Here is a 271,277-nt window from a genome sequence, read left to right as displayed (position 1 = left end):
GAAAAGCATCATGTTCTGGTCAGGAGTCAGACGCAGGAGAGACGGGAAAGCCTAGCCAGAGCCCTTATTATGGTTTTGTGGGGGAAAGGGACAGCAGGACATGTGGTAGAGCTCAGTACTGGCTACTTTGCCCTGGGGCATAGGGGCTGTCCCTAATTATCTGGTACTTGGTGGCGGACCGATTTAGGGCTGTGGAAATTCCAGGTTTGGTGCGCTAGAGCTTGTTAACAAGACCGTTGGGGAAGTGGACTCTCTACTGGTTAGTTTACATGAAAAGATGGGCCATGTAAAGCCCTTCTCTATTTTCATGAATTGGTTACTCATGGAAAAGGCACTCTTTCCCTCCTCAAGAAGGTCACGAATGTCAGAGCCCGAAGAATATAGTAAATACAGTAAATACAATAGGCCCTGTTATGAACAGAGTTCAAATGCAGACCTACAGAGTCTAATCAAAACACAATCAAATCGAGAATTTCCAAGAAAAGCAAGCAAGTACTGTGGGACCTTCTTTCTTTCTCAGAACAACTTCATTTCTTCCTGTCTTTCCTGCATCTCTATTTCCAGACTGGATGTGCAATTCTAGGTCCCCAGTGAAGCCCTGGGTTGACAGACACAGACAGAGATCCTAGAGAGAGGGGAAATTTCTGGGGAGTCTTTTTAGATGCTGGATTAGCACTCATCACTGTCCCTTCCTTGAGGTAAGAAGGAGGCTTCTGCTCACTAACGAGTTGGTCCATGGTCTCTCCCTTGTCCTGAAGCCACTGCTGAGCTGACTTCCTCCGATGTCTCCAGGTCACCTGTGTGCTCATTCCTTCCCTAGGACTGTGCCAAGGACTGTCTGGATCTCCTGAGTTTCTGTGTCTCTACTGTTCACCAAGAAAGATCTAGCTTTAAGTGGATCTGGACTTTGTTAAGAGGCTGACTCTGCTTTTTGGAAAGGAAATTCCAGTTATTGCTTTCTCGGGGGTGAAGTCACTGATATATATGCCTGGCCCTTCCTTTTTAACATTTTTTTTCAATGTTTATTTGAGAGAGAGAGAGAGAGAAAGAGAGAGAGAGAGAGTGTGTGTGTGTATGAGCAGTGGAGGGGCAGAGAGAGAGGGAGACACAGAACCTGAAGCAGGCTCCTGGGTCTGAGCTGTCAGCACGGAGCCTGATGTGGGGCTCGAACCCATGAACCTCGAGATCACGACCTGAACCAAATTCATATGGTTAACCAACTGAGCCATTTAGGCGCCCCTGTCTGACACTTTCTTAAGGTTTAAATCCTAAACGAGCTTGCCATTTCCATGGCACCAATGCATTATTTTGTGTTCTGTTTTGCCTTTTTGTTGAATGAAGCAGCTGAACTCTTCCCTCTGGAATGGGAGCTCCTAGTTCTACATCTGTCCTCAATTATCCTGATTTTCCAAATCCTAGAATCATCTCTCCCTTCAGGTGGTGCTGAATTCTTATCCTATGCACTTGATTAAATTTATAAATGCGTAATGATTCCAGCAGAGGAAAATGGAGAAGCCAACATATTTTGGGGCTTTGACTTTAAGATCCTTCCAATAGGAGTTCATCGGGCTGATCGTGATGGTCTGGAAGACACTCAAGAGGCAGATGCTGCTAATGGACAACCCCCTGCCCACTCTCTGAACGTACAAAAAAAGTTTGCATGCAAATGTAGTGAAAAAAGATTTCAATCCCAAAGCTGCCAATGTCTGGGGGACTCCTTCAGCGAGAATGACCAAGGAGCTTGCTACAGTCAAGTGCATGAGAATCAAACGGGTGAACCTCAGCCTGCGTTCAGTGTGGTAAACGGACACGTAATGGTAAAGAAGAACGAAATTGGCCACAATTCCAACTGTCGTCTGGGACAAGATTATTCCTACTGTCAAATGCCCTGAAGCTAATCTGTCATACAACATGTTTTCCCTTATATTATGACAACAATCATTTCTCTGGGCAAAGGCTCACTGAAGACTTTTCACATGATGAATAACACACTACTTGGCAATGAGAAAGAATGAAATCTGGCCATATGCAGCAATGTGGATGGAACTGGAGAGTGTTATGCTAAGTGAAATAAGTCAGGCAGAGAAAGACAGGTACCATATGTTTTCACTCATATGTGGATCCTGAGAAACTTAACAGAAGACCAGCAGGGAGGGGAAGGGGGAGGGGAAGTTACAGAGAGGGAAGGAGGCAAACCATAAAGGACTCTTAAATACTGAGAACAAACTGAGGGTTGATGAAGGGGTGGGGGAGGGGGGAAAGTGGGTGATGGGCATTGAGGAGGGTACCTGTTGGGATGAGCACTGGCTGTTGTACGGAAACCAATTTGACAATAAATTACATTTAAAAAAAAAAAAACATGTTTTCCTTTCTATCATGACAACAATCATTTCTCTGGGCAAAGGCTCCCCGAAGCCTTTTCCCATGATGAATAACATGAATTGAGTGCTCCTGTTTGACTGCCATGACTTCCTGTGATGGGAAGAGATGGAGAGATTTGCAGTCTATTTAACTGAAAAGTCAAGCAGTAAGGATGAAGTGCTGTTATCCTGGAGAAGCAAGGGCAGGTGAGAGCAAAGGGAAAGAGAGCACAAGGCAACACTGTCAGAAGAACCTGAAATGTGCCAGCCATACTGGGGAAAGGAAAGCTTAATCACTACCACTTCCTAAAATGAATTAACTTTGACTAGTTTGCTGATCTGAATTTCAAAGATATAATGTATTCTTCCAGCAAAAAAAAAAAAAAAAACAATTTCCAATACCTTATAATAAGAAAATATTACTTTTTAAAAAAAGTTTTTAATGTTTATTTGAGAGAGAGAGCAGGGGAGGAGCAGAAAGAGAGGGAGACACAGAATCCGAAGCAGGCTCCAGGCTGTGAGCTGTCAGCACAGAGCCTGATGCGGGGCTCAAACTCACGGACTGTGAGATCATGACCTGAGCTGAAATCGGACACTTAACCGACTGAGCCACATGGGCACCCCATAAGAAAATACTTCTTAAACAGCAATGAACATACTAATCATATTGTAAAATGATTTTATATTAAGAGGTGGTTCTCATCAAAATGCCCCACACACTCCATTTGTAACCAGCACAAAGAATTCCTGAAGACTACACAACAAACAGTGGACAAACCTTTCCAACTGAAACTTCAAAAAGGGGTTTACTCAATAGACAATACGTGTGTAAAAATGTTCAATGCGGTAGTCAGAAAAATTTCAAATATGACACTACTAACTGGTGCCATCAAACACTACCCAGAAATCTAAACTGAGGATAACAAGTCTTGGCAGAGATGTGGGTCACCGACAATCTCAAACTCTGCTGGCAGGAGGTGAAACTGGTACTAACATCTGGAAATGTGTGGTAGTGTGTATTTTAGCGGTGTGGATATACTACTATGCTCCAACATATATACTCCCACGAATATGCTCAACACAAATCTGTCAGGCATCCCCAAGACTGGTTACAAAGTGTATAAGCAAGCATTACTCATTACTCATAACAGCCCAAACTCAGGAATACCCACTTCCCATTAACAGCACCAGCAATCAATGAATCTTTTCATATTCACACGATGGAGTCTGATCTGGCAAAGCCAAAATGCCAACAGTGATATGAAACAACACGGATGAATTTTCAAACGTCATATGGAGTGAGAAAGAAGTCATCATTACCCATTTCAGGCAGGATGACTCCATTTATATCAAGTACAAAACGGGCAGAAGTGGTCTTATCTTTCAAATGCTGGAGAGTTATGAACCTATTCCCAAACATCACAATCCTACAAATACAGCTAAGAAAACTATACCCATGGGGACAGTGACTGAGAGAGAGAGCACAAGAGGATACCCGGGGATCTAGAAACATTCTGTTTCTTCATCTTGGAACGGCATACACCAATGTGGTCATTTGTGAAATCCCAGTGATTTATTGTTTACTTTTTTATTGATTCATTTTTTAAATATTAAAAAAATAAATGAAATGACACAGGGCTCGATCCCAGGAACCGTGAGATCATGACCTGAGCCAAAATCAAGAGTGAAACGCTCAACTAACTGAGCCACCCAGGTGCCCCCATGTCTTTTAGCTTTTTAAACACAAATCATCCAAGAAAAAAAAATGGCAGGGAGCTGAGAAGGCTCATCCTGTGAATGTGGTTCACCTGCTGGTTGAATCTGTACAAAAGAGACTCATGGACCGAAAGGCCTACATTTGAGCCCAACAACGAAATATCACAGAATAAGAACACTGCTGCTTATAGTGAGTCTGAGATTGTGCCAAAAACTCAGCACAGCAGTATCCTAAATGTGTTCTATCTGATGGTTTCCTGCTCTGTTTGTCAGAGGAGAAGGGATATTTACCAGCTCAAACAGGGTCCAGCAGAGGAAAATGGAAATTGCAATACCCCAGGGAGGCTTTGGCCAATTTCCAGCCACCTGGAGGTCCTGGGGCTGCTCGTGATGGCCGGAGACACCGGAGAGGCAGCTGGTGCCAGTGGACACACCCTGCCAGCTCTGTGAGGGCAGAAAACAGATGTGCACTCAAAAAGCACTGAAGAATGTTTCAACTAACAGCTACCATTGCCTTGGGGACACCGGTAAAAGGAAATGACCAAGAAACAAGGGTAATCAGGTGCCTAAAGGATCACATCTTCGGACCTCAAGCTGGAATCCCTGTAGAAGAAGAACAGTGGTAAAGAAATGAGCAAATGCCCAGGACTCCAACCGTCATCTCTGATGAGGGAACCATTTCCACTGGCAATTCCTGGAGTCCATTCTGACAGATCCCAGTGACTGATACTGGTTTTCAGGATCTAACATGTATCATATCAACTGAACCCTGTTGTCTCTCGGAAACCTATTTACTTCATTTTGACTTTGTCAAGGTGCTTCCCACAGAGGGGAAAAATAGCCTTCAAATACCACTTAAAATGCACGAATCACTGCTATCATGCCATAAATGTAAAATATTTTTTTATTTTCCTACCTGCATGAATGAGGCACTGACATTAGTTCCATTGTAGAGATAAAGACAACTAGGCACAAAGGGCTAAGCAACCTAAGTTCACACGCTGGCTGCTTAGGGCCCATGTGGTGATTGTAACCTGGCAGGCTGGAGCCATGACACTTTGCGAACCTTGGGCTTCACTAACAGACCAAGTAAGCTGTGCCTTCCGATAATCCAGACATAGATTTAGTTTTGCTTTCATACTCTTCCATTTTATTTCATACCATTTTTATTTTATAATTTTGGTTGTACAATGTTCTCCTGTTCTTAAGGATATTATCTCCAGGTCAATTGATATCTAGGAATAAAGCGTTAGAATCCTAATGAAGTGTAGATGTACTAATTAGAAGCTAATCCTACAGCAAAGTTTCCATGTCCACATTAGATTTAATAAACACAGATTTGCTGGGGTGCCTAGGTGGCTCAGTCGGTTAAGCGTCCGACTTTGGCTCAGGTGATGATCTCATGGTCTGTGTGTTCAAGCCCTGCATTGGGCTCTGTGCTGACAGCTCAGAGCCTGGAGCCTGCTTTGGATTCTGTCTCCCTCTCTCTCTGCCCCTCCCCCGCTTGCACTCTGTCTCTCTCTCTCTCAAAAATAAATAGACATTTTTAAAAAAAACCTCACAGATTTGCTAAATGATACTTTGGCAGTATGAGGAATCACTTCCTGTAATTCCAGGAACAAAAACACATGGCATCTATCACATAAATTACTGCACAATATTACCTAATTCCCTCAACTATGATTTATGATATACCAATATGTGAAAAATTCTTCAAGATGGAGTCAGAGTTATTAATAATTTTGGTTTAAATGTTGACATATTTACCAAACCATTCACCATATGGTGAGAATTGTAAAAGATACGAAAATACATGATACATGTAAAATAGAATCTGGAAAATATGGACTCCTGTGTAATGTATATCTTGAAACCACAGGGAAATGAATTGTGACCTTGAGATTGATGCTAAAATGTTACTGAACAAGAGAGAATAAGACATGATACATTTGCCTTACGGGTGTTTTCTGAAACCATAAATATACTGTTAACCTTTTCATCAAATGCTGCTTAGAGAATGTATAACTTCAACATAGAAAGGAATTTTGCCATAGTCAAGAGACCTCAAATGGTTTCAGTGGAGACACAATTAATACCTTTAGTGAGTGTTAGGTACAAAGAAGCTTCAACAAAATTCTAGAACCAAATTCATATACATGATCCCTGTGGAGGATTAGAAACTATGAGAGCTCTACCCTTCTCTGTATCATAAGCACAAGGCATTGTGAGCACACCTCCACTAACACTGAAAACTCAATCTATCTATGGTTCCTGCAAAGTACTGTGAACAGCAGTTTGATTTAATAACTATGGTCCTTACACACCTTCAAAATGACTCTTCCTTGTCACTGGGATTTTCATTGGTAATTGTCCTCAGGGAGGACTTCATTAAATTGCATCAGGAACCATCAGGTGTGGGTGCAGGGTCCAGAGAGGTGAGGATCCTGTACAGCTCAGCTCATACCCAAGGAATTATTTCACCTCCCTCTTTAGCTTTGCCCCCAATCTGTACTCACCCACAGAATCCCTTCCAGATATGAACATTTACTTACATGTCCTTCCTTACAGGCTCTGCCTCTCAGACTGAAACAGAGAATGCTCACTGGACTCGTCACGTTGAAGGATGGGGGCGCAGTGTGAAGGTCACAGCAGCCAGTACGTGTGAGGGACAGAGGCAGCCAGACCACAGATAAGGGTTTGTGATCTGTGACCTCCTGTCCCCTCAGAACTGCAATTATCATTTCACATGTGATGGCAAAGACAGAACAGGCTTCAATGGTGACAACATTTCTGAAATTTTCTCCCAGTACTAATTACCAAAACCAATTAAAAGTTTGTGAGTATCTCCAAAATGACTGCTGTGTGCTTTAGGAGAGAGAGGCTCTTACTTTTTCATGATTCCTGATGGCAGACAGGGTCTCACAGGGAAGAGGCAGTAAATACTGATGTCAGACACTTAAGGGACTGGCAGTGAGGCTGTGTGTCTCACAGCATCCCTGGTTTCCTGAGATGTTCTTCCATTAAAAACCAAGTTCATTCCTTAGAAGTGACAAAGAGTTTCCCAAACAAATGCCAGGTGGCCCAGCCACTGTGGAAAAGAGGATGGAGTTTCCTCAAACAGTTAAAAACAGAATATATGATCCAGTAATCATACCACTGGGTATTTACTGCCAAAATACAAAAGTAATCATTCAAGGGATGGGATACGTGCACCCCTATGTTTAGCAACAGCATTACCTGCACTATCCAAATAACTGAAGAAGCCCAAGTGTGCATGGATAGATGAAAGGATAAAGATGTGGTGTATGTGTGTGTATGTGTGTGTTTATACACATATAATGGAATACTATGCAGCCATAAAAAGAATCAAATCTTGCCATTAGCAAAGATAAAAATGGAGCTACAGAGTATAGTACTCACTAAAGTAAGTCATCCAGAGAAAGACAAATACCACAGGATCTCACTCATATGTGGAATTTAAAAAACAAAACGAATGAGTCAATGAGGAAAAAAAAGAGAGAGAGAGATGGACCACAAAAGAGACTCTTAACTACACAGAACTGATAGTTACAAGAGAGGGGATGGGGGATGGGTGAAATAGGTGATGGGGATTAAAGAGTGCACTCATGAAAAGCCCTGGATGATGTATGAAATTGTTGAATCACCTGAAACTAATGTAACACTGTATGTTAACTATACTGCAATTAAGATAAAATAAAAATAAATTTAGAAGTACTTTCTCACACAAGCAAAAGATAAGAGTAACTGACCTCTAAACCAATGTTGCAGGAAAGGACTCTTTGAGTGGAAAGGAAAGACCATAAGTAAGAGTAAGAAAAGTAGCAAGCACAAAAGCACTAATTGGAAGTATGTCTGTAAAAATCAGTCAAGGCACTCACAGAAAAAAAAAAAAAAGGATGTAAGTAGGACACCATATACCTAAATCGAGGTGGGGAGAACAGATGTAGAGAATGAGTCAAACATAAGTGACCATCACCCTAATATAGACTGCTATATGCAGATGTCACAACAAACTTAATGAAAACTACAAATCAAAAATCGGTAATAGATACACAAATAACAAAGAGGAAAGAATCCAACTGGATCATTAAAGAAAGCCAGAAAACCATTAAGAGAACACAGCAAGAGAAGAAAGGATCAGAGAAGAACTACAAAAAGAACAACAAAATAAGTAACAAAATGACAATAAATACGTATCTATCAGTCATGACTTAGAATGTGAGTGGACTAAATGCTCCAAACAAAAGACAAAGCGGTATGCAATGGATAAAAAAAACAGGACTCATCTGTATGCTGCCCACAAGAGACTCATTTCAGACCTAAGGACACCTGCATATTGAAAGTGAGGGGATGGAGAAACATTTACAATGCACATGGATGTCAAAAGAAAGCCTGGGTAGCAATACTTCTTTGGACAAAATAGACTTTAAAACAAAGACTATGACAAAAAAACAAAGAAGGACACCATATAATTATAAAGGGGACAACCCAAGAAGATATACCAATTGTAAATATATATGCACCCAACAAGAAAGCACCCAAATATATTAAACACTTAATAGCAAACATAAAAGATCTAATTCATAGTGATAGAGCAATACTATGACACTTAACACTCCATTTAAATCAATGGAAAGATCATCCAAAAAAATCAACAACGTAAGGGTAGCTTTGAAGGACACACTGCACCAGAGAGATTTAACAGATGTATTCAGAAAATTCCATCCTAAAATAGCAGAACACTCATGCTGTTCAAATGCACATGGAACATTATCTAGAATTGATCACATATTAGGCTACAAAAGAAATATCAAGAACAAATTCAAACAGATCAAAGTCATACCATGCATCTTTCTGACTACAATGGTATCAAACTACAAATCAACCACAAGGAACAATCTGGAAAGACCACAAATACATGGAAGTTAAATCACATGCTCACAAACAACGAATGGGTCAACCAAGAAATCAAAGAGGAAATAGAAAATCACATGGAAACAAATTAAAATGAAATACACAATGGCCCCAAACCTTTGGGATGCAGCAACAGAGGTTCTCAGAGGGAAATTTACAGCAATACAAGCCTACCTCATGAAGCAAGAAAAATCTCAAGTAAACTACCTAACCTTAACACCTGAAGGACCTAGAGAAAGAACAACAAGCAAAACCTAAAACCAGCAGGAGCACAGAAATCATAAAGACTAGAGCAGAAATAAACAAAATGGAAACTAAAAAAATAAAAACATAAAAGAGAGCTAGGAAACCGGGAGCTGATTTTTTGGAAAGATCATTAAATTCATAAACCTCTAACAAGATGCATGAAAATAGAGAGAAAGGGGGAAAAAAAAGAGAAAGAGAGAGAGAACAAATCACAGATGAAAGGAAGAAATAACAACGACACAACAGATATATAGACGACCATAAGAAATTATAAAAAATTATAGGACAACAAACTGCACAACCTAGAAAGAATGGATAAATTCTGAGAAATCTGTAACCTACCAAAACTGGAACAGAAATAGAAAATTTGAACAGACCGATGACCAGCAAAGAAACGGAATCATTCATCAAAAAACTCCGAACCAACAAAAGGCTAAAACCAGATGGTTTCAGGGGTGAATTCCAATAACCACTGAAAAAAGAGTTAATATGTATTCCTCTCAAACATTTCTAAACTAGAAGAGGAAGGAAAACTTCCCCATTCATTCTATGATGCCAGCATAACCCTGATGCAAGAGCCAGATAAAGACACCACAGTAAAAGAGAACCTGCAGGACAATATCTGATGAACATAGATGCAGAAATCCCCAACAACGTATTAGCGAACTGAATCCAACAATACATTAAGAAAATAAAATCAGGGCGCACGGGTGGCTCAGTCAGTTAAGCATCTGACTCTTCATTTCGGGTCAGGTCAGGATCTCATGGTCTATGGGCTCCAGCCCACATCTGGCTCTGTGCTCACAGAACGGAGCCTTGTTAGGATTCTCTCTCTCCCTCTTTCTCTGCCCCTCCCTATGTCTCTCTTTCTCAAAATAAATAAATAAACATTAAAAAAAAATAAAATCAAATCATTCACCAGGATCAAGTGGTATTTATTCCTGGGATGTAGGGTTGGTTGAACATGTGCATATCAATCAGTGTGATACATCACATCATTAAGAGAAAGGATAAAATCACAGGATCATTTCAATAGATGCCGATAAAGCACTCGACAAAGTATAATATCCATCCATGAGAAAAACCCTCAACAAAGTAAAGTTAGAGGGAACACACATCAATGTATTAGAGGACTGGCACTGAGGCATGTATCACAGGTGTCCTCGATTCCCTGAGAAGTTCTTCCACGAAAAATCAAGTTCATTCAATGTCTTCTATGTCCCAAACTGCATCATTATTTAGGAATTCAGAAGATACAGGCATTCCAACAGAGTTCAACAAGAATTTCTAAAGAGATAAAAGGGAGAATATGCCTATAATTTACATTAGAAATCATGGAACTCATTTTTATAACTAAATACAAATTAAACTGGAAATTAGGATATGCAAATTTTCAAAGAAAATAATGAACAATTATTTAACCCAAACAGCAATATGAATTGCAAACAGAAATATCCACAGAAGACTGCTGTATATAAAACGATCCCTCACAAATACATGCACCAGCAGGAGAAAGTTTAACAGACAAAATTTACCAATCGTTGAACTAACACATAAGCCAATGCTACTTTCTCAATTCAACAGCACTGGAAGATTACCTGTGGTCTTTAAAGACACTTTCGTGGAATTTTCAGTAGGAGCACTCATTGGTTATGAAATTAAAGAAAAATATTTAACGGCCAAAAGTCACTGCTTTGGATTTTCCAACACAAATCCACCATTGAAAGAAGGTCCACCATACATTCCCCTTGTGAGAGTATTTAGTACACCTGGGAAGTTAGAGGAACCACAGTCCACCTAAGACCACACCCACTTCTCACACCAACTGCAAGCTTTTTGGTTCTCAAAACCTCACCGAGTTCTGACAGTTCTCTACTAGGATTCGCAGAACTCACTGAGAGCCGTTGGACTCACTGCTTGGATTTTACAGCAGTGGATACAGATGGACATCACACAGGAGAGCGATGCGTTGGGCAGAATCCAGAAAAAGTGCCAAAAGCAGAGCGCTGATATCCGCAACCCACGAAGTGACAGATGCGCTAATTTCCTAGCACTGACATTTAACCAATGCTCATGCAGTAATGCCAACCAAGCCTTCCTGCCAGGATGTTTTACTAAGGCTCGATCGCATACCATCTTACTGGCTGACCTTCAGTCCCCAGTTCCTGTGAGGGTCTACCTCTGGTGTCCAGCTCCTTCCAAGGCCAACCTGACACTGCATGGCACAAAGCCCCACCATGAGTCACACTGTGGGACTGTCTGGTGGCCATGCCCCCAGGCAAACAAAGACATTACTCTAAGCATGACATTCCAAAGGTCAGGAGAGCACCTTCTGGTAGGCGACAGCAAAGGCCGCACATTACTCTGGGTGACGTTAATTCTGGTCTATACAGGACACCCTTGGTCTCTGGCCAAAGCTCTCTTACAATCAAATGGACATAGTTTATTGGGTGTCTACATTTAGCATAGCACAATAAGACAGACAGAAGAGTACCAGTGTGAGGCAGGAATAGATTTAATGAAACAGTGACTCCATCCTATGAAGCCACTACATATGTTTTCATATTTTTCTACTAACATAATTACTTCTTTTCCTTTTGCTCCACTGACTGCACTTTGAGGGAGGTGAGTTCTTCACTCTAGATGTCTTCTATTTCCAAGAGACAGAATGGATACATATGGTTGACAATGCATACTCTAAACACACATACACAACACAAATGTGACACACTCAGACATACACACAAGCACACAGTACACACACGCTCAAACACACTCTGACACAGGCGCTCCTACACTCATACTCATGCACACACTCATGATGTATGGACCCGCACTCACAATGTCACATGCTCACAGGGCTCACATCCACACAAATGACACGGCCCAATCATATCCAGTAATCATCCACATGGTCACCAGGTGGGTCCAATTCAATCATATGGTTTTATCTGGAAAACCGCATCCTCTCCTGCCCATTAATACCAGAAAGGGGCAGAAACATCTGCCCTTTATACCCCTTTCACAGCCCACAGGAACAGTATGTTAGATATGCAGTGTTCAAAGCACTATGAGCTTTGCCATGAGGTCGTGGGGGGGGGGGGGCACTGACCTAGAGAGCACATAGGGGAAGTGACCAGGGTGAGGCAGTGCAGAGAGAATGAGGGTTCAGGGGTTACAGAATGTAGGAGGAGAAGGTGCGAAAGGCAAATGCACACATGGGTTAAAAGGTGCCATGTCTTTAAATTACACTGCAGGTTCTGAGGGCACAGGGTGGCTACGAGTACAAAGTCGCTAAGGGGTGAATGCACACTGGGCCCTGTGTGATAAGAGCTACGCCAGTCAAGGGAATGATGGGGATAATGCAGAGGGCACAGAGGGCACAAGTGATGAAGGGCAGGGTGGGTAAAAGCACAGGCAAGTTCATGTCCACAAGGAGTAAGGAACACAGGTGAAGAGAGACCTACGTTTTACAAGGTTTAAAGATACCATTGATGGCACAACACAACACTCACACTTGGATGTTAAGAAAAAACTCCCTTTGATTCACGACTCCAAAGGAGAGAAGGATACCAGGCAGGCCTCCATGGGAGGTGGGGCTGCACCCGGGGACAAGGTAAACAAACTGGGGCTGCATGGGACAGCTTCTGTATGGCTAGCAGGGTGGAGCTGGCTTCAAATCTCAGGCACCTCATGCATAATTTGAATAATTTCGTGGGCTCAGGGGCTGAGAGGTGGCCTCCAGTTTCTGGAACCTGATTTGAGGCAACGTGGGTGGGAGCCAACAGCCCAGAGAGGAAGGACCAAACAGAAGAGTGCTTTGGCTGTGGACTCAATCAGCTTCTCAGGAAGGAATATTGATCAACCTCTAGTCATGGCTTCAACACTGGACTGAGAGAACACTTAACCAAAAAGAGCACATTTATTGCAATTTATTGCTGGTTCATCAACGTCATATGGTCTGTGTTCCAAGAAAGAAATATAGGCGGGAAGGGGAGCTGAAGCCTTGCAGGGGAGTGATGGGCTCAGCAGGGGAAAGTGTTGTAGAAAATGAGGTCAGCTGGGGCACACGGGTGGCTTGAGGAGCCCCCAGAAGAAAAGGGCAAACTTAAGAGCTGGTGGCATCTGATGTTTGAGGGAGAAGATGCTGAGGACAGGAGACCTGGCCTGAGTTCACTGGAACAGAGGCAAATGTAGTTCAAGAGGGAAGGAGGATATGGAGGTGACGGGAGGGAAGGGGTGTTGGGATGAGCTCCCGGACATTTGAAGGGGACACAGTGGACAAAGGAATGGAATGCAAAGCGAATGCAGGATGGAGGTGGACGATGAAGGTCTTGAGTCAGCTGCAGGTGGGAGGAGCTTGGAAAAGGCCCAGTGGTGGAGGGTGACCGTGCTGGACCAAGGGATGGTTAGGGACCTAAAAGAGGAGGTGAAAAAGAGCTCACAGGTGCCACAGAGGCAGTAGGGAGATGAAAGGGGTGGAGGCAGCAGGGAAGATGGGAGGTCACCAATTCATTCCTCTATTCAGCATGCCCTCATTTACATGGACCAGGCTCTCACCTTGCAGGCCAACTCCTCGTACATTCAGCCTGCATGTGAAAATAGCCTTGGAACATTTGTAAATCTACAGGTAGAATTCTGAGCAAACACTCCGCCACGTTCTCTCTTTGATGGGAATTCCAGGTAGATGGTGTGACCACAGTGGGTCAGGCAGCAGGGCCTGTTTACTGGCACTGGGCAGTCAGCATCACCAAAATGTATGATCCTCCCCAACTACTTATGGGAAGAGAACTCTTATGACCCAAACGGACTTGCTCACAGTCTCTCATTTGTTGTAGTATTTCTAAAATGGCGTATGTGCTTTATGCAAAAAACAAAAACATAACAAAATGGAACTGGAATAGTTTAAGTCATGTGTCTCCTTTGTATTAAATGATCCTAAGAGGCCACCTTTTGTAATAGTTTGTAGAGATGATAACTAGTAAAAAAAAAAAAAAAAATCATTACAAAATATCCTGAGGTCTTATAGTGAAGTAGGCAGATTTCATTGTCTCTGGTTACTCCCCCTTGGTTATATTATATCACATAGCAAAAGGGCCTTTGAATGCAATTAAGGTTATTAATTAATTAATGGAGTTTAAGATCAGGGGATGTTTGGGGCTGGACTCTTGTGTGTCCCCACACCCCCATTCATACATTCAACATCAACTGCTAATGTGATGGTATTACGATGGGGCCACTGGAGATAGTTACATCACGTGGTGGAGCCCTCATGAAGGGGAACAGTCGTCTCAGAAGAACTTTCTCTCTGCAGCACATGTGATGGCCAGCCACAAACCAGGAAGAGTACCCTCACTAGACACCAATTCTACCACAACCTTGACCCTGGACTTCCCAGCCTCTACAATAGTGGGAGATAAATGTTTGTAGCATAAGCCCCTCAGGCTGTGGTATTCTTGTTACAGCAGTCCTAACTGATGAGGAGACAGAAATATCTTGGTTTATGGAGGTGGATCCAAGGAAACAATGAGTGTTCAAGAAGAGAAGAAGTCAATGAGATGCAGTCACAGGGAAAGAGGCTGAAAACAAGAGGAGGATTTGATTTGCTCGTGCTGGCTTTTTTTTTTTTTTTTAAGCTGCCAAAATATTTTTTTTTTTAATATATGAAATTTATTGTCAAATTGGTTTCCATACAACACCCAGTGCTCATCCCAAAAGGTGCCCTCCTCAATACCCATCACCCACCCTCCCCTCCCTCCCATCCCCCATCAACCCTCAGTTTGTTCTCAGTTTTTAACAGTCTCTTATGCTTTGGCTCTCTCCCACTCTAACCTTTTTTTCTTTTTCCTTCCCCTCCCCCATGGGTTCCTGTTAAGTTTCTCAGGATCCACATAAGAGTGAAACCATATGGTATCTGTCTTTCTCTGTATGGCTTATTTCACTTAGCATCACACTCTCCAGTTCCATCCACGTTGCTACAAAAGGCCATATTTCATTTTTTCTCATTGCCACGTAGTACTCCATTGTGTATATAAACCACTATTTCTTTATCCATTCATCAGTTGATGGACATTTAGGCTCTTTCCATAATTTGGCTATTGTTGAGAGTGCTGCTATAAACATTGGGGTACAAGTGCCCCTATGCATCCGTACTCCTGTATCCCTTGGATAAATTCCTAGCAGTGCTATTGCTGGGTCATAGGGTAGGTCTATTTTTAATTTTCTGAGGAACCTCCACACTGCTTTCCAGAGCGGCTGCACCAATTTGCATTCCCACCAACAGTGCAAGAGGGTTCCCGTTTCTCCACATCCTCTCCAGCATCTATAGTCTCCTGTTTTGTTCATTTTGGCCACTCTGACTGGCGTGAGGTGATATCTGAGTGTGGTTTTGATTTGTATTTCTCTGATGAGGAGCGACGTTGAACATCTTTTCATGTGCCTGTTGGCCATCCAGATGTCTTCTTTAGAGAAGTGTCTATTCATGTTTTCTGCCCATTTCTTCACTGGGTTATTTGTTTTCCGGGTGTGGAGTTTGGTGAGCTCTTTATAGATTTTGGATACTAGCCCTTTGTCCGATATGTCATTTGCAAATATCTTTTCCCATTCCGTTGGTTGCCTTTTAGTTTTGTTGGTTGTTTCCTTTGCTGTGCAGAAGCTTTTTATCTTCATCAGGTCCCAGTAATTCACTTTTGCTTTTAATTCCCTTGCCTTTGGGGATGTGTCGAGGAAGAGATTGCTACGGCTGAGGTCAGAGAGGTCTTTTCCTGCTTTCTCCTCTAAGGTTTTGATGGTTTCCTGTCTCACATTCAGGTCCTTTATCCATTTTGAGTTTATTTTTGTGAATGGTGTGAGAAAGTGGTCTAGTTTCAACCTTCTGCATGTTGCTGTCCAGTTCTCCCAGCGCCATTTGTTAAAGAGACTGTCTTTTTTCCATTGGATGTTCTTTCCTGCTTTGTCAAAGATTAGTTGGCCATACGTTTGTGGGTCTAGTTCTGGGGTTTCTATTCTATTCCATTGGTCTATGTGTCTGTTTTTGTGCCAATACCATGCTGTCTTGATGATGACAGCTTTGGAGTAGAGGCTAAAGTCTGGGATTGTGATGCCTCCTGCTTTGGTCTTCTTCTTCAAAATTACTTTGGCTATTCAGGGCCTTTTGTGGTTCCATATGAATTTTAGGATTGCTTGTTCTAGTTTCGAGAAGAATGCTGGTGCAATTTTGGTGTAGTATGGACATTTTGACAATATTTATTCTTCCAATCCATGAGCAGTAAATGTCTTTCCATTTCTTCAAATCTTCTTCAATTACCTTCATAAGTTTTCTATAGTTTTCAGCATACAGATCTTTTACATCTTTGATTAGATTTATTCCTAGGTATTTTATGCTTCTTGGTGAAATTGTGAATGATTCAGTTTCTTTATTTGTCTTTCTGTTGCTTCATTGTTAGTGTATAAGTATGCAACTGGGGGCGCCTGGGTGGCGCAGTCGGTTAAGCGTCCGACTTCAGCCAGGTCACGATCTCGCGGTCCATGAGTTCGAGCCCCGCGTCGGGCTCTGGGCTGATGGCTCAGAGCCTGGAGCCTGTTTCCGATTCTGTGTCTCCCTCTCTCTCTGCCCCTCCCCCGTTCATGCTCTGTCTCTCTCTGTCCCAAAAATAAACGTTGAAAAAAAATTAAAAAAAAAAAAGAATGCAACTGATTTCTGTACATTGATTTTGTATCCTGCAACTTTGCTGAATTCATGTATCAGTTCTAGCAGACTTTTGGTGGAGTCTATCGGATTTTCCATGTATAATATCATGTCATCTGCAAAAAGCGAAAGCTTGACTTCATCTTTGCCAATTTTGATGCCTTTGATTTCCTTTTGTTGTCTGATTGCTGATGCTAGAACTTCCAGCACTATGTTAAACAACAGTGGTGAGAGTAGGCATCCCTGTCGTGTTCCTGATCTCAGGGAAAAAGCTCTCAGTTTTTCCCCGTTGAGGATGATGCTAGCTGTGGGCTTTTCATAAATGGCTTTTATGATCTTTAAGTATGTTCCTTCTATCCCGACTTTCTCAAGGGTTTTTATTAAGAAAGGGTGCTGGATTTTGTCAAAGGCCTTTTCTGCATCGATTGACAGGATCGTATGGTTCTTCTCTTTTTTTTTGTTAATGTGATGTATCACGTTGATTGATTCGTGAATGTTGAACCAGCCCTGCATCCCAGGAATGAATCCCACTTGGTCATGGTGAATAATTCTTTTTATATGCCGTTGAATTCGATTTGCTAGTATCTTATTGAGAATTTTTGCATCCATATTCATCAGGGATATTGGTCTGTAGTTCTCTTTTTTTACTGGGTCTCTGTCTGGTTTAGGAATCAAAGTAATACTGGCTTCATAGAATGAGTCTGGAAGTTTTCCTTCCCCTTCTATTTCTTGGAATAGCTTGAGAAGGATAGGTATTATCTCTGCTTTAAACGTCTGGTAGAACTCCCCTGGGAAGCCATCTGGTCCTGGACTCTGACTTGTTGGGAGATTTTTGATAACTGATTCAATTCCTTCGCTGGTTATGGGTCTGTTCAAGCTTTCTATTTCCTCCTGATTGAGTTTTGGAAGCGTGTGGGTGTTTAGGAATTGGTCCATTTCTTCCAGGTTGTCCAGTTTGTTGGCATATAATTTTTCATAGTATTCCCTGATAATTGCTTGTATCTCTGAGGGATTGGTTGTAATAATTCCATTTTCATTCATGATTTTAACAATTTGGGTCATCTCCCTTTTCTTTTTGAGAAGTCTGGCTAGAGGTTTATCAATTTTGTTTGTTTTTTCAAAAAACCAACTCTTGGTTTCATTGATCTGCTCTACAGTTTTTTTAGATTCTATATTGTTTATTTCTGCTCTGATCTTTATTATTTCTCTTCTTCTGCTGGGTTCAGGCTGTCTTTGCTGTTCTCCTTCTAGTTCCTTTAGGTGTGCTGTTAGATTTTGTATTTGGGATTTTTCTTGTTGCTTGAGATAGGCCTGGATTGCAATGTATTTTCCTCTCAGGACTGCCTTCGCTGCATCCCAAAGCATTTGGATTGTTGTATTTTCATTTTTGTTTGTTTCCATATATTTTTTTGATTTCTTCTCTAATTGCCTGGTTGACCCATTCATTCTTTAGTAGGGTGTTCTTTAACCTCCATGCTTTTGGAGGTTTTCCAGACTTTTTCCTGTGGTTGATTTCAAGCTTCATAGCATTGGGGTCTGAAAGTATGCATGGTATGATCTCAATTCTTGTATACTTCTGAAGGGCTGTTTTGTGACCCAGTATGTGATCTATCTTAGAGAATGTTCCATGTGCACTCGAGAAGAAAGTATATTCTGTTGCTTTGGGATGCAGAGTTCTAAATATGTCTGTCAAGTCCATCTGAACCAATGTCTCATTCAGGGCCCTCATTTCTTTATTGACCGTGTGTCTAGATGATCCATTTCTGTAAGTGGAGTGTTAAAGTCCACTGCAATTACCACATTCTTATCAATAAGGTTGCTTATGTTTGCGAGTAATTGTTTTATATATTTGGGGGCTCCCCTATTCACTGCATAGACATTTATAGTTGTTAGCTCTTCCGGATGGATAGACCCTGTAATTATTATATAATGCCCTTCTTCAACTCCTGTTACAGCCTTTAATTTAAAGTCTAGTTTGTCTGATATAAGTATGGCTACTCCAACTTTCTTTTGACTTCCAGTAGCATGATAGATAGTTCTCCATCCCCTCACTTTCAATCTGAAGGTGTCCTCAAGTCTAAAATGAGTCTCTTGTACACAGCACATAGATAGGTCTTGTTTTTTTATCCATTCTGATACCCTATGTCTTCTGGTTGGAGCATTTAGTCCATTTATGTTCAGTGTTATTATAGAAAGACATGGGTTTAGAGTCACTGTGATGTCTATAGGTTTCATGCTTGTAGCAATGTCTCTGGTACTTTGTCTCACAGGATCCCCCTTAGGATCTCTTGTAGGACTGCTTTAGTTGTGACGAATTCCTTCCGTTTTTGTTTGGGAAGACCTTTATCTCTCCTTCTATTCTAAATGACAAACTTGCTAGATAAAGGATTCTCGGCTGCATATTTTTTCTGTTCATCACATTGAAGATTTCTTGCCATTCCTTTCTGGCCTGCCAAGTTTCAGTAGAGAGATCCATCACGAGTCTTACAGGTCTCCCTTAATGTGTTAGAGCACGTTTATCCCTAGCTGCTTTCAGAATTTTCTCTTTATCCTTGTATTTTGCCAGTTTCACTACGATATGTCGTGCAGAAGATCGATTCAAGTTACGTCTGAAGGGAGTTCTCTGTGCCTCTTGGATTTCAATGCCTTTTTCCTTCCCCAGATCTGGGCAGTTCTCAGCTATTATTTCTTCAAGTACACCTTCAGCACCTTTCCCTCTCTCTTCCTCCTCTGGAATACCAATTATGCATAGATTATTTCTCTTTAGTGCATCACTTAGTTCTCTAATTTTCCACTCATACTCCTGGAATTTTTTCATCTTTTTCTCAGCTTCCTCTTTTTCCATAATTTTATCTTCTAGTTCACCTATTCTCTCCTCTGACTCTTCAATCCGAACCGTGGTCGTCTCCATTTTATTTTGCAGTTCATTTATAGCATTTTTTAGCTCCTCCTGACTGTTCCTTAGTCCCTTGATCTCTGTAGCAATAGATTCTCTGCTGTCCTCTATACTGTTTTCAAGCCCAGCGATTAATTTCATGACTATTATTCTAAATTCACTTTCTGTTATATTGTTCAAATCCTTTTTGATCAGTTTGTTAGCTATTGTTATTTCCTGGAGATTCTTTTGAGGGGAATTCTTCCATTTCCTCAGTTTGAATAGTCCCTGGAGTGGTGCGGAATTGCGGGGTACTTCCCCTGTGCTGTCTTGAATAACTTGTGTTGGTGGGCGGGGCCACAGTCAGACCTGATGTCTGCCCCCAGCCCACCGCTGGGGCCACAGACAGACTGGTGTGTACCTTCTCTTCCCCTCTCCTAAGAGTGGGATTCACTGTGGGGTGGGGTGGCGTGGCCCGTCTGGGCTACTTGCACACTGCCAGGCTTGTGGTGCTGGGGATCTGGAGTATTAGCTGGGGTGGATCGGCAAGGTGCACGGGGGCGGGAGGGGCAGGCTCAGCTCGCTTTTCCTTTGGTGATTCGCTTCGGCAGGGGCCCTGCAGCACCGGGAGGGAGTCACAGACACCACCGGAGGGATGGATCCGTAGAAGCACAGCGTTGGGTATTTGCGTGGTCCAAGCAAGTTCCCTGGCAGGAACCGGTTCCCTTTGGGATTTTGGCTGGGGGATGGCCGGGGGAGATGGCGCTGGTGAGCTCCTTTGTTCCCGGCCAAGCTGCACTGTGTCGTCTGGGGCTCAACAACTCTCCCTCCCGTTGTCCTCCAGCCCTCCCACTCTCCGTGCAGAGCTGTTACCTTATAACCCTCCAGATGTTAAGTCCCGTTCGCTGTTGGAACACACTCTGTCCGGTCCCTCCACTTTTGCCAGCCAAACTCGGGGGCTCTGCTTTGCCGGTGGGCCGCCCCTTCGCCCCGGCTCCCTCCCGCCAGTCCGTGTAGCACGCACCGCCTCTCCGCCCTTCCTGCCCTCTTCCGTGGACCTCTCATCTGTGCTTGGCTCCGGAGACTCCATTATGCTAGTCTTCTGGAGGTTTTCTGGGTTATTGAAGCAGGTGTAAGTGGAATCTAAGTGATCAGCAGGACGTGGTGAGCCCAGCGTCCTCCTACGCCGCCATCTTCCCGACCAATCTCTCTCTTTAGCAATTTTAAATCTAGTCAGATTGAAAGCCAATTCCAGAAACCAAAGAACCAATTCAGAAAACTCTTCCTCAAATCTTGTTTCTCTAGACTCACTAACAGCAGAATGAGTAACTGCTTGATACTCTCACATGGAATCCTACACAGCAATGCCAGGGGATGACCCACAGCAATATGCAACCATAAAATCCCAAACAACGTAAGAAATGTCAAAAGTCAAACACAACACACTTAATGCTCTATGAATCCTCTTTACATAAAATACAAAACAGGCCAAGACAACCTATGCAGTTAGAGGTCCAGCAGTGCTTCCCTTATGAGTGGTGACAGGGAGGGACAGCGAACGAGGGCTTCTGGGGGTTGATGATATCTGTGCATTGATGTCTGTGCTGCATACAGAAATGTGATCAGTGTGCGTCGTGTTGTTGATCTGTGTACTGTATTAGTGTATCTGTGTTTGTAAAATTTTAAAATACGTATCACCAATAAAATCATGAGCTATTGTGAGACTTATGCATAATGTCCTTACATTATCAAGAGGGAGTTTAAACATAGACTAAAAAGACTGTGATTAGTTTTTCAAATCATACTGAACTTTCGAGACTGAGACCTAACAAATACTAAGTGTACACTTCCAAAGAAAAGGGGTCAAATGTATACTTGCTTTTAAAAGCTTTTTCAAAACCTACAGGAATTGAAGTAGGAAGTAAGAATAAAGCCAAAAATAAGAATAAAGTCAAAATAAGAATTGGAGAACTGAAAAGTGTATTTTATGAAATGTTGAACAAACAGCACAGTATATTCATATCAGGTAACATACACTTCACGGTTTGTCTTTATTAGGACTCTCAAAAATGAGTAAAATCTGATAAATGGTCACAGCAAAGAGGAGCTGGAGGAGACATGACCACCAAATGCAAAGTTTCATCACATACACGATGTGTTCTCTGTTGGCAAGTTAGAGGCCTCAGTCTCAATCGCACTGTCTCATGCGCTATCACCTCTGTGCCAGTAGGGGTGGCTGACATAACCCACCAAATTCAGAGCCTGGTCTCCCAGTGAAGTTCACTGGAACTCTGGGCACATCCCCAGTGCTCAGTCCCTCCAGGAGTGAAGGAAAGATCCTTGTTTCCTTGGTTTCCCATCACATATAAGGAAGCCCAGCCCTTCCTGGACTCCTGGTGTATGAGAGACAGCACACATCACTGTGAGTCGTTGGAGCCTCTGACAAAGGGAGGCAATCTCCATGGGAAGCCCCACGGGTGTATGAACTTGGGCACTCTGCAATAGAACTATATGGTGTACTTTTTAGAATTAGTGATTATCTTGTTAGTGAGCTCTCGTCACGTAACCCTTAAAAACCTTGGGGTATCTTGGCGTGGTATTCCAATTTTGGGAAGTATCAACATGGACTCTCCTTCTGACAAGGTTAGAAGGGCACCAAAATTCCATGTCCCATGGAAAGTGCATATTCACAAATGAAGACATATGGGTCCTAGCAACATGTCAGCTTGAGAAGAATCAGTGGTACCTACCCTTTTAGAGGACATTTTCAATTCCACACTATAGCCAAAGTCAATGGCACTAGGAAGCCACAATCATCAGAAAGTGTCCTCAAAGCACGTCCCTGTTCACTGATGGTTTAGGTAGGCTGCACCCTAATGGTGTCCAGTGGGCCACTGGGTCTGGTTAGTGTCAGTGCTGGCTCTGCAGATCTGAAACCAGAGGCAGTTCCTTCCTCCATTGGTCACATCTCAGATTCCTCAGCTGCTGCCAGGGGTCTAGCTGTTAAGTGTACCTCTTGGAAATCTATGGCAGATTACGGACCATCTTGCCTTTCTTGAGGTGTGACCCGTGGAAACCAACTGCAGTGCTGAAATACTTGTCTGGGTTATTCATTCAGATGCCCATGGTGAGGCCTGTTCTTTACAAAGTTTGCCCAGAATCAAGCTGCTGACTGAGACTGAGGTATCTGTGCATGGCACACTTGTGACTCCTGGTAAAAGTTGACCCTTCTCTTTTTATGACTCATGAGGCCCGGACCTGTGTGTGGGACCACTGACACCCCCAGCCCCAGGATAAACACTGGTGCCTCATCGCAGCTGACACTTTCAATCCACCTGTCAGCTGCCACCAGCTACACCACCTGTGCTCTTGAAAATAACGTGTGTCATATCCTAAACTTTCGGGAGCATTTGCATTCTGAGCACAGTAAGTCTTACAGAAAAAACTAGCTCCAAAAAATGAACCAGCAGTCCAACACCACCTCCCTAACCTCTGTAATCTTGATCAGAAATCCCAGCGATAGAATGTCTTGCCCAGAAATGCACACCTCATCTCAGCTTATCCAAGATAATGAATAATGGAGGAACCAGGAGGTTGCATGAAAACATGTTCAAACTCCAAGGGCTACTCTGACCCTTTCTTGGGATGATGTGTCTTTCTTTCCCTTTAAGAGCAGCCACAGAACATCCTGGATGGTCATGTTCTCCAGGGCATCACAGAACAAGGAAGCCTAAGAGATCACTCAATTAGGTATTGAGAACTGTGGTGGTGTTTCAGTGTTGTCGTTGTTTTAATAAACTATTTTAGAACAGCTTTAGATGCAAAAATACAAAGATGATACAGATTTCCTACAGATACTCAGTTTCATTGAAGACTAGTATCTTACATCAGTATCTACACTCGTGATAACTAATGAACCAATAGCAATGCATTTTTCTTAACTAAAGTAAAAACTTTATGAGCATTTGCTGAATCTTTACCTAATGTTCTTTTTCTGTTCCAAGAAACCATCCAGACACTAAATCTTGTTTAGTTCTCATTTCTCCTGAGTTTCCACTTTGCCGTGTCAATTTATCAGATTTTTTTCATTTTTGATCATCCTGACAGACTTGAGGAGTACTAGTTGGGAATCCCGAAGGGCCCTCAGTTGCGACGAATGTGATAAATTTCTCATGATTATCGTGGGGTTCTGTTTTAGGGAAGAGGACCGAGGGTATGATGTGCCATTTCCAGTACAGTATATCAAGGGTACATTCCACCAACGTGACTTATCACTGTTGACATCAACCTACATTCCCTGGATGAGGTCATGTGTATGAGGACTCCTCGGTGAGACCTATGCGACCCCTTTTCATACTGTACTATTTGCAGAGAAGTCACTGTGTGTGGCTGACATTTAGGATAGGAATGTTATGTTCTGCCTTCTTAAGGATAAAGTTTGTACATAAATTATGTGAAATTCTTCTAAAAAGGAGATCTCATTTCTCTGTTATTTATCGTGTGATTTTTTCATATCAGTTTAGACTCATACACATTTGTTTTATACTCCGAGTTATAATCCAATACTGCTGCTTCTACTCTTTTTTAAAATCAAAGTGTTAGGGGCACCTGGGTGGCTCAGTCAGTTAAGCAACTGACTCCTGATGTTGGCTCAGGTCATGATCTCACTGTTCATGAGATTGAGCACTTCATGGATCTCTACAGTGAAAGGACAGAGCCTGCGTGGGATTGTGTCTTTCTCCCTCTTTCTCTGCCCCTCCCCCGCTCCCATGTGTTCTCTCTCTCAAAATAAATAAACATTTTAAAATATAATAATAAAATGAAGTGAAAGTGTTCCAGTTTGACCATGAGGAGCTCTTTCGGGTGACTCCCGTGTCCCTCTGACATAGCCCATTTTTAGAAACCGAGTTGTTTAGCATGTCCTGACTTACGGCACCGCAGCTCTGCAGGCTGATTTCATACACGTCCTGTCCTAGTCCAGGCTGCACCGTCTCTCCAGGCAGCCCCTGGCTGCTGCTGCGGGAGAACCGTGTCATGGACCAAGGCATGGACACTAGGTATGCTCACTGCTCCTGGGTGTCACTGTGTTCACACCCTCTCAGCTCAAACACCAAGAAAACGTACGTGTGTGTGCTGAACCGCTCGTGTGCACATAGGTAGAAACGTGTGTGGGGGGCGATTGGTGTCCATACAGAGTCAACATGACTTCATGCTGATGTCTCCAACTCCAACCCATTCCTCATGGATCATTCTAACTTCCTGCCCTTGCTCATCTGTCACCTGTCTCTCCAACGGTGACAAACGTGGATCTCACCATCTGCACTTGTGAGTCAAATGCATTTCTGGTCCAATTTGTATAGGATACCGGCCCTCTTGTGCCTGGTTCTTCCAGGCAAAACATCTGAGTAAACTATGGGATGGCCGCAAGAAAGTGGAAGTACAGGTAATGACATGGAACATTCCGAGGTAGAGGAGGAGGGACACCTGGACGCCTGGGAAGGGAACACCTTACACAGCAGGAGATACGGGGGGAGGGGAGGGGCAGAGTATTAAGGATCATTCATCTTACAGGACTCCCCCTGGACAATGGCATTCTAGGGGGGCTGCATGGCAGGGACACCATCCCGCTAGGCCTGGAGGACAATGCTTCCAGACAAAGAACATCACCCTTGGGCTTTGAAATCTAAGGGAATTTTCCCTCCTAGATTTTTTACTTACTGGGGACAGGTGACATTTCTTCTTTCCAGTTTCTCTATGCTTGTCTATATTCTCCCATCCCACCACTGTATTCAGGAAGCAGGGAATGTGTCTGCATTCATAGGTTGATAGGTGAAGACAGGTTTTTCACTGGATGAATCCTATCTCAAGTCTTAATCACACTACTTAGGTGATATTTAGATGAGATTTGGGACTTAGAGTTGCTTCCAAAATAAGTTTACACTTTGGAGCTACTGGAACGGGGAGGAGGGGTGAATGTATTTTGTCAGTGAGGATATGCATTTGGGGGTCTTGAGGGCTGAATATTATGAACCAACCTATTTCCCCCTGAATTGATAGGCTGAAGTCCTAAATCCCAGGATCCCATTACTCGATTGTACTCACTCCGACTGATATGCCCGTGCGTACACTCCTGGGTAACCACTCCATCTCACTCCGGAGTCAAGACCAAATCTGCTTTTTCCATTAAGCAGCACTGATTAAACTGCCATCTTCAGGATACCAGGCACCACAATGAAACAAAACTGCTTCATTCATCGCCACTTTGTCCACATATGTCCCATACTCAACCATTTGATGAAAGGTCGGCGTGCATCAGTGTCCACCTCTGGTTCCTTCTTAGAATTTCTATGGACTTTGGGGCACCTGGGGGCTCAGTGGGTAAAGCGTCCAACTTCAGCTCAGGTCATGATCTCGTGGTTCATGAGTTTGAGCCCACATAGGGCTCTGTGCTGACAGCTCAGAGCCTGGAGCCTGCTTTGGATTCTGTCTCTCTCTCTCTGCCCCTTCCCCACTCACATGCTCTTTCTCTCTCAAAAATAAATGAAACATTAAAAAAAAATTTTTTTAAGTATTCTATGGAGTTTTTCAGCAAACGCAGTGAATATAAAACGACATTGTGCACAAACATACTTTATATATCCCCAGTAACACTACAGGATTTTGTGTTTTGTATCCAGGAAAAGCAGCGTCTGGGGAGAGTATAGTCTCGGCTCATAATGAAAAAGGGGCAGACAGTTGGAAAACACACAGAGATCACCACAGTGGTGTTCACCAGCCACAAACTGGGATTATCAGTATAAGCAACACTAACATGAAAGATGGAGGAGAGGGAGTGGAAAGACACAAAGGTGCTCACCAGGACAAGGATGCTCTGAGTGGCTCTGGACTCAGCAGAGGATCTGGGGGAGACATTAGTGCTGTGAATGTGCTGGACCCGCTGCTTGTGCCTGTGCAGGAGGAAGACCATGGAGCCACTGGCCCAGATCATGAGAACAGAAAATAAAACCTCAGGGACTACTATCAACACTGCATAGAGTAGGATTGTCACTGCCTCCTGATGGATAGTAAAACAGTACCCCAAATCTCCTTCCTGTGTGATGTTTTTGGTGCTCCATTGGCTAGGCATATACAACACATACAGAGGAAACACTAAATTTATAAATGTGTAATGATTCCAGCAGAGGAAAATGGAGAAGCCAACATATTTTGGGGCTTTGACTTTAAGATCCTTCCAACAGGAGTTCATCGGGCTGATTGTGATGGTCTGGAAGACACTCAAGAGGCAGGTGCTGCTAATGGACAACCCCCTGCCCACTCTCTGAATGTACAAAAAAAGTTTGCATGCAAATGTAGTGAAAAAAGATTTCAATCCCAAAGCTGCCAAGGTCTGGGGGACTCCTTCAGAGAGAATGACCAAGGAGTTGGCTATAGTCAAGTGCATGAGAATCAAACGGGTGAACCTCAGCCTGCGTTCAGTGTGGTAAAGGGACATGTAATGATAAAGAAGAACGAAATTGCCCACAATTCCAACTGTCGTCTGTGACAAGAAGATTATTCCTACTGTCAAATGCCCTGAAGCTAATCTGTCATACATGTTTTCCTTTATATTATGAACAACAATCATTTCTCTGGGCAAAGCCTCACTGAAGGTTTTTTACACCACAAATAACATGAATTGAGTGCTCCCATTTGATTGCCATGACTTCCTGTGATTGGAAGAGATGGAGAGATTTGCAGTATATTTAACTGAAAAGTCCGCAGTAAGGATGAAGTGCGGTTATCCTGGAGAAGCAATGACAGGTGAGAGCAAATGGAAAGAAAGCACAAGGCAACATTTTCAGAACAACCTGAAATGTGCAAGTTATATTGGAAAAAGGAAAACTTGATCACTATCACTTCCTGAAACGAATTAAGTCTGACTGGATTGCTTACATAAATCTTAAAGGTACAATGGATTCATCCTGAAAAAGAAAAAAAAAATGTCTATACCTTAGAACACGAAAATATTTCTTGAACAGCACAGAGCACATTAACCATGCCAGTAAAATGACTTTGTATTACATGAATGGGTGGTTCTCATCCAAACATCCCCACCACACACACACAATTTGTAACCAGCAGAAAGAATTCCTGAAGACCACACAATAAACAATGGACAAACCGTTCCAACAGAAACTTCAAATAAGAGGTTACGCAATAGATAATACAGGTGTAAAAATGTTCTATGTCTATAGTAGTCACATAATTTCAAATATGACACTACCGCCTGGTGCCATCAAACACGACATAAAAATCTAAAACAAGGAGGACAGGGGTGCCTTGTTGGCTCAGGTGGAAGACCATGAGACTCTTGATCTCAGGGTTGTGAGTTCAGACACAACATTGGGTACAGAGATAACTAAAATAAACAAACGTTAAAAAAAAGAATAAAAGGAGAATGAGAGAAACAAGTCTTTGCAAACTTGTGGATCAACCAAGAATCTTGAAACTACTGGCAAACATGAAAATTTGGAAACTGTGTGGTAGTATAAACTTTAGCTGTCTTGGATATACTATGTCCCAACAAATATACAGCTATGAATATACTCAACAAAGTTTGTCTGGTATCCCTAAAAGACTGGTTACAGAATTATATACCAGCACTACTCGTTACTCATAGTAGTCCAAACTCAGGAATACCTACTTCCCATTAACAGGACCAGCCATCGGTGAATGTTTTCATAGTCACACCATGGAGTCTTCTACAGCAGATCTAAAATGCTAACAAGACTACGCAAGAATACAAATCAATTTTCAAAAGTCATATGGCATGAGAAATAAGTCATCATTACACATTCAGGCAGTATGACTCCATGTATATCAAGTACAAAATGGGAAAAGTGATCTAATCTTTCAAATCTTGGAGAGTTATGAACCTATTCCCAAACATCACAATCCTACAAACATAGCCAAGAAAACTATACCTGTGGGGACAGTGACTTAGAGAGAACACAAGAAGATACCCGGAATTCTGACAACCACCTGTTTCTTCATCTTGGAATTGCATACACCGGTGTGGTCACTTGTGAAATACCAGTGAGTTGCATCATTAAAACGTGTAGATCTTCTAGTTTTTTAAATACAAACCATCAAAATAAAATTTCAGGGAGCTGAGAAGATTCTGTGCATGTGTTTGGCTTGCTCAATGAGTCTGTACAGAAAGAAAACTTATGGACCAAAAGGTCCAGATTGGAGGTCAACGATGAAACATCACAGAATAATAATGGTGCTTATAATGAGTCTGAGATTTGGTTTAAAAATATTCAGGAGAGCAGCATCCTAAATATTTGTTCCTTCTTGCTATATTTGCCATAGGAGTAACGATATTTACCAGCACATACAGGGTCCGCAAAGGACAATGGAAATCCCAATATCCTGGGGAGGTTTTAGCTAATCTCCACCCACCTGGAGGTCTCGGGGCAAAGAGGCAGCTGGTGCCAATGAACACACTCTGCCAGCGTTGTCAGGACAGAAAACAGATGTGCACTCAGAAATGCATCGAAGAATGTTTCAACTAATGGCTGCCAATGTCTTGGGGACACCTGTAAAAGGAAATGACCAAGAAGCAAGTATAATCAGGTGCCTAAGAATCACATCTCAGGCTCTCAACCTGGATTCCCTGTAGAAGAGGAAGAGACGATGGTAAAGAAGTGAGAAAATGCCAAGGATTCCAACCATCATCAATGAAGAGGAAACTTTTCTCATTGCCAAATCCTGGAGTCCATTCTGACAGATCCCAGTGAGTAATACTGGTCTTCATAATCCGAGTATCCTGCACTGGAACATGTCTTTTCGACTGCATGTATCATATCAGTTGAGACACATTATCTCTGGGACACATATTTACTTCAGTTTGACTGTGTCAAGGTGCCTCCCACAGTGGAAAAAATAACCTTTATTTTTTTTTAACGTTTTATTATTTTTGAGACAGGGAGAGACAGAGCATGAGCAGGGGAGGGTCAGAGAGAGGGAGACACAGAATCTGAAACAGGCTCCCGGCTGAGCTGTCAGCACAGAGCCCGACACGGGGCTCCAACTCACGGACTGCGAGATCATGACCTGAGCCGAAGTCGGCCGCTTAACCGACTGAGCCACCCAGGCGCCCCCAAAAAATAACCTTTAAATACCACTTAAAATGCATGAATCACTGCCTACTACCATACGTATGGAATCGTTTTTCTTTTCCTAAAGGCATGATGGAGGCACGAACATTATTTCCATGGCAGAGATAAAGACAAGCTAGGCACACAGGGTAAGCAATCTAAGTTCACACATTGGTTAGGGGCCGAGTGGAGACTGGAACCTGGCACGTTGGAGCGAAGACAGTGTCTGAACCTCTGTACTCCACTAACAATGCACGTCAGCCGTGCCTTCAAATAATCCAGACGCATATTTAATTTTGCGTTTATACTTTTCCATCTTATTTCATACTATATTTTATTTTATATGTTTGGTGTAAAAAGCATACATTTTTCATTAAGGATATTTTATTTAGGTGAATAACATATGTAAATAAAGTTTTAATATCATAATAAATTCAGAGGCATGAATTACAGGCTAATCCTGCAGGAGACATCCCTGTGTCCACATTAGATTTAATAAATGCAGTATTTGCTAACAATACTTTGGCAGTAGAAACCGTCATTTCCTGTCACAGTAAGAACAAAAGTCATGGCTTCCACACACAATATTACATCATAGTACCTTGTTCTCTAATCAACGGTTTATAAAATCCTACTATAAGATGAAACAGTTATTGATGATTATGTTTTAAATGCTGAGGTATTTAACAAAATGTGCATTGAGTGAAACTATTAGCACTAAGGCAAGATTGTAAAAGACAGTAAAATACAAGACACACGAAAAAGGGTTCTAACAATATGGAATTGTGTGTGTCACGTAAGTTAAAAATCATTAGAATATTAGTTCTGAGAGTGGGATTCATATTAGAATATTATTAAACCAGAGAGAATGAGCCAAGATTCACATGCCCTAGGGACCTCTTGTCTGGTCCCATAATTACAGTGAACTTTGCCCCAACTGACTCTTGGTTCCTGCTCTGGTATGATGTCATGGTTTTGTGAGTTTGAGCCCCATGTTGGGATCCCCACGGACAGTGCAGAGCCTGATAAGGATTCTCTCTCCCTCTCTCTCTGCCCCTACCCCACTCTGCTATCTCTGTCTCTCTCAAAATAAAGAAATAAATGTATTTTTTAAAAATTCTAAAAACAGATTCATCTACATGATCTCTGTAAGAGATTAGAAAACTGTTTCTGCTCTACCCTTCTCTGTATTATAAGCATAAGGCATTGTAAGCACACCTCTACTGACACTGAAAACTCTCAGCTCACAACCAAGGAACTACTCCACCTCCCTCTTTAGCTCTTCCCCTGGTCTGTCCCGACCCTCAGGATCCCTTTCCAGACACGAACACTTACTCACACGTCCTTCCTTACAGGCGCTGCCTCTCAGTCTGACATAGGAAGAACTCACAGGACTCGTCACGTTGAAGGATGGGGGCGCAGCGTGAAGGTCACAGCAGCCAGTCCGTGTGAGGGAGGGAGGCAGCCAGACCAGAGATAAGGCTTTGTGATCTGTGACCTCCCCTCCCGTCAGAACTGCAATTATCATTTCACACGTGGTGGCAATGACAGCACAGCCTTCGGTAGCTGACAATACTTCTGAAAAACTTTCTCCCAGGACTCATTACCAAATCCAATTACAAGTTTGTGAGTATCTCCGAAGAGACTGTTGTCTGCTTTAGGAGGGGCTCTTACTTTTCACGATCCCTGATGGCAGAGAGGGGCTCACAGGGAAGGAGCAGGAAATACTGATGTCAGACAACTAAGGGACTGGCAGTGAGTGTGTGTGTCTCACAGGCGTCCCCAATTCCTGGCGTCCCCGATACCTGGTGGTGCTCTGGTGGGAAGGGCAAATCCCCAGGGGCAGAGTGGGGCCCGGGAGGTTCTTGGGCCACACAGGGAGAAGCGGTTCCACTGCTGTTAGGACACTTGGTAGAGGCTGTGAGGCCACCTGGGCCCAGCAGACCCCAGACAATGGTCGCATTTGCTGGTGCTGAACAAGGTCATTAAGGGTGAAGCCTGGTGTCAGATGTGTGCTGTGATTTTCCATAATCCCTGAAATGCTGCTGCTACACTATCTCGTGAACTTTTTCTGGGGCGGGCTGGCAATCGGCCATTGCTCGGTGAGACCCTCCAATGAGTCAAAGCCGCAGTACCTCAGAAGTGGGGGGCCGGGGAAGGAAGTCGCATCTGAGACCAAACTCAGGAGAGAGGTACTACCTGGGGCTTGGTCAGGGACAGCATAAAAGTGGGGAATGAATGAAAGCTGAAGACAAAGGACAGGTGAGCAATTGCTGATCAGGGAGAAGAGAGTTCCAATACTAGAGACTGGGTAGCTGGGTGACGCCATTTTCACCGCTCCTGCACATGCGCATACCCACCTACAAGCGCCACAACAATCCACCCCAATAGGCTGGTGGCGCCAACTAGGGAACAATGGAGCCATTACACTAAGCCCCGCCCAACTGGGCCAACCTCACTCTTCAAGAACAGAAGTCTCAACACCTGCTTAGTTTATGGACTATAAAGCACTTCATAGTCTGACTTCTAGGGGAAAAACGAAGTAATTTCAATCGTATTTCAGTCTGTTAGGAGGCCAATCTATTCAATTTTCTTTTTTTTCCCCTTTTCTTTTCTCTTTTTTCTCTTTTTCATTTCCTTTTTCTTGATTACAGTAGGAGAAAAAATTCATTTTTATTTTTAATTTTTATTAAAAATATTTTTATTTTTTTACTATATTTTTTACTTTTGTGTAAATTTTTCAAATTCTATTTGATTCCATCATTTTATTTTACTCTACTTCACTATATTCATTTCTTCAAATTATCAAACGATTTCCTTTTTTATCTTCTCTTTTTTGTTTCTTTTTTCTTGAATACAGAAAGAGAAAGAAATCATTTTTAATTTTTATTAAAAATATTTTTAATTTTTTTCTACTATATTTTTCACTTTTGTGTAAATTGTTTCAAATTCTAGTTTACTTACATCATTTCATTTTAGTCCACTTCAGTGTAATCATTTTTTCAAATTTTCAAACAATTTCTTTTTTCTTCTTTCCCCTTTTTTCTCTAATCCATCAAGCAACTTAAACACCCAGACCAAAACACACCTAGGATCTAGCATCATTCATTCCATTTGTGTGTGTGTGTGTTTTTTTAATTTCTTAATCATAATATTTTTTTAATTTTAATTTTTTTAATTTTAATTTTTTAACCTCATTAATTCCTCTTCTCCCTTCAAAATGATGAAACAAAGGAATTCACCACAAAATAAAGAGCAGGAAGAAACGGCAGCCAGAGACTTAACCAACACAGATACGAGGAAGATGTCTGAACCAGAATTTAGAATCATGACAATAAGAATACTAGCTGCGGTCGAAAATAGATTAGAATCCCTTTCTGTGGAGATTAAAAAAAAAAAGTAAAAACTAGTCAGGATGAAATAAAAAATGCTATAACTGAGCTGCAATCACGAATGGATGCTGTGGTGGCAAGGATGGATGAGGCAGAACAGAGAATCAGTGATACAGAGGACAAACTTCTGGAGAATAACGAAGCAGAGAAAAAGAGGGAGATTAAGGCAAAAGAGCACAATTTAAGATTAGAGAAATCAGTGTCTCATTAAAAAGGAACAACATCAGAATCACAGGGGTCCCAGAAGAAGAAGAGAGAGAAATACGGGTAGAAGGGTTATGTGAGCAAACCACAGCTGCAAACTTTCCTAACCTGGGGAAAGACACAGACATCAAAATCCAGGAAGCACAGAGGACTCCCATTAGATTCCACAAAAACCGACCATCAACAAGGCATATCATAGTCAAATTCACAAAATACTTAGGCAAGGAGAGAATCATGAAAGCAGCAAGGGAAAAAAAGTCCTTAACCTGCAAGGGAAGACAGATCAGGTTTGCAGCACACCTATCCACAGAAACATGGCAGGCCAGAAAGGAGTGGCAGGATATATTCAGTGTGCTGAATCAGAAAAATATGCAGCCAAGAATTCTCTACCCAGCAAGGTTGTCATTCCAAATAGAAGGAGAGAGAAAAAGTTTCCGAGACAAACAAAAGTGAAAGGAGTTTCTGACCACTAAACCAGCCCTGCAAGAAATTTTAAGGGGGACTCTGTGATGGGGAAAAAAGATGAAATTAATTAATTTAATTAAATACCAAAAGCAACAAAGACTAGAAAGGACCAGAGAACACCACCAGAAACTCCAACTCTACAAGCAACGTAATGGCAATAAATTCATATCTTTCAGTACTCACTCTAACATCAATGGCCTCAATGCTCCAATCAAAAGATACAGGGTAACAGAATGCATAAGAAAACAAGATCCATCTGTATGCTGTTTACAAGGGACCCACTTTAGACCTAAGTCATTTTGTGTCTTTAGACCTAAAGACACCTTCAGATTGAAAGTAAGGAGATGGAGAACCATCTATCATGCTAATGGTCAACAAAAGAAAGTAGGCGTACTTATATCAGACAATCTAGACTTTAAAATAGAAACTGTATCAAGAGATGAAGAAGGGCATTATATCATAATTAAGGGGTCTATCCACCAAGAAGATTTAACAATTGTAAACATTTATGCACCAAACGTGAAAGAACCGAAATATATAAATCAATTAATCACAAACATAAAGAAACTCATTGATAGTAATACCGTAACAGTAGGAGACTTCAACACCCCACTCACAGCAATGGACAGATCATCTAATTGCAAAATCAACAAGGAAACAATGGCTATGAATGACACACTGGACCTGATGGACTTAACAGTTACATTCAGAACATTTCATCCTAAAGCAGCAGAATATACATTCTTCTCCAGTGCACATGGAACGTTCTCCAGAATAGACCACATACTGGGACACAAATCAGCCCTCAGCAAGTACAAAAAGATCGAGATCATACCGTGCATATTTTCAGACCACAATACTATGAGACTTGAAATCAACCACAAGAAAAAATTTGGAAAGGTAACAAATACTTGGAGACTAAAGAACATCCTACTAAAGAATGAGTGGGCTACGGAAGCAGTTAAAGAGGAAATTAAAAAGAATATAGAAGTCAATGAAAATGATAACACCACAACCCAAAACTTCTGGGATGCAGCAAAGGAGGTCATAAGAGGAAAGTATACAGCAACCCAGGCCTTCCTAAAGAAGGAATAGAGATCTCAGATACACAACCCAACCTTACACCTTAAAGAGCTGGAAAAAGAACAGCAAATAAAACCAAAAACCAGCAGAAGTCAGGAAACAATGAAGATCAGAGCAGTAATTAATGCGATCGAAACGAAAAAAGAAATAAAAAAACAGAATAGATCAATGAAACCAGAAGCTGGTTCTTTGAAAGAATTAACAAAACTGATAAACCACTAGCCAGTTTGATCAAAAAGAAAAAGGAAAGGACCCAAATAAATAAAATCAAGAATGAAAGAGGAGAGATCACAACCAACACAACAGAAATAAAAACAATAGGAGAATATTATGAGCAATTATATGCCAATAAAATAGGTAATCTGGAAAAAATGGACAAATTCCTAGAAACATATACACTACCAAAATTGAAACAGGAATAGAAAATCTGAACCCATAACCAGTAAGGAAATCAAACTAGTAATCAAAAACCTTCCCCAAGGGGTGCCTGGGTGGCTCAGTCAGTTGAGCATCTGACTTCAGCTCAGGTCATGATCTCACAGTCCGTGAGTTCTAGCCCTGCGTTGGGCTCCATGCTGTCAGTTCAGAGCCTGGAGCCTGCTTCAGATTCTGAGTCTTCCTCTCTCTCCCTGCCCCTCCCCTGCTCACGCTCTGTCTCTCTATATCAAAAAAATGAATAAACGTTAAAAAAATTTTTTTAATTAAAAAAAAAAAAAAACCTTCCCCAAAACAAGAGTCCAGGGCCAGATGGCTTTCCAGGGGAATTCTACCAAACATTTAAGAAGAGTTAACACCTATTCTCTTGAAACTGTTCCAAAAGAATAGAAACGAAAGGAAAACTTTCAAACTCATTCTATGAAGCCAGCATCACCTTGATTCCAAAACCAGACAGCAACCCCACTAAAAAGAGGAATGACAGACCAATTTCCCTGATGAACAAGGATGCAAAAATCCTCAACAAGATATTAGCCAACTGGCTCCAACAATACATTAAAAAAATTATTCACCATGACCAAGTGGGATTTATACCTGGGAGGAAGGGCTGGTTCAATTTCTGCAAAACAATTAACGTGATGCATCACATCAATAAAAGAAAGGACAAGAACCATATGATCCTCTCAATAGATGCAGAGAAAGCATTTGACAAAATACAGCACCCTTTCTTGATAAAAACCCTCAAGAAAGCAGGGATGGAAGGATCATACCCGGAGATCATAAAAGCCATGTATGAACGAGCCAATGCTAATATCATCCTCAATGGGGAAAAACTGAGAGCTTTCTCCCTAAGGTCAGGAACAAGAAAGGGATGTCCACTCTCACCACTGTTATTCAACATAGTATTGGAAGTCTTAGCCTCTACAATCAGACAACACAAAGAAATACAAGGCATCCAAATAGGCCAGGAGGAGGTCAAACTTTCCCTCTTCGCAGATGACATGATACTCTATATGGAAAACCCTAAAGATTCCACAAAAAAACTGCTAGAACTGATTCATGAACTCAGCGAAGTGGCAGGATATAAAATCAATGCACAGAAACTGGGTGCATTCCTCTACGCCAACAATGAAGCAACAGCAAGAGAAATCAAGGAATCGACCCCATTTACGGTTGCACCAAAAACAACAAAATACCTAGGAATAAATCTAACCAAAGAGGTGAAAAATATATACACTGAAAACTATAGAAAGCTTATGAAAGAAACTGAAGACACAAAAACATGGAAGAAGATTCCATGCTCCTGGAGAGGAAGAACAAATATTGTTAAAATGTCAATACTACCCAAAGCAATCTATATATTCAATGCAATTCCTATCAAAATAACACCAGCATTCTTCACAGAGCTAGAACAAATAATCCTAAAATTTGTATGGAACCAGAAAAGACCCCGAATAGCCAAAGCAATCTTCAAAAAGAAAACTAAAGCAGGAGGCATCACAATCCCAGACTTTAAGCTACACTACAAAGCTATAATCATCAAGACAGTATGGTACCGGCACAAGAACAGACACTCAGATCAATGGAACAGAATCGAGAACCCAGAAATGGACCCACAAACGTATGGCCAACTAATCTTTGACAACGCAGGAAAGAATATCCAGTGGAATAAAGACAGTCTCTTCAGCAAGTGGTGCTGGGAACACTGGACAGCGACATGCAGAAGAATGAACCTGGACCACTTTCTTACACCATACACAAAAAGAAACTCAAAATGGAGGAAAGACCTCAATGTAACACAGGAAGCCATCAAAATCCTCGAGCAGAAAGCAGGCAAAAACCTCTTTGATCTTGGCCGCAGCAACTTCTTACACAACACGTCTCCAGAGGCAAGGGAAGCAAAAGCAAAAATGAACTACTGGGACCTCATCAAAATAAAAACCTTCTGCACAGCAAAGGAAACAATCAGCAAAACGAAAAGGCAACTGACAGAATGGGAGAAGATATTTGCAAACGACATATCAGATAAAGGGTTAGTATCCAAAATCTAAAAAGAACTTATCAAACTCAACACCCAAAAAACAAATAATCCAGTGAAGAAATGGGCAAAAGACATGAATAGACACTTCTCCAAGGAAGACATCCAGATGGCCAACCGACACATGAAAAAATGCTCAACATCACTCATCATCAGGGAAATACAGGTCCAAACCACAATGAGATGCCACCTTACACCTGTCAGAATGGCTAACATTAACAACTCAGGCAACCACAGATGTTGGCAAGGATGCGGAGAAAGAGGATCTCTTTTGCACTGCTGGTGGAAATGCAAACTGGTGCAGCCACTCTGGAAAACAGTATGGAGGTTCCTCAAAAAATCAAAAACAGAACTACCCTATGACCGTGCAATTGCACTACTAGGAATATATCCAAGGGATACAGGTATGCTGTTTCAAAGGGGCACATGCACCCCTATTTTTATAGCAGTGCTATCGACAAGAGCCAAAGTACGGGAAGAGTCCAAATGTCCATTGACAGATGAATGGACAAAGAAGATGTGGTGTTTATGTATACAATGGAGTATTACTCGGCAATCAAAAATAATGAAATCTTGGGGCGCCTGGGTGGCGCAGTCGGTTAAGCGTCCGACTTCAGCCAGGTCACCATCTCGCGGTCCGTGAGACGAGCCCCGCGTCAGGCTCTGGGCTGATGGCTCGGAGCCTGGAGCCTGTTTCCGATTCTGTGTCTCCCTCTCTCTCTGCCCCTCCCCCGTTCATGCTCTGTCTCTCTCTGTCCCCCCCCCCAAAAAAATAATAACGTTGAAAAAAAAAATGAAATCTTGCCTTTTGCAACTACATGGATGGAACTAGAGGGTATTATGTTAAATGAAATTAGTCAGTGAGAGAAAGACAAAGTTCATATGGCTTCACTCATATGAGGAACTTAAGATACAAAACAGATGAACATAAGGGAAGGAAAGCAAAAATAATATAAAAACAGGGAGGGCGACAAAACATAAGAGACTCTTAAATATAGAGAACAAACAGAGGGTTGTTGGAGGGGTTGTGGGAGGGGGGATGGGCTAAGTGGGTAAGGTGCAATAAGAAATCTACTGCTGAAATCACTGTTGCACTCTATGCTAACTTGGATGTAAATTAAAACTTAATTAATTAAAAAAATAAAAACTGAATCTCCTATTGGAATTTCCAACTGCAATTCAACCTCACAGGTTACATCCCTTCTTCCAACACTTCCACACGTCTGTCTTCCTCCCCCAAAGATAGAACTCTTTGCAATTTCTGAAAAAGGAAATGCATGTACTTCCGTGCAAAATCCACCAATATACAAACGAATGAGAATTTTATACAAAAAAAATCATCAGACCCTTTGGATCAGTGTTCCCAACCTTGGCACTACTGACCTGTGACCTAGATACCTCTCCGTGGTGGGATTTGTCCTGTACATAGCAGGATATGTGTCTATATCTCCCACTCCACTATGTGCCAGAAGCAACCCGCACCTCACTCCTCCCCAAATGTAAAGGTCACTAAACACTGCCACATGATCTTGGGCGGGGCAGGGGATGGGGGGGAAACCACAGGAAAATTACCCTAGTTAGGGATCAGTGTTATAGAGGTGTTAAGCAATTCTAACAAAAAATCACTTAATGAAAACTTTTGGTACAGAGGCATTAAATTATGTTAATCTTATAACCTAAATATTCAACTTGCCTTATTTTTCTAGATATGATTTGATTCTAATGCTTTGTAGACAATGAAACACATTACTACATGTAACATTGTGAACAGATTAAATGTTCTTAAAAAATATGGGAGAAAAATAGGGCTCCTGGCTGGCTCAGCCTATAGATCATGCGATTCTTGATCTCTGGGTTGGGAGTTGGAGCTCCACATTCGGTGTGGAGATTCCTTAAATAAACAAACTTTAAAAAGTAAACAAATCTTTAAAAAACTACATGGGAAAACTGAAATGATGATTTTTCAATTTTATCTTAACCAATACACTTTATTAACACGAGAAACTATCACTAAATTAAAAAAAAAAAAAAAAGCCTGTGGTCCTATAACAGAGTGAAATGCACGCTCAAACTTGTGATGTGAATATACGATAACCTTCACACGTTATTTTCCATACCTGACACCCCTAGGATACATATATTGCACTCAAAAGGTGACAATAAGCTGACACTCTCTAAAGGCTGTGTTATAACCGCTTTTATTTATATGGGTTAAAGATATCTTTGTATGTCATCGAATATACATTTCAGGTAACAGTTCCAAAGGCTTCAGTCCCTTACACACATAATTCAAACATCTATCGTTGCCCGTTTAAAATACTTCCACTTGTTCGTGTTCAAACAAATCTGGGATGAAACTACCTTCACGTGTGCGCTGCGAGAATCTCTGAGACAAATCCGACCGGGAGAAGAATCGGCGGGCAACGTGGAGTGCAATTCTCAAGACTTATGCCGGGACATCGCGCCACTCCTCCAGAAGCACGCGGGTCCAGGTGAAGACACGAGTCAAGCGAGGTGGCCGCGTGGAGGCCCTGGAGGTCCGGCCTCTGCACATGGCTGGCAGCTCGGCTCTCCTCCGGCGGCGTCTGGGCCCGAGCGCTTGCACTTGCCACGTGGATCACGAGTGCTAGAAGCGGCGTGCTCGGTGCTCGGCCCACACTTGCGCCGGCGCCTGGACACCGGGCTGGCTCAGCCCGGCACACAACCAGACCGCAGCTGAGGAGGCCTCCCAACAGTGCTGGTCCTGCTACACGCGCCCCCTCACCCACCTCGCATTATGCCCAAGTCTCCGGCCCATCCTGCCCCCGTCACGCTCAGGACCTCCAGTCCACACCTGATCCCCCAACATCTGGACCCCTCGACCACCCCCACAAGATCATTCCAACCCAAGCTCACTGACCAGGGCTCATATTCCGCTCTACCTGCAGCCACAAATGGAAGCACAAAACCCATCTTGGCACTAACACGCGCTCTCTCCTCTCCAGGTGGGTCCTGCAACTCGCTCATTCCACTCCCTTGCAGCCCAGGACCTCGTGCGTGCGCACCAAAGGGCGAACATCGCAACTCCCCTCAACCCCACCCCCACCCGGGAACCCAAATCCTTCCTCCATTCCAACCTAGACGCCCTCGAGGGCAGCACCGGGTACTGGGACCCGTCACCGAAGACACACGGTTAAAAGCGCCACCAGACTCTAGTGCGAATCTGTCCCTCTCACGCGACCCTGACACACGCCTGTCGCGGGCAGGCTCCGGGCAGCCGTGAGCCCAGAGCCGAGCTGCCCTCAGCACGCGGTCCCGTCCCTCCCTGGGGCCCGCAAGCACCCCCAGGCCACCGCCAGCCCACACTCCCCGAGAACTAACCTTCCAGGAGGGGAAGCCGCAGCTCTGAGCCAGGTCCTCACCTGGAAGGGCCAAGGGCGTCTGCTGGAGCTCAACGGTCACCTGACCCTGCCGGACATGCGCGCAGGTGCAACGAGGCCGTAGCCACGCCCACACGCCCATCCCAGAGCTCGCGCCTGCGCAGAGGCCGCCCAAGAAGGCCAACCCCCTCCTGGGACCTGCCACGTGCAACTGCGCGCTCAGGCTTCCCTGGAGGGTCCTCAGACTTTCCCTCTAGCAGCCCCTCCGTCCCCACGGGAATCACCTGTGCTGGTTCCGTTCCTTCCTCTTCATTTGCTACATGTGAGGAACCCACAGCATCTGTGTTGAGATGGGACGTTAGCGAGTAAGAGGGTCAGGTGTGCTCTGCTTGCTCTCTCTAGTGCTACCGAAAGGGGGATTGGGTGGGGGATGCTGTGGAAACAGAGTTCTGGGGAGAGAAGCAGCAGCACCACCAGAGACTCTGTTGAAAATGCTAATTCATCGGCCGGACCGCAGCTGTATCTCAATCTCTTAGAGTAGGGTTCTTCTGTAGACTCTGTTTCAACAGAAATGCAGATTCACATACACATAACACTTTGAGAGGCAGCGTTTGGTTAACTGGTCCTCGACGCTAGCTTCTGTTACCGTCACCTGAGAGATTTTAAGAACTACCATTTCCCGTGCCCACCCACTTCTGGCTCATAGATGGCCATCCTATAGCTGTGTACTCTCCTGGTGGAAGGGGCTAGTGAACTCTGTGGAGTCATTTTTACAAGGTCAATGTTCTTATTCAGGAGAGCTCATCCTCATGATTTATGCATCTCCCAAAGCCCCATATCCAAACGCCATCACACTGGGGATTAGATTTCACCACGTGATTGGATGGGCACTTTGTACCGAAGTTCTTAGTGGTCTGCAGTTGGTGGAATTCGCATGGGACAATGTCTCGAAGGGGTTAAAATCATGGTGGGAGAGGAGCAAGGAGGTTATTTATATGTGGGGCAGTTGGGCCTTGGAGGAAGACAGTGCGATACAAGCTAGATACAGAATGTTAGGAGAGGAAACCTGGAGGAGACTGTGAAAGAGGTGAAAGAGGCACAGGCAGTCGGGGCCAGCGAGGGTAGTGGGAGTGAGGTAGTGGGTAAAGCACATTTTCCTACATAATTTTCATATGAATTGGCACTGAATTATTCAAACAAGTCCAAATTCACTAACTTCGATTGTGAAGTGATTTCAATAATAATTTATTTACATCATGGACTTCCTTTTACTTGTATCCCTGCATGTTGTTCCCAGGTATTTTTGTGTCATTTTGTTTCTGTACAAATAACGTTAATTGATGGTTCAGTTCAGTGGTCTGAAGATTAGGAAAGTACTAGTTTCTGGGTAGAGGAACTTCCCTGGGAAGTGAAGAACCCAGGGAGATACACATCCTTCCCCACTAATCCCTCACATGTCAGCACTCAGTATTTCCTGATGTCCTTCATAGGAGATGCTGTCTACCTACAGGGATCAAGTGGGAAAAAGTCTTCTCACAAATACTCAGTCTCCTTACACAGTTCTAACTAGAAACTCATAACCATTTTTTGGTAATTAACAACTGGGGAAATTTTTGAGAAACATCTTCAGCTCCCAAGACTGTATTCCCAGTGTGGCTACAAATGAAATAATTGCAGTTGTGAGGGAGGTGACCTCACAGGATCACAAAGCTATATCACAGTGTCTGGCTGCCCCCCTCCCACACATGGACTGTCTTCCATGCCCTTCACACTGAGCCCCTCCTGGAAGCAGGAAGGAGCCGGTGAGGATTTCTCTTTCAGTCTGAGAGGCAGTGTTTGCATCAAGAGTCTGGGTGAGTGATCATATCAGAAATCTTCTTTATATTAGCTGGTTCATTGTGAAAGCCATGCAGGAAGGTGGAATAATTCTGAGGCTTGAGCTGAGCTAGTTAAGAGGAGATGGGGTCCTAGCCCTTCACCAATCGCTGATGGCTCCTGATGCAATAAATGCCATCTCTGTTCATAGTGATTTCTTGGCATTTAATGCAAGTAATAACACACAGAGATTTTTAAGTCCTTACAGACTGAGTTGTAAAATCAATTTGTTGTGCAGTCTACATTATAGGATTCATAGACTAAAATTTCAGGGTTACTAGAGGTGCATCTGTAACACCTCCATGCTTGCAGTAAAGAGTATGATGACTTTACAGGAATCATATGATCCTGTGCAGAAAGTGTATCCAAATGATAATGGCTTGAACTGAAAGGTTTCCTCTACCTTTGGATGTACCATGCAATTACTGGGGACAGTAACTGAGTCTCCACTGAAAACATCCATAAGCTGTTGATTATAGTGTAACTACATTCATTCTGAAAGTTAGGAAGTGAACAGGTAAGGAACAGTTGGCATAATTTTAAGTTCCGGGTGGCAGTTCTCAGGTTCCTATCATCTTCTTTCCACCCATTTAAAAATTATTCTGCTATCAACACACAAACCTAGTACTTTGATTTATAAACTACATAACAATACACACCTTGCAAATGCCATTTTGCGCTAATATCTTTTATGCTAGTATCATTCACAAATCTTAGTTGTTAGTAGTCTTAACTCAGGTATTAATAATTGTATCATCTGAAATTAATAATTTAGCTTCTGCCTTACACTATTTTATCAGGCATTAGTGTTTTATGTTCCAAAGTTTATGGCATCACATGTGATCATTCAACAATTCCTGTGATTGCTGCCATTACACTTGGGTTCTTGACATAAAATCAAATTAGTCTTTCTTCTGCCTTCCTAGTACCAACCTCCTCTTACATCCACTACATGTAACTAGTTACAGGACAGGTTCCTGCAGTAAACTACTGCCTGCAGTGCATGACATTCACTAAGATATTTAAGGCTTGACCCAGAATTGATAGTGTTCCATCAAATAAATCTTTACAAGTATATGGGAACTTGTAATGAAAATTATATAATACCACCACTCGAAAATCAACTACAAGGGGTCAAGTCAAAAGTAACTATAGACCTGGATTGTTAGATGGACACAGCTAACTAGCTGTCTAGCAGACCAATATGACAGCCTGAAGGAGCAGATTTGGACAGATCCTTAACCTCTCTGTGTGTCTGTTCTGTTCATCTAACTACAGCCACAGTAGTGCTGACCTCATAGATGTGTGGAGCATGAAGAAGTTCTCACGTGAGTGCCTTCACAGGAGTGATTTTACATTATAAGGGCTCTGGAAAAGTTCTACATTCAGCCCTCAGAAGCTACTGTGAAAAGAAGACCTCAAGTAGGCATATCCAAGGGGCAAGGAATGGAAAGCAGAACATAGTGGATTTCAGCTGACCTGATACATGTTGCCTATGTCTCATACTTCCATGCAGGAAGTTCTAGCCCAGGAGGCAATGGTCAGTGACTGGGACCAGAGAGAATGGTCAAAAGGGATCTGGCCATCGGTCTGATCTTCTTAACACAGACTACCATTGGAATCCTGGGCAATTTCTCACTTCTTTGTCATTATATCATCCTTTCCTTCACTGAGTACAGGTGGAGGTCCACAGATTTCATTCATAAGCACCTGATTGTAGCCAACTTCTTAGCCCTACTCTGCAAAGGAGTCCCCCAGACCATGGCAGCATTTGGGCGGAAACATTTCCTCAGTGACATTGGATGCAAACTTCTTGCCTTTCTTCACAGAGTGGGGAGGGGAGTGTCCATTGGTAGCATCTGCATCTTGAGCGTCTACCAGGCCATCACCATCAGCCCTGGGAACTCCAGGTGGGCAGCGCTTAAAGTTAAAGCGCCCAAATACATTTTCCCCTCTATTTTCCTGTGTTGGGTCCTGCAAATGCTGGTGAATATCATTTTCCCTATGTACTTAACGAGCACATTGAGTGATAAGAACATCACAAACAAAAAGGATTTTGGATACTGTTCTTCGGTTCGTCATGACAAAATTAGAGACTCATTGAATGCAGTGTTGTTATCATTCCCCGATGTGTTATGTCTGGGGCTCATGCTCTGGGCCAGCAGCTCCATGGTTTTCCTTCTGTACAGGCACAAGCAGCAGGTCCAACATATTCGAAGAACCAATGCTTCTTCTGTATCCTCCCCGGAGTCCAGAGCCACCAAAACCATCCTTCTCCTGGTGAGCAGCTTTGTCTGTTTTTACACCCTCTCCTCCATCTTTCAAGTTGTTGTGGCTTTTTTTGAAAATCCCAGCTGGATCATCATGAATGTCACTGCAATTGTGCCTGTATGTTTCCCAACTGTCAGCCCCTTTCTGCTTATGAGCCATGACTCCAGGGTACCCAGGCTGTGCTTTGCATGGACAAGGAATATAAAATCCCCTCATCCAGGGCGCCTGGGTGGTTCAGTCCACTGAGCATCTCACTCTTGATTTTAGCTCAGGTCATGACACCAGGGTCGTGGAATCAGCATGGAGCCTGCTTAAGACTCTCTCTCTTTCAAATAAAAATTCTCTCTCAAATAAACTTAAACTTTTTTTAAATAATAAAATCCCCTCATTTTAGGAGAAATATGTAAACTGTGTGTATTTGTATAATGTAGTTGCCAATTAATTCAACCCCTTCAGTGTTCTAAATAACACTATGAGTCAAAAGGGAATGATAAATAGGACATGCTGAGCAGTTTCTTCAAAATAAACAATAAATCATAATAACATTGTAATGAAATATAATTATCTTGTAAATACTTATATAATCGAAGTTTTCCTAATACTTTCAGTAGAGGAGTTCAGAATTTATATGCAGTAATAAATGCCTGGTCTGGAAACAATCTGTATATTCCAGAGAAGTCTTCCAGTGTGTGGCTTTCAATCTAATGCAATAAATTTCCAAGAAATGCACCTGGCATGAAATTTGGGGAAAAGTTATACGAATATGGCTTAGCATGTGGCCTTGTCATGCCTTCAACTGAAGAATATAATGTCCCCGCTAAATAATGAATAGCCTGGGTGGGGCTGGAGGAAAAATCCATTCTTGGGCAGTAGTGTCTCTGGGAGCCAGTTAGGAGTTTGGTAGGTAAGTCACACCCTTACAGAGAGGGCGCTGATTCATTTGAAACATGATGTTATGAAGGCAGATCACCATGTTTACCATATTTTCATGAGGAAATGGCCAGGATAAAGAGCATCGGGGCAAAGGAAAGTACAAAAACGAAAAACTGTTTCCACTGATATTTGAAGACCGTCAAGTGAGTGTTAACAATGTAAACAGACACGTGTTGTGATCAGGAAAAAGTGGATTTTTCTCTATTATGTTAAGATGACCTGGGCACGTTGGCAAGATGGGGTCTGGAAGGAAACGCTTGGGTCTCCTTCAGGGCACATACAGGCCTTGGGGTCATTTATTTACACGGAGCTTCAGCTGGAACCTCAAATTCCCAAGTTCAGCCTTTTCTTTAACCTCTTTGTCCAGCAACATTAAGAGCAACCAGCCAATGTTATCATGTTTATTAGTTTTCCAAAATTCTTTGCAAGTATCAAACACATGTTCACCCAGATACTTTTTTTTCTTTTTTTAAGTAGCTGATTAGGAGTGTTGAGGGAAGATATTCTGTGATAGGTTATCAGTGCTCTCTTTTGCATTTTTAAATCTAAAGGGGGGGCGCCTGGGTGGCTTGATCGGTTAAGCGTCCGACTTCGGCTCAGGTCATGATCTTGCGGTCCGTGAATTCGAGCCCCACATCAGGCTCTGTGCTGACAGCTCAGAGCCTGGAGCCTGTTTCAGATTCTGTGTCTCCCTGTCTCTCTGCCCCTCCCCTGTTCATGCTCTGTCTCTCTCTGTCTCAAAAATAAATAAACGTTAAAAACATTTTTTAAATAAATAAATAAATAAATCTAAAGGGATTTGAAATCTAATTCTTTGGTTTCTACTCAAGAACCCATTCAGAAATCTCTTTCTTAAATCTTGTTTCTCTAGATTCACTCCTGGTAACAGTGGAATGATTAGTTGTTTGATATTCCTAAAATGGAATCCTATACAGCAATGCCAGGGGATGAATAATATGGAAGGATAAATTCCCAAACAACATAAGAAATGAAAAAAGTCAAATACAAAAGAGTTCATGCTCTATTATTCTACTATATGAAATACCAAACAGGCAAAAATAACCTATGCTGGTAGGGGTCCCAGCAGTGTTTACCCTATGAGTGGTGACTGAGAGGGATAGCAGATGGGGGCTCTGGGGGGTCTGATGATATTCTGTGCATTGATGTCTGCGCTGCATGCAGAAATGTGATCAGTGGGCATAGTGTTGTTGATCTATGTACTGTATTAAAGGGCTGTAGGTATTTAAAAACATATATCACCAATAAAATCATGGGCTCTTGTGAGATTTATGCATAATGTCCTTACATTGTCAAGAAAGAGTTTAATGTACTAGCCAAAAAGACTGATTAGTTTTTCAAATCATGCTGAAATTTCTAGGTTGAAAAACCAACAAATACTAATGGTACAACTTCCAAAGGAAAGGGGTCAAATGTATGCTTGTTTGTAAGAGGTTTTTCAAGACCTACAGGAATTGAAATAGAAAATAAGAATAGTCAAAAATAAGAATAACATTGAAAATAAAATTGAAGTAGAAAAGTGAAAAATATTGTATGGAATTTAAAACACTTTAACAGGGGTGCCTGGGTGGCGCAGTCAGTTAAGCGTCCGACTTCAGCCAGGTCACGATCTCGCGGTCCGTGAGTTCGAGCCCCGCGTCGGGCTCTGGGCTGATGGCTCAGAGCCTGGAGCCTGCTTCCGATTCTGTGTCTCCCTCTCTCTCTGCCCCTCCCCCGTTCATGCTCTGTCTCTCTCTGTCCCAAAAATAAATAAACGTTGAAAAAAAATTAAAAAAATAATAATAAATAAAACACTTTAACAATGTAGCACAGCAATTACATATCAGGTAACATATACTTCAAGGTTTGTCTTTATTATGATCGTCAAAAATGAGGAAAATCCGATAAACTGTCACAGCAAAGAGGAGTCAGAGGAGACATGATCACCAAATAAAGTTTTATTACATACATGATGTGCTCTCCGTTGGCAAGTTAGAGGCTTCAGTCTTAATCACCTTGTCTTATGCCAATATGTGTGGCTGTTATAACCCCACCAAATTGAGAGTCCTATTTTCCAGTGAAAATTAAAGTGAAAATCTATGGACAGGTTCACAGTGCTTAATCTGTCCAGGAGTAAAGGGAAAAAATCCTTGTGTCTCTGGCTTCCCATCACATAAAAGGGGGTCTAGCCCCTCCTGGACTCCTGGAGTTTGGGAGATGGCACAAGTCTCTGAGAGTAATGAGTCTGTCATTTGGAACCTCTGGCAAAGGGAGGCAGACCCCACCTAGAAGCCCCACTGGTATATGAGTTTGGTGCCTCCACAACACAACTACACCATGTACTTTTTTTTTTTTAGGTAGTGATTAGCTTTTTAGTGAGCTCTCCTCAAAACTCACTCTTAAAAACCAGTTTTGGAAAGTGTCAACATGGACTCCATTTCTGACAAGGAAAGAAGGGCACCAAAATTCCATCTCCCCTGGAAAGTGAATATTCACAAATGAAGACAGATGGGTCCCAGCGACATGTCAGCTTGAGAAGAATCAGTGGGACCTATCCCTTTAGAGGAAAGTTTAAACTTTCCATGGTGTAGCCAAAGTCACTGGCACTAGGAAGTTTCAATTCTAAGACTGCCCTAAATGTATATCCTTGTTCACTGATGGTTTAGGTAGGCTGCACCCTAACAGTGTCCCCTGGGCCACTGGGTCTGGTTAGTGTCAATGCCAGCTCTGCAGATCCGAAATCAGAGGCAGTTGTTTCCTTCATCGGTCACATGTCAGATTCCTGGGCTGCTGCCAGGGGTCTAGCTGTTAAGTGTACTTCTTGGAAAACTGTGGCAGACAGATTAAGGACCGCCCTGCCTTTCTTGGGCTGCGATCTGTGGATGAGGTCATGTGCATGAGGACCCGTCATCGAAACTTAGGTGTCCCCTTTTCATACTGTACTCATTGCAAAGAAGTCACTGTGTGCAGCCCACCTTTACAATAGGAATTATATGTTCTACTTTCTTAAGGATAAAATTTCTACATTATGTGGACTCTTCAGAAAAGGAGATATTTTTTTCTCTATTATTTTATTCAGTGATTTCCTCTTATCAGTTTAGACTCCACATCTGTTTGATACTGAGTTACAACCAATACTGCCTCTTCTGCTCTTGTTTAAATTCAAGGTGTTCCAGGGCGCCTGGGTGGCTCAGTCGGTTAAGTGTCCGACTTCGGCTCAGGTCATGATCTCACGGTTTGTGGGTTCAAGCCCCGCATCAGGCTCTGTGCTGACAACTCAGAGCTGGAGCCTGCTTCAGATTCTGTGTCTGCCTCTCTCTCTGCCCCTCCCCTGCTTGCACTCTGTCTCTCTCTGTCTCCCTCTCAAAAATAAATAAATATAGGGGCACCTGGGTAGCTCAGTCGGTTAAACATCCAACTTCATGGGGCACCTGGGTGGCTCAGTCGGTTGAGCGGCCAACTTCTGATCAGGTCATGATCTCACGGTTCGTGAGTTCGAGCCCCAGGTCAGGCTCTGTGCTGATGCCTCGGAGCCTGGAACCTGCTTTGGATTCTGTGTCTCCCACTCTCTCTGCCCCTCCCCTGCTCATGCTCTGTCTCTCGGTCTCTACAAAATAAATAAATGTTAAAAAAATTTTTTTAAATAAAATAAAATCAAGGTGTTCCGACTTGACCATGAGGAGCTCTTTTGGGTGACTCCCGTGTCCCTCTGACATAGCCCATTTTTAGAAACCGAGTTGTTTAGCATGTCCTGACTTACAGCACCGCAGCTCTGCAGGCTGATTTCATACACGTCCTGTCCTAGTCCAGGCTGCACCGTCTCTCCAGGCAGCCCCTGGCTGCTGCTGTGGGGGAACCGTGTCATGGACCAAGGCATGGACACTAGGTATGCTCACTGCTCCTGGGTGTCACTGTGTTCACGCCCTCTCAGGTCAAACACCAAGAAAACATACATGTGTGTGCTGAACCGCTCATGTGCACATAGGTAGAAACGTGTGTGGGGGGCGATTTGTGTCCATACAGAGCCAACATGACTTCAGGCCGATGTCTCCAACTCCAACCCATTCCTCATGGATCATTCTAACTTCCTGCCCTTGCTCATCTGTCACCTGTCTCTCCAACGGTGACAAACGTGGATCTCATCATCTGCACTTGTGAGTCAAATGCATTTCTGGTCCAATTTGTATAGGATACCGGCCCTCTTGTGCCTGGTTCTTCCAGGCAAAACATCTGAGTAAACTATGGGGATGGCCGCAAGAAAGCGGAAGTACAGGTAATGACATGGAACATTCCGAGGTAGAGGAGGAGGGACACCTGGATGCCTGGGAAGGGAACACCTTACACAGCAGGAGATACTGAGGGGGGGGGGAGGAGGGGAGGGAGGGGCATACTATTAAGGATATTAAGGATTATCTGTACTACAGGATTCCCACCTGACAATGGCATTCCAGGGGAAGCTGCATGGCAGGGACACCACCCCGCTAGGCCCAGAAGACAATACATCCGGTCAAAGAGCATAACCCTCAAGCCTTTGAAATCTGAGGGAATTTTCCCTCCTAGATTTTTTACTTCTTGGGGACAGGTGACCCATTTCCTTTTTTCAATTCCTTCTTTTGGAATGGGAATATCTAAACTCTCCCCATGCCATTGTATTCTGGAAGCAGGCAATGTGTCTGCATTCACAGGTTTATAGCTGGAAGAAAACAGGTTTTCCTCAAGATGAATCATGTCTCAAATCTCAATTACTCTTGACTTAGATGATAGTAGGTGAGTTTGGGACTTGGAGTGGATTATACAGTGGTTTAGACCTTGAGGCTGTTGGTATGGGGAGGGAAGTGGATTTTCCTGGAGGACATGAGTTTGAAGGGTCCAGCAGGCTGAGTGCTAATGACCAAACTGGATCTTTTCAAATTGATAGGCTGAAGTCCTAAATCCCAGTATCAGAAGGTGACTCTATGGAGTTAGAACCTTGAAGGCTCTCGGAGTTACAATGAGTACATTAGGGTGAGCCCTGATCCACTCTCAGTGGTGTCATTATAAGAGGCAATCTGGGACACAGAGAGGCTCCAGACCTCTGCATGCACAGAAGACACACTAAGGGAGGACACAATGAAAGGGTGGCCATTTGTAAGCCAAGGAGATGTCACAAGAAAATACACCTTCTGATGTATCTTGGACCTCCAGCTTCCTGAACTGTGGAAGAAAATACCTGGCTTTTTTTTTTTTTAAGCCACGCTGAACATTGCATTTTGTTATGGCAGCCCAGGAAAACTGACACAAAGTTAAGGGTCTGCCTGATCCATCCTGGGACCTCCAAGGAGCACCCCTAATCTCTTTCAATGGGATCCCAGGTCCCCAGTCTCTGAGATGTCAGCTGCTGTGGCCTGACTCTTTCCGGGAGCAGAGCCCTTACAGGGAGGCCACAGCAGGGAAACAGAGCCTGGGACATGTCTCCCGTACTATGCCTGCCCATCCACGGGAATCAGGAGAAGGGAGTCAGCACAGGCTATTTTCCACTGGGGGAGGATGAGGTTCAGTGGAGGGTGGGGGGACTGCTGGTTGGGTTTGGAAGCGGAGCTTTCAGTCCCGACTTTGGACAAATGTTAACTTCCCTGCTTGTCAGATTCCTCCTGGGAGATGGCATGTTGCCTGCATTCTTCACAGGGATCCTGTGAGTCCCACAGGGGATTCTCCCTGTGAAAGCACCTGTGTGAGCCTTCATGTTATGCTCATAGAACTTCTGTCCTTGCACCCCAGTTCCTGATGCTGTCAGATCCTAAAGGTACTGGACTCCACCCAAAAGGGCATTCTTTTCACCTTCGTATAAAATCTCTTTACCCTTGGGGCACCTGGGTGGCTCAGTTGGTTAGATGACCGACTTTGGCTCAGGTCATGATCTCACAGTTCGTGAGTTGGAGCCCCGTGTCGGGCTCTGTGCTGACAGCTCAGAGCCTGTAGCCTGCTTCAGATTCTGTGTCTCCCTCTCTCTCTACCCCTCCCCTGCTCACGCTCTGTGTCTCTCTGTCTCTCAATAATAGACGTTAACAAAAAATCTCTTTACCCTTTATTTTACCACCTCTAGACAAGGCTCCTAGTTTCCAGCTTGGAGAATTAGATGAAGGTACCACTGGAGCTTCCTATTTTTTTTTGAAAAGTAGTTCACCCTTCTTTCTTTCCTGCATCTGTACTGCAATTCCAGGCTTGTGCAATCACACATCCCCAGTGAAGTTCTGGGCTGATATGAGAGACAGAGAGAGAGAGAGAGAGAGAGAGAGAGGGAGAACGAACCTGTAAAGAGGAGAGATCTCCGGCTCCCAGAGGTGGGTTTTTGGACGTTGAATGTAACACTCATCACTGTCCTATGTTCAAGTTAGGAAGAATCCCTGCAGTCACTCATGTGTCCATCCATGGGCACTGTCTGGACAGGAATCACTCCTTGAACTGACTCTCCTCCCAGATTTGCGGTCCATATGAAAAGCACAGCTTCTCCCCTGGGATTGGGCCAATGACTGTCTCACTTTCCCGAATTTCAGAGTCTCTACTGTTCACAAAGAAGATCTGATTTCAAGTGGATTTCACCTTTGTCAGAAGCTGACTTTGACTTGGCTTTATGCCAAAAAAAAAAAAAAAAAAGTCAAATTATTTGTTTTCTGGGGTGCAGTAACTGATACATATGTTTCATCTTCTTTTTGACTTCAAGTTCTGGGAGAGTGTGCCCTTTCTGTGGCAGGAATGGATTGTCTCGCCCACAAGGTTTTGAACCACACTTTTGTCTGGGGCAGGAGGATTTCCCTCTTGAATGGGACATATCATTTCACATTCTCTCCTTAATGCCCCACTGATTTCAGTCTCCTAGAATCACCATTCATCCTAGGATTCTTCTAGGATCATCATCATTCAATTGGGGCTAAATTCTCATCCTTGGGAACCTGCAGCTTTGGGGCACAGGATTCCAAATAAACCTGCATCCTCTGTCCTCCACACAGACATATAGCACCTGACAGGCTATCACCTTTTTTCTGAGCACAGTCTGAGAATGAAGCCATGCGACATTAAAAGCTGATACGTATCTCAGGCAAGGTTATTATAGTGGGACATATTTGAAGCTGGCTCTGGGCATCTACTTCCAGTTTTAGCTTAAACTCACCAGTAAGATGTTTTCAAGGAATGACTTTCCTAGAATGGTGGCAACCAGCACTTATTGTGGAGGGGAGATGGTGTGGTTCCTGAAGCTCTTAAATGAGGACTCAGATATCCTTTCAACTTCTGAGGATTTTCTAACTCACTATGTCTCAGGACTCCACTGGATGTTCAAACAGACTTCTCAGGCTTAACTTTCTCCTCAGATCTCCAAAATTCTTGTCACCTTTGTCATTGCCATTTCTCGGCTAAAGTTTCTTATTTTCCTGTACAACAAATTAATCTGTCCACTGCTCCAAAGGATGACACTAATCTATTATCTTCAAAGGTACTTCTTTATACAAACATCTATGAAAAACAGTCCAGAACAAAAGTTCCCCATGCCTCTGCCCACAAGACATGCACATACATGAGAAACCCATGGAGAATTGCCTTCCAACAATATTGATAACCCATTTTTTCACAGTTTAAACTCTGGCAGATTTTTCTATGAGTACATCCCTGAGTGAAGCACTCCAATCAACAGATAAGAAGCTAGAATCAAATCCACTCAATTTCCCTCAATAGCATTTCATTAAGACAGCTATATTCAGAATACTAGGCATCAGAATGAGGCCAAACAACTTTGTCCACTTCCAGTCTGCCAGTATATGGCCCATTTCAACCAGGTGATGCAACCACCAATGCCCATTAGTGTCCACGCTGGAGAGTCATGTGGTTACTTCCTAGGTTCTGTATTGACTTTTCCAGCAGGAGGAGTAAATAAACAACTGGGCATTGCTCAGACACATACAATTCACATTTTTTCTGGTAAGATTAGGGGATTTTGTGTTCCTTATCCAGGAAAAGCAGAGCCTACATACTGTGGAGTCTTGTCTCATGAGCAGAAATGGGCTGATGGCTGGAAAGCACACGGAAATTACTGCAGCGGTGTTCACCAGCCACCAGCTGGGATTATAAATAAGAGCAATACAAGCATGAAAGACGGAGGAGAGGAAGTGGAAAGACACAAAGGTGCTCACGAGGACGAGGATGCTCTGGGTGGCTCTAGACTCGGCAGAGGATCTGGGGGAGACATTAGTGCTGTGAATGTGCTGGACCCGCTGCTTGTGTCTGTGCAGGAGGAAGACCATGGAGCCGCTGGTCCAGATCATGAGCCCAGAAAGTGAAACTTCAGGAAATACTATCAATGCTGCATATACAGAAACTGTGATTGTCTCAGTATCTACAGAAAGACAATACCCCAAATCTCGTTTCTTTGTGATGTTTTTCATGTGCCAGTTGTTAGATGCATATAACACATACATAGGAAAAATTAAATTTACAAACATGAACTGGATCCAACAGAGGGAAATGGAGAAGCCAATGTACTTTGGGGCTTTGGTTTTAAGATCCTTCCAATAGGAGTTCATGGGGCTGATCATGATGGTCTGGAAGACACTCAAGAGGCAGGTGCTGCCAATGGACATACCCCTGCCCACCCTCTGAACATACAAAAGAAGTTTGCATCCAAACTCATTGAGGAAATATTGCAGCCCAAAAGCTGCCAATGTCTGGGGGACACCTTTTGAGAGCATCGTCAAGGAGTTGGCTATAATCAGGTGCCTGATGATCAACTCTGTGGGTCTCAAACTCCCTTCGGTGTGGTAATGGAAGACATAATGGTGAAGAATAGAGAAATTGCCCAGGATTCCAACTATCGTCTGTGATAAGAAGATGACTGCTATTGCCAAATCCCTGGGGGCCATTTTGTCATTTAGCACATTTTCCTCTAAATAGTAGTAACAATCATTCTTCTGAGCAAAGAGACTCATTGAAGAATCTGACACCAAGAGTAACTTCTGTGGTCCTGTGAGATTGCCAAAGACTCCAAGAGACAGGAGTAAATGGAGAAACTTTCCAGTATACTCCATGGAAAAGTCAGCACTAAGAACGAGGTGATAACTGGGTGAAGCTACGATAAGCAAAAGCATATAGAGAGAGTGTAATACAACATTTTCATAATAAACTGAAATTTGCTAGCCATATTAGGTAAAAGAAAACCGCAGTAACTACCCATATCATACAACAAATCAATTCTGAATGGATTGCTCATCTAAATTTTAGAGATAATGACATTTATAGAAAAACAAGAAGAGAATATTCTGTGGCCTTGAGATAAAAACATATTTCTTGGGGCGCCTGGGTGGCGCAGTCGGTTGAGCGTCCGACTTCAGCCAGGTCACGATCTCGCGGTCCGTGAGTTCGAGCCCCGCGTCGGGCTCTGGGCTGATGGCTCAGAGCCTGGAGCCTGTTTCCAATTCTGTGTCTCCCTCTCTCTCTGCCCCTCTCCCGTTCATGCTCTGTCTCTCTCTGTCCCAAAAATAAATAAACGTTGAAAAAAAAATTAAAAAAAAAAAACAAAACATATTTTTTTTTTCAACGTTTTTATTTATTTATGGGACAGACAGAGACAGAGCATGAACGGGGGAGGGGCAGAGAGAGGGAGACACAGAATCGGAAACAGGTTCCAGGCTCTGAGCCATCAGCCCAGAGCCCGACGCGGGGCTCGAACTCACGGACCGCGAGATCGTGACCTGGCTGAAGTCGGACGCTCAACCGACTGCGCCACCCAGGCGCCCCCAAAACATATTTCTTAAACAGCACAAAGCATATTAACTGTATATGTGACATGACAAAGTAAATTATAAAAATTAAGAGCCGGTTCTCCTCAAAAGACACACACACACACACACACACACACACACACACACACACACACACGGGAGAGAGAGAGAGAGAGGGAGAGAGAGAGGGAGGGAGGGAGGGAGGGAGGGAGAGAGAGAGAGAGAGAGAGAGAGAAGAGATTGAGATTGTGTATAGTACAAAGAACCCTTACAGGCTCACAATAGAAAAAAGTGGACAAAACTTCCCAACAGAAACTTCAAAAGAGGTTACTCAATGGGTAATACATGTCCAAAACATGTTCAGTGTCCTTAGTAATTGGGAAAATTAAAATTAAACCACTACTTGGTACCACCATACACTGACCAGAAAGCTAAAGTGAAGTGAGTTAATACCACGTTTTGGCAAGGTTGTGGGTCAACCAAGATTTTCATACACTGCTGGTGGGTGTTAAAATTGCTACAAACATTTTAGAAAACTGTGTGGTAGTATCTACTTTAGCTGACCAGATGTAATCCTATGTCTCAACAATTCCACCTTTACAAATTTACTGAACAGAAATTTGTACAGGTATTACCAAAAGACTTATTAGAGTTTATATGCCAGCACTACTCCATTACTCATAGTAGCTCCCATCTCAAAACTACCCACCTGCCCATTAATAGTAGAATGAGTCAACCAAGTGATATTCACATAATGGAGTCCTATACAGCAATGCTAATGACTGCTAGTAACCGGTTGTATGCAACTATATGGATAAATTCACAAAATCAGATAGACTGAGGAAAAAAAGGCCAATATGAGAGAGTTCATTCTATATGATTCCATTTATAGAAAGTGCAATACAGGCAACAGTGATCTAATCTCTTAAATGTTAGAATGGCTGTAAACTTATTCCCAAGAACTCCAAATCTATGAATATATGCAGCAGAAGTATATCCTTGGGGACAGTACTTTAATTTTTTTTTTAATGTTTTATTTATTTTTGAGACAGAGAGAAACAGAGCACGAGCAGAGGAGAGGCAGAGAGAGAGGGAGACACAGAATCCGAAGCAGGCTCCAGGCTCTGAGCTATCAGCACAGAGCCTGATGCAGGGGTCAAACTCATAAACCGTGAGATCATGACCTGAGCCGAAGTTGAACGCTTAACCGACTGAGCCACCCAGGTGCCCCTTGGGGACAGTACTTTAAAGGGGGCACAAGAGTTTCTGAGGGAATGACAGAATTCTGTTTCTTGATGTTGGCATTGTGTACAGGGTCACATTCTGTTTGTGAAATTCCACTGAGCTGTGCACTTATATCCTGTGTGTGTGTGTTTAATTTTTTTATTAAAAAAAATTTTTTTTTAATGTTTTTATTTATTTTTGAGACAGGGAGAGACAGAGCATGAGCAGGGGAGGGGTAGAGAGGGAGACACAGAATCTGAAGCAGGCTCCAGGCTCTGAGCTGTCAGCACAGAGCCTGACATGGGTCTTGAACTCATGGACTGTGAGATCATGACCTGAGCCGAAGTCGGACGCTTAACCGACTGAGCCACCCAGGCGCCCCAATTTTTTAAAAAATCTACAACACCAAACCCCCCCCCCCCAAAAAAAAACTGGAAGTAGCTGGGGAAAGGTTGTTCTTGTGAATATGTGTGACCTGCTGATTGTGCCTGTGCAGGATGAAACTTAGAGCCACAGGCCTAGATCACGAGCCCAAACAAGAAACATAAAGGACTACTAACAATGCTGCATAGGGATTACCTGTGATTTTGTCACGAAATTCAGCAGAACGGTATCTGAAATCTTTGGAGTTTTGTTATGTCTTTGCTGCTGTGTTTGACCTTATATAAGTAAGAAGAATTTTATACAGCATATACAGGATCCAGCAGAGGAAAACAGAAACCTCAATATATTTGGGAGCTTTTTTTATTCTGCCCACCTGGAGTTGATGCTGATCGTGATGGTGGAGACATGCAGGAAGGTGATGATGTCAGTGGCCTACTGTGCCACCTCTGTGGGGGAATAAAACAAATTTGCATCCAAAGTCATTGTGGAAATGCTTCAACCTAAAAGCTGCCATAAATCTAGGAGCCACCTTTGCACAGAATGCCTGAGGAGGGGTTATAAGCAGATGTATGAAAATCAAACTGTGGATTTCAGTTTGCCTTCAGTGAAGGAAAGGAAGGTCCAATGATAAAGAGGCAGGAAATGCCCGTGATTACAACTTAGTCTGTTATAAGAAGTCCATTTCCATTGCCAAATCTCTGGAGACCATTCTGCCAGTTACCACTAACTGGTATTTGTCTTCAGAGCCAGGAGAACCTGCATGAGAATATGAAATGTGGGCTACATTTATTATATATTAACAGACATTCATTACTCTCACTATAGGATCTACTACAGGTTTTGTTTGGTTAAAGGTCTTCCTAGAGTTAAACATACAACCTTTAAATAGCACTTACAATGTATAACATATGGCTGCTATAATGCCATATATATGATATCTTCTTTGTGTTTTTCATGGAGACACTGCCATTATTTTCACCATAAGGAGGACTTTCATACAGAGAGTTTGAATAATCTAAATCCACATGCTAGGTAGGGGCCCAAAAGGGACTTGAACCTGGCTAGACCGGATGAAAGACAGAGCCTTAACCACTATGTGCACTAACAAATCATGTCAGCTGTGTTTTCAAGTAATCCTGACCTAGATTTAGTTTTGTTTTACTGCTCTGCCATTTTATTTTACAATACTGGTATTTTATTTTACAATTTTGGTTGGAACAATTTTTTATGTCTCCTGATTTAGTCTAAAAGTCAATATCAAATATGAATAAAGGTTCAGAGATTCTAATAAAATGCAGATTCACTAATTACAGTCTATCACACGGGAACCTGCCCCAAGTACAAGTCAGATGAATGAATGTAGGGTTTGTTCAATGTTAGCTTGACATTAGAAAGACTCATTTGTTGTCATACTGGTATAGGAAGAAAAATACTATGTCATTTGTCAAAGAAGCTATTGGAAAACAATTATTTGTTCTCTAAACTGTGATGCACAAAACATTAATATATGATAAAAACAGTGTAGGATAGAAACTAAATCATTAATAATTTTGATTCAAGTGCTTATCTGTTTATTAATACCTATGTTAAATGAAGATACTGGCAACAAGGTGAGACTGTGTGCCGTGTAAGTTGAAAGAGGTATGTGCGTTATGTAAGTTGAAATGTAAGGGAAATGGGTAGTGAACTTTGGGGTTGATGTTAGAATATTATTAAACCAGAGAAAAGAACACAAAATGCATTTGGAACACACTTCTCTAAAGAAGACATACCAATGGCAAACAGGTTTATGAAAAGACACTCAATGTCTGCAAATCAAAACTACATTGAGATATTGCCTCATGCCTGTGGGGATGGCTATTATCAAAAAAATCAAAGGCAATAACTATTGGTGAAGATATGGAGAAACTGGGACCTATGTACACCGTTGGTGGGAATGCAAAATGGTACAACCACTATGGAAAACAGTGTGGAGTTTCTTCAAACACACACACACACACACACACACACACACACACACACACACACCACCACCAACAAAAAACCTGAACTACCATGTGTTCAAGAAATCCCACTTTAGGGTATTTATCCAAAAGAACTAAGAATAGAATCAAAGAGATATTAGCACCCCACTGTTTGCCCTAGCTCTATTCTCGGTAGCAAGACATGGAAACCACCTAAATGCCCATCGATGGATGAGTGAAAAACAAAGTGTGGTGCAGGGGCGCCTGGGTGGCTCAGTCGGTTGAGGGTCCGACTTCGACTCAGGTCATGATCTCACGTTTCATGGGTTCGAGCCCCGCATCAGGCTCTGTGCTGACAGCATAGAGTCTGGAACCTGCTTTGAATTCTGTGTCTTCCTCTCTCTCTGCTCCTCCCCTGCTCATGCTCTGTCTCTCTCTCTCCTTCAAAAATAAATTTAAAAAAAATTAAAAAAACAACAACAAAGTGTGGTGCATAGATATACAATGGGATATTATTCAGCCTTAAAAAAGAAGGAAATAATGCAATACAGGGCAGCACGGATGAATGTTAAAGACATTAGGCTAAGTAGAATAAGCTAGTCATTAGACACATACTGCGTGATTCCACTTAAGTGAGGAATCCAAAAGAGTCAAACTCATAGAATCAATGAGTACAATGGTGGTTACCAGGGACTGGAGAGAAGGCACAAATGGGGAGCTGCTGATCAACAGGCATGAAGTTTCAATTATGCAAAATGAGTAAGTTCTGAAGACCCGCTGTATAACATTGTGCCCACCGTTAACAATACTGGGTTGTACACTTACAAAATTGTTAAGAAGGTAAATCTCATGTGTTCTTACCATGATAAAACAAATAAATAAAATAAAGTAAAATAAAACAAAAATAAAATCATGTGGTCCTGACACCTCTTGTCTGAAACCCATAATTTAAAGTTACCTTTTCCTTAAATGCTTCTTCTCTAACTTCAACACAGAAATCAGTCTGGCCATAATCAACTCACAGGTGTTTTAGAGACACGAGTACTGTTTTCATGAAGTGCCTCCTAGCCCCAGACTTAGATCAAAAACATTTGTATTCCAGAAACAAATGCAGATAGGTGGTTCCTGCACAGGCTGAAATAATTCTTATCATTTCATCGTACTCTTTATTATAAGTATGGTGGTATTACAAGCTTACCTCTAACAACATTGAAATGTAATCTATGATTCCCGTGAGGAAATGTGAATAGTGTATTCATTTCATAACTACAACATTTAAGCACTTAAAGGCTGGATTTCATTATCACTGGGATTATTCACGAATAACTGTCCTCAGTGACGATCACACTAAATTAAATTACATCAGGAGCCATCAGGGATTGGGCACAGGATTTAGGACCCTCATCTCTCTTTACCAGCTCAGCTCTTAGCTAAGGAATTATTCCACCTCTATGTCTGGCTTTGCCACTAGATCTATTTCTCCTCCAGACCTGAGCGCTTACTCAGACTTCCTTTCCTTGCAGACCCTGCTTCTCAGACTGGAATTAAAAATACTCACTGGAATCCTTCCCATTGTCAGGATGGTTGGCTCAGTGTGCGGATCAGGCAGGACAGCCAGTACAGGTGGGAGGGAGGCAGCTAGACTCAGAGGTTTGTCAATATGTGATCTCATCTCCTCTCAGAACTGCAATTATTATTTCTCCCGTAGTGGTAATGACAGTGCAGGCTTGGGGACCTGGGAACATTTCTGAAAACCTTTTTCCCAGTTGCTAATTACTAAAAACAATTACAAGTTTCTTGTGAGTATCTCCAAAGAGACCACTGTAGTGTTTGGGAGAGGCTCTTATTTTTTCATGATCTCTAAAGGCAGAAAGGGTCACATACAGGAAAAAAAAAAAAAAAAAAAAAGGAAGGACCAAGTCCAAGTCCACAGACAAAAGAGTCAAGTTGAACCCTTACCTAACACCATAAACAAAAATTAACTCAAAATGGATCAAAGGCCTAAATGTAAGACCTAAAACAATAAAACTCCTTATAGAAAACACAGGTCAAAATCTTCATGACAGTATATTTGACAATGATTTCTTGAGTATGATACCAAAGGCACAGGTGACGAGAGAAAATATAGAAAAACTGGAGTATATGAAAATTTAAAACTTTTGTGCATCAAAAGTCACTATAAACAGGGTGAAAAGGCCACCAACAAAGTGGGAGACAATATTTGCAATTCATGTATCTGTTAAGGGATTATATACAGAATACATAGGGAACTCTTAAAACTCAACAGTAAAAAAAAAAAAACACACACACACACAAAAACACAAAAACACACAAAAACAAAAACCAATTCAGTAACTGGCAAAGGACCCGAACAGACATTTTTCCAAAGAAGATATACAGATGGCAAAAAAGCAAATGGAACATCATAATTGGTTAGGGAAATGTAAATCAAAATGACTATGTGGTAGCACTTCACATCCACTAGGAAGCTACTATAAAACAAACAAACAAACAAACAAACAAACAAACAAACAATGGGAAATAGCAAGTAAGGGCAAGGATGTGGAGAAATTGGGACCCCTGTGCTCTGAGAGTGGGGAATAAAAATAGCAGGCACTGTAGAGAACAGCTTGGCAATTCCTTAAAAAATTAAAAGCAGAATTACCACAGGATCCAGCACCCCCACTTCCAGGTATATATTGAAAAGCAGCATCGGAAGCAGGGTCTTGAAGAAATAGTCGTGAACTCGTGTTCACAGCAGCATTATTCACCATAGCTAAAACGTGCAAGCAATCCGGTGTCTAACAACCGATGAATGGATAAGCAAACCGTGATATTTACCTACAGTGGAATGTTATTCAGCTTTAAAAAGGAAGGAAAAGTTGACACCTGCTACAACGTGGATGAACCTTGAGCACATTGTGCTAAGTGAAACGAGCCAGTCACAGAAAGACAAATTCTGTATGATCCCACTTATATGAGGGGCTTATAACGGTCAAGATCATAGAGACAGAGAGTAGGATGGTGGGGGCCGGGGTGTTGGGGGAAGAGAGATGAGGAGTTGGGTGTTAATGGGTACGGTGTTCCAGAATTGAAAGATGAAGGGTTCTGGGGAAGGACAAGTGGTGATAAGGTTGCATAAAAATATGAAAACACTTGACCACTGAAGTGTACACTTAAAAACAGTTAAGACGGGGGGCGCCTGGGTGGCGCAGTCGGTTAAGCGTCCGACTTCAGCCAGGTCACGATCTCGCGGTCTGTGAGTTCGAGCCCCGCGTCAGGCTCTGGGCTGATGGCTCAGAGCCTGGAGCCTGTTTCGATTCTGTGTCTCCCTCTCTCTCTGCCCCTCCCCCGTTCATGCTCTGTCTCTCTCTGTCCCAAAAATAAATAAACGTTGAAAAAAAAATTAAAAAAAAAAACAAAACAGTTAAGACGGTAAAATGTATGTTACATTTAAGATTTATCACAATCTTCAAAATTAGGGAAAAAAAGTTCCATGAGCTCTGCCACATGAGGTGAAGGTGGGGAGTGTGGGTGTGACTGAGAACAGGGCTGACAGAGAAGGCACAGGAAAGGGGGCATAAGGGTAAGAGGGAGGTGGTTCACGAGCATGGGGTTTGGGGGACACAGAGCGCAGAGGAAGAGGGTGCAGAAGGTAAGTGCACACAGAAGTTCAAAGGTGTTGTGTGTGTAAAGGGCACTCAGGCATCTGAGGGCACACAGAGGGTAAGTGTGCAAAGCAGTGGAGGGTGCAACACATACTGGGTGCTGTGTGATAAGGGCTATAGCAGTCCTGGGAACCAAGGGGATATTTGGCAGGGGACAGTGGGCAGAAGTGACGAAGGGCAGGGCTGGGTAAAAGGAACAGGTGAGTTGGTTCATGTCCACAAGGAATAAAGAACACAGGGGAGGAGGAGTCTATGTTTTGGAAGATTTAAGGACTCTCTCGATGGTGGGATATAACAGAATGACACTACAATAGATGGAAGGCAGACCTGGTCTCCTGTGAATTCCAACCACAGGCCACTAGTATCTTCCCTACTTGGTGCTCATCCTCCTTAACCACTTCCTTCCCATGAAATTCTGCACCTCTTTCCCCAGAACCCAATATGCCTCATACCCTTCACTCCCCTGTACACTTTGTCTCCCTGTACCCGCAAACATGGCAATGCCCCTGTGATATTCAGCACACAGTCTTTATCCCTCTGCCTTCTTTCTTCTCCTGCCCTCTCTTCTCCCCTCACTCGCAAGACCTCGGCACCACCATCCAGTCCCTAAGTCCTTCTTTCCCTGTGTCCTCTCTCTCACCTGCTCTGTCACTCACCCATGCACTGCCACTCTCCTACACACCCCAATGTTCCTACCACATGTCCTGACCTAAGCTGGTATTGTTTATAGCATTTTTAAAAGGCTGCATATTATAAATACTGCCTTTGTAGGCTATTGCAGGATTAGGACTATAAAGGGTGGAAAGAGAACGCCCCATTTTTGGCATCCAGAGGTATGGAGGTGTAACTATTCTTCTGGGGGGCGCCTAGGTGGCTAAGTCGGCTAGATGTCTGGCTGGATTTCAGCTCACGTCATGATCTCACGGTTTGGGAGATCAAGCCTCATGTCTGACTCCATGATGAGTGTGGAGCCTGCTTGGCATTCTCTCTCTCTGTCCCTCCACCACTCACGCATGTGCACTTATGCGCTCTCTCTCTCAAAATGAATAAACATTTACAAAAATTGAAAAAAAATAAATCTTCCGTATGAGAACATGCTATTGAGATGTACACATGCTGGGTGACTCTGTGTGGTTTTATGAAAAGGAGTAACTGTCAAGGCTGTGTTTGCAAGTTTGTGTGTGGTGTGTTCCAGAATGTTTGAATGTATAGCTAAGGTGATGCCACAGTAAGTGTTCGTGTGTGTGTGTGAATGCATATGAGTGTGTATTTCACTGCGTGAGTGTGCATGCAATTGTGTCTTTGTGGAAGTGTATAAATGAATATGTGTGTGTGTGTGTGTGTGTGTGTGTGTGTGGTCTGGACTGCCCACCATTGTAGCTCCAAACCCTGACTTGAAAACTGGGGGTGATTGGACGGTGAATCCAGATCAAATTGTGGATTTGTGTGTAAGAAAAATCAAAGAGCCAACCTGAACTCCAAATTTATGTTTCTTAATTATCAAAGCATCAAGTGCTCACGCTGCAAATTTAGCCAAAGTGTGGAGAACTGGTAACCTTTTGCTGCTCTGGAATTAGGTAAGTAACACTGGCTAATATGATAGTTTTAGGAATGGTAGAATCTCCCTGTTAAGCCATCTGATCCCACTGCTTTTACTTGTGAGGGGCCCTTTTAGAACCTTTTCTCTTCCTTCTGTGGGTATTGTTCTGTGACCACTTCCTATCATTAGAGGGAGGTAGACAATGGTAAAGGTTATTTTCCTTCAAAATTTCCATTAATAATTGGCAATTAATTGTGCAAATGAGTCCAAATTTGGACTCTGATGTTTGAGTTCAATGGTTTCAGTTTGTAAATTGCTGGCATCATGTTCTTTGTCTATTTGCATCTCTTTGAAAGCCCTTCCTAAGTATTTGGTCTCATTCCATTTCTCTGCGAATGACTTAAAACGCTCAGTGGAATGAAGCCTGGGAAAGAACTAGACTTTGGGGAAAGTGCTTGGGGAAGCAAAGATCCCAGTGAGACACATGTAATGGCTGCCAGTTCCTCACACAGCAGACCCTGGCATTTCCTGCTGTCCCTCCTATGAGACCCCGTCTGCCTCCAGGGATAATGGAAAAGAAAGAGCCTCTCAAAATTACTCCAATACTCTTAGGAGACGCTAACTAGAAACTTGTAATTGTTTTTGGTAATTAGCAACAGGAACAAAAGGTTTCAGAAAAGTCTTCTCAACTCCCAAGCCTATGCTCCCACTGCGGCCACAGAGGAAATGGTAATTGCAGTTCTGATGGAGATGATCTGACAGAATTGCAAACTCACGTCAGGGTCTGGCTGCCTGTAGTGACCATCACACTGAGCCCACTCTCCTGGCAGCAGGAAAGAGTCGGGTATCTTCTGTTTCAGTTTGAGAGGCAGAATCTGTACGGGAAGGAGGCATATCAGGATTCTGCATAGGTGACTATGTCAGAAAAAGGCATTCTCTGGTTTTAAACCTGGTCCAGGGCCAAAGCACACAGGAAGGAGAATTCCTGAGATATTGGATGAGCTAGTAAAGAGAGATGGGAGTTCTACATCCTACCTGATGGCTCCAAATGCAATGTAGTAAAATCCTCTCTGGCAGAGTTTGGTGGTATTTAATGTAATAATAAAAATTGAGTTTTAAGGTGCTTCAGGATGTAGTTGTGAAACCAATCTGCCATTCCGGCCTACTTTACAGGAATCACAGACCAAAATTTCAGGATTACCAGAGGTGCATCTATAAAACCTCCATGCTTGGAATAAAGAGTACGATGAATTTGTAGGAATTATCTGATCCCACACAGAAGGTGTATCCAAATGGTAATGGCTTGAATGGAAAGATTACCTCTAACTCTGGAGACAATTAATGGAGACCATAATGGGTCTCTTGAAAACTCTGCAGTCTGTTGATTATGGTGAAGCTATTTTCCCTCTTAAATTTAGGGGAGGAACATTAAAGGAAAGGTTGACATAATAATTATGTGTTTCGGGGGCGCCTGGGTGGCGCAGTCGGTTAAGCGTCCGACTTCAGCCAGGTCACGATCTCGCGGTCCGTGAGTGAGTTCGAGCCCTGCGTCAGGCCCTGGGCTGATGGCTCAGAGCCTGGAGCCTGTTTCCGATTCTGTGTCTCCCTCTCTCTCTGCCCCTCCCCCGTTCATGCTCTGTCTCTCTCTGTCCCAAAAATAAATAAAAACGTTGAAAAAAAAATTAAAAAAAAAAATAATTATGTGTTTCACGTAGCAACTGCCTGGCTCCTACCATCTTGTTACAAAGGTACCATGCTAATGTGGGATTCTGATAGGGAGTATATGGGAAGTCTCTGTACCTTCCGCTCAATTTTGCTGTAAGCCTAAACTGATGTAAAAAATGAAGTCTGGGGGCACCTGGGTGGCGCAGTCGGTTAAGCGTCCGACTTCAGCCAGGTCACGATCTCACGGTCTGTGAGTTCGAGCCCCGCGTCAGGCTCTGGGCTGATGGCTCGGAGCCTGGAGCCTGTTTCCGATTCTGTGTCTCCCTCTCTCTCTGCCCCTCCCCTGTTCATGCTCTGTCTCTCTCTGTCCCAAAAATAAATAAACGTTGAAAAAAAAAATTTAAAAAAAAAAAAAAAATGAAGTCTGTTAAAGTATTTATATTCTCATTATAATCCAAAAATCTACTATATCAATTTATAAAATACACAAGATTTCATGCTTTACGCCTGCCATCTTGTACATGTATCGTTTATGAATATGGCATCGGTGCAAATAATTTTAGTTAACTCTGATATTAATAGTAAATATGGGATCTAAAAATAATAATTCAGTTTCTGGCCTACAGTATTTTGTTATATATGGGTGTTTTATGTCCCCAAATGTAAGGAATGCTGTTGATTATTCCACAATTTCTGTGATAGGTGCCGTTATACTTGTGTTCTTGATATAAAAGCAAATGAGCCTTTTCGTTGCCATTCTATTATCAGGCCGGTCTTGCATCCATCATACATAACTTGTCACGGAGCAGGTTCCTGTAGTATTCTGTTGCCAGCAATGCATCTACATTTCCTAAGCTTTCTAAAGCTTTATTCATAATTGATACTGGCCTATAAAGCTTTACAAATAAATGGAAACTTGTTATATCTGACACTGCAATAACAAACATCTAAAGTCAGCTGACAAGGTATAAAATGAAAACTAACAGAAATTTGGATGATTTGATGAACTAGCTTTTAGTAGAGTAGTAGTTTAATGCACTGTGTTTGTTACCAGCCATTAAATTACATACAAAATGGATACGGGACTTGAAAATTCCCTGGGCAGACAAAACCATTGAAGCCACATAAGAAAAACTAAAATCTAGCTTATTTCATGAACATAAGCAAAATATAGGTTATTTCTTGTGAATGCCTCTGATAACCATAAAAATTTATCTTCCTAAAAATGGCATTAGACAATCACCTTTAACCATCCCCTTGTCATCTGGAAACCCCATTGTAATAACCAACCACTGTAATCCCTTTACAAGCCATCCTGTAACATTACGCCCCTGACCTTCTTATCAGTTTTAATTTTGAAAACTCCCTGTTCATGAACATTTCTCACATGCACAATAAACTCTTACTAAATACTATGTGTTGATTTGGGTGTTTTAATTCTATTTCTGGATTTTTGACACAGCCCACCCATTTCAAGTCCCCACTCTGCCCTAAGGAGCAAATTTTGACAAATGCTTAACCTTTCTGTGTGTATGTTCTCTTCATCTGCTAATTACAGCCACGGCAGTGCCAGCCCCACAGATTTGTGAAGCATGAAGGCTTCACTCACATGAGTGCCTTCACAGGACTGGTTTTACATTATGAGGGCTCTTTAAAAGTTATATGTTCAACCTCTGGAAAACTCTTAGTAAAAGAAAAACATTAAGCCAACATTTCTTAGAACTAATGGTAAGTGGAGAATATTGGATTGCAATTGACGTGATACATCTAACCTGTTCTCATTCAGGGTCCTTTAGCTTAGAAGACAAATTCAGTCACTGGGAACTGACAAGATAGCTGCCAGGGATTCGGCAGTGGGAATGATATCATCATAGACCACAGCTGGAATCCTGGGCAATTTCTCTCTTCTTCACCATCATATCATCCTTTACTTTGCAAGTCAAGGTCCATAGATTTGATACTTAAGCACCTCACTATAGCCAACTCATTGGGCATTCTGCCTAAAGGAGTCCCCACACAATGACACCTTTTGGGTTGAGACATTTCCTCAATGATTTTGGATGCAAACATTTTTTGTATGTCCAGGGAGTGGGCATGGCATGTCTATGGGTAACACCTGCCTCTTGAGTGTCTTCCAGGCCATTATGATCAGTCTCAGGAACTCCAGGTGGACAATAAAGTGAAAGCTCCCAAGTACATAAGCACCTCCATATTCCTGTGCTGAATCCTACACATGCTGGTAAACACAATTTTTCTTATGTATATCACCAGTAAACAGAGCAACAAAAACAAAAAACAAATGATTTTGGATACTGTTCTTGGACAGTACCAGAGACTTACTGTATGCAGCGTCATCATTCCATGATGTGTTATGTTTGGAGCCCATGATCTGGGCCATGATGGTTTTCATTCTGCACAGACACAAGCAGTGGTTCATCACATTAATAGGACCAATGTTTCCTCCAGATCATCCCAAGTCCAGAGCTACCAAAACCATCCTTCTCCTGGTGTGCACCTGTGTCTACTGTAACATCCTTTCCTCCACCTTTCAAGTCATTTTGTCTCTTTTTGATTAACACCAACTGCATGCTCTTGAGTACCACTTCAGTCATTACTGTTTCCCAACCATCAGCCCTTCTGCTCATGAGTCAAGACCCCAGTTTGTCCATGCTCTGCTTTGCCTAAACAATATGAAGTCCCTCATCTAGGAGGAACATGTAAACTAGGTGTTTTCGCACAATGTTCAGTCATTTACTCACTCCTCCCCCTTGGGATTGTACAAAATAGTGACATTACAAGAGAGTGTTGGTAAACACACACACACGTACACATATTTGTATATTATAAATGTATGCTGTGTGTTTGCACGTGCGTATGTGCATACCAATCTGATTATGATTACCCATCAGGCAACAGTATTGGAAAATTGCATATAACAATGTAAAACTGAGAACTTAAAATACTGATCTTCATCTTGCCCTTCTAGTTGATTATCCTGTCAAAATACATGGAATGTATTTTTCGTTTATCTACTTTAGTTCTTATGTCCTAGCTATGTCTCTTGATAAACATATCCAAATGAAGTCAAATAATATTTGACTTTAACAGGATTAATTAGTCTCTTTCTTGAGAAGCGAGTGTGTGCATGTTCACATGTGCATGCAAGCAGAGGAGGAGCAGAGGGAAGGGGGAGAGTGAATCCCAAGAGGTTCCAGGCCCAGCAGAGCCCAACATGGGGTTCGATCTCACAAATATAAGATCATGACCTGAGCTGAAATCAGGAGTCAGACGCTTAAGTGACTGAGCCACCCAGGCACCCCAATTGTCTTTCAAGCTTAATAATGGGCAAATCTGGAAAGCATTTGCCAAGTTATTATGTATGCTTCATGATACCTGTTCTATTTTCTTATTCTTCCAATGTTGACTTCTTCTGTGTTTATTTTAATAATTCTACATTTTACCCCTTTTTATTGGTGCTATAAACTTAACATCTCATAGATTCCAACCCAGAATTGACTTGTAAAAACTATTCTGCAAAGTACTTGTAAAAACTAATCATTATGTAAAGTTATTTAATATAGTTAATACAGATGACAATATAGGGTCATTACATATTAACCTATTTACCTTCTTACAACTAATTTGTTTAGTTGCCGATACGTATTATAAAAATATTTATGCACAGCTCATAAGTGCACTAAAATACCAAACTGAACACACCTGTGTATAGATCCTAGATTAAAACAATTTCACCTCTTTGCAATTCGTATGAATGGAATCCTACAGCAGGAACTCTTTTGTATTTGGCTTTTAAAATTCCACATGTTTGTCAGGACGCCTGGGTGGCTTAGTCAGTTGAGTGTCTGACTTCGGCTCAGGTCATGATCTCGTGGTTTGTGAGTTCGAGTCCCGCATTGGGCTCTGTGCTGACAGTTCAGAGCCTGGAGCCTGCTTCGGATTGTGTCTCCTCTCTTTGCCCATGCCCCCCTTGTGCTCTGTCTCCCAAATATAAATAAATGTAAAAAAAATTTTTTTTTAAATACAATTCCACGTTTGTTAATTTATCTGTATTTTCTCATGCTGTTGGTGTTAGAATTCCCTTGTCTGAATATCAATCAGTCAAGTTAACCCTTCTGTCCATGCACACAAAAGTGGGTTTCAGTTTGAGGCTATCATGAATAGCACTGGCATGTAAACGCTACAATGTGGTTTGGTGATACACGTATGCATTTCTGTTGGGTACATATGTGATAGAAGAACTTTTGGGCCACAGGTCTGTCTCTACTCAGCTTTTGGAGATAACTGCCAATTTTCCCAAAACGTTTGTGTGAATTTCATACCCACCAACAGTGTACAACATGCCTAGTTTATACACGTCTTTATTCATGCTTAGTATTTTCTGTCATTTTCACTTTAGTCTTGTGGTTGGTGTGTGATATTAAACCAGGTAGTGACTTTATATGCAGTTCCTTTATTACTTAGGAAGTTGATCATGTTTTTCATTGCTGTTGTTGTTTATTAGATAGTGGGTACTTTTTTCTTGAAGTGTCTGCTTTTATTTTGTTCATTTTTTCCTGTTTTATTTTCTATCATTTTCTTACTGAATTTTATAAAGTTCTTTAGTATACTGGATGGAAATCCTTTCTTGGCTCTATCTCTAATCTTAGTGTCTTTTGATGAGTAGCAGCTCTCAATTTGTCCTCCTTTATAGTTAATGTCGTTATAAAATCTCATAGGTGTTGTTTCCTTTTCAAAACACCATTTATGCCTTTAAAATTTCCATCAGCATCCATTTGGAAACTATTTGTTTTATGTATAGGTAGTGACTTAAGTCTTTTTTTTTCCCCCTTCAAGATAAAATGTGATATTTGGTTTTCCTTTTTGGTTACTGATCATTGCCTCACCTGGTTTAACATCACCTTGCCTTGGCAGCTTTCTGTCCAGCCTCCTGGTAATTCTCTCTCTGGGTCTCTTTCAATACTTACGACCCCAGTGTACCACACTATCAAGGTTAGTCTTGGTGTCAGAAATCTTCAGTGGAACTTTCTGTTCAGAGGATTATTTCCCCTGCTTTACAGGGAAAGCTGCACCAAGATGAGAGACAGTTCTCCATTGGTTTAAGTGTTTTCACTGCTTGTATCAGCTTCTGAATTATCATTTCAAGGATTTTTGTTGGCCTCAGGCAATGCCTACAATATCCCTCTTCAGGGAAAAGGGCAAATTACTTGACCACCATAAAAATAATGCTTCCCCCTGAGGCAAAAAATTGGGCAGTTTTGCTTGTAACAACTTTAAAAGGTTGAGATTCTTAAGTCCTAAGCACTGACATTACTGTGGTAATGCAAACCTACTAAGTGCACAGCGTCCACCTGGGTCTCTTTGCATCACCACCATAGGACTTGAGGAGTACCAGCGGAACAAATGCAAACATGAAGCTCTTGCTGTTTACTGTGTCATTATAAATAAATAATAAATAAAATAAATGATAAAATCTTATCTTAGACCCAGGAGTCTCATGCCTTCCATCAGCATTCATGAAATAGACAGGATTTATCTTGCACATGGGGTAAAATCTAAGACAATTCTTCACATTTCTTGACAGTCTTAGTGAGAATGAGATACTGAGAGAGATGAACCTTTGTCCTCAAAGAGGCAATTACAAAGACCTTTCAGAATCCTCAGAATCCTCTTCAACTTCCTAAGTAATAAAGGAACTGCAAATAAAGTCACTCCCTGGTTTAACATCACACACCAACCACAAGACTAAAGTGAAAATGACAGAAAATACTAAATGACAGGGGATATGAAAAGGCTTCCTGGGACAAATTTACCCAAGAGCTGGGCCAGGTGGCATTAGGGGCCTGTACTGTCAGAGGCTGATGGGTAAGAGGCAGGCCCAAAACAAGACGCTTGACTGTAGTTTATTATTTATTTTTGAGGAGTTAATCAAGACTGACACAGAAATGCATGAATAAAAAGCATTATACTTTCATATCACTGACCTGTAAACAGCCAAAGACTACTGAAAACAAAAAGGAAATGTGCCTATGAGGGTCATGTCAGCAGAATGGCAGAACAGGATGCCCAGAAAGCTCCTTTCCCCAATAGACTCAGTGACTCAACAACCATAAACAGATGAATTCCTTTTGTAAGAAATCCATAAGCTAGTTGAGAGGTTCCTGCATCCTGGGTGAATGTCAAACCAGTCAGACTGAGACCAGTAGGAAAATTTGAGTCTCCTTGCCATAATACCTACCCCTGGCATAGCTCTTAGCTTTCCCCTTAGGGAAGAAAGAGCTGGATCAAACGTCAAAAGTTCCAGCTTTTCCAAAGGCTGCCCAAGGGACTGGCTTGTTTTGTGTCTCAGACAGCTGATGGGACCTGGCATATTCTAGACGCCTGGAGACCAGTGAGAATAAACACAGGTTTAAACCAACATACAAGCAGGCGCCATAACCCCTCTTTCAGCTCAACACAGTACGGGCAGAAGAAAAATTTCAGATACTATATTCTCCCTGGGCAGAGAAAGAATGGACCACATGTCCAAAGTCCCAACTTCTCTGTGGGATGCCTGAAGGACTGGCTTCTGTCTCACCTGTCTCAGACTGACAGGACCCGGCATATTTTAGATGCCTGGGGCCACTACAACAAAGATGGTATTTCGGACTAGTGTGAAGATTTGAGAGACTCCCAGAATCTACAAGACCAGTCCATGGAGACTGGTAGAGGTGGCTGGGTTTTTCTTAATGCACAGATACCAACACAGAGTCAAGGAAAATGATGAAACAGGGAAATATATCTCAAACAAAGGAATGAGATAAATCTCAAGAAACCAACTCTAATGAAATGGAAATAATATGATTTACCTGACAAAGAATTCAAAATAACCATCATAAGGTTACTGAATGAGGTCAGGAGAACGATGCATGAACAAAGTGAGAATTTCAACAAAGACAGAAGAAATATTAAAAAAAAGAGAAAAAGGTATCCAGGGCACCTGGTAGCTCAGTCAGTTAAGTGTCCGACTTCGGCTCAGGTCATGATCTCACGGTTCATGGGTTCGAGCCCAGCATCGGGCTCTGTGCTGACAGCTCAGAGTCTGGAATCTGCTTCAGATTCTGTGTCTCCCTCTCTCTCTACCCCTCCCCCTCCCCTGCTCATGCTCTGTCTCTATGTCTCACTCAAAAATAAACATTTAAAAAATTAAAAAAAAAAAAAAAAGAAAGAAAAAAGTATCAAACAAATCCTGGAGCCAAAGGATAAAACAACTGAACTGAAAGATTTACTTCAGGGTTGAACAACAGTGTAGAGCAGAAGAAAGGATAAACATAGGCTGAAAGTGAAGGGTTGGAAAAAGATATTCCATGCAAATAGAAACCAAAGAGAGCAAGAGTGGCTACACTTCTATTGGATAAGATAGACTTTCAGGCAGCATCAGTCACAAGAGACAAACAAGGTCACTATATAGTGATAAAGGGGTCAATCCATCAGGAGGATGCAACAAATGTAAATATATATAAGCCAGTCCTCGAGTACCTAAATATTTAAAGCAAATGTTGACAGAGATGAAGGGGAAAATACAATAATATGATAGTGTAAAAGGACTTCAATACCCCACTTTCGACATTGATGGATCATCCAGACAAAAAATCAGCAAGGAAATAGCAGACTTAAAGAACAGTATAGCCCAATGGACCTAACAGACATACATGGAACATTCTATCCAACAGCACCAGAAAACAATCTTTTCGAGTGTACCTGGAGCATTTTATAAGGCAGATCATACGTTGGGCTACAAAGCAAGTCTTAACAAATTTAAGAAGACTAAAATCCTATCAAATATTTTTTCCAACACATAATGGCATGAAACTAGAAATCAATAAAAAGAAGAAAACTGGAAAATTCACAAAAATGTGAAAACTAACACTCCTGAACCAACAAATAAAAAAAATCAAAAGGGAAATCAGAAAGTATACTGAGACAAATGAAAATGGAAACAACATACCGAAAGTTATAAGATGCAGCAAAACACTTTTAAGGCGGAAGTTTATGTAATGCACAGACACCAACATTAAGAAAATGCCTACATTAAGAAAAAAAGATCTCATATAAGCAATGTAACATCATATCTCAAGAAACTAAAAGACAACTAGCAGAAGGGAGAAAATAATAAAGATCAGAGCAGAAAAAAGTGTAATAGACAAGATGGACAAAAGAAAATCAGTGAAACTAAGGATTGGCTCCTTTAAAAAAGAAAATTGACAAATTGTTAACTAGACAAATCAAGAAAGAGACTCAGAAAAATTGTAAATGAAAGAGGAAACATTATAACTGATTCCACAAATACAAAGGATCGTAAGAAACTACTATGCAAAATAATATGCTAATAAACTGGATAATCTAGAAGACAGATAAATTCCTAGATAAATACAACCTACCATTCCTGGATACTGAAGAAACAGAAATCTGAACAGACCAATAATAAGGAGACTGAATAAGGAATCAAAAACCCAACAAAGAAAAGCTCAGGTCCAGTTCATTTCACAGGTCAATTCTACCAAACATTTAAAGAAGAATTAACAACAGTCCTTCTAAAACTCTTCCAAAAAGTTGAAGAGGAGGGAATACTCCTAAACTCATTTTACAAGGTCCGCAAGACCCTGATACCAAAGTCAGAGAAGGACACTACAAGGAAACAAAACTACAGGTCAATATACCTGATGAATATTGATGCAAAAATCCTCAACAACCAACTAGCAAACCAATTTCAATAGCATATTAAAAGTTCCATACATCACAATCAAATAAGATTTATCCTTGGGATGTAAGGATGGTCCAACATATGCAAATCAATAAATGTGACAGACCACATTAACAGAATGAAGAATAAAAATTATAGAATCATCTCAATAGTTGCAGAAAGCACCTAAAACTCAGTATCTTTTCATAATGAAAACTCTCAACAAATTGAGTATAGAAGGAATGTACCTCAACAAAATAAAGGTCATATATAATATGCCCACAACCATATATACTTCTTCATATATAATATGCCCACAACTGTAAAACTCATACTTAAGAGTTACAGCTGAAGCTTTTCCTGAGATTAACAATGGTGCCCACTCTCAACACTTCTATTCAATATATAATGATAGGGGCGCCTGGGTGGCGCAGTCGGTTGAGCGTCCGACTTCAGCCAGGTCACGATCTTGCGGTCCGTGAGTTCGAGCCCGCGTCAGGCTCTGGGCTGATGGCTCAGAGCCTGGAGCCTGTTTCCGATTCTGTGTCTCCCTCTCTCTCTGCCCCTCCCCCGTTCATGCTCTGTCTCTCTCTGTCCCAAAAATAAATAAAAACGTTGAAAAAAAATTTAAAAAAATATATATAATGATAAATATAGTAACCAGAATAAATCTGCAAGAAAAAAAAAGGCATCCAAATTGGAAAGGACAAAGTGAAGTTATCTGTTTGCAGATGATATGATCTTCTATGTAGAAAAGCCTAAAAATTCCAGAATAAAACTGTTAGAATAAATGAATTCAGCAAAGTAGCAAAATAAAAGGTCAACAGAAAAATCAGTTGCATTTCTATATACTAGCAATGAACAATCTGAAAAGATTACAAAAACAATTTCATTTATAAGAGCATAAAAAAATAAAATAAGGAATTAACCTTATTTAGTTAAGATGAAAGATTTCTACAATGAAAACTACTAAACATTTCTGAAAGAAATTAAAGACCTAAATAAATGAAATGTATTCCCTGTTCATGGAAGACTTACTATTGCTAAAATGTCACTATGACCCAAAGCCATCTACAGATTCAATGCAATCCCTATCAAAACCTCAATGATGTTTTTTGCAGAAAAAGAAAAACCCATCCCAAACTTCATATGGAATCTCAAGGGCCCCTAAAAACCAAAACAAAGAACAAAGCTGGACTCACTTTCCTGATTTGAAAACAAGGCTACTGTAATCAAAATATCATGGTACTGGCATTTATGGTCAAATGATTTTTGAGTGCCAAGACCATTCAACAAATGGTACTAGGAAAACTGAATACCCACAGGCAAAAAAAAAAAAAAAAAAAGTTGGATCCCTACTTAACGCCATATACAAAAATTAACTCAACATGAAACAAAGACCTAAATGTAAGAGCTAAAACTGTAAAACTCTTAGGAGAGAACATAGGTCAAAACCTTCATGACATTAGATTTGGCAATGATTTCTTAGAAATGACACCAAAGGTACAAGTAAAACAATCCTACAATATTCAGCCTCTTATGTCTGGCTGCTTTCACCTGACAGGTTTCCAAAATTCACCCATGTTGTAGCATGCATCAATACTTCATTCATTCTATGGCTGACTCATATCCATTATATGGACACACTACATTTCATTTGTCCATTCATCAGTTGATGGACATTTGGGTGGTTTCCACATTCGGGCTATTGTCAAGAATGTTGTTACCAAAAATTGCGTATAAGTTCTTGTAAGGACGTACGTTTTCAATTCTCTTGGGTATATACCTAGGAGTGGAATGAGTGGGCAAAATGGTAACTCTGTGGGACCAACACATTGTTTTCCAAAGTGACTATACCATTTACATTCCCATCAGCAGTATATGAGGAGTCCAGTATCTCATCCTTACCAACATTTATCTGCCAATGTACAGACATACAAATTATTCTTGTGTATCTATCTTGCATACTGCAATCTTACTGAACTTGTTTATTAGACTCTTTTTTTTTTTAGTGGATTTCTTAGGATTTCCTATAGAAGGTCATATCATCTGCAAATACAGTTCTACTTCTTCTTTTCCAATCTGCATGCCTTTTCATTTTTCTTGCCTAATTACTCTGAGCTGTTATCACAAGGTTGAAAAGAAGTGGCAAGAGTGGATATTTTTGTCTTGTTCATGATCTTATGTGGTAAGCATCCAGTCTTTCATCATTACATTAGTTGCGGGTTTTTGTAGATACCTTTTATCAGGTTAAGGAAGTTCCCTTCTATTTCATTTGTTGAGTGTTTTTATTATGACAGCATGTTGGATTTTGCCAAATGTTTTTTCAGCATCAATGATCACATGGTTTTTATCTTTTATTGATTTTTCTGATGTTAAATTAACATTGTATGACTGGGATAAATTTCATTTGATCATGGTGCCTAATCCTGTGTACTGATGGATTTGGGTTGCTAGTATTTAGTAGAGGTTTTTCGTATCTATGTTCATGAAGGATATTGGTCTGTAGTTTTCTTCTGGTGTTGTTGTCTGGTTTTAGCATCAAGGTAACGTTGGCTTCAAAATGAGTTGGGAAGTACTATTACTTTTGCGAAGAGTTTGTGAAAAATTGATATTAATGCTTTAAATGTTTTGGTAGAATTTACTCAAGCCATCTGGGCCTGGACTTTTGTGGATACTCTTGATTACCCATCAAATGCATTCCATATATTCCTGATATAGAGATTTCTGCTGTGATGTATATTCTACGTAAGAGGAATAAAAGCTCTGAAGTTAGGCTTTGTTTAGACTATAGTAGTTCAGGAGAGATCAGGTTTTGCCCCCAATAACTCATTAAAAATCTTACCGTGGATTTCTAGATTTTGCATTATGGTTAAGAGACCAGGACCCTATTTCCTATGGTGCCAGCCATGCTCTGCTTCTTCTCGCCTAGCTTATAGGGCCAGCTTTCCTCCTTGGTTAGGACCTAAAAGGATCTTGGGCTACTAGAAGAAATTAAGGCACTTTTTCTTCTGGGAGAGATTTGTGGAGTTCTGATCTGGTATGTCCATAAGAGCCCACATCAGACACCCAAAACACTCTGGGTCTGTTTCGTCATCATCTGAAAAACACAGCTGCACAGAGAAGGACTAAAGGGAGTGGTTGGAGCAGGGATTTCCTTAGACAGGAGGGCCGATGACAAGGCACATGCTGAGGCTTTAAATTTTGATTAGATCTGAGAACAGGATGGGGACAGGGCCTTCCTTCCAGCTTCATCTTGTGTAACTTCCCTGTGCGTTTGAAAAGCAGAAGTGGCCTCAAGTCTACCTCCTCAATCTGCTCTCCTCAGCCACAGCCCCCGCTGAGGCCCTGCCCTTGCCCCCTAGGACCATCATCCCAGCCTCCTCTCTGGCCCCCTGGCCTCATTTGACCCCAGAAGGATCTCCCCTAAATCTTGCTGGATCTTGTCCCTCAGGGTCACAATCAATCCCTTCACTGTATTTGAGGGCTCTTCAAAATCTGCCCCCCCATACTTCTCCCCAGTGCCACTCCCCACTTGTTTTCCCACTCTCCACACTGAATTACTTCTGTTTCCTGAGGAGTGAGGAGGGAAAGCTTTCCAGGTAGAGATTCGTGTTACGCGCAAAGGGTTGGCGATGTTGAAGCGCGTGTAGCTTTGCAGGAACCGGGACGGTTTCTCAGAGAAGAGCAGGTGGTCTCAGAAGGCTTGAACCCTGGTTGCCAAGATGACTGCATCCTTCCCTTTACTCCCAGATCCAAGTGTTACCCAGTCTCCATCTGTCCCCTTGAGAAGCTTTGCTTCCCTTTTATCCACAACCTCCCCAACTGCACAGTACCTGCTCCAGCTCAAAACTCCTCTCTTGCTTAGACCATATCCTCCAGGTCCTCCCACCCCCTTTAATTCTGATGCTGTCACTCCTTTACCAAAATCCCTGTGGCTGCTTTCAGCTTCCAGGATAAAGTATACATCTTCGGCTTTCTCCAAATGCTCTATACTCTCTGCCATCAGCCTCACCTTATGCTGTTGATGCCTCCACCCGCCTCTAACAGAGCTAAGATGGAACTCGAAGTTTCTCTCTGGACCATGTGTCGGAGACTATTACTGGCAGCCCCCAGTGAACCATACCCTCCAGGTTTTCACATCTTGCGAGGTCCCTCCCCACACAGACTCTGAGCTTCACCATGTGACTTGTTTTGGTCTGTGATGCGAGCAGAGGTTTGAAAGCGAGTAAACTGGGACTCGTTCTCTTGGAAGCTGCTTTGGAACCATAAGCCATCAGATAAAGAGGTCCAGCCACCCTGGAGAGGTCACGGTGCTGTAACAGGTCTCGGATGAGGTGGTACTCCCAGACACGGGAGTGACAAACTCATCCTGAACATTCCAACTCCAGCAGATACCATATGGAGGAAGCTTCCAACTGACCTGAGCCCAGACTGCAGAATGATGAGGAATACATTTTCATTGTTTTCAATCACCAAGTTTTGCAGGTGTGTTGTTACACAGTAAAATACAGATGAAACACCACGCAGCATCCATCTGAATGTTCTTTCAACAATTAGTGGTAGACTGCCTACTGAACTTGAACGTTCATCATGCTGAAAGTGACCACACTGCCCCACCCCCAACTTCGATTCTTCACTCAGTCAGTCCTTCAAATATTTATACCCCAGGAAAGGTACATTTGTGTTGGGTGCAGGGTGAGGCCTGAATGTAAGCCACAGACCCTTCCCTTATGAAACCAACGTAAGTCAAAAACGGGAGGAACGGTTTCCTTCACCCTCATCCCCCAGGGCGCAGTTGGGCCTAACAGTAGGGACTCAGTAACACGAGGGCTGAGCTGGTGAAATTACTTTGCCACCCAGTGCCAATTTCCCGTCCACCTGGCTGAGCAAAATTTCACTCAGTATCGCGTCCTCTGTGAAACCTTACACGTACCACCATCCACTAAGTCTCCTGTTCCTCTCTCCGGGGCTCTTTGGCCCCTGCATCAGTTAGAATTTGGTGACCTGCAAGTGACGAAACCCCAAATGAACAGTGAGTCAAACAGTTTAACTCCCCCAAGTAACCCACACTGGTGTGGGCTGTCACAGCATCAGGGACCCAGGCTCCTCTTATCTTGTTCTGCTACCTTGCTGGGCTTACTGGCCCGAGATGGCTGCTCCCACTCCAGTCATCTGATCTATAGTCTAAAATGCAGGAAGGAGGAAAAGCAGTGGGTGCATAGCTCCTCCCGGGGAACACTTCCTAGAAGCTGCACACACCGCTTCTGTTCACATGTTATTGGGCAGAATTTAGTCACAATGCCACTTCGAATGTCAAGAGACCTGGAAAATGCCTTGAATCCAGGCAGACGTGCCCAGCTACAAAGCAGAGTGTCTCTATTAGTGAAGAAATGGGAAGAACTGGTATTGAGGGACAACGGGCTCCATCCTGCCGGTACCCTTCCCATTCATTCCCTGTGACGGCCCTGGGGCTTCCTCAGCAGCAGGGCCTGACCCACAGGGGGCTCTCCAGCAAGGCACAGCTTCTCACGTGCTACGCACGGTTACCCACTTGACATATATGAACTTATTTAGTCTTCACACTGCAATCTCGACTCTACCGTTTTCCCCATTTTACAAAGTACAAAACTGAGCTTGGGGAAACTGGGTAACCTACTCAATCAAGGTCACACAGCCATTTCTAAAAGAACTGGGATCTGGACCCAGGCAGTCTGGCTCCAAGGCACCTGCTATGAACCACCACATACTTGGCTGATGTCTGTGAGACTAAGCTGCAGCCAGGCCTCTGCTGGCCAGAGACACCTCATGGACCCTCACTACCCTGCAGGCCAGCTACACTCCTGGTGGTTCCCCAGAGAAATCCCAAGCCCAATAATTAGGTCTTCCCCAAAGAGAGTGGGAGAAAGCATGGCCTTGGTGTGGCACCCCTCCTCCATGCTAGTGACTAAAACCAGAGGACCAGCTATTTCTAGACCTTTATTTCTCTGTGAAAAGGGAAAAAAGGAACAAAATAAAAACGGCACAGTCGACACACAAAAAAACCACTGAGGGGGGTGGGGAAAGGAAGGGAGGAAGGGAGGAAGGGAGGAAGGGAGAAAGGAGGTGGAGAAGATGGGGTAGGGGGTCCCCATTACAGCAGCTGGAGCCAGTGACCCTGGACACTCACATCTCTGCGGATGGAAGTGGCCCCTTCCTCCCAGGGTCACTGCCCTGTCCCACCTTGTGCTCCCCAAGCCCCTCGGGAGGTGGACAGCAAGAAGTCGGATTCCCAGGCTGGGGAGAGGAAGAACCGTGCTGAGGGAAGGGGCCTGGGGTCAGACCATGCACAGGGAGTGACAGCCAAAGGCCCCCCACCGTCTCCCTGAGGGAGGGACCTGGGGGGGGAGGGTGAACACCAGAGGCCGGCGTCGGCTCCTCTTCCAGCATCAGGCGAGAGACAGAACTGGGGGAACAGGAACAGGAGGGAGTCAGAACCACAGCTAGCCCTCTGCCCCCAACTGCTCTGCATCTCTCCCTCCCAGGAGCTGCTGTTCTCAGGCCTAGGCTCGTCCTTGTACACCACCCTCCCGCCGGGGTGTCTGAGTTCACGCCTTACCAGTTAGAGCCTCCTGGGCGAAGTACTTGACATCCACATCCTGGTCCTGGGTCAGCTTCTCTAGGATGGGCTTGACTTCACTCTGCAGTGTGCTGGAAGGAGAAAGGAAAGGCGAGGGAAAGGGTGAGGCAACCCAGGCTGGGGGCGTGAGGGAGGCAGAGGGTTTCTGGGCAAGGAGGGGTTCAGATACAGACACACACGTGTGCCCAGAGATGAAATGACTTCGCAGGTTGGAAGTCTAACAAACTAGGACAGAGGTCTTGGGGGTCCAGAACAGACAAAGGGAGGTCAGTCAGTCTGGGAAAGTGGGGCAGAGAATCACAGGACCCACAAATCTCAGAGGCTCAGCAAATGGATGTCTTTATTTAACATATTTACTGAGGCCTACTATGCATTAGGTGTGAGCAGAGTGGTAAATCCAACACCTGAGCCTTGCAAGGCCGTGGCAAGGGCTTGGGCGAGGAGGAAGACACAGACCAAACTGACGATAATTAACAGAGACATATCAAGTGCTGAAGGAGAAGTACCTGGCCCCACAGGAGCCAAGGGGGAGGGATCTACTCTCCAGTAAGGGCCCGTGGGAAATGCACCCACACGGCAAGTCAAGTGTTTGGGGAAATGAAGGCATGTCCCCTTCCAGTTAACAGAACCGTTCCTTTGCCCCACACAACTACCATTCTCTCTTCTATCATCTAGATCTGTTTTGCCTATTTTGGAACTTGACAGAAGTGGAATCACACAGGCTGTTTCCCTGGGTCCGTCCGGCTTCTCACTCAACATGACGCTGGTGAGAATCACCTGTGTTAAGTAGAGCAGACGTCTTCATTGCTCAATACAGTCTTGCACAGTATGAACAAACCACGATTTTATCCACTGCACTGCCGGTGGGCACTTGAGAGTGTTTCCATTCCGTGGCTAATATGAATAAAGCTACCACGAACGTCCTTTTGCTACAAATAAGCACTCGTTTCTCCAGGAATGGACGTGCTGTGCTGGCTTACAGTGTACTTACACTTAGCTCCACTAGATTCTACCAGTTTTCAGAGTGACTGCACCTATATGCCACTCACGGCCTCACCTGCTATGTATGAGTTCCAGCCGATCTACAAACGCCAAATGACCCTGAATTTTTTTCAGGTTAAGCCATTCTGGGGTGTATTTTCATTTGCAGTTTCCTGATGGCTGATGATGTTGAGCACCCTGTCACATATTAATGGCTACAAGGAGATCTTCTTTCAGAAGTGCATCTTCAAGTCGGTTTTGCCCATATCTTTCTTGGGGGTTTGTCTTCTTGATTAGTAGGAAAGTAGTCTGGATGAGTCCATGCTTAGTCAGAAGTAGGTATTACCCCCAATCCTCCCAATCAGTGGCTTGCCATTTTACTCTCATAATGTGTTTCTTTTTTTTCTTTTTTTTGAGAGAGAGGGGGCATGGGCAGTGGGGGAGGGGGAGGGGGAGAGGGAGAAGGAGAGACTCTTAGGCAGGTTCCACACCCAGCGCGGAGCCCGACATGGAACTGGATCTCACGACCCTGAGATCATGACCTGAGCCAAAGTCAACAGTTGGACGCTTAACCAACTGAGCCACCCAGGGGCCCCTCATAATGTTCTCTTTCAGTGAAGTTCTTTTCAATCAAGGAGAACTCACCAACCTTTTCCCCTGGTGAGCTATTTAACAAATCTGAGCAATTTAATAAATCTGTTAAGTCTTAAAGATCTTGTCCCAAATTTTCTTCTAAAATCTTTTTTATTTTTCTGATTATGGTCGATTATCTCTAATTCGCTTATACACTGAAGTGGGAACCCGCCCCCCGCCCCCCCATGCATATCCAACTGACTGGGCTGTCTATGAAAATACCTACATTTCACTCCTCAACTGCAGTAGCACCTACTGTTATATACACACAGGTCTGTTTCTGTGCCCTTGATTCTGGCTCACTGGACTACATTATTGTGCCAACACCTCACTTTTTAATTACCATGGTATCATAAGTCTTGGTATCTGGTATTAGAAGTCTTTCAACTTTTTTCTTTTTTGGGACCACTTTTGCTACTCCAGATCTTTTCGTTTCTGTTAATTCCAGAATCAACTTGTCAATTTTTCAATAAAGAACCTGCTAAGATTGATTGAGATTATACTGAATCTATACATAAATTTGGGGAACAATTCCATCCGAGACTATTAAGTGAATCTTTAATTTCTCAAAGCAATGTTCTATAGTTTTCACTAAAAATGTTCTACATCTTTTATTAAATTTATTCCTTGGTATCTGATGGGTTTGATGCAATAATAATACACATACACACACATTCATAAATAATTAAAACTTGCTAGTTTCATTTTCTTCCCTGTTGCTACCAGTATATACACAACTGCCATCCTACTGCCTCCCTCCCACTATGAGGTGGGCCATGGGAATTCTCATTCCGCATCTGAGGAAACTAAGACCTTGGGAAGATGAAGAGACCGGCCAGGCTTACACAGCAAGAGCCATGCTGGGTCTCCAACCCTAGGCTCCAACTTCAAAGGTCAAAGATTAAGATGCCTAGAATCAGCCCCGCCGGTGTGTGAAGGAGGGTCCGGACCTCACCTGTTGTCCAGGATAGGCCCTATCTTCTGTAGGGACTTGGCCACATTGAAGCGGACATTGGCGACAGGATCCCCAGCCATACGCAGAACTGTAGGCAGCATGTGCTTGGTGGTAATGTCCTGCCCACAGACCTCAGACAGCACCTGGGGGTGGTGAGTGACAGAGAGGTGACTATACAAAGCTCATGGCTAACTCCCATTTCCTCCTTCCTCTGACCAGGCCACCTCAGTGATCATCACGCCTGAGGGTGTCGCTGAGCAACATGGGGGCCTCTGAGCCCAGGTTCACTCACTCTGGAACAGTTTACTCTCCTGAGGCTGCCATCTCTACTAACGCCCTCCTAACACCTTAATACCACTGTCTCCCTATCCTGGAAACCCTCAGCTCAGACTGTCCTGGTCCCATCTCCCCATCCTCAGACTTCCCTTTATCTTCTGGGGATGGGCCTGGATTCCTAACCCCAGGATGCTTTCCTTAGCGTGATGGTTTCCAAAGTGAGATGTGGGAAGAAATCATCAGAACACTCAGTTATATTTATATGTTGTTAAATTCTATCTTTTAATTTCTAGCTATGTGGATGGTTTATTTAAGTGACTAGAAAGGAGCCCTTGCTCCACATAACACAACTGTTCTAAGTCCCGTGCATGTATGGCCAGATTAATCTTTACAACCTCCTGAGTAATGTATTGTGATTAACAGGATGAGTGCTTTATTGGTAAGAAAACTGAAACACTGAGCAGTTGGGAAATGTCCCAAGGCCTATGACTAATCTATGGCAGAACGAGAATGAATGAGTAGGTCTGACTCTAGAGCTTGCACACATAAACAATGTTATCATATGTAAATATACACATATACTTTATAGACAACAAGAGGGATGCTCCGAAAGGTTTGGCAGTCACTGCTCAGCAGGCCAAACCTCCCCAGTCCCGGGTTTCACCCATGCAGGTCCCTACCCCTGGCCTGTAGTTCCCCAGGGACCCATCCCTGCCCTCCTCCCCGCCCCCAACTCTACCACGTCCCCACTCCCGAGCCAGATGTCTTCCTAAGGACCCCGGCCATCCCTCCTCTCCCAGGTACTCTCAGTTCCCTGGGGGACAGGCCAGCAGGCAGGTGGGGGCACTCACATTGATGCAGAAGAGTGTAGTCATGCGGTGCAGGTAGTTGGGGTCCCCAGACATGGCTAAGACCTTGGGGATGATAGTGGCATGGGCCCACTCCTTCCCAAACTTCTCCACCAGCTTCTTCAGGTTGCTGGTGGCCGCCTCACGGATGGCATAGACTGCAAAAGGGTGGGGATTCAGAAGGTGAAGGGCTGAGCGGGCAGGGAGCAGTCCCTCGCTACTGCTGACTGGGCAGCCCTGGATGCCGGGCTGCAGGTGAAGCAAAGCCTGTGCTACTTGCTAAAGTGCGGTTTCTTTTCATGCAGTATCTTCCCAACAGCTCCAAGACACAGCTTCCACTACTGACCTTTTTACAGATGGGTAAACTGATATGCCTAAGCAAATTATTTAGTAACTAATACTTGGAATGGCAGTGAAACAAACAAACACTTTTACCTCAGTGAAAACAATGAGCAGTTCTCACCCGTTTCACAGAGGAGTGTGCTCGAGTTTCCACAGCCAGGGGCAGGATTCCAGCCCGAGTCACCTGCCCAGCCGCCCTGGCACTCTCTACACTGTACCGGGCCAGGCCGCCCCTGGGTGATCTGCTCTGTTTCCCTTCCCACCCTGCCCTTATCCAGGATTCTAAAAAGGGAGCTGGTCCACATAAGCGGCAGATGGCCTGAGGCAGTGACTCCACACCCCTGCAAGCCCTAGTCAATGCCGATTCCATCCTTCCTGGAGCACCAACATCCTCCCCCACCTGCCGGAGGGACTCACCATGATCCACAAGCCATGCCATGCACAAGGAGTTGAGCTTCTCATCAAAAAACTCTACCCCCTGCAGGAGAAAAAAAGAGAAGGAATCAAAGGAGACTGGGGAGTTTCCAGCGATACACAGGGAAACACACCCACCCAAACACATCAGATACTCCTCAGCTTCCCCTGGGGGACTCCCTTCCCTTCTCTGGGTTCTCAGACTTCCGTTAGAAGTCTCTTCACCTTTACAGCCCCATTTCCCATGCCCCTTCCTCCTACTCCCCAGACAGCCCTCGGGGGGCCTTGGTGACACTGTGAGAGCCCTGGACACGCTGAACACAACAAGGCCTGACTCCAGGCCGCCTCACTCACCAGCTGTCCGGCTAGCAGGGGCATATACTCGATGATGGCCAGCCGCACCCGCCACTTGGCATCTTCGGCCAGCTCCACGATGGCGGGCAGCAGGGACTGGGACAGCTGTCGGATGCCAATGACCTCGTTCACGCAGTCCAGGTTGGAGATAATGTTCAGCCTCACCTCCGGGCACTGAGGGGAGGATGGGGGTCTAAGAGGATGCACCTGGCCCAGAAGACAGCTCACAGAGCTGCACAGCATCAACTCCCTAGAAGCCACACCACCTCCCGAGGGCCTGCTACTGCCCTGTCCAGCTCCTCTTCAGCAAGCACATTACGTGAGCAGCTTTTTGAATCTCACCACAGAGCATAAGAGATGCTTAGCTGTTCTGAAGAACTGGCACCAATTACTGCAAAAATATGGTGCTCTGGAAAGAACAGACATGATAACATTCCCATTCTGCTGTGTGGCAGCTGTGAGCCCGGCAGCAAAGGACAGGGCCTCCCTGGATACTAATCTGTGACAGGGAAACATACATCTTGCCTCGAGGGTGGTTGAGACCATTAAAGTGCCTGCTGGTGTCTGATCCACAAGAGGCGTGATGTGCGGGAGCTCATTAGTATCACTTCTATGACTTCTATTCTTCCCGCTAGTCTTTGTAAGGAGTAAGTCTCATGTAAGGAGTAAGTCTCATTCATCCTTATGTCTCCAGGACCCGGCAGAGTCTCTGGCCCTTAGCAGGCACTCAATACACTTCTGCTGAAGGAATGCACTTTCAGCTGCCTGTTGACTACCGATATTATGAGCGCTGACTTACTATATAAGTACATGCACATATATATTATAAGATACACAGACACAAACACATGTACCCCACCTACTTCCCTAAAGGAGGAGAACAACTTAAAAGGCACATAAACACAGTTACTGTTAATCAAAAGAGAAGCAAAAATGAACTACTTAGACTTCATCGAGACAAAAGTCTGCACAGCAAAGTTAACAGTCAACAAAACTAAAAGGCAGCCTGTAGAATGAGAGAAGATATTTGCAAATGATATATCAGATAAAGGGTTAGGATCCAAAATCTATTAAGAACTTATCAAGCCCAAAACCCAAAGAACAAATAATCCAGTGAAGAAATGGGCAGAAGACATGAAGAGACACTTTTCTAAAGAAGACATCCAGGTGGCCAATAGACACACAGAAAGATGCTCAACACCACTCATCATCAGGGAAATACAAATCAAAACCACGATGAGATACCACCTCACACCTGTCAGAATGGCTCACATTAACAACATAAGAAACAGATGTTGGCGAGGATGCGGAAAAAAGGGAACCCTCTCGCACTGTTGGTGGAAATGCAAGCTGGTGCAGCCACTGTGGAGAACAGTATGGAGGTTCCTCAAAAAGTTACAAATAGAACTACCCCATGACCCAGCAATTGCCCTACTAGGTATTTATCCAAAGTATACAAAAATACAGATTCGAAGGGGTGTATGCACCCCGATGTTCACAGCAACATTGTCAACAATAGCCAAAGTATGGAAAGAGCTCAAATGTCCATTAACTGATGGAAGGATAAAGAAGATGTGGCATATAAATATAGATGGAATATTACTTGGCCATGAAAAAGAATGAAATCTGGCCATTTGCAACAATGTGGATGGAGCTAGAGTGTATTATGCTAAGTGAAAGAAGTTAGTCAAGAGAAAGACAAATACCGTACCATTTCACTTATATGTGGAATTTAAGAAACAAAACAGATGGGGGTGCCGGGATGACTCAGTTGGTTAAATGTCCAACTTTGGCTCAGGTCATTATCTCACGGTTTGTGAGTTCGAGCTCCATGTCAGGCTCTGGGCTGACAGCTCACAGCCTGGAGCCGGCTACAGATTGTGTCTCCTTCTCTCTCTGCCCCTCCCCAACTCATGCTGTCTCTCTCTCTCTCTCTCTCTCTCTCTCAAAAATAAACAAACGTTACAAAAAATTAAAAAAACAAAAACAAAGATGAACATATGGGAGGGGAGAAAGAGAGAGGGAAACAAACCATGAGAGACTCAAACTGAGGGTTAATGGAAAGAGGTCGGTGGGGGGATGGGCACCTGTGATGAGCACCAGGTGCCGTATGCAAGTGACGAATCACTGCATTCTATTCCTGAAACTAATATTGCATTATATGTTAACTAACTAGAATTTATATAGAAATTTGAAAAGAAAAAAAATTTGCAAATTTAAAAAACAAAAACAAAAAACAGAAGCCCTACTAGAACCTTGTTCCAAATCGTATGTTCTCAGATGGCAAACGTCATAAGTAGTTCTTTGTAACCTGAACCAAGTAAGAAACGAATCAATGAACCAAGTAAACAAGTACACAGTGCCATAATGGGTTTAACTCCGCAGATCCAGGTCGATCCAGATCCAATTAGGCATGTTCCAAACAAGGGTTGGGCCCCTGACCAGCTCCTGGGAGAATATCCTGTCTGATGAGAGCGTCTTTGTGGTCACCTGGGAAGCTTGGGCCATGCCGGACAGACAACTCTAACAACATGACTTACAGGGAGGGCCGTGGGCCATGAGGTACCAACTTGACCTCTGGAGGGGCTGGATACAGAGTAACTGAGGTCAGCCATGCAGGCAGCTCCATTCCTTGGCTATCTGACCAACCCCTCTATAAAATCCCTGGAAACCAAGGCTCAGTGAGCTTCCTTGGTTGGCAACACGCGGTCACACATCACTTGTGGGAGATTTAAGTGCCGTCCATAGGACTGCAAGGAGAGGACATCTGGGGGCTCGTGCCGGGTCTCCTGTGCACCTGCTCCCTCACTGACTTTATCCATTCACTTTGATCAACAGCAACCACAAGTGTGACAGCTCTTCTGGGCAGAGGGCTGTTCTAGCCTATCGCTGACCCTGAACATGGAGGTGGGGACGTAGATGCAGCAGCCGTGATGGGTACGGCCACTACTGTGAGGACAGCATGGCTTGGCCGGCACCTCCAGAGTAGAATCCCCGGAGGCCCTGCCTACGAGCACATCTTTTCTTTATCAAACACTGTAAGGTCTCATTTAGGAACAGAAGACAGCCAGTTTCCGGCTGGCCAGTCCAACAGCTAAAGAACTCTCAGAACCAACACCATTTCCCTCCCTACAAGGTATTAATTCAGTTCTTTCTAGAGCCAAGGATGCTGAGGAAGGGAGGAACTATTCCAGTGCTGTCCACCCTGCTGGTGTCCTTTTCCTGTGACAGTTGTTTAAAAGCCTGAACTTACATGAGAGACTATACCTGTTCTTCTTTCTTTTCCTAAGAAAGATTCCTGGAGCGGGAGCTGCCCTGTCGGCCATCCTAACCCCAGGTTAGAAAAGTGCGTTAGTGTAGACGTGCATGAGTCACAATCTACTCCAGGGGAAAGTAATGAGGATGATTCAAGTCAACTGAGCGGACCAAGATGCGGTCAGAGTCAGGGCTGGGAAGGGAGAGGAGAGAGCCTTGTGCATTTCCCCACTTGGAATGAAGGCATCTGTAATACCCAAAAGACAGGGAAATTTCTTCTTTGAATAAGTTGAAAACTAACTGGATTGACGGCTCATTTGAATAAAAAAGACATTTGAAATGCATAAAAAACCACTGTGATGGCCTTCCTGCACTGAGCGGAGACCCATGTGAGGAGTCTGGCCTCAGTTTTCAAACACGATGAAAAATTAGGGGAGTTAGCACTTATCCAGGGATGTGAACGGAAATGTCCCGACAGTGAATGGGCCGATTTCCTTTCTCCGAAGGTTAGCCATACACAATTCTAAGGATGGAAAAATATGGTGTGTGCCTACTTGGGAGTCTCACCTCTGGAGACAAGGAAGAAATGGGCCCCCAACAAAGCACACCGTCTAACTGGATTTGGGCTCTGCAGCAGCACAGGAGCCGAGCTAAGCCTCCTCTGTCAACAGGCTTCCTTCCCCCGGCTGCCACGTCATTCCCTGATGTGGAGCACCTGCCATCTCAGAAAGCCCAGAAGAAGAACTCCGGGCCACAGCTCAAGAGCAACCCTCACTGGGGCATCTGAAAAGGTCAGGTACAATTGTGAGACTCCGTGTCAGCCAGAGACCAGAGACAAGAGAGGCCTTTCTCAGATGAAGGCTTTCCCACAGACACCACTTACCCTCAGGGATGGCAAAAAACTATTTCCTTGTTAAAACACAAGCAAACAAAAGAACAAGGCGTAGAAATGAACCAATAAACCAAGTGAGTGCGTGCAATGAAGGGTTAACTCAGCAGGCCTGGACTGTACAGGGCTAGCGCCTGCCCAGCTCCTGGGAGGTCATCTCTGAGCCCCAGCTGCACAAGCCAGTGTCCTGAACACAAGAGAAAATACAAATACGATGGCTTAAACCACTTAAAAACCTCTGTTTAGGCATACCCAGAAAAAGGCCCTTTTTATTTGGGTAAGTTTATAAATCTTATCAAGTATGAAATGTAAAGTTTACAGGTCTAGAATTGAAATTCCAGATACAAGCCAGATGAGTATCGCACACCAAGAAAGCCACGATGGGTCAGGGCACTTGGGTGGTTCAGTTGGTTTTAAGAGTCTGACTCAGTCTCAGCTCAGGCCATGATCTCACAGTTCGTGGGTTTGAGCCCCATGTCGGTCTGTTAGTGCAGAGTCTGCTTGGGATTCTCATTCATGCTCGATCTCTCCCTCTCAAAATTAAATAAATATTTTAAAAAAATACAAAGGAAAAAGACAAAGAAAACCATGATGGGTCTTGTCTTCTTTGCAAGAGAAGCTGCCCTGGGGCGCACTACGGCTGCGGGAACAGGACCATCACGTAGCACTTGCTGAAGGCGAAGCCGGTGCAGAAACCGGCCCTAGCTGTGGCACTGCTGTAGCACATGTGGGCTCACCTTCACACGCAAGCTGAATGTGGAGCTCCCTTTGATGCTAGGAAGCAAAATGCTCCTCGAGACCCTGGTGAGGTGTTAAAAGGACACAGAAGCCAACGCTCACCAGCCAAGCTGTCTCCACTTAAGCATCAGAAGCAAATACAAACTATATTTGTAACAAGCTATAGCTACAAAAAGCATGCTGATAAAAGAAAACGTGTGTGTGAAGCACTTCACTTAGGTCATAAAATTTGAGTCATTATAAAAATGAATTCTGGTTTGAACTGTAACAAGTGACACAAGTAAATGATCAACAGTAAGATTATTAAGCTTTTCTTTAGCAGGTGCACAGTCTTCAACACAAGATTTGTTGAATTTGTAATTTGTACAAATTTGATTTGTAATTCTGGGGCTGAGAGATTATCCCATCATAGCGGAATTTAATAATGTGATATTTTGGGGGAGTGGCAGGGGACTGAAATCTGATGCGATTTCCTAGCACTGCGTGTGCTGGGGGAAGGGCGGGGAGGGCAGGGAGAGAGGGAGACGGAGGCCTTTGGCAACGAGGAAGTCACAAAGCACTGAAGAGTCTCACCGTCTGCCTGGTCACCACCATGACAGGAACCAGGGAGCCTGCAAACCACCCCCCTCCACATAGACCTTCCCCATCTCTGTAGCCACACCTCCTCTCCCACCAGTCTGGTCTCCCTGCAACTCTTCTGGCCTCCATGCTGCAATCTTTCTTTGACAGTAGCCTCAGGGTTCCTTTCTGGCACCCACATCTCTGATGCCCATAGTTCAAGTCCAAACTCCTTCCCTGGCTGTCACCCCACAACCTGTCTAGCCCCCGCCTGGCACTCTCATCTTCTGTACTCCAGCCCAAATGAATGGCAAGGTGTGGTCAAATGACTGGCTCTGGCCAGTGGGGCGTGGAACAGACTGGTGGGTGCCCTCTTACAAGGACCACACATTTCCTGTTGTCTAATACCTTCTGCCTTCATCCTGGCTGGGGATGGTGAAGACTGGAGCAGCTGCCTCAGACCCAGAGAGTGTGGAGGTCAGCAGAGGTAACCCCTCATATAGGACCCACCTAGCTCTGAACTGTTGTAAGAAAATTATCTTATATAAGCCACTGTATTTGGGGGTCTTTATTACGGCATCTTTGCCTAAATCCTAAAAGACATGAACTTACCACAGCACCTATGCGATCACGGGATTGCCCATCTCCCTCTCTCCACTGTCAGTCTCTGAAGGTCTCTGGGGAGTGAAACTGTCTTAGTCTCTTTTGGTGTCCCTGATCCCCAGAGAAAGAATTAGCACAGAGCAAGGGTGTGCAAAACATTGCCTAATAAGTGAATGAGTGAACACACACTCCGTTGTGCCCACCAATATCCAACTCATTCGGGACCTGGGTGTCTGTTGAGATTCTAGGAGATTCCAGACCAATCTAGGAAAGCAGCTGACCCACCTGTCACCTCTGCCAATACAGAGCTCAGAGCCTTCCCGGCACCATTACCTCATCCTTCAGCTGAGCCAGGAAGAGGGGCAAGAGGTGCTCAATGGTATTGTCTTTGCCCAGGATGGGGGAGAGGCCCATGATGACGGAGGCCAAGGCTGACTTCACGTGTTGGTTGGCATCTGACACCAGCTCCTGGGGGGGACAGGGAAAGGGGAGCCACAGGATCAGGACAACCCCCGCGGCAGCAAATGGCTAAGCAGACTCCCACTTCCTAAGAGGCCTGAGCCATGGCCTGCTTTTGCCCATCTCCCGCATGGAGCAGGGACGGTTTAGGGCACGAAGGTACACGGCAGTCTCTTACCTGTCCCACCTGCTTAGAGTTCCATGTTCCCAGTAGCCTCCACCCAATCCCAAGGCTCTTGGGACTTTTGAGAGGAAGCACTCCCACCTCCAAGCTCGGCCCCAAGCTTCAGATTCTGCCTGCACTCAGGAAACCCAACTGCTTCCAACCCAAGTCTGCCTGGCCCCAGAAGGCTGGGGACTATCTGCGTCTGGATGTCCATAAAGCCCCATCTCCATCCCTTTAGCAGACTCAGATCTCCCCTAATCCTCCCACCAAACTCCATTACCTTGATGCAGGGTAGTATCTGTGTCATGATCACATTCTCCCGACAGTCGGCTGAGAGATTTTCACAGAATTCTGTGGAAGAAGAAGGGAGGCAGAAGAAGGGAGGCAGAAGAAGGTGAAACCTGACATCTGGTTCTACCTCAAACCCCTCAGACACCCATCCATTTGCTGTGTTCTGGTCGCCAGCACCAACCTTTGACCTTGTGGGAGGCTGCGGCCCTCACCTCGGCCTCACAGTCTTTCATCAGGTTCTGGAAGGCGGGGACCAGGTCTGTCTTGGTGATCTCAGGCCCCACTGCTTTCTGGAGCTGCAGACAGAAAGCAGGGGCTGTGAGACAGCTGGGCAGGTACTCTGGGCAATTGAGACCAGAATCAAAGTTCAAGGCACCAGAAGTGAGGGTAAGAGTGCACCCTTAGAATCACTGCTGAGATCTAATCCCAGCACCACAGAGTGAGCCGGGCCAAGTCTCCAAGCCTCTCTGAACCCGTTTCCTTAAAAGCAAAATGAGGGCCATGAGACTACCTATCACACAGTGTTACTGTCTGCATTAAGAATGGTAACACATCTCTACCACTCAAGCTATTTGGGGTGGGGTTTTCTCCCCCCACCAAAAAACATTCCAATCATGTGATGGCTCTTGCTTTTTAATTCATATTCATCTGTATTTTTCAAATTACAAGATGAATTATTTTTCTAATGAAAATAAATGTATACACATTAAGGGGGAAGAAGGCCTGCTAGGCCCTGCCTATGCCCTGACTCTTGAAGCCCTAGGAGGAAGCAGGACAGTTCATGACCAAGAGAGGGACAGACAAAAACTCTGAAGGGCCTAATGCTACCTGGAACAAATGTTGCCTCTTCTCCACGTAACAGGTATTTACTGAGGACCTCTTGCAGGCCGAGCGCTGCTCAAACAGTGTTAAGATCCCTGCCTTTGCTGAGCTTTTACCTAAAACCCAGTGTGATCCAGTCCATGCTGTCCAGAAGCCAAGGACAGAATTGTTTTTAACCATGGTGCTGAGCCTCCAGGGTGCGGCCACATGCTAACATTTTCACGGGGAACATGGATGGTCCCGGGAAATATTATCCGGAGGCTCCCAGTCCTTCCACAAACACACTTACAGGAACGGGGAGCCATGGGGTGGAGTGCACCCAAGGTCAGACCCTGAGCCTCTCTCTGGCTTTCCCTCACACGGGGCCCCCAAGAGTGAGCCCCAAATGCTGCCCCTCGCACTGGCTCTGGCCTCCCAGGGCCCTGTGTGCATGCTGTCCTTTTGCTGGGACACAGTTCCTATCCCAGCTCCCACCCATCTTCTAGAACCAGCTGCAGCACCACCTCCTATTCTCAGTGCGTCATGCGTGTCTGTCGGCCTGGGCACCGTTTCTCTCTACCTCAGTAGACCTTCCCCTTCAGACTGCCTGCCCCGTGGAGGCCAGGAATGCGAATTCACTGGATCCCCAGCACCCAGAAAAGAGCTGGTGGTCAACAAACATGATGGTGGGAAAAGCAAACTTGGGTCTCCATGGAAAGAGCACTGTCCTCAGAGTCAGAGACACTGGATCTTGTCCCTGTTCTGTCTGCCCAGTGGGGTCATTCTGACCCAAGTTTTGAGCTGTTCTATGGGCTGAAGTGTCCTAACCCCTCACTATCTCAGAAAGTTGACTGCATTTGAAGACAGGATTTTTAAAGAGGTTATTAAGGTGGCCCTAATCCAAAATTACCAGAATCCTTATAAGAGGTTAGGACACAGGCATGCACAACGGGGAGACCATGCAAAGACACAGGAAAAGACCATCTACAAGCCGAGGAAAGAAGCCTCAGATTAACCACCCCAGAGGACACCTTGATTTCAAACCTCCGGCACCCAGGAACAGTGAGGGAATAAAGTACCGCCCTGTCTGTGGTACTTTGTTATGGCAGCCCCCAAAACTAATACAGGCTACGCCTTCCCTTTTTAAAAGGACAGAGTTCAATTAGGTCGAGTACACAGGTACTACCGTTTCTCTGCTCTTATGGCTCTCCACAGAACCTGAACTTGGCTTCAGAATCCTTCCCAACACAGCACTTCAAGTTGCCAGTATTACTCAACCGGGTTGGCCATGTGAAAGGAGACCCAGCCAGATGATCAGAGATCTTCCTGCTCAAATACCTGATGACTCCATTGGATTTAACTAAAACCCCAGCTCCTGTATGTGGCCCCGCTCCCTCCCCTCTGAGGGCCTCAGTTTCCCCATCTGTGAGACGTCAACAGTCCCCACTCACCTCTGTGAACTTGTCGGCCACCATGTACCGGACACGCCAGGACTTGTCCTCGGCAGCCTGGCGCAGGGTGGGCATCACCAGGGCCTCCAGATCCTCCTGGGGCAGGAGCTGGGCGATGTTCACACACGCCTCTACCGCCAGCAGCCGCACCGAGTCCTGGGGAGAGGATTGGAGCAGGGAGAGGGAGGCAGAGGCCCGTTAGCTCTGGGATTCCTTGTAGACACGGTTTGGAGGGGGAGGAGGCTGGGGAGCACCCACCTGCTCGTCAGAGGCCAGGTTGGAAAACATGGGGATGATCTCACTCTTGACGTTGTCCAGCTCCAGCACCTTGGCAAACTCCCCCAGCTTGGAGGCTGCGGCCCGCCGCACCATGGGGGTGTCATCTGAGCACAGGTTCCGGAAGTACCTGGGGGTTGGAAACGGGGCTCAGGAGGAGGAATCCCTAGATCTCACAGCAGTATACAGTGAAAACAGCAGCTGACTTTGCCTGCATGACCCCGGGCAAGTCAGGACCCCTCTCCCGAGTGTTCCCAGGCCTACAAAATGGAGCTGACGGCGATACTTCCTACCACACAGGGTGATAAGAAGTTTAAATGATAATGTGGGTGAAAGCAGAGCAGTCAGTCTGCACATCATTAAGTTCCAGTGCATGGAAGGTGATTATATCATTATGACCATATAAAGCTGTTGAGCTAAGAGGCTGGTCAGGGGCCCCTCAAAGGTTTTACTTTTCAGGAGCGACTGCTCCAATTAGAGATGCATGGGGGAAGCATACACACGTGTACACACACACACACACACACACACACACGAAGCACGTGTGGCTAGCTGTAAATCAGTATGCTGTCATGTAAGAGCTCAGGGCCTGAGCTTGCTCAAGGACAGGAACACATAGTAATGAGAGATTTTAATCCAATTAGAAGCATTTTTGTGAACTGTTCCAGGAGACTCTTACATACAAGAAATTCTCTGGGGTATCAAGACTAAGGGAGGAGGGTGGAGGAGGCAGCCAAACTGAGCCAGCGTATGTGTGAAGGCTCTGGACCTAGGGCAGGCAAAGACAGCATCACACAGCACGGGTGGAGTGCTTCTATGAGTCAGATTCCATTCTAAGCACTTTGTACGTGGTAATTCTTGTAAATCCTTACACACCCAACAGGAGGAAGGAGCTCTCATTTCTTCATTTCCTAAGTGAGCATGAGGCTGTGTCCGGACCAGGCCTGGGGACACCAGCTCTCAGGGGCGGGTGGGGGAGGGGGGCTGAGCTGACAGAAGGGGTCCACGCTAAGGGCGAGGCTGGGACTCACTGTCGAAGTTCTGCCTTGACGGCGCTGGACACACGGGGGTAGCAGACAGAGAAGAGGCCACACGCTGAGGTGCGGGAGGTGAACCAGTCACCACCCGCCAGCCGCTTCACCAGCGGCACGAAGTGGGCCTCGAGGTCAGAGGGCGAGTGTTCATGTGAGATGGCCCGCAAAGACTCCACCGCTTTGTCCCGCACCACTGTCTCCTCCACCGTGGCCAGCGACTCCAGGGGCGGCTGTGGCAGAGAGTACAAGGTCACTGCAGGGTCCCTCCCCACCGCCCCAGCCTCAAGCCCCGCCTCATGCCGCTCGCGCATCTCCTCCAAGGCCCTTGAGGCTTCGGTGAAAGCCACAGACCTCACATTTATACCCATCACTTTCTGAGCAGGTGGCCATAGTTGTCATTAGCTCTCAAAGTGCAGGGATAGTCACAGATGTTGACTGAACGTCTATCTGCTGGGTGTCCTAAACAGGGCCATTGCATCGCACAACTTAGGATGGGGGGAGGGGACAATGCTGGCTCTAACTCACTGAAGCCTATGAAGTAGGTCCCATGACTGTCTTCATTTTACAGAAGAGGAAACTGAGGCACTGACAAGCTAAATCACTTACCCATGCTAGCTAGCTACAAGCCAGGACCCAAACCGGGCCACCAGGCTCCTGAGCTTACACAGACAGAAAGTAGAAAGCACGGCTGTGGTTTCTGTTAGACGACTGCCCCCAGCAGCTCACATCACTGGGAACCTGGGCCCGGGGACCGTAAAGCCTGGAGGGGGCAAGCTCCTTTAGGGATGTCTGACTGGCTCATCCCTATGTCCCCAGAGCCCAGCAGAGCTCCTCGGATAGGGTGGGAACTTGGCAATTACTGACCAGATGAAGGGAGACTTAAGTGACTCTAGTCTGTGCAGATAAAGGTGTGGAGGCCTGCAGTTTAAAGTCCAGTGTACTTGGACACATGTCAAAGTCAGGAAGACATCATAAATGGAAATGCCTCCAGGGCCCGGGAAGGCAACAGAATGAAATAAGGAGCAAAGATGATGGGCGGGAGGAGGGAAAGCGGCAGAGCTGGGGAGGGCGGCTTCATCAACTAGCTTGGCAGGAAAACACAGGTGGTAAAAGCATATCTATTGTCCTCCAAAAGCAGCCGAAAGGGCCAGGTGTTTACACGTCAAACATCTCATTCAACACATGGTACCCCACGGATGAATCTTGAAGACCTTCTGCCTAGCAAAACAGGGCAGTCAGAAAAGGCCATGTGTTGTAGGATTCCTTTATATGCAGACCCTAGAGTCACCAGATTCATGAGACAGAAAGTACAAAGGAGGGTCCCAGGGGCAGGGGAAGAGGGGACATGGGGAGATGCTGGTTAATGGGGACAATTTCGGTTTTGGAAGAGGACAGATGGTGGTGATGGCTGCACCACAATGTGAATATATTCCATGCCACAAAACTGTACAGTTAAAAATGGCTAAATTTGTAAATTTCATATATATTCTACCACAATAAAAACAAAAATTTAAAAATCTCATTTACGAAGACTGGCAATGATTCAAAAGGAAAATGTAATGCTGTTCCAGCCTGGGGGGCACCAGTCTGTGGCCTCTGTCATAAAGCCAGGCTATCGCAGGGTTTCTGGTTCTGGACCAGCTCAGAGCGTGGCTGAAGGTGGTATCACTGGGCTGCTGCAGGGGCTGGGTTCCTCTTATCCTGGTTTTCTTGCTCCCCCCCGGCTGGCACATGGGAGGTCCTCAATCAGTATTTGCCGGGTTCAGTATTTACCTCAATCAGTATTTACCTGTTCCACTCAGAGAAAAACCTGTCACTAGAACAGAGGCCTGGGGACCAAGGCCAGGCGGTTCATATGTCATGCAAGGGTCTCTGCCCAGTGGGTTGCCGAAGGCAGTGGTTGTCACAGCGAGGTCTGGACCACCCACAACAGGATCACTCAGGAGGCCTAGCCCAGCACAGGCCGTAAGAATATCAGACCATAAGAATATCCTGGGGCCCAGGAAGGTGTGTGGTTAGGAAACTCAGACAATGTTTTCCCATGATGAGCTGTACCGCGGGGCCTCTCTAAAAGGAGAGAGGGTGGAGCTCTCAAATCCAGAGAACATGCAGGGGAGGGGAGAGGTGTGAATCTCCTAAAATCACTGTACTTTTATGAGAGGGTCTAGAGTTTTCATCGGATTTTCAAAGGGACCCATAAATCCAAAAGGGTTAAGAGGTGATGATACAGAATCAATCCTCGTGCTATAACTACACGGGTCCCTATGAAATTAATTCCATTTCACCTCTGCAGAGAACAAGGGCTCGGACACACCTCTGGGTTCCCAGGACCCATAGCTGGTACTCATGTTTGTGGAATGAACAAACTGCACAACAGCCATTTTCCATCGCTCTTTAATTGTCAAAATCCAGACTCACTGCCACCTCCTCCAGGAGGACTTCCTGGACAGCTCCCCCACCCCATCTGAAACAGGTTAGGTGCCTCCTCTGGGCTCTAAGCTCCCCCAGCTTCCCTCTTGTGCAGCTCCAGTCAGCCTGTGGAGCAACCGAGAGCCCTTGGAGGGTAGCAGAGAGGAGTGGCAATGGTTAAGAGGCAGAGGCCTAGGTTCAAATCCTGACTCTGTCTCTTCTCAGCTCAGGCAATCCACCTAACCAGACATGGAGCCTCAGTTTCCTCATCTGTGAACTGGGGCTAGCACCAGCGTGCATCTCCTAGGGTCGCTAGGGGAGGTGACAGGTGACTGTGCAGAAGGCACCTGCAGGCACCAAGGAGCACCAGCATTTGGACCTGACTGGCCTTTGCTGGTGCTTGGGGGTTCTGAGTGCTCCGCGGCTCAGGGCCCTGAGGACGTGCCTGCCAGCTCATGTGAACACCAGAACAGCAGCCCCAGAGGACATGTGACTCTCCCCCAGAAGAAGTATGGGATGACCTTGACATGGCAGGGAAAGAACCTCAGGGTTCCAGCCCTGCTCCCCAGTGGGGAGGCCCACGCCAGATGAGGGCCCTGGGCCCCTTGTTGAAGCTATGGGGTGCATGTTTTCTGCTCCTAAGTCCTCAGAGACGCTGCTGAAAGCTATACATTCTCTCCTCAGAAAAACTGCCAGGGGTTGCAGAAACTTCCGTGGAATTCAAGGGACTCCTTTTAGGCTGGTCCCCAGACCTCCTCATGTTCCTGTTAAACGACCCTAATCTATGCAAAATGTATGAAATGACCTCATTTACATACAATTTTCTGTGTGTACATACACGTAAATTATACACGTACACACAGACGAAAGCTGACAGACCAAAATTTAATGACAATTATCAAATTTCTTCAGACGTACCTCTCCTTGGAAGAAAAATTACTGCATCTGCTCAAATCCCAAACTCCCCAGTTTTAAGAAGTGTCATTATTGCATACACTACTAAAAGGAAGAAAGGCTAATAAAAAATTTAAGACATCATTAAGGGCAGATGCCCAAGTATACAACTGTGTCTTTACGAACCATGACAGACAAAATTCCTGGGGGTGGGGTGGAGGCGGGGGCAGCAGTGGCCCAAGGCTCTGAGGGGTGGTGGGAACCAAAGGACTGGGAACCCCCAAGGCTCCTCCCTCCCGGGTCGCAGGACCAGAGTCCTCCCTTCTCTTCTCACAAACAGCAGTTACTATTAGTATCTAAACCCCTTCTGTGTCCCCAGATGCCACCAAGCACGGGGGTGCTCATGCAGGTTCCTGGAATCCCAGTTCAGCCACTTAACACCCGTGAGGCCTTGGCCAAGATGCTTAACCTCTTGGCGTGCCCAGTGGCTCATCTACAAAAAGGGAACTGTCCCTACCCCAAAGGGTGGACATCACCTCAGGACACCATAATGACACTGACAGTGAACACCTGATAGTACTTACCACATGCCAAGGGCTTAAATCAATTATAAAGACAGGTTTTAAGGACTCCCATTTGATAGATAAAGTATAACGCAGAGAGGTTAAGTAACTCTTACAAGTCACACAGCAAATAAGCGGTAGAACTCAGATTGTCTCCAAGGGTGGGACCTGCCACTGCTCAGGCAAGTGTCCAGCTAACAGTAAGGCAAACAAGTACGTTTTGGGTACTGCTGACTTAAATGCCATTACTGACTTACTGCATTAAAGAAAATGTCCAAAGCCTGCCTGTTCCTAGAAGGTGGCCCCCGGCCTCTGCTGTATTCTTCCCACCCTGCTCCTGCCAGGGCCACGGGTCTGATCCCAAGGGGAGGGCAAGGGGACCACCCTGCCTCCCAGACTCACCAGCAGGCAGTGCACGTACTCGGGGCCTCCCACCAGAGTGGTGAAGGTGCCCAGCTGTTCCGCCAGGGCCAAGAGGACCTCATCCTCATCGTAGATGGTGTCTGTGGAACCAAGACAGACTCCGTTACAGTCCCGCCCCAAGTCTGACCCCAGCGCCTCAGTGACCCAAGCTGGGAACAAACAGGCTCCGTTCTGCATCCTCAAACCATCAGCACTCAGCTTCCCCACTTTCCACCTGGGCTGGCGCGGACACTGGGGCACAGGCTTGGGTCAGAGGACAGAGCACCAAAGTCCCGCTTCTGTCATTTACGAGGTGAGGGACCCTGGGGAAGTGAGACCACTCTGCGAGCCCATTACTACCCCTGTAAGATGGTGCTAGCCCACCTCTCACCAAGAGTCAATGAGGAGCAAACAAGACCATGCAACCAGAGCGCAGAACCCGAGACATGGGGGCTTCTCGCTTCGGTCCAGATTCTACCCTCAGCACTGCCCTCTCTGCCAAGAGCTCATCTTTCTCTTGAGCCTGAGAAATTCTTCTCTGTCCTTCAAGACTCAGTTCAGCTACTATTTCTTGGAAGCTTTCTTGACCAGACCAGGGCACGTCCCTTCTCCACACTCCCCCCCCAACTTCAAGCCACCTTGATCAGAGTCCTTATGTTAAGGGTCTAGGACTGGCTCCTCTCCGTACCCCAGTTTCTGCCAGAGACGAGCACCGCAGGAGCTCAGCCCAGGTTTGCTGAGAGGACAGATGACCGTGTGAAGACAGAGCTGCTGTGTCCTCACGTTCAACCCAAAGACCTTTGTCCTCAACTGCTGACCTCTGTGGCAGAAGACGTTTTCGGCAGGAACTGCTCACCTCTGTGACAGAAGAAGCTAATACCCCTGGCACCTATGCTAGCATTTTGACTTCCTGAGATTCAGCCAAGCATACAGCAACCCAGCCAGACATCTTGAGGTTCCCGCGCAGCTGGCACGCCAAGTGACCATGCTCGGGCCAACGGGGTGTGAGACGAGTGGTCGGTTCCACTCCGGGTCGCTTCCTCATCTCCTCCCTCTCTGCTCACGGCGCTCTGTCATCACATGCTCATCTTGTGCTGGGTTCTCTGCTCTACTGCTGGCTGGGGGGTGATGGGGTGGTGGTGGTAAGTCACCTCACCTCTGAGCCTGTCTTCTCACCCCCACACCCCAGCAGAGCTGTTGTGAGACCCAAGCGAAGAGGTGCTTTCTTCGAGGAGCTCAGCACGGGGCCTGGCCCGAGTCAGGACTTCCGTAAATGCAGGCCACAGTGGCTCCGGGCCCACCAGGCGCTCGGGTCCTTCCCAACCTCAGTTTCCCAAGCCCTACCTGTACACAGTTAACCTCACCCTCCCCATTTCCTCTATCTCCTTGTGCATTTCCACGGCCTTAACTCACGTTCAACTCAGTCTGCAGTCCAGACTCCTCGCCTTCCTGAAAGTCAAATCTGCAGAACTGCCAGCACCTCACATTTTCACCGTCCCTAGCTCCACAGAACTGCTTTCCCAGCCTCCCTGCTCTCCTGGCCTCAAAGGCATAGGGCCGCCTCCTCCCGCCTGACACAGACCTGCCAACCCTCCACCTCAGGGTCACTCTGACCTCACCCTCCTTGCTGGGTGACTGCAACTGCTTCCTAACTGGTTTTTCTGCTCCTGCCCTGGCCCCCAAACTGCTCAGGCTCCTCCCAGAATCCTGAGTGATCCTTCAAATCACCACACTCTCCTGCCTCAATCTTCCAATGGTTTCTGAGACGTGAATTAAAATCTAGACTCCATATATCATATATCCGACACAGCTGGATTCAAGCCCAGGTCCCGCCAACTCCTTTACCCACTTTATTACAGTGCCGTGCCACACGCCATACTCCCCATGCCCCAACCTGGCCCCGTCTCAGCGTCCAAGAGCTTTCAAGTCTCGCCCACCATTCGCCCATGGAAGCCACCTGGGTCGGGTCATCTGCTCAGCATCACGTGTTAAATCCTCATGTGGCGTTCCCAGGCAGACGGATCAGTAGGAAGCATGAAGCGGTAATAAGAGCAATGGAAACAGAGGACTTACTATTAACTGGGGGCTCAGCCTGCGTCCGCCACTGTGCTCAGTGCTGTGCACACATTTTCAGAGAGAAGTGTGTGGGGCGGTCTGAGCACTGACACTTAGCAGCTCTTACCCTGCGCTGAGCACTGTATGAGCACTTTACGAGGGCTCTTATTTCATCTTTGTGTCAGGCCACACTATCAGGCCCGTTTCACACATGAAGAATCAGAGGCAGGCAGATGTGAAGTACCTTGCCCAAGGTCACACAGTCAGAAAGTGGCAGAGCTTGGGTCTGAATCCAGGTAGTCAGGACTCTCAGGCACTGCATCCAGATTTGCATCCAGCACGATGAGATAAATAACCTCCTAACTGTAGGATCTCCGGCCAATATATTACTTCACCTCTTCCTGCCTCAGTTTCCTCACCTACACAGCTGCTGTGAGATGAACTCGGAGAACAATGGGGACGTGCACTTACTGAGCACGGGCCCCCAGTCTGAGGACGTGAACTAACCCAATCTTCCCGAGAGGGGGTCGCGAGCACCGCCGGGCACGTGGTAGGCAGGGAAGCGGCAGCATTTATTATTACTGTTACTTAACGTTCACGTCAACGCTACAGCACGCACACGTTCATCCCTGCTCTGTACAGAAAAACTATAAGGAACAGTTAGGTTAAGTAACTCACCTAACGTCACCAGCTGCTGACTGTTAGCAGTGCCAACCTGGCTCCATCCGCCTCCAGACCCCTTTTCCCAATCCAGCCCCCACCCCACGAGTGCCCGGCACAGGGCAGACGCTCACAAAACAATGTGTTAAATCCCCAATGAGGCCTCTCTAGCAGGAACCCCCCCTGGCAGCCCCCACTCCGCCCGGGCCCCGGGGCCCCACCTCCTTACCTGTCAGGAAGGGCAAAAGCTCACTGCGGGTCCTTTCCACCCCAAGGGCCAGGGCGATGGTGGACAGTTTCTTGATGCTGTTGAGGCGAAGCTAATGAGAGAAAAGAACAGCAGGGTCAGAGGATCTTAGCAAGCCCCAACTTAGGGGTGTGGGACAGCTCTGGATCCAGACAGCCTCTGGAAGCCTCACTAATGTGTGGAAGGAGGTGGAACGGGGACTTGGCACACACCGACCAGGTGCATGAGTCAGTAACTACAATGGTAGCCGCGGCCTCAGAAAAAGCATGTAATGAGTCTTACGGAGCCAACACTCATTCTGTGGTGCTTCCCACACTCTAAAACCACGCTTAGACCGCGCTCTAAAACCGTTCACTGCTTCCCCACACTCCCGATCCTCCTCCTCTGCTTTTGCCCCTCCTGCACTCAGCACCTGACAGGCTCCAAAAGGGGCGGCCACGTTCCAGCACGTTTACTCTGTGGTCCTAGGCCAGGCACTCACACGACAACCCTGAGGGCAGAGTTGTGGTAAGCCCCGTTCTATATAGGGGGAAACAGGCTCAGGGAGCAAAAGTCCCTTCTACAGGTCACACAGCTCACATGGCGTGGGGCAGGGACCGAAACCCAGGACCACCAGCTAGCAGTGATGATGACAGGACAAACAATATTACAACAACGCTGCTACATAAACAGTAAACTGTAAACTACAGTAAACTGTAATAATACCACTAGTGTAACAGGTTGAATAGCGGCCGCCAAAAGCTATGCTCCCGTCCTAACCCCAGTAATCATGAACGTGAAAACAGGGACTCTGCAGATGTAATGAAGTCAGCATCTCAAGATGAGATCATCTAATTCAAGGGGGAGCCCTGTGAAACAGAAAATATGTTTACTGGTCCCTGCCCCTGGTTCCTGCACAGAGCTCCTAAAACCCTTGCAACTTCCTAAGTGGTAAAAGCACTAAGAGCATCTTCCATTCTAATATTTGGTTTATGACCCTGATTCCTAACACAGAGCTCCTAAATCCCTTGGAATTTCCTAAGTGACAGGAATGTCTTTTGTTCTAATGAAGCAAATCTGGGTGGGCTCCTGGATGCGTGCTGGTCACCAGGAAGACCAAGCCACGGTCACAGCCGGGAACCTCCCATTACTGGGAAAGGGGCTGGAAATGGGAGCCGATGATCAATCATGCCTGCATGATGAAGCTTCCATAAAAACCCACAAAGTATAGGGTTTGGGGAGCTCCCAGGTTAGTGAACATATCCACGTACCAGGAGGGTGGTGCATCCCAAATGCAGGGGAACAGAAGCTCCTGTACTCAGGACCCTTCCAGACCTTACCCTGTAGGTAGCTCTTCATGTGGCTGTTCATCTGAATCCTTTAAATCTTTTATTAAATAAGCTGACAAATCTAAGTGTTTCCCTGAGTTCTGTGAGCTGTTCTGGCAAATGATCAAATGCAAGGACAGGGTCGTGGGAACCTCCAATTTGTAGCCAAGTCTGACAGAAGCTGTGGGTGACGTGGGGACCTATTACTCGCAACAGGCATCTGAGGTCGGGGGTCTCGGGGTACCGCGCCCTTAACCTGCGGGATCTGTGCTGACTCCAGTTACTGTCAGAACTGAAATGCACTGTGGGACACCCAGCTGGTGTCACAGAGAACTGCCTGGCGTGAGGAAAACCTCACACGTGGTGTCAGAAGCGCTGAGTGTGGTAGTGCTTTGCTCTACACGGCCAATGACCGTGTCCCAGTGAGACAGAGAAGGAGACATGCAGACACCATGGGGGAAGATCATGTGAAGATGGAGGGTGAGACCGAGGCGACGGGTCCACAAGCTAAGGAGCGTCAAGAATTGCCAGCTGCTGCCCAAAGCCAGGAGGGAGGCATGAACTGAATCTTCAGAGCCTCCGGGAGGAGCCAACGCCGCTGAGGCCTTACTTCAACCTCTGGCCTCCAGAACGGTGAGAATCATTTCTGTTGCATTAAGCCACCAAGTGAGCGGTCACTTGTGGCACCAGGACTCTAACGCATCTGGCTAACACAGGAGCCGTCTCACACGGAGTACCTCCCAGGGAGGTCAGCATCCGACACCCCCTTCCCTCCCGCGGAGACCGGCTCAGAGAGGCGGACACATGCAGACGCGAGCGCTGGGAGAGCAGGGACCTGGCACGCAGGCCCGGAACGGAAAGCCCTCTCGGTCCTCCAGTTCCACAGGGGCTGTGGCAGAGTGAAGGGAGGTCACACGCGTGGGAGTGGAAGGAAACACCCTTGTGAATGAGTAAGCCACTGCCGGGCACCCAGAGGGCATCCTCTTCCTGGAAGGAGAGGCCGAGCAAGAAGGCACGGGGCTCCCCGGGCGGGTTCTTTTCCCAAAGAGGTCTGCCTGCCAGTGACTGCGATCCTGCATCGGTCCCCGGTCCAGGGGTTCAAAAGTCTCTCTGAGATTACAGACACTGGCGGGACTCTGAGGAAATGCTATGGCAGCCTCAGCTCTCAGAAAAATGCGCTCACAGCTTCTCATACAATGTCACTGGGTTTTTGGATTTAATCTGGTCCAAACGCTCACCTCTCTGGCAGCAATGAACCTCAAGATTAAGCATCACGAGGCCTCCGTGTTATTTTTAGCCAAAAATTAAAACACATATAGAGACAGGCCAATAAAAACATAAAAGCAAAATATGGTAAACACTAACAGTTAATGAATATGGGTGGTAAATATAAACCTCTTCTGTAAATTGCCGGCAAGTGATTATTTTGAGCATTTTGGGCCACACAGTGTCCGTCCCAACTACTCACCTGTGCACTGGCACAAAAGCAGTCACGGAACCAGACGATATGCCAACAAATGGGCCAGGCTGTGTTCCCATAAAACTGCACTTGCAAAGCAGGCCGTGGGCTTAATGTGGCCCATGAGTTGTAGTCTGCTGGCCCTGGTACTAGCCTTTAAATGTTCTGTATGTTTGAAGTCTTCCATAATAAAATATCAGGGGGAGCACTGACTCAGTTGCCAGTTTCTTTCCACCTTGTTGCCTCCAAGTTGGATCTCTGGGTTTTTCTCTTGGCTGGGCTATGGGGAAATGTACAGGCGGGCCAGGGCCACACCAGGTGAACGGAAGTCCTGAGCACAAGGAGATGGTGGCAAGGAATGATCATATGCATAATGCCAGCAACAACAGCTGCTAATGTTTACTGATCACTTACTATGCGCTTAGTAGCCTTCAAGTGCTTGATGTGGAGAATTACCATATTTGATTCCTAGAAATGGGTTCTGAGGCAGGTATTGTTATTGGAATCCTCCTTCTAAGGGTAAGGATGCTGATGCACAGAGAAGCTGTCATTTGCCAGAAAGTAGCAGAGCCCAGGCTGGAAGCCAGGAACCCTGACTCTTAATCTCAACATCACTACAGTTAAGGAAAGACGCCCAAGGGGTGGACGCATGAGAACCGGTGCATCTCTGCCATGGGAGAGAGCCCCCTTCCCTCCTGCTGTCCCTGGAGATTCTGGTTTTGGTGTTGTTGAGAACGTCAGATTACTTTCTTCAGCACAGACAGCACCGTGAACACTCAAGAAAGGCAGCACGGGGTGGTGCTCTGGAGCCACACGGCCTGGGTTCAAGGCTAAGCAGCTTTGCATTATTAGCTATGGGATCTTGAGCCACTCTTTGCACCTTTCTGAGCCTCAATTTCCTCACCTGTGAATTGGGGATTACAACATCACCTATCCTCAGGTTACTGTGAGTGCCGAGTGACATATCCTGGGAACACCCTAGGACCAGCTAAGACAATAATGGCAGCTGTGTCCACTTCACCTGCTGTAGCACCTGATTTTGTTCAGGTTATCAAGAAGGGCTATGTGGCAGCTGGGTAGGTATCCACTGACGTCTCTCTTCCCTTCTCTTCGAGGGAGATATTTCCGTGGTACATACTGTGTGCCAGGCACCGTTCTAGGTGCTTTCATGTCTTAACTCACTGGATCCTCACAACCACCCCAGGAGGTAAACACAGGATCACCCACCACATGACAGAGAAAACAAAGGCACAGGGAGGTTCAGTAGCCTCAGGCAGCTCAAAGGTGGCAGAGCCAGGATGGGAACCCAGCTACCTGGCTCTTCACCAGAACCATCAATCTGTATTTCCGTGTTTCTCCTTTGGGGGTGGGGGTACCCTGAGCAGGTCTAATAACAACCACAATTCCAAAAGAGAGGAAAGCATAGACGACCCTAGAAATATCTGCGACAGCTGAAATGAGATGTGAACAGTCATGACTTCCACAGGCTTTGCTGACGCTATTTGCGCTCTGCTATCATAACACTACAGTTTGTAATAGAAGGAAAGGTAAACTGGAGTTCTAGGGTAGTGACAAAAAAGGCATTACTTTTCCCATCTGAATTCAGATGGGAATTCTCTGCTGGAATTCTAGACAGGCCCTGGGTTAAGAGCTCCTGCAATGGGCTACAATGCCTCTCGTAACCCCTGGGTTGCAGCTGTGCACACGATCCCCTCAAGACATTTCTGAACCGTGCCTGCATCCAACATGACTAGGAAATTAACGCCCAGCCAGTGAAATCCAAGCGGGAATGGTGTGTGCAACTTCTAGAAGTGTCCTTGAGAGGATCTGGGGTCACGCTCTTCTTCCGAACAATGTGTAAGAGCCTGAGACCCTGACACCACGGAGTGCCACACCAGCGTGAACTGCCATCAGGAGTCAAAAATAAACTTCAAGCTCATTTAAACTTCCTTTTGAATTTTCCTATGATTTACAGCCAAACTGAATCCCAATGAACTCAGCACATGACCTAGTTCTGGACAAGGAGCAAGTTGGCCAAGGAGCTTCCAAAAAAGATTTTCTTCCTCAGGAAATAAGGGAGAAGGACAGAACAAAACAAAACAAAACAAAACAAAACAAAACAAAACAAAACAAAACAAAACAAAAACAAACAACCCTCTCTGTCCTGGGTCGGCCCCTGCTTTCAGTGTGGTCTTGGGAGGACTTAATGACAGCAGACACTGCAGCAATCTTGTGACCCCACTAGGCAGGTCAAAAAACCAGCATACTCTGACCCAATTCTGTGATATCCTTGAGCTGCTGAACTCACTACAGAAGGGAAAAACGAACCCTTACTTGTAGGGACAACTGTTGGGCTCTCTGTGACATTCCTGATGGAGTAGCTACCGACATCAATGAGAAATAAGAAAAGAAAAAGAAGAAAAAAAAAAAAGAAATCCTTCCTGTTCCTTGATCATGTCACAGTGCTGGAAGAGTACCCTGTGCACTGTCCCCCAAACTGGTCCCTGGGCTGCATCTGCCTGTATCCCCAGCAGTCTTCAGCACACAGCCCAGTACCCAACGACATGATGGATAAAATCTCCCGTCCTGCCACCACATCCACCTATAAAAAGCACTACTTGGCTTTTTAAGGCCCATGTTCCCATTCGATCCACAAAGCCTCCCTGACGTGAACATGCACAGTGTGACCCCAGGGAGCTTTCCTGACCCAAGTGTGTAAGGGGTGAGCCACACGCAGTCCATCTTCCCTTCACAATCAAGAGCGAAACCCAAAGGCCTTACTGTGGCCTCCGAGGCCCAAACACAATCTCGCCCCCGTCTCCCCACCCACTCTCACCGCCCACCACCCCCTTGCCCCCAGAAATCCTGTCACAACGGTTTCCTTGACAATAACCAACAAACCAATGCCACCCCAACTCTCCCCCAGCTCTTTGCACTTGTTGATGTGCTGTTTCCTCAGCCAGAGACACTGTCCCTCCAGACACCCCCGGTCTCTGCTGGATCCTCACACATGACCCTCCCAGGGAAAACAGCAGGCCATCGCTCTCCACATGCATGAACTCTCATCGCTCTTGACACAGACTTCTCTGTTCAGTTTGTCCTTCTCCACCCTGTGCGCCAAGCACCTAGGACAACACTTGGCATGGAGCTAGAACAAGAAATATTTGCCGGATTAATGTTTTCTCTCTTTTTTTTAATAAAGGAAACACAGATGTTAGTACAAGCAGCAATAACAAGTTTCTTAGAGGAATGCGCTCCAAACTGGAACTGTTTGCAGCAGCTGGTGGCTGGCAATGGGGCAGTGGGGTCTGTGACGTAATGTGTGTGCTTTACCAAGGAGCTGCGGCCTGGGGAAGTGCCCAGTGAGTGACAGAAGTCTCTCCACCTCCTCTAACGCCCTATATATCTTGCCTCCTTATTCCACAAAGGATCACGTTTCTAAATGAACACAATGTGTGTGGGTGTGAAAAATGAAGCATCCACCTGGCAATCGTTCAGCACTGCCGAAGAGTGGAAATGGGCATCACAACCTCTATTTCTAGATCACGTGAATTTTTTAGTAACAAAGGAGCGTGTGCTCTGGCTTTCCCCATTAGCTAAGGGCTCCCAGGCCAGTCTGGCCACTCGGAGCTTTGGTTTCCTCACGAGAAGAGTGGGAATCACAACAGTGCCTATGGACTCACAGGATTGCTGGGATGATCTAATGAGGGAAACCTAGAGACAGAGCCTGGCAGGTACCAAACGCATAAGTATTACTGTTATTCTTATCATGTCTCTTGTATATTTGGCTTTTCGTGGGGGAGGTGGGGGAGGAACAACAGTGATCTCTCCCCCCCTCAGAAACTGCAGCACTAGAGTACCTCCCACCGCAGCTGGCCTCGCATGATGATTATTTATGGACGCGCCTGTCTCCCTGGTTTGGAAAGTGACTGGTCTCTGGGACAAGGGTCAGGACTGTTACCAGTGGTAATTCCTGAACCTTTGACAGGGCTGAGCACACTAAAAGGCATAAATAGAAACGATTTAATTTACAGAGTACTTACTACATGCCAGGCACACAGCCAGGTACTCTACACATGTTCTCTCTTGCTATTCTGGTAACCCCACAAGAGGTAGACGCCAGCCCTGTGTTCATTCCACAGACGGGCAGGTGGGGTACAGAGAGGGGAACGCAGGCCGCCCCGCGAACCGTGGCAGAACCTGGAACTCGCACCCAGTTCCGCACTACCATCCTACACAACTTCTCTTTCTCTAGTTTAAACTCTCAGACAGCAACCTCATTTCTAAGTTCTGCTTCACCAATCCCCCACGCATTCCACAAAAAGAAGTCAAAGCTTGTAACGCCACGTTCCTAAGACATGGCCATGGGGCGTGCTGCTGCAAGGTCTCAGACAGTGGCTAGTGACTGCCCTGTCTACACGGTACAGCTCGCTAACCCAGCCTGTTTGTCTTCCATCCTCTTTTCTTTTAAACAATCAAGGCCAGAAGCGCTGAGTAGTAACTCATAAATTTCGAATCCAGGATTTTGAATCCTGGTCTGCTTCCACCCATGACATGGTCTCCCTGTGTCACTTCCAGGCGTAGGTTTTGTGTCCACAGGGGGCTCAGTTGAGTGGTGAGGAGTGCTGCCCTGAAACCCAGTGTCCCTGGCTAACTGCTAGTGTCACTACTTACCAGGTTGCGGGACACCAACTGAGTATCCTTATTTATTAAATGTGAAGATTCACAGCCAAATTTGCAAACTGATTTAAACAAGGTGATTGTAAAAGACACTTCTGAAGCAACTGAGATCTGATTATGAACTGAGGTTTAGGGGATACTGAACAATCACTGACGCAGATGATGGCACTGTGATTATTAAAATATCCACTGTTTTAGAGGTGCTATGTGGGAGAAAGTATGTGGGAGAAAATGTCTGAAGCCTGGGACTGATTTTAAAATACTTATGGGGGCGCCTGGGTGGCGCAGTCGGTTGAGCGTCCGACTTCAGCCAGGTCACGATCTTGCGGTCCGTGAGTTCGAGCCCCGCGTCAGGCTCTGGGCTGATGGCTCAGAGCCTGGAGCCTGTTTCCGATTCTGTGTCTCCCTCTCTCTCTGCCCCTCCCCCGTTCATGCTCTGTCTCTCTCTGTCCCAAAAATAAATAAATGTTGAAAAAAAAAAAAATTAAAATACTTATAAACGGGGGTTCCTGGGTGGCTCAGTCAGTTAAGCGTCCGATTTTGGCTCAGGTCATGATCTCAAAGTTCGTGGGTCCGAGACCCGCATCGGGGTCTGTGCTGACAGCTCAGAGCCTGGAGCCTGCTTCAGATTCTGTGTCTCCCTCTCTCTCTGCCCCTCCCCCACTTGCACTCTGTCAAAAATAAACATTAATAAAAAATGTTTAAAATACTTAAAACAAACAAACGACCCCCCACCCCTGCCAAAACCTGAGGGAGGGAAAGGAACACAGGAAAAAAAGTTGGTATTTCATATTTAACTATTGAAAAAACTTTTAATTTTTTAATGTTTATTTATTTTTGAGAGAAAGGGTAGACAGAGCGGGAGTGAGGGAGAGGCAGAGAGAGAGAGGGAAACACAGAAATCCAAGCAGGCTCCAGGCTCCGAGCCACCAGCACAGAGCCCGATGCAGGGCTCGAACCCACAAATTGGGAGATCATGACCTGAGCCAAAGTCGGACACTCAACCGACTGGGTCACCCGGGCACCCCTTCTGAAAAAAACTTTTAAAGGAAAGTAGGTAAGATGTTTTTGTGAAGATTCAAGTAACACACACTGAGCACTCAGCAGCATGCCGCCGGGCACATGGCAGGAGTTCTAGACCTCAGCACTACTGGACCATCTCCGCGGTGGGGGTCGTCCTGTGCTGCATAGGATGCTGAGCAGCATCCCTGCATCGGATGCCAGACGCACTCTCCCACCAGTCGCGACAGCCCAAAATATCTCCACATTTGTCTCCTGGGGAAACGAAGTCACCCCAAGTCAAGAACCACTGCTCTAGAGTGATCATGAATAGTTTTTAAAAATGCCTGAAGCACCTCACCTTGACAGACAAAGCCCCCATTATCTCAGCACCACTAAGACTACTCCCGGCCAACACTTAGCGAACGCTTAGAATTCGTCAAGCACTGTTCTAAGCATTTTCCACAGGCTATACTACTAAATCCTCACAACACCCTTATGAACTCCCAACTGACAAAACCACTCCATTTTATAGATGAGAAGACTGAGAGAGACAGCCTAACAGAGACCCACCCTCTCAGCCAGGGGACCATGCTGTCAGCATCACCGTGTCCCAAGCACCTGTGGATACTGCAACCTGGCCTCTGCCACTCACGGACTGGGCAGGCCTTACATAAGGGACACCATCTTTCTGCACATCACCTTCCCGAGTATAAACAATGAGCTACCACGACCACTGACCGAGGTCGTCACTACCGCATGCCTACTTCTAAGCAGCCACTTAACGTGTCGGGTCTACCGCATCTTCACAACCTCCATGGCAGATGCTGCTTCCTCATCATTATCCCCACTCTCAGGACGAGGAATCCGGGCCCAGTGAGGACAAGGAATTGGTCCAAGGATACACAGGGAGCAAAGTGGCGGAGCTGGGATTCAAAGCTCAGTCATCCTTGACTCCCCCTTCACCACCCACCACATTATATCCTATCCACCGGCAAACCCCAACAGCCCTTCTCTCAACAGACCTGGAATCTAACCTCTTCTCCCTACATACGTGCCGACACCAGTCCTGGGTGCTCTGCAACAGCACCCCAGCAGGTCTATCTGCTCCTGCCCAGCCCCCACTAAACAGCCACAAGGATCCTTTAGAATTAAGTCAGAACATCCATTCCTCTAGCCAAAGCCTTGCAGCATCACCAGAGCCTTTGCTCTGGTCCACAGGCCTTCACTCCATCTCATTTCAGACTGGTCCTCACCTCTCACCACTTTGCCATTCATTCTGCTTTAGCCACGCCTCCGGCCTGCTGGCCGTTCTCTAAACACAAGGAGCACGCTCCCACCTCAGGGCCTTTGTACCAACGTACCAACAGCTGGGAGAGTCCTCCCTGCCCCCCATTCATTCAAGTCCTTACTCCTGATCCCTTCCTCAGAGAACCTTCCCTACACACCCTGTCTAAAAAGCAGCCCGGGGCTTGCTCTATTCCCGGGTCCCTGCCTTATTTTTCTAATAAACACTTACTGCCACTGACATCACATTCTTGATCCGTCTGCCTCCTCTACTAGAACGTAAGTCCCACAAAGGCAGCAGCTTTGCTCTTTTACTCCCCAGTGTATCCTACCCTTTAAAGTTTATTTATTTATTATTTAGAGAGACAGGATGGGCATGCATGCACATGCGCACACAAGTGGGGGAGGGGCAGAGAGGAGAGAGAAAGAATCTCAAGCAGGCTCCACACCGTCAGTGCAGAGCCAGATGTGGGACTCCAACTCATGAACTATGAGATCATGACCTGAGCCAAAACCAAGAGCCAGATGCTTAACTGAATGAACCACTCAGGCACCCCTCTCCTAGCATTTAAAACAGTTTGGTGTGTAGGAGGTGCTGAACAAGTATCAGCTGAGAAATGAATCAAGACTAGAGGATTGCAAATCCCATGTTTTTTCTAGTATCTTAGGCTGTCTCATCAAAGGCCACTTAAAGTATCTGGCATTTGGAAATAGCAAGTTTCTGTCCCTCCCCAAATACTGTCCTCTCCTCAGGTCTTACCCTTCCTTTGGGAACCTTTCCTGGGTCCTCCACTTTTCAGCTGCATAAATCTGGCCAAGTTACTTACTGTGCTGTGCTTCAGTTTCCCCATCCGGAAAATATAGGTACACACAGGACCCACTTCAGAGAATGGCTATGAGAATTCAGTAAGCCCGCAAATGTACTGCCTTTTGTAGCCGTTAGCTTAGAGCGATCACCCAACAGACATCAGCTATCATTATTATTTATCCAACCCTTTGTGAGCTCCTGTATCACTGGATATCACAGACACCGCCACAGGCCTTCCTGGTGATGACTGTGACTTTGGGTTCTGTTCTGAGGCCTGTACTGAGCCTCTGAATCCTGAGAGATGAATCAGAGCCAAGCCCTGTCCTCAGAAAGCCCATACACATGGACACAGATGCAATCTCTGAGATTCTGTCTCTGATTCTTAGGAAAATGTTCAAATTCCTTTCACACCCAGATCTGTATATATCTGTGTGAAAAGATTTGAAAAAAAACACAAGCTAAAAGTGCAAGTTGCAGAAAAAAATATTTAATGTTTAAAAAAATAAAAAGCCACTTGCTTTCTTTTTCTATATTTGACTGGAGCACACTCAAATACAGTGCAGACTCCAAAAGAAATCTAATGCAGATAATAAATGCAAGCCATAGATCTAAGTTTATATCTTCTGGTAACATTAAAAAAATAAGAAGCATGCAAAATTAATCTTAATAGATTTTATTCAACCTGCTATAACAAAATTTTTATCATTTCAACAGGTAATCAAGATAAAAAGCTTCACTCCATTCTCCATTGTGTGTCTTCGAAATCTGGTATGCATTTAACTTCCAAGTACATCTCAACTCAAACTAGCCATATTTCACGTGTTCAATAGCCATATATGGAGAGTGGCTACCACACTGAACTGCACACGCCTATGAAGATTTGTAAGAACCTGACAACATGGGTTACTCTGGGGGCGGGGAGGAGAGGATGGGATTTGATACAGAGATGGTTTAAGTCAAAGGTTGGCACTCTCTTTTCTGTAAAGAACTAGGCAGTACATACTTTAGGCGTAAAGGGGCCAGACTGTCTCTGTTCTCAATTCTACCCCACTGTTGTGTCACAAAAGCAGCCATGGACAGTATGTAAACGAATGGGTCTGTTTTCAATAAAACTTTATTAAAAATAAATAGGCAAAGGGCCACCCGTGGCCATTTGCCAACCCCTGTGATGATGAAAGATAGAAGCAGAAAACGTCCACCTTTAGCCCAGAAGGCTGACCTATAGCTTGCCTACTTTCAATAAGGACCAAATATGTACTGGTTACTACATTCTTAAAGAGGCTCATGACTGCCTGTACGTCTCACCCATAGTTAATATCAAGCTAAATGATAATCACTAGAAAAACCTTCTGAAAGTAGTTTTATGAGTAGAAATTCTAAGAAAACATTTATGATCTAATACTCCCTGCAAAATCCCTCACCCTTGAGCACTAAGCATATAATAACCACTGGCTACATACAGCCAAAGTGCAGCTCTTTCTGCCCACAGGTCCTGTCCCTGTGCTACTTAAATAAATTTACTAAGCTGCACCATAAAATATCTCAAGAATTCTTTTCTGACCGTCGATCCAGGAACACCTGGTTTAAGTGATTGCTCAGGACAGCCTTGTGAGTCATGACCCCTTTCACCTTCATCTCCCAACACCAACAGCTCATTCTCTTGGCTCCAGCTACACTGGCCTTCCTGCAGTTCCCAGAACACGTGCTGCACCATTCCTGCCTCAGGACCTTTGCACTTGCTTCTTTTAGCTGAATGCTATTCCCCAGACATCCATGGGGCCTGCTCCTCACTTCACATCTCTGTTCAAATGTCCCCTTCTCAATAAGGCCTTCCCTAGCCATTCTATCTGAACCTGTAACACTCTCCTGTCCTCCCCATCCCTGCTTCATTTTTGTTCAAAGCACTTTTACCATCCTGACAGCATACGTTTTACTTAAGTGTCTTATTATCTGCTTCCCCACATGGCAACATAAAGCTCCAGGAGGCGGGTAGTTTTTGTTCATCTTGTTCCCTGCTGTGTACCTGTGCCTAGAACAAAGCCCTACCCAGAGGAGAGGCCCAATAAATACTAACCGATTCACTATCACAATACGCTGTTGTTTCCTCCCCACATGACACACGTGTTAATAATGTATTCAGCTGTTTCACATCTGCCTCTTGTATAACAAATGGTGTCACCATTATATCCTCAGCACCATAAGTGATACGTGGCAGGTGTTTACTGAACAAATGAATTTACACAACAGCCCCATGAACCAGATAATGACCTCCATTTGAGAGAAGAGGAAATCAAGGCTTAAGGAGATTAACCAACTTGCCCATGTCTATTAGCAAGAAGTGGAAGAGCCAGGAGTACAACAGCAACCGGTCTGACTCCAGAGCCAGAAAGCTCTACCTCGAGATCACTCAGAGGCTGGGCCCAGCGCAATCCGCTCAATTTTATAAACAGACAAATTCTGGCCCCTATAAAGGGAGGACGGGACCTCTTCAATTACTTCTCACTCCAATAATTGTAGCCAACGTTTATTAGGCCCTCATAACAACTAAGCACCGTTCTATTTTACTTGTGGTATTAACTCCTTCAGTCCATCACAAGCACTCGGTGAGGCCTGAACTATCATTAGCCCACGTTTCGGGGAAAGCGGGCCCAGAGCCGTGAAGTAATGTGCACAAGGTCACACGACGGGTGGGAGGTGGAGCTGGGATGGGCAAACCTTGGAGTCCTTAGTCTTCTGAACCCTCGGCCATCCCACTCACCAAAAATGTGTTAGCCTGTTTAGTAAACTGCCCACCCGCAGTTCGGCAGGATCCCCAAAGCGGGGGAATTTCTACCTAGAAATCCGCTCTTAAATTTAGCTAGCTGCCCCCTTGGGAGTGGGGTTTTCGCCGCCCCTCCCCTCCGGGAATCTACACCAAAACTGAAGAGAGGGGGAGAGCAGGAACTGGAAAGACAGCCGTCATCTCTCAGTCCCCATTTAGAGAGTTTACCCCCACAGCGCTAAGGCCTAGCCGCCGGATCTCCCAGGAAGGGGAAAACCTACCCGGGTCCCGACCCACCAGGCGCCCCTCCCCCACTCGGAGCAAGTCGCACACCCTCCCCATCCCAAAGGGCCACTCAGGGGCTGCGGCCAATCACCGAGGCTTTCCCTCCGCCCCACCCAGTGGCCCGACCCCCTCCCCGGCCAAAGCTTCCCAGGACCCCGGCAGCCGCTTGCACTCGACAGGGCAGGCCTGGGACCCTCCAGGGTGGCCTGCCTCCCGCCCTCCGGTGGGCCGACACCCAATCCCCGGCGCCGTCTCATCCAGTCCTGGCACCCGAAGACGTGAGAGCTGGACGCTGATTGGCCGCGGCCCCCTTCCGCCGCTCCCGGCGAACACTGAGCCTTCTCCGCGAGGGCCGTCCGTGCCCCCATTACCCCTTCCCGGCTTCCCCAAGTTCCCCGTGGCCTCCGGACCTGAACATCCTCGTTGCGGAGCTCGTCTATCAGCACCGCGATGGGGTAAAGCGAGTCGTCGCCGTCCGCCGCCGCCATCTTGGCTCCGTCCCGTTCCTGTCAGACCGCGGCCAGCGCCGTGCTGAACCCGGTGCAGGGAGGGGCAGGGATGGAAAGAGGACGAAAGACGAGCGTGGGGGCGCCCGAGCCACTTTACAGGGGCTGTCCCACGGTCATTGGCCGCGCTACGCCAGGCCAAGTCTGCATTTCGTTGGTCCGGACAAGTGAAGCCCCGCCCACTGCCCACTTGCCATTGGTCGAGGGGACGAGCTGAAGCTGCCTGAGTATAGCTGAGAGGGGAAGGAAACGGAAGTGCGTGGTATCTTAGCGACCAAGATTGTGCCCGCCCACGTTGCCGCTAACAACGGCCCAGACGAGCGGCTGTTTTAGCCAATGAAGGGCGGAATCGAAGGAGGCAAAACCTGCCTCTGGCGAGCCTGCACAAAGCTGCGCCGGCGTCGCTAGGATTGCATGACGTCATGTGGGGAGCGAGACAGTCTGCAGGTTTTGGCTTGTGAGCTGGTGGCACTAGTGGCTGATGGATCTATCCCCAGCAACTTTGTGAAGGAGGAGTAGGGGTTGAGACTTTGGTTTTATGCTTTATTTTGCGGAGGCCCACACAAGGGCGGCGACTTGCCTTACTTTCTGCCTGAAGCTCAAGCCCCGTGTGGTTCTGGTTCCAAAGCAGTGTTGAGGCACATCCATTCCCCGTTTTGCACTTCAGCAGTCCTGGAAAATTAGAGCCCTCTCCGTACGTCGTGCTTTTTCACGTGAAACAGCATTTGTCCAAACCATCTCTTCTACTTGGAGAGCAGTTCCTATTTAATGCTCAGATCTCTGCATAAATGTCTCCCCTTCCCTGCCTCTCTTCAGGCTTGGTCCTCCAGTCCCCGGAACCACATACCACCACCACCCCACCCTAAACCCACGTATCTCTCAGTCTCTCATCTGTCTGTCCCAGAATTTCTATCCCTGGGCTGGCACTGTGACAATGCGCTGGAGTCTTACCTCTCACAGAGTGGGAGCAGTGTTGGGTCTTACTAATTAATCTCTATTCCAAGCTTTACTCAACACAGCCCCCCACCACATTTTAAGAGCACCTTAACACGGGGAGTTGGGGAATGGGGAAGAGAAGACCTGGGATGCTTTTCCCCCCTTCACTGCCCCCTTGAAAGCCAGAGCTGAGCTAGGACTCCTGGACACGTCTGAATAGCCCAAGCTTCTTTTCCAAACATGCCTACCCACTCCAGTGAGACAACTGTTCCTCATACACGGAGATGGTGGTAGCATTACATATTTCAATCCTTGCCCTGCATGTGCCCAGGATCTCCCCACCACTACAACAGCTCACTGAGACTATGGGTCTTCATAGGTAAGAGTGCACTTTAAATATCATAAAATTTTCTTTCTCAAATATACCTCACTAAGGCTGGGGTGGGGAGGTCACAGGCGTGCCATGTACAGACAACTCTGAGTCAGAAACAGTCTCAAACAGCAACTTGATTCTGGGCAGACTCTGTAAAGAACAGGCCTCACCATGGGCATCTGAATGAGTGACCCAGACAAGTATTTGAGCGATGCAATTGGTTTCCACAGTTCACAGCCCAAGAAAGGCAGGGCGGTCCTTAATCTGGCATCCATAGTTTTCCAAGTCGCACACTTGACAGCTGGACCCTTGGCAGCAGTCCAGGAATCTGACATGTGACCAATGAAGGAAACCACTGCCTCTGATTTCAGATTTGCAGAGCCGGCACTGAGACTAACCCATTCCAGTGGCCCAGGGGACACCATTAGGGTTCAGACTACCTAAACCATCAGCGAACAAGGACATGCTTTTAGGGGACCCTCAGAGGATTGAGGGTTCCTAGTGCCAGTGGCTTTCACCAAAGCATGGAGCTAAAAATGTCTTCTCAAGGGACAGGTACCACTTTTTCTGGTCAAGCTGACATGTTGCTAGAAAGAGTTTGCCTTCATTCTTGAATATGCACTTTCCATGGGACATGGGAATTTTGGGGCCCTTTCTATCCTGTTACAAGTGAGTCCGTGTTGACTCAGTCCAAAATTGGAATATCAAGGCACACAGTCGAAATGCATCTAAGGATCAGTTTTGAGGAGAGCTCACTAATAAGCTAATCAGTCTTTTAAAAACTCTTTATTTAATTTAGTTTTTAAGCACTGCTATTTTAAAAATTTTTTTTCCACGTTTTTATTTATTTTTGGGACAGAGAGAGACAGAGCATGAACGGGGGAGGGGCAGAGAGAGAGGGAGACACAGAATCAGAAACAGGCTCCAGGCTCTGAGCCATCAGCCCAGAGCCTGACGCGGGGCTCGAACTCACGGACCGCGAGATCGTGACCTGGCTGAAGTCGGACGCTTAACCAACTGCGCCACCCAGGCGCCCCAAGCACTGCTATTTTAAAAGAGCACACCTGTGAGTTGTGTCACAGAAGCCTCAAATTCACACCCCCTAGGAAGCTCCTAGGTAGAGGCTGACTCCCTTTGCCAAAGGCTCCAAATGACAGACTCTCACTCGCAGAGACGTGTGCCGTCTCCCATACACCATTAAGGTCCAGTAAGGGCTGGACCTCCTTTTAGGTGATGGGAAGGCAAAGAAACAAGGGTTTTCCCCTCACTGCTGGAGGGATTGAGCACTGTAAATGTGCCCATAGAGTTCTAACGTATTTTCATTGGAATACAGGACTCTGAACTTGAGCAGGTGGTATCAGCCACCCCTACTGGCAGATAGGTGATAGCATGTGAGACAGGGCGATTGAGACTGAGGCCTCTAACTTGCAAAAAGACAGTATATCATGTGTATCATGAAAACCTGGTACATCAGAGGTTGACCTAAATCCTTAGCCCTTATACACACACACTGGGGGCAAATGAAAGGCTGTGTGTCCCAGTAACACTTCTCTACCTGCACCTCACCCTGACTGGGATAATCCCCAATTTCTGGGATGGGGAAGCACAAGCCTATAACACAATTCCTGTCACATTCTAACAGCAGAAACAACAACTGGTTGTTGAACTTGTTCCAAAGGGTCCTGCTATGGTCTGTTTGCATCTCCTCAAAATTCATATATTGAAACCTAACCCCAAAGGTGATGGCATTTGAAGGTGGAGCCTTTGAGACATGATTGGGAGGCTCTGCCCTCATGAATGGGATGGGTGCCCTTTACAAGGAGACCTGAGAGCTCCCTCATCCCTTCCACCCTGTGAATATAAGATACAAGAAGACTGCAACCCAGAGGAAGGCCCATGCCAACCACACTGGCAGCCTGATTTCAGATTTTCAGCCTCCAAAACTGTGAGATATGAATTCATTTATAAGGTTCCCAGCCTGTGGAATTTTCTTACAGCAGTCCACACAGATTGAGAGAGGCCCAAACTACCTCATCAACATAGCTTTCCTCTGCTACTATGACAACACACTAAGGCTGGTGGTTGTATGGCTCAATAGCTACCCTATCCTCATTGCTAAGACTGTCCAGAAATGTAAAGGGTGTAAGATTTTACCCCATTTACAAACCAGTAAGTTAGCCTGCCAGCTGCATGGATGCTGGTAGAAGACATGAGATGCCAGGGACTGAGACAAAGGCAGTATTATGCATGCACAACAGGCAGCAAGAGCTTTGTGTTCACATCTCTTCCCTTTGCTTCCACAGGTCTCACGGGGGCCATGCAAAGAAGTCCAGGTGGATGCTGCACACACAGTAGATTCATGTCACAGCTGGAGAAAATTAAGTTCAGAAAACCCAATTTTTTCCGTTGAATTAGAAATGCAGGAGCGCCTGGGTGGCGCAGTCGGTTAAGCATCCGACTTCAGCCAGGTCACGATCTCGCAGTCCGTGAGTTCGAGCCCCGCGTCAGGCTCTGGGCTGATGGCTCAGAGCCTGGAGCCTGTTTCCGATTCTGTGTCTCCCTCTCTCTCTGCCCCTCCCCCGTTCATGCTCTGTCTCTCTCTGTCCCAAAAATAAATAAACGTTTGAAAAAAAAAAATTAAAAAAAAAAAAAAAGAAATGCATCTGCCCAACATTTGCCTCTGAGGAAGGCATTATCTCTAGTACATTGGCCAGGTAGTTAATCTGCCCTTTCCCCAAGAAAGACAATAATGCCATCCTCAGAGGCTGTTACACAAAAATGTTTGCAAGCCATTCCAGGACAGAAGCTGAAACAAGATATGAAAAAAAAAAAAAAAGAGAGGATCATGCAGAATCGTTTCCCCGTAGGGTGCACCTTTCCCTTAAAAATTTGGTTATGATTTATTGAGTAAAAAGATCCATTGAAGATTTTTGATACCAAGACTGCCCTTGGTTGTGTGGTGCTGTGGCACTGTGAAAGACTGAAGGAGCAGGAAGAGACCCAGATTTACCAGGACATTCACAGGAAAGATGGATCCAAAGGAGCAGTGATGTCAACCTGCATGAGCAAGGAGAGATGAAAGCAAATGAAAAGAAGGAACAATATCACATATTCTCAGTGAATTCAAACTTGTTATCTTCTCAGAAGAAAATAGAATACATTACCCAAACATACAGCAAAACAATTCTGGATGGATTGCCAATCTAAATTTTAAAGTGATATATGGGTTTTAAAAAAGGAGAATAACTGTAGTCTTAGAATAGGAAAGAATTTATTGAACAGAACAGTAAACATTATCTATAAAAGAGAAAATAGTTACATTAACATTAAGACTTTCTCCTTATCAAAACACAACACACACAGGAAAGACCAAGAGACACAGAGACAGTGTGAGAAAAGAGACCAGCAAAGGAAACTTATCCAGCAGATAAAAGGAATTGCTACAAATCAATAAGAAAAAATAAACAAACCAAAAAAACCAACAACCAAAAAAACCACAATAAAAATGGACAAAATAAACTAACACATACTTGAAAAAGAGGATGCCCAATGTCTAATAAATATGTGAAAGGATGCTCAACTTCCATAGTAATCAAGGACATTAAAAGAAAATCACTACTTGGTACCATCAGACACTAACCAGAAGTCAAAGAGAAATATGAAAAAATATTGAAACTGTTGACAAGGATGTGCACAAACCAAAAATCTCCTACACTGTTGGTGGGTGTGAAACTCTGTACATTTTCCAAACCCATTAGGCACTATCTCCTAAAGCTACAGAACTGTCAACCTGTCACCCACCAATTCCACTGTTACTTATATAGCCAACAGAAATATGTATATGTGCCAACAAAGCATGGTCTACATTTAGATACCAGTGGTATTCCTAATAGTCACAAACTGAAAACCACTCATATGCTAATTAATGGTGGAATGATTAGGTAAATTGTTTTATATGCACACAATGGAACCCTACACAGCAATGCCAATAAATGATTAATAACAGCATGTAGCAATAAATTCATAAACAACAGAAGGAATGACAAAAGCAAATACAAAAGAGTTAATGCTCTATTACCTTCTTTATAGCAAGACAGGCTAAAGTAACCTATGTTGTGCCATGCATGTCAGAGTACTGATGGCCCAGAGGAATAGTGACTGGTAAGGAGCAAAAGTCTGACAATATTCTATTCATTGATCTAGGTACTGAGTACAGAACGTGTTCACTTTGTGAACTTTTCTTGAGCAATGCACTTATCACCAGTGCATGTGTCTTTAAATTTTTCAAATACACATCAGCCTCAAAAAGATGGGATATGGTAAATAGATTAGAGCTGTCCATATATTATAAAGGTGGGGTTTAAGAATATTAAATAAAATGACACTGTGATTAGCTTTTAAATGTAAGCTGAAATTTCTAGGTAAAACAAATGATGAGTATACAACTTCAAAGAAAGAAGTTCAATTATAATGTAGAATTATAAATGAAAATTATATTTTGCAATCCATAGAAAAGTAGTTAACATAGATTAAATAATAAACCCCATTCCATTCAAATGTATCAATTATTATATTACAGTTAAATGCATTAATTATTATACCTTTAAAAATCAAGCAATTTTTACTACATTCATTGGATGTTTTCATAAGAGGTATGGCAAAGAAACTGAATTAAAGTATAAAAATTAAAAATACATTTTATGGAATTTTACAATCAAACAACTAGCATGGAAATATACACATACTATCACATACATTTTGAGTTTTGTCATAATTGTAACTAGTACTATTTAAAATTCTTTAAAAAAAATTTTTTTTTTACATTTATTTATTTTCGAGAGACTGAGACAGAGCACAAGCAGGGTAGGGGCAGAGAGAGAAGGAGACACAGAATCCGAAGCAGGCTCCAGGCTCCAAGCAAGTGTGCAGCACAGAGCCTGACGTGGGGCTTGAATCCACGAATGAGATCATGACCAGAGTCAAAGTCGGTCACTTAACTGACTGAGCCACCCAGGGACCCCTAAAATTGTTCTTAATGTACAATTTTCCAATATGTTAATTGATAGATAACAAACATAATTAAGTCTACATTTATATGTATAAACACACACAGATCACACACAGATATAGATCCCTACACACAATAATTGAAGGTAGGCATGTATTTATATATTTTTCTTCTTCGTGATTTGTGATCTAAAAATGTAGTTAATATTTACGTGCCTCATGTGAGCTACAAATATGGATTCCATTTGTGGTACAAGGTTCTATCTTTAATCTGTAAAAATGGATATATCCATTGGGTCAAAATTTTTTTTCAAATTATTAAATTCTCGATAGTTTATATCAGCTTCAGAATGTAAATACAGAGATAGCTATATAAAAATCTCTCCTAAAATCAAAGAGAATTGAAAGTCAAGGAGTCACAAAATCCACATAAACAGAATGGATTCATGTCTCTGCCCTTCAGATGGCACTCCCTTCAGGGCTCCAAATTGAGTGGAAGTCTCCAACATTAACTAATATCTTCACTTCAAAGACTCAAGTGTGCACCTCCAAACTCTTTCTTCCCAACATGCCCAAATCATCTTCACAAAGGAGGGAAAAATCTTTCTTCTCCAGGTACCAATTCCATGGAATTCATGGCTTATAAAAATGTCACAATCACTTGATATTGGTTAAGAACCAGCTAAAATGTAATTCTATGCTGTCCACTACCCTCTCCAGTCCAACCTGTCCATTTCTCCCTGAAAATGTTCCCACAAGCTTATCTCCCATGCTCCCAAACATCATACTTCACATGACTGACTCCTGCCTCTCTGGTATGACATTACACAATTATACCTGGCTCCCCAAAGCTTTCTTTGCTGACTTTATTTTCCCTCCAGCACTATTCTCTTCAGTGTAACTGATGACCTGCCACATGCTGACCCATTTCCAGGCTCTTTTTCTTATAATCCCATACCTACTTCACTTTTGGAAAATTTACTGTGACAAATTTAAGTTACATGCTCAAAGTTTTCTCCATAATATCTGGATTTTTTCAAGACCTGGTGTTTATATACACATAAATTCTGAACTCCTCCAGAACGGCAGACATTAGTAAAACGTCAATCACACGAGTATTTACAAGATAATTATATAATATTACAGTTATTATAATTTTTTGTTAACATTGAAGAAAATGCTCAGTATGTTCTGTTTACCATTCTTGGGTTAGCCTCTCATAATTGTACTGGAGACTCTGAGGGGGATGAGTAAATTACCAAACAAACATTATGGAAATACATTCGATTTACAGATTTCTCATAAGACGAGGGGATTTTATATTTTTTTTTCCGTTTTTCCTTTTTATTTAGCAGCACATACTGAGAACAAAGAATGCTTCCACTTATGTTTAGGTTTTGAGGAATCACAATGAAGAGAAGACAGGAAACACTAGTAAGAAGATCATTCTTATTGCCAGATCCCTGGTGGCCATGCTGTCAGTCCTAAGTGACTGATACTTGTCTTCTGGGCTAGAGAATCCTGTGTGGGAATAGGAGGCAGGGGCCACATGAATCATGTCAGCTTAAATCCGATATTCTCCACTTCCCAACACTTCCTACTTTCAAATAATTACTTAAAGTTCTTCAGTCATTTAGGGCCTTCCAAGAGTTGCATGAACAACCGTTATACAACATCTGCTACATGTGAATCAGTGTTATAACAACCACCCATGTACTAACTTAATATTTCTTATAAATACATGAGGCAGGCACTATTACATTCCTTATAAAGATGAGGACCACATAAGCACAGAGAGGTTAACTGCTTTGTCTGAATTCATTCACAAATAAGGGATAGAATGGGGACTGGAACATGGCTGGGTGGGGAACAAAATTAGTGCATTTAATCCATAATATAAGAAAATGCTAGTAAGCTGTGTTCTTTATTTTTTCTGTATTTTTAAAATATTTTATTTATTTATTTAGAGAGAGGGAGAGCAAGTGGAGGAGGGGCAGAAGTGAGAGGGACAGAGAAAATCCCAACTCAGAGCCCAACATGGGGCTCGATCTCAGGAACACTGAGCTCATGACCTGAGCTGAAATCAAGAGTCGGACACTTAACCAACTGAGCCACATAAGTGTTCCAGGTGTGTTCTTTAAATAAACCAAGATCTAAATTTAGATTTGTCTTTGTACCTTATCATTTCAATTTCGATTAGTGCTATTTAATTTGAATTTTTTTTTCAACGTTTATTTTTTATTTTTGGGACAGAGAGAGACAGAGCATGAACGGGGGAGGAGCAGAGAGAGAGGGAGACACAGAATCGGAAACAGGCTCCAGGCTCCGAGCCATCAGCACAAAGCCTGATGCGGGGCTCGAACTCACGGACCGCGAGATCGTGACCTGGCTGAAGTCGGACGCTTAACCGACTGCGCCACCCAGGCGCCCCAATTTGAATTTTTGTTAATAACAAGTTTCTAGTTATTTATGGAGACTTTTTCTTATAGGCAAATATAAACTGTGAATAATACCCTAGAGAGCTCAGTAAACTGTAGGTGCACTGAGGCAGGACTACAAAGCTGCAGGTTCCTGCCCCGTGACAACCTGGATTTAATGACCTGTCACATGCTGACCCATGTTCCATTAAGATGACAACAGAAAGAATCATTTGCTTTCATTCCACGAACAAAAGTGCAATACCACAAGACACAGGAACTCTGTAAGTATGGTGTCTCTCACACACACACACACACACACACACACACACACACACACACATATATGTACATAATATCACTTTTATTAATACTTGAGTTAAATAAAATTAGTACCAATAAAGCAAGATTTGTGAAAGATATTGCAATATAAGAAATATGCAAAATGGAATGTTAATGCAAGAACTTTGTATATTGTATAAGTGATATAACTTTTTGGATTGCTATTATAATATTTAAAAGCATCAGAAATATCACAAGATACATTTGAGCCTAAAAATCTCGCCCTGAAACCAAAGTTACATTTTATTTAAAAGCTGTTTCCTTGACATTACTGGGAAAAGTCTCTCCATAATCGAGACACAATTATTTAATCTATTCAGTGCGTCATAGATGCAGAGTTACAGAAAACATTTCTAGTCCAGCAACAGCGATCAGACACATTTTTCTGTACACAATCAGATGATTACTATACATTCATCTGACTATTTAGTTGAATGCACCTTAGAAACCTGACCATTATGTCTATGGTTCCTGCAAAGTAGGCTGAACAGGGAGTCCACAAATACAGCCCTCAAGCACATTAAAAATCAGATTACATGACCACTTGGGTGAAACCACATAATCACTGTCAGTGAGGATTACACTATGAGCCTTAGGAGCCATCAAGGATGGGTGTAGGTGTAGGACCCCATCTCTTTATACCAACTCAGCTCCTGGTTCAGGAGGTATTCCACCTTCCTGTGTAGCTTTAGCACTGAGCCAGATTCTGTGTTGACAGTCAGAGAAGTGAGTACGTGTGCAAGATGGGCAGCTGGGCCCTGAGATGTGTGTTTATGACTGTGTGACCCCCCCCCCACAACGGCAATTAGCATTTCACCTAAAGCAGCACTACCAGTGATAGGCTTGGGTCCTCAGAATATTTTTGCAAACATTCTTCCTACTTTCCAATTACCAAGAACAACTACAAGTTTCTACCTAGCATCTCTAGAGACCACTAGTGTGTGGGAAAGGATGCAAAGCCTGACGGAAAGAAGCAGTCTGGGCAGGAGGGCACCATGGGCCCAGGACAGAGAGCGCTGGAGAGGAGAGCGGGCGTGTGAGACACAGAGTCCAGGACAAGGGGCCAGGGTGACAGGGTTGAGAGAGAGAAGTAAAGGTTTCAAGTTATAAACAAATGACCTCTCAGGGGGAAGAAAGGACACAGCACCTTACCTGGAAGCCAATATTTGCCTGAGAAAGACTTTTTCCCCCTTTGCTCTTCAGTTCTCCGGGCCTCTTTCTCATCATCTGGAAAAAACGTAGTTTGCAAATGTACATTTTTTTTATGTCATCAAAATATGCCTTTTTTTCTTATCTTGAATTTATTTATTTATTTATTTATTGAATTTTCCAGTTAGTTAACATACAGTGTAGTCTTTTCTTCAGGAGTAGAATCCAGTGATTCATTACTTATATGTAACACCCAGTGCTCATCCTAACAAGTGCCCTCGTTAATGCTCATGATCCATTTTCCCCACACCCCATCAATCCTCAGTTTATTCTCCGTATTTAAGAGTCTCTTATGGTTTGCTTCCCTGTTTTTATCTTATTTTATCGCTATGATCATCCTTATCCCTTATCCCTCTGATCATCTGTTAACTTTCTCCAATTCCACATGAGTGAAATCATATGATATTAGTGTTTCTCTGACTTATTTTGATTAGCATAACACCTCTAGTTCCATCCATATGGTCGCAAATGGCAAGATTTCATTCTTTTACATCGTAAAGTATTCCACGTATACATATGCCACATGTTCTTAATCCATTCATCAGTTGATGGACATTTTGACTCTTTCCATACTTTGGCTATTGTTGATAGCACTGTTACACACGTTGGGGGCATGTGCCCCTTCAAATCAGCACTCCTGTATCCTTTGGATAAATTCCTAGTAGTGCTATTGCTGGGTTGTAGGGTAATTCTATTTTTAATTTTTTGAGGAACCTCCACATTGTTTTCTAGACTGGCTGCACCAACATGCATTCCCACCAACAGTGTAAGAGGGTTCCCCTTTCTCCACATCCTCGCCAACATCTGTTCTTTCCCGAGTTGTTAATGTCAGCCACTTTGACTGGTGTGAGGTGGTATCTCAGTGTGGTTTTGATTTGTATTTCCCTGATGATGAGTGATGTTGAGCATCTTTTCATGTGTCTGTTTGCCATCTGGATGTCTTCTTTAGAAAAGGGTCTGTTCATGTCTTCTGCCCATTTCTTCACTGGATTATTTGTTTTTCAGGTGTTGAGTTTGGTAAATTCTTTATAGATTTTGATACTAACCCTTTATCCAATATGTCATTTGCAAATATCTTCTCCCATTCCATTGGTTGCCTTTTAGTTTTGTTGACTGTTTCCTTTGCTCTGCAGAAGCTTTTTATCTTGATGAGGTCCCAGTAGTTCATTTTGCCTTTTATTTCCCTTGCCTTTGGAGACATGTCAAGTATGAAGTTGCTGCAGCTGAGGACAAAGAGGTTGCTGCCTGTTTTCTCCTGTAGGATTTTGATGGTTTCCTGAATCATATTTAGGTTCTTCATCCATTTTGAATTTATTTTTGTGTATGCTGTTAGAAATTGGTCCAGTTTCATTCTTCTGCATGTTGCTGTCCAGTTCTCCCAGCACCATCCAGTACACTGGATACTCTTTCTTGTTTTGTCAAAGATTAGTTGGCCATACATTGGTGGGTCCACTTCTGGGTTCTCTATTATATTCCATTGGTCTATGTGTCTGTTTTTGTGACAATATCATACTATCTTGATGATTACAACTTTGAAATACAGGCTAAAGTCTGGAATTATGAAACTTCCTGCTTTGGTTTTCTTTCTTTTTTCTTTACACGTTTTTTTAACGTTTATTTCTTTTTGAGAGAGGGAAAGTCAGAGCACGGGCGGGGAAGGGTCAGAGAGAGAGGAACACACAGAATACGAAGCAGGATCCAGGCTCTGAGCTGTCAGCACAGAGCCCGATGCGGGGCTCGAACCCACGAACCACGAGATCATGACCTGAGCCGAAGTCGGACGCCCAACCCACTGAGCCATCCAGGCGCCCGTGGTTTTCTTTTTCAACATTACTATGGCTATTTGAGGTCTTTTGTGGTTCCATAAAAACTTTAGGATTGTTCTAACTCTGTGAAGAAAGCTGGTGCATTTTGATTGAGATTGCATTGAATGTGGAGATTGCTTTGGAGAGTATTGACATTTTAATAACATTTGTTCTTTGAATCCATGAGCATGGAATATTTTTTCATTTCTTTGTGTCTTCTTCAATTTCTACATAAGCTTTCTATAGTTTTCAGCATACAGATTTTTTACCTCTTTGAGAAGTAAAGGCTAGTCAGCATGAAATAAAAAATGCTATAACTGAGCTGTGACCTCGAATGGATGCCGCAGCGGCAAGGATGGATGAGGCAGAACAGGGAATCAGTGATATACAGGACAAACTTATAGAGAATAATGAAGGAGAAAAAAAAGAGGCAGATTAAGGCAAAAGAGCACGATTTAAGAATTAGAGAAATCAGGGGCACTTGGGTGGCTCAGTAGGTTGAACGTCCAACTTCGGCTCAGGTCATGATCTCGCAGTCTGTGAGTTCGAGCCCCGCATTGGGCTCTGTGCTGACACCTCAGAGCCTGGATTCTGTGTGTCTCTCTCTCTATGCCCCTCCCCTTCTCATGCTCTGTCTCTCGCTCGCTCTGTCAAAAGCAAAAAAACATTTTAAAAAATTTAAGAATTAGAGAAATCAGTGACTCATCAAAAAAGGAACAACATCAGAATCATAGGGGTCCCAGAAGATGAAGAGAGAGAAATATGGGTAGAAGGGTTATGTGAGCAAATCATAGCTGAAAACTTTCCTAAACTGGGGAAAGACACAGACATCAAAATCCAGGAAGAACAGAGGACTCCCATTAGATTCAACAAAAACCGACCACCAACAAGGCATATCATAGTCAAATTCACAAAATACTTAGGCAAGGAGAGAATCATGAAAGCAGCAAGGGAAAAAAGTCCTTAACCTACAAGAGAAGACAGATCAGGTTTGCAGCAGACCTATCCACAGAAACGTGGCAGGCCAGAAAGGAATGGCAGGATATATTCAGTGTGCGGATTCAGAAAAATATGCAGCCAAGAATTCTTTATCCAAAAAGGCTGTCATTCAAAATAGAAGGAGAGATAAAAAGTTTCCGAGACAAACAAAAATGAAAGGAGTCTGTGACTACTAAAACAGCCCTGCAAGAAATTTTAAGGGGGATTCTGTGAGGGGAAAAAAGATGAAATTAATTAATTAATTAGTTAATTAATTAATTAAATACCAAAAGCAACAAAGACTAGAAAGGACCAGAGAACACCACCAGAAACTCCAACTCTACAAGCAACGTAATGGCAATAAATTCATATCTTTCAGTACTCACTCTAATATCAATGGCCTCAATGCTCCAATCAAAAGACACAGGGTAACAGAATGCATAAGAAACAAGATCCATCTATATGCTGTTTACAAGGGACCCACTTTAGACCTAAAGACACCTTCAGATTGAAAGTAAGGAGATGGAGGGGCGCCTGGGTGGCGCAGTCGGTTAAGCGTCCGACTTCAGCCAGGTCACGATCTCGCGGTCTGTGAGTTCGAGCCCCACGTCAGGCTCTGGGCTGATGGCTCAGAGCCTGGAGCCTGTTTCCGATTCTGTGTCTCCCTCTCTCTCTGCCCCTCCCCCGTTCATGCTCTGTCTCTCTCTGTCCCAAAAATAAAATAAAATAAAACGTTGAAAAAAAAGAAAGTAAGGAGATGGAGAACCATCTATCATGCTAATGGTCAACAAAAGAAAGCCGGAGTAGCCATACTTGTATCAGACAATCTAGACTTTAAAATAGAAACTGTATCAAGATATGAAGAAGGGCATCATATCATAATTAAGGGGTCTATCCACCAAGAAGATTTAACAATTGTAAACATTTATGCGACAAATGTGAAAGCCCCAAATATATAAATCAATTAATCACAAACATAAAGAAACTCATTGATAGTAATACTATAATAATAGGAGACTTCAACACCCCACTCACAGCAATGGACAGATCGTCTAATCAAAAAAATCAACAAGGAAACAATGGCTTTGAATGACACACTGGACCAGATGGATTTAACAGATATAATCAGAACATTTCATCCTAAAGCAGCAGAATATACATTCTTCTCCAGTACACATGGAATGTTCTCCAGAATAGACTACATACTGAGACACAAATCAGCCCTCAGCAAGTACAAAAAGATCGAGATCATACCGTGCATAGTTTCAGACCACAACACTATGAAACTCAAAATCAACCACAAGAAAAGATTTGCAAAGGTAACAAATACTTGGAGACTAAATAATGAATGGGCTAACCAAGAAGTTAAAGAGGACATTAGAAAGTATATGGAAGCCAATGAAAATGATAACACCACAACCCAAAACCTCTGGGATGCAGCAAAGGAGGTCATAAGTGGAAAGTATATAGCAACCCAGGCCTTCCTAAAGAAGGAAGAAAGATATCAGATATATAACCTAGCCTTACACCTTAAAGAGCTGCAAAAAGAACAGCAAATAAAACCCCAAACCAGCAGAAGACAGGAAATAATAAAGATTAAAGCAGAAATTAATGCTATCGAAACAAACAAACAAAAAAAGGCAAAAAACAAAACAAAACAGTAGAACAGATCAATGAAACCAGAAGCTGGTTCTTTGAAAGAATTAACAAAATTGATAAACCACTAGCCAGTTTGATCAAAAAGAAAAAGGAAAGGACCCAAATAAATAAAATCAAGAATGAAGAGGAGAGATCACAACCAACACAGCAGGAATAAAAACAATAATAAGAGAATATTATGAGCAATTATATGACAATAAAATGAGCAATCTGAAAGAAATGGACAAATTCCTAGAAGCATACACACTACCAAAACTGAAACAGGAAGAAATAGAAAATTTGAACAGACTCACAACCAGTAAGGAAATCAAATTAGTAATCTAAAAACCTTCCCCCAAACAAGAGTCCAGGACCAGATGGCTTTCCAGGGGAATTCTACCAAACATTTAAGGAAGAATTAACACCTATTCTCTTTAAGCTGTTCCAAAAAATAGAAATGGAAGGAAAACTTCCAAACTTATTCTATGAAGCCAGCATTACCTTGATTCCAAAACCAGACAGCGACCCCACTAAAAAAGGGAACTATAGACCAATTTCCCTGATGAACATGGATGCAAAAATCCTCAACAAGATATTAGCCAACTGGATCCACCAATACATTAAAAAAATTATTCACTATGACCAAGTGGGATTTATACCTGGGAGGGAGGGCTGGTTCAATATCTACAAAACAATTAACGTGATTCATCACATCAATAGAAGAAAGGACAAGAACCATATGATCCTCTCAATAGATGCAGAGAAAGCATTTGACAAAATACAGCATCCTTTCTTGATAAAAACCCTCAAGAAAGTAGGGATAGAAGGATCATACCCAGAGATCATAAAAGCCATATATGAATGAGCCAACGCTAATATCATCCTCAATGGGGAAACACTGAGAGTTTTCTCTTTAAGGTCAGGAACAAGACATGGATGTCCACTCTCACCACTGTTATTCAACATAGTATTGGAAGTCTTAGCCTATGCAATCAGACAAAACAGAAATAAAAGACATCCAAATCAGCCAGGAGGAGGTCAAACTTTCATTCTTCCCAGATGACATGATACTCTATATGGAAAACCCAAAAGATTCCACCAAAAAACTACTAGGACTGATTCATGAATTCAGCAAAGTGGCAGGATATAAAATCAATGCACAGAAATTGGTTGCATTCCTCTACACCAACAATGAAGCAACAGAAAGAGAAATCAAGGAATAGATCCCATTTACAGTTGCACCAAAAACCATACAATACCTAGGAATAAATCCAACCAAAGAGGTGAAAAATCTATACACTGAAAACTATAGAAACCTTATGAAAGAAATTGAAGAAGACACAAAAACATGGGAAAAGATTCCATGCTCCTGGATAGGAAGAACAAATTTTGTTAAAATGTTGATACTACCCAAAGCAATCTACATATTCAATGCAGTTCCTATCAAAATAACACCAGCATTCTTCACAGAGCTAGAACAAATAATCCTAAAATTTGTGTGGAACCAGAAAAGACCCCGAATAGCCAAAGCAATCTTGAAAAAGAAAACCAAAGCAGGAGGCATCACAACCCCAGACTTCAAGCTATACTACAAAGCTGTAATCATCAAGACAGTATGGTACTGGCACAACAAGAGACACTCAGAACAGAGTAGAGAACCCAGAAATGGACCCACAAATGTATGACAAATCTTTGACAAAATAGGAAAGAATATCCAATGGAATAAAGACAGTCTCTTCAGCAAGTCATGCAGGAAAACTGGACAGCAACATGCAGAAGAATGAAACCTGAACCACTTTCTTACACCATACACAAAAAGAAACTCAAAATGGACGAAAGACCTCAATGTAAGACAGAAAGCCATCAAAATCCTTGAGAAGAAAGCAGGCAAAAACCTCTTTGATCTTGGCCACAGCAACTTCTTACTCAACACGTCTCCACAGACAAGGGAAACAAAAGCAGAAATGAACTACTGGGACCTCTTCAAAATAAAAAGCTTCTGCACAGCAAAGGAAACAGTCATCAAAACTAAAAGGCAACTGACAGAATGGGAGAAGATACTTGCAAATGACATATCAGATAAAGGGTTAGTATCCAAAATCTATAAAGAACTTCTCGGGGCGCCTGGGTGGCGCAGTCGGTTAAGCGTCCGACTTCAGCCAGGTCACGATCTCGCGGTCCGTGAGTTCGAGCCCCGCGTCAGGCTGTGGGCTGATGGCTCAGAGCCTGGAGCCTGTTTCCGATTCTGTGTCTCCCTCTCTCTCTCTGCCCCTCCCCTGTTCATGCTCTGTCTCTCTCTGTCCCAAAAATAAATAAATGTTGAAAAAAAAATTTTTTTAAAAAAGAACTTCTCAAACTCCACACCCAAGAAACAAATACTCCAGTGAAGAAATGGGCAAAAGACATGAATAGACACATCTCCAAAGAAGACATCCCGATGGCCAACCAACACATGAAAAAATGCTCAACATCACTCATCATCAGGGAAATACAAATCAAAACCACACTGAGATACCACCTTACACCTGTCAGAATGGCTAACATTAACAACTCAGGAAACAACAGATGTTGGCGAGGATGCAGAGAAAGAGGATCTCTTTTGCATTGGTGGGAATGCAAACTGGTGCAGCCACTCTGGAAAACGGTATGGTGGTTCCTCGTACAATTAAAAATAGAACTACCCTACAACCCAGCAATTGTACTACTAGGCGTTTATCCAAGGGATACAGGTGTGCTGTTTCAAAGGGACACATGCATCCCCATGTTTACAGCAGCACTATCAACAATAGCCAAAATACAGAAAGAGCCCAAATGTCCATTGATGGATGAATGGATAAAGAAGATGTGGTATATATACACAATGGAATATTACTCTGCAATCAAAAAGAATGAAATCTTGCCATTTGCAACTACATAGATGGAACTAGAGGGTATTATGCTAAGTGAAATTAGTCAGAGAAAGACAAATATCATATGACTTCACTCATAGGAGGACTTTAAGAGACAAAACAGATGCACATAAGGTAAGGGAAGCAAAAGTAATATAAAAACAGGGAGTGGGACAAAACATAAGAGACTCTTAAGTATGGAGAACAAACAGAGGGTTACTGGAGGGGTTGTGGGAGGGGGATGGGCTAAATGGGTAAGGGGCATTAAGGAATCTACTCCTGAAATCATTGTTGCACTATATGCTAACTAATTTGGATGTAAATTTAAAAAATAAAATAAAATAAACCACACATACATGAAGGGTAGACACAACATGAAGTTATGCTGTCATAAGCCATGGAGGCAGAAGCTGGGAAAGTGGCCTGGAGCAGACTCTCCCCCAGGATATTCACAGAGAGCATGGCCCTGAGGACACCTTGATCTCGGACTTTTAGCCTCCAGAACTGCCACACAATAAATTTCTGTTGTTTTGGTCACTCTGTTCAGGGTCCTTGTTATGGCAACTGCAGCAAACTGATACACCTTCCCTTCTGCCTGCCTCCCCACAAGAAGCACCTTCAAAGGCAGAAAAGGCTGCCCTTCCATGTCCTTTTCCACAGGATGGATTCAAAGACAAACAATTCTGATCTGAAGGTCCTACCACAAGTTTCTCCTCCCCTGTCTTCAGAGACATTGCCCTCCTAGAAACATCTCAAATCCTGCTACAGCACAGGGGACGAGACGGCACCAAGATCCTCCTACAAAACCAGGCATAGCAGACCCCTGTTACCTCCCCATGGGCCAGAGCTTGGGCTCCACTCTCAGAAATGAGTCCTGGAGACATAACAGCTCACAGAATGAAAATGGAAGACGTCAGTAGAGCACACGTGATGGTGTTTCTGAAACCCCATGGTGATCCTAAATTTGAAACCTGTGCCAGGGACCATTTAGGTACACATTACATCTCAAATTAATGAGCCTAGGAATCATCTGGGCATTTTTCTGAAACAGATTCTTTGGGATACTCTATGCTAAGAATTAGACTTCTGATCAGTCTGCATCTGGGAGCTGACAGGGCTCCTTCAGGACCCTGAAAATCTTCCGGGCACAATTTTTCTCCCCAGCTCACCTCAACAATCAAGGCAAGTCTACTGCTTCTCCCAAAAAGAAATTTATCCACACATCTAGTCCACCAACATTTCCTTATAACCTTTGCCTCTGAGGTGATACACTCAGCAGGTCCCACTATCATCTGTGTGTAGAAGTTCTGCTCAAATGTTGTACCTGAGACACAGGATAACAGACACAATCACAGAAATCCATGCTGAGAGACATTCTGAAAAACAAAGAGTGCATTCTTCAAAACTGTCACTTACACTGAGGACAAATTAAAAACAAGAGTGGTAACTGTTCTAGGTTAAAGAAACTAAAGAATGAAGACAATAAATTAAGTCCCTGTGACATGACTGGATCCTAGATTTCTGAAAACAGACAAAAAAATGCATCATTGTATCACTGTGGAAAATCTGTCTATGGACTGTCTATGAAATGATAGCATAACACTAGTATCCTTTCTTAAGTGTGAAGGTTTTATTGCATTAGCAGAATAACCTTCACGTAAAGAGATAAATATTCTGGTATTCGGGCAAAATGTCAATATGGTGACAAATTATTCTCACATGAAACAGCAAAGACATGTCAACAGATAAAGAACTGGTGATGGGGCGCCTGGGTGGCGCAGTCGGTTAAGTGTCCGACTTCAGCCAGGTCACGATCTCACGGTCCGTGAGTTCGAGCCCCGCGTCAGGCTCTGGGCTGATGGCTCAGGGCCTGGAGCCTGCTTCCGATTCTGTGTCTCCTTCTCTCTCTGCCCCTCCCCCATTCATGCTCTGTCTCTCTGTCTCAAAAATAAATAAAAACGTTAAAAAAAAATTTTTAAGAACTGGTGAGAAACCAGTAATGATTGGTGAATTTATATAAAGCATATGATGCAGGTGTACATTTGCTCTAAGATTACATTTTCTCCTTTACATTTTCTATTAAATTGTTCAACATCAAAAGTGACCATTTAATAAAAGGTGAAGGCATGAGGGTATGCAGATGGTGGGATCTTGCATTTTACAGCCATTCAAGGGAAAGTTCACAAGTATACATGCACTGTGAGAACATGCAAAAATGGTGGAGAGGTCAGCCCATCTCAAGAACCACTGAGACCATTCATTCATATGTGCACAAAGCAATTTGATTAACAATCCACATCCCATGATGTGTGGAATGACAATATTTAACTCTTTTTTTAATTAGGAAATATAATTATTTTTCCTAATACTACAGAAAGGTTGTATATTATTCCAAACAATATACACAAAGTTTTTTTTTTGTTCTTCTTTTAATCCCAATTAGTAAACGTATACTGTTATATCAATTTTCAGTGTGTAATATAGTGATTCAACACTTCGATATAATACCTGGTGCTCATAACAATGAGTGTACACCTTAATCCCCATCAGTAATTTAACCCATACCCCGCATCCACCTCCCCACTGGTAACCATCAGTGTATTCTCTATACTTAAGAGTCTGAGAAAGGGGTGCCTGGGTGGTTCAGTCGGCTAAGCATTCAACTTCAACTCAGGTCATGATCTCGCCCTTCATGAGCTCAAGCCCCACATCAGGCTCTGTGCTGACAGCTCAGAGCCTGGAGCCTGCTTCAGATTCTGTGTCTCCCTCTCTCTCTGCCCCTCCTCTGTCAGCATGTGAATTTAGACAGATCGCTCAACCTCTGTGTCCCAAATTCTCCTTCTCTTTACAATGAAAATAATGCAATGGCAGTGCCTACGTTATGCAGGTAGGAAGACCTATGAAAATACCAGAGGTACAACATGATAGCACCGATTCATGCAAACTAAGTGTTATTTAAAATTCTAACCTCAGGGGCGCCTGGGTGGCGCAGTCGGTTAAGCGTCCGACTTCAGCCAGGTCACGATCTCGCGGTCCGTGAGTTCGAGCCCCGTGTCGGGCTCTGGGCTGATGGCTCAGAGCCTAGAGCCTGTTTCCGATTCTGTGTCTCCCTCTCTCTCTGCCCCTCCCCCGTTCATGCTCTGTCTCTCTCTGTCCCAAAAATAAATAAAAAACGTTGAAAAAAAAAATTTTAAAATTCTAACCTCAGTGGGAGAGAACCAAAGCATAAGAGACTCTTAAAAACTGAGAACAAACTGAGGGTTGATGGGGGGTGGGTGATGGATATTGAGGAGGGCACCTTTTGGGATGAGCACTGGGTGTTGTATGGAAACCAATTTGACAATAAACTTCATATATTGAAAAAATAAAAAATTAAAAAAATAAAATTCTAACCTCAACTCTGGGAGGCTTAACAACAACAACAACAACGTTAATTATTTTTCAGTGAATACTTGTATTTTATTTGATATGATCAATATAGTCCACACCACATGTGCTCAGGCAGGCTCCTCAGGCTCTCAAGATGATGATCTGTCACTGGGAACTGTGTGAATGGCATGAAAGCATTTACCAATATGAATGGCCTACTTATCACAGACCATCTAGGGAATCCGGGCACTTTCTCTCTTCCTTACCCCCATCTCTTCCTTTTCCACCCTCATTACACATTCAGGTGCACAGTTTTGATTCTCAAGCACCTGTTTCTACCCAAGTCCTGATCATTCTCCTTAAAGGTATCCACAAGAATAGAGTTATTTGAAACATTTCCTCAATGATTTGGAATCTAACTTTGTTTTCTATCCACACAATTTTGGCAGGACATATCCAATGGTACCATCGATCTCTCAAGCATCTCTTGCTATTTTGATCAAATCAAGCAATGACAAGTTTCATATTATCTCTTTGATATATAAATCAGGAACATATTCAGAATTGATTTATCCCATGATGTAGGTAATGATTCACGTTGTATGTTTTTTTTTTCCAATATGAGTAACGATTATCAGTTTCTAAAAAGGTTGTTATTAGTATTCAGCGTTCTTTCCACTTGCTATCACTTACCTTTGCTTCTTCCCAATCAAACCACCTCATCTTTAGTGCTGACACTTCCATGGAATATCCTGGTACTTCTCTCCATCTCCTCCTGCCTCTTCAAGTCTTTGGCAAGCCCAAAGGAGCAACCCACCAAAGTTACTCTTGATGTAAAAAATCTTCAAGGAAACTTTTTGTTCACAGGAATGACTTTGGTTATAATTTAAAGGAAAACGTACTGAATGATAGAATAGGTTCTGGGGATTTGGCAATAGCAATAATCTTACCACAGTCGATAGTCTGACTCCTGGACAATTTCTCTCTTCCTCACCATTATGTCTTCCATTACCACACCGAAGGGAGGTTGAGACCCACAGAGTTGATCCTCATGCACCTAATTATAGCCAACTCCTTGGTGATGCTCTCAAAAGGTGTCCCCAATGGGGCGCCTGGGTGGCGCAGTCGGTTAAGCGTCCGACTTCAGCCAGGTCATGATCTCACGGTCCGTGAGTTCGAGCCCCGCGTCAGGCTCTGGGCTGATGGCTCGGAGCCTGGAGCCTGTTTCCGATTCTGTGTCTCCCTCTCTCTCTGCCCCTCGCCCGTTCATGCTCTGTCTCTGTCTGTCCCATAAATAAATAAAAACGTTGAAAAAAATTAAAAAAAAAAAGGTGTCCCCAAGACATTGGCAGCTTTGGGGGTAAAATATTTCTTCAATGAGTTTGGATGCAAACTTCTTTTTTATGTTCAGAGGGTGGGCAGGGGAATGTCCATTGGCAGCACCTGCCTCTTGAGTGTCTTCCAGACCATCGTGATCAGCCCCATGAACTCCTCATAGAAGTATCTTCAAGTCAAAGCTCCAAAGTATGTTGGCATTTCCATTTCCCTCTTCTGGATCATATGTATGATAGAAAATTTTATCATTCCTATGTATGTGTTGTATGTGTCAGGGAAACAGAGCAGCCAAAAAAAAACATCACAAAGAAAAGGGATTTTGAATACTGTTCTACATCTGACCATGAGACAATCTCAGGGTCACTCTATGCAATACTGATAGTATTCCCTGAAGTTTCACTTCCTGGACTCAGGATCTGGGCCAGCAGCTCCAGGGTTTTCATCCTGCACAGGCACAAGCACAGGTCTAACACATTCACAGCACTCGTGTTCCCCCCAGATCCTCTGCTGAGTCTAGAGCAACCCACCATTACTTCCTCACTGACCTAATTTCTGCATGTTTTCCAACTGTCAGTCCCTTTCTGATAATGAGACAAGATTCCACAATATTTAGCTTCTGCTTTTTCTGGATAAGGAACACTATCTTAGCAGAAAAATGTAAGTTGTATCATTTTGCACAATCCTCAGTTGATTATTCACTCATCACATTGGAAAAGTCAATAGCATCTTATTTTTAAATTTTTTAAATGTTTATTAAATTTTTTTTCAACGTTTGTTTATTTTTTTTGGGACAGAGAGAGACAGAGCATGAATGGGCGAGGGGCAGTGGATAAGGAACACTATCTTAGCAGAAAAATGTAAGTTGTATCATTTTGCACAATCCTCAGTTGATTATTCACTCATCACATTGGAAAAGTCAATAGCATCTTATTTTTAAATTTTTTAAATGTTTATTAAATTTTTTTTCAACGTTTGTTTATTTTTTTTGGGACAGAGAGAGACAGAGCATGAATGGGCGAGGGGCAGAGAGAGAGGGAGACACAGAATCGGAAACAGGCTCCAGGCTCTGAGCCATTAGCCCAGAGCCCGACGCGGGGCTCGAACTCACGGACCGCGAGATCGTGACCTGGCTGAAGTCGGATGCTTAACCGACTGCGCCACCCAGGCGCCCCTTTTAAATGTTTATTTATTTGTGTGTATGTGTGTGTGAGAGAGAGAGAAAGAGAAAGTTGGGTGGGGGAGTGACAGAGAGAGACGGAGACAGAGAATCTGAAGCAGATCAGATCTGGTGCTATCAGCACAAAGCCCAACATGGGGCTAGAACCCATGAACCATGAGATCATAACCTGAGCTAAAGTCGGACACTCAACTGACTGAGCCACCTATGCACCCCAATATGGCATCTAAAAGAGTAAGCCACTTGTCATTCTATGGTGGACCCTAATGGGTATTTGGGATTCCTTCTGATGGATGAATGTAGGAACCATATAGGCACAGTAGAGGTGAATAATGCAGGTTCACCTCATCCTGATACATAGTATCCTGTTGATACTGGTCTCAATCAAATATTATTTGATGAAAATTGAATGAATCTGATCCTAGCCATTTGTGAGATTAATCAGAACATTTGAACAAGGGATGAATTCATGGGAAATTGTGACAGGAGCCAATACAGTCCAGAAATGACTGCTGGATATTGTTGGAAGACAGTTCTACCATGGGTTTCTCACATATGTACATGCCTCCTACAGAAGCATGGACAGCTTTTCTTCTATACTGGATTACCTTATGTGTGATTAGAAAAATACGTTGGGAGACAAGGACAGTGTCACCCACTGGAACACCATACTGACTTATTTGCTGTACAGGGAAACAAAGCTAAAGTCTTCCCCAGTGTCAAAGAGTACAGCAGGTGTGCTAGAATACCCCTTTATAAGTCTTGGATTTTGTATACTCAGGGTTCCTCAGGTATGATGTAAACACTCCATGTGTAGCATTCATTGGGACCCCTCCAAGGAACCATGATTGGAATAAGGTCAGGACAAGGAAGAGGGCCTTGGAAAACTGTTGGAATCAGGATGTTCATGCTGCCTGCTGGGCCATGAGTAATAAAGTGCTTTGTATTCAATCTAGGAATCTCTCATCTTCTGCTGGTAGCTATTACGACTTGCAGGCTAATCTCAAACTCTCATGGTTTCTGAAATAACCATAGTTGTGATGCAAAACAAACAGGCAGAGCCAGAGATTGAAATATAGGTGATAGAAGATAGATAAATAGGAGAAACTCTTTAAAATATGGATTATACTGAAGCAAAGCTCAACTACTCTTTAAATCACAATATACTCAGGTATTCGGGTAGCACGGAGACTTGAGAGAGCCTACCGATCCCTATCCAAATGGAGAAGAAGGTAACTTGTTTGGGTAGATCAGCAACTTGGCAGAGAGGAGGGGAGGAAATGCAGGGGAAGGCACTGCATAGGAAGAGGGCAAAGATCCAAGAAGCCTCATAAACAGTGCAGTTCAGAGGGCCAATGGAAGAAAAACAACTATTTTAAGAGGATACCAACTCTTTGCCCTAGACTGCCCTGGAATCTTCTGTCATTCTGACCACATCTTTCAACATCCACATAGATTCCAGATGTTTTTCTGTGTAAGAGGATTCTTTTGGGAATGTTCACTGAGGGCTTCAGTTTGATGTCTGTCCTTATAGACAGCATGTCTAATTTTATGGGGAAAGCTATTTTCACAACACAGGAGATCCTGATAGTGTCAGCTTGTGGGAATTAGCACAAACTCCTGGGAAAATGTTAGCCTTTCAAGACTGTGGAACTGGTAGACTGAAAGACAAGATTTCAGAGGGTTAAAGCTAGACCCAGCTAATATCTAGGTCAAGTGTAGAATAGACAGAGACCCCAAGGAATATATTTACATGATGAGATAAAGAATAGGAAATAAATGGATGTCAGGAGAAGAGCAGAGAGATCAGGTTGCCCTTCCAAGCTTAGAATCGATTAGGTGAATATTGAAATGTTGATGTAATTTTTTGTGTGCTGTTCTGACCCATTTGTGAGGCTCTGGTTAAAGGTGAATAATTTCTGCCCTGCTGAGCAGCTAATTAAGTCCACACATCAAATCACAGTGAGCCTTGTGGCACTGTAACTTGTTCCAATCCTCATCCAATCTCTTCAACTCCATGGAAGCCTTGCAAACCAATCACCTTGCAACTACAGTAACAGTTAAAATCAATAACCTAGCATCCAGTCAGTGGGGGAGGGATAATGAGATTCAAACCAATTCTATCAAACTCTAATCAAATTTAAAGAGGAAGTGAGATATTCCAACTTACTCTATGAATCTAGCATTCTTCTGATGCCAAAACCATTACAAGAAATTTATAGATTAGCATCTTCACTAACCAAATGGGGAAATAAAATGCTCAAAATAAAACACAGGCTTTTCTGGCCCATACTTGAACAAAATTTAAAAAACAAAATTGAAATCAGATTGACAGAAAATAAGCAGTTCTTTAAAAATAAATAACAAATCTACTACAATTAAATAGGGAATTTAATCAAGTGGCAGAAAACAAAATCCATGAAAACATTTCATGCTTTGTTTCCCAGTAGGCAGTATGTTAGCTCTATCCCACAAAGTTGGACGTGCACTATTCTTATTAAATCAGTTCAAGATGGCACCTGATTGGAGCCTTCCACTTCGACTCATCTTTATTTAGAAGTGTGTTTTCTGAGTTCAGATTATCTAGGATAATTTTCTAATATCTTTTTCCTACCAGCTACTAACTTCATTCCATTATGATCACAGATTATGTCTTGTAATTCCTTTGTTTAGACTGGTTTTGTCCCAGAATTTGGCTTATCATGTTGAATAGTTCTCATGACCTTGTAAAGAATGTGTATCTGCCATTGTGGAGTAGGTGCCCCATTTAGATCACCATGATTGACACACTGCTCAAGTTTTCCATATCCTTACTGATCTCCCGTGACCTTCATACACAGCCTGTAAATATTGTGAAACATAATTGTGAGATTCTCTATTTCTCTTTTTGCTCCCTCACAAATTTTAAAGCTCTGATGGTAGGTACTCAGACTTTCAGGATTGTTACAACTTCCTGGTAACTTTATCCTTCTCTCAAAGTGTTAGATCCCTCTTGCTACCTACAACTTTTCCTGAAGTCTCCTTTGTAAAATCATAAACTAGGCTCTGCTGCTTTCTTATCTTCCTGTACCATCTCTGGGACAGCACTGTGGTACAATTCACATGCAGTTCACCACCTAGAGTGCACAGTGGTTTCAATGTGTTTTTTTTTTTTAACATACACCTGTGCACATATTAACACAATCAATTCCTAATATTTTTATCACCACACACACAAAAAACTTGTAGCCTTCAACCATCACCCTAAGTAGCCTCATCCCTCCAAACTCTGGGCACCATAAGCTTATTTTCTGTTTCCATCCATTTGTCCAGTAGGGACATTTCCTACAAATGGAATCTATCATCTTTTGGAATTGACTTCTTTTCAATAACATAATATTTTCAAGGTGCAACCACACTGTAGCATGTGTCAGGAATTTCCTCTTTTTTTTTTCTTGAGAGACAGAGAGAGGGGGAGAGGAGTGAGGGAGGGAGGGAAAGTGTGAGTAGCAGAAGGATGGAGGGAGAGAGAGAATCTTAAGCAATCTCCCCGTTCAGCATGGAGCCTGACATGGGGCTCAATCCCATCATGTTGGGATCATGACCTGAGTCGCAATTAGGAGTCACATGCTCAACAAACCAAGCCACCCATGATCTGCCTCCTTTTAAAAAACTTTTTAAGGGGCGCCTGGGTGGCGCAGTCGGTTAAGCGTCCGACTTCAGCCAGGTCACGATCTCGCGGTCCGGGAGTTCGAGCCCCGCGTCGGGCTCTGGGCTGATGGCTCGGAGCCTGGAGCCTGTTTCCGATTCTGTGTCTCCCTCTCTCTCTGCCCCTCCCCTGTTCATGCTCTGTCTCTCTCTGTCCCAAAAATAAATAAACGTTGAAAAAAAAAAAACTTTTTAATATGTATGTTTAATGTACATACAGCAAATTTTACTGTCCAATGTACAGTTCTATCATCTGTCATACACTTCTTTCATCAACCTGCCAGAAATTCTCCCTTTGTCATCATACTCCCTGTTCCTGAGGCTCAGTGAGACACCCAAATAAACTTCTAACACACTCTAACACGAGGGCATTATCTATCTTTCATCCACCTCAGACTCCGAATCAGAGACCACTTAGGGCATGAGTCTCTTGAGGCCAGAGACACTGTGCCTGCCCAGGCATCCTGCTCAGGACACAGTCCGGAGCTCCAAGCCCCCAGGGTGCACCGCAGGGGCTATCATGCCCCATGTCACTTCCACTGGTGGAGGTTAGCAGTTGTGGAAAATCGGACCCCCCTCAGCACATCATGCTTTCCCACACCAAACAGGCCTTTGTCCAAACCATTCCATACCTTAGAGAGCAGTTCCCATTCAATTCTCAGATCATTGCATAGATGTCTCCCCTTCCCTGCACCTCTGCAGGCTTGGCCCTGAACCCCAGAGCCACACTCCACCACCACGTGTCTGTCTCCCTGACCCAGAATTTCCATCCCTGGCCTGGCATCGTGAGTATGCCCTGGAGTCTGTCTCCTCTGACAGAGTCGGGAAATGTTGGGTCTAATCTCTGTTTCAAGTTTCACTCAAAACAACCTCCACCAACATCTTAGGAAGACTGTTACAGTGAGTTTGCAGATAGGGAAGGGAAGGCCTGGGATGCTCTCTCCCCCTTCATTGTGTCAAAAGAAGGGCAAGACTCCCAATAAAAAGAGATGTTGAGGCATTGCATTTTTCATTGCTTGCTCTCCGTGTTCTGGGATCTCTCTCCACCCCAACAGCTCTGGGTCTTGTTAGCTGAGGCTGCACATTAAATATCATACAATTTTATTCGTCCCATATACCTCAATAAAACCGTGCAAGGGAGTCACAAGTGCGCTATGCACAGATACCTCTGATCAGAAACAGGCTCAATCAGCAGCTTCATTCTGATCAGTCTCTGTGAGAACAGGCCTCACCAAGGGCACTGAATGAGGGACCCACACAATTATTATAGCAGTGAAATGTGCTTCCGCTGTTCACAGCCTGTTAAGGTTTGCGGTGGGTGGGGGGGGAGTGAGGGAAGTCATTCATCTGCCATCCACTGTTTTCCAAGTAGCACACTCAACAGCTAGACCCCTGGCAGCAGCCCAGGAATCTGACATACGACCAGTGAAGGAAGGACTGCCTCTGATTTCGGATTTGCAGAGCCAGCACCGAGACTAACCAGACCCAGTGGCCCAGGGGACACCACTAGAGTTCAGCCTGCCTAAACCATCAGCAAAGGGGGCCATGCATTTAGGGGACCCTCAGGATATTGAGGGTTCCTAGTGCCAGTGGCTTTGGCTACACCGTGGAGCTAAAAATTTCTTCGTAAGGGATGGGTATGACTTTTTCTTGTCAACATGGCATGTTGCTGGAAAGAGTGTGCCTTCGTTCTTGAATAGGCACGTCCATTCGACACGAGAAACGTGAGGCCCTTCCTTCCTCTCTTCCCAGTGGGTCCGTGTTGACTCATTCCAAAAGTGGAATATGAAGCCACACAGTGAAAACACTACTAAGGGTCAGTTTTGAGGAGAGCACGCTAGCAAGTTAATCAGTGTATTGTTAAAAACTTATTTATTTAGTTTTAAAACTGCTGTTTCAAAACAGTGCACCAGTTAACTGTGTTGCACGAGCCCCCAAATCACATACCATGGGGTGCTTCTGGGTCGAGGCTTCCTCCCTTTGCCAGAGGCTCCAAATGACAGACACAGCACTCACGGAGACCTGTGCTGTCTCCCACACCCGAGGGGTTCAGTAAGACTTGACTTCCTTCTAGGTGACAGGAAGGAAACAAAAGGATTTTTCCTTCACTGCTGGAGGGACTGAGCACTTTACTAGTGAACTTTATTGGGTTCTGAATTGCTTGGGTTGTATCAGCCACCCCTACTGGCAGAGGTGATGGCACATTAGACAGAGCGATTAAGACTGAGGCCTCTAACAGGCCAACAGACAGAATATCACATACGTTATGAAAACTTGGTACATCAGAGGTGGACGGAAACCCCCCAACGATGGCAAATGAAAGGCTGTGTGTCCCAGTAACACTTCTCTACCTGCACCTCACCCTGATTGGGACAATCCCGTCTGGAACTTCTGGAATGGGGAAGCAAAGCCTATAACACAACAATTCCTATTACATTGTGACATAGAAACAAACTGGTTGTTGAACTTGTTCCAAAGGGTCCTGCAATGGTCTGTTTGTGTTTCCTAAAAATACATATATTGAAACCTAACCCACAAGGTGATGGCATTTGGAGGTGGGGCCTTTGGGAAGTGACCTGAAGGCTCTGCCCTCATGAAAGTGATGGGTGCCCTTTACAAAGAGACCTGAGAACTCCCTCCTCTATTCTGTCTTATGACAATAGCAGAAGGCTGCAACCCAGAGAAAGGCCCTCAACAACCACACTGGCACCCTGATCTCAGATTTTCAAACTCCATACCTGGGAGATGTGAACTCGTTTCTACACTATACACTTGTGAATTTTCTTGTAGCAGTCCACACAGACTCAGAAAGCACTCAATTACCACCTCAACTCAACTTCCCACTGTTACTATGGCAACACACAAAGGTTAGTCCTTGTACTGCTCAATTGCTATCCCATCCTCATTGCCAAGACTTCAAGAAATGTAAAGGGTATAAGATTTTACCCCATTTGCAAACCAGTAAGTGAGCCTGCCAGCTGCATGGATGCTGCAAGAAGACATGAGACTCCAGGGACCAAGACAAAAGGCAGTATTATTCACACACAATAGGCAGCAAGAGATTCGTGGTCACATCTGTTCCCCTTGTTTCCACATATAACATCGTGTATTCTGAAATAATTGAAATTTGTTAGCTTATCAGAAAAAAATAGAATTCACTATCCACACATACAGCAATTCAGTTCTGGAAGGACTGCCAATCTAAAGATTAATGTGATATAAAGATTTTGGGGGCACCTGGGTTGATCAGTCATTTGAGCTGCTGACTCTCGATTTCTGCTAAGTAGGGGGAGATCAAGCCCCATCTTGGGTTCCACCTGAGAGTGGAGCCTGCTAAAGATTCTCTCCCTCTCTCTTTCTCTCGCTCTTTCTATCTGCCCCTCTCCCCCTTCATGCTCTCTCTAATAAAATTAAAAATAACTTAAAAAAGGGAAGTATTCTTGAACAGAAATAAGCACTATGTATAAAGGAGGAAAGAGTTATATTAACATTAAAACTTTCTTCTTTCTTCTCGGGGCACCTGGGTGGCTCAGTTGGTTAAGTATCTGACTTTGGCTCAGGTCGTGGTCTCACCGTTTGTGAGTTTGTGTCAGCTGTGCTGATAGCTCAGAGCCTAGAGCCTGCTTCAGATTCTGTCTCTCTCTCTCTCTCTCTCTCTCTCTCTCTCTCTCTCTCTCTCTCTGCCCCTCCCCCACTCATACTCTGTGTCTCTCTCTCACAAATAAACATTAGAAAATAAAAAGAATTTAAAGACTTTCTTCTCATCAGCACATACAACGACAGGCAGCATGTGGGTAACTCAGTCAGTTCAGCATCCCACTCTTGAGTTCAGGTCAGGTCAAGATCTCACAGTTTGAGGGTTTGAGCCCATCATCAGGTTCTGCGCTGACAGCATCAAGCCTGCTTGGGATTCTCTCTCCCTCTCTCTCTCTGAGTGTCCCCCAACTCGTGCACATGCTGTCTCTTTCTCTCGCTCAAAATAAATAAATTTCAAGAAAAAAAGTGAACATACAAAGACACAGAGAGAGCATGAGAAAAAAGAGACCAAGAAAGGAAACATGTCTAACAAATATACAGACCTACTACAAAACATTGAGAAAAGGACAACACGAGGGGCGCCTGGGTGGCTCAGTCAGGTGGGCATCCGACTTTGGCTCGCGTCATGATCTTGTGGTTTGTGAGTTCGGCCCCACGTTGGGCTCTGTGCTGACAGCTCAGAGCCTGAAGCCTGCTTTGGATTCTGTGTCTCCCTCTCTCTCTGCCCCTCTCCTGCTCATGCGCTCTCTCTCTCTGTCTCTCAAAAATAAATGTAAAAAAAAAATTTTTTTTAAGAAAAGGACAACATGATAGAAAAAACTGGACAAAATAAAACTAAGGTATACTTGAAAAAGATATTTCCCAATGTCTAAGGAATATGTGAAACAATGCACAACTTCCATAGTGTAATCAAGGAGAGTATAAGAAAATCACTACTTGATGAGGTGCCTGAGTGGCTGGGTCCGTTAAGCGTCTGACTTTGGCTCAGGTCATGATCTCCTGGTTTGTGAGTTCGAGCCCTGTGTCGGGCTCTGTGCTGACAGCTCGGAGCCTGGAGCCTGCTTCTGATTCTGTCTCCCTATCTCTCTGCTCCTCCCCTGTTCACACTCTGTCTCTCTCTCAAAAATAAACATTTTTTAAGACAAATTAAAAAAAAAAGAAGTTCACTACTTCACACCAGTGCACACCAACCAGAAGTCAAAAAGAAAAAGGAAAAAAAACCAACACTGTTGACAAACATGTCCACAAACCAAAAACCTCCTACACTGCTGGTGGGTGTGAACGTTTGTACAATTTTTCAAACTCCTTGGGCACTGTTTCCTAAAGGTGCAGAGATGTAAACCTGTCACCATTCAACTCCATTGTTACTTCTATGGCCAGCAGAAAGTTTTATGCGTGCTAACAAAGCATGGTAGAAATTTACGTACAGCATTATTCCTAACAGACCACCACTATCCTAATTAAAAGTGGAGTGACTGAGTTAATAGTTTCAAATTTATGCAGGAGAACCCTCTCTTCAGCAATGCCAATGAATGATCAGTAACAACATGCAGCAGTAAGTTCACAAACAACAGAAAAAATGACAAAAGCCAAATACAGAGAGTTCGTGCTCTATTACTTCCTTTATATCAGTACTAAAGAGCCTAAAGTGACCTATGCTGTTCCATGTCACGGCATGTATGACCGTGATGAGGACTGACTGGTAAGGAGCACAAGGGGCTTCTGAGTCTGACAATATTTTATCTATTGAACCAAATACCTGGTACAGAGTGTGATCACTTTGTGAACTTTCCTTGAGCGACACACTTATGACAGGAGAATGTGCCTTTATATATTTTTAAAACATACTTTTATATATTTTTTTCTTTTAGAAAGAGGACAGGGCACAAGGCTAGGAGAGGGGCAGAGGGAGAGAGAGAGAATCTCAAGCAGGCTCCACATTTATCATGCAGCTCGATTCTCTCTCTCCTTCTGACCCTCTATTCTCACACTCTCTCTCTAAAATAAAATTTTTTTTAAATCAGCTAAAATTTTAATCTGTGCTCTCCACTATCTGCTGCAGTCCAATCTGACCATTTCTATCTGAAAATGTTTACTCATGCTCACCTCCCATGTTCCCATAACATCATACTTCACCTGACTAACTACCACCTTCCTAAGGATGAAATGTGCCACAATCATAACTGGGTGTCCAAGGCTTTATTCATTTACTGAATTTTTCCTCTGATACCATTCTCTTCAGTGTCAGTGCTGAGCAGCCACAGGCTGATCCATTTCCAGGCTCCTTCTGCTTTAATTCCATGCCTACATCACTTCAGGGATATTTGCTGTGACAAATTTACATGACACTCCCAAAGAGTTCTGCATAATATCCAGATTGTTTCAGGATCTGATGATTGAAATTGCATAATTTATGAACTCCTCCACTAAAATCATTAGCAAAACTTCAATAAGGATTTATAAGATAATGATATAATATTGCATTATGATTATTATTGTAACTTATTTTTCACTTTAAAGGAGATGTTAAACATGTTCTGCTTACCATTATTAAGTTAGCCTCTCACAATTATACAGGACTCAGAGGTGAAGAAGGAATAACTGACATGAGTAACATTATGGAAATTCCTACAATTTACACAATTCTCATAAAATGAGGGCATTTTATATTCCTTATACAGGGAAAGCAGACCATGGATACCCTGGGGTCTCGGCTCATGAGCAGAAAGGGACTGACAGCTGGGAAACACAGACTGATCACTGAACTGGTGTTCAAGAGGTACCAGGTGGGACAGTCAAAAACAGACAAAACAATTTGAAAGACCGACGAAAGGGTATTAAAGTAGACAAAGGTACACACCAGGAGGAAAATGGTTTTGGTGGCTGTGGACTCAGGGGATGATGTGGAGGAGACGCTGGTCCGATGAATGTGTTGGACCCTCTGCTTGTGCTGGTACAGAAGGAAAACCATAGAAACGCTGGCCCAGAGCATGAGCCCCACATACAACACATCAGGTAATGTTAACAACATTGTATTCAATGAATTTCTGGTTTTCTCATAACGAACAGCTGAACAGTACCCGAAACTTTTTCTGTTTGTGATGTTATTCTTGTTCAAAGTGCTACCCATAACCACAGGATACATGATATTTATCAATATCTGCAAGACCCAGCATAGGACAAGTGAAGGGACAAGGCACTTGAGAGCTTTCTCTTTAAGCGCTGTCCATCTGGAGTTCTGGGGGCTGATCGTGATGGCCTGGAAGACACTCAAGAGGCAGGTCATGCCAATGGACACGCCCCTGCTCACGCCGCGAACATAGGGGAAGAATTTACATCCAAAATCACTGAACATGTTATACCACCCAAAAGTTGACAGGGTATGGTGTATTCCAAAAGAGACCAGGACCAAAATGTTGGCTACAATCAGGTTCTTGACAATCAAATCTGTGGGCCTTGGCCTACACCCAGTGAAAGAAAAAAGGACATAATGGTAAAGAAGAGACAAGTTCCCCAGGATTCCAACCACAGTCTGGATTAAGAAGATCACTCTTATTGCCAGATCCCTGGTGGCCATCCTGTCTGTCCTCAGTGACTGATACTTGTCTTCTGGGCTAGAGGATCCTGCGTGGGAATAGGAGGCAGAGGCCAGACAAATCATGTCAACTGAAATCTGATATTCTCCACTCACCAACACTTCTTACTCTCAAATAATTAAAGTTCTTCAGTCATTTGAGGCCTTCCAAGAGTTGCATGAACAACCATTACACAACACTTGCTATGTGTGAAACAATAGTATAACTACCACCCATGAAATAACTTATTTCTCATTAAATACATGAGGCAGGCACTGCTGCCTTCCTTAGAAACATAAGGGCCACAGAAGAACAGAGAGGTTAAGTGCTTGTCTACATTCACTCATTAATTAGGGGCAGACAGGTGATGAGAACCTGGCTGCGCTGTGCAGAAAGTTAGTGCATTCAATTAATGATATACAAAAACACTGCTTAGCTGTGTTCTGTAAATAAACCAGATCTATATTTAGCTTTATGTTTACACTTTGCCATTTCAAGATGGATGGCGGTATTTACATGCAATTTTTGCTAATGAAAATGTTCCATTATTTATGAACACCCTTTCTATAAGCAACTATAAACCGTGAATACCACCCTAGAGATCTCAGAAAACTGTAGATGCACTGATTGCTGTCCAACAAAGCTGCAGGTTCCTGCCTCATGGAAACCTGGTTTTAATGAATGCAAGAAGGGCTCCATATTAGGAAGGCAACAGAAGGAATCATTGTTTTTTTCCAGAAACAAAAGTACTATTCCTAAGACCTTGGAACTCAAGACAGAAAACATTAGTTCCTGCTTAAACAATGTATACTGGGAACAAAATTACTACTATTTTCACAATCTATAGGTATCAATTTGTTAAAACCTCAGTTAAATAAAATTAGTAAAAGTTAAGCATGATTTGTGAAAAATACTGAAATACAAGGGGCGCCTGGGTCAGTAAGTTAAGGGTCCAAAACTTGATCTCAACTCAGGTCTTGATCTCTGGTCCTGAGTTCAAGCTTGTGTTGAGGTCTGTGCTTGGCATGAAGCCTATTTAAGGAAAAAGAAAAAGAAAAGAAAGACAGGACACATGCATAATGGAATGTCAGGCAAATACCTGTGTGACTTGTAAGTGAAATAATCTTGGATTGGTTTTATAATATTTAATAGAGCAGAAATATCATAAGATACATTGGAGGCTAAGAATCTTGCAAGAAACTTACTAAGTTCTATTTTTCTTACGTGCTGCTTCCCTGTTAACTGGGAAAAGCCTCTCCATGTTTAATTCACAGACACTTCTTATATCTATTAAACACTTCAAATACCTGGAGTTAGAGAAAACAATTCTAAACCAGCACCTGTGATCACACAGAATGTTTATAGATTTTTTTTAAGTTTTACTTATTTGAACAATTTCTACATCCCACATGGGGCTTAAACTCATGACCCCAAGATCAAGAGTCCCATGAGCTTCCAACTAAGCCACCCAAGTACCCCTTAAACACACTGTTCCTACACACGATGATATGATACTAGAGATTCATCAAACTCTTTATTTCGAATCAAGGTTCTGAGGGCACCTTAGAAACCTCACAGTAATATCTGTGGTCCCTGTAACACAGAATCAAGAGCAGACTGTCTCCAGAACTACAGTACTTAAGTACATTAAAAATCACATTCCATGGGGCGCCTGGGTGGCGCAGTCGGTTGGGCGTCCGACTTCAGCCAGGTCACGATCTCGCGGTCCGTGAGTTCGAGCCCCGCGTCAGGCTCTGGGCTGATGGCTCGGAGCCTGGAGCCTGTTTCCGATTCTGTGTCTCCCTCTCTCTCTGCGCCTCCCCCGTTCATGCTCTGTCTCTCTCTGTCCCAAAAATAAATAAAAAACGTTGAAAAAAAAATTTAAAAAAAAATCACATTCCTTTGGAGAAATTGAATCACTACATTGTACACCTAAACTAACTATATTAACTCTACATTAACCAACTAGAATTAAAATAAAAACTTAAAAAACACAGATTTCATGACCACTTGGGTGAAACCACATAATCACTGTCAGTGAGGATTATACTACACGCCTTAGGAGCCATCAGGGTTGGGTGTAGGTCTAGGACCCCATCTCTCTATACCAGCTCAGCTCCTGGCTCAGGAGGTAATCCAGCTTCCCGTGGCTTTGGCACTGAGCCAGATTCAAACGCAGAAAACCCCCTTTGTTCAATCTGGTCACTTACCTGGACTCCTGACACAGTTCCTTCCCTTACAGAGTCTACCTCTCAGATGAACACAGAGAAAACCCGCCTACTTCTTCCTGCTGCCTGCATGATGGGCTCCGTGTTGACGGTCAGAGAAGTGAGTGCGTGTGCAAGATGGGCAACCGGGCCCTGAGATGTGTTTATTACTGTGTGACCGCCCCCCGCCCCCGCACCTCACAACAGCAATCAGCATTTCACCTGAAGCAGCACTGGCAGTGACAGGTGTGGGACCTGAGAATATTTTTGCCAACTTTCTCCCCACTGGCCAATTACCAAGGACAACTACAAGTTTCTAGCTAGCACCTCTAGAGACCACTGGCATGTGGGAAAGGGCGCAAAGCCTGAGGGAAAGAAGCCTGGGCAGGAGGGCACCGTGGGCCCGGGACAGAAAACGCTGGAGGGGAGAGCGGGCATGAGTGAGACACGGAGCCCAGGTCAAGGGCTGGGGTGACAGGGTTGAGAGACAGAAGTAAAGGTTTTCAAGTTATAAACAAATGGCCTCTCAGGGGGAAGAAAGGACGCAGCATTTGACCTGGGTATCAGTATGAGTCTGAGAAAGACGTTTTCCCCGTTGTTCTTCAATTTTCCACCCATGTTCTCTCTGGAAAAATGTATTTTGTAAATACGCATTTTTTATGGCATCAACATACCCCTTCTTTTATGGTTTGTACAGTGTCCCATCAAACCGAATATGCTGAAGTCTTAAGCTCCAGGACCTCAGAATGTCTCTTTATTTGGGAACAGGGTCATTGCACATGGAATTACTTAAGATGAAGTCATATTAGAGTAGGGAGTCTCCTAATCTAACATGACTGGTGTCCTTACAAAAAAGGGGGGGCGTAAGTTTGGGGAAAAAATGCACACGGGGTGAACACCACATGAACTTTGCTGCCACGATTCAAGGAAGCAGAAGTTGGACAGTGGCCCGAAAGGATTCCCCGAGGGCCTTCAAAGGAAGCACACCCGTGAGGACAACTTAATCTTCAACTTTTAGCTTCCAGAACCACCAGACATAAATGTCTGTTGTTTCAGCCAATCCTTGTAGGGTCCTTGTTATGGCAAACCCTGCAACTGTCACACCTTCCTTTTCACCTGCCTCCCCACGGGCAGAAGTACCTTCGAATGCAGAAAAGTCCCCCCTTCTACGTCCTTTTCCACAAGAGGGATTCATGACCAACACAAACAGCTCTGATCTGAAGGTTATCATACTATGAGTTTCCCCTCCCCCGTCTTAGAGACAGTGCCCTCCTAGAAACATCTCAAATCCTGCTACAGCACCGGGGACAGGACTGCACCAAGATCCTCCTACAAAACCAGGCACAGCAGACCCCTGTCACCTCCCCATGGGCCAGAGCTTGGGCTCCACTCTCAGAAATGAGTCCTGGAGACACAACAACTCACAAAATGCAGGTGGGGGAGGTGAGAAGAAGCACAAGTAATGGTGTTTCTAAAACCCCCTGCTGATCCTAAGTGTGACACTGACAAAACAGTAATGGTTGGTGAGTTTAGATAAAGAGTCTGCTCTAGGGGCACCTGGGTGACTCAGTCAGTTAAGCATCCGACTTCTGCTCAGGTCATGATCTCGCAGTTTGTGAGTTCAAGCCCCACGTCGGGCTCAGACAGCTCAGAGCCTGGAACCTGCTTCAGCTCCTGTGTCTCCCTCACTCTCTGCCCCTCCCCCACTTGCACTCTCTCATGCACACTCTCTCTCAAAAATAAATAAACGTTAAAAAATTAAAAAAAAAAAAAGAGTCTGCTCTAGGTTTACATTTGCTCTCAGATTACATTTTCTCCTTTACATTTTCTGTTAAATTGTTCAACATGATAAGTAAACGTTAAATGAAAAGTTATGGCATGAGGGTACACAGATCCTGGGATATTGTATTTTACAGTCATTGCAAGGGCAATTTCGCAAGTATGCATGGACTGTGAGAACATGCAAAAATGGTGGAGGAATCATCCCATCTCAAGAACCACTGAGACTATCCACATGTGCACAAAGCAACTGGACCAACTACTGATACCCCATGATGTGTGGGATAGCCAACATTTAACCTTCTTTTAAAAATTACAAAATATCATTATTTCTTCCTAATACTATAGGAATGTTGGATATTTCAAAAAAAAATAGAGAAAGTTGTTTTTTGGTTTTTCTTCTCATTCCAATTAGTCAACATATACTGCTATATTAATTTCAGGTAGACAATATAGTGATTCAACACTTTCATCAAATACATGGTGCCTGTAACAACAAGTGCACTCCTTACTCCCCACTGGGTCTTTAAAACATACCCCGCATCCAGCTCCCCTCTTGTAACCATCAGCGTGTTCTCTATACTTAAAGAGTCAGTGAGAAGCACCTCAGTGGTTCTGTCGGTTAAGCATTCAACTTTGGCTCAGGACATGATCTAACAGTTTGTGGGTTCAAGCCCACTGTCAGCCTCTGTGCTGACAGCTCAGAGCCTGGAGCCTGCTTCAGATTCTATGTCTCCCTCTCAATATGCCCCTTCCGGGCTTGTGTCCTATTTCTCAAAAATAAACAAACATTAAAATTTTTTTAATTAACAAAAAAAGAGTCAGAGAAAATTAAAGGTCTTTTCATCTTAGCCAGATATTCACTATCAAGAATTTTTTTCATTTAACTCTTATACGCATAAAAACTTTTGCCTGTGTTTAGATAAAATGACTCATTAATAATCATCAGGGAATAAACTGAAGTTTTTCGGGGAATATTGGAGAGCTATTTCTATTGCATAAAGATATCTCCTTTACAGACTAATGACCAATAAAAACTATTTGATTGTAAAGTATGGCCAGTATAACAATATTTATGTACACACTGAATCAAAACAGAGTATCTTCAAAAGTGTGTATTTATTTTTATGTCATTTCTGAGATAACATCAGATATACTCCAATGCTACGTTGAGAAACAAAATAAATCTAAATATGAAGAAAATCATTACATTTGGAGATGGAAATTGCATCAGTTTTGAGTATCAACACCTCATGTTATTGTTTATCATTACATATGTTTCCATATTTAAAGGCACACCTTGGAGGTCTGCACGTTTGGTTCCAGAGCACATCGAAAAAGCATATATCTCAAAAAGAATTCCAAGGAATTTTTCACCTCCCCATGCACATAAGTCATGTCCTCCCTGTACTGCAGTCTATTGAGTGTGCACTAGCATTATGTTTAAAAAACAACATGCATCATGTTTCAACCATACTTAGTTTCAGGAAAATGCTGACCATCATCTGAGCTTTTAGGGAGTCAGAAACTTTTTCCTGGTGGAGGGTCTTGTCGCCATGTTGAAGGCTGCTGACTGGTCAGGGTGGGCATTACCGAGGTTGGGGTGGAGGTGGCAATATCTTTCAAAAAGACAACAATAACGTTTGCTGCCTTGATTGAGGCTTCCTTTCACACCAATTTCTCTGTATCGTATGATGCTGTCTCGTTGCATTTTAGCCACAGAACTGCTTTCAGAACTGGAGTCAATCCTCTCCAACCCTGCTGCTGCTTTACCAACTAGGACTATGTACCCTTCCACATCCTTTGGTGTCATTTCTACAATCCTCACAGCATCTCCACCAGGAGTCGATTCCATCTCAGTCCTCCAGAAGGAGCAACGCCTCATGCACTCAAGTTTGATCATGAGATTGCAGCAACTCAGCCCCACTGACAGACCCAACATCTAATTCAGATCTCTTGCTTCTTCCACCACGTCTGCAGCCCACATTCATTCATTACATTTGCTGTCTTATATGGGCATGGTTCATGGCACCCCAAAATAATTCCAGTAGTGACATCAAAGATCACTAAACATAGATAACTAGGAGAAAAAAATGACAGAGGGTAAGTCTGAACTATTGTGACTACTACCAAAATGTGACACAGAGATACAAAGGGAGCAATGGTGTGAAAAACTGGTGCTGATAGACTTGCTCGAGGTAGGGTGCCACAAACCTTCCGTTTGCAAAAGCCACAGATTCTGCAGCCATAAAGCAAAGTGCAACAAAATGAGGTGTGACCATGGTAGCTTTCTGTTGTTGCTGGAACAAATTCCCATGAAATCAGCAGCTTCAAGCACCGCTCATTGATTTTCTCACAGGTCAGTAGGTGAGGAAGCCCAAATGTAGATGCTGGCTCTCCTGGACTCTTACCTGGAGCCTGTGAAGAAGATTCACCTCCACACTGATTCACATTCTTGCCAGAGGTCCTTTCTGTGGACAATCACCTTGAGGCTCCCTCCACCCTGACAGCCAGTAACAGGCATATGAATCCCCTTCCTGTTTCAAATCTCTTCCTCTTGTTACATCTACAAGACCTCTTCTGATTTCAGGGGCATATGATAATTTGGTCCACCCAGACAATCCAGGATAATCTCCCTATTTTAAGTCAGAGAATGAGTCTCTTAATTACATCTGCAAAATCCCTTTTACCATGTAAGGCAATTAAACGAAGGGATAACACCAGAAATGTGCTACTTCCTTAGGAGAAAAATAAAAATACTCTTAATTATAATTACATCCATAAGCCTGTTACCAGGGATTACTTTCAGATGGTTTCACACAAGAAAGAAACGTTACTTACACTTTTTCAATTCTGTTTTATGTTTTATTTCTTCTATATAGCATGCATTACATTTCAGATATATTCCACTAAAGAACAACTTCATCGAATCAGTTTTGGACAATGAATGTTCTTGAAGAGCTCAGTATCGGGAAGGGTCAGGCCTGCCACCCGCTGCCAACAATGAGTGCCTGGTACCAGTGAAGAGGCTCTCCTGCTGGATGCACCCCAGACACACCTCACCTGAAATTCCCACAAAGGAGTGAAATAGGGATGAGTGCTGATTTCTCAACAGCCTACCTGTGGCCTTACAGTATGTTAAAAATTGTGTAGGGGCATCTCGTACAAGCACAAGTTTTGCTTCATGGGATCAAAGGAAAAACCATCAATGAGTAATGTGTGACTCCATGGAAATGAGAGTATTAACCAGTGGGGAAATGAATCAGTGACCCCCAAGGTGCCACAAACCATCCCCTGAATCTCCATACCGATCCCCTTTGTATCTCTATTGCCCTTGAGAACTTCATCCGATAATTCCTTTTGTCTTGTCCATAGTTAAGATCATACCCTATCACCCTCTACTTCCTTAATTTGCATTTTCCCTCCACCTCCACCAGACCCTTCTACCTCCATACCTCACCTCCAACCCTCACCCACTTAGAATAGCTTCCTTCTGCCCCATGCCATTGCTGTGACTTCAGCCAAACACTCCTGACTTCCACCGCCTCTGCCTTCCTCTGGACCTATATTTCCTCTCCTCCAGTGACCTCAGCCCAACTCCCTATCATTCTTACCCTTCCCTCAAAATCCCAGCCTTCAAATACTGAGTGTCATTACCTCCCTGTATTCCCCGATTCACAACCCTACATATGCTATTCTCCTTTGGGCCCCTTCGTGTACCCAAACACACTACTCCCCCCATTGATTTCATGACCCACAATGATCTTGTCTGCAGGAGCCCATTATCCCCGCTCTAAGGCTCCTGCTCCCCTTCAACACTAACTATCTTGACACTAACTATCCCCAGGAAATTCATATCCCCAAATACATTGTAATAGAGTTTTCAGTTTCCTGTTTTTTGCTACCTTGGCCCAGTTTGGAGTCCCAGCCTGGAAGACAGTAGTCTCTCCTTCCTGAGCAACTGGTCAAGTCCACATAACCACCACCACTTTCATGGAGCTCTACTTCTGGCCACCATGAATCACCTCCAATCAGTCTGGGACCAACCACCAGCAAATGAGGAACAATCCTTATGCCCTAGAACTTAAGGAATTCAATGTGCCAATGATCGGAGAGTCCAGAAACCCAACTAGCCCCACTCTCTTTACCATACATAAGCTGCCCCTCGACCTCCAGGGGAACACATGTGTGGCCTCCCTGTCTTCTGGAGTCAAGCTGCCTTTCATCTGAGTGTCACTGTGTTGTGTCCAAATATCAAAAGAATATTTCAGATTTGAAGGCAATGGGGCTGCTACATCTGCACCCCAGTGATCGCCAGAGTTGATTCCACTCATCTGGCTGACTACGCGGGTGACCCGTTCCTCCCTTGCCACTGCATGTGCATCCCTCCCAAAGCTGTGTAATGGGTGGAGGAGGATGACCTTCCCTGATAAAGGAGGACCTCTCTTTGGTCAAGAGGATGCAAGTAGCTGCACTCTTTAATGGACCCTCAACACAAACCCTCAAGATCCATTAGTAACAGAATGTACGGGGCGTCAAGGTTCATAGATTCCAGATACATCCAAATGAGGTGCGGCATGGGCAGTCTGCATTTCTTATGAAATGAAATGAAATAAACCATTAATAAAGTAAATAAAATCAGTTAAATAAAACAGAATAAAAGAAAAGAATCTTCCATTCTTATAAATATATTCCCCTTCCTTTGCTATACTCCTTCACCTACTGTGGACAGGAACTCTGTGCCTCTTACCCAGTGATACTCCTCACTCACTTGTGTGCACTTTTCCTCCCAGTTATCTATTGTTTTCATGAGCTCTGTACACCCTTTCCTCACAGACTCCAATAGGTGCTACAAGCTAATCGTTTTGCACACCTTGTCCCATTGTACCATATGGCCCAGCGATGTCCTTAAAACATGCCATATATTTTATCCCTGTGCATATTTATCCCCTGATCTCCCACAACCACATTCCATGCTCTCTGCACCCCATTCTCCTGTACCCCCTTTCCCAGTGCTCTATTTCTAACACAGCTCACAGACCCCACACAGTGAAAGTTTCTCACCACACTCCACACCTCAAGTGGCAAAGCTCTGAGCACTGTTTAAATGTTGAAGACATTAAATGTTGCCATTGTGGGCTTGGTGACAGGGAGTCTCAAAGGCAATTGGGATCCTCTTGTTTTGCCTCACAGGTCTGGAGATATGCATGAAACTTTTCTCTACAAACATGTTACTGGAATACATATCCACCTGGTGACTTAGTAACTGTGGGCAAGTGAGGGGGACAGTGACATCTGTGTGGGTAGGTGCACTGTGTGTCAGAATGTAGACAGTGCATGAAGTCAGTGCATGTGTATGAGAAGAACTTATTTCAGTACACATTTCAGCATGTTTCAGTCAGTGAGTGTGCATACGTGCATTTGTACATATGTCTGAGCCTCCACAGTGTGTGCATTTCTGTGGTTGATGAATGGGTTGTGAGCCATATGGCTGTTTTCCCTGATGTGCCAAGTAGGGTGTGAGTAAAGGAAAATTCGTCTCTTACCAAGGGAGGTCAAAGGATCAAAAGGAAAATAAGCAATTTAGTACAAAATTATGAAAATATATGTATTGACTTTTGAGGACAGATTAGCTGTTTCTTTGAAACCATCCCACCTCACCCTGCTTCTTCCAGTGGTGGGCTTCTTCCCAGTTATACTGTTGCAGATGATCATGTACTTTCCATTAGGTAGATGCCCAGACAAACATGTGTGTTTTGTTGTGAGAGAGTCCTGGGCAGAATCCAGGAAGTGACTTGTGTAGAGAAGAATTAGCCTAACCTAAGGGAGTTCTGGCGTTTGCCCTCTGCTACTGGAGTCGATCTCTAATCGTTTGAATCTCATGCCTGATAGGGGTGTCTTTGTTTGCTTGAAGGTTTGACCACCAGGCTATCTAACAATGAGGTTTAGGATGACCCTTTGGGCCCAAAGTACCATGTCAGTCTCTGGAAGGGCTAGAGGCTAAAGGTATCAGTTCACCTTGGGGACAGAATGGACAGTGAGGTCAGCCATGCAGAAGGTAAATGGTAGAGTTGTAGTAATACTGCTGGGCATCAAGGCTTGTGAGAGCCACCCTCGCTGGCAATACCCCATGAGTGTTATCCCATATGGACCCCAGAAGGTAACACTCCATGACTCCAGACATTGGACAACAAAGGGATCCACACTGGGTACATTTCCTGGACTCTGCCTCATGTGTCTCTTCCCTGTCTAATGTTCACCTGTTCACTTTCCCTGTAATAAACCACAAGTCAGTAGAACTGCTCTCAGTGAGTTCTATGAGTCCTTCTAGAGAAGTATGGCAACTGAGCATGGTTTTCAGAAGATCCAAACTTACTCTTGGTGTCAGCACTGAGTGTGGTCTTGTGTGCACAGCAGTCCCTTTAACTCCTCTGTTGAGATAAAACTCTCAGGGGGAAGGCAGGGTAGACGTACACAAAATGTTAGATTTCTCTGTTGCAAAATTTGAAGAATCATTTTGACTCTTATACTTTATGTTTCTTCTTTAATTAGAAATTAATTACATGAGGGGCGCCTGGGTGGCTCAGTCGGTTGAGCGTCCGACTTCGGCTCAGGTCATTATCTCGCGGTCTGTGGGTTCGAGCCCCGCGTCGGGCTCTGTGCTGACAGCTCAGAGCTTGGAGCCTGTTTCAGATTCTGTGTCTCCCTCTTTCTCTGACGCTCCCCTGTTCATGCTCTCTCTCTGTCTCAAAAATAAATAAATGTTAAAAAAAAAAAAGAAATTAATTACATGATCAGTGAGTGCCCTTAGGAAATTTCAGCATAAGGAAGTCTAGAGAACTCTGCTAAGCATTCACTATAGTTGAATGAAGAAAGTAGCTTTGGCTTCAATGACACTTCAGAGATGGATACAATCTGCCTGTGAAACCATCTGATCCTGGTGCTTTTACTTGTGGTGGACATTTCTTCAACATTTATTTCTATGGATTTTGTTTGTTTGTTTAGACTTACTAGCACAGCTAGAATTGATATTGTTAAAGTATATTTTCCCAGAAATTTCTAGATCATTTCCAAATCCATTAGCATTTAGCTCTATTAATGTGCCCAATAATTTCTGAAGTAAATGAATGATATCAAGTTTTTGCTTTTACTCTTTTCTCATTAGAAAGCTTTTCAATTAGCTTGTCTGATATCACTTATCCTGAATACTTCAATAATGGTGCAACTTAGGGATTGAAAATTAAAAATGGCATATATTTGGTGTAGCGCTTCTCAAGGAAGCAGTGAATCCAGTGAGATATACCTGCTTGGCTGCCAGTCCCCCATGAGTCAAACTTCAGTAATTCCTGCTCCTTTCCTAGGAGACCCTGCCTGCCACAGGGATCATCAAAAATGAAGAGGCTCTCTCAAACACTCCAGTGGTCTATTTGAAGATACTCAGAAGGAACTTTTAATTGGTCTTTATAATTGGCAACTGGGAAACAACTTATTCATGAGTGTCCTCAGCTGCATACGGCTGAACTGTCATTGTGTGTACAGGAGAAATGATAATTACACTTCCAGGGGAGGTGAGGTTACAGATTCACAGACCTTTATCTGAGTCTGGCTGCCTCCTGTTCACATGTCCTGGCTGTTGTGATTCACGCAGAGCCAACAGTCCTGACAACAGGGAAGAGTCCAGTGAGTACTTCTACTTCAGTCTGAGAGGCACAGTTTACAAGGAAATGTAGTCTGAGTAAGTACCTGTGTGTCCAGAAGGATTATCTTGTGGTAGAAATAGATCCAATGGCAATTGGAAGAAAGGGGAGGAAGACTTCCTCAGTTGTGAGCTGAGCAAGTGAAGACAGATTCCCGATGACTCTTAAAATAATGTAATGATATCCTCACTGAGGATGACTGTTGGTGAGGAATACCAGTGATAATAAAATGGGTTTTCTTAGCCACCAAAAGACTTTAGTTAAGAAACTGATGTTTTGCCCACATGTCCTTACATGAACCACAGCCGACATTCACTGTATTATGAGTGATGTGCTCATAATGCCTTTATGCAAATAATGAAGAGTCGGATGGAACTTTAAGAATAACTTCACATTGTGCAGAAACCATCTAAGTGACTTTATTTCTAGAATAAACCAAGCATGTGTAAAAAGTCTAGCTCTGGGTTTGTGATGCTGGTACTTCTATCTGCTCCTGCTTCTTCAAGTCTCTGGCACTCCCACAGAAGCAAACCAACAAACTGGCTGTTGATGTCAAAACCTTCAACGAACCTTTTGTTCACAGGAATGATTGTTGCTATAATTTAAGGGAAAATGTACTGAATGATACAATAGCTTCCATGGATTTGGCATTAGCAATCATCTTCTCATCACAGATGATAGTTGGAATCCTGGGAAACTGCTCTCTTCTTTTCCATTATCTCTTCCATTACCACACTGAAGGGAGGTTGAGACCCACAGATTTGATTCTCAGGCAACTGATTATAGCCAACTCCCTATCGATGATCTCAAAAGGAGTCCCCCATACACTGAATGCTTTTGGGCTGGAATATTTCTTCCATAATTTGGGATGCAGACTTATTTTGTATGTTCAGAGAGTGGGCAGGGGGGTGTCCATTAGCAGCATCTGCCTCTTGAGTGTCTTCCAGACCATCATGATCAGCCCCATGAACTCCTGGTGGAAGGATCTTAAAGTCAAAGCTCCAAAGTATGTTGGTTTCTCCATTACCCTCTGCTGGATCACACACATCATGGTAAATTTTATCATTCCTGTTTATGGGTTGTATGTGTCTGAGAAACAGAGCAGCAAAAACATAACAAAGAAAAGGGATTATGGATACTGTTCTATTTCTGATCCTGAGACAATCACAGGGCCACTTTTTGTAGTACTGATAATATTCCCTGAAGTTTCACTTTCTGGGCTGATGATCTGGGCCAGCGGCTCCATGGTCTTCATCCTGAACAAACACAAGCAGCGCATCCAACACATTCACAGCACTGTTTCCCCCAGATCCTCTGCTGAGTCCAGAGCCATCCAGAGCACCCTTGTCCTGGTGAGCACCTTTGTGTCTTTCTACTTCCTCTCCTCCATCTTTCATGTTGGCATTGCTCTTATTTATAATCCCACTCGGTGGTTAGTAAACACCTCTGCCCTAACTTCTATGTGTTTTCCAACTTTCAGTCCCTTTCTGATCATGACACGAAACTCCACAGTACCCAGGCTCTGCTTTCCTCACATAAGAAACACAAAATCTCCTAACCTTACCAAAAAATGTAAAGTGTGTGTTTTTGCACAGAATTCAGTTTTTTATTTTCCTAAGACTTGAAAAGTCAATATAGCATTGTTTTAAAAATCATTTTCTAGTTTCTCCATTTGCTTTTGAGAGAGAGAGAGAGAGAGAGAGAGAGAGAGAGAGAGAGAGAGCCAGTACAAATGAGGGAGGGGCAAGGAGAGAGGGAGAGAGAGAATCCCAAGCCAGAAGCAGGCTCTGCACTGTCAGCACAGAGCCTGATCCAGGGCTCAAACTCACAAACCATGAGATCATGACTTGAGGTGAAATCAAGATGCTCAACAGACTGAGTCACCCAGGCACCCCAAAAAGTCAATACAGCATCTTAAAGCATAGCTGCATGTCTTTCTATGGTGGACCCTATGTAGGAACACATTAACATTATTTGTTCTTCCAATCAATGAGTGTAGAATGTCTTTCCTTTTCTTTGTGCCATCTTCTATTCTTTCATCAATGTTTTACAGTTTTCAGAGTGAAAGACTTTTTTGCCTCTGGTTAGGTTTATTTGTAGGTGTCTTATTAGTTTGAGTACAATTGTAAATGGGAATGTTTTCATTTTTAAAGTTTGTATTTAATGGGACACATGGGTGGCTCAGTTAAGCCTCTGACTCTCGATTTTGGCTCGGGTCATGATCTCGTGGTTCATTTGATCGAACCCCACATCAGGCTTTGTGCTGTCACCAGGAAAACTGCTTGGGATTCTCTCTCTCATGTTCTCCCTTTCTGCCCCTTCCCCACTTGTGTTTGGTTACATGTGTACGCTTGCTCTCTCTCTCTCTCAAAATAAATAAATGAAACTTTAAAGTTTGTATTTAACTTCCAGTTAGTTAACATACAGGGCAATATTAGTTTCAGGTGCACAATATACTGATTCAACACTTCCATACAATACCCGGTACTGATCACAAAATTGCATACCTTGCTCCCCGTCACCTATTTAACCCATCCCCCTCCCACTTCCCCCTGGTAGCCATCAGTTTTTCTCAATAATTAAGAAACTGTTTCTTGGTGTACTCCTCTCTCTCTTTTTCCCCCTTTTGCTCACTTATTTTGTTTCTTCAATTCCACATACAAGAGGCAGTTGGGTGGCTCAGCTGACTGAGCCTCAGGCTCTTGATATTGACTCAGGACATGATCTCACAGTTCGTGAATTCAAGGCCCATGTCGGGTTCTGTGCTGATAGAGGGGAGCCTGCTAGAATACTCTCTCTCTCTCTGACCGTTCCCTACTTACACACTTTGACCCTCTCTCAAAATAAATTAATAAACTTAAAAAAAACTATTAAAATTCCACATCAGAGTGAAATAATATGGTATTTGTCTTTCTCTAAAAACCTTATTTCATTTAGAACAATACTCTCTAGAGGCATCCATGTTGCGGCAAATGGCAAGATTTCATTCTTTTTTATGGCTAAATAATATACATATCTTTTTTATCCAGGCATCCGATGATGGACATTTTGGCTGTTTCCATAATTTGGTAATTGTTGACAATGCTGTTATAAACATTGAGGTGCATGGAATCCTTTGAATTAATATTTTTATATTCTTTTTTTTTTTATTCTTTGAGTAAACACCTAGTGGTGCAATTGCAGGGTCGTAGCTAGAGACGAGGGAAATTGTTTGCTTAAGTTCTCTTTCCGCTGTTTCATTATTCATGTATATAAAAAGGCAACAGATTTCTACACATTGATTTTGTAACCTGCAACATTACCAAATTCATTTATCACTTCTAGTAATTTTTTGGTGGAGTCTACCATATGATACACACATATACACACAGAGAATGGAATATAAATAGCCTTCTATAACAACGAAATTATGGTAGAGGCTACAACCTGGATGAACCTGAAAGACATGCTATATCCAGTAAGTCAGACACAAAAGGATAAATAAGGTATGATTCCACTTAAACAAAGTACCTAGAGATACCAAATTTATAGACACACAGTAAAATCATGCTTGTTGGCAACTGGGGGAGGGAAGATGGGAAATTATTGCTTAAAGGGTATGGAGTTTTAGATTGAGATGATTTTAAAATGCTGGAAATGGATACTGATGATGATGGCACAATACAGGAATACCACTGAAGTATACAATTAAATATGGTAAAAGTGTTACATATATTTTATGTTATGTATATTTTACCATAATAAAAAAGGCACAAAACCACAATGAGATACCCCATTATACCTACTACAATGAGTATTATTTAAAAAAACAACTTGGGGCGCCTGGGTGGCTCAGTCGGTTAAGCGTCTAACTTCGGCTCAGGTCATGATCTCGCAGTCCATGAGTTCGAGCCCCACGTCGGGCTCTGTGCTGACCGCTCAGAGCCTGGAGCCTGTTTCGGATTCTGTGTCTCCCTCTCTCTCTGACCCTCCCCTGTTCATGCTTTGTCTCTCTCTGTCTCAAAAAAAAATAAACGTTAAAAAAAAATTCTTTAAAAAAACAACTTAAAGATAACACATGTTGGTGAGGATGTAGAGAAAATGGAACCCTCCTATGTTACCAGAAGGATGGAAAATGGTGCAGCCACTATGGAAAATGCAGTGGCAGTTACTCTGTAAGTTAAACAAGGACTTACCAGGTGACCCAGAAATTCCACTCCTATGTATGTAAGTCTAAAGAAATGAAGGGGTCAAGGGGGTCAAAGATACAAACTTCCAGGTATAAAATAAATAAGACATTGAAATGTAATGTATCACATGGTGACTATGGTTAACAACACCATATGGCTTATTTTAAAGTAGTTAAGGAGCACCTGGGTGGCTCGCTCTGTGGAGCACCCCACTTTGGCTCAGGTCATGATCTTGCAGTTCTTGGGTTCAAGCCCAGCATCAGGCTCTCTGCTATCACCAAGGAGCCCACTTCGGATCCTCTGTCCCCTCTCTCTCCTCCCTCCCCCACTAACCCTCTCTCTCCCTCTCTAAAATAAATAAAACATTAAGAAAAATATTAAAGTGGCTAAGAGACTAGATCTTAGAAGTTCTCATCACACACACACACTCACACACACTCACATACACACACACACACACACACAAATAAAATCTGAAACTATTATAATGGTATATGTCAATTATTATTCAGTATAAAAGAGAATTGAAATAAAAGTTCCAAAAGAGATATACAAACATGTTCACAGCTGCACTATTCAGAAAAGCCAAAGGAGGAAACAAAATGTGTAAACATACAATGAGAATATTGTTTAGCCACTAGAAGGACTGAAATACTGACATATAGTACAACATGCATCAACCCTGAAAACACTATGCTAAGGGAAAGACACCAGAAGCTAAAGGCCACATATTATGTGATTCCATTTATAGGAAATATGCAAAAGAGTCAAATTCAAACAGATGGACAACACATCAGTAGTTCCCACAATGTGGGAGGTCGGAATGTGCGTGAATGGCTAATGGGTGGCGGATGTCCTCTTGCAGAGATCAAAATGTCAGGGACGGAGGAGCTTGGGAACTCATGACAGCGTAGGAGGGGATCACCACATCCCACATTTACAACTAGACAACATGCACATCCAGGTCAATATATCAGAGAGCGATCCGAAGACTGGCAGAGCAATCTCCACAAGTAAACATAAAGAAGGTACATTTGAAAGACTAGGAAGGTCACAAAGGCAGAAGGAGGCTGCCGACAGAACAGAGTGAGCTCCGCTCACAGGGAGGACAGAGAAACAGGCCCTCACAATGGCGTGTTCACATCGGTCAGACTAATCCCTATAACGTTTGGCTTTAAAAACCAGAGGGGCTGAATTCTGTGAGTTTGTAAAACCCAGTGGGACTTGAAGGCTGGAGCTTACACAGTCAGCTCACTCAGCCCTGGGTGAGCTGTGGGGTGAGTAATGGCTGAGTCCCAGCCATTAAACAGATAGCAGCCTGCACAGAGAGGCACACGAACATGGCAGTTTACCCATTGCCAGGGGAAAAGGGAGGCAGATCTGTTCATAGTGATTTCAGAGCAGGTCGGGGACTTCTTTAAACATGAGGTAGCTGGCAGCTGTCATTTTCCTCTCCCACCCACCAGTTAAACACAGAGCCACCCGCAGGAAGCAGGGCTGCACAGACACTTGTAACCTCAGCCAAGGGCTCAGGGCAAATTTTGTTAAAGTTGCCCACAGACCCACACAGAGGCAGCACCCAGTCACACACCCTCAGTCACTGTCCCACACTGGAACCACCCCCCTGTGCCCGACAGTGCTGGTACACAGCCTCCAGCTGTCACGGTGCTCAGTGGGACCTGACATGGGACTGGAGGCCCAGGGCAAATTTGCTACCACCGGTGCCTGGCTCCCAAATTCCCTGGCAGGCACTTCCCCTCACAACTGGCCTCCAGGGCCCCACTAACACCACAGAGAGCAAGTACAGTCCACAACAGGCAGAGAGTCAGTGCCCACAACCACATGGAAAGGAAAAGTGAACCAGACACAACAGCAGGGGGTCAGCGATACGCATAAGATACTCTCCCAAAGTGCCAGGTTCTGGTTAGGAGAGGACACTGCACCATGGGCAAACTCCAGAATCTCCTCTTCATACGTCACTACTTTCAAGAGCAGAAGACACAGTTGACTTTCCTAACACACAGAAACAGACACAGAGAGGCAGTAAAATGATGAGACAGAGATAACTATTGCAAACAATATAACAGGACAGGCCACCGCCAGAGATCTAAGCAAAACAGATACAAGTAACATACCTGATAGAGAATTGAAATCAATGGTCATAAGAATACTCACCGGACTTGAGAAAGACCGGAAGACATGAGTGAGACCCTTAATACGTATTGAAAGAACAACACAGCAGGGACAAAGGGCTCAATAAACACATGAGAGGGGCACCTGGGTGGCTCAGTCAGTTGAGCATCTGACTTTGGCTCAGTTGATGAGTTCGAGCCCCGCATCAGGCTCTGTGCTGACAGCTCAGAGCCTGGAGCCTGTTTCGGATTCTGTGTCTCCCTCTCTCTGACCCTCCCCTGGTTCATGCTCTGTCTCTCTCTGTCTCAAAAATAAATAAACATTAAAAAAATTTTTTTAATAAAAATAAACACATGAGAAACACATCTGGTGGAAGGAATAGCAGGATTGAAGAAGCAGTGACCTAGTGACCTAGAATTAGTGACCTAGAAGACAGAGTAATGAAAAGTAAAGCTGAACAAAAGAGACAAAAAGATTTATACAAAACAAGAGCAGACTTAGGAACTCAGTGACTCCTTCAAACATAATAATATTTGTATTACAGGACTCCCAGAAGAAGACAGAAAAGGGAGCAGAAAATTTATTTGAAGAAATAATTACTGAACATTTCCCTAATCTGAGGAAGGAGAGAGACATCCAGGTCCAGGAGGCACAGGGAACTCTCATCAAAATGAATAAAATCAGGGGGGAGTGGGTGGCTCAGTTGGTTAAGCGTCTGACTCTTGACCTTGGTGCAGTTCATGATATCACAGTTCATGGGGTCGAGCCCCACATCGAGCTCCTTGCTGAGGGCATGGAGCCTTCTTGGGATTCTGTTTCTCCCTTTCTCTGCACCTCACTTGCTCTCTCTTGGTCTCTCTCTCAATATAAATGAAGAAACTTTTCAAAAAGTCAATAAAAGCAGATCCACCCCAAGACCTGTTGTAATTAAATTTGCAAAATATACTGATAAAGAAAGAAATCTTATCTAAAGGGCCACAAGACAAAAGAAGTCATTAACTTATGAAAGGTAACCCATAAGGCAGCAGGAGATTTTTCAACAGAAACTTGGCAAGCCAGAAGGGAGTGGCCTGATGCATTTAAAGTGCTGATTTGCAAAGTCCACAGCCAAAAATATTCTATTAAAAAGGCTATCATTCAGAATAAAAGGAGAGACAGAGTTTCCCAGACAAACACAAACTAAAGGAATTTGTGATCATTAAACCAGTATCCTGCAAAAAATATAAAAGGGGAACACTGAGAGCAATGGAGAGATCCTAAGTGACAGTATAAACGTAGGGAGCACAAAAGCAGTAAAAATGAATATTTCTGTAAAAAGTCAATCAAAAAACTCACAAACAAATTGATATAAATATAATAACATATGCCTAAAATCTGGGGAGGACATAAGAAAAGGAGCAGGGGCATCTGGGGCTTGACAATAGTCTATTTATTGAACAAAATTCCGAGTACACAACTGTGATCACTTCGTGAACTTTCCTTGAGCTACATACTTATTACCAGTGATTGTGCCTTTATATTTTTTAAAAGATTTTTTTGTAATTTTTTAGAGAAACAGAGAAAGAGACAGACAGACAGACAGATGGAACTCACAAGCCAGGGAGAGGGCCAGAGGCAGAGAGAGACAGAGAGAGACAGAGAGAGACAGAGAATCCCAAGGAGGATCCCCATTCAGTGTGGAGCTCAATGGGGGACTTGATCCCATAACCCTGGGATCAGGACCTGAGCCAAAATCAAGAGTCGGACACTCTACCCACTGAGCCACCCAGACACCCCAGGCCTTTGTATTTTTCAAATGAATCTCACCATTCAAAAAAGATGGGATATGCTAAATAGAACAGTGTTGTTCTTCTACTGGAAAGGCAGTGTTGAACACTACATAATGCAATGACATTGTGCTTAGCTTTTAAATGTATGCTAAAATTTCTAGGTAAAACTAAGGAGCAATGTTACAACAATGATACAACTTCCCAAAGAGTACCCAATTATTGTATAGAATTATAACGTCAAATTATATTTAAAAATTCATACAAAAACACAGATGAAAAGAGAAAATAAACCCCACTGAAACCAAATGTCAAACTGTTATATTAACCTTAAATAGACTAATTTATCCCTTTATTTTCTTTCACAGAAAATATTTATTGGAAAATAATGTTTTGTTTCATGATGAGAGTCAAAAAATAACACCATAAGCAACGTAAAACCTCTGGCGCTGCTTCTGTAAGGAAACAGCTGAGAGGCTTCTGTGTCACTTTGGGAGCAGACCATCCTCAGGATCTCTGCGCTCCTGTGACAGCTGTGACACAGCATATATGGGCGGTATGTGGCTCCGGTCCTGCTGGAGGCCCAAGGAGCCTACATGGTCCACACAAGATCCTCTGGCCAACAGCATCACAGAGAATTTGAGGGCAGCAGGGAACCACTTCTGAGAAGGGACAGCAGGGGACAGCCTTGTCCCGCCTAACACTGGAGTGTAGCCCAGTCTCTTAGACTCATGGTCCTGCTGGAGGAGTAGATGCCCACTGGCCTCGTGCTCAGTTTGTTGCCCAAATGTCTCAGCCAACAAAAACCTGAGACTCTTCCCAGGACAACTTGACCCACCAATTCTCACTGGTGTGGCCAAAGACAAGAAGGAAGTATCTGTGGTCTCAGCCCCTAAAGGCTGCTGGCTGAATCTTTGCACTTCAAATCCTGTCCGTACTGGAGAAAGCAGCCAGGGTGAGCACCTCACGCAGTAGTTCGGAACCACAGAAGAAGAGCAAGATGCTGTTCATGATGCCTTCCAGGAGGAGCATAGAGGTCTCTAGTTCACATAAATAGAATGGATCCATGTCCCTCCCTTTCAAATGGCTCTCCCTTCAGGGCTCCCAATGGAGTGGAAGTCTCCACCATAAACTCTTCTCTTCACTTTGGAGACTCAAGTGTGCACCTCCAAAAACTCTTTCTTACCATTATGGTCAAATCACCTTCACAAAGGAGAGAAATTTTTCTTCTCCAGATGCCAATTCCATGGAACTCCTGGCTTTGAAGATTGTCACAATCACCTGACAATGGAAAAGAATCAGCTAGGGGAGCCTGGGTGGCTCAGTCGGTTAAGCGTCCGACTTCAACTCAGGTCACGATCTCGCGGTCCCTGAGTTCGAGCCCCGCGTCGGGCTCTGGGCTGATGGCTCAGAGCCTGGAGCCTGCTTCAGATTCTGTGTCTCCCTCTCTCTCTGCCCCTCCCCCGTTCATGCTCTCTCTCTGTCTCAAAAATAAATAAACGTTAAAAAAAAAAAAAAAGAATCAAGAATCAGCTAAAATGTAATTCTATGCTGTCCACTACCCTCTCCAGTCCAACCTGTACATTTCTCCCTGAAAATGTTTCCACAAGCTCACCTCCCATGCTCCCAAACATCATACTTCACATGACTGACTCCCGCCCCTCTGGTATGACATGTACACAATTATACCTGGCTCCCCAAAGCTTTACTTGCTGACTTTATTTTCCCTCCAGCACTATTCTCTGCAGTGTCACTGATGACCTGGTCCATTTTCATGCTCTTTCTGGTTTTATTTTTAAGATTAAATTTTTTTTTAAGTAACTCTACAAACAACATGGGGCTCAAACTTACAACCCTGAGATCAAGAGTCACACACTCCACTGACTGAGCCAGCCAGGCACCCATTCATGCTCCTGTCCTTATAATTCCATGCCTACTTCACTTCTGGGAAATTTACTGTGACAAATTTAATGGACACGCTCAAAGCCTTCTCAATGATATCCGGATTGTTTCAGGACCCGGATATTACACTGCATAATTTCTGAACTCTTTCACTGCAAGCGTTTAGCACAACTTCAATCACATGAATACTTAAAGATAACTATGTTTCACTACAAATACTATTGCAACTTATTGCTTAATTGAAGAAGATGCTCAATATGTAATGTTTACCATTCTCGGGTTAGCCTCTCATCATTGTACTGGGGACTCTGAGAGTGAGGAATGAACTACCAAATGAGTATCACCGAAACACTTACAATTTACATCTTACTCATAGAATGAGGAGACTTTATATTCTTTGTCCAGGAGAAGCAAACTGTGGATACCCTGGGGTCACGACTCATGAGCAGAAAGGGGCTGATGGATGGGAAACAGAGAGTGAATCCTGAAGCAGTGATCCAGAGTACCCAGCTGGGATTTTCAAAAAGACCCAAAATAATATTAAAGATAGAAGAAAGGGTGTTTAAGCAGACAAAGGGGCTCATCAGGAGAAAAATGGTTTTGGTGCCTGTGGACACAGGGGATGATGTGGCAGAGACATGGGTCTGATGAATCTGTTGGACCTCCTGCTTGTGCCATGATGAAAACCATGCAGCCGCTGGCCCAGAGCACAAGCCCCAAATATAACACATCAGGGAATGATAACGCTGCATACAATGAGTCCCCAGCTTTGTCACAACAAACAGCTGAACAGTATCCAAACATTTTCCTGTTTGTGATGTTTTTGTTGCTCAAAGTATGGGATACTACTCAAAAATATGGGATACAGCGTGTTTGCCAGTATTTGCAAGACTCAGCACAGGACAAGTGAAGGGACAAGGCACTTGAGAGCTTTCCCTTAAGCGCTGCCCATCTGGAGTTCCAGGCGCTGATCGTGATGGCACGAAAGACACTTGAGAGGCAGGTCGCACCAATGGACACACCCCTGGCTACGCCCTGAACATAGGGGAAAAATTTACATCCAAAATCACTGAACATGTTATACCACCCAAAAGATGGCACTGTATGGTGTATTCCAAGAGAGAACGGGACCAAAATGTTGGCTACAGTCAGCTTCTTGAAAACCAAATCTGTGGGCCTTGGCCTGCCTACACCCAGTGAAAGAAAGGAGGTCACAGTGGTAAAGAAGAGAGAAGTTCCCCAGGATTCCAAGCACAGTCTGCACTAAGAAGATCACTCCTACTTCCAGATCCCTGGTGGCCATGCTATGTGTCCTCAGTGACTGATATTGTCTTCTGGGCTAGAGGATCCTGTGTGGGAATAAGAGGCAGGGGCCACATGAATCATGTCAGCTGAAATCCAATATTCTCCACTCGCCAACACTTCCTACTTTCAAATAATTACTTAAAGTTCTTCAGTCATTTGAGGTCTTCCAAGAGATGCATGAACAACCATTACAGAACACATAGTATGTGTGAATCACGGTTGTAACGACCACCCAGATGGTCACTTCTGATTTCTCACAAATATATGAGGCAGGCATCATTGCAATCCTTAGAAAGATGAGGACCACAAGAGCAGAGACGTTAAGTGCTGTCTCTGAATTTATTCACAATGAGGGGCAGAGTAGGAATTGGAACCTGGGGGGCCAGTAACAGTTAGTGTATTTAATCCATAATATACAAAAATACTACTTCGCTGGGTTCTTCAAATAAACCAGATCTAAATTAGTTTTATGTCTGCACATGGCCATTTCAATTTATAATGGTATTATTTTATTTTAAATTTTTGACAAGTTTCCACTTATTTATGAAGTATTTTTCAATAGGTAAACATTAACTGTAAATCCCACCCTAGAGACCTCAGTAAACTGTAGATGCACAGACTGTAGAACTGCAACGCTGCAGGTTCCTGCCCCGTGACAACCTGGAATTAATGAATGTGAGAGGGCTCAATATTGGAAACGCAACAGAAAGAATCATTTGCTTTCATTCCAAAAACAAAAGTGCAATGCCACAAGACATAGGAGCTCTTTAAGTACTGTCTGATTAAACTGTGTGCATTAGAAACAAAATTAGTACTGTCTTCAATGTATACACACACACACATGCACAATTAATGCCTGAGTTAAATAAAATTAGTAGCAATATAGCAAGCTTTGTGAAAGATACTGAAACACAAGACACATGGAAAAAGATGTTAAGGCAAGAACTTTGTATATTGTATAAGTGAAATAATCTGGAATCTGGATTGGTATTATATTATGTTGGTATTATAATAATATTTAAAATTCATTTTTTATTTTACAGAGAGAAAGAGAGCATATGTGTGGGAAAGAGGGCAAAGGGTGAGAGACACAGAGAGAACCTTAAACACGCCCCATGCTCAGCACCAAACTCAATGCGTGGCACCATCCATGACCCTAGGATCATGACCTGAACTGAAACCAGGAGTCGGACAATCAACCAACTGAGCTACCCAGCTGCCCCAGGATTATAATATTTTGAGGCAGCAGAAGTATCACAAGATGCATTTGAGCCTAAAAATCTTGCCCTGAAACCTAAGTTATATTTTACTTAAAAGTTGTTTCCCTGACATCACTGGGAAAAGGCTGTCCATAATCAATTGAGATACAATTCTTTAATCTTTTAAGGCATCACAGATGTAGAGTTAGAGAAAACATTTCGACTCTAGCAACTGTGATCAGATACACTTTTTCTGCACACAACCAGATGATTACTATACATGCATCCAACTATTTAGTACAAATATGGATGTGTTGTAACTGCACCTTAGAACCTGACAATTATGCCTACAGTTCATTAAAATAGACTGAACAGCATACGGATTCCACAAATACAGCCCTTAAGCACATTAAAAATCAGATTTCATGACCATTTGGGTGAAACCACATAGTCACTGTCAGTGAGGATTATACTACACGCCTTAGGAGCCATCAGGGTTGGGTGCAGGTCTAGGACCCCATCTCTCTATACCAGCTCAGCTTCTGGCTCAGGAGGTAATCCAGCTTCCCATGTGGCTTTGGCACTGAGCCAGATTCAAACGCAGAAAACCCCCTTTGTTTAATCTGGTCACTTACCTGGACTCCTGACACAGTTCCTTCCCTTACAGAGTCTACCTCTCAGATGAACACAGAGAAACCCACCTACTTCTTCCTGCTGCCTGCATGATGGGCTCTGTGTGATGGTCAGAGAAGTGAGTGCGTGTGCAAGATGGGCAACCGGGCCCTGAGATGTGTTTATGACTGTGTGACCGCCCCCTCCACTCACAATGGCAATTAGCATTTCACCTGAAGCGGTACTGACAGTGACAGGCTTGGGACCTGAGAATATTTTTGCAAACTTTCTCCCCACTGGCCAGTTACCAAGAACAACTACAAGTTTCTAGCTAGCACCTCTAGAAACCACTGGTGTGTGGGAAAGGACGCAAAGCCTGAAAGAAAGAAGAAGCCTGGGCAGGAGGGCACCGTGGGCCCAGAACAGAGAGCGCTGGACAGGAGAGCGGGCATGAGTGAGACACGGAGCCCAGGTCAAGGGCTGGGGTGACAGGGTTGAGAGAGAGAAGTAAAGGTTTTAAGTTATAAACACATGGCCTCTCAGGGGGAAGAAAGGACACGGCATCTGACTTGGTAATCAGTATTAGTCTGAGAAAGACTTTTTTTTTTTTTAAGTTTATTTATTTTTTTTAATTTTTTAACTTTTTTTTATTTATTTTTGAGACAGAGAGAGACAGAGCATGAACAGGGGAGGGGCAGAGAGAGAGGGAGACACAGAATTGGAAGCAGGCTCCAGGCTCTGAGCCATCAGCCCAGAGGCTGACGCGGGGCTCGAACTCACGGACCGCGAGATCGTGACCTGGCTGAAGTCGGACACTTAACCGACTGAGCCACCCAGGTGCCCCATTACGTTTATTTATTTTTAGAGAGGGAGAGAGCGAGCAAGTGGGGGAGGACCAGAGAGATTGAGAGAGAGAGAGAGAGAGAGAGAGACAGAGAGAGAGAATCCCAAGCAGGCACTAGGCTGACAGGGCAGAGCCTGAAGCAGGACTCGGTCTCTCAAACCCCAAGATCATGACCTGAGCCAAAATCAAGAGTTGGATGCTTAGCCCACTAAACCACCCAGGTGCCCCAGACTTTTTCCCTTTGATCTTCAAATCTCTAGGCCTCTTTGTTATTGTCTGGAAAAACCATACTTTGCAAAGAGGCCTATTTTATGCCATTAAAATACCCATACCTTTATGGATTGCATCGTGTCCCATCAAAATGAAATGTGCTAGGGGCTAGCCTGGGTGGCTCAGTAGGTTGAGTGTCCAACTTCAGTTCAGGTCACGATCTCATGGTTCGTGGGTTCGAGCCCCGTGTCAGGCTCTGGAACCTCCAGCTCAGAACCTGGAGTTGGCTTCACAGATTCTGTGTGTGTGTCTCTCTCTCTTTGCCCCTCACCCACTCGCACCCTGTCTCTCAAAATAAATAAATGTTTAAAAACAAAAGCAAAAACAAAACAAACAAAAAATTAAAATGAATGTACTGAAGTCTTATCCCCTGGTAGCTCAGAATATCTAAAGAATACGACCTTCTTTAGAAATGGAATCACTGCAGATGATATGAGTTAAGATGAGATCACACTGGAGAAGGGTACATCTAATCCAACATGACTGGCATCCACAAAAAAGGGAAAATTTAGGGGCTCCAGGGTGACTCATCAGTTACCTTGATTTCGGCTCGGGTTGTGACCTCATGGTTCATGACATGGAGCCCCAAGACAGGTTCTGTGCTGACAGTGTGGAGCCTGCTTGGGATGCTCTCTCTCCCTCTGTCTGCTCCTTCCCTGTGTGCTCGCTCTCTCTCTCGCTCTCTCTCTCTCCTTCTCCCTCTCCCTCTCTCAAAATAAATTAATAAACATTTTAAAAAAACAAAAAGGGGAAATTTAGAGGCAGACATGCACACAGGGTGAACACCACATGAAGTTATGATTCCACAAGTCAAGGAAGCAGAAGCTGGGAAAGTGACCTGGATCAGACACCCCAGGACCTTCACAGGGTGCACGGGCCTGAGGACACTTTGATCTTGGACGTTTAGCCTCTAGAATGACCAGACAAGACACTTCTGTTGTTTCAGCCACTCCATATAAGGTCCTTGTTATGACAACCACAGCAACTGTCACACCTTCCCTTCCACCTGCCTCCCCACAGGCAGACGGACATGAACGCGGAAAAGGCCACCTTTCCATGTCCTTTGCCACAGGGGGGATTCAAACACAAACAGCTCTGATCTGAAGGTCATACCATGGGTTTTCTCCTCTCCTGTCTTCAGAGACACTGCCCTCCTAGAAACATCTCAAATCCTGCTACAGCACTGGGGACCAGACTGTACCAAGATCCTCCAACAAAACTCAGGCACAGTAGCCCCTTTTACCTCCCCATGGGTCAGAGTATGATGTAGATTTACATTTTCTACTTTACATTTTCGGTTAAACTGTTCAAAATGAACAGTGACCATTTAATAAAAGGTAGAGGGCATCCGGATGGTGGAATCTTGCATGTTACAGCCATTTGGAAGGTCAAGTTCGCAAGTATGCAGAGAATGTGAGAATGTGCGAAAATGGTGAAGTCATCCCATCTCAAGAACCACTGAGACCATCCTCATGTGCACAAAGCAACGTGACCAATTATCCACTTCCCACCATGTGTGGAAGAGCCAACATTTAACTCTTTTTTTTAATTAGGAAATATCACTGTGTTTTCCCAATAATATAGGAATATTGTACATTATTCCCCCCAAAGAATTGTACATTCTCCCCCCAAGAAACTTAAAGCTCTTAGAACCCTACCCAGATAATCACTGTCAATATTTTTTTTCATTCAACGCTTTAAATATGAAACAAGGAGGGTTCTGATAACATGAGTCATTAATCATTTCCATTGAATAAACAGCAATGTTTCGGGAATTCAGGATCTATTTCTATTGGCATAATGATACCGCTTTCATACACCTCCAGACAAACTCTCAACCAATTTGTAGGAGAAAGTAGGGGGTCAAGGTTCTGAGACTGCAGATACATCCAAATGTTTGGCCTTTTCTTATTGAATGAATGAATGAATGAATGAATGAATGAATAGGAAAAAAGGAATGTTTCAATCTTATAAATCCATACCCCCGTTCCTGCTGTGCTCCTGAACATACTATGGACACGAACTCTCCTGTGCTTCTTACCCAGGCCTGCTCCCCACTCACTTGTGAGCATTCTTCCCTCCCCATTATCTCCCCTCATTCCCACAGAGCCCAGCGGGTGCTATACTCTCAATTTCGAGGCACAGCTTGTCCCCTTGTTCCATCAGGGACCCTCAGTGCCCTGGGACCACACCAAATGCTTCATCTCCTCCCGAACATTTCTAACCCCTGACTCTCACTCCCACCCTCCCCTCCTGGCACCTCCTTCTCCTGAGCCCCCTTTTCCCAATGTTCTACTTCTTACCCAAAACAGTCACATCCCACACACTCAAAGTTTCCCACCACACTCCCCACTTCCAGTGGCAAAGCTCAGAGTAGTTTTTCAATGTTGAACACATTAAATGTTGCCATTGTGGCCTGTGGTGAGGAGTCCAAAGGGCAATTAGGATCCTCTTGTCTTGCCTCACAGGGTTGGAGATATGCATGAAACTTTCGTCTGAAAATGTTACTGGGATACATATCCACCTGGTGACCATGTGAGTGACATGTCATCTTGGTGGGTGTGTGCATCATGAATGCATCAGAAACGGACATCTGCATGGGGTGAGTGTGCGTGTGAGGGAATGAGAGAAGGACTTATTTCAGTACATATTTCAGTGTTTGAATCTGTAAGTGTGCATGTATACGTTTGCACACAATCTGAGTAAACACTGTGTGTGCATTTGTGTGTTTGAAGATGGGTTGTCAGACAAATGGCTCTCTTCCCTGATGTGTCAACTAGGGTGTGAGTACAGAATTAACCACACCCAAAGGGAGGTATGGCCTTTGCCTCTGCTGCAGGGAGAGACCTCTTGAGTGTTTAATGTCCTGCCCCACGGAAGTATCTTGGCTTAGAGGCTTCTCCACCAGACTGCCTAACAATGGGATTTACAATGGGCCTTTAGGCCAAAAGTATCATGTCAGCTCTGGAAGGGCTGGAGACGAAAGGTATCAGCTCACCTTGGGGACATAATGGGGACTAAGGTCAGCCGTACAGAAGTAAGTGGAACAGCTGTACTAAAAACTCTGGGCACCAAGGCTTGGGTGAGCCTCCATTGTTGGCAATACTCCATGTTTGGCAATAGTCCATGTTAACCCAACTCAACCCGAGAAAGTAACACTCCATGACTCCACAGAGAGAGGACAATGAGGGGATCCACACTGGGTACATTTCCTGGACTCTGCCCCATGCATCTCTTCCCCAGCCTATGTTCATCTGTTCACTCTCCCTGTAATAAACCACAACAGTGAGGAGAACAGTTCTCGATGAGTTCTGTGAGTCCCTCTAGAGACCTACGGAAACTGAGTGAGGTTTGGGGAACCTCCAAACCTGCTGCTGGTGTCAGCTGTGAGTGTGGTCTTGTGTGGACCGTGGTCCCTCTACTTCTCAGCTGGAATAAAATGCTCAGGGGGAAGGGATGGTAGACATAGGCCAAATGGTGACTTCTCTATTGGAAAGCCTCAAGAATCTATTTTGGCTCTTAACTTTAGGTTTCTTCACTCATTACATACTCAGTGAAAGCTCCCTAACGAAATTTCAGCGTAAGTCTAGAGAACTCTGCTAACCATTCACTGCAGCTGAACTAAGGAAGTAGCACTGGCTTCTCTGATTGTTCAAAGAATGGTACAATCTGCCTGTTAAACTGGTGCTTTCACTTGTGACAGACATTTCATGGACATCTGTCTCGATGGATTGTTGGTTTGTTTGGACTTCCTCACACAGTTGGGATTGAGACACTATTTTTCTATAAAATTTCTCTATCATCATTTCCAAGTCAACTTGTATTTAGCTCTACTAATGAGTCCAATCATTTCTAAAATAAATGACTCATGTCAAGTTTTCACTTTTACTCTTCTGTCACTGGACACTGTTTTTAGTTACTTTCTCTGAGATCACTTATCTTGAATACTTCAAAAATGATGCAGCTCAGGGGTTGAAGATTACCACTCGATTTGGGGTAGAGAACTTCTTTTTTTTTTTTATTTTTTTTATTTTTGGGACAGAGAGAGACAGAGCATGAACGGGGGAGGGGCAGAGAGAGAGGGAGACACAGAATCGGAAACAGGGTCCAGGCTCCGAGCCATCCGCCCAGAGCCTGACGCGGGGCTCGAACTCACGGACCGCGAGATCGTGACCTGGCTGAAGTCGGACACTTAACCGACTGCGCCACCCAGGCGCCCCTGGGGTAGAGAACTTCTGAAGGAAGAAGTGAATCCAGTGAGATACACCTGTTTTGCTGTCTCCCGTGAGTCAGACCTCAGAATTTCCTCTCTCTTTCCTAGGAGAACCTGTCAGCCTTTAGTGATCATGAAAAAATAAAGGGGCTGATTTGAAGATATTCAGAAGGAACTTTTAATTGGTCCTGGTAAGTACCAACTGGGAAAATGTTTTTTCATGAAGATTCTCAGCTCCACAAGCCTGAACTGTAACTGTGTCTATAGGAGAAATGGTCATTGCACTTTCAGGGGAGGTCAGGTCACAAATTCACAAACCTTTGTCTGAGTCTGGCTGCCTCTTGCAGACATGAACTGGCTGTCGTGACCTCCACACAGAACCAACTGTCCTGACAACAGGAAAGATTCCAGTGAATATTTGTATTTCAGTCTAAGAGGCAGAGTTCTTAGGAAATGAAATTTGAATAAGTACTTGTGTGACCAAAAAGATTCTTCTGGGGTAGAAACAGATCCAATGGCTGTTCTAGAGGAGGGGGAGGAATAATTCCTCAGTAAGGAACTGAGAAAGTGAAGACATGGGTGTCCTAGTCCCTACACCCATTCCTGATCCCTCCTAATATAATGTAATGAAATTCTTACCAAGAATGATCGTTGGTGAATGATACTAGTGATAATAAAATGGGTTTTCATAGCTGCTCAAACACTGTAGTTAAGAAATTGATGTGCTGTTCACATTCCCTTACAAAAACCATGGGCTACATTCACTGTATTATGAGAGATGTACTTATAACGCCTTCATGCTTATAATAAAGAGTACAACAGAACTATCGGAATAACCTCACTTTGTGCAGAAACCATGTATCCGAATTTATTTCTGGAATAAAGAAAGTGTGTTGTAAAACTCTAGTTCTGGGTTTGTGAGACACTTGAAACAGTTATTGTATCTCTACTGAAAACATGTGCACTTTCGGTGCTCTAAAGGTTACCATGAGACTGCTTTCCTGCTTCAAGTTAGGGAAGCAGCATTTGGGGAAAAGTGAACTCACTCATTATGGTTTCAGAAAACACTTGGGAGGACCTAATGCATGTATATTATTCTCTCTGATTTAACTATATTCTAACCTCAATCCCAAGCTCACTACTCACTTCTCTATGATCAACTTCTACTGTGCATAAAATGTCACATTCCATGTTATGTATGTCTCTTGTAGTTTACCGCACTGCACAAATCCTGCCCCATAACTAATAGTTACACTAACTTGTGCATTAAAAACTAAGGAGTATGTGATCTGAAATAAGTAATTATTTGGTGTCTGGCCTGCCATGTTTTATCACATATTAGTGTTTCATGTATCGTGATTTAGGAACAAAGTGACATTGTTCCCTAATGTCCATTGTATCTGTGCTCCAGCAGGACAGCAAACAAGGCTTTCTGCTGCCAAAGTTAAGAGTGACACAATCTTGTGTTGATAAAATCCAACTTGTGCAAGGGCAGGTTACTTTAGGATGATGCTGTGATTAATGGATCTGTGTTTTAGTAGAATCCTCAAAACTTCATTCATATGTCACATTGAATTATACAACAAGTCATTAAATAGAAATGGAAACCTGTTACAAACAAAACTCCCAACGATGTAAACTACAATATCAAGGTCTAAACCTAAAGAGAGAGGTGAATTATGTCAAGGCACAGCTGACATAGTTGGTTAGTGGAGCACAGTGGTCAGAACACAGTCTATGAAAACTTCACTGTCAACTTCTGGTCCCCACTCTGGGGTGAATTTAGACAGATCGCTCGATTGCTCAACCTCTGTGTACCAAAATTCTCATTTTCTGTACAATGAAAATTATGCAATGCCAATGTGTACCTCATTCAGGTATTAAGACCTACCAAAATACCAGAGGTACAGCATGATAGGACGATTCATGCAAAGTAATGCTGTATAAATATTTTAACTTGAACTCTTGGAATCTCCTTAACAATAACCACAAAAACTTAATTATTTCTCAATGAAAATCTTGGACTTTATTTGATATGATTAATATTGTCCACACGACGAGTGCTCAGGTAGGCTCTTCAAGCTCTCAAGATGATGATCAGTCACTGGGAACTGACTGATTGGCATCAAAGCATTTGCCAATAGGAATGGTCCACTTAGCACAGACCATACAGGGATTCCGGGCACTTTCTCTCTTCCTTACTGCCATCTTTTCCTTTTCCACCTTCATTACAGATTCAGGTCCATGGTTCTGATCTGCAAGTACCTGTTGGCACCCACTTTCTGACCATTCTCCTTAAAGGTATTCGAAGATAAAAACAGCGAAACACTTCCTCAATGCTTCGGAATGTAACTTTGTTTTCTTCCACGCAATGTTGACAGAGCGTTTCCAATGGCACCACTGGCCTCCTAAGCATCTCCAGCCATTCTGATCAGCTCAAGTAATGACAGGCTTCACATTTTCTCTTTAATATTTAAATCAGTAATAGATTCAGAATTGATTTATCCCATGATGTATCTAATGATTCACATTGTGCTTTTTCCAATGTAGATAGCAAATTTCAGTTTTCTGAAAATGTTGTATTAAGCATATACTAAGCTGACTTTTCCATGGAATATCCTGGTACTTCTCTCCATCTCCTCCTGCCTCTTTAAGTCTCTGGCAATCCCACAGGAGCAAACCACCAAAGTTTCTCTTGATGTCAACATTTTCAATGAGTCTTTTTGTTCACAGGAATGACTGTTGCTCTAATATAAAGGAAAATGTGTTGAATGGCAAAATAGCTTCTAGGGATTTGGCAATAGTAATACTATTCTTATCACAGACAATAGTTGGAATCCTGGGCAGTGTCTCTCTTCTTCACCATTATCTATTACCACATTGAAGGTAGGTTGAGACCCACAGAATTGGTTCTGAAGCACCTGATTGTATCCAACTCCTTGGGAATTCTCTCTAAAGGAGCTGCCCATGCATTGGAAGCTCTGGGATTGAAATATTTCTTTGATTATTTGGGATGTAAACTTCTTTCATAAGTTCAGAAAGTGGGCGGGAGGGTGTTCATTAGCAGCACCTGCCTCTTGAGTGTCTTCCAAACCATCATGATCAGCCCCATGAACTCCTGTTTGAAGGAGCTTAAAGTCAAAGCCCCAAAGTACATTGGCTTCTCCATTTCCCTCTGTTGGATCATGTGCCTGATAGCAAATTTCATCATTCTTCTGTATGCGTTGTATGTGTCTGGTAAACGGAGGAGCAGAACATCACAAAGAAAAGGGATTTTGGATACTGTTCTACATTCAATCATGAGACAATCACAGTTTCCGTATATGCAGTGTTGGTAGTATTTCCTGAAGCTTCCTTGTGTGGGCTCACAATCTGGGCCAGTGACTCCATGATTTTCTTCCTGCACAGACATAAGCAGTGGGTCCAGCACGTTCGAAGCACTAATGTCTGCCCCAGATCCTCTGCTAAGTCCAGAGCCACCCAGAGCACCCACATCCTGGTGAGCACCTTTGTGTCCTTTTACATCAAATCCTCCATCTCTCATGTTTATATTGCTTTTATTTATAATCCTACATGGTGGTTAATAAACACCTCTGCCCTAACTTCTATATGTTTTCCAACTGTCAGCCCCTTTCTGCTTATGAGACGAGTTCCTACTATAACTGGCATCTGCTTTGTGAGGGTAAGAAACACAAAATCCCCTACTCTTACCAGAAAAATTTAAATGCTATGTTTTGCATAAAACTCAATTGTTTATTCTCATCCGACACAAAAAGTCAATACAGAATCCTAAAGAGAAGACACATATCTTTCTAAGGTGGAGCCTATAAGTATTTGGGATCCTCAGATGCCTGAATGTGGACACTACATAAGCATAGTCAAGGTGAATGAATCAGGGTAGCCTCATGTGGCGAATAAGTTTAAGAATTCTCTGAGCTTGCACCAATGGGTTAACAAGGCTTAGGATGGAAAGCCACCAGAGGGCAAAAGTGCCCCCAGCATAGAACAAAGCAGAGAGAGGAAGCCGCTGTCACAGGACAAAAGCATCTGAGACCAGGAATAGGCAGAAAGCCACTGCAGCAGAGCTAATTAGTGAGAAAAATATCTTGTTCACCCAGAGGTAGCATGCCCTATCTTAGCCCCTAGAAAAAATAAGATAAACAGACAAGGTGCCTGGTGCCTGCAATAAACAGCCCATCTACTCAATGCCAGGACTTTGATTTGTCTTGACCCTAACTCCTAACACCAAATACCTTCAAAACCCCCTTTCTCTCACACACACGAGTTAATGATCACTGTTTTATTGTCTCTTTCTGCATGTCCGTCACGTTTGTAAGTCCTTTGATCCTAATAAATACGGAGCAAAGACCCTTACTCAGGGCTGTTGTCTCTTCCCTGACATTAGCCTCTCTCGTATTCAATTCTGCATCCACTCTCTTGCTGGACAACAGAGAACTCCAGCCTCAATGTTGGCAACAGCCTTGTCCTGATTAATCAGAGCACTTGAACGAGTGATAAATTCATGGGAAATTCTGCCAGGAGCTAATACAGTCCAGAAATGACTGCTGGATATTGTTGGAAGACAGGTCTACCATGGGTTTCTCATTATGTTCATGTCTTATGAACAGAAGTATGGACAGCTTTTCTTCTAGACCGTTTCCTTATGTGTGTTTAGAAAAGGTCCTTGGAAGACAGGGACCGTGTCACTCTCTGGAACATTAGGCTGACTTATTTGCTGTACAGGGAACAAAGATAATGTCTTCCTCATGGGAGTACAACAGGTGTGTTAGCAGTTCTCTTTAAAAGATCTCATTTTGCTGTACTCAGGCCTCCATGGTTGTGATGCAAACACACTGCATGTGTAGCACTCATCTGGGCCCCTCAGCATCACCATGATTGGAATTAGGTCAGAACAAGGAAGGGAGCCAAGAGAAACTTGCTATCAGGATGTTCACGCTGCCTGCTGTGCCTTGAGCAATAAAGTGTTTTGTTTTCATCTGTAAATCTCCCATTTTTTGCCAGTAGCTATAAGAGTTACAGGCCAGGGGTGCCTGGGTGGCTCAGTCAGTTGAGTGTCCAACACTTGATTTCGGCTCGGGTGATGATCCCAGCGTCATAGGATCGAGGCCCATGTCAGGCTCTGTGCTGAGCCTGGAACCTGTTTAAGATTCTCTTTCCCTCTCTCTGTACCCTCTCCCCTGCTCACAGTCCCTCTATATGTATGGAATGGAATGGAATGGAATGGAATGGAATGGAATGGCATGGAATGGAATGGAATAAAAATGAGTTGCAGGCTAATCTCAAACACTCACTATTCCTGAAATAACCATAGCTGTCACCCAAAACAAACAAAAGATAGATCCAGAGAGAAACACATAGATGATAGAAGATAAATAGATAGAACTCTTTAAAAGTTGGATTATACTGAAGCAAAAGCTTACCTACTCTCTAAATCACAATAAATATAGGTGTTCAGGTCAGGACGAGACTTGAAAGAGCCAACTGATCCCTATCCAAATGTAGAAGAATATAGGTTGTTTGGGCAGGCTGATGACATGGCAGAGAGAAGAGCAGGACCAGCACTGCATAGGAAGAGGGCAAAGACCAAGACACCTCCTAGGCAGAGCAGCCCGGAAGGACCATGGAAGAAAAACAACTACTAAAAGATGATACTGAGCACCTGGGTGGCTCAGCTGGTCAAGCGCCCAACTTCACCTCAGGTCATGATCTTGCAGTTCATGGGTTCGAGCCCTGTGTCAGGCTCTATGCTGACGGCCTCTGATTCTGTGTCTCCCTCTCTCACTGCCCCTCTCCCACTCACACTGTGTCTCTGTCTCTCAAAAATGAATAAACATTAACATTTTTTTCAGTTAAAAGGTATCAATTATTTGCCATAGTGTACCACAGTACCTTTCTCTCATTTTTACAATGTCTTTTTAAAATCCACACAGGTCACAGATGTTTTTCTGTGTAAGTGGATTCTTTTGAGAATGTTCACTGGAGCCTTCACTTTGATGCCTGTCCTTATACACAGCACTGTCTACATTTATGGGGAAGGTTGAGGTGAGAACACAGAAGATCCTGATAATGTAAACTCCTGGAAATAAGCACAAATTCCTGGGAAACCTTTAGCCTTTCAAGGTTATAGAACTGGTCAGGTAAAACTCGAGATCTCCAAAGGATGAAGTTAGACCCCCGCTGATATCTGGGTCATGTGTAGAATAGACAGAGTCACCCCAAGCACAATGTTTTCATGTCATGATGGGAGAAAAGAAGTGAAATAAATGGATGTCCAGAGATGAGCAGAGAGATCAAGTTGGCTCCCCAAGGTTCAAATCAGCTATGCTGAACCGTGGGGATACTGATATAATTTTTTGTGTGCTGTCTTGAGCCTCCCAGTTGGGAGGCCCTGGTTAGAAGCTAATCATCTCCCCCTTGCTGACCAGCTGATTAAATCCACCATCAAACCACACTGAGGTTTCTGGCACGGTAACTTGTCCAAACCCTAACCTCATCTCTTCAGCTCCATGGTAGTTTTGAAAAACAACCACCTAGCAACTAGAGTAACACTGAAAATCAGCACACTAGCAGCCACTGGAGGGGGCAAGAATGTCTCTGGAACGCCTCAAAAGCCCAACCCCAGAAAATTTTCACTGTTTAACTTATCTGTTAGCTTGCTGGAAATATACATCTCATGGTTTGTCTCTCTTTGATCTGACACGGATCTCTGATCTCAGATCTTTGATCTGATCTCTGCGAACACTCCTACCTGTGGGCATTCATTGGAAACAGTCAGTGGCTAATGTTTACAACTGTAGAGTTTGGAAAGTGACAGCATGTGGGTATGTGATATAGTAGGATAAGAAGGAGGCACACAGGAAGTGGGAGAACAGGATAGCAGGGTGATGTGAGGACCTGGAGGCGTGGGGTACAGACAACACGCAGGAAGAGGATAAAAGGCAAAAGGGTGTTCAATGCTGCTCAGGAGTTAAAGTGCAAGGCCAGGTTTAAGATTATGAGGGGATTAAGTGTGCAGGGAAGTTAAGAGTAAGAGAGTTAGTTATTAGGATCTGGGTGGAAAAGGTATACAGGGTGTAATGGTAACAAAGGGAATAATGGCAATGGAGAGGTGATGGGCAAACATGGTAAAATATAAGAGCTAAATCTATGAACATCAAAAGAAAATATAAAGGTCCATCGTGATGATTTCAGATTTGATCGTGGTTTCATAGACATGACAGCAAAAGCACAAGACACAGAAGAAAACCTATATAAACTGTACTTCATCATGATTAAAAACCTTTGTACATCAAAAATACTATCAAGAGAGTGAAAAGACACCCAACAGGAAGGAAGAAAACACTTGCCAATCATATATCTGATCAGAGGGTAGTATCCAAAATATAAAGAACTCTTATAACTGAACAACAAAACAGAAACACAATTTATAAATGGCTAGGGGTGCCTGGGTGGCTCAGTCGGTTAGGTGTCTGACTTTGGTTCAAGTCATGATCTCGTGGTCCATGGATTTGAGCCCTGGGTCGGGCTCTGTGCTGACAGCTCAGAGCCTGGAGCCTGCCTCAGATTCTGTGTCTCCCTCTCTCTCTGTCCCCCTGATGCTCGCTCTCTCTCTCTTTCAAAAATGAATAAACATTAGAAGATTTTTTTCAATGGCTACAGGATTAAACAGATATTTCTCTAAAACAGTACACAGATGGCCAACAAGCACATGAAATGACACTCAATGACACTGACCAAGGAAATGCAAATCAAAACAACAATGAGCTATACCCATTAGAATTGCTACTTACAGGGGCGCCTGGGTGGCGCAGTCGGTTAAGCATCCGACTTCAGCCAGGTCACGATCTCGGGGTCCGTGAGTTCGAGCCCCGCGTCGGGCTCTGGGCTGATGGCTCAGAGCCTGGAGCCTGTTTCTGATTCTGTGTCTCCCTCTCTCTCTGCCCCTCCCCCGTTCATGCTCTGTCTCTCTCTGTCCCAAAAAATAAATAAACGTTGAAAAAAAAAAAAAAAGGTTTAAATAAAAAAAGAATTGCTACTTACAAAAGCAAAAAAAAAAAAAAGTTCTGGTGAGAACATAGGGAAATTTGAACACATGAGCACTGTTTGTGGAAATGTAAAATGGTGCAGCTGCTATAGAAAGTAGCACAGCAGCTCCTCACAAAATTAAGCATAAAATTACCACGTGATCCAGCAATTTCATTTCTGGGTATATACCCAAAAGAATGGAAAGCAGGAATTCAAGCATATTTTACACCAATGCTCAAAGCAACATTATTCACAATAGCCAAAACATGGAAACAAACCAAATGTCTATCAATGAATGAACAAAATATGGTGTGTACACACACACACACACACACACACACACATACACACACTCGAGTATTATTCAGCTTTATAAAAGAACAAAATTCTGATATAGGCCACAACCTGGATGAACTCAGAGGACATTATGCTACATCAAAGAAGTCAGACGCAAAGCACAAATACTGGATGATTCCACTTAAATGAAGTACCTGGAGAGGTCAAGTTCATACAAAGTAAAATCATGGTTGTCAGGAACTAGGGGGAGGGAAAATGGGAAGTTATTGTTTGATGGGTATAGAGTTTTAGGGCTGAGATGTGGGAAAAGGTCCAAAAATGGATAGTGATGACAGCTGCACATTAAATAATGGGAATGTACTTATTGTCACTGTATACTTGTAAATGATAAAAATGGTGAGGGTCTGGCTGGCTCAGTAGGTTGAGTGTGCAACTCTTGATCTGAGGTTTAGGACTTACAGTCATATGTTGGGCATAGAGCTTACTTTATAAAAAGTATCAAAGTGGTAAATTTTAAGTTATGTATATTTTACCACAATTTTAAAAAAAGGCACTAACAATCCACAGTGAATACCACTTAAACCCACCACAATGGGTATTCTATAAAACAAAATCTTAAGGGTCCCTGGCTGGCTCAGTCAGAGGAATATGCGACTCCTGATCTTAGGGTCATAAGTTCGAGCCCCATGTTTGGTATAGAAATTCCTTAAATAAATGAAAAACTTTAAAAAATAAAAAAAAAGAAACCTTAAAAATAAAACATTTTGGTGAGGATGCGAAGAAATTGGAACCCTCATACATTAGTGGTGGGGATGGAAAATGGGGCAGCCACTGGGGTTATTCTGTAAGTTAAATGTGACCAAACAATTCCACCCCTAGATATGTACTCTAAAGAAATAAAGGGGTGAGGGTTGCCTGGGTGGCTCAATCCTTTGAGCATCCGACTCTTGATTTCGGCTCAGGTCATGATCCCAGGGTCATGGGATTAAGCCCCACATCGGGTCCCACTCCACTGAGCATGGAACCTACTTAAGATTCTCCCTCTCTCTCTCGCTCCCTCTGCCCCTCTTCCCTGCTTGCTCTCTCTCTCTCTAAAATAAAAAGAAAGAAAGAAAGAAAGAAAGAAAGAAAGAAAGAAAGAAAGAAAGAAAGAAAGAGAAAGAAAGAAAGAAAGAGGTGAAGGACATCAAAGATACAAACGTCCAGGTATAAAATAATTAAGACATAGAGATGTAATGTACAGCATGGTAGTTATGGTTAATAATAATATACTGCACATTTAAAAGTGCCTAAGAGTAGATCTTAGAAGTTCTCATCACACACAACAAAATTTGTAAACAATATGATGACAGATGTTAACGAGACTTACTGTGGTGATCATTTTGCAATATATACAAATATCAAATCATTATGTTATACACTTGAAACTAATATAACAGTATATATCAATTATACCTCCATGAAAAAAAGAGCTGAAAAAGATGTTGAAACAAAAAGTTTACAAGAAAGTTCACAGCAGCATTATTTATAATATCCAAAGGTGGAAAGAAAACATCGCATAAACATACAATGAGAAACTTTTTCAGCTATAAAAAGGAATAAAAGACTTATAAACAGTACAACGTGGATGAATCTGGAAAACCGTATGCGAAGGGAAAGAAGCCAGAAATAAAAGGCCACATTTTATGTGACTCCATTTATAGGAAATATACATAACAGTCACATTCATAGAGATAGAAAGCATATTAATAGTTCCCATGGTTGGGGAAGGAGGGAATAGGAGTGAACTGATTAATGAGTATGGGAGGTCCTTTTGCAGTGATGGAAATGTCATGGACCAAGATAATGGTGATGGTGGCCCAGTGTTATGAATAGACTACATGCCACAGCATTGCACCCTTAAAGTGGCTCAAAGGGTCAATGTTATGATACATGTATTTTACCCCCAATTTGGGAAAGACACAGACCATAGCAATCCCACATCTGGGCTCTAGTGCATTATACCCAAAGCACCTCTCCACATAAGGGCAGGTGCATAAGGCTGCTTATTGCTTATTGTAGGGGAAAACTGAGATTCCCCTGAAAACAGTTCTGATTCCCCTTCTGTTAGGTCGAATGGAGCTCGGTTGGTTTCTGCTAGTGTTGAGATGAACGATATTATGGCTAGAGGTCATGCAGGAATAGTCAGATGTACTCTTGGGTGGTAATTAGTGTGACTAGTGTAAAGGATCCATTTATTAACAGTACTGATAGGAGAACAATGGCGAGTGTGACTTCGTATGAGATTGGGCTACAGCTCATAGGGCTCCAATTAGGGCGTATTTGGAATTTGAAGCTCATCCTGATCATAGGATAGAGTAGACGGCGAGGCTTGATATAGCTAGCATAAACAGTACTCCTAGATTTATGTTAATAAGTGGATATGGTATGGGTAAGGGGATTCACATGGTGAGGTCTAGCGTGAGGGCTAGGATGGGTGCTATGATGAATATGAATATGGAAGATGTAAGGGGTCGGAGAGGTTCTTTAGTGAAGAGTTTTACGGCGTCTGCAATAGGTTGGAGCAGGCTGTATGGTCCTACAATGTTTGGTCCTTTGCAGGGTTGTATATATCTTAGTACTTTGCATTCAACTAGGGTTAGGAAGGCTACGGCAAGGAGAATGGGGATAATTAGTGAGAGGATGTTGATTATGAACATATTGTTAGGAAGAGGAATTGAACCTCTGATAGTAAAAGTTTAAGTTTTATGCAATTACCAGGCTCTGCCACCCTAACAAACCCGAGCTCTATGGGTGATGTTGTTGAATAAACTGTCTAGATTAAGATTATATCATCTATTTGGCTAAAGGCGCTTTGGTAAAGTGGGCCTTATTTCTCTTGTCCTTTCGTACTGGGAGAAATTATTTAATAGATAGAAACCGACCTGGATTACTCCGATCTGAACTCAGATCACGTAGGACTTTAATCGTTGAACAAACGAACTTTTGATTGCTGCTGCACCATCAGGATGTCCTGATCCAACATCGAGGTCGTAAACCCAACTGTTGATATGGACTCTGAAATAGGATTGTGCTGTTATCCCTAGGGTAACTTGTTCCGTTGATCAAGTTTTTGGATCAATAAGTGATGCGATGCTTTCGACTGGTTAGTCTAGATGTAAATCACTCGGAGGTTGTTTTATTCTCCAAGGTCACCCCAACCTAAATTGTTGACTCATGTAGAGGTCTGTTGTCCCTGTCGGTTGATTGATAAGGTCTCTTTGAGTCAGTTAATTAAAGCTCCATAGGGTCTTCTCGTCTTGTTGTAATATTCCTGCCTCTTCACAGGAAGGTCAATTTCACGGATTGGAAGTAAGAGACAGTAAAGCTCTCGTGTGGCCATTCATACAAGTCCCTATTCAGGGAACAAGTGATTATGCTACCTTTGCACGGTCAGGATACCGCAGCCGTTTAACTAATGTCACCAGGCAGACAGTGCCTCTAATACTAGAAATGCTAGAGGTGATGTTTTTGGTAAACAGGCAGGGCTTGTGTTTGCTGAGTTCCTTTTACTTCTTTTAATCTTTCCTTATTTGCATGCCTGTGTTGGGTTAACAATTGGTTTGATATTCGGTTTATGGTTAGGCTATATTTATCTTGTTAACTATCAGTGGTTATCCGCTCTGATATAAGCTTATGCAAGGAGAAGTATTTCTTGTTACTCATATTAGCATTATTGCTTCTATTGTTGAATAGATTGACCCAGTATTAAATTAGGAGTTAGCTGCGTTTTTTGACATTAAGGTGTTTTGACTGTTGAGCTTGAATGCTTTCTTAATTGATAGCTTTTAAGCCAACTATGGTTTATGTTTGTGCTTACTCTCTAAAAAAGGCTGTATCCTAGTTCTAAAAAGCTGTACCTTTTTAGATTATATTTTAAACTTACATTAGAATTTTAGGAAGTTTTTGGGGTAAGTTTAAAGTTGAACTAAAATTCTCTTCTGGGTAACCAGCTATCACCAGGCTCGTTAGGCTTTTTATCTCTACCCACAAATCTTCTCACTATTTTGCAACATAGACGAGTTCATCCTGTAAAGATTGTTCATGGGTAACTCGTCTGGTTTCAGGGGGCCTAGCTAAAGTTCTCTCTGTTAGGTTGTTCTAGCTAATTCATTATGCAAAAGGTACAAGGGGTAATCTTTGCTGTGTAGTGCTTTTAATTTTTCTTTCATCTTTCCCTTGCGGTACTTTCTCTATAGCGCCAAGTTAAATTTCTATCTCCTATACTTTTAAGGGTAACTAAATGTTTTATTTTATTGTCTAGTGTTAACTGAATTTATGTGTGTTTGAGCTAGCTTTGGCTCAAGATGGTGAGTTTACTATGAAATCTTCTGGGTGTAAGCCAGATGCTTTGTTTAAGCTACATCTTGTTTATCCAAGCACACTTTCCAGTATGCTTACCTTGTTACGACTTATCTCCTCTTGTGGGTTTAGTGGTTTGAATAGGTTTCTTTAAGGGTTTTGTCACTTGAGGAGGGTGACGGGCGGTGTGTGCGTACTTCATGGCCCGATTCAATTGAGCTCTCTATTCTCAAATTTACTATTAAATCCTCCTTTAGTCCTTAGTTTCATAAGGATTTTCGTGGGTATTCTAGTTATAGAAAATGTAGCCCATTGCTTCCCATCTCATGGGCTACACCTTGACCTAACTTTTTTGTGTTAAGATACTTGTGCTTACTTTTCTTCCTTTTTAGGGTTTGCTGAAGATGGTGGTATATAGGCTGAATTAGCAAGAGATGGTGAGGTGTATCGGGGTTTATCGATTATAGAACAGGCTCCTCTAGAGGGATATAAAGCATCGCCAAGTCCTTTGAGTTTTAAGCTGTTGCTAGTAGTTCTCTGGCAGATAGTTTTGTTTAGTTAGACTATCTATGTTTAGGGCTAAGCATAGTGGGGTATCTAATCCCAGTTTGGGTCTTAGCTATCGTGTGGCCGGAAATGTTAAAGTTACTTTCGTGCTGTATTTTTACGCTAACTGTAGCTTCTTACAGCCTAGTTAAGGTTTAACTTTAGTATGAGTTTTTCTCTGTAACACTCTGTAACCTGGAGCCTACCAGAGGAGAGTGACTGACTAAGCATTACAGCCATTAACCATTTGGTATGAAAACGTCACATGACAGATTCTGAAGTGAAATGAGCAAGTTGCGAAATAATACACAAAGTGTTATCCTATGACTGTAAAACAAAAATAAAAATAACAACTAGAAAACACTTTTTTAAAAAGCCCATGGAGAGCAGGGAGCCCCCTTACCTCCCATAGACTACAGTATGGATTCACTACTCAGAAACCTACCTCCTTGGGAGCTTCACAGTAGGATTACCTGGGCTACTTTATTGAACCCTGCACCTGGACTACTTTATTAAACCAGTGCTGATTCTGGGCCCTGCCAAGACCAAATGACAGAATCGCTAGAGGAGGCACACAGGTGATGGTAGTTCCCAACACTACCCAGGGATCACAACAGGACGTCAGCGCTGAGAACCACTTTGCCAAGCATGGCTTCTCCAACTTTAATGTACAGACCAATCACCTATGGATCTCCTAAAACAGACGCTGGGGCCCCACATGCAGAAATTATGATCTTCCACTTCCTTTCAATCGGACTCTCTGGTCACGTTTCTGCAGGGTGTCCAAGTGAAGTCAGGTGGGGGCTGGGCTGGCTTCTGCTCTTGCAGCAACCTTTGAGATCTCAGAACTGCCCCAGTCTACAGAGGTCAGGGAAGGGTCACTTGGTATGTGTGGGTGGTCCCACCAGGGACTCTGAGGCCTCAGATCATGTTTGCCTGGTCTGGGAGAACATCCTGGCTGACCCAGGGCATGTAGATGCCACTGCATGACCAGGTGGGGAGAGGAATAATGAGATTCAAACCAATTCTAGCAAATGCTAACCAAATTTAAAGAGGAAGGGATATATCCCAACTTACTCTATGAATCTAGCACTCCTCTGACACCAAAACCATTACAAGAAATCTATAGATTAGCATCTCTCATTAACCAAACATTAGCAAATAAAATGCCACAATGTATTTTAAAAGACATCTTTGATGAAGGGTACAGTAAAACCTTGGTTTGCGAGCATAATTCGTTCCAGAAACATGCTTGTAATCCAAAGCACTTGGATATCAAAGTGAATTTCCCCTTAAGAAATAATGGAAACTCGGGGCGCCTGGGTGGCGCAGTCGGTTAAGTGTCCGACTTCAGCCAGGTCACGATCTCGCGGTCCGTGAGTTCGAAGCCCCGCGTCGGGCTCTGGGCTGATGGCTCAGAGCCTGGAGCCTGTTTCCAATTCTGTGTCTCCCTCTCTCTCTGCCCCTCCCCCGTTCATGCTCTGTCTCTCTCTGTCCCAAAAATAAACGTTGAAAAAAAAAAGAAAAAAAAAATTTTTTTTTTAAATATATAAAAAAAAAGAAATAATGGAAACTCAGATGATTCGTTCCACAACCCAAAAATATCCATATAAACGTGATTACAATACTGTAATATAATACAAAACAGTAAAGAAAATACAGAATACAAAGAAATATAAACAAATTAGCATGCACTTACCTTTGAAAACTTTCACGGCCGGTGTGAGGGAGACGAGAGAACGGTTATTGTGTAGAAACGACTCTCACCATCACTAATGGAATCACTGCCATCTATTGGATCAATGGAATCTTTTTCTTTTCGTTCAACTTTAACAAGGAACCTATCCAATGACACTTGCTTTTGTCTCCTCTTGAGGATTTCACAGAAATGTGACACTGCATTGACAATCACCCACAATCCCGCAGGGAGAGAGAGAGAGAGAGAGAAAAACGAATTGTGATCATGTGACACTTGGCATCAAGTACTAGTAGTATTGCAAGACACTGCTCGTTTATCAAGTTAAAGTTTATTAGAAATATTTGCTCATCTTGTAGAACACTCACAGGACAAGTTACTTGCAATCCAAGGTTTTACTGTACTTGATCACAGGAATTCAAGATTAGAAGAACATTCAAAACTCAAGCCATGTATGTAATTGACCACATTAAGAAACTAAAATGAAGAGTCCCATGATCATCTCAATAGACATACAAAAAGCTTTAGACAAATGCCAGCATCCATTTCTGAAAAAAAAAAAAAAAAAAAAAAAACCTCCCAGCAAACTGGTAACAGAAGGGAACTTCCTCAACCTCAACCTCACAAAGAAAATCAATGAAAACATACAGCTAACATTGTATATTTAAGTTTATTTATTTATTTTGAGAGAGACAGAGACAGTGTGAGTGGGGGAGGGGCAGAGAGAGAGGAAGAGAGAATTCCAAGGAGGCTCCTCCTTGCCAGCATAGAACCTGATGCAGGGTTCAAACTCACAAAACTATGAGATCATGACCTGAGCCAAAACCAAGAGTCGGATGCTTAATCGACTGAGCCACCCAGGCACTCCTACAGCTAAGGTTATATTTAACAATGAAATACTGAGTGCTCTGCTCTAATATCAGGATTAAAATTAGGATTTCTCTCCACTTCTAGTGTACCTTGTTCTGGTTGCGCTAGTCAGGGAAGAAAAAGAAATAAAAGGTCTCTCCTCTGGAAAAGAAGTAAAGCTCACTTCCCTCACAAATGACAAGGTCATTTACATAGAAAACTAGATGGAATTTAAAAATAATTTTTTTTAGTTTTATTATATAAAATTTATATTTATATAAAAATAAATAATATTATTATTAAAAATATATATTTTTTTACTTTTAAATAGTTTTAACTACTGACCAAGGAAGAACTTCAGGGTGAATGGACTGCTCCACCTGCGGTCCCAGACCTGCTCTGCAGGCAGGCAAGTGCCTCTGTGCCTTTTCAGCAATTCCCCACCAAAGACTGGAGTGCTTGGCACCCCACTGAAGACTGGGGTGCGGCTCCCCCTGGTCAGGCCACCGAATGGGTAGTAATGACCACTGAATGGTCTTAAGCTGTTCCTGTACAATCTGTGGAACAAAATTGAAATACAATTGATGGAAAATAGATGGTTTCTTTGAAAAATAAATAAATAATAAGAGCTCCTAAAATTAATAAAGTTGTTTGGCAAAGTTATACTAAATCCATAGAAGCATTTCAAGCTTTGTTTCCCTGTAAACACTGCTTTAGCTGCATCCCACAAAGTTGGACATGTACCACTTTTATTAAATCAGTTCAAGATGGTACCTGATTAAAGACTTCCACTTTGACTCATGTTTATTCAGAAGTCTTTTCTGAGTTCAGATTATTTAGAATTTCCTAGTATCTTTTTGCTACTGACTTCTAGCTTCATCCCATTACAGTCAAAGACTGTGTAATTTCTTTCCTTGGTTTAGATTTGTTTTATGTTCCAGAATTTTGTAAGATTTTTTTTCTTTTTTTAAGTAGGCTCCATACCCAACGTGAAGCCCAAGGTGGGACTTGAACTTATGACCCTGATGAGGTCAAGGTCTGAGCTGAGATCAAGAGTCAAATGCTTAACCAACTGAGCCACCCAGGAGCCACTACTTTGTAAGATTTTAATTTTTTTAATGTTTATTTATTTTTGAGAGAGAGACAGAGTGTGAGCGGGAAAAGAGCAGAGAGAGAGGAAGACACAGAATCCGAAACAGGCTCCAGGCTCTGAGCTGTGAGCACAGAGCCCAACATGGGGCTCAAACTCACAAACTGCGAGATCATGACCTGAGCCGAAGTTGGATGCTTAACCAACTGAGCCACCCAGACACCCCACTCTGCACCCCACAGTGCACACTGGTTTCAGTGGTTTTTTTATCATACAGCTGTGCACGTATTAACACAACCATTTTTTAAATATTTCAATCACCACAAAAAAAAAAACAAAAACAAAAAACCTTGTAGCCCTCAGCCATCACCCTAAGTAGCCTTATCCCTCCCATCTCTGGGCAACATGAACTTACTCTGTTTCCATACATTTGCTCACTCGGGACATTTTCTATAAAAGAAATCTATCATCTGTAGGAAATGACCTTTACTTAGCACAATGTTTTCAAGGTGCATCTGGCCTGTGCCTTGTATCAGAACTTTATTCCTTTTTTTTTTTTTAAGTTTATTTATTTTGAGAGTGTGAGCCATCACGCACGCGTGCGTGCACAGGGCCCCAAATAGGCTCTCTTCACCAACCAGTGAGATGATCTGAAATCAAGAATCCGATACTTAAGTGACTGAGCCACCCAAGCGCCCCCTACTTTATTCCTTTTGAAAAACTTTTTAGGATGTAGTTTTATATACATAAAGCAAATTTTACTGTGCAATGTACAGGTCGAGCATCTGTCAAACAGCTCTTTCATCCCCCTGCCAGAAATTCTCCCTTTATGGAGCGGTTTGTGAGTTCGAACCCTAAATCGGGCTCCGTGCTAACATGGCAGAGGCAGCTTGGGATTCTCTCTCTCTCGCTCTCTCTTCTCTCTCTGCCCCTTCCCGACTGGCGTTCTCTCTCTCTCTCTCAAAATAAACGAATTAATTAGAAAAAGGTATTCTGCCTTTATCATCACATGTCTTGTCCCCCAGGCTCAATGAGACACCCCGCCCCCACAAAAACTTCCAACAAACCACGCTCGCATCCGGGGCACTATCTCTCATCCACCTCAGACGCCGAATCAAACCACCCAGGGACCTTCGAGCCCAGGGTCACTGTGCCCACCCAGCCTCCTCCTCAGCACCCAATCCCGAGCTCAGACCTCGGGCCTCACCACAGGGCTTCCGAGGGTTCTGCGGGGCCACCAGACCAAAGGTCAAGGACGGAAGCTCCTCGTGCACTTCGGCTCCCCGCCCGCCCACCGCACTTCCGCTTGGCTCACCGTACCCCTGACGCGCAGGCGCAGCAGCGGGTGGAAGAGCCCGTGGGGACGTCTGGGTGCCGGATTTCCCACCTCCACCTGTGAGGCAACATGGCCGCGCCCTGACCCCTACTTGCCCTTGGCGGCAGCCGCTTTAGGAAGCGTGCCAGCTTTGGTAAAACCACTTTGTACTTGCCCGGAGTCCAAAGCTGTCCCGCTTGGGCTGAAGCGATTGTAACTAACCACCCGTCACTAGGTCTTGCTTGTTATCAGCGAAGCACCACCACTTACCCAGCTGAGCGGCACGCTCCGCCTGGCACACGCACGTGGTTCGTATTTGTGGCATGTGTGAGGAAAACAAGCCATCCCTTCACAGACCCCTCCATGAATGTCCTCTCGCATAAAGCCCCATCATCAATGATCTCCCCCCAGATACTCCACAAGCACTGATTCCCCAAACCTCCAGTTATTATGGAACTAGCGCATTTGCTCCGTGGTGAGTTACAGATAACAAACTACACAAGGGGAGCTTGGGTGGATCGGTGGGTTATGCCTCTGACTTCCGCTCAGGTTTTGATCTCGTGATTTGTGAGTTGGAGTCCCTCACAGGGCTTTACACTGATGGCGCAGAGCCTGCTTGGGATTCTCTCTTTCCGTCTCTCTGCCCCTCCCCTATCATGCTCAAAATAAATACACTTAAAAAAAAAAAAAAAGGCAATTCCAAGTGGAATTGTCACAAAGGAAGTTTTATTTTCAGCAAATACGGAGATTACAGGGATTAACTCCCAACGCCCTGAATTTCCAAGGAGTGAGTTTCTTTTATTTAGGGTTAGGATGAATATTCAGAAAGGGGAGTTTTGTCATCCTGTGTAGAGGTGGAAATAAGGTCATGCCTGCATCTTAAGGCAATTGGCCTATACATACATTGTATGTTATGTTAATGAGGTTTGTGCTCTTCCTTAGGCAGAGATTTTTTTTAATACATATTTTTGTATTTAAGATAGAGCTCAAACAAGGGAGTGGGACAGAGGGAGAGACAGAGAGAGAGACAGAGAGAGAGAGAGAGAATCTTAAGCAGGCTCCAACTCAGGGCAGAGCCCATTGCAGGGCTGGATCCCATGGCCCTTGGGATCATGACCTGACCCAAAATCAAGTCAGTTGCTTATCCAACTGAGCCACCCAGGTGCCCCGAGATTTTAACATTATAATGAAGCAGAAATAAATGTCAGACATGGAGAAGGGGCTAGGTGCATGCTCCAAGAGCCAGCATAAACTGGATTCTTGGCCTCATCATCTTGGGCAAAGGGTTCAGGGCCTAGCTTACTTTTGAAACAGCACTTAAGAGTTTTGTTTTTGTTTTTGTTTTTACCACTGACTTTCTCTTAAATGGTTAGGCTACAGACTTAGTTTTTACACTACCTTTGTTCCCTAAAAATTCTTAACTACTAAGGTTCTTGCATTTCTTTGTAATCTAGACACCTCCTAGGAAGTTCTGCAAGAATTGTGCTAAGGCAAGTAGGGCACAGATTACAGAAAATAGCTGGGGGCCTAAAATGACTTGTCATTTTAGAAAATGAAATTTAAAAAACACCAGTAACTGGTCTTTTTCTGTGGACCCCTCTTTCTACTCACAAAATGGTTGCATTTGGGGGAGGGTGTAGGAAAATATTTGACCATTAAATATTGGGATAGTACTCAGTCTACGCATCCTCTTTTAATATCTGTTCAACAATTTTGGAGAGGAAATGAATGGACACTTTTCTAAGCCACCAAATTGATTTTGCTAATTGTCATGAACTACCTGTGGTCTCCAAAGAACAGAGTCCAAAACAGTTGCTTTGGACCACCATAAACCATCTTAGGACAAAAGATGATAATGATAATTCAATCTACCACTTGCACAATGCTCCAGGCACAGTTCTAAATGCTTTGCAAACATCAAGTTATTTAAATTTCATAAGAGGGGCACCTGGGTGGCTCAGATGGTTGAGCATCTGACTTTGGCTCGGGTCATGATCTCTTGGTTCCTGAGTTTGAGCCCCACATCAGGCTTGCTGCTGTCAGTGCAAAGCCCGCTTCGGATCCTCTGTCCCCCCCCCCTCTTTGCTCCTCCCCACTCCCACACTCTCTCTCTCAAAATAAATAAAATTTAAAGAATTAAAAAGCTATGGCAGAGGAATAATGGCCCCCAAAGATGCCCATGCCCTACCCTCCAGAACCTGTGAACATGTTACCTTATATGACAAAAGGGACTTTGCAGATGTGATTAAGTTGAGGATCTGAAGATGGTGAAATAATCCTGGACTATGTGGTGGGCCCAATATAATAATCACAGGGACTCTATAAGAGGAAGGCAGGAAGGTCAGAGTCAGAGTAGGAGATGTGAAAATGGAAGCAGAAATCAGAGTCAAAAAGATTTGAAGATGCTATGTGTCTGGCTTTGAAGAGGGAGGGTTTCTCATTTACAGAAAATTCAAAATAACTGCATGGAACCTGGGACCCAGATCTTGGTTTCTAATACCATTCTCCAATAAAATGAACCAGGGTTCCTTGGAGAAATGACTGACTGGAGGACTGAGGATATATATAAGTTGAGTCTAGAGCACCTTGTAGTTCAAAAATAAATAAATAGATAGATAAATAGAGAGTGTTCAGTGACAACAACAAATCCACAGTGATGGGGGTATTTTAAAGGGGCACAGGAATCAACTGAAAACAATCTCAATGGCCAAAATTGGAAAAAATCTGAGGAACAAAATAAACTAGTACTGGATTATAGCCCAAGGTATAAAATAAATGTCCAGGAATCCATACTGATATAAATGATTAAACAAATAAGGTAGAACAGGTAAATCTCCTAAGCAGAATTCCAAATAATTTATGTAGATACCTCACCTTCAAGGAGATAAAGCATTAGCTCTCTACTCTGGAATTGCGGGCTATCATGCACAGTGATTGCTTTCCAAAAAGCATAGTACACAAAGGGTCAGGGACGGGGGGAAGTAGGGAAGAATGACCTTATAATGGAGAAACCTGACAAATACATCTCATCTAGGTTCAAGGAAGTTGACAGTATGTCCCCTTGGCATATGATATTTTACTTCTGTGGTCTTCCCCCAAAACATAGAACACCTGTCTAATAATAAAAAATATTAGGCCAATCCCAATAGAGGGACATTTTACAAAATACCTGCCCAGCACTTCTCAAAACTGTCATGGTCATTAAAAGCAAGGAACATCTGAGAGACTGTCATAGCCAAGAAGGGACTAAGAGGTATTACAACAAAACGTAATATGGTATCCCAGATGGAATCCTAGAACAGAAAGGGACATTAGGTAAAAAACATAGTATGGACTTTAGTTAACAATAATGTAACAGTATTGATTCATTCATTGTAACAAATGTACCACATTAATGTTAGATGTTAGTAACAGAGAAACTGGATGTGGGATATATGGGAACTCTATCTATGCAATTTTTTTTTCCTGTAAATCTAAAATTGGTCTAAAAAACATAGTTTAGGGGAGAAAAAAGTTAACATAGCCAGGCTACCGGATAAATAGTACAAGATTGGGGCAGTTGGTTAAGTTCAGTTGGTTAAGCATCCGACTTCGGCTCAGTCATGACCTCACAGTTCATGGGTTGAAGCCCCACTTCAGGCTCTGTGCTGACAGCTCAGAGCCTGTAGCCTGCTTCAGATTCTGTGTCTCTCTCTTTATATATCCCTCCCATTTGTGCTGTCTCTCTCTCTCTCTCTCTCTCTCTCTCTCTCTCTCTCTCTCAAAAATAAATAAACGTTAAATATATGTGTATATATATATGTATGTGTAACAGTACAAGAGTAGCTAGTATAATAGAGGAAGGAGGGGCGCCTGGGCGGCTCAGTAGGTTAAGCGTCTGACTCTTGATCTCACTCAGGTCATGATCTCATGATTCGTGAGTTCAATCCCCGCATTGAGCTCTGTGCTGACAGTGTGGAGCCTGTTTGGGACTCCCTTTCTCTCTGCCCCTCCCCCACATGTGCACTCACGCCCTCTGTCTCAAAATGAATAAATTTTTTAAAAGACAAGGAATTTGGGGGGAGAGGAGATAACTTCTATTTCTGATCTTTATGATGAAGAAAGAACATCACAGGGGAGGGGAGGTGTTCTGGAGGCAAGCAAATATGGGAGTAGAGGCCAAATGTGGCAATACTTGTCAATTTGGGAAACACTAGCATAGAACCAATACCATCCGCTTTCAGAGGGATATTATTGAGAAAGGCGAGGAGGCAAGCCACAGGTACTTATCCAAGCACTGTTGAAGCAGGAAACCACGGCAGCTCTTGGCAAAGAATATTTTTTTTTTTCTTTCCTGAAAATCATTTTTTCTGGCAGGCTGACTCCAAGAAAGCCCTCAATGATTCCCAACTTTTGGTATTCATACTCTTCTGTAAAACTCTCCCCGCCCCCAGCATGTGCTGGCCTAGCAACTTGCTTCTGAGACAAGATGATAGCAGAGACAGTGGATTTAGATGTCATATGCACAATGTGATACTGTCTATAAACCATCTTCAAATGAGTTATGAGTCATTCACATAGTGATGAGGAAGAGCTCAAGGCATTCTATCTCAAAATACACATTTAGGAGATTTATCTGATGAAAAATGAGGGTGGACTTATGACAAGCCTCCAAATATCCATTGCAACCATAGGTTTATCTCCTTTGTGAGATCTCTGCCATTTGGCTAAAGATTCCACACACTTAACGTATCCGCAGACATTTCTTATTTCTGACACGAGGCCACAGAATATAACTGAAAACCTTATCCTATTCACCCCTGTAACTTGGCAGGTTTTGGGTGTTCAAACCCAGCACATTCCAAAGGACTGAGCTTTCTTCCAAGTTTATTATTAGGAGAGAGAGTGCATGAGCACATGAGCAGGGGAGGGGCAGAGACAGAGACAGAGAGAGAGAATCCCAAGCAGACTCCATGCTGTCAGCACAGAGCCCGACGTGGGGCTCAATCCCACAAACTGTGAGATCATGATCTGAGTCGAAATCAAGAGTCGGACACTTAACCAACTGAGTCACCCAGGCACCCCCAAATGGATTGACCTTTGACTTGGAGAGAACCTCTCAGCCCCTGGAGCATACTGCCTGAGAAGAGCGTCTTTGTATATTTGGGGTTTGGGCCACACGGTGTAGTTTATGCTAGCAATGTTTTTGGTAAACACCTGTTTTTGTTCACCTGTTGACTTTGAGGAGTGTGGAGCGTGAGTTCAGGTCAGACATATGGTTACTCCATTCCTACATAAGCACAAGTAAACACCCTGGGCACTGAGATAAAGGTGAGTTTCCCTGGTTGGCAATATTCCATATGAGGTGTCACATTGTGGCGGAAGAATTAAGCACTGTCCATACAATTCCACTGAGAAAAGGCAACTGGAAATATATACCTGGTTTCTCCTGGATTCTGCTCTATGCATTTTACATTTGCTAATTCAATCTGTAACTTTTCACTATAATAACTATAACCATAAGCATAGCAGTTCTTAAGAGCTTTATCAGCCCTTTTTGAGAATAATCCAATGGGAAAGTGACCTTAAGAACCTGATATAACTGTCTTCCTATAATTTTTTTCCTATGAGAACTTATTGATGATTTGGAAGTCAAGCTCACTACAATTCAACCTTCTAAGAGCCACTGATATTTAATGACGTTTATCTTTCCATTATCAGTGCTTCATTAGGGTACTCTCAGTGAAAGTTTTCAACTGCATAAAAAGCTAAAACTTTTATTCAAAGACTTTTCCAATACTCTGGTTTCTCTTCAGACTGTATAAATCTTTCACCTTTTAAAAGGCTTTTCCATAATAAGTGTATCAAATTTTCCTTATGAGTTTACTGTGACCTAAAATAAAACATAATTGGTAACTGAAGGCACTACCACATTGACAGTATCCATAAGGTTTCTCTCCTGTGCAGATTCTCTGTTGTCTCCTAAAAGTGCACATCTAACAACAGGTTGTCCTACAAGAACTATATTCCTATCCCCACTCGTGTTTAATGTCTGGAATACCACAGAAGGCCTTCCAGTCACTGTTTAACAGAGTTTTCCTCTTGTATGGGGTCTGTGATACACAATGAGCTGGGATTTCCACAGTAACAATGTTTCACCTTGACTAAATCTACATGTGTCTCTCTCCTGTGACTTGCCTTGTGTTTGATGAGGCATGACTTGTGAGAGGCTTTCCTACAATTGCTGCATCCATATTGTGTCTCTCTGTATGGATTCCCTGATGTCTACTGAGTACTGACTTTGTGAAATAGCCTTTCCCACATTCACTACATTTATAAGGTTTCTCTCCTGTATGAGTTCTTTGACGTCTCACGAGACTTGACTTCTGAAAGCAGGATTTTCCAGCGCCACTGCCTACATAGGGAGAATTTCCGGTGTCAAATCCCTGATGTGTACCGAGCGAGACTTCCTGGAGACAGCTTTCCCACACTCACTGCAACCATGGGTCTTCATTCTTCTTTCAGTTCGCTGATGTATCCTACAGAATACTTCACCACATTTAAGGTGTTTACACGGTTTCTCCTGCATGAGTTCTCTGATGTGCAGTGAGCTAAAACTTCCGGAGAAATTTTTCCCACATACACTGCATCCATGGGGCTTTTGTTCTGTATGAGTTCTCTGATGTCCAGTGAGCAGAGACCTTCTCATAAAGGTTTTACCACATTCAATACATTCATAATGTTTCTTTCTTTTCCTTTTCCAGTTTGATGTGTAATGAATTGTCAATTGGTGCTGATGGTGTTTCTGTATTGACTGCATTTAATTCCAGTGTAACATTTTTCATACTTAATACGAGGAAATGATTTATCTATTAAACTTATCGGTATTCTTCACTGCACAGCTTTTATTCTGGTTAACTAACTTTGAATTAGAGTTCAGTATGTCAAAACTACCATGACTTTGCCTTAAAGTAACAAGATTTCTTTACAGATTAAACATATTTCCAGATGAACTGTGTTCATAACCTCTTTCCATGTTTTTTTTTAATATGAAATTTATTGTCAAATTGGTTTCCATACAATACCCAGTGCTCCTCCCAACAGGTGACCTCCTCAATGCCCATCACCCACCCTTCCCCCCCCCCCCCCCCATCAACCCTCAGTTTATTCTCAGTTTTTAAGAGTCTCTTATGCTTTGGCTACCTCCCTCTCTAACTTTTTTTTCCTTCCCCTCCCCCATGGTCTTCTGTTAAGTTTCTCAGGATCCACATAGGAGTGAAAACATATGGAATCTGTCCTTCTCTGTATGACTTATTTCACTTAGCATAACACTCTCCAGTTCCATCCACATTGCTCAAAAGGCCATATTTCATTCTTTCTCATTGCCAAGTAGTATTCCATTGTGTATATAAACCACAAATTCTTTATCCATTCATCAGTTGATGGACATTTAGGCTCTTTCCATAATTTGGCTATTGTTGAAAGTGCTTCTATAAACATTGGGGTACATCTTTCCATGTTCTTTAGCTTGTTTTGGATTTCCAAAGGCCACTGCATATGATCACCAACTTCTCAAACTTCTAGGGAAAAAAATGAATTCTTTCACAATAATGTTACAGAACATAACTGCTTCTAAAATACCATGGTTTGGGCTAGCTCTCTGACAATTCTACTGTCACATGAAAGAAATCATTAAGGGTAAATTTCTTTCTTGGACAAGAGGAGAAACACAATGAAGTAAAATTATAACGTACCAAAAAAAAAAAAAAAAACAAACAAACAAACAAACCCAAACCAAACCAAACCAAAAACAGTTGAAACAGAATCAATGGTAGAAAATTTCCAATTAGTAAAACTTTTTGGTGCTCTTCGAATAGATCCTTGCAAAATGGGCACAGAGGATGAAGCAGAAATGTATCTCATTAACACAAGATCAGGTAAGCTGGAGAGACATCTGATCTAATATGATGAGGGGACGTAGCCATTCATTCTACCAATATTTATTGAATGTATACTATGTATCATGTATTGTAAACAGCACTGGGGTACAGACTAAAGAGAAACGTTCTCTGCATTCCAGTGGGCAAAAAGAGAACAAAATGGAAGGAAAGAAATAAGACAACTAGAGACCAAAAAGTGGTTCAAAGGATATGAAAAAGAATGGAAGTTGATCAACTTTACATAGATAATCAGCAATGAGAAAATAAAAGTTGAGCCAAGAAACCAGGAATAAGGAATGTAAAGAATTACAGAAGGTTTTGTTCAAGTACAATGGCAGTGCAAAGGCCTGGAGACAGAGGTTTGGGCCAGATCAAGACAGAGAAAGGTAGCCAGTAGGTCCTGAGTACAATCCCAACACAGGGAGAAAGAAGAGTTAATGTTCAAAAGGTAGATGGGAGTTAGATCATGTAGATCTGACAGGAGGAATCAGAATCTGACGCTATTACCAGTGACAAGCCACTGGGAGTTTTGAGCAGGTGGCATCATGTTCCGATTTACATTTCCAAAGGATTCCTGACTGTTACACAGATACTGATGGGAGAAGGCAGAGTGTGGGAGAGAGAGGAAACAGGAAGTTAATGTAGTAAGGCAGCCAAGAGATAATGGTGGCTAGGTCAAGAGCAACAACAGTGGAGATGTCAAGTGGATGAACTCAGGATACATTTAGGAGAAAGAAAAGACAACATTCAATGTTGAATTCAATGTGGGCTGTGAGTAAAAGGGAGGAATCGCAGGGTTTTCCTAGGCATTTGGCTTAAATGCCTAAGTACTGGCTGTACTGTTGAGGAGCATCAGGAAGATAGGTTTTCAATGTGGGGAAAACCAGGTCTATATTTTGAGGCACAAACATTTTGAGATGGTTATTGGATATCTAAGTACAGACTCAATTGGAGATAGGAATGTGGAGGAAGATTTTGGCTGGAAGACAAATTTGGGTGTTATCTATATAGAAATATTACCTAAAGAGAAATGACTAGGTGAGGTCTCTCTGGGAGAGTTAAAAACCAGGAAAATGATGACTCAGGCCTTTACGCATTCTGACTTTTAGGGTTTTGTAAAGAGGAAATGTCCAGAGAATGAGGGAGGCCCTTCCAGGAGCAAAAGAGAAGTGACTCATGACCAGGGAAATAAGCAGGTATAGGTATTTACTTAGAACAAATTCTGGAAGAGGCAGGTCAGAAAGCAAAATTTCTTTCAGTGGACATCCTGCTCCCGAATCTTGTCTCTCTTATTAATTCAGTAATACTGCTACCAAGTTAATTTCCCTAAAGTGCCCTTCTCTTACAATGTGGGGAAGATTGCTGTAGTCAATGCTCTAACTTTCTGTCTGAGGTTATTCTCATATAAGGACAAGAAGAGGATCATCCATGTGTCTTTTAAAATTTTTTAATCCTGTGAATTTTAAAACCAAAAAGTTGGTGGGGCGTCCAACTCTTCAGACTCTTGATTTCTCAAGTCATGATCTCACCGTCATGGGTTTGAGGCCCACTTTGGCCTCTGCACTGGCAGTGCGGAGCCTGCTTGGGATTCTGTCTCCCTCTCTCTCTCCCCCTTCCCACTTGTGCTCTCTCTCTCTCTCCAAATAAATATTAAATACATACATACATAAGTAAAAAATAAAATTAGGCCAGAGAACCATCTAAACCATCTAAGCATCCATTAGCACAACACTGCTGAACTGTCACTTTTTCCTTTCAAGTCCCTTAAATAATGGAACTACAGACTATAATAGCTGGCTTTCTCCTGTTACATTCCCCAAGCCCTCTTCTTGCCAATGACACTCCTGATTCTTCCTGAATTCTGTATTTATACCTTAGTTGTTGCATATCTGGAATTCATCAATTAAGGGATCCTCATTCTAGATCAAGAAACTGGGGCACTTAATCTTCGACTTGTAGAGACTGGTTTAAAGGAAGCTAACTTGGAATTCAAGGAATAGAGAGAAAACTAATTTTTTTAAAAATGTTTATTTATTTTTGAGAGACAGAGAGAGACATGGCACGAGTGGGGGAGGGGCATAGAGAGAGGGAGACACAGAATCTGAAGCAGGCTCCAGGCTCTGAGCTGTCAGCACACAGCCCAATGCGGGGCTCGAACTCAAGACCTGTGAGATCACAACCTGACCGGAAGTCGGACGCTCAGCTGACTGAGCCACCCAGGCACCCTGAGAAAACTAAATATAAGCAAAATATTGTATCTTGGAGTCTCTGGATCACAGAGGGATTTAAATATCATATAGTTGGTAACAGGGTTATAACTAGGATTTTTTAGACTAGGGAAACTAAACCAAGAGTAACAACGAAGATGAATCAAGAGAAAGACCTGATCCCGTAAATATATGTGGAAATCAGCAAAGTATCCATGAGTTTTATGGTTTGATTTCAGGTGAAACCTAAGATTGTGAATTTCTTTGTTTTGTTTTTTTTTTTGTTGTTGTTATTTAAGTGAATTCCATTATTTCAGTACATTTGGGAGCTATAATTCATCCTGAAAATTACAATATTTATAGCTCCTCCCTTACCATTTCATTATAAAAATTTTCAAACATACACACAAGTTGAAAGAATTATACTCTGAACAGCCATATGCCCACCTCCCTGATTCTACAGTTAACATTTTGCTACACTTGCTCTATCTCATATTCGCCCATCCAGAATGAGGAACTAAATACATAAACATCAAAAGACCAGGTTGTTATGGAAACACAGCACTCAAAGTGGGTTGAAGGTCAGGAAGGGAAATTAGTATTATCCAATGAAGCAGGAAAGTTCACTAGTCAGAAGACAGCGATGAATCTGAAGTATTCTTTGCAGAGAGGCATGGAAGACTGGATTTCCAACGCAAGAGAAGAGGAAGGAACATACAATGGCCCTATGGTTGGCAACGAAAAAGGGAAAGATTTGAGAATCCTCAGTATGAAAAAAAATCTAACCAAAACAAATCAAGACCCTAGATGAACTAAATCAGGACCAAATCCAGAGGTGGGAACACAGAAGTATTTTCCTCTAAATGCATAAGCGATGAATAACATAGGAAAGCAATAACCAGAGACTCCATTTAGATATCCTTAGAGACCATCAAAAGTTTAGAAACTAGAAGATGAGTCACCTCCACAGTATTTCAAAGGTGTGAGGCCTTCACGAACCAAGGAATTTCCTTCTATTTCTCTTCTACCTGGATGCTTCTCATTCACTTACCTGGAAAGCTCCAAGCATGGTTTTCCTTTTCCATTTATGGTTTATCTCCTAGCTTCAATTTGAAGATTTCCATGGTCTGGTATTTTGGTACCCTATTAGGAAAAATTACAGAATACTTGGAAAAATATATTTGGGCACGATATGCAGACATTGTTACATAATACCTTTTACAGATTGTGCAAGTACACCTTGGACTAGGGCTTATCCTGAAGAGTGGGAAGAACACTCCCCCATCCATCTAGGAGACTGAGAATCTACCGCTTACAAAGTTCAAGTCTTATGTAGGGGTCAGCAGACTAAGGCCCATGACTGTAACTAAGAAGAGTTTCTACATTTTAAATATTATAAAGAAAAAAGGAGAATATGATACAGAGGACAGTTAGTAGCCCATAGGGCCTACAGTATTTACTACCTGGCCCTCCAGAAAAACTTTCGCAACCTCTCTTACATTATTCAGCACTTCAGATACCCCCCAAAATCAGTCCACAATTGAGAAAGACGAGGTGTCAATTGGACACCTTGAGTGACACAGGGAACCAGTCCTTTCCGCCACATTGCTAGGAGCTGCCCACTCCTCCCAGGTGAATTGCACAGCTACATCTTCAAATAACAATGATCCTGCAGCAGTAAATTCTTTTTTTTTTAGATGGTATGTTTTGTTATGTTATTTGAGAAAGAGCACACATGAGCAGGGGAGAGGGGCAGAGGAGAGAATCTTAAGCTGCCTCAACACTCACCATGGAGCCCAATGCAGGGCTCGATCCTACGACGATTATGGGATTATGGGATTATGACCTGAGCTGAAATTAAGACTCAGACGCTCAACTGACTGAGTCACCCAGGTGCCTCGCAGTAAGTTCTTCTTTCATCTGAGGTGATTATTTGATAGTTTGGAAGAGATCTGTGGAAATCTAATCATTCCTAATGTATAGGCTGTATCTATACATGTGAATTTACATTATATATTGTGGAAGAGAGGGAAGTCTTATATAGACATCCTGCTACTATAATTCAGTCATCCATTTACTCAATAATTCAGAAGGTTTTCTAAATTAAAGGGGCACCTAGGTGGCTCAGTCGGTTAAGTGTCCAAGTCTTGGTTTCGGCCCAGATCGCGATCTCACAGTTCATGGGTTTGAGCCCCACATTGGGCTCTGTGCTGACAGTGTGGAGCCTGCTTGGGATTCTCTCTCTGTACCTCCCCTCCACACTCGCTCACTCACGCTCTCTAAATAAATAAATAAATACACTTTTAAAGAAGAAAGAAAAGGGGCGCCTGGGTGGCTCAGTCGCTTAAGCGTCCAACTTCGGCTCAGGTCATGATCTCATGGTCTGTGGTTTCAAGCCCCGTGTCAGGCTCTGTGCTGACAGCTCAGAGCCCGGAGCCTGCTTTGGATTCTGTGTCTCCCTCTCTCTCTGCCCCTCCCCTGCTCATGCTCTGTCTCTCTCTGTCTCAAAAATAAATAAAAACATTTTTTAAAAATTTAAAAAAAAAGAAAGAAAGAAACTCTACTGGTAGTTCTATACTCAAAATCCAATTCAGCAAAATGGTTTGAGAGGCCATTTAAACCTTAATTCATCTCGATAAATCTAGGTTTTATACCTTGAAAAGGATGGGATAACAGAAGGTATTAAAGGAACTCTAGAAGGAACAACCACCAGTTCAATAAATGCTTTATGCTGGCCAGGTGTACAAATGTATAAAAATTCACTTTATTATGTGTATGCTATACCCCAATAAGAAAGCACAAACGTGCATATGTGTGTGTGTATGCACGTGCATGGACACACACACACACAGGAAATAGAAAAACAACCACAGAAAGCCTCTTCATGCCTACACCAGAAAGCTGCTATTGAAGCCACTACCCACTGTAGGGCCATCGAGAAATTTATTGAAATTTCAATGCCAGGAAATATTTATGTCTCTGAGTAAAGGATCTACTTTCTCTGTACAAAACTGCAAATCACGTAACATTTAGTGCTTCTCTTGCTGGAAATGGCTGCCAAAAATATTGGAGATAATCTGGGTAGCTTAACATAAATAATTCAGAGTCTTTGTTTTTTTAATTAATATTCTGACTTTTAAAATTCTGAGCAGATTCTATGACCTACACTTCCACCATTCCAAGTTTGCCTTGATTTTGACATTATAGTCAATATTTAGTTTTCTACAAATTCAGGCCTTTATCAATGTGTATTTTTCCCACTAATCAAATCAATTTGTATAAGCCTCCACAAATGCAACAGGAAAGAAAGGAGGGATAAAGAAATCTGTAAAACTCACTTGGACCTTGGTCCTTTCCTTCTGCTCTTAGAAAATGGCCAGAACTGAGATCTTTGTCCTTTTATTCTTCTAGATTGTCACTCAGATTCTGGTCACAGATTTCACAGGTCATGTTAATGACGTCCCCAGAAATAATGCTCCCTGCTCCTGACTTCACTTGATTCTAAGGACTCAAAAGCAAATTCACTTTAAGCAGTATATCCCCCTGAGCCACACACCTTGTCAGTGGTACCACAGGTGCTGTGGTAGGCAGAATCGTGCCCACCAGAAGATATCCACTTTCTAATCTCTGGAACCTGTGAACATGCTACATCACATGGCAAAGGGGGATTCAGGATGCTGATGAAATTACAGTTGCTAATCAGATAACCCAAAAATAGGGAGATTTCCTGGATTATTCAGGTGGGCCAAATGTCATCACAAGGGTCCCCATAAGTGAAAAGCAGAAGAATCCAGAGAGATGTGATGTGACAAGAAATCCACACACCATTGCTGGCTGTGAAGATGAGGGGAAAGGGAGACAGGAGGCAAGGAGCGGGGACGGCCTCTGGAAGCTGGAAAAGGCAACGCAACAGATTCTCCCTTAGAGCCTACAGAGAAGAAAGTATTCCTACTGACAGGAAAATCCTTAACTTTAGCAGAGGAAAATCCATGTTGAACTTACAATCCATAGAACTGTAGGGTAATAAACTTGCGTCGTTTAAGCCACTAAGGTTATGTTAATTTATTACAGAACCAATAGAAAACTCATATAGGTGTCCCCTAACATAAAATCTCAATACTTTAGGGGCGCCTGGCTGGCACAGTGGGTAGAGCATCAAATGTTTGATCTCAGGATTGTAAGTGCAACCCCACGCTGGGTGCAGAGATTACTTAAAAATAAAATCTTTTTCTTTTTTGAGAGAAAGTGAGATCAAGCACCAGCAGGGGAAGGGCAGAGAGAGAGAGGGAGATACAGAATCCAAAGCAGGCTCCAGGCTCTGAGCTGTCAGCATTTCTGGCTTGCACTCTGTCTCTCTGTCTCTCAAAAATAAAATAAACATTAAAAAAAATTTTAGAAACCCTGAGACAATGTGCATTGTTTTAAACCACTAAGTTTGTGGTATACAGCAATGGAACACTAATACACTGAATGAGATAGAAATTTTAAATATCAAAACTAGTGAGAAGCAGCTAAGGCAATACATGGAGAAATTTATATCCTGGTATATGCTATCTACTTTTATGTACATTAGTTCACTTAATTTCACATCCCTTGGAAAGATTTATTCAAGGCACATGGATAAGGGGAAAAGCACTATTAAAAAGACAACAGGTGGGGCACCTGGGTGGCACAGTCGGTTAAGCGTCTGACTTCAGCCAGGTCACGATCTCGCGGTCCGTGAGTTCGGGCCCCGCGTCAGGCTCTGGGCTGACAGCTCAGAGCCTGGAGCCTGCTTCAGATTCTGTGTCTCCCTCTCTCTCTGCCCCTTCCCCGTTCATGCTCTGTCTCTCTCTGTCCCAAAAATAAATAAACGTTGAAAAAAAAAAAAAAAACAAAAAAAAAAGACAACAGGTTTGTTCACACCCTTTATTCTTGAGCCAAAATTATTTGCAGATAATAAGACTGCTCAACTTAAAAAATGTAAATGTGGGGAGCCTGGGTAGCTTAGTCAGTGGAGTGTCCAACTCTTGATTTCAGTTCAGGTCATGATCCAAGGGTAGTGGGATCAAGCCCCACGTCAGGCTCCATGCCTGTGGAGTCTGTTTAAGATTCTCATTCTCTCCCTCTCCCTCTCCCTCTCCCTCTCTCTCTCTCTCTCTCTCTCTCTCTCTCTCTCTCTCTCTGCAACTCTCCCTGGCTTGCCCTCTTTCACTCTCAAATAAAAAATAAATAAATAAATAATGTAAAGGAATTCACTGAAACTTTCTCTTTCAATAATACCAAGAGCAAGTCAATTGCTCTTTTACAGTACAACATTGAGAAGCAGGGAATATTTTTTTTTTAATTTTTAATGTTTATTTGCTTTTGAGAGAGACAGAGTATGAGCAGGGGAGGGGCAGAGAGACAGAGAGGGAGACACAAACTCCGAAGTAGGCTCCAGGCTCTGAGCTGTCAGCACAGAGCCCAACGCGGGGCTCAAACTCACAAACTGTGAGATCATGACCTGAGCTGAAGTCGGATGCTTGACTGACTAAGCCACCCAGGCGCCCCAAGAAGCAGGGAATTTTTTTAAGGTACTACTTAGCAACTGCAACGAAGCATAAACTACCTAGGACAAAGAATAACCCAAAATTTCTGAGACACACATGAAAAAAGACACAACACGTTGTAGAGGTGGTGGGTAGGAGAATCTGGATAAGCAAAGAATCATATTATAAAAAAAGTATAAATATATAAGTCAAGCCTATTTAAAGTAATGTATACATTTAATATGACTCTAGTAAACTTGCCATTGGTTCACCCACCTGATGTGACACTATTATATAACCTTTTTATACTATGGAAATATGTTTATAATTAGAAATTAAGTGGTATCTATGTTATACAGATCATTCCACATGTGAAAGTAGCACAAAGAGATTAATCATGCTGTGGTTTTCAGTGGACATCAGAGCTCAGGCTAATTGACAGAGATGCTTTTACTTGTATAGAACAAACCTGAAAGGAAACCTCCAAGAAAAAAATGTAGGGTAAACTCAGAGACAAGAAGGACAAAACACATCTCTTATAACACCTCACTAGATCTTACCTCATTACTGTTTGTTAGGAAGATAAGGACAAGATTGTTAATGCTGCAAGACAAAAGACTTTTATGAGTACCTTGAGCAATATATGGGCTTGAAGGAGTGAAATGGATTTGGATCAGCTGGAGGAATGTATCATCAAGTCTATTCCTAGTAGTCAACATTTAAGCCTCAACCTTAACCTACCTACTCTCCAGGGATACAGGGTCTCCAAGGCTCCAGCCTCTTGCCTCTTCTGTACATATGTCTCCAGACATAAAATGGCTTCCTCCCAAAACAAAAACAAACACTGACTCCAAGTTAAGTCCGAAATCCAAACCAGAAACACCCGTTCACTAACACCCTTCACCCCAGGCCTCCCTGTGTCTGAGCCCCACAGTGGAGTGTGATCCTGGACAAGAAAGCACATTCACTGATACACACCTACCACTCCAGTTCTTGGTCGCTGAGCCCCACAAACAGAATCACTCACACTGACAACCAACACTAACAGACCCTCTGCCATTATTTTTTTTTTTAGTTTTATCTTTTTTTTTTAATTTATTTTAGTTATCATACAGTGCAATATTGGTTTCATGAGTAGAATTTAGCAATTCATCACTTACATACAACACCTAGAGCTCATCAAAAGTGCCCTCCTTAACACCCATCACCCATCTAGCCCATCTCCCACCCACCTCCTTCAATCAACCCTCAGGTTGTTCTCTATCATTAAGAGTCTTGTGGGGGCGCTTGGATGGCTCAGTCGGTTGAGCGTCACACTTCAGCTCAGGTCATGATCTCACAGTTTGTGAGTTTGAGACCTGCATTGGGCTCTGTGCTGACAGCCTGGAGCCTGCTTCTGATTCTGTGTCTACCTCTCTCTCTCTCTCTCTCTCTCTCTCTCTCTGCCTCTCCACTGTTCACTGTCTCTTTCTCTCTCTCAAAAATAAATAAACATTAAAAAAAATTTTTTAAGAGTCTTGTGGTTTGTTTCCCTCTCTTCTCTCCCCCCCTTCCCATATGATCATGTTTTATTTCTTACATTCCACATATGAGTGAAATCATATGGTATTTGTCTTTCTCTGATTCACTTATTTCACTTAGCATAATACATTCTGGGTCTATTACTAAAGGCCAGATTCTCCAGCGAAGCAAAAGAAATCCCCAGAAGGGCCCTTTACTGGCCTCACAGGCACTTCACTCCAGAGACACGTGCAGAGCCCTACCCACTTGACGCTGAACTTCTCTACACTCCACCGCATCTACCACAGGCTGGACCCCCTTCCGAAATGACCCCCATTCTCAAGCTCCCCCACCTCCATGGTGGTTAGGGACGCTTCAGGTGGAGCTGGAACCTTCACGACGTTCCTGGAAGTCGAGTTCCGCCCCCAGAGGCTCAACACAGAAGTGGCCACCCCCACCTTGGCGATCTGGGTCCAAGCGGCCAGCAGGAGGGCTGCCAAAAGAAATTGAAATCGCTTTAGGGGTGTCACCTTGCCTTTTCCTGCCGTCTTGTTGGCTACCAGCGCTGTGATGAATGCCTCAGAGGCCGGCACTGGCCCTGCAGTTTTCTACCGAGCCTTTCGGGAAGATGGCGGTGCCCGTGAGGACTAGGCAGGAGCACTCCCACAGTCAGGAAGTGCAGCTGGCGGGGAAGACCCTGGCAGCTGCGGGCTAGAGGCCTTCCCATGGCCTTCGAGCTTTGCAGAAGCCAAGACGTAGGAAAGGCGGAGGCCAGACCGCGGACCAAATAACAGAGGCTCAGGCTCCGAGTTCTGCCAAAACTTGACAACGGGGCCCAGCGCGGGTGAGAATCAGTAACGTGTGAGAATCAGTAACGCGGGTCTGGATTAGGCAGGTCAGAGACCTACTGGAGGGAGGGAGCTGCGAAAATGGATGCCCTCGGGGCCTGTCTAGGGGGCTGGATTGGAGGCTACTTCTAGTAAGTAGAAGGGAGCCTCCCTCCCCATCTTCTGCCACTCTCCCCCCGCCTCTCTCTTAAAAAAAAAAAAAAAAGGAGGCATAACCTGACTATACATCAGCAGGCAGTTTGGTGCATTAAACACATCCCTTCACCAGAAGTCAGGTCTATAGCCGTTACAAAAGCCAATTACAGGGATGTCTTGGTGGGTCAGTCGGTTAAGCGTCTGACTCTTGGCTTCAGCTCAGGTCATGATCTCATGGTCTGTGAGTTCGAGCCCCACATCAGGCTCCGTGTTGACAGTGCAGAGTCCGCTTGACACTCTCCCTCCCTCCCTCTCTCTCTCTGCCCCTCCCCTGCTCACTCTCTCTGAGTCTCTCTCAAAAATAAATAAACTTAAAAAAAAAAGGCAATTATAAAACCATCAGTATTTTTTTAATGACTTCTTGAAAGCATGGCATAGTGATCTCCACACAGTATTTATATGATCTTCTTATGGCAAAAATTCATAAACATAGGCATTTCAAAACTTTGAATGGATTAAAACATAATTCTGAGTATATTAAGGGTTTGGACTTGAGATCAAGAGACTCTTCACTGAGTATGTATCCACGAAATTCTAATCAAGAGATTTATTAACAGTATCAAATATACTGCCTCATGCATGGCCACAGCCCCTCAAACTAGGGAGCTCTAAAATGGAAGTCCTTTTCCCCTCCAGACTGACCTTCTCTTATTCTCTTTCTCATCCAGCATCACTATTATGCAATAAATCAAGAATGGAAGCATGAGAGTTACCTGGATTGTAGATCACTGGAGGTTGATATGACAACATCAGGGATCAACCCAAAACATAACCTATGTATTATCTTCACAGTCACCACCGAAAAATACATGAAACTGCAAGTCTATAAAGGGCTTAAACAGAGAGACTGGGGAACCTGGCCAACTGAGGGAAAGCCGCACTGAAGAAATGATAATTGAAGATGATGAAGGATGAAGAAACCAAAAAATGAGGGGAAGGAGGAGTCCTTCTTCAGAAGGAATAAGAGTACTTTTGTTATTACCACTTTTTCTGCTTTGTCCCTTTATAAACAGTTATTAAGTCTCTCACGTCACAATGAAAACACTCTGGGGCAACAAGTCTGTTCCTTAGAACCCTACTTCCCTTCAGTGACAAAATATACTTTGGCCCGTTAATATGTTCACTCGCTTTCCAAATCTATATATAATTAGGGTTTTTTTCTTTGTGCTAGAAATATGAAACCATGGAAACCAACACTCCGGTATAATCTTCTGGTGCGATGGAAATGATGACAGATTCTCTCGTGGTCTCATGTTTTTGCTCAGTGCCAGTGCTGTCCAGTTCTCTAACCACTATTCACATACGGCTGTTGAGCACTTCAAATGCGGTCAGTGTTACTGAGGCAGCGACTTTTCATCTTCCTGGTTCAGAATTTTGTAAACATTAACATTTAAGTAAAGCCACTAAAATTAGGGAATTTATAATCTCCTTAAGGAAATAAGAAATAAGCATTTTTCAAAAAAGAAATACACATTTAAAAAACAAAATCATTATTAATTTTATTAATAAATTTATTTATGGGGGCACCTGGGTGGCTCAGTCGGTTAAGCGTCCAACTTTGGCTCAGGTCATGATCTCATGGTTTGTGAGTTCCAGCCCCGCATTGGGCTCTGTGCTGATAGCTCAGAGCCTGGAGCCTGCTTTGGATTCTGTGTCTCCCTCTCTCTGCCCCTCCCTCACTCACACATACTCTCTCTCTCTAAAATAAATAAACATAAAAAAAATATTTTTAAGTAACTTGTGTACTATAATCTTAATCATTAGTCTTTCCTCCATCTTCCAAAATATGCTCCTTGAACCAATTAGTCCATGTCTATTCCACTTAATATGGATATTTATGTCCTTTCACTAGATTAGCTGGTGTGTAAAGGTACCACATAAAGATAATCCATGGAGCACCTGGCTGGCTCAGCCTGTAGAACATGTGATTTTTTTTTTAATTTTTTTTTAATGTTTTTATTTATTTTTGAGACAGAGAGAGGCAGAGCATGAGCAAGGGAGGGGCAGAGAGAGAGGGAGACACAGAATCCGAAGCAGGCTCCACAGAGCCTGCTGTCAGCACAGAGCCCGAGTCGGGGCTCGAACTCACAGACCGTGAGATCATGACCTGAGCCAAAGTCGGATGCTTAACCGACTGAGCCACCCAGGCGCCCCAGAACATGTGATTCTTAATCTCTGGGATGTGAGTTCCCCAGCCCTATGGTGAACAGAGAAATTACTTGAAAAAAGTTAAGTTAAAGATGATCCAGGTTACCTCAGTGCTCTCTCCAGGAGACCAGGGGCTTTTTCTGTTTTGGCCACCACTGTATATTCAGCTCCTAGAACAGGACCCAGTACAAATGAAGTATTTAACAAATACCTGCCTGGCTGCAGGCTGTCCCACTATGACCACATTCCTATTTGCTAGAAGTCTACTGATGTTTAATGGAGTCTGACAAGCCACAGAAGCCACCTGCACAGTCACCATGTTAAAAAGGTTTTTCTCTTGCAGGACAACACTGGTCTGTGAGGACCTGTGACTGAAGGAGGATTTTCTACCTTGACTAAATCAATTTTCTGATGTTTAGTGAGGACTGACTTCCCTCAAAAAGATCTCCCACATTCAATGCAACTATATGGTTTCTCTCCTGTATGAGTTCTCTGATGTATAATGAGCTGGGTAAGGCTTTCCCACATTCACTACGTTTAAAGGGTTTCTCTCCTGTGTGAGTTCTTTGATGTTTAATGAGACCTGTCTTCTGGGAACAGGATTTTCCACATTCACTGTCCACAAAGGGAGCCTTTCCTGTGCGAAATCTCTGACGTGCTAGAATCCAAAGCAGGCTCCAGGCACGTCTTTTGGCTGAAGCCTTTCCCACACCCATTGCATATATAAGGTTTTTCTCCTGTATGAATCCGCAGCTGTACCATGAGATTTCCCTTCTCGATGAAGCCTTTTCCACATTCACTGCACATAAAAAGTCTCTCTCGTGTGTTTTCTGATGTACACTGACCCATGATTTCTTGAGGAAGGCTTTGCCACATACAGTGCATTCATAAGGTTTTTCTCCTGTTTATGCGTTCTCTGGTGTTCAGTGAGGATGAACTTTCTGGAGAATGTTTTCCTGCAAAGACTGCATTTGTGGGGTTACCCTCCTGCATGAAGATTCTGGTGACCAGTGAACCAGGACTTCTGAATGAAGTGTTTCCCATATTTACTTCATACGTGAGGTTTCTTTGTTTTTTTAATTTTCTGATGCTTGATGATTTGGCACTTAGTGCTGATAGTGTTTTGCTTTCAGGGGATTTAATTTCATTCTGAAATTGTTCATGATTAACGTGAAGAAAGGATTTCCCATCTACAGTATGCTCTGCAGTGGTTCTGCTCTGGTTAAGTAGTTAAATTTGATTTCATACTTTTTCCATGTAAGTCAAACATATCATGTTTTTGCCTTAACACCAAATGAGTTTTGCTCTGAAGAAGAGAATTTTCAAATGTGTTACGTTTGTGTCATTGTTCTAGGCTATTTTCCATGAATTCATTTTGTAAGTGCTCTGGCAGATGACCATCAAGTTTCCAGATTTCTAGAAAATAAAAAAAATTAATTCTTCCGCCATATTGACTAAAATAAAAGTATTTTTTAAATGTTTATTTTTATTTTTGAGAGAGAGAAAGAGTGTGAGCAGGGAAAGGACAGAGAGTGAGGGAGACACAGTATCTAAAGCAGGCCCCAGGCTCTGAACTTTCAGCACAGAGCCTGACGTGGGGCTCAAACCCACAAACCGTAATATCATGGCCTGAGCTGAAGTCAGATGCTTAACTGACGGAGCCACCCAGGCATCCCTAGAATAAAAGTATTTTTTTTAAATAGCTTCATTTGAGGTGACTTCATGATGAACCTATTATATGAGTATAAATAAAACTCTGTGTTTAATGTTCCTTATATATTAGAAAAAAACAGTAATAATGAATAAACACAAATTTGGCAACTTTCCAAATATTGCAGAACATGCAGCCTGTGCAATACACACAATTTACCGTGAGCAGCAGACTACAGGTTGGAGGGTTGCCTCATCCAAACTGGTAAGAGACTCCGTCACTTCACAAATCCTTACTGATGACGACTGTGAACTGGGCATGGTGCTCATGTTGGGGACACACATGAGTCCTCGTGTTCAGGAAGCCTACACCACAGTTTGGTAAAACCACTTAAAGGGCAAAGAAAGACACAAGGAGAACAGCTGCAGGTTGTGAGAATGAGTGGGAAGGATCACTGGAGATGGAGAGAAGTGCAGGAAATCAGGTTACACTTGGAAGACGGGCCTCCCTGGAGGATTCATTGTCATTGTCGTGGTTGCCCTTGGGGAGCAACAGTATGACGCAGCAGAGAGCTCCAAGCACATGGAACCTACACCTCAGAGAGATGTCCCCTTTCCTAAAAGAGAAGCCCCAGTCCCAGCACCTCCTCTTCCGTTACTACCATCATCATATTCCAAATACCATTTCATGGCAGCACTTTTCACCCTCTAGACATACAATATATCTTCTTATTGGATCAGGTTTATGTTTTGTCATCTTAGAATGAAAGTTCTTTCTCTGTTTTTATGCTTTTTCTCACTGCTGTTACACTAGGCTATCAAGAAAAAATTCATTAAAAAAATGAATCAAGTAAGCAATCGTGTGTGGAAAACACTGGGGAGTTTAGGGAAAAAAATAGAAATCTCTGCGTGAGCAAGAAATAACTATTATCACAGGGACACAGAGAAGAATTTCATGTCTGACAAGTAGTATGGTTAACTGGGACTTAATGTCATCAGGATATAATGGGAAGAAAATGGAAGCTTTCAGGAAGCGAATGCAATGGTAACATCAACAATAACCAAGAGGAAGATCAGAATTAGTAAATACACAAAGGAGTTAAGATAAAGTAGGCATGAGGCATGATCTGGCTTAGGCCTGAATGGAGAATGGAGGATATTAAAATATCTTTTTTTTTTTTTTTTTAATTTTTTTTTCAACATTTATTTATTTTTGGGACAGAGAGAGACAGAGCATGAACGGGGGAGGGGCAGAGAGAGAGGGAGACACAGAATCGGAAACAGGCTCCAGGCTCTGAGCCATCAGCCCAGCGCCTGACGCGGGGCTCGAACTCCCGGACCGCGAGATCGTGACCTGGCTGAAGTCGGACGCTTAACCGACTGCGCCACCCAGGCGCCCCAAAACATCTTTTTAGTTAAACTTTGTGAACAGCTGAGGAGTGCCTGGGTGGCTCAGTCAGTTGAGTGTCCAACTTTCGATTTTGGCTCAGGTCATGATTGCAGGGTCATTGGATCGAGCTCCGTGAGGGCTCCATGCTGAGCCTGGTGACTGCTTGGAATTCTCTCCCTCTGCCCCTCTCCCCTACACGCACTTGACTTCAGCTCAGGTCATGATCTCATGGTTCGTGGGTTCAAGCCCGCATTGGGCTCTGTGCTGACAGCTGGGAGCCTGGAGCCTGCTTCCAATTCTGTGTCTCCCTCTCTCTCTGCCCCTTCCCAGCTTGCACTCTCTCTCCTCTCTCCCTCCCTCTCTCTCTCTCTCTCAAAAATAAATAAAACATTAAAAAAAATAATTAAGAAAATGCATGATGTAGGTGGTTCAGTGGATTAAGTGACCAGCTCTTGATTTTGGCTCAGGTCATGATCTCACAGTTATGAGATGGAGCCCTGCGTTGGGGTCTGCACTGACAGTGCAGGGCCTACTTGGGATTCTCTCTCTCTGCTCCTAACCCACTCACACTCTCTCTCTTAAATAAACTTTTCAAAAATGCATGATGTATAATTATGTTCATACACAGTGGTAATGTTTAGGAATGGTTAATTATATCATAAAATTATAAAGAAAAGCACGAAAGTGTTTGCTACACTAGCAAGATGGTAATTACCTTTGGGTGTGAGGACGGGATATAATTGGGAAGAGGTTCACAAACAGCACTGGGGTGTTGGCAATGTTGTTTCTTAACCTGGGTAGTGACTGTTTATATATGTATATTTCTTTTATACTGATTAACTTGTAGATATTTTAAATTAACAAAGAAAGGGAAGAGCTGAAATATACTAAGAGACTGTTATGTTAAAAGGCCAATAATACGTATTTGCCTCACTACAAATACCTATCCAGTCAAAGGAGAAAGTGTAAACAAAGAAAATAAGGAATTAGTGAGAGGTATGACTCAAATAAGATAAAGGGCTTTTTTTTTTTTTGTCTGAAACAATACTATGAATATTTTTATGCCGCTAAATTTAAAGTCCTGGATTAATGTTCCTAAAACATGTTAACTCCAGACATTATAGCAGGTGAATTTTAATGATAGGCAATAAGACAAAGATGTCCACTACCACCCCACTTTTGAACTCTATATTGCAGAGGAGAACCAAAGCATTAAGAATAAATTATAAACATTAGAAACTGGAATGAAAAATTAAGGTTATACTCAGACAATCTGGGCGCCTGGGTGGCTCAGTCAGTTAAGCATAGATTTCATGGACTTCAGCTCAGGTCATGATCTCACAGTTGGTGAGTTCAAGCCCCGCATGGGGCTCTCTGCAGTCAGCACAGAGCCCCCTTCGGATCCTTTGACCCCTCTCTCTCTCTCTGCCCTTCCCCCGCTCGCATTTTCTCTCTCAAAAATACGTAAACATTAAAAAAAAAAAAAAGTTATATTCAGACACCATCATCATGGACATAAAAAGAGATTCAAAGAATTACTAACATAAAAGAGAAAATGCTCCCCCAGAAACCAGTAAGCAGATTTTCACAGATAGCTGGCTGGAACCGCACCACATACTAAGCTCATTTCACAGAAATTCAGTCATTAGCAATCGGACCACCACGGCTGACTAACACCAACCGGTACTTAGTAATAAACCGACATGTGGATCACCCTGCAAGAGGGGTGGATACTAAGCAAAACGGGCATTCTGCTGGCAAAGAACAAAGTGGTGGACGCAGGGCAGGCAAGTAAGCAACAGTGTTCCCCGCTGCTATGTATTAAGAGGTGAGTGCGGGCGCTGGCAAACATTTTTCTGCAAACGGATAGATATTACACATTTTCAACTTAAGATCTCTGTCGCAAGGACTCAATTCTTCCTCTGCCCCGGGAAAACAGCCATAGACGACGACTAACAGACGGCGGTGGCGATTTAGCCCCTCCGTCTGCAATAAGTCAACCCCTGCACAAAAGGCTTTACAACAAAACAAAACAAACGAAACCACAGAGGGTTTGGAACTACCCTCCTGCGCTCTGCAGTCTTCGGTCCCAGCAGCCCAGCTAAGAACTTCACCCCAAACTCCAGCCCCCGGTCCTTGGCGTCCAAAGCTGCAGCCCTGACAAATATCTCTGTACCAGACACCGATCACACACGCCCTGATTAATCCGAAAACCGGGCGAGACACCCCGATGTCATGAGCACCCACCGGAGCCCCAACATCACTGAGCCCCAAATTAAATACCCCCCCGGAACCAGACACTTCGATCATCGTAAATGATCTGCCCCGCCTGCTGCAGGACTGCATACGCTCTACAGCGCGGACACGGTCGTGATCTCTACAGACCCTTAACGGTCTTAATGGCCCCAAAAGTACCCCAACCACAGACACACCTGCCTGGTTCCCCTCAAATACCTCAAATCAGAGGCCCACCTGGTTCTCCCTAAATACCTCCACCTCGGCGCTTTCTACCCTCCCCGACCGTCCCCGGCAGTGATTTCACGGATCCATGCTACAGCAGGTCCACACGTCACCCTGTGAGAAGCAAAATGCCCACCGTGAATAATAATAATAACAACAACAGCAACAACAACAATAATAAAACAACCTTCCAAGGACAAAACCACACACTGACCTAGCTGCCGTCAGATCCGTGGGGAGAACCTGAACGCGGATCTTCCGGCAACCCCTCAGAGTACGGCGGCCGACGAGCACTGGAGGCCCTCAGAGATCCGCGAACGACGAATTTCCGGTATGTCCCATGAGGCATTGTGTCCGCGTCCGCTCTCCGTGGCCGTGCGGGCGGCCATATTGGGGCGTCCGACGTACTCAAAGCAAAAGGGTGGCTTTGCGGCCAGAAGCGGGAGTGGCCGAGATGAGAAGCTTCTGAAGTTAATCTCTTACCCTCAACGTCGACTTTCGCGGAAGATTGATAAATTTTCAAAGTCTGGAGCTTCGCGAGGCACACGCGGTGCGGGCTACATTGTGTTGGACGGGCTTGTCAGGAACTTACGTGACCGGGCGTATATTATCCACTTTGTGTTAAAAAAAAAAAAGTTTCTAAACGAACTAGTAGTTTAGGTGTCGATACCGCAGCAGAGAATGAACTAACACCTGGTAAGAAAAAGTAATACGTCCGGGAAACGGACACCCACGCAAAACTTATGGCGGAAGATTGCTTGCAGAAAGTGGTTTTTAAGAACACAAGATTTCCAGAAACTGGTACAGCGTGAGGCTGGTCATCACCCACCAGAGGGAAAGAGCGGATGGACGAACCTAAATTGGGATTGCGATTGGGGTCTGGGAGAAAGGCCACCAAAAGCAGGCCAACAAAGGTCCGATGCCAATGAGAAAGGCACAGCCTGAATCCATCCAATCATGTGAGGGTGGGGGTGGTTAGTAACCCAGGATTTAGGACAGAGAGCGCCAAAATTAGGTGTATGTCAGGCCGGTGTTAAAAATGCGGAGCCCCCAGAGGCTCTGGGTTTGGGAGGTGTTGGGATGTGACTCAAGAGTTTGCGTTGTTTCTCAGATATCAGACGCGGGAGGCTTGTCAGAGACAATCCATAGAAACCATTATTAAATGTTATGTGGTTACAAATACTGATGGGTGACTCCCCTCAGTAGATTTGTCTTAGCTCAAATTATACCCAGAAAAGCCCATGGAGGGGTAAGGAGGAGGGAATAGAGCCTTGCCTATAACTACCTATTCATTAATATAAATCAGTATTACTAGGCTTTATTTTTCTTCATAGGACTTAACGCTTTCTTACATTACATAACACACTTACTCTGCCTCCATAAAGGCAGTTCCTTTGCCTATTTTATTCACTCATGTATCCTCATTGTACAGAACAGTGCCCTGTGTTGTGTTGGTGCTTTAAAATATACCTGAAGGAATGAATACCAATATCCTAGTATTTCATATTGAATTCTGAGACAGACACAGGATGGGAAATCTCTCCTTCCAGAGAGAACCCACTGTTTATAACTTGGATAGGTGAATAACTATATGATAGTTACTTGATAAGGAGAGGCCAATCCCAGAAGAGGGAGAGTAAATAATGAAGAGAAAGCACGTCTCAGTTCAGCAGTGAACAGTGGAGCTGGAATCTTTGATATGGTGGCAACTCTCAAGGGTGATAGTTCTGTAGGTAAATAACAAAGGTTCTTCTCCATGACATCCCCTAGGGATCTCACTTCCCATCTCCTATATTCTCTATTCTTACAGACTGAGGTTCTTGTCCTCCTGTTTATGGTATGTATTCTGAGGATCCATTTTCTTTTCTGCTCTGCCTGGTGTATATTCAGTTATTGAGTTGCTAATCACACTCAGTTTGGAAGGAGACATCTGTATTATTTAGAATTGCCTCTGAAGGACTCATTCCTTCTTTTGATGACAAAACATTCCGACTAGTCCATTGGCTAATTCACTCACTTTCCAACTCAACATATTTGTCTTGAGTTTTCTGTGCTGGGAATATAAAACCATGTAAACCAATACTCCCCAAGATAACTTTCTGGGAATTATAATAGATGTCTCTCAGTCTGCTTTTTAGCCATATAGTTAGCTATATATAGTTAACCATATAGGTAGCTGTCCAGTGAGGTAGCCACTAGTTACATACTGCTGCTGAGTACTTGAAATTTGGTTTAGTGCAATTGAGGAACTGATTTTTTTGTTTTTAAAACTTTAAAATTTAAACAGCAAAAAAAATTACCAAGGAATTTTTAACCTATTTGGGAGATAAGACATGGACATGAAAAAAATAACTTACTTACATCCTAAACTGCTTTAAAGTCCATTAAGAGTCCTTGCCCTCCCTTGAAGTAATATACCCTTTGGACAAGAAATTCTCATAACCCCTTGAGCCAATTATAGTGATCATCCCTTATCCATGGTTTGGCTTTCAAGGCGTTCACCTGAGGTCAAATGTGGTCTAGAAGCAGATGATCCTCCTCCTAACATCCACAGTAGCCTAACGCTAAAACCATCACAACTCCTACACATCACTTTATATCTCGTAGGCATTTTATCATCTCACATCATCACAGGAAGAAGGGTGGGGACAAGACAATAAAATGTTTTGAGAGAACACATTCACATAACTTTTATACAGTATGTTGTTATAAGTGTCCTATTATTACTGATGTTAATTTCTGTGTGTAATTCATAAATTAGACTATCACAGGTGTCTGCATATAAGAAAAAACATACTATGGGGGCACCCGGGTGGCCCAGTTGGTTGAGCACCTGACTTTGGCTCAGGTCATGATCTTGTGGTTCATAAATTCAAGCCCCACACTGAACTCCCTGCAGTCAGTGCAGAGCCTGCTTCAGATCCTCTATCCTCATTTCTCTACCCCTCCCCAGCTTGCACTCGCTCTCTCAAAAATAAACATTTTTTAAAAAATAAAAAATAAATTGGGGCTCCTGGGTGGCTCAGTCAGTTAATTGTCCGACTTCAGGTCAGGTCATGATCTCGCGGTTTGTGAGTTCGAGTCCTGCGTCAGAATCTGTGCTGACAGTCCAGAGCCTGGAGCCTGCTTCTGATTCTGTCTCCCTCTCTCTCTGCCCCTCTCCACTCACGCTCTGTGTGTGTCGCTCTCTCCCAAAAATAAACATTAAAAAAAATTAAAAATAAAATAAATTAAAAAAAAAAACAACATACTATGTATAGTGTTGAGTACTATTCTAGCTTCAGGCATCCACTGGGGGTCTTAGAATGTATCCTCAGCATATAAGAGGGGACCACTATACTATCTTCTATGGACTACTTGTGCCCCACCCCCCCGCCAAAATTCATATTGAAGCCTAATCCCAAATACGATGGTTTTAAGAAGTGGCCACTTGATGGGATGCCTGGGTGGCTCAGTGGGTTAAGTGTTCGACTTCAACTCAGGTCATGATCTCACGGTTCGTGAGTTTGGGCCCCGCGTCAGGCTCTGTGCTGACAGCTTAGAGCCTGGAGCCTGCTTCGAGTTCTGTGACACCCTCTCTCTCTGCCCCTCCCCTGCTCATAACTCTGTCTCTCTCTCTCTCAAAAATGAATAAACATTAAAAAAAAATAAAGAAGTGGGCCCTTGAGGTGATTAGGCCATAAGGATGTAACACTCATGAATCAGATCGGTGCCCCTGTAAGACCTCCCACGAACGCCCTTCCCCTTCCCCTATGTGAGGACAACAGTGAGGTGACTGCCGCCTGTGAGCCAGGAAGCAGACCTTTAGGCAGCAAATCTGCCAGTGCCTTCATCTTCGACTTTGCAGCTTCCACGACAGAAATAATTTTTTCTTCATTTTTTTATTCAAGACTTCTCATACTTAGGAAGTTTTGAAACATTCGTTACGTAGAAACTTTGCACTTTTTTAATAGATGTTTTTTTTATGAGCCATCCAGGCTACAGTATCCTCTTACAGCAAACAACCAAGACTATTTCACCTAGTGTGGATATTTACATCCTCTTATTAGATTAGCTGGTGTGTAAACATACCACTTAAGGATAATCTAGTAACCTCAGTGCTCTCTCCAGGAAACTAGGGGCTTTTTCTACTTTTGGTCACTACTGTATCCTCAGCTTCTGGAACAGGACCCAGTACAAACGGAGTATTTGACAAATACTCCATAAACTAATGAACTGACTCAGTCTAAGGCTGCTGTTTCATGAGTGCCTCTGCATAAAATAAACTTTAAGAGCTTACAGCAGACATCCCAGTTTCCACTGAATCATCTTGGCCTGGGGAAACTGAATTGATATACACATGTCCCATATCCCACCCACCCAAATATTAGCCCTTTCCTGATTTTTCATTCATAGCAGCATTCCAGATACAAATTATCTTGTATGTTTTTAAAATTCACCTACTTATTTCCTCCACTTAGTTGAACTCAGACTTCCTCCATTCCTTTAACAGATACAAAAGAGCAACTGATGTGTATGTGTTTGGGTTAACATCAGATTATGTCTCTGTATCAATGCATATTTTTAATAGGATGAGGAAATCAGGCTTTCCCAGCCTCAGCCTTCATACAATTCCTCTCAGTATATACTTTTCAGCCATAATACAATCTAGAAATTTTTGCTCAATCCTTCTCCACATAGAATGTCTCCAAGCTTCCTCCTACTGGTTTTCTGTGACATAAAATAAGACATAATTGACCACAGAAGGCACGAACACATTCACTGTATTCATAAGGTTTCTGTCCTGTGCAAACCCCCTGTTATCTCCTAAGGGTGCACATCTGGCTGCAGGCTGTCCCACTATGAGCACATTGCTATTTGCTAAGAGTCCACTGATGTTTAATGGCGTCTGACAAGCCACAGAAGGCACTTGCATAGTCACTGTATTAACAAGGCCTTTCTCCTGCACAGCACCACTAGTCTGTGATAAGCTGTGACTCTCTGAGGGAGGATTTTCCACTTTGACTGAATCTCCACAGATCTCTCTTGTGTGTATTCTCTTATGTTTAACAAGGCAAGACATGTAGGCAAAAGCCTTTCCACACTCATTGCAGACGTAGGGTCTCTCACCTGTGTGAGTTCTCTGATGGACAATGAGCTTTTCCTTTGTGGTAAAGGCTTTCCCACACTCACTGCATTCAAAAGGTTTCTCTCCCGTGTGAATTTTTTGGTGTTTAATGAGACCTGACTTCTGGGAACAGGATTTTCCACATTCACTGCACACAAAGGGACTCTTTCCGGTGTGATGTCTTTGATGTGCTATGAGACAGGTCTTCTGGATGAAGCCTTTCCCACATTCATTGCATATATAAGGTTTCTCTCCTGTATGGATACGCTGATGTACAATGAGATTTCCCTTCTGGATAAAGCCTTTTCCACATTCACTGCAAATGTATGGTTTCTCTCCAGTATGTGTTCTCTGATGTATTTTGAGCCGTGATTTCTTGAGGAAGGCTTTGCCACATTCATTGCATTCATAAGGTTTTTCTCCCGTATGCATTTTCTGGTGTTCAGTGAGCATGAACTTTCTGTTGAACGCTTTCCCACAGAGACAACATCTGTGGGGTTTCTCTCCTGTATGAATGATCTGATGATCAGTGAGGCAGGACTTCCTCTTGAAGGCTTTCCCACATTCACTGCATACATGAGGCTTCTCTGTTTTTTGTGTTTTCTGATGCTTGCTGAATTGGGACTTAGTAATGATGAGTTTCTTGCTTTCAGGGGATTTAATTTTAGTATGAAAGTGTTCATTATTAGTGTGGAGAAAGGATTTTCCATCTCCAGTAGGATCTGCAGGGTTCTTTATTTCATTGCTTCTGTTCTGGTTACGTAAAGTTAACTTTGGTTTCATAGTTTTTCCATGTAAGTCACACATATCATGATTTTGTCTTAACACGGAATGAGCTGTGCTCTGATGAACAGTATTTTCAAATGCGTTATGTTTATGCCATTGTTCTAGGCTATTCTCCATTATTTCATTTTTTAAGTGCTCCGGTAAATAGTCATCAAGTTTCCAGATTTCTAGGAAAGAAAGAACAATGAATTCATTCATCATCTTGATTTGGAAGAAAGATCACCAAAAAACTATCTTCATGTAAGTTGTCTATTTAGTGATGACCCTATGAAATTAGGATCAATAAAAATACATTTTAATGTTCCTCGCACATCAGATAAAACGATAATATAAATAACCCAAAGGATAAAAGTAGTTAGCGTAAAAACAAGGTTAGATCATTTGCAATGAATAAATACAGATTTGCCTCCTTTCTAAAGGAGGCCTCACAAAACATGCAGAGACTGTGAAGTACACACAATTTACTGTGAGCAGCAGACCACAGGTTGGAGGGTCGCCTCATCCAAACTGGTAAGAGACTCCTTCACTTCACAAATCCTTACTGATGACTACAGTGCACGGGGCATGTGCTCATGTTGGGGACACACACACACAGAGTCATCATGTTCAGGGAGCCTACATTGCCATTTGGTAAAACCACTTAAAGGGCAAAGAAGGACACAAGGAAAACAGCTGCAGGTTGTGAAATGGGTGGGAAGGAACATTGGAGATGGAGAGAGGTGCAGGAAATCAGGTTACACTTGGAAAACGGGCCTCCCTATAGGATTCATTGTCGTGGTTGGCCTTGGGGAGCAATAATAATGATACACACTGGGTTCCAAGCACATGTAACCTACAAATTCCAAAAGGGAACTCCTGATTTCCCATCCCAAATCTCCTCCTCCACAAAGCACCTCCATCACAGTGAATGACAACTCCAGTCTTCCCTTTAACCAGGACAGAACTCCTCAGCGCCTCCTGTCATCTGTCTGTCTTGCTCACACACAGTACCTACCTCATTGATCAATCCCACCTGCCCTCTTTAGAATCATAACCAAAACTGAACCAATACCAATACCCTCCACCCTCGTGGAGGCCAATTTCTTTCTCATTTTACAGCAGCAGCCTCCTACTTGGCTTTCCTATTCCTCCCCTGCCGGGTCCTGTCTCCTGTACAATAGCCAAAGTGATCCTTTCAAACATAAATTACATCATGTCAAGCCTCCTCTACTTGAAACTCCCTAACATTTTCTCATCTCATGAGGAATAAAATCAAGGTCTTAACATGTCCTTAAAAGGCCTTATGTGACCTGCTACCCCAACCCCCTGTCACTACCCCAGTGACCTTCTCTCCAGTCTTGCTCTGTCCACTCTTCCTAAATTCTTCAGATCACACTCCTGCCTTGGGCCTTTGAACTGTCCAGGTTTACTTTGGAACATTCCTTACCCAGGGAGCTGCTCACATCCCTCATCTACTTGCTCAAATGCACCTTAAGGATTTCCTATTCTTCAAATCACAGCCAAGACCAAGCACTCATTCTTCAATTACGCTGTTTTAACGTTCCTTATAGCCATTTCCACCCCCATAGTCTTACCTTCAACCTCCATCCATTCCTTCCTCTTATAGCACATATTTACTTAAATGTCAGATCTCATCGGCCCTCTGTAATGACCGTATCCAGATCATGACCAACACGTCCCTTCCACCCGTTCTGAGGACAGCCAACCTGTCATGTTGTACGGCAGCCTCCTACATGGCTTTCCTGCTTATACCCTTGCCTGCTACTGTCTACTATATACACAGCAGAGGGATTCTTTGAAAACATAATTATTACATGTCACTTGCTATGCTCTCAGGCGCCTGGGTGGTTCAGCCAGTTAAGCATCTGACTCTTGATTTTGGCTCAAGTCATGACCTCACCATTTGTGAGCTCTGTGCTGACAGCGTGGAGCCTACTTGGGATTCTCTTTCCCTCTCCCTCTCTGCCCCTCCCCAGCTTGACCTCTCTCTCTCTCTCTCTCTCTCTCTCTCTCTCTCTCTCATAATAAATAAATAAACTTTAAAAAAAAAAAGAACTTGCTATGGTCTCTACTTGGAACACTCCCAACCCAGCAACCTGTTAACTTCCCTCACCTCTTGGCTCTAAGGCACCTTATCAGAGGGGCGTTCCATTCCTAAAAAGGAGACCAAGACCCTACTGTTCCATTATGGTGACTAAGTTTTTCTATTTAAATGTTTACATATTTTTAAATGTTTACTTACTTATATTTGAGGTGGGGGGCAAAGAGGGAGGGGAACAGAGGATCTGAAGCAGGCTCTGCCCTGATAGGAGTGGAGCCTGATGTGGGGCTCAAATTCACAAACCATGACATCATGACCTGAGCCAAAATCAGATGCTTAACCAACTGAGCCACCCAGGTGCCCTGGTAGCTAAATTTTTATCACAGTACTTTTCACCCGGTGACTAAATTTTTATCACAGTACTTTTCACTTCCCTAGACATATTTATTTGTTTATTTTGATTATTTTCTTTATTCCTTCTCTTAGAACGAAAGCTCTTGTGTTTTTCTTACTGCTCTTACCCTCAAGTATACACTGCTAAGCTACCAGAAAATAATTTTTAAAGGAATGAATGAAGGAAGCAGTCACATGTATGGAACACACTGGGGAGAGTGTAGGAGAGATGATGAAACTCTGCCTTTGTGTAAGTGAGATGATACATCATAGATATCACAGAAAGAGGAATTTCATGTCACATGACAGGTAACATAGTTAACTGGGATTCAATGTCATCAAATCCAATGGAAAGAATACAAGTTTTAGGGAAATGAACACAGCAGTGTCACATCTATAATGAACAAGAAAAAAGTTCAAAATTAGTAAATACACAAAGGAATTAAATCAAAGTAGGCATGAGGTAAGATCTGCAGAGAGTGAAGGATGTTAAAGTATCTTTTTAGTTAAAATTCATGAACAACTGGGGGCGCCTGGGTGGCGCAGTCGGTTAAGCGTCCGACTTCAGCCAGGTCACGATCTCGCGGTCCGTGAGTTCGAGCCCCGCATCAGGCTCTGGGCTGATGGCTCGGAGCCTGGAGCCTGTTTCCGATTCTGTGTCTCCCTCTCTCTCTGCTCCTCCCCCGTTCATGCTCTGTCTCTCTCTGTCCCAAAAATAAATAAACGTTGAAAAAAAAAAATTTAAAAAAAAAAATAAAATTCATGAACAACTGACTCCTTTAAAGAAGAGCACTCTGCAGGTAGGGAATATCTGAGGTCATGCCTGGACGGCCAGGATGTGAGATGCACGGGAGTAAAGAAGAACCTAAACTTACAGGGGCTTCCTGGGAGGAGAGAGGAGGTGAGTTCCTTGCAGTAATTGGGAACTCAGGAGAGTTGCCACGGGGACGAGTGAATTATACAGACCTAAAGTCTGGTGGATCACATTGAGGAGATGTCAGTTTGGGAATTTTCTTTTTTTTTTTTTTTTTTTTTTTTTTTTTTTTTTTTTTTTTTAAAGCTGTTCTTTTTTTTTTTAATTTTTTTTTTCAACGTTTATTTATTTTTGGGACAGAGAGAGACAGAGCATGAACGGGGGAGGGGCAGAGAGAGAGGGAGACACAGAATCGGAAACAGGCTCCAGGCTCCGAGCCATCAGCCCAGAGCCTGACGCGGGGCTCGAACTCACGGACCGCGAGATCATGACCTGGCTGAAGTCGGACGCCCAACCGACTGCGCCACCCAGGCGCCCCAGTTTGGGAATTTTCTTAAGTGAACAGAAGAAAGTTAGCTTATTAGAATGCAGAAAAGTGTGAAGGGCTAGGAGACCAGATGAGAAGATGGAAAACAGAACCTTGGGAGAACTTCAGAGTGAGGACAAGGGCACAGTGAAGACTTTGGGGACCCAGCATCCTGGCTGGGGTGGAGGTTAGGAAGGACAATCAACACTACCAATGGGACAGAGGGGTGCAGTAGTCAGAAGACAGGAACTAGAAGTGTTCTCTTTGGAGAGAGGCCTGTGGACAATGGAATTTTATAGCAAGGGAGGTCAAAGGGAATGAAGAGGAAGGGAAAGATCAGAGAATCTTAGGAAGAAGAAAACTATGCAAATAAGCAAAATATTAACATGTAGATAAAAATGGAATAGATCCCAGAATAGGCAAAGAGTATATTTTTCTCTAAACTCCTACAAAAAAAAAGAGGTCGCGCGTTGGGAGAGAGATGCATGGAGGCACTGCCTACCTATCCTCAAACCCTCTCACAGCTGTGACTCTTATCTGGCCAACTAGAATATGATTTCCACAGCCCAGCCCCCTCCTGGTTCTCTGACTCACCTGAACAGGTTCGAAAGGGGATGTCATCTTCCACTGTTCCTGTTGGTTTTCCTTGATCCAACTTGGTGAGCACATCTGGTTTCCTGGGGTAAAAACCTGTTCATGGGAAATGACAGAAGACTAAGCATTGGGCTTGGGGTCTCTGAAGACCACAGAAATGTTATAGTTGACGACAAAACAATTTTCACATTACAAAGGAAAAACATACTGCCCTGCTGGTCTCCTCTCCCGTTGATACTCTACTAAGTACTTGATCCATGGAACCAGGAACCCCCTGATCCATGGGGTTTTCACACATCAAGGAATTCTGTGACACCAAAGGACACCGACTGGGTGTCCGACAACTTAGATCAGTTCTGACAATCTCCACCTGGTGACGGCTTCCGATCCCACAGGTTAGGGGTTCACTACCACAAGACTGCACACCTCCTCCACTTCAGACGCCAATCACAAGCCCAAGTTGTTTCTTGAGCTTCTGATAGACTAAATATGGACTGGAGGTTCCCATGACCCTTTTTCAGGTTCAATTAATTTGCTGGGGCAACCCACGGAACTTAGTAGAACAATTTACTTATTACATTACTGGCTTATTATAAACAGATATAACTCAGACATAGCCCAGTGAAAGAGATACACAGTACAAGGTATGTGGGAAGGGGTGTGGAGCTTCCATGCTGTGTCTCGGCATCCCACATTCCCCGCACCTCCGTGTGTTCACCATTTCAAGAGGTCTCCAAACCTGTTCTTGTGGGTTTTTATGGAGGCTTCATTAAGTAGGCATGATTAAGTAAATTAAATCATTAGCCTTTGGTGACTGATTCAAACTCCAGCTGTTCTCTCCTCTCCAGAGGTGAGGTGGAACTGAAAGTTGCAACCCTCTAATCGTGGTTGGTTCCCCTGGCAACCAGACTCCATCCTTAGGTCATATAGTGGCTTTCCAAAATCACCTCATCAACATAAATCCAAATATGGCTGAAAGGGTCTTGTTATATAAATAACAAAAGACACCCATTTTACATTTATCTTCTTATAACCTGGGAAATCACAACTGTTGCAGGAGCTCTGTGCCAAAATTAGAGATGAAGGCCAAAAAGATATACATATATGTACATATACATACATATGCATATACATGTATATATGTATAAAATATACATGTACATATGTATATATGTATACAAAAGCATACATGTATATACATAAATATATATATATATCACAATATCATACATTTGTACAAAGTAAAGGTTGTGCACTTAGGTGAAGGGAGAACATACCCATGTCTCTGGAGCCAGGGAGGGGACTGAGAATCTAATTTCAGAGCAGCACACATACTCCAGAGCTTTAAGAAGCCGAGAAAGGAAAGGCCACTGATGGGGACCCTCTGAGTGACACAGGGGAGCTGTCCTCACCCAAGGACACCAGGTTCCTATAGTTCTCCAACATCACATCCCGGTACAGGTTCTTCTGAGCAGGGGCCAGGAGCTGCCACTCCTCCCATGTGAAGTTCACAGCCACATCATCAAACGTCAGGGATTCCTGTAATAACAGTGCTCTCTAATGAAGTGATGTCCTTTTGATGGTATGGAAGAAATGTTAAAATTTTTCTGTCTATTTCCACTCTATAGGTTTTATCTAGACATGTAGTGGTGCTTTTATTTTGGTACAATGTAGACGAAGCAAATACCTAATTAAATATTCTGTAATTGTGCACTCAGTCATCCATCCATTCTTCCAATGAGAAGTTTCTATAACATGTAGAAGTTCAATCTTGTTAACCTAGAAACACCATCCATATGGAGATGACAAACAAAAGATATACGTATGTATACTTTTCAGATTAATGGAACTGATTTTTTTATAGGTCTCTACAAAACCATTAGGGAACAAAGGAAAGAATAAAATAAACCAAAAGTCACCTGTGCCTGGATCATTTTTTCTGCTCTCTGAAAATAGCTGGCAATGGGGAAGCTCTGTTTTGTGTCTTCTGGATCTACTCTTAACTTCTCTTCAGAAATCTCAGTCCTGGATGAGCACTGGGTGTTATATGTAAATGATGAATCACTAAATTTTATTCCTGAAAAAAATAAATAAATATATTTTGATTAAAAAAAAAAAGCAGAATGAAAACATGAACATGTTGTTAAAATGGGGCTTGTCCTACTACTAGGTATTTACCCAAAGGACACAAAAACGCTGACTCGAGGGGGCACATGCACCCCAGTGTTCATAGTAGTGCTAGCAACAGTAGCCAAAGTATGGAAAGAGCCCAAATGTCCCACTAACGAATGGATAAAGAAGATGTGGTATATATATACAATGGAACATTACTTGGCAATCAAAAAGAATGAAATCTTGCCATTTGCAACAACGTGGATGGAACTAGAGGGTATTATGCTAAGTGAAATACGTCATCAGAGAAAAACAGGTATCACATGATTTCACTCATATGTGGAATCTGAGAAACTCAACAGATGAACATGGGGGAAGGGAAGGAAAATCATAATAAAAACAGAAGAGAAGGGGCAAACCATAAGAGACTCTTAAACAGAACATGACAGGGATGTCCACTCTCACCATGTTCAACATAGTACTGGAAGTCCTAACCTCAGCAACCAGACAACAAAGAAATAAAAGGCATCCAAATAGGCAAGGAGGAAGTCAAACTCTCACTCTTCGCAGACAGTGTGATACTCTATATGGAAAACCCAAAAGATTCCACCAAAAAACTGCTAGAACTGATCCATAAATTCAGGAAAGTCGCAGGATATAGAATCAATGCACAGAAATCGGTTGCATTTCTATACACCAATAATGAAGCAACAGAAAGAGAAATCAAGGAATCGATCCCACTTACAATTGCACCAAAACCCATAAAATATCTAGGAATGAACCTAACCAAAGAGTTGAAAAATCTATACACTGAAAACCATAGAAAGCTTATGAAAGAAATTGAAAAAGACACACACACACACACACACACACACACACACACACAACCATTCCATGCTCATGAATTGTAAGAACAAATATTGTTAAAATGTCAATACTACTCAAAGCAATCTACATATTCAATGCAATCCCTACCAAAATAACACCAGTATTCTTCACAGAGGTAGAACCAACAATCCTAAAATTTGTATGGAACCAGAAATGACCCCAAATAGCCAAAGCAATACTAAAAAAGAAAACCAAGGCTGGAGGCATCACAATTAGGGATTTCAACCTGTATTACACAGCTGTAATCACCAAGACAGTATGGTACTGGCACAAAACAGACACTTAGATCAATGGAATAGAATAGAGAACTCAGAAATAGACCCACAAATGTATGGCTAACAAATCTTTGACTAAGCAGGAAAGAATATCCAATGGAATAGTCTCTTCAGCAAATGGTGTTGGGAAAACTGGACAGCAACATGCAGAAGAATGAACCTGGACCACTTTCTTACCATACACAAAAATAAACTCAAAATGGATAGAGGACTTAAAAATAAGATGGGAAACCATCAAAATTCTAAAGGAGAAAGCAGGCAAAAACTCTTTGACTTCGGCAACAGCACCTTCTTACTCAACATGTCTCTGGAGGCAAGGGAAACAAAAGCAAAAATAAACCATTGGGAGCTCACCAAGATGAAGAATCTTCTGCATGGAAAAGGAAACAATCAGCAAAATTAAAAGGCAGCCAATGGAATGAGAGAAGATATTTGCAAATGACATATCAGATAAAGGGTATCCAAAATCTATAAAGAGCTTATCAAATTCAACACCCAAAAAACAAATAATCCAGTGAAGAAATGGGCAAAAGACATGAATAGACACTTCTCCAAAAAAGACACATAAAAAAATGCTCATCACTCATCATCAGGGAAACACAAATCAAAACTACAATGAGATACCACCTCACACCAGTATGACTTGCTAAAATTAACAACTCAGGCAACCACAGATCTTGGTGAGGCTGTGGAAAAAGAGGAACCTTCTTGCAATGCTAGGTGGTAATGCAAACTTGTGCAGCCACTCTGGAAAACAGTATAGAAATTCCTCCAAAAATTGAAAATAGAACTACCCTACAACCCAGCAATTGCACTATTAGGTAATTATAAAAAGGATACAGGATTACTGATTCATAGGGTCACATGCACCCCAATGTTTATAGCCGTGCTATCAACAATAGCCCAATATGGAAAGACCCCAAATGTCCCATCAACTGATGAATGGATTAAGATGTGAGATATATATATATATATATATATATATATATATATATATATACACATATATATATATATACACACACAATGGAGTATTAATCGACAATCAAAAAGAATGAAATCTTGCCATTTGCAACAATGTGGATGGAACTAGAGTGTATTATGCTAAGCAATGTAAGTCAGTCAGAGAAAGACATATCATATGACTTCACTCATATGTGGACTTTAAGGTATAAAACAGATGAACATAAGGGAAGGGAAGCAAAAATAATATAAAAACAGGGAGGGGGTGAAAAAAATTAAAGCTAAAAAAAACAGGGAAAGGGACAAAACATATGAGACTCCTAAATATAGAGAACAAACTGAGGATTGCCGGAGGGGTTGTGGTGGGGGATGGGCTAAATGGGCAAAGGGGCATTAAGGAAGACACTTGTTGGGATGAGCACTGGGTGTTATATGTAGGGGATGAATCACAGGATTCTACTCCTGAAATCATTAATGCACTATATGCTAATTAGCTTGGGTGGAAAGAAGGGAAGGGGAGGGGAGGAGATGGGAAGGGATGGGAGGGAAGGGAAGGGAAAAGAAAGAAAGAAAAGAAGCCAAAATTCTACTTTGAACCATTATTAAAGAGAAGTGTGATTTAGAAAAAAAAAAAAAGAGAGAGAGAGACTCTAAATACAGAGAACAAAATGAGGATTGCTGGAGAGGAGGTAGGTGAGGCGATGGGGTAAATGGGTGATGGGCATTAAGAGGGCACTTTTCAGGATGAGCACTGGGTGTTATATGTAAGAGATGACTCACTAAATTCTACTCCTGAATCCAAGACTACACTGTATGTTAACTATCTTGAAAATAAATTAAAAAAAAAAAAAATCTCAATCTTCAGTCAGGTGTATCCCATAAAAACTGACACCATATCCGTAACTTCTTTCTCCTTCACATGATCCTTTTACTCCTGGGGCATCAGGACTTGTGGGTTGAGGAGATGACGTAGTCTGAGTGGTGCACTTCCTCTGGGCCCAGATGCTGCCACTACTCCTGGGCACTCACCTTAACAAATACCTGTAGTATTGCTAAGTGTCCCTTTTTTTTTTTTTTTTTTAAGTTTATTTACTTTGAGAGAGAAGGAAAACACAAGCAGGGGAGAGGCAGAGAGGGGGAGAGAGAGAATCCCAAGCATGCTCCACACAGCACAGAAGCCCAATGCAGGGCTAGAACTCACAAACCATGAGATCATGCCCTGAACCGAGATCAAGAGTTGGACGCTTAATCAACTGAGCCACCCAGGCACCTCTACTCAGTGTCCCTTTATTTAATACCCCAGAAGATTTATTCTTCAGTAAAGCCTGAGGTTCTGAATGTGGCGAAGGTTTTCCTTCATCGTGTGATGTGTAAGCGGGGGAGTCTGACATGAGACGAGGAAAATGAGATCCACCCAACACATGCCTCAGGAGGAGGGGAATCAGGCAGATCACTTGCACACAACAGACCACACAGAAGAGGATCAGGGCACCGTTTTCCTTTAAACCACATGTGCTCAAGTATATCTTCAGAGCTTTTTGTACAGCCTGTGAGTACAGGCACTTCAGTTTGAAAACCAAAGTACTGGGAAAATCAGAAGCATGGTTTTTTAAGCAATAATGGTAATATCTTAGGAGGTTTTAAATACACAAGAAACAAAAGTACAGAACATTGTAAATAAATTGGAAAGTGGTGGGGCACTTGAGTGGCTCAGACTTGGGGTCTGGGCTGGGTGTGGAGCCTGCTTGGGATTCTCTCGTTCCCTCTTCCTCTGGCCCTTCCCAGTTCATTCTCTCTAAAATAATTAAAAATTAAAAATAAAAATAAATTGAAAAGTGGCAAATGAAGTCGAAGTGTTCTAAGATTCCTGCATCGCTGGAGAAGAGTGTAAAAGAACTAATTAACACGAGAATTTGACAAAGGAAGGTTCCATGCCGTACAGATAATGTCCAGTGTCCTGACAAAAACCACTAATTGTCTTGATGTTCATAATTTTCATGCTGACAGAATGGGAAAATACAATGGCATGAAACTCATCCAAAACAAGGCAAAAAAGAGTAAGAAACTGAGAATAAGTGGGGTAACTACAATGCACTTGGATGACTGTTTTTAAACCAAACATACTAAGAATTATATTAAGGATAACCAGGATTCCAGTTAATTACATTAAACACAAATGCCTCAAAATTGTCCCACTGGATTAAAATTTAAAACCTAATAACATGCTAGTATAGGTTACATGTCTGAAACAATGACATGGAAAGCTCCAGAATAAAAGATTAGGAAAAAAGTATACCACGAAAAGAGTAAGCATAATCTAGTTTAACTATATTCTCAGACAAAATGGACCAGAAAGCCCAAAAATTACTAAAGAAAAAGAGAAACAACACTCACTGGTTAAGAGGTCCAATCCACCACATTATAAAAATTTGAATTTCTATGCACGTAACAACATAGCCTTGAAACGTATACAACAAAAATGGACCTGGGGTGCCTGCGTGGCTCAGTCAATTAAGCGACCCACGTCGGATCACCTCATGATCTCAGGGCTGGTGAGTTCAAACTGTGGAGTCCTGCGGAGGGCTCTGTGCTGACAGCTCAGAACCTAGAGACTGCTTTGGATTCTGTCTCCCTCTCTCTCTGTCCCTTTCCTGCTCTCTGTCTCTGTCTCTCTCAAAAATAAACATTTTTAAACATTTTTACATAAATAAATTGCATTTTCATTTATATTTCCTTTATTTTTGAGGCCTTGCTCAAAATAATATAAATTATAATAAATTATAAACATTGGAAACCGGAAAGAAAATTAAGATTATACTCAGACAACATCATCATGGACTAGAAAAAGAGATTCAAAGAATTACTAACATAAAAGAGAAAATGCTCCCCCAGAAACCAGTAAGCAGATTTTCACAGATAGCTGGCTGGAACCGCACCACATACTAAGCTCATTTCACAGAAATTCAGTCATTAGCAATCGGAACTGGGACCACCACGGCTGACTAACACCAACCGGTACTTAGTAATAAACCGACATGTGGATCACCCTGCAAGAGGGGTGGATACTAAGCAAAACGGGCATTCTGTTGGCAAAGAACAAAGTGTGGACGCAGGGCAGGCAAGTAAGCAACAGTGTTCCCCACTGCTATGTATTAAGAGGTGAGTGCGGGCGCTGGCAAACATTTTTCTGCAAACGGATAGATATTACACATTTTCAACTTAAGATCTCTGTCGCAAGGACTCAATTCTTCCTCTGCCCCGGGAAAACAGCCATAGACGACGACTAACAGACGGCGGTGGCGATTTAGCCCCTCCGTCTGCAATAAGTCAACCCCTGGACAAAAGGCTTTACAACAAAACAAAACAAACGAAATCACAGAGGGTTTGGAACTACCCTCCTGCGCTCTGCAGTCTTCGGTCCCAGCAGCCCAGCTAAGAACTTCACCCCAAACTCCAGCCCCCGGTCCTTGGCGTCCAAAGCTGCAGCCCTGACAAATATCTCTGTACCAGACACCGATCACACACGCCCTTATTAATCCGAAAACCGGGCGAGACACCCCGATGTCATGAGCACCCACCGGAGCCCCAACATCACTGAGCCCCAAATTAAATACCCCCCCGGAACCAGACACTTCGATCATCGTAAATGATCTGCCCCGCCTGCTGCAGGACTGCATACGCTCTACAGCGCGGACACGGTCGTGATCTCTACAGACCCTTAACGGTCTTAATGGCCCCAAAAGTACCCCAACCACAGACACAGGCGTCACAGACTCCCACGTGGTTCCCCTCAAATACCTCCACTTTTGAGCCAGTAATTCCACAGGTCCACCCTACTCCACTTCCACGATGTGGACACCACGTCATCCCATGAGAAACAAACCTCCTATGGGACAAACCGAAAACCTTCAAGGGACAAAAGCACACACCGACCTGGTTTTCTCCAGGAAACGAGACCTAAAGGTAACACTTCCGCGAACTGCTGCTATTCCTGGAACCGTCGCTCCAAGTTTTCGACAGCCTATGGCGGCCGAGGAGGACCCTAAGACTTCGAAGAAAGGCGAACAGTTGGCCGGTATTTCCGGGAGCAGTATGTCCGCGCCCGCTGGCTGTGGCTTTGGGGGCGGCCATGCTGGAACGAGTGTGGGACAAGTGACGTACACAAGGCAAGGCGGCCGGTTTGCGGCTGCGAGCCGGTGATAGCCCGGAAGTCAAAAGCCGCCGAAATTATCTCATTTACTTAAAGTCGGGTCTTGCGGGAGACGGGTAGATTTTCAGACTCAATTTCTTGGAGGCAAACTTGGTGTGAGTTAAATTGCATTCTCGATCTATGCAGGAAGTGACAAGGCCCCAGTGTATAGTATACATTCTGTATTTTATTTTATTTATTTTTGAAATACAGAGCACAAGCGAGGGAGGGGCAGAGAGAGAGGGAGACACAGAATCCGTAGCAGGCTCCAGACTCTGAGCTGTCAGTGCAGAGCCTGACCTGGAGCTGGAACTCAGGAAGGATACATCATGACCTGAGCCAAAGTCCAATGCTTAACTGACTGAGCCAACCAGGCGCCCCTCCACGCCTTATTTTTTAAAAAAGGTTTCCGGGCATCTGGGTGGCTCAGTCCTTCAGCATCGGACTTGGGCTCAGGTCATGATCTCACCGTTCGTTTGCTCCAGCCCCCATTAGATGAGCTGGAGCCCCGCTTCTCTCTCACTTTCTCTCTCCCTGTCTCTGTGCCTCCGGGATTCTCTCTCTGGAAGAAAAAAAAAAGTTTCCAAACAGTAAAAGTTCAAGTGTGGATGGTGCAGCAGAGAACAAACTTCTGGAAAGAGGAAAATACATCTGGTAACAGGCACCCACGGAAAGCTTCTGGTGAAAAATTGCTTGCAGGAGGAGGTTTTTAAGAACAGAAAAAGATTTTGAGCAACTGGTACAATATTGTGAGATTGTTGAGCTAAATGGTGAAGAAAGAATTCTTGAGACTTTTGTGGTGCAACTTACTAAGTTAATTTAAGCAGCACCCGGACAGGACCTGTGGCAGAAAAAGCTGCACTTTTGCTGTATGAATCTGGTGGTTATATGCTTACTACTCAACGGCAAGGGGACACGCAGGGAGTATTGGATCATAAATGTTCTCTTAGAATTTCGACTCATGAAACTACTCATAGTAGTTATAAGTAGATATCTTACTAGTATAGTAGATATCTTACCCAAGATATCTCTGGTGCTTATCATTCAGTTTGATAGTAACTATCCGTGAGATTTACAGGCAGTCATGAGGCCCTTTAAGAATGTAGCAACCTAGGGGTGCCTGGGTGGCTCAGTTTGGGTAAGTGTCAGACTCCTGGTTTCAGCTCAGGTCATGATCTCAAGGTTTCAAGAGATCGAGCCCGGTGTCAGGCTCTGTGCTGACAATGAGGAACCTGCTTGGGATTCTCTCTCTCTGCCCCTCTCCTACTGGCACTGTTTCTGTCTCTCGCAAGATAAATAAACTTTAAAAAAGAAGAAGTAGGGACGCCTGAGTGGCTCAGTCATGATCTCACGGCTTGTGAGTTCGGGCCTTGCGTCAGGCTCTATGCTGACAGCTCAGGGCCTGGAGACTGCTTCGGCTTCTGTGTCTCCCTCTCTCTCTGCTCCTCCCCTGCTCACACTCTGTCTCTCTCTCAAAAATAAATAAAGATTTTAAAAAAATAAAATAAAAAAGAAGAAGGTAGCAACCAGTACATATTTAATCCTTATTAGAACTATGCTGGCTATTGGTCAGCCTTGCAGACTAAAAGTGAACATTCTTCTGCTTCTGTCCCTCATCAGCATGAGGCTGGCCACCACCAACTAGAGGAAAGAGCAGCTGGGAGGAACCTAAATTGGGACTGAGATTGGGGCCTCAGGAAAAGGCCACTAAAGTGCGGCCAACAAGGGTCTGGAGTCAATGAGAAAGTTACAACCAGAATTGAGAGTCCAAAAATATTAAGGTCAATAGTTTTTTTCCCAAGGTACCAAGATGATTGAATGGGATTGGTCTTTTCAACAAAGGATGCTGGGATAATTGTATTTCTATTTGCAGAAAAATAAATTAAGACCTTTAACTCTAAACATATACAAAAATTCACTCAAGATAGATCCCAGACCTAAATATAAGGGAGAGAGGCAAATGGGAGGTAATGTTCATAAACCAAATAAGTTAGCCAGAGAGTTCGTGAGACAAGACAGTAATGGATGAGCCATAAAAGGTGATAAATTGGACTTGGTTAAAATTAAAAACATTTGTACTTTTTTTTTTTCTTTTAAACATTTGTACTTTCTAAGCACAACATTTAAGAAGAGTGGAGCCAGGAATTGGGAGAAAATATCTCCACATTGTACATCTGATAAAGGACTTATATTCAGAATATATTAAGAATTGCCAAAACTCAACAATACCAAAACAACCATCCAGTTACTTTTGGGGGTCATGAAAATTCAAAAAAATTTGGATAGTGGTGATAGTGACATAAGAGCCTGGAGCTGCTTCAAATTCTGTGTCTCCCTCTCTCTCTCTGCCCATCCCCCACTTATGCTCTGTCTCTGTCTCTGTGTCAAAAATAAATAAACATTAAAAAAAAAATTTTTTTTAATTTAATGAAATAGCTCTCATGGAGAAGGAGAATTTACGAAAATGGTTGCTTGTGTCAAACCTGGAAGGAAATACCTGAGGAGACTTTTGCCATAAAATAAAAATCCTGGGGCACCTGGGTAGCTCAGTGGGTTAAGCATCTCAGGTCAGGTCTTGATCTCAGGGTCATGAGTTCAAGTCTGCTTTTAAGTGTGAAGTCTACTTAAAAAGAAAAAAAGATAAAAATACTATCTTTATTCAGGGACACAGCACTTGATCATGGCGAACTACTCTGATTTTTGCAGGGACAGTGAGGAGAGGGGATGCAGGAGACAAATTTTGACTCGAATTTTTGTTTGGAATCTTGAGAAGGGACTCAAAAGACTGAAAGGAAATACTTCCCCCATCCAGAAGGTTGAGCCTCATGGGGCACCTGGGTGGCTCAGTCCGCTGAGCATCGCTCAGGTCATGACCTCATGGTTCCTGTGTTGGAGCCTAGCATCAGCTCGCAGCTATCAGCACAGAGCCCGCTTGGGATCCCCTGTCTCCCCCTTTCTCTGCCTCTCTCCCACTTGCACTCTCTCTCTCTCTCTCAAAAATGAACATTAAGACACACACACACACACACACACACACACACACACACAGGCCTGGGGTTATGAGTCTCAAAACTTCTAGACTCCTAGGCTCTCAAATCCTGCACTCCCCAAAACAACATTGACCTCAGATTCGATGTCAAGGTTACCGCAGGAGCTCTCCTCGCGCGTGGACGCACCTGCCCCTTCGGAGCCCCAGGTGAAATCGCTGAGGTCGCCGAGGCGCGGTGTTCGTGGGTCCGCAGCTCGCCCCGCGAAGTTAACACACAAGCCCCGGGTCCCCACCGGCCGCCCTCGGCCGTCGGGCCCCAAAGACTTCGCCTGAGCGCGCGCCCGCCTTCCTCGGGGACTGAGGACGTCCCCAGGCGCATTCCCGCCTCCCGGGCCTGGCCCCTAGCTCGGGACCCACACCGGGGTCTGGGCGGCGAGGGGCGTGTGCGGCGGGCTCGGGGCTTCCGGAAGTGCGTCTCGGCTCGCTCGCTCCGGGCCTGAGGGCACTCGGGTGGGAGGTGACCTCGTTTCCTCACTGAGCGCTCCTAGCGCTTCTGACCCGAGCAGTCGTTTTGCTGCCGGCCCTCTGTCCGGCGGGAAGAATCGGAACCGTCATGGGGGTACCCGGGGCCTTCCCCTCCTCGAAAGAGACGGTCACAGGCCTCTTCAGAGGCGGGAACCTACCCGAAGCCCATGTGACGTGGGGGCGCATTCTGATCATCAGTTTGGGGAAAAGGGCAAGCTGAGCACTCAGGCAGGAGCACCTGGGGTGCAGCCAGTTTGCGTGAAGTCCGGCGTCCAAGTGCAGAGAAGACCCCACAGAGCTTCTGGCTGGATCTTGGGTTGACTTTTCCTGAGGTCTGTATTGGACAAACCTACAGTTTCGGCCTCCTCCCGTGCTTCGCCTTTACTCACACTGGCTGCCACGCGACCCTTGGGACACTTCCGGTCACGAAATGCGTGTGGGGATTTCCGCACACCCCTGCAATTCTCCAGGACACCAGCCGGGCCATGCAGTGTAACTCCATCCCGACACGAGCTACCTGGAGTGTCAGGTCCCACAGGTGAAGGGCTCGGCCCCACGAATGAACCCCCCTCCTCATTTCATACCCCAGGGACCAGTAGTAGGTCCCCAGGTTACCTACAACTTCGGACTTGCTTACAAGTGGGAGTTCCCCACAGCTCCTTCCTCCAGTTCCATTGATTTGCTAGAGCAGCTCACAGAACTCAGAGAAACACGGACACCAGTTAAAAGCTAGGTTAAAGCATATAGGCGAACGGCCCGATGAAGAGACACGTGGAATGAGACCTGGAAGGGTCCCAAGCACAAGCTTCCGTCCTGGTGGAGTTGTGTTATGTTGCCCTCCCCCAACCTGGCTGTGTTCACCTACCTGGAAGCTCACCCATCCTTGGGGATTTTATGGAGGCTTCTTCAGGACTGACCAATTATTGACTCAATTTCCCTCTCCCCTCCCTGGAGGATGGGTGTCGGGCAGAATGTTGCAAACTTTTTAATTATGGCTTGGTCCTCATCCAGAAGCCTTACAGGAGCCCACCCAGAGTCACCTCATTAGAATAAAAATTGCTCCTAACGCACTTATCACTTAGGAATTTACAAGGGTTTCAGGAGCGTGTGCTGGCAACCAGGGGCAGCTGGCCACAAGGGGCAGAGACCTATACATTTCCTATTATCTCATAAGGTCAAATAGCCAACTTCAAAAATTAAGTGCTAAATGAGTCTACTTTTCTAATTAATGTTCTGTAAATGACAAATTTATAGAATCTCTGATGCCAGGGTTTAGGGTCAGGGAAGTGTCACTATGAAGGGGTGGCATGGGGAGTTTGTGTCGACAACACATTCTGAATTTTTACTGTGGTGTTGGTTACAGAAACCTACATATGTGATAAAGTTTCTTAAAACTATATATAAAAACCAAAAATGAGTGCATGTGAAAACTGGTGAGATCCAAGTAAATCCTGTGGTTGAAAGTAGTATAATAATTTCACTTTCCTCTATTTGATATTGGACTACGGTTATGTAAGGTTTTACCTTTGGAAACAGCTGGCTGAACGGCATTTAGGAAATCTCAGAAATACTCGTTTTTGTGATTCTAAACTTACTTCAAAATTAAAACTCACATACGACGCCGAGGTAGCTCAGTCGGTTAAGCATCTGACGGTCATGACCTCACGGTTCGTGAGCTCAAACCCCGCATTGGGCTCTGCACTGATGGTACAGAGCCTGCTTGGGATTCTCTCTCTCTCTCCCTCTCTCTCTGCCCTCTCCCATCTCGGTCTCTATTTCAAAATAAATAAACTTAAACAAAATTAGAAGTTATACAAACGTTGCATTTACATTAATTTTATAAACCACTTGATGCTGCTTATAAACTTGGTTAAACACATCCAAATATATTGAGTTACACATATGAATATATCGTTTCATTCTGAAGTACTTCAAGTATTTGGTAATAACAAACTTGGAACAAAGAAATTCAAGGGTTAATTATATAATGAAACAGGCAGAGAACACTCATAGAACACTCCTGCATTGTACATATTAAAATTTAATACATGATAAGAGTAACTGCCACGATTTAAAATTGATAACATCAATGACAAGGCAGATATATGGCTGAAGGTATCCTGTTCTCAATGTCTGAGAGGTGTATTATCTGTTATGTTTAGACATATGACAGAACTCTCCTTCATCATTTCCCCAAGGCCTCTTTCCTTGAGTTGTCCGGTATTTTGCTAAAGTCCACCACATTGAACGTGTTCCTAAGTTATTTCTGTGTGGATTTCCTGGCAAATACGTTACTTCAAGACCGGACTATATTTATTACCATAGGAAAGTACTTCTCTAGTGTGAATTAACATCTATTGAGGTCTTAACTTCTGGGCAAAGGCTTTCCTAGTCGTTCATGATCTGTGATGATCACGTGATAGGTCTTCTTCCCACCGAAGGCTTTCCTAGTCTGTCACATTCATAGAATCTATCTTAGTCAACACTTTTTAGATGTATAATGTCCTAGGATATTTTCATCAAGGCTGGCTGCGTGAGCAGTTTTGTAAATTTTTTGTCAACGTAAAATGTGACATAACTGATCACTAAAGATAATACCATTCTTTGCATTCATTCTTCATTGCAAAATATTATCTTGAGGGCCTACAACTGGCAACAGGTTTTCCCAAAGTGACTATCTGTGAATTCTCTTGTGTTTAACAAGGATTGACAAGTGGGCAAAAGTTTTCCCACAATCACTGCATCCATAGGGCCTCTCTCCGGTATGTTTTCTTTGATGAACATTGAGCCCTGACTTGGTCGTGAAGGCTTTCCCACATTCCCTGCATTCATATGGTTTCTCTCCTGTGTGAATTCTCTGATGGGTAATGAGATCATTTTTGCGCAAGGAAAATTTTCCACATTCGGTACACGCAAAGGAGGTTTTTCCCGTGTGAAATCTCTGATGTTGTACGAGGCAGGTCTTCTTCCGGAAGGCTTTATCACATTCGTTGCATTTGTATGGCTTCTCTCCGGTATGGGTCTGCTGATGTATACCTAGAGTACTCTTCATGGTGAAGCCCTTTCCACACTCACTGCATACATACGGCTTTTCCCCGGTGTGAGTTCGCAGATGTGCAACGAGCATGCTTTTCCCGGTTAAGCCTTTGCCACACTCACTGCATATATAGGGTTTCTCTCCTGTATGAGTGCGCCTGTGCACATTGAGATGACTCTTCTCTGTGAAGCCTTTTCCACATTCACTGCATATGTAGGGCTTCTCTCCCGTGTGAGTTCGTTGATGTCCGACCAGCCGTATCTTTGCTGGAAAGCCTTTCCCACATTCACTGCATATGTAGGGTTTCTCTCCCGTATGAGTTCGCTGGTGTACAATCAAGCGGCTCTTCACGGTGAAGCCTTTCCCGCAATCACTGCATACATATGGTTTCTCTGCAGTATGAGTTCGCTGATGTACAATGAGATCACTCTTCATGGTGAAGCCTTTTCCACATACACTACACACATAGGGTTTCTCTCCTGTATGAGTTCGCTGATGTCTGATGAGCGGACTCTTCAAGGTGAAGCCTTTTCCACACTCACTGCATGTGTAGGGTTTCTCTCCTGTATGAGTTCGCTGATGTACGATGAGACAGTGCTTCATTGAAAAGCCTTTTCCACATTCACTGCACGTATACAATTTCTCTTCTGTATGAGTTTGCTGATGTGTGAGAAGACTGTTCTTCAGGGTGAAACCTTTCCCACATTCATCGCATATAAAAGGTTTCTCGCCAGTATGAGTTCGATGATGTGCAACAAGACGCCTCTTCTCAATGAAGCCTTTTCCACATTCATTGCATATATACGGTTTCTCTCCTGTATGAGTTTTCTGATGCGTAGTGAGACTAAACTTTGTAGAGAAGGCTCTCTCACATAGACTGCATTCATGGGGCTTCTCTCCTGTATGAGTTCGCTGATGATAAACGAGCCGACATTTCTTGATGAACGCCTTCCCGCATTCATTACATGTATAAGGCTTCTGTCCCATATGAGTTTTCTGGTGTATGTTGAATTGTGATTTCTTAGGAAATGTTTTGTCACATTCAGTGCATTCATAATGTTTCAGTCCTGTATGAATTCTCTGATGTTCAATTAGCCTGGATTTTCTGGAAAATGCTTTCCTACACATACCGCATCCATGAGGTTTCTCTCTAGTATGAACTCTCTGATGATCAGTGAGCTGAGACACCTTGACAAAGGCTTTCCCACATTCACTGCATACATGGGCTTTCTGCGTATTTTGAGTTCTCTGTTGTTTCATGACCTGGGAATCATTATTAATGGGTTTTACACCTACAGGAAATTTATTTACACTATAAAATTGTTCGTGGTTACCATAAAGAAGGGATTTCCCATCTTCATGAAACTCAGCAGAGTTCTCCAAATTACAGCTTATACTCTGGCTTTCCAAACTTGAATTTGATTTTAAAGGTTTTTCATGTAAATCAAACATATCATAATTTTGTTTCAACAGAAAATCACTTTCACTCTGGTTAAAAATGCTTGCAAATGTATTATGTTCACAGCATTGTTCCACACTCTTCTGAATGCTTCGATTTTGTAACTGACACTGCAGGGGATCATCAACTTTCCTGATTTCTAGGAGAGAAGAGAACAATGAATCACTCTGTCATCTCTCATAATCTTAGTTTGGAATAAAACTGTTTTAAAAAGGCCTTCATGTGAAGTAGTTATTTTAAGTGACAATCCTACAGGTGGTATAATAAGAAATACATTTGGTCTCTATCCACAGTTCTTGGTACAGAGCTTCTAAATGTCCTAACGGGAGTTTCTTTTGTTATTCATAACAAGCCCTTTCAATCACAACTGAGTTTATGCTAATGAGGCGATTTAGCATAGGGTTCCTACACAACCATGAAATGGGGCTGGTACCCAGAAAGACCAAGCGATTATAAGGTTGGAACTTTCAGCCCCACCCACCAAGAAAGGGAAAGGCAGGAGGGACTAGAGATTACAGCTGTACAGAAACTCTCGGGGCACCTGGGTGGCTCAGTCAGTTAAGCTCTTGACTCGACTTTGGCTCAAATCATGATCTCACGGTTTGTGATATTGAGCCCCATGTCAGGCTCTGTGCTGACAGCACGGAGCCTGCTTGGGATTCTCTCTTTCTCTCTCCCCCTCCCCTGCTCATTCTTTTTCTTTCAAAATAAATAAACATTTTTTTTTTTTTTTAAAAAAGCTCTATAGAAACTCTTAAATAAGATCTGATCAGCTTCTGGGTTGGTAAACACATCCGTGTGCCAGGAGGGTGGTGCACCCCAGTTCCATGGAGACAGAAGCTCCTGCATTCAGAAATCCTTCATACTTTGCCCTATGTACCTCTTCATCTGGCTGTTCATCTGTATCCTTTATAAATCCTTTATTAAGCTGGCAAACACAAGTGTTTCTCGGAGTTCTGTGAGCTACTCTAGCAAATTAATTGAACCCAAAGAGGGGGACATGGGAATCTACAATTTATAGCCAGATGGACAGAAGCATAGGTAACAATCTGGACTTGCAACTGACATCTGAAGTAGGGACAGACTTGTGGGACTGAACCTTCAGCTTATAGGATCTGACATTCTTTCCAGGTAGATAGTATCAGAATTGAGTTAAATCTGTAAAACATCCTGATTTTATTCTAGGTATAGACAACTGAAGCAAAGGATTAAAGAAGGCAATTGCAGTTTGTGAAACACAGTTAAAGAAGCAGTGGAGAAGTAAGAGGTAGAGGAAATCAAGATATATTTAAAGAAAAGATAAGGTTCACTGATGGGCTCAATGGGAGAAGTGGGAAGAGGTTAATGAAAGCGAGGACTCAAGGATCACTTCAGGAATTGTGTGGCTTGGCCTGCTGGACAAAATGTCTCTCACTAAAATAAGGAATATTACTGAAGTCCAGAATGAGGGGAAAATCTAGCATGCATTGTGAAACATGCATGCTAAATGTGAAGATGTGATCTTAAAATGTGAAATCACATCTTAAAATGTGAGATTTGTTTAAAAGTTGATTTATTTTGAGAGAGAGATGAGCACATGAGAGCAGGGAAGGGATAGAGAGAGGGAGAGACAGAATCCCAAGGAGGCTTTGTGTTACTGGAGGGCTCAAACTCATGAACCGTGAGATCATGACCTGAGCCAAGATCAAGAGCTGGATGCTTAACCGAGTGAGCCACACAGGCACCCCTAGATTGTTGAATTGTACACCTGAAACTAATATAACACTGTATGTTAATTATACTTGAATTAAAAAAAAAAATCAGACTCAAGTTCTTGAAAAATTAGTAGAAATTCCATTTGCTATCACTTTAAATTTATTTTTTATATTTATTTATTTATTTTAACATTTATTCATTTTTGAGAGAGAGACAGAGAGACAGAGAGACAGAGACAGTGAGTGGCGGAGGGGCAGAGAGAGAGGGAGGCACAGAATCCAAAGCAGGCTCCAGGCTCCGAACTGTCAGCACAGAGCCCGACGTGGGGCTCCAATTCACGAACTGTGAGATCATGACCTGAGCCGAAGTTGGACGCTCAATCTACAGAACCACCCAGGTGCCCCATTTTGCCATCACTTTACAAATTGAAAAGTAATAATACATGGGTACATCCAGTATCAGGGTGTGACTGAATTACAATATTAACAACAACAACAACAACAACAACAACAAAACAATAATAATGTCAGGGAGTGCTTCAGAGCCTGGAGCCTGCTTCGGATTCTGCATCTTTCTCTCTAACCCTCCCCTGCTCGTGCTCTGTCTCTCTCTCTCTCAAAAATAAATAATAAAAATTTTTAAAAAATCATGTGAAAACAAAAGCTTTAGGAAAATAAATGCAGTGATAACATCTAATAATTAAAGGAAAATCTGAATTAACAAAACCATGAAGGAAATCATTGGAAGCAGACATAACTTATGACCCAGTTTGGGCTGGCAATCATGTGGCATGTTAAAAAAGATATTTTCTTGTTAATTAAATAATCTTTGAGAGCTCAGCAAGCAGAGAACATTCAAGGTAATGCCAGGATGGGGACAATTTAAAATGTGTAGTTGTGTTGAACTCAAAGAGAACCTAAATTTTATTTTTTTTTTTAAGTTTATTTATTTTATTTTGAGAAAGACAGAGACAGCACAAGCAAGGGAGAGGCAGAGACAGAGGGAGACAGAGAATCCCAAGCAGGCTCCGTGCTGCTAGCACAGAACCCGATGCTCTGTGGGTTTGAGCCCACGAAGCCGTGAGATCGTGACCTGAGCCGAAACCAAGAGTTGGATGCTCAACCGACTGAGCCACCCGGGCACCTCAAGAACCTGCATTTTAAAAAAAGGATGAAGAGAAGAGGATTCCTGTGCTCACACACAGAATGGGAAGTTACAGCTGGCTGCCATGAAGAAGGGTAAAATATATAGGATGAAAGCATGCATTAGACAATATTGAGAGAGAAGTCAATTGACATCTTAAGAAAAGAGAAAGAGGTTGACTCCCGGGAATGGAGGAAACTTAAGACTGAGGAGAACTGAGAAGAAAACGAGAACAAAAGTATGGAGAACTTCAGGGGTTCCCGGGGTGGGGGTGGGGGCAAAGAACGAAATAAATGCACAGCAAAAGCCGGGTTACCATGGAGACCAAGTGTCAAAGGTATAGTCAGAAGTTATGGAAGGACATCATTATTTCCTGGTAAGCAGGCATAGTAGTGAGAAAAAAGTGGGGAAGTCAAAGTTGTTTTTTTCCAGAAAGGCCTGGAAAGTGGAATTTCACAGCAGGAGAGACACTGTCACAGTGGATGAAGGTTAGAAAGTCCAAGGAAGAAGATGACTATGCAAAACAAACAAAAACAAGAAGTATATAAAGCAAACAGGGAACAGGGATCAGATCTCAAAAGAAAAAAAGGGATATATTTTCCTCGAAATTTCAACAAAGAAGAAGAGTTCCCATAGGGGAAAACAGATGTGGGGAGGGGCTGTCACAGCTGTGACGCCTTCTCTGTCTGACCAGGGTACTGCTTCTGCAGCCACCCCCCACCCTGCCAACTTCTCACTCACCTGGGCAGATTCGACTGTCGATCTCATCTTCTGTTGTCCAAAGTTCTCCTCCTTCCAACTTGGAGAGTGCATCTGGTTTGCTGGTGAGATACCCTGTTCGTGAGAAATGATAGAGGACTCAGTGGTTGGGGCACCGGGGTGGCTGAGTTGGTTCAGCGTCCGACTGTGGCTCGGGTCACGATCTCGTGGTTCGCGGGGTCAAGCTCCATGTTGGGCTCTGCGCCGGCAGTGCAGAGCCTGCTTGGGACTCTCTCTCTCTCTCCCTTCTCTCTGCCCCTCCCTGACTCACACTTTCTCTCTCTCTCAAAATAAATAAATAACCTTAAAAAAAAAAAAAAAGAAGAAGAAGACGACTCAGTGGCCTGGGGTATATCAGGAGGGCATAATGTTACATTTCAGGGGATAAACAATGTTTCACATCTGTAAACATCAAGGCTTTTCTCTCAAGAGAGGGGACATTATATCCTCTTGTCTGAGAGAAGAAAAGGATGCGAGAATCTATCATGTCAGAGTACTAAAGAGTTAAGTAGCTGAGAAAGAAAAAAACCACTGGCAGAGCACCCTGTGAGAGACACAGAGGAGTCGTCCTCACCCACGGACACCAAGTTCCTGTAGTTCTCCAGCATCACATCCCGGTACAGGTCCTTCTGGGCGGGGGCCAGGAGCCGCCACTCCTCCCGGGAGAAGCCCACGGCCACATCCTCAAATGTCAGGGATTCCTGTTATAACACAGTTACATTTAATAAAATGATATTCTTTCAGTGATACGTAAAAAATGGATAAGGGAAACTATTCTGTTCATTTCTCCATAAAGGAAATTGGTGGTTTTTGTTCTTTAATACATGGTGATAGAATAAGAAATCTTGTAAAATATTATGTTACTGTGCAGTCTTCTCTTCATCAAACAAAGTTGAAAATCAGAGAAAGTTTCTGTAACATGTACCATTAAATCCTTTTGCTGGTGTAAGAACATCTGTATAAATTTGAGCATCTATTTGCCAATACAGAACTACGTAGATGAATAACACACACTAAGTTCACCACGAGCATCTGAACCAATACCAAAATCAGTGATGAAGACTGCAGATATGCTAGAATCACCAGAAAACCCATACTAATTTCAGTGGTTAATATACTAAACAAAATAAAGGAGCCGTATAATACATGTATAAAGCAAAGAGATTAATGATCAAGCAAATTTATAAAAAAAACTACAAATATACTTATAGACACACAGATGTACATAGCAAATATATATGTATGTGTGCATATCATTAGGCAGAGTTAACACTACAATAGAAACAATGAATAAACAGCTGCAGGAACCATGTTTTTACATTTATGAGAAGTAAGGGCAGTTAAGACCTTTACTCACCACAACAGATCTATGAGGAACGATCAAAGACCTATGTGAACTTCAAACCTATGTGTCATGAAACATTAACATTCCCTCAAGGAACTAGTCTGTTTTCTCCTCACAGTCGATGCCTGTGATACTGTGATATAATAAGAGGTATATATTTGGTATTCATCTCCAGTTCCTAGCACAAAGCTACTAAAGCCTTTAGAAGGGCTTGCGGTGGGAGGGGCACCTTGTGTTATTTGTAACAAGCCCCTTTCAACCATACCCGAATTTATATTAACGAGGTAACTCTGGTGGGCCCCTAGATACCCTAAGGATGTGGCTGGTTGCTATGAGAACCAAGCTATTGATTAGAGGGCTAGAAGTATCAGCCCTACCCCAGGGTAGGGAGGGGAGAGGAACTGGAGATTGAGATAATCACTAAATGGCCAGTGATTTCATCAATCGCCTCTACATAATAACTTCCATAAAAAACACTAAACTACAGGGCTGGGGTGCTTCCATGTTGGTTAACACATCAAGGTGCTGGGAGGGTGGCTTGCTTGGAGATGGCATGGAAGGTCCTCGCCCCTTCTCCCATACCTTGCCCTATGCTTCTCTTCCATTTGGTTGTTCCCATCTTGTAGCCTTTATAATAAACTGGTAAATGTGAAGTAAAGTGTTTTCCTGAGTTACGTGAGCCACAGGAGTGAATTCTCGAACCCAAGGAAGGGATTGTGGGAACTGCCCATTTGTAGCCAAGTCAGAAGTATGGGTACCCTGGGCACCTAATGCTTGGCATCTGTAATGAGGTCAGTCTTGTGGGACTGAGCCCTATAAACTTGTGGAGTACGATAGTAACTCCAGGTAGTTAGTGTCAAGATTGAATCAAATTGTACACAGTGGTGTCTAGAGAGTTGAGGAACTGGTCGTTGGTATGAAAAAATTCACATGTTTGGTATCAGAAGTGTTGGCAGTAGAAACAGATCACAGTAACTAATGCCTACCATGTAACTTACCAAGATTCTCTTATGATGGTTGTCAGAGATATGTGCAACATTGACAGGTATCGTGACCTACAGGGTCTTGCACAATCACATATATTCCAACAAGAGCCACAAAATATGAATCCTATGAAAAATATGTTCCTGATCCTACTTGGCCCAGATTTCTCCAGATCCTGCTATTCTCAATTCAAACTTTTTTGTTTAATTGCACTGATTTTTTTTTTCTACAGGCCTCTACAAATCCATTGGGGGAGGGGGGGGAAAGAATAAAAGAAACCAAAAGTCACCTGGGCCTGGATCATCTTCTTCTGATTTTGGGAAATGGCTGCTAACTGGGATGCTCTGTCTTTAGCTCTTCTGGATCAGCTCTAAATTTCTGTTCAAAAATCTCAGTCTCCAGTCAAAGGTTTCCCCAGAAATGCTGATGCCTAAGTCTTGGAATCTTCTCCTTTTTCCCTGGATTCCTCTTGTCCTTGGGGAGCCAGCACCTACAGGCTGAAAAGCAAATTACTCTGAGCGGCACAATCTCTTTAGGCCCAAATATTGTCACTGTCGCTATGCATTCACCTTAAACCAAGGCCCCCAAAGATCTGTCTTTTTGAAAAGAGAGGGAAAAAAACCACAAGATGAAGGGGCGGACCTACGCTGGCCGACCACGCCTCCTCCCCTTGAGTAACAGGACTCCGACCCTTCCCTAGCCAATCGGCCAAGGCCACAACCCTTCCCCAGCCAATCGGCTGAGGCCACAGCCATTACCTCACCAACTGCCCCTAGACCCCAATAAAACCTTTGTGCTTTTGAAACTGGCTCTCTCTCCCGGGTATCTCACCACTGTGTTGGTGCAGGTAGGGGATTGAGCTCCAGCTAGCTCGAATAAAGGCTCTTTTGCTTTTGCATCGGACTCGGCTCCCTGGTGGTCTTTGGGGATCACGAACTCTGGGCATAACAAAGAGACTCTTCATGATAGAGAAGAAACTGAGGAGTGATGGAGGGAGGTGGGTGGGGGATGGGCTAGATGGGTGCTGGGTGCTAAGGAGGGCACTTGGGATGAGCACTGGGTGTTGTATGTTTAACCAACTGAGCCACACAGGCGCCCCCCACTGGCTGTGGTATGCAAGTGATGAATCACTGAATTCTACTTGAAACCAATATTGCAGTGTGTTAACTAAAATTTAAAAATTAAAAAAAAAATCGGTCTTTTTATTAAGTGCTCTGGGCCAAGTGGCAGGGGCCTCCTCAGACACATCATTTTTAGGAAAGAGGACACACAGACAGTAAGAGATACACATTTTTCTCTTAAATCATGCATGTCCATCTACCTCTGCAAAAGTCTTTTTACATCCTAGGGGACATACACTTTGATTTTGAGAACATCATGCTAATAAGCAAATAATAACACATTGTCTTCATAATTTCTCATTGCATTCCAGTTCTTCATACTCTGTAGAGTATTAGAAGTATAAACCTGTATAGGATAGTTGGCAAAAACATTCTTTAGAAATAGAACTGAATTTTCAGGCGAAAGCACACAGTATTCTTCATCAGAAGACCTGTGTTACAGCAAATAAGAAGGTTCTTCAAGCAAAAGGAAAGGATCTTCCAATGTAAGCAGAGGAGCAAGGAGTCAAGAGAAATAAAACTGGTAAATAAGAGTTGAAGTCTAAATCAGTACCAACTGGAAATATAACAATGATCACCTCTCAGAAGGTTTTAAAAACATGAAGAGTTAAGATATTCCGTGACAGGGGCACCTGGGTGGCTCAGTCAGTTAAGTGTCAGACTTTGGTTAAGGTCATGATCTCGAGTTTCATGGGTTCGGGCCTCACATCAGGTTCTGTGCTGACAGCTCAGAGCCTGGAGTGCTTAGGATTCTGTGTCTCCCTCTCTCTCTGTATGCCCCTCCCCCGTTCACACTCTGTATCTCTCTCTCTCTCTCTCTCTCTCTCTCTTTCAAAAATAAACATTAAAAAATATTAATAATAAAATAAAATAAATAAAGTAAAAAATAAAGTATTCCATGGCAGCATATAACATAGAAGTGGTGAGTGAAAAACTGTTCTAAAATCTCTGTATAGACAGAGAAGAATATAAAAGTACTAATTACCATAATACTTCGACAGACAAACTGTATGTTATTTTGCAATCTCTAGTGTGAATAAAACTAATATATATATTTTTAAGCATACATAACTATATGTTAAAAGAGAAAAAAATATAATGCACATGGCTTCTGTAGCAACTACTCAACTATACCACTATAGCTCAAAAGCAGTCATATTAAAAAAAAAAAAAAATAGGTGTGGCTGAGTTCCCATAAGACTTTATTAACAAAAACAGGCACTGGCCCAGATTCAGTTCATGGGCTCTACCTGCCCAACTCCAAATGAGAACACAAAAGCCACATAATCATCTAAATCAAGGGTCAGTAACACAGGGCCTAGACCACCTGTTTTTGTAAATAGTTTTATGGGAATACAGTCAGCTCCACTTGTTGACCATTCTCTCAGGCTTTCACACTCTATCTACAAAGGTAGAGTTGAGAATTTACATCTGAAAACATTACCCAGTACAACACACTTTGAAAAAATAATCAAAGATGACTTTTGAATATAGAAAAAGGCAAATCATCAGTATTCACCTAACACGTCTGTGTACATCTTTAGTCAGGTGGCTGGCTACAACATTTAAATAGAAAAATTCTAGGGGCGCCTAGGTGGCTCAGTTGGGTAAGCGACTGACCCTCGATCTCAGCTCAGGTCACGATCTGGAGGTTGGTGAGTTCAAGCCTGGAGTAGGGCTCTGTGCTGACAGTGCAGAGCCTGCTTGGAATTCTCTTGCCTACTCTTTCTGCCCCTACCCCACTTGCTTGCTCTCCTCTCTCAAAATAAATAAGTAAACTTAAAAAAAAAATTTTTTTTTAATTCTAGGGGCGCCTCAGTGGCTCAGTCGGTTGGGCGTCTTGACTCTTGATTTCATCCCACGTCATGATCCCAGCGTCTTAGGATCACGCCCTGTGTCAGGCTCTATGCTGAGCATGGAGCCTGTTTAGGATTCTCTCTCTCAATGTCTCTCTCTCTCTCTCTCTCTCTTTCCCCCTCTGCCCTGTTCCCCCACTCACACTCTCTCTAAAAATTAAAAAAAAAAAAAAAAAAAATCTAGACCATTTTAAAGCATACACAGGTCAAGGTCAGTATTAAAGAGCAGGACATTTCATGGGGATAATTTAACATTTTTAAAATTTATTTAGTTACCTATTTATTTATTTATTCTTAGAGAGAAAGCCCGAGCAGAGAAGAGGGGAAAAGGGAGAGAGAGAATCTAAAGCAGGCTCCACACGCAGCACAAGCCTGACTCGGGCTTAACACAGAGTCAGATTCGGCTGCTCAACCGACTTAGCCACGCAACCACACCTAACATTCACTTAAAACAGGCAATAGAAGTATCACCAGTAACCGACAAATCCACTTCTAAGAACTTCTGAAAAGAAATACTGACAACAGTGTAATATTTGAGAGGTCATTTTTAGTTCCTCATATTTTTTCATAAGAGCACTTATGTTTTAAGTCAGAAAATTATTGGCATTCTACATTTAAATTGCTGTTGCTAGATCATTAATGTAAGTTCACAAGTTTACTTTAAAAAAGAGACAGAGAAGTAAGGAAGGAGGTAGGGAGAGAGAAAATGAGTTACAAATTTTACACAGCACAAAACCATAAATATGGGGAAATTATCAGCCTTTTTACTCAAATACACTAGGCTCCTGCCATCACAGACCACAATTTTAGGTATTTTACTATACTTATCTTCAAAACAACCCTGAGGGAGAGAGTTTAACTTCTCTTTTTGCCAAGTGGGAAAGAGACACAGGTCACACCCGTCACACAATGGAATTGAAAAATCAGATTAATTTCGTTCCAAAATTCACTTTCATTCCACTACACAACAGGCCAAGACTATTTGTAAATAAAATCTCTGTTCGTTAAGTAAACAAAGGAAACAAGTGAAAAGCTATTGGAACGCTATTAATCATGTAATTGCAGAGGCATTTAGAGTACTGGCAGTGATCTGCAACTGTCTTTAAAATGCACCAAAACCGGGGCACCTGGGTGGCTCAGTCGGCTAAGCGTCCGACTTGGGCTCAGGTCATGATCTCACGGTCTGTGAGTTTGAGCCCCGACTCGGGCTCTGTGCTGACAGCTCGGAGCCTGGAGCCTGCTTCCGATTCTGTGTCTCCCTCTCTCGCTGCCCCTCCCCCACTAGTGCTCTGTCTCTCTCTCAAAAATAGATAAACATTAAAAATAAATAAATAAAATGCACCAAAACCAACTAGAAGACTGATTCATGAAAAGAAGATGCATAGAGGGCTCAGGTAACTAACTAGTAGAGCTAGTCTAGTCCGAAGTTAATGGTAAAATCTAGGTGGTAGGTATATGAATGGTTACTTTAAAATTCTTTCAGTGTGTCTGTATGTGTGAAAATTTTCTACACTAAAATGTTGGGTGGAGAGAAAGATACTGTAATAAGAATTTAGTAGGGTGGCCAAGTAGCAAATAAATATTTACAGTTAATTGATCTTTTGCATTACAGAAAATGATAAGGAAAAGGGAGTCAGAAAGTAATAACACGCTTACAACTGCAATAAAAATAAACAGTTTATATTGGAAACGAAAGGCTGGGGAACAAATCCAAGGGTATAAATGCATAATCATAAACTGTCCCCCGAATGATACCTAAACATCTCAAACATTTCATCTCTATATAGATTATACATAAGCAAATGCTTAATACGAATCCACTCACAATATCACCGGTTCACACATTAAAAATAATTTGTAAGTGTTTATTATATGAAATAAGGCCAAGGAGAAAATCATAGTACCAGTTACACAACTTATCTGAATTATAAATATTAAGCACATAATCTAAAAGCCCCAAATTGAAATCTACTAAAATTTTGACAAGGATTATCCCTTGTGAACGGAACGTACAGTGTGATAAGAGATTTTACTTGTGTTGTGAACGGAACGTACAGTGTGATAAGAGATTTTACTTGTGTCAGAATCTGAAAAGAAATATCCTAGAGGAATGTGCAAGGAATCTCGGAGGACAAAAGAGAAAAGGCGGCAACTTCAACATAAAACTGCTATTAGATAGGCTGGCTCATTCATCTCCGCAAAAACTTTCATTCCTGAGAGTCCGAGGGTACGAAGTGGCGCCGGCTGCCAAAAAACCAGAGCTGAAAAAAAGACCCGGGGCTAAAGGGCAGAAGCGGGGACGCACACCCGCTGTCGTCGGCGGCAGCCCAGGCCCGAGCTCCGCACGCCGCGGCCAAGCCCCCCGCATCCAGGCGCAGCCCACGCTCCCACCCGTACCCCCGACGCACCCGGCGGCCCCCGCGTGAGCTCCACGGACCCCGACCCGTGAGCCCCGAAACAGCTTGTCTTTGAGCCCCGAACAAAACCCGCTCCACTTGCAGCTGACCGCCACCACCCTCCCGCTCGCAATCTCTGAGCCCCAGCGAGTAAACGGCCCCCAAATGTGCCCTCTGCACCCGGTCGCTGTTCCCGAGAAATCTTTACCCAAGAACTACGAGAGCACCTCCTGACCGAGACCACGGGCACCGCAAGCGCACACCCTAACACGGAAGAACACCCACCCACGGTCTCCTCCCGCAAGAATTCCACCCACACCACCCCAGGCGGACGCCGACGAACCGTCCCCGGCCACAGTCCGCGAACGCACCTGATTCTCGCCACACACCACTGCGACCGACCGGCACCTGAACTTACTTCGCTGAACTTCGTCCGCGTCCGTCAGCACCGCGGGGCTGCGGCCAACAAGGGTCTGAAGCATTTCTAGAGAAAAGACAACTGGACCCCGGCTTTGCCGCTGCGGCAACATGGCCGCACCCGGGCCGTGCCCCGTGGGGGCAGCCATCTTGGATCTCGGCCCTACGGGGCGCCAAGAGCCCGAGTCCGCGCCCGCCGGCAGGGGCGGCTGGGAAAGTGAAAGGGCCAGTCAGTCTGGGCAGAAACGCACACGTAGGAGGAGCATAGCTGGAGCTTACGCCAGGCAAAAACCGGTGCGGGGAAAATCCCTTTCAGCGAGCGGACTGGAAAATTAAAATTAGGACACGGCTCGGTTGGCGTGATCCTGTTAACAGGAAGTGGAGGTATTTGTACAGCACAGAACTCACAGAAGCCTCCTCGGGGGAGTTTCCAGCAGAAATGGGTTTGAAGCGACTTTTGGACGGAGAACAACGTTCGCAGAAGCTCTGAGGGCACAGGGATGACGGTCACTGATTAGGAAAGAAAACCGCTGGAACGCGCCAGTTAGGCGTGGGCAAGAGTAATGGGGTGGGAAGGCCACTAAGGCCAGCGAAAGTGAGAGAAGATCAGTGCCCAGGGAAGGGCGGAGCCTAGGCTGCACACAGAGCTTTTCCTGGGTCCAGAGAGGAAGGCAGGGCTCTGAGGACCAGTGGCCAGGAACAGGCAACTGTGACAGCTTCCACAAGAATAAAAGTTGTGTAAAAAAAAAATGTTATACCACACGTGTCAATTGCGAAAAGCATCAACAGTCACAGCAATATAAATCCTAAATTTGGATCCAACTGAACCTGTCATATATATTGGAAGAATGGAGGCAAAGGACAGGAAAGGCCTGAGTGTGTGTGTAGTGTGTGTGTGTAAGAGAAACCGCCAAACTTTTCCAGAGTCAGTGTGCCAGTTTCCATTCCTATGATCAATACGAGATCCACTCTTCCACACCCTATTACAAAAGGAGTAAGAAAAAGGCCAACCTAATTTTTTAAATAACTAAATAATAAACAGGCCATTTACTTTTAAAAGTCGCAAGTACTCATAACAAGTTTTAAAATGCATCTAATATTCAAATAAATGCAAAATAAACATGAAACAAAAACATTTTAAACCTTAACATTCACGATGAGCAACATTCACAGTGGCGAGGCCATGTGGATAAAGGCACTCTTATGCTAAGCCTAAGTTTTATTTTTTCTCATCTGCTTAGTAGGTAACTGTTGTCCACCATGTACAGCTTTGAGTGAATTGAGGTTATTATCATGCTTATCACAGTTCTAAGTTTAAAAGATGCACACCACATTTAATAAGTTTTAGGTATTTGGTATGTTTAGGACGACAGGCTTCAGACCAGAGTATGTAAATTAGTAAAATGTTTTTAGAGTACAATCTGCAATTATCCAATTTAAGCTTTTCATTCTCCTTGAGCCAGGGATTAATATTAAGAATTGATTCAGTAGAGGGGCGCCTGGGTGGCGCAGTCGGTTAAGCGTCCGACTTCAGCCAGGTCACGATCTCGCGGTCCCTGAGGTCAAGCCCCGCGTCAGGCTCTAGGCTGATGGCTCGGAGCCTGGAGCCTGTTTCCGATTCTGTGTCTCCCTCTCTCTCTGCCCCTCCCCCGTTCATGCTCTGTCTCTCTCTGTCCCAAAAATAAATTTAAAAAAATTAAAAAAAAATTGATTCAGTAGAAATTAATCTTTTTGAGAACAAACATGTACAAGGATATTTATGGTATAAATTTTGACAAATGTAAGGAAATAAACACTCTTGTGATTCTTAAATTTACTCTTGCAGGGCGCCTGAGTGGCTCAGTCGGTTAAACGTCCAACTCTCGATTTTGGCTCAGGTCACAATCTCACAGTTCATGAGTTCGAGTCCCACATCCGGCTCTGCACTGACAGTTCAGAGCTTGCTTGGGATTTTCTTTCTCCCTCTCTCTCTGCCCCTCGCTTGCTTGTTCTCTCAAAAATAAACATTTTTTAATTTAAAAAAATAAATTTATCCTTCCATCTCTATATTCACACTTTTGGATAGCATCCCCTCCTACGGACTGTGACTAATGTGTCCAATAAGACAGTAACAAACAGGACAGAACCAGACTTGCTCAGTGAGGTATGGTATATGGTTCTCTTGGAGCTCCTCTAACACATTATACTAGAGCCCAGGCTAGCCTCTTGCAGCATGAGATTGTGAATGACCCCATCCATTCCAGTGACACTTAGACGTGTAAAAAAAAAAAAAAAGCCACCTAGCTTGTGCAGCCCCAGTCCAGACAGCCCACACTAGACAATCCAACCCTAGACCCACACAACAGAATTGGTAAATGTTTGTCTTTAGACATTAACTTTTAGGAAAGTAATTTTGTAACGCAGTCAAAAGAAACGAATACCAGTATGAATGTACACCAGTAGGTGATTTGTTAAATCAGAGATGTCTCTTCATGAACAACCTACAGACATACTGTAAACTGGTGCAGTCACTATGAAACAGTACGGAGGTTCCTCAAAAAATTAAAAACAAAACTACAATATGATCCACCAATTCTCCTGTATCCACTCAAATGGAATGAAGTCACTTTCAGAAACACAGCCGTACCCCCACGTTCACCGCAGTATTGTTTACAATAGCCATGCATCAAAACCTAAGTGTCCTATACAAACGAATGGATTTAAAAAATGTGGTACAGGCACAGACACACACAATTGAATATTCAGCCATAAAAAAGAAAACCTTGGGGCACCTGGGTGGCTCAGTTGGTTAAGCATCCAGCTCTTGGCTTCAGCTCAGGTCACAATCTCAGGGTTTGTGAGGCTGAGCCCCATGTTGGGCTCTGCACTGACAGCGTGGAGCCTGCTTGGGATTCTCTCTTTCTCCCTCTCTCTGACCTGCCCCCAATTGTGCCCTCTCAAAATAAATAAACTTAAAAAAAAAAAAAGAAAAGAAGAAAATCCTGTCATATATGACTCATGAATAGATCCTAAGGGTATTATGCTGAGTGAAATAAATCAGAGAAAGACAAATATTGTATGATCTTATTTATATATGGAATCTAAAAAAAAAAACTCCTAGATACAGAAAAAAATTTGGTTGTGACAGGCAGGGGTGGGGGTGGGATGTGGATGAAATGGGTGAAGGTGATCAAAAGGTACAAACTTCCAGTTATAAGATAAATAAGTCTGTAATAATAGTAGTAATGATGTGTGGAATATCGTTAGCCATTGGGGAGACCCAAGTTAAGCTCCAGATCGGTTACTACTCTATACCTAATAAAATGGTTAATGTAAAATATAACGACAATACCAAGTGCTGGTGAGGATGGAGAGCGACTGAGTCTCTCCTATGCTGCTGGTGGAATGGCTAAAATAAAATCTACAGCTGACCCTTGAGCAACGTGGGGTTGAACTGCATGGGTTCACTTATATGCAGGGTTTTTGTTTTTTTTTTTTACAGTAAAGCACTGTAAATGTACTTTCTCTTCCTTGTTTTTGTTTTTCTTAGGCTTTGTAAATCTTTTAACATTCCAGTATAATTAACATACAGTGTTATACTAATTTTAGGTGTACAATACAGTGATTCAACCATTCTATAAATTACTCAGTGTTCACCATAATAAGTGTACTCTTAATCCCCATGTTTTTACCCATTCCCCTACCCACCTCCCCTCCTAGTAACCCTCAGATTGTTCTCTATATTTAACAGTCTGGTTTTTTGGTCTTTTTTTTTTTTTTTTGCTTTATTCATTTGTTTCTTTAATTCCATGTATGAGTGAAATCATATGGTATTTTTCTTTCTTCCCCAAAAGTCGGATTTTAACATTCTTTTCTATAGCTTACTTTAAGAATACAGTATATAATACATATAATATACAAAATATGTGTTAAGCAACTATTTATGTTATTGGTAAGGCTCCCGATCAACAGTTGGCTATTAGCAGTTAAGTTATATGTGGATTTTCAACTGCGTGGGGGTCAGTGCCCCTAACCCCTACATTATTCAAGGCCAAGTATACTGAATGCCCAGTGCTGGAGAGGATGTGGAACAGTATTTCATACACTGCTGGTGAGAATGTAAAAGAGCACAGGGCATTGGAAGAGACTAGTTTCTTAAAAGGCTAAACACAACTTATCATACATCCCAACAATCATACACTTGAATATTTATTGTAGAGGAATTAAAATTTATGTTCACACAAAGCCCCGTATGCAGATTTCATACCATCTTTACAACAGTTGAAACCAGGAAATCTCGAGTGAAGGGAAAGGGGCACCTGGGTGGCTTAGTCAGTTAAGCTTCAGATTTCAGCTCAGATCATCTCACGATTCATGAGTTCAAGCCCCATAATCGGTGAGCCCGAGACCCACTTTGGGTGAACTCGTGCTGCGCTGCAGGTGAGCCCCGCTTCTCTCTCCATCTCTCTACCTTTCTGCCCCCTGCTCACGTGCGTTCTTTCTCTCAAAAATTTTTTTTTAATTTAAAAAATTTAAAAAAATAAAGGGATAAATAAACTGGTCATGTGTATTACTAATAAAACGTGTCAGTAATGACACATTTGTATGTGTACTACTCACAATAATAAAACCATCCAGCAACTCAAGTAAGTCTTCAGAGCAATTTGCGAATGACAAAAACATGAAAAGTTTACATGCTCCCTATTAATAAAAAATTATAAATTTGTACATAGTCAATAATATTGTAATAACCTTTATCAAAATTATAAAATTACATAAATACGTCTACAAAATATATAAAATCCAGTTATAAAAATGATTTTTATAGCATTCATAGAATTACACGGTTATACTGATGGAAAATGTAAGTGGTTGCAGGAGGTAGGTCTGGATAAAGGGTATGAACATAAAAAGGGAGAGACTCTGTGTTGATCACAGTTTTACATCCTGGTCGTAATAGTGGTTTACATGACTATAATGTAATAAAGCTGCTTAGAATTACAACCTAAAAAAACAAAACAAAAACTATGAAAATCTAATGAAATCCAAATAAGGTTAAGGGTTTAGCTAACAGTACACTACCAATGTCATTTTCCTAGATTCAACAACAAAATGTGGTTTACATACTGGGAGACATTAGGTAAAGGATACTAGGGAAGTCTCTGGACTATCTTGCAATTTCTTCTAAGTTAAAATGATTTCAAATTAAACATTTTCAAAAATAACTTGGGGGGTGCCTGGGTGGCTCAGTTGGTTAAGCATCCAACTTTGGCTCAGGTCACGATCTCCTGATTGGTGAGTTTGAGCCCCACATTGGGCTCTGTGCTGACAGCTCAGAGCCTGGAGCCTACTACAGATTCAGTGTCTCCTCTCTCTCTGCCCCTCCCCCGCTTGTGCTCTGTCTCTCTCTCTCTCTCTCTCTCAAAAGTAAATAAACATTAAAAAACAAAATTAAAAAAAAAAACTTGGAAGGTGGTTTTATAAAATATCTGGTCATAATTAAAAACTGAGTTAAGCAAGTACAAATATCTGGTATCATAAATTTAAAAGTTTCCTTTTAAAATACTTCAAAATACTCGGGGCGCCTGGGTGGCTTGGTCGGTTAAGCGTCCAACTTCGGCTCAGGTCATGATCTCACGGTCCGTGAGTTCGAGCCCTGCGTCGGGCTCTGTGCTGACCGCTCAGAGCCTGGGGCCTGTTTCAGATTCTGTGTCCCTCTCTCTCTGACCCTCCCCCGTTCATGTTCTGTCTCTCTCTGTCTCAAAAATAAATAAACGTTAAAAAAATTTTTTTTTAAATAAAAAAAATACTTCAAAATACTAAATTTACAAATCATGTAATACAGGGTAGTCCTAGAACACTCCATAGAACAATAAATATTAGTCAATGATGAAGAAAGCAGACTAACTTTTAAAACTATGGAATTAGTGACAAGGCAACTAGAAAAGGGCTCCCAAGTATCATCTGAAAATGCACATCAGGTGAATTACCTGATGTATACAATGAGGTCAGACTTGCAATATTTAAAAGCACTCAAACAGGGGCACCTGGGTGGCTCACTTGGTTAAGTGTCCAACTTTGGCCTAGTTGGTCATGATCTCACAGTTTGCAAGTTCGAGCCCCGCATTAGGCTCTCTGCTGTCCACACAAAGCTGGCTTTGGATCCACTGTCCCCGCTCCCCCCACCCCCCGGTCCCTCCCCCACTTGTACCCTCTCTCTCAAAATAAACATTAAAAAAACTTTTTTTAAAAAGGCATTCAAATATTTTCCACTTTCACAGGACTTCATTCCTTCACGAGTTCTCTGATATCTGACTAAAGGTGCTCTACATTTAGCATGTTCATAGAGTTTTAATTTC

The 271,277-nt window shown here is 43.4% G+C and overlaps 8 protein-coding genes, 3 long non-coding RNA genes and 5 pseudogenes across 12 annotated transcripts; 5 read left to right on the top strand and 11 right to left on the bottom strand.

Moving 5' to 3' along the window:
- Positions 1–26,414: 26,414 nt before the first annotated feature.
- On the bottom strand, positions 26,415–31,316 carry LOC112851196 (vomeronasal type-1 receptor 4-like). Its single transcript, XM_086688424.1, has 2 exons — positions 31,297–31,316; positions 26,415–29,400 (listed from the first exon to the last, which is right to left on the bottom strand). The coding sequence occupies exon 2, from the start codon at positions 27,441–27,443 to the stop codon at positions 26,451–26,453; it is 993 nt and encodes a 330-aa protein (XP_086544550.1). The 5' UTR covers positions 27,444–29,400; positions 31,297–31,316; the 3' UTR covers positions 26,415–26,450.
- A 13,059-nt stretch (positions 31,317–44,375) lies between these two features.
- Positions 44,376–45,329, top strand: LOC147573795 (vomeronasal type-1 receptor 4-like). The gene has a single exon (XM_086688662.1). It carries the CDS (start codon positions 44,376–44,378, stop codon positions 45,327–45,329), a length of 954 nt encoding a protein of 317 aa, XP_086544788.1.
- Positions 45,330–51,313: 5,984 nt separating this feature from the next.
- On the bottom strand, positions 51,314–55,285 carry LOC112850863 (vomeronasal type-1 receptor 4-like). Its single transcript, XM_086688409.1, has one exon. The coding sequence runs from the start codon at positions 55,124–55,126 to the stop codon at positions 53,879–53,881; it is 1,248 nt and encodes a 415-aa protein (XP_086544535.1). The 5' UTR covers positions 55,127–55,285; the 3' UTR covers positions 51,314–53,878.
- A 7,656-nt stretch (positions 55,286–62,941) lies between these two features.
- LOC112850862 (vomeronasal type-1 receptor 4-like) lies at positions 62,942–68,889 on the top strand (annotated as a pseudogene).
- Positions 68,890–80,910: 12,021 nt separating this feature from the next.
- PPP2R1A (protein phosphatase 2 scaffold subunit Aalpha) lies at positions 80,911–118,283 on the bottom strand. Its single transcript, XM_086688396.1, has 15 exons — positions 118,114–118,283; positions 104,100–104,190; positions 101,156–101,256; positions 96,885–97,117; positions 95,836–95,983; positions 95,578–95,733; positions 93,507–93,621; positions 93,315–93,385; positions 92,743–92,877; positions 86,367–86,540; positions 86,016–86,076; positions 85,260–85,414; positions 84,133–84,275; positions 81,543–81,634; positions 80,911–81,389 (listed from the first exon to the last, which is right to left on the bottom strand). The coding sequence occupies exons 1-15, from the start codon at positions 118,189–118,191 to the stop codon at positions 81,373–81,375; spliced, it is 1,770 nt and encodes a 589-aa protein (XP_086544522.1). The 5' UTR covers positions 118,192–118,283; the 3' UTR covers positions 80,911–81,372.
- Positions 118,284–122,384: 4,101 nt separating this feature from the next.
- Positions 122,385–198,731, bottom strand: LOC147573793 (uncharacterized). Its single transcript, XR_015244448.1, has 3 exons — positions 198,699–198,731; positions 197,508–197,704; positions 122,385–122,575 (listed from the first exon to the last, which is right to left on the bottom strand). It is a non-coding gene; the product is annotated as an uncharacterized LOC147573793 (long non-coding RNA).
- Positions 138,018–143,294, top strand: LOC112850860 (vomeronasal type-1 receptor 4-like; annotated as a pseudogene).
- Positions 151,543–152,831, bottom strand: LOC112851195 (vomeronasal type-1 receptor 4). Its single transcript, XM_025914741.2, has one exon. The coding sequence runs from the start codon at positions 152,566–152,568 to the stop codon at positions 151,543–151,545; it is 1,026 nt and encodes a 341-aa protein (XP_025770526.1). The 5' UTR covers positions 152,569–152,831.
- LOC147573794 (uncharacterized) lies at positions 163,891–164,451 on the bottom strand. The gene is made up of 2 exons (XR_015244451.1): positions 164,212–164,451; positions 163,891–164,127 (listed from the first exon to the last, which is right to left on the bottom strand). It is a non-coding gene; the product is annotated as an uncharacterized LOC147573794 (long non-coding RNA).
- Positions 164,681–165,790, top strand: LOC112850859 (vomeronasal type-1 receptor 4-like). Its single transcript, XM_025914384.2, has one exon. The coding sequence runs from the start codon at positions 164,804–164,806 to the stop codon at positions 165,788–165,790; it is 987 nt and encodes a 328-aa protein (XP_025770169.2). The 5' UTR covers positions 164,681–164,803.
- Positions 173,754–175,466, bottom strand: LOC112850857 (vomeronasal type-1 receptor 4-like; annotated as a pseudogene).
- LOC112850856 (vomeronasal type-1 receptor 4-like) lies at positions 185,292–186,302 on the top strand (annotated as a pseudogene).
- Positions 198,732–207,906: 9,175 nt separating the features above from the next.
- Positions 207,907–215,533, bottom strand: LOC147573792 (uncharacterized). Its single transcript, XR_015244445.1, has 3 exons — positions 214,223–215,533; positions 211,936–212,027; positions 207,907–208,317 (listed from the first exon to the last, which is right to left on the bottom strand). It is a non-coding gene; the product is annotated as an uncharacterized LOC147573792 (long non-coding RNA).
- Positions 215,534–220,594: 5,061 nt separating this feature from the next.
- On the bottom strand, positions 220,595–223,056 carry LOC147573791 (uncharacterized; annotated as a pseudogene).
- A 7,452-nt stretch (positions 223,057–230,508) lies between these two features.
- LOC112851185 (zinc finger protein 350-like) lies at positions 230,509–245,015 on the bottom strand. The gene is made up of 5 exons (XM_086688405.1): positions 244,823–245,015; positions 238,706–238,863; positions 238,199–238,325; positions 236,787–236,882; positions 230,509–232,645 (listed from the first exon to the last, which is right to left on the bottom strand). The coding sequence occupies exons 2-5, from the start codon at positions 238,718–238,720 to the stop codon at positions 231,285–231,287; spliced, it is 1,599 nt and encodes a 532-aa protein (XP_086544531.1). The 5' UTR covers positions 238,721–238,863; positions 244,823–245,015; the 3' UTR covers positions 230,509–231,284.
- Positions 245,016–250,547: 5,532 nt separating this feature from the next.
- Positions 250,548–265,684, bottom strand: LOC112851183 (uncharacterized). 2 transcript variants are annotated; one of them, XM_025914728.2, is made up of 5 exons: positions 264,941–265,077; positions 259,439–259,646; positions 257,395–257,521; positions 256,803–256,895; positions 250,548–253,362 (listed from the first exon to the last, which is right to left on the bottom strand). In XM_025914728.2, exons 2-5 carry the CDS (start codon positions 259,451–259,453, stop codon positions 251,402–251,404), a joined length of 2,196 nt encoding a protein of 731 aa, XP_025770513.2. In that variant the 5' UTR covers positions 259,454–259,646; positions 264,941–265,077; the 3' UTR covers positions 250,548–251,401. The 2 variants fall into 2 exon arrangements, with proteins under 2 accessions (XP_025770513.2, XP_086544485.1); XM_086688359.1 differs by lacking the exon at positions 259,439–259,646 and having other exon boundaries at positions 264,894–265,684.
- Positions 265,685–271,277: the final 5,593 nt, after the last annotated feature.

Source organism: Puma concolor, chromosome E2, assembly GCF_028749965.1.
Source record: "Puma concolor isolate L17-30 chromosome E2, mPumCon1.1.hap2, whole genome shotgun sequence".
Lineage (NCBI taxonomy): Eukaryota > Metazoa > Chordata > Mammalia > Carnivora > Felidae > Puma > Puma concolor.
The sequence above is the reverse complement of the archived record's forward strand: the minus strand, read 5'-3'. Positions and strand labels throughout refer to the sequence as shown.

What these genes read in the sequence shown, in the direction of transcription:
- LOC147573795 (XM_086688662.1), top strand. Translation starts at nt 44,376, where the DNA reads ATGGTCAAAAGGGATCTGGCCATCGGTCTGATCTTCTTAACACAGACT.
- LOC112850859 (XM_025914384.2), top strand. Translation starts at nt 164,804, where the DNA reads ATGGATTTGGCATTAGCAATCATCTTCTCATCACAGATGATAGTTGGA.
- LOC112851183 (XM_086688359.1), bottom strand. Translation starts at nt 265,088, where the DNA reads ATGGCTGCCCCCACGGGGCACGGCCCGGGTGCGGCCATGTTGCCGCAG. An exon ending in TGGTGTGTGGCGAGAATCAG is followed by an intron (nt 257,522 to 264,893) that starts GTGCGTTCGCGG and finishes GTGTTATAACAG; the next exon opens with GAATCCCTGACATTTGAGGA. An exon ending in CGACAGTCGAATCTGCCCAG is followed by an intron (nt 253,363 to 256,802) that starts GTGAGTGAGAAG and finishes CTTCTCTCCTAG; the next exon opens with AAATCAGGAAAGTTGATGAT.
- LOC112850863 (XM_086688409.1), bottom strand. Translation starts at nt 55,126, where the DNA reads ATGCTTTTGCTTATCGTAGCTTCACCCAGTTATCACCTCGTTCTTAGT.
- LOC112851185 (XM_086688405.1), bottom strand. An exon ending in TAGGAACCTGGTGTCCTTGG is followed by an intron (nt 236,883 to 238,198) that starts GTGAGGACAGCT and finishes TCCCATGAACAG; the next exon opens with GTTTTTACCCCAGGAAACCA. An exon ending in CCCCTTTCGAACCTGTTCAG is followed by an intron (nt 232,646 to 236,786) that starts GTGAGTCAGAGA and finishes TTTCTTTCCTAG; the next exon opens with AAATCTGGAAACTTGATGAC.
- LOC112851196 (XM_086688424.1), bottom strand. Translation starts at nt 27,443, where the DNA reads ATGATTGTTGTTCATAATATAAAGGAAAACATGTATGACAGATTAGCT.
- PPP2R1A (XM_086688396.1), bottom strand. Translation starts at nt 118,191, where the DNA reads ATGGCGGCGGCGGACGGCGACGACTCGCTTTACCCCATCGCGGTGCTG. An exon ending in TGGCCGACAAGTTCACAGAG is followed by an intron (nt 93,622 to 95,577) that starts GTGAGTGGGGAC and finishes TTCTGTCTGCAG; the next exon opens with CTCCAGAAAGCAGTGGGGCC. An exon ending in AGCCTCCCACAAGGTCAAAG is followed by an intron (nt 93,386 to 93,506) that starts GTTGGTGCTGGC and finishes CTTCTTCCACAG; the next exon opens with AATTCTGTGAAAATCTCTCA.
- LOC112851195 (XM_025914741.2), bottom strand. Translation starts at nt 152,568, where the DNA reads ATGATTTGTCTGGCCTCTGCCTCCTATTCCCACGCAGGATCCTCTAGC.